The sequence below is a fragment of the Ciconia boyciana genome, chromosome 1 (assembly GCF_034638445.1).
Source record: "Ciconia boyciana chromosome 1, ASM3463844v1, whole genome shotgun sequence".
NCBI classification, from domain to species: Eukaryota; Metazoa; Chordata; class Aves; order Ciconiiformes; family Ciconiidae; genus Ciconia; species Ciconia boyciana.
Genome location: NC_132934.1, coordinates 89,427,242 through 89,712,096, shown reverse-complemented (window position 1 = coordinate 89,712,096; position 284,855 = coordinate 89,427,242). Strand labels below are relative to the sequence as shown.

The 284,855-nt window shown below is 46.8% G+C and overlaps 7 protein-coding genes and 1 long non-coding RNA gene across 19 annotated transcripts; 2 read left to right on the top strand and 6 right to left on the bottom strand.

Moving 5' to 3' along the window:
* Nucleotides 1–3,316: 3,316 nt before the first annotated feature.
* GPR156 (G protein-coupled receptor 156) lies at nt 3,317–29,735 on the bottom strand. 6 transcript variants are annotated; one of them, XM_072881417.1, is made up of 11 exons: nt 29,511–29,735; nt 19,617–19,763; nt 19,356–19,498; nt 16,513–16,649; nt 13,990–14,125; nt 12,978–13,088; nt 11,844–11,969; nt 11,201–11,296; nt 8,128–8,364; nt 6,109–6,267; nt 3,318–5,480 (listed from the first exon to the last, which is right to left on the bottom strand). In XM_072881417.1, the coding sequence occupies exons 3-11, from the start codon at nt 19,458–19,460 to the stop codon at nt 4,296–4,298; spliced, it is 2,292 nt and encodes a 763-aa protein (XP_072737518.1). In that variant the 5' UTR covers nt 19,461–19,498; nt 19,617–19,763; nt 29,511–29,735; the 3' UTR covers nt 3,318–4,295. The 6 variants fall into 6 exon arrangements, with proteins under 6 accessions (XP_072737542.1, XP_072737533.1, XP_072737525.1 ...); XM_072881409.1 differs by lacking the exon at nt 29,511–29,735 and adding an exon at nt 29,004–29,223; XM_072881441.1 differs by lacking the exons at nt 8,128–8,364; nt 29,511–29,735 and adding an exon at nt 29,004–29,225 and having other exon boundaries at nt 3,317–5,480.
* A 14,286-nt stretch (nt 29,736–44,021) lies between these two features.
* Nucleotides 44,022–61,515, bottom strand: LRRC58 (leucine rich repeat containing 58). Its single transcript, XM_072881466.1, has 4 exons — nt 60,935–61,515; nt 51,602–51,730; nt 49,983–50,260; nt 44,022–48,507 (listed from the first exon to the last, which is right to left on the bottom strand). Exons 1-4 carry the CDS (start codon nt 61,453–61,455, stop codon nt 48,299–48,301), a joined length of 1,137 nt encoding a protein of 378 aa, XP_072737567.1. The 5' UTR covers nt 61,456–61,515; the 3' UTR covers nt 44,022–48,298.
* A 3,348-nt stretch (nt 61,516–64,863) lies between these two features.
* FSTL1 (follistatin like 1) lies at nt 64,864–124,821 on the bottom strand. Its single transcript, XM_072881397.1, has 11 exons — nt 124,695–124,821; nt 124,527–124,586; nt 79,779–79,883; nt 78,388–78,517; nt 77,124–77,156; nt 75,356–75,486; nt 72,436–72,554; nt 71,536–71,648; nt 70,236–70,346; nt 68,409–68,506; nt 64,864–68,156 (listed from the first exon to the last, which is right to left on the bottom strand). Exons 1-11 carry the CDS (start codon nt 124,695–124,697, stop codon nt 68,112–68,114), a joined length of 948 nt encoding a protein of 315 aa, XP_072737498.1. The 5' UTR covers nt 124,698–124,821; the 3' UTR covers nt 64,864–68,111.
* A 34,467-nt stretch (nt 124,822–159,288) lies between these two features.
* Nucleotides 159,289–173,764, bottom strand: LOC140660472 (uncharacterized). Of its 3 annotated transcripts, XR_012045415.1 has the most exons (6): nt 173,582–173,764; nt 172,276–172,757; nt 170,848–171,221; nt 167,796–167,917; nt 163,028–163,196; nt 159,289–161,409 (listed from the first exon to the last, which is right to left on the bottom strand). It is a non-coding gene; the product is annotated as an uncharacterized lncRNA (long non-coding RNA). The 3 variants fall into 3 exon arrangements; XR_012045414.1 differs by having other exon boundaries at nt 159,289–163,196; XR_012045416.1 differs by lacking the exon at nt 172,276–172,757 and having other exon boundaries at nt 159,289–163,196; nt 173,582–173,763.
* Nucleotides 173,758–176,292, top strand: NDUFB4 (NADH:ubiquinone oxidoreductase subunit B4). Its single transcript, XM_072881368.1, has 3 exons — nt 173,758–174,005; nt 174,277–174,423; nt 176,133–176,292. Exons 1-3 carry the CDS (start codon nt 173,805–173,807, stop codon nt 176,190–176,192), a joined length of 408 nt encoding a protein of 135 aa, XP_072737469.1. The 5' UTR covers nt 173,758–173,804; the 3' UTR covers nt 176,193–176,292.
* A 4,233-nt stretch (nt 176,293–180,525) lies between these two features.
* On the bottom strand, nt 180,526–206,162 carry HGD (homogentisate 1,2-dioxygenase). The gene is made up of 14 exons (XM_072851116.1): nt 206,035–206,162; nt 200,467–200,538; nt 197,833–197,921; nt 195,973–196,078; nt 191,998–192,057; nt 191,437–191,528; nt 190,737–190,771; nt 189,473–189,552; nt 189,244–189,343; nt 186,781–186,905; nt 186,076–186,180; nt 184,741–184,867; nt 181,268–181,449; nt 180,526–180,657 (listed from the first exon to the last, which is right to left on the bottom strand). Exons 1-14 carry the CDS (start codon nt 206,047–206,049, stop codon nt 180,526–180,528), a joined length of 1,320 nt encoding a protein of 439 aa, XP_072707217.1. The 5' UTR covers nt 206,050–206,162.
* Nucleotides 206,163–214,968: 8,806 nt separating this feature from the next.
* Nucleotides 214,969–229,088, bottom strand: RABL3 (RAB, member of RAS oncogene family like 3). 2 transcript variants are annotated; one of them, XM_072881356.1, is made up of 8 exons: nt 228,966–229,088; nt 228,445–228,488; nt 227,084–227,213; nt 224,053–224,167; nt 222,339–222,489; nt 221,583–221,654; nt 220,454–220,492; nt 214,969–217,804 (listed from the first exon to the last, which is right to left on the bottom strand). In XM_072881356.1, exons 1-8 carry the CDS (start codon nt 229,009–229,011, stop codon nt 217,739–217,741), a joined length of 663 nt encoding a protein of 220 aa, XP_072737457.1. In that variant the 5' UTR covers nt 229,012–229,088; the 3' UTR covers nt 214,969–217,738. The 2 variants fall into 2 exon arrangements, with proteins under 2 accessions (XP_072737457.1, XP_072737450.1); XM_072881349.1 differs by having other exon boundaries at nt 214,971–217,804; nt 228,397–228,488.
* A 195-nt stretch (nt 229,089–229,283) lies between these two features.
* Nucleotides 229,284–284,573, top strand: GTF2E1 (general transcription factor IIE subunit 1). 4 transcript variants are annotated; one of them, XM_072881320.1, is made up of 7 exons: nt 229,284–229,407; nt 232,190–232,289; nt 232,554–232,729; nt 238,274–238,751; nt 274,392–274,593; nt 279,234–279,481; nt 282,796–284,573. In XM_072881320.1, the coding sequence occupies exons 4-7, from the start codon at nt 238,304–238,306 to the stop codon at nt 283,224–283,226; spliced, it is 1,329 nt and encodes a 442-aa protein (XP_072737421.1). In that variant the 5' UTR covers nt 229,284–229,407; nt 232,190–232,289; nt 232,554–232,729; nt 238,274–238,303; the 3' UTR covers nt 283,227–284,573. The 4 variants fall into 4 exon arrangements, with proteins under 4 accessions (XP_072737421.1, XP_072737430.1, XP_072737413.1 ...); XM_072881329.1 differs by having other exon boundaries at nt 232,190–232,400; XM_072881338.1 differs by lacking the exon at nt 232,190–232,289 and having other exon boundaries at nt 229,293–229,407.
* Nucleotides 284,574–284,855: the final 282 nt, after the last annotated feature.

Below are 284,855 nucleotides of genomic sequence, written 5' to 3'. Positions count from 1 at the left end.
GCAGGGAAAGGCTCTGCTCTGTGGAGCATCTCCTATCGCACTGTGTACAGCAGGGCTCAGGAATGCTGTCTGAGGTGGACTTGTCATCTCTTTGTATGGTTTGCAGGCAGCAACAGGAGTCACGGAGCTGGAGCCTGCAGAGGTGCACTGCTAGCAGGGGAAGGATGGCTTGGAAACACAGCTCAGGAAGCTAAAAACATTCAAAGGACTTCATCAGCATTAACTGCTGTGGCTGCCCTGTGTGTCATAGGAAAAGGCAACCTCTCTGCTGGGAGATACTGCTTGGATGGGGACACGGTGCTGGGATAAGGTGTACAGGATTGCCAAGGGCTGCCCTGTAGCTTCTGGGTCGCAGGAGTTTCTCACATGCCCTGAAGTGCTGTGAGCACATTTGTAGGGACGGTGAGTCCAGCACTCACCTAGGAGCAGGCAGGGGACCTTCTTCCAGTCACTTATCTTTCATTTCGATTTCTGTAAGACAAAAGTTTCTGCCTTGAACTGCAAAAAGGCACAGCCTTTCCTAAGGGGAACAGATTTAGACAGCAGATATGTTGGAGAAGGAATTGCTCACGTGGGATATTGATACTACAGGTGCCCTGGGTGAGAGATGGCTCTCTTTAGGCTATATTCATAATCAATGGCAAGAAATCAGGGCATGCCCGTTCCTGCTGCCACAAGCCTTCTTCTCAGCTCTCCCAGTCTACCTTTCTGCCTTCACAGAACGTGCACCACTGTCCCTATAGCTGCTCAGAAACCTTGGATTCAGGGAAAAGCCCTAATTAAGATGCTTTGAATGGCTTAATGGGGAGAGACAGGCTGCTCCAAAGACTGAATGAAGAGCAGTGGGGGAACCAAATGCTGAATTCAGTGCCTAAGCCAGGTGCCTAAAGTTAAGCAGCACGAAGGCTCCTCTGTGTGCGTGTGCAATGCCTGATGCAAAGATCCCGTAACAGTAATGCCAATGAAAGGCAGCCCACCATCTCACTCTGTCCTTTCTTCTCATGTGCAGTAATCCATTACATGGTGCATCCATCACACGGTGTTTTGACTCTTGCCCAGCTGAATCAAATGCATTTTCCTTGCTAAATACAGGGGGAGGCCAGAGTTGGGAGTCATCAAAAGCACCAGTGAGTTTTTATGTGTGCACACGCACATGCATGTATGAACTGCATCGGCCTTCTGTGCATGTGTAGAAAGTAGAATCATAGAGTCATTTAAGTTGGAAAAGACCCTTAAGATCATTGAGTCCAACCGTAAACCTAGCACTGCCAAGTCCACCACTAAACCATGTCCCTAAGCACCACATCTACACGTCTTTTAAATACCCCCAGGGATGGTGACTCAACCACTTCCCTGGGCAGCCTGTGCCAATGCTTGACAACCTTTTTGGTGAAGACATTTTCCCTAGTATCCAATCTAAACCTCCCCTGGTGCAACTTGAGGCCATTTCTTCTTGTCCTATCGCCTGTTACCTGGGAGAAGAGACCGACCCCCACCTCGCTACAACCTCCTTTCAGGTAGTTGTAGAGAGCGAGAAGGTCTCCCCTGAGCCTCCCTTTTGCCAGGCTAAACAACCTCAGTTCCATCAGCTGCTCCTCACAAGACTTGCTCTCTAGACCCTTCACCAGCTTCGTTGCCCTTCTCTGGACACGCTCCAGCACCTCAATGTCTTTCTTGTGGTGAGGGGCCCAAAACCGAACACAGTATTCGAGGTGTGGCCTCACCAGTGCCCAGTACAGGGGGACAATCACTTCCCTAGTCCTGCTGGCCACACTATTCCTGATACAAGCCAGGATGTTGTTGGCCTTCTTAGTAGGTGCATCCACATGACGTGCAGTTTTCAGTTCATGGCTGCTGGTCACCAGACAGAAAAGCAACTGCCCCAAATTCCAGTGATGAGTTTCCAAACAAACCATAGGTTCAAAGTCCTCTGGAGGATTTTTCTGCATTCGCAAGTGGATTAAGTTAATTTTTATATCAGCCGCTTCCAGGTGGCTTCATGGTTGATTATTTCCTATGACCACGCTGCAGTATTTCCTAGCCCCAGAGCAAAGTGCTACTCTAAACGTGCTTAGGGTTGGGAGAAATCAGCCGCAATTTGGAAAAAGCGGCTTTGCCAGTGCTTACGCAAATTTATCAGGGTCCCTAGAGCGTCCCAGCCACCTCCCTGTCCCACCCGTTGTCCCAGCGTGGGGATGCCGTGGATGCGCTGCGTGGGGCGCTGGAGCTGTGCGGGTGCACCCGATGCGGCAGCAGCAGCCCCTGCTGCGAGCGCTGCAAAACTGCAGGCGGGTTTTCCCCAGCGCCGGGGCGGGGAGGCGGTGGGGAAAGAGCCCCCCGAGCCCCCGCCGCGGGAGCCCCCCCGGCCTCGCCCCGGGAGCGGGCAGCCAGAGACCCCCGCCCGGGGCTGCGCAGGCCGGGGGTCTCCCCGCCGGCATCCCGGCTCCGCGGACACGCTCCGGGCTGTCGAATAAATGTTGGTTATAAAAAACCACGGCCGCTGCACGCTGGCGGGGTGCTCCTGCTGCCCCGGGGCCGGGCCGGACGGCGCTTTCTGGCTCTACACGAGCTCCCTGCGGCTTCGGTGTGGCACAGGGTGGACTCCGATGATAAAAACCTGCTTTTTGGGGGTGCCCAAGAAAGTGATGTGGAGGGGCACGCTGCCGCATCCCCTTCTAACCCCCTCTTGTGCTGCCCCTACCCACCTCCTGCTTGTTCAGCATCCCTCCCCAACAGCAAGGGCTGCGCTGGCAGCCTTCCCCTCTGCTGGGACCGTAGAAGACTTTCCACACTGGCACCCTGTCTGGGCTTCTCTGCCTCCAGCCCCCCTGCTAATTTGCCCCAGCAGAGCGGTAGGAGACACCCAGTCAATGCATTTCACCCAGGCCAGAGCCATGAAGTGCTCAGACAGCTGTGAAAGAAAAACTGAAGGAAACTGGTTCCTGTTAGCTAAAGGTGACAAAAAAAATTGGGATTGCCCTCTGGGGTGTTTCCATTTTAGGAGTAAAGAGGGGCTATGGGAATATTGTTCCCCATAAGATTATCGGCTTTGCTGATTTGGCCTAGAAATTCAGCAAGCTTGGAAAACCGTGGTGGCAATGGGGAAAAAAAAGGTGACGGGGTGAAGGGACACAGCAATGAGGGATTTCACCATCATAAAGGATAACAGAGAGGGCAGTGATAACGTACATTGCTCAAAACTGGGTTTGGGATTCCTCTGTCACCCACCCTTTTAACAAAGCCTTTCTCCAGAGGGTTTTTTAATGCACTGGGTGTCAGGTCTCAGCACCCCAACTTCTCCTGCAGAGGCAACGACACACTGAAATGCCTTCACAAAAAAGCGGGCACAGCAGATTTACTGTTCTTGATATTTCTAAGATAAAAATTAAACAGACCATATTAATTTAAACAAACCTCATTCCAGACTATGTCATCCATACAAAGGTATACAGAAGGGCACAAGCCCCAGAAAAACAAGGCAAAAAAAGACAAGAAAACCCTTTTCAGATCCTCTTTTATGATTGCTCACTTGTCTTTCCCTTCAGCTCTGACCTGAGTCTCACCTACAACCATGCAACTGAACTACACAAAATGCAAAGACACCTCCAGGGATGTCACCTTTGGACTCCATTTTCTCACTCAAATGCTACCAAAAAAAAACCCCGCCCTGAAAGTCTCCTGCGTGCACGCTGCTCCAAGGTCCTCGCTTTGCTGAGGGAGCGGTGTGCCTCAGGCAAGCGGCAGCCTGCAAGTGCTCCCGGGGTCCGGCTGTCTCCCATCTCCAGCTGGGTGTGATGCTGGTGGGAGGCTTGGCATCGGCAGCCTCGGGGAAGGAGTCCTCTGTATGTCTGTCTGCTGTGTGCAACAAGCCACTCGTTTCCGAGATGTGGTGCTGCTCCCCGCTGGTGCAAATCACCCAGCACTTGCAGGGAAAGCCCTCTGAGATGATGAAGTTTGGGCTCTTACAGGCCACCCAGCCCCAGTCTTTCCGCTGCTGTCACTGAGATGGACAGACGCACCAGGTATCTGTGGGGTGCAGGCAGCTGCCCAGAGCAGCCGGGACAAAACCACCACCACCTCCCCGAGTGCTGCCCACCACATCTCAGCCAAACACAGTCTGCAGTCACCGCTGACCAGACTGGGGCTGAAACAGCAACCCAAAGCAGGGCAAGACTTATTCCCAACCCCCAGATGCTGGAGCAAGACGCATCCCTCAGAGGGATGCGTGGCTTTAGCATCCCTAAAAGCATTTCGGGGGCAGGAGACCACTTGCCTTTGGTGCAGGGTGCTCCCAGTCACACAAAGGTGGGCTTCAGATCTTCTTTGAAATTCACCACAGGCTGGAGGCCACTATGGTGCTCTGTCCGGTGGCCCGCTTGCCCGCTGGGCTCTGTGTCCGTGTCCGTGCTACTGCTGCCCAGGGAGCTGCGCGGGCTCTGGAAGCAGACCTCACAGCAGGGCCGGTGGCAGCCATGAAACAGCTCTTCAGAGCTGCTGCTGCTGGAGTCGGAGTCCGGGTAATAGTACAGCGAGCGCAGGGAGGGCTCAGCGGGTCCCCTCGGGGCACCCTGCCGCCGCCACTGCTGCTCCCGCAGGATGCATGGGGAAGCACCCTGGGACTCCAGCCATCCTGGCCATCCCTCTGGCTGGAGGCAGACCTCCTGAGGGATGGCTGGAGGGGACAGTGCTGGTGGGTGAAGGAGCCCTCCACCAGCCATCTCCCCTGCCCTCCCCAGGGGAGTACGTGCCAACTCCCCAAGGCCCCAGCCACCCGCCTCCTTTACCCCCCGGCCAGCACGAGGGGACACATACCCAGGGAAGCAGGTGGAGGCAGGGGGCAGCAGGATCCTCCGCCGCCGCCTCGCCAGGTAGGGGCTGAGGGGTGTGTGGATGCCTGGGTAGCCCTCCTGGGCCCCCCACATTCCTCTCTGCTCACCTGGGGGGCCCTGGCTGCCGCATGGGGCCCCCCCAGGTAAGGCTGGGCTGTATGTTTTGCCATCCAGGCTCAGCTCTTGCAAGATTTCCCGCAGCTTCTCACTGCTCACGTAGCTGACTTTGGGGGACGACTCCCAGGCCGTGCCAGCTGAGATGTCCTGGCCCGGCAGCTGCTCCAGAGGCTGCCCCTGCCCCGCAGGCGTCCCGTGCTCCTGGCCATCTTTCGGGCCACATTCAAGGCCGTCCCCCATGTCAAAAAGCAGCATCCGAGAGCAAACAGGCTCGTGGTTCTCATGTTTCCGGAGGCCCTGAGCATCACTGCAAAGAGGCGGTGTACCCAGCAAGCAGGGAGGCTGCCGCCCATCCCGCTCCGGATCCAGGGGGCAGCGGTCCCCCAGCGCATCCCCACACTGCCCCGCACTCCGGGTGCAGGGAGCTGCCGGCAGTGCTTGGGGGTCGCAGCTGCTCTCCGCAGACATCAGCCTCATCAGCTTCTCCTTGGCGCTGCTCACTTGCTCCTGCAGGCTTTCGATCACGGCGTTTTTCTGCATCAAACAAATAAGCCTGTCAAGCATGGGGCAGGCACAGGGTACAAAAATGCCGCTGATTTGGAAGCAGGCACTGCCAGAAAACAAATTGCCACTCTCTGCATGGAGAGGTGCTCTGAGGCAGTGCGGTGGCAGGTTTGCAGGTTTGCCCTGCAAGAACCACGCTGGCAGCGTTGTGTCACCTCTTCCTCCCCTGGAGCCCCCCAGAGCCCCCCAGATGCAGGTTTGGGAAGGGGGGCACCAGGGCAGGTGGCTCTCCAAGCTGGGGTGCTCCTGCCCACACAGTGTGGGCAAGGGAGCAAGAGGCTGGGGGCTTTCCTGAGACAAAGCATCCCCCCTCTAAATTAACCATGTTTGACTGGGCTGTGGAAACCAGGCTCTCCTGCTCTTCTCCCTCCATGTTTTTTTTAAACCCTCCAGATTATGCCTAAATTTTGGTGCTTTGGGGTGCAAAGTGATGTGACAAAACAAAGCGGCTCTTCCCCTCCAGAGGGAAGAGGCCAGAGGGGGAGTGCCAGTGCAGAGTGGGGCATAAGGAAGGGCTTCCCACCCTGCAAAGCCTTCAGCCCACAAAAGGGAAGGGGAGAAGCTAGCGCAGCTGAGCGGGGCCGGCAGAGCCCCGTACCTCGGTGAGCAGGCGCTTCATGGAGTTTTTCTCCCCTATCAGCTGGTAGAGCTGCTCCTCACTGTACACCGAGCGGCAGCTCCTGCTCGGACTGGTGAAATATTTTGCCATGTGGCTCACGGTTTGGCTTTCTTCTTCAAAGGCTTTCCACTGCTTGAGCTGGGGAGTAGAAGAGGGCATTATCGGCGCAGTACGCACAGCCCCTGCCGACGCGGCAGGAGGCAGGCGCAGCTCGAGTGCGAAGGAGACAAAGGGACAGAAAGGGGTAGACAAAGGCAGGGTGTGACAGGAGCAGAGACCGGCGGCGAGAGACAGCTGGGCGAGGGGCTGCAGCGTTGCTTGGAGCCTCCCACCCATCTGAGCCCTACCCTGTCCCTGGCTCCAGCTTTTAACGCAGAGAGGGTCGGTGCCTGCCTGCACTGCAACCTCTAAGCGTGCTGTAAAAGTCCCTTCCCCCTTCTGCCCACTCCCTGACTCTGTGACAGGCAAAGACAGTGTCACGCACGCCTCCTTATCCCCGAATCACCGGTGACAAGCTGAAAACCAACAACACTTAGTATCCGTTTTCTCATCTCGTGTCTGTGTGGAAGCCTTGCGCAGCCCAGCTCCAGCTGCTCATTGATCTCGGATGAGCAATAGAAGAGCAAGCCCATTAGGAAAAACAAGTTGATGAATTAAAAGATCCAAGTTAAATAAAATGTTCAAGGCCCCCAGGCTACAGCAGAAAAAATGGTACAGGCAGAGTGCAAGTACAGCTCATCAGCTCCTCTGCCCTCACTCCAAGAGACCTCGCGGCTGGCAGAGCATCAGCAGCAGGCTTGGTGCTTGTCAGAGGAGGTTTGGATCCTGCTCCCATGGGCTGGTCATCTAGTGTGTTGGGACTCTGCAGCTATGCTGCATCGACTGAGGTCGGAAGGGACCTCTGGAGATCACCTAGTCCAACCACCCTGCTCAAGCAAGGTCAGCTGGAGCAGGCTGCCCAGGACCATGTCCAGCTGGGTCTTGAATATCTCCAAGCATGGAAACTTCACAACCTCTCCGGGCAACCTGCTCCAATGCTTTACAACTTTCACAGAAAAAAACCACCTTTTTCTGGTGTTTAAACAGAATTTCCTGTGTTTCAGTTTGTGCCCATTGTCCCCTGTCCTGTCAGTGGACACCACTGAGAAGAGCCTGGCTCCCCCCTCCCTAGTCCACCCCCCATAGGTATTTATGCACATTGGTGAGATCCCCTGAGCCCTCTCTTGCACAGATCTGCTCTTTCTTCAGCTTCACCTCTTCCTCCCTTTCTCACCTCATTTCCTTGAACCCAAACATCCCTCCAAACATAACACTGAGTAAACAACTGTTTCCTCTCCCTGTAACAATGGGAGCGTTTTTCCCACTAACGTCGTGGCCAGGCACACCAGGCTGCTCCTGGAGGACACGGGAAGCAGAAGAGCCTCGCCTTGCCACAAAAGGCTTCCTCAAAACATCTCCACGTCCTCCCCCTCGCTTGCGGCAAAGCCCAGCTTCCTCCTCCGAGAGCGTAGAGGAGGACAGCCTTCCCTGGGAACTGCCGCAGCCATGAAGCCCCTGAGCCTGGCAAGGCCACCTGGATTGCCAGAGCCCACTTCTGTCTCTGCCATGGGCAGAAACCCTCAGTGGGAGTGGGAGCGTGGGGTATGAGGAGAGGACAACTGCACAAAGGACTGATCCCATCACCCACACAGAGGAAGAGGAGGGCAGCAGCCACCTCGCCTCCACGCATGCCCTCTGTGTGGCTGCCACCCACAGCACGCTCTTGCAGGAGGGTTTCTGAGCAGCAGCTCTGCAACGTGCTTGCACTCCTTGAAGACTCAGGGGACTTGCTTGGGGAAGCAAAGCTGTTGGAGCTTGGAGGATAAGCTGTGTGGGTGAGCCTGAGCATTTGGGGAAAGAAGCAGGAAAATAAGTGCTTTGGCCCATACGGCGGCTGTTGTTAAACTCTAAAAATGTGCCTGTTTCCAGCCAGGTGGTGGGACAGAGGTGACAGCATACCTGTGGGACAAAGATGAAGCAGTTGATCGTGGTTGTACACACAAAGATGCCTCCAGAGGTAAAACCAAACAGCAAGTTGTGCCAAGCATGGAAGAAACGGTGAACTAAGCAGATGGTGCCAGCAGCCAGGAAAACGAGGTTGACCCCGACAATGAGCGTCAAGGACTGGTTGACTGGTGGGGAGCTGACATTGTCGGTCAGACCAGCCAAGTAGGTCCCATACAGGAGGAGGATACTCTGGAAGCAGAAAAAAAGAGGCTTCCAGAGTGTGGAAAATTACAGCCTGACGGTGTCAACCCCCACATCGTATGGAGCCCGGTAAGCTCAGATACACTCAGCGCAATCCTAATTAATGCTCTTTGATCTATAATGCAGACCTTCAGCGCGCAGTGGTGATGCCACAGCAAACGCCTGGCACGCTGCTGCAGGTCAGAAGTGGGGCTGGGGAGGGAGGGCAGGAGCAAAGGCGCTGGCGGGCCATGGGGTCTTGACCAAAGGGCACGAGGAGCTGAGGGTCAGGTCTGCAGGCGATGCCACAGAGCAGAGTGTGGCCAGGAGAGGCAAGACATGAAAACCTCCCCTTGGGCAGCCTTGAGCAGCAGCAGCAAAGATGGACAGACAAGAAACGGAGGTCCCTGCGGGGATGCAGCGGTGGGGTGCCATCAAGGAGCAACAACATACCTCTGAAGGAGCAGGAAGGAGATTCAGAAGGATATTCAGAGGGAAAAAGCAAGGCAGAATAAGTGGAGGTTTAGACTGGAGGGAAGAGGATGTACTTGGTGCCTCTTTAAATAGAAATCTGGGAAACTACCGGGTGCAATTCTTCTCCCTTTCCTTCACCATTTCCTGCCTGACTCTAGCAGCAGTGAAAGGGGCTAGAGAAGTGCTCTGTACACAGAGGCCCTCCCTCCCCTGGAGCAGGTCGGTTGTTTCAGAGCAGGCTTCCTCACCGCACTGCCCCTCAAGTGTCCCACGTGTGCATCTTTCCAGTGTGCTCAGGATTAAACTATCCAGCAGGCTCAATCCCTCCTTCCTTAGGGCACACTGGCAGGAAACACCGAGTATTTTTTGCCCGCCTCTGTACGGGAGGGTCCGCAGGGCATGGTCTGCCTTCAGGATCATTTGGAAATACCATCTAACAAAATCCCTGCTCCTGGAAAGACCCAGAATTCTGGGAACATGACTCCTACATTATTCCTGTGCGACCCAGTAAGTGCAACTGTAGACCTTTTACTAAGAGACATTAAATTGTTATTTGGGCATCAAGAAGTGCTGTGTGACCTTTGGTGCAGATGTTCTGTAGGCCCTTCTGGACCCCTCCGTGCTGTGGCTGCTTGATGACCGTGTTGGCCACTGCCAGGGTTAGGCTCTGAAGGGACACTCTTACAGGCAAGAGAGGTTCACGTCCACAGTCTTTGGTGAGACTCCCAACTTCAGAGCACCATGAATTCTCAAGGGGGGCTTGTAATAGCGAGACCCGCCTCGCTGGGAACTAGGCTGATGCCCGACCCTGCTTCGTAGGATCTGCACTGGATCATAACCATGTTCACCACAGGGCACCTCCAAACACATGGCCCAAAGGCAAGCCAACTCCTAATCCCTGAGCAAGAAAAAAAAACCCAGCAACCAAGTCCCATTTAAAATTCATATAGTCTATCGGGGACACAGACAACAGCACTGCCGTCTGGTAAACTAGGACTTTCAGTAAGCACAGGACTAAGTTTTTTGTTTGTTCGTTTGTTTTAATCTTGAGCAGAGGACTTTGCTCCTAATTCCAGGCATGTCCTTGGCAAGTCATTTCTGTTCATTGCTCTGTGCCAATAAAACCAGGATAATACACTGAGCGGCTTCACAAAGGGCTGAGCATATTAATGCTGCGGAAGATAAGAAGTGCTACGTACACCCAGAGATAGAGCCTACTCTCACATTAGTGTAAATCCAGATTAACTCCAGAGAAACCACTAAAGGAAGAACTCCATGACCCCCAGTAGGTAGATAGGATCAGGGTCAGGTTCAACGCAACGCTAACGAAGAGTACCTGGGAATGGTAATGGGGATGTTTTATTCCAAAAAGCAGTTTGTAGGAGCTGTAGGCAAAAGCATTATCTGTCTAAACCCTAACACAAACTGTGGACAAAATCAGAGGTGGAGACACAGCACTGAAAGCCCAGGGAACGCTTGCAATCCCTAGCACCAAAGGACTTTTAAGGACAGGCTAGACCAACATCTTTAAAATGAAGTGTAGGGGGGAGAAGGACTTGGCCATGTCATGAGGTCTCTTCCTGCTCTTTTTCATACAATTTTGGGTAGATGGTCAATGAGTATTATATTACAGTGAGTCAGAAAGGAACTGCCTGTACTGCACGCAGAGATGGAGCTGTTCCCAAAGAAAGGCTGTGATCTCACAAGCTTCATCGACATCAGCTTTCTGAAATGCGTCCAGCCTCTGCCAACCCAGAGACACATGAGACCACAGATAATTACAGCGATAATTATACCTACATAGTTACATCAGTGTAACTAATTCTTCTGGAATAAGAATGGCCACGTGCAAAGCTACACCAGTGAAAGTGTACCTCGGTGGCATAATAAAGCTGATACACATCCTATAAAGGTAGGCACCAAGCACTTGTCATCAGCACCTCCCTGATTTGGAGTTAGAGGACTCAGGCTGAGCTGCAAAGTGCATCACTGCAGTGGATGGTCATCTGAGGCTTTACGGAAAAAGTGTGCTTTAGAAAACAGTAAGACACAAGTTTTAAGAAGGGAGATAGATGAGGCGTGGGGGGTTGCAGGGAGAAAACTAGAGAGACAGTATGTGCATGGTGTACGTAAAAGAGATGGTGAGGCAGGGAAAAAGTGGCTAACGGCTTTTACAAGGGAATGCAAGAAAACATCAAGATGGGAAGGACTGGAGATGGGAGGGCTTTCAAGATGAACAGGAGTAGCTGGAATCTGCAATAGGCATGTAGCTTGGGAGGACAGCAAAACTACAAATGCTGCTAAACAGTTTAGGCTGCAAGACTGGGAGGAGGCGAGATACAACGCAAGAATCAATAAAGAGGTTACGTACCTTAAACCCTAAAATGAGAACGAGCCAAAGATCGGAATAAAGAGATGCACAGGACTGCACCCGGCTCACTGAGCAGGTCATGCCTTTCTCTGTCGCCTAGGAGGCAAGCGGAAGGCAGAAGTGAAGGCTGCTGCCCAGGAGCAGGCACAGACCGATGGGCAGACAGGTCTACGCATTTAAGCAGGTCTTCTCTGTAAATTCCTAAAAGGAAAGGCCAAAGCTGGTGCTGCCAGGGGCAGAGGGTTAAAGCAAGGAAGATTTTGGCACTTTGCTGCCAACAGGGCCGGATAAACCTTTCTCTAAAGCATCTGCAGATGCCATGGACCGCTCCTGTGTCACCCAGGTGACCTGCACAGGCTGGTGAAGATCATCCACCAGACCTCACTGCTTGGCAAACCAAAGCCCTGCAACCAGCTATCCCTTGCCAGGTTTGGGTGCATCAACCTGGAAATTTTGAGTGGAACCTCATCTCTGTAATAGGCCAGACATAAACCCAATCTGGAGTGCCCAGAAGGCCTTCTGGCTTGTTTTTCTTTCTATTTTTTTAAACAGCTCCTCCAAACGCCTGACCACCCACCAACTTGTCCACAGAGATCAGACAGGACATGGTGCAACACTTCACCACCCCTCCTCATCCCTTTACCCGCAGTGAGACGCTGAGGCTTCGGAAACACTGGACTGGATCAGAGAATACCCACGTCAAGAGCAACACAGCATCTGCCAGCAGCAACGCTGCCACCATCGCCAGCAACTGGAGGTCTTTGATAATCTGCAAACACGCAAGAAATAAGCATTACTGTGGGGGGCAAATGGACACCAATAACCTCTGTCTCCCAGGTCTCTTTCTGGTTGTTTCTTCCAAGGGACGTGTCCATCCTCATACTTCCCCCAGAGTGGAGTCCAGCAGCTCACCTACATCTGAGTTGGCCACAGGATCTCTGTTTCCAGCTCCCAAACTCTTGGAGACCTAATCAGGCTTGGGGCCAGGTATAAACCCTCCCCGATGGTGTGGCTAGCTGGCAAATGCTATGACAGAAAACAGCTCTTCCAAAACAAGAGTATCATCCCTTATGCCCATATCACAAGCAGAGACAAAAAGGGTAAAATAAAAAAAAAAGCTGGTAGGATTATAATTTTGCAAGTTTAACATCAATCCCGGTGCCTCAGGAATAGGAGTCCTTGCTGGTACCCGGTTCCCCTGCAAACACTCTCGTCTCATCTTTCCTCTGAGACCTACTTTTTTCACTGTTGGAAAGTGGCCGCTGAAAGCTTTAAGCGCACCATTATATGCACAAATTTATATAGGTGGCTCCCATTTCCTTCCGTGCTGCAGAGGAGTTCCCTCACTCCCTTCAAGAGGAGATCAGATGCAGCTGGGGGCAGCCCTACAACAGATGCTCTTGAGGATACCTGCCTTATTTTCATCCCACAAAAACAATCAGCCCAGACTTGGACACAAACACCAGCATGTAGCGTAATGAAGGCATATGGCCGATGTAAAATGAGAACGAGATCTCGCTCGGTGATGGGGCTGGGACTCCGCCAGGGAACAGGTAGCCTGGCAGGGCACCCGCTCGCCTGTAGAGTGGAAAAGCTCCTGCCTCATTGCGCAGGAATAAATGAGGAGCCCATGCCCAGCGAGGTGTGAAAGCAGACCTGTGATTGTGACACCCATCCCTGTCATGTGCCAGTTTTATCTGCCATCCCACACCCATCTGGGACTTGCTAGTGTTCACCCTGCTTGGGGACTTTGCCTCCCCGGATGCTGTGTACTCACCACCCTCTTGTCTGGCACCCGCTGGGTGAACACCTTGTAGAGCCGCCAGCTTTTCCCCAGGACGGGGCCAAACACCAGGGAGGTCCCCACGCACAGCAGGCAGAGCCGCACCTGCCGGGGGGTGGCAAAGCGAGGCGGCTGAAGGGGCAGCCGTGGGGATCGCAGGGACACCCCGTGCCCTCCCACCCAGGGACGCGATAAAGATGGGTGGGGATGTGTCCATGGTCTTCTGGCGGGTCATATCGGATACTAGAAAGCTGACTGCAGGGCGAAATAAATTAAAAGGCGTGTATTCCTCTGCAGGCATGCCTGTTGCCTGCCTTTTCCTCCCTACCCTGAGAGGCTCTCGTCACAGGAGCTGGCAGGGAGAGCCAGGCAGCTTGCAAGTGGCAGGGGCGTGGAGGGTCCCAGCACCAATAAATCACTCGCTGGCACCTCCATTAATTATCCTCAGCTTGGCGGCTGAGCAAGATGGCAGGGTGTGCTTTCTCCCACATCCCGCTCTCCCACCCAGGTGCATGCCCAGTCGCTGGTCTGGCAGGGCGGCTGCCCCAGGTCAGGACACGGGGGTTCATCACACAGGTCAGCGTTTTGATGAAGATCTGCTTTGCAGCCAAAAAACTCGCCCGCAACTTCACAGCACCTGTCCCACATCAGGCAGCAGCCGTGCGGAGGATCCCATCTCCCTTCAGGCTCCCCTCTCCCTATTAGACTTTTACAAGCCCAGCAGCCTGCCTTGCCTGTGGGGCAGCTGCTGTAGGTGCTGCCCTCCCCCCTGGGGACCTGCCTTGCGTCCCCCCCGGTGCGGCTGTGGTTTGCACAAACAGCGAAGGCCATTCAGGCAGAAAGCATCCGGTTGCATTTTGCGTATGTGGAAACCACAGCCCAGCCAAATGCACCCAGCAGTGAGGTGGCGACAGGCTGCAGCCAAGAGAGAGCATGTACAAACATGCATGTACATGCACCTGTGTGCATGTGTGAAGGCACCTGTCCCAGCAAACCCCCTGCTCACCTGAATAAGCTTTTCCACCGAGTCTCCAGATGGCAGGCTCTGTTCCTGAATCCCAAAGAGGTAAGCACTAGTGTAAGTCAAGCCACTGCCCAGCAGGGTCACAATGTTCAGATTGGGGCTGGACATCTTCACGATCCTCCAGGAAACAAAGCAGGGAAGGCGGTGACAGTTACTGAGCATCATGACCTGGCAGCACAGGGGCAAGGTCCCCTTACAGGGATGATGATGGCCATAAGGAATGCTGACATACTGTCTACCCCCTGCCCGAGCTGTTCACAGCTCCTCCAAAAGCTCAGCCATTGCTCCATGGTGCATACCCCATCCTCTCCCCTGTATTGCTGGAGTGCTTCACTATCCTTAAAGTATTCGTTTTGCCCTACCCCAACACTCCTGTGGGGCAGCAAGATCCCTTCTCCCCAAAACAGATGGGTACTAGGCTTGCCCCATGGCACTTCTACCCCCTGCATGGAGCTGTGGCATAGAAAAGCATCCCTGAGGCAGCTTCAGCCAGCGTCTTCATGGACAAAACTGTGGGAAGCCACTGACTTTTAGTAGCAAAGCAGACAGGGTCACCACAGCCGGGTCTCTCTGCTACCAGTGCCCGTGCCAGGCACGCAAAGCTGTGCAGCAGTGCCAGCGTGTGCTGCAGCCACACATCCCCGCAGCAGCACAGAGCCGGGGAAGCAATGCCCCACAGTCATGCAGGTGGCACGCAGCGCAGCGCCCAGCTCAGCCCCTCAGGTTCAAGACCAACGTCTTCCTCCACTGTCTTCTGCTGTAAAGGGGCAAAAGTGGAAAACCTCACCAACACAGCCCGGGGTGACTGTCCCCAGCAGTAAGCTTTGGGTACAGCAGCTACATAATGCCTCCAGGAACAGGGTCTTCCCACTGCTCCTTCCTTTGAGGAGATACCTCCACCCTCAGCACAGTCTCAACTTCAGGAAGCTGCCAGCAACATTCAGGTTACAGCTTCGCCTCTGTAATTTCACCCCACCACTCATAATCCTGTAACTGTATTCAGGGAGGGGAGAATCGACCCACCGATCTCTCCCAACCTGTGAACCTTCTCCAGCAAGCCCATCAAGCAAAAGCTGTGGCTCCTGCCATCCCCCCACGTAGCTCCATCCCTTCGATCTGCTGCTAAGTTATTGAATTTCTCTACCCTTGAGCTCCCTCCTGTCTTGCTGCCTCGCAGATGCAGAGCCTGGGATTCAACCTGGCTCTCTCCCTCCTTCCCTTCTGCGCCATGCCTCAGCCCCTGGGGAAAGACATTCATCAGCTCACCCTCTCAGCTGCACACTGAAAAAGGTCTCCTTTGCCCTCCCAGGTTCAGTAGGCACACCCGTATTTATTTGCTGCAGTGCAAATAAATAATGCACATTCATTACAGCTTTGGTTTGAGAATATCTTTGGGGGCCTAAATAATTTGGTAATCAATTAAGGTGGCCACTGAACTCAACACCACTCTGCTTCAGCAAATCAAGTGCTTGGGACTGGGATGCAGGTCATGCAGCTACTGCCCCGCAGCAGGCACAGGGCTCAAGATAAACCCTTACAAGCAGGACCCTCCTGACTGTACAGCAGTTATAATAAGCATTAAGTTAACACAACCAGAGCACTGGAACAGCAGCAGCCTGGGCTGCACACAGATGTGCCTCCCTACAAAACAACGGCATGTGGAGCACAAAGGCTTTGCCAGGTGAAGTTTGGGAGAGGGATGTATCTCTATGGCAGAAGCAGTTGAGGGACTAATGGGCCAATGAAGCTGAGGAGACGGTGGCAAGGAGGCAGGTGAGACATCCAGAATTGCGGAGGAAGGCTAAGCACTGTCTGAGACAGTTTGAGCTAGGAGGAATCGCTAAGCCTTTTGCTTGATGTATGCTGCATTCAGGGGAGCAGGACTTTTTACATCCTTTGTGCAGACTGAACAGCACCAAGGAAAGCCTGCACTTCACCACCAGCTTCTCTCACCAATGGAGATCATGTTCCCCACCAATATGGACAACACCAAGATCAAAAAAGGTCAGCAGTATCTTCGAACTACGAGTGGCCCAACAGCAGGAAGGATATGTGCACACTGTGGAGAGCATGATGGCTTTGCTCATGGAGCTATGCTGCTCAAAGTGATGCTCTCAAAACTGTGAAGTGGAGAAGGAGACCAGCTCTCTTTCTGCACACTCCTGTTGAGGGTTTTATTCAATAGCACCTTCGGGATGAGACCATGCACTGCTGCCTGTGCTACGCCGGAGGGCATCCATGCTCTGTCTTGTTCACAGCTCCCTGACTTGGGGAGGAAGGGAGCAGTCCAAGGGAGCAACTGTCTCCACCAGTGATTAATACTGGGTGTGATGGAGAAAGCTGCAATATCCCTGGCATTGCGCTTGCTTGCTCCGTGCTGCTCCTTCAGGCTTGTACCCTCCTGATCCTTAGCCAGCCATCAGCTCAGAGCCTGTCCCTGAAGGAGCCTGACCCTGCTTGTCCCAGCTCAGGGGAGCTCTCATGGCAGAAGAGGGAAGCCCTTACCTGTTTTTCCTGAAGCGAATTGTGAAGACAAGAAAGAAGAGCGCTAGCAGGACTCCTCCGGTCAGGAATGTCCACACAACTCCCAGGAGAGCAGCAGAAAAGGACGGGGAGCTCTTTCCACTGCGGTCAGAAGATGTCTGGGGGAGGCAAAAGGGATGAGGAGGAAGAGGACTCCCATGGGTGCTCCTGCTCAGCCAGAAAGGACTCAAAACCACATCTCCCAAACCCCTCCTCATGAGCAGCCACCCTGGCACTAGACCAAGTTCCGCTGGCAGGGCTAAGGAGATGCGTAGACAGGACACATACTCTGCCACTTGCTGAGCACAAAGGAAGAGAGGGCAGTACAGGAGCCCTCTTCGTACCGCCAACTAGCCAAATACGTAAGGAAGCCATGCAAGTGACTCATAAACCTCAGGCAGCCCTGGTCGTGGGAGAGGGGAAAATGGGCCACAGTTCCCCACTGTCCTTCTCTGGCAAGAAACCTCTGGAGAAAGACCTTGTGGGCCCCCAGTTTGTAGCACGCTTCTTTGGAAAGTTGCGTAGGGCATACTTGGCTCCCGCCCTTACCCCTACATGCAGCAGATAACCAACCAGCCGGCTGACGTGACTGGGAGCCAGCAGCAGAGCTGCCAGTCGGTCCAGAAAACACAAAAGGGAGTGGGACAGCGCTTTTCAGACGCATTACACAGTGACACACCGAGCTGGGCTCCACCCGTCTCCCAGCTGGCTGGAAAGTAACTTGGTCCTAGGTAGACATCAGCTGAGAACTGGCTTTTGAGGGACACTCCCAAAGCAGGTATGATGGAGGCACCTCTCTCCTTGCACACAAGCGACCTTATGGTTTTAAATCTCCATTTAAAAATTTTCTCTGCTATGCCCCTACTAACATAGGATGGATAAAATGATCCGACATGAAACAAGAAACCTTTTCTGCTGTGGATCTAAAATACTCCAGCACTTTTAACAGGGTGTGCACATGGGGGTTCGTTCACACGTACTATGTGTGCATGTTACTGACATCTTTTTTTTTTCTTTAAAAAAACCCATTACTTTTACTTAACTGCTGGTGCATCCCCTTTAAGGGGAAGGAGGAGGACGGGGACTGAGCTGGGATCACACACCTCCTCACTAACTTCTCTGGTGCTAAGTCCTTTCTCAGGTATTCCAGTTCACCTGCATGCAATTTCTATGGCAGAAGACTATTTTCCCGACAACTGCCACTGCCCCAGTCTCCCAATTCTTCCTTCAAGGTCTGAGCTGTTTCTGCTTCCAGCCTTGCTAGAAATAAATCTGCAGGGAAAAGTAAGGCAGTCATTTCGAGCCAATGCCTCATCTCCCTCTTCCCCAGCCGGGCTCCATCTCCTCTGGGCGAGCAAGAACAAGGCACAGCTTGAAGAATTAAAGCCAACATGTAATTCTTAAAACAAAAATGTCACTACCACACGAGCACAGTTGATCCGCGGGCTCCTGGCAGCTCACATGCTGGTGCCACACTGGTTGCAGGGCTGCTGGATGAGGCAAACCCCTGGCTGGGAGAGACAGCCAGCCAAGAGCCGGTGCTGCTGCTGCTGCTGCATTATGCTGGGATATGGTTCCATGCACAGCTCAGCCCCGCTTTGCAGCAGCACGGAGGGATCCCTGGGGAGATATTCATCTCCCTCCTGCAAACTGCTCCCCATCTCCTCTTCCCTCTCCCCATCCCCTGGGGTGCCTTTTGGCTCTCTGGGAAATGAAGACCACACCAGATGGTGGAGATGGTCAGCTAGGTTGGTTCCCCTCCCCTTACACGGGGACTTGCTGTGCAAAAACCCCATCATTCGGCACCAATCAGGGACATCTTCCCACCTGCCTGGAGCTCAGAGGGGCTGATGGGGCTGCTTGGGGCCAGTACGAAGCTGCAACGCCATCCTATTTCTGCGTCCTGCCTGGGCAAGCCCAAGGGTAACACCTGGCTTTCGCCAGTAAGGCGAGCAGGGCAGACTCAGCATCCCTGGGCTCCCACACTTCACTCCCAGCTGCATCCACCAGCAGTTAGCTTTCCACCTCCGGCTGCTGCCAAAAGCGTTACTGTACCTTCTTCCCAGCAACCACCCAGAGATCACAAACACCCCTGTGGCCTCCACCTTTCCCTTCCCAACACACCCACCCCCACCCTGACCGCTGTTTCCCTGGATGTTGATGCTACTTGAAGTTGATGGAGCGTTTTGTTTGCCACTGAGCAGAGTAAATCCTGGCCCTAGCAGGGGGAATATTAATTGTAAGGCAGCTGCCAGAGCCAGAGGAGCCAAGCAGCTTACGGTCTTCTAATTAAAGGCCCGTGGTCGTGCAGGACATGGTGGAGAGCCAAGCGGGCCAAGCCTTGCTGGTACATCCAGCAGCCTCACGCGGAGCCAACTGCAACTAAGTGCATCCCGGTGTCATTTCTTCTGGCTTAGTGGTGGGGGGGAGGTACCATTTATTATAGATGATGACTTTTAATTATATCCTACTCTATTCATATTTGAAAAGTGCTTTGAAGTTCCAGGGGATGGGAAAGGTCAAGGGCAGAGGAGGCCATCCCAGGCCACTCCTAAGCAGCTGTCACGCCGGCCAACACACAGGAGGGCTGCTTGACATGACTTGGCTGTCGCGGCTGCTTCCTCACTTTCTGCCTAACTGCTGGGTGTCACCTAGGCAGGGCTTGTCTTGGAGGCCATCCCAGGAGGTGACAGTGCGCAGCCTCCGGCTGGACGAGGATTGCTTGGCGGCTGCACCCCTGTGCCCCTCTCTCCATCCTTCTACCCAAATCCACTTCTGCAGAGCAAACCTCATGCCCCAGAGTGGTCCCCCACCTCCGTACGTACCACTGTGACAGTGCAGAGCTCCTGCAGCGTCCGCTGCTGCTGCTCCTGGCTGCCAAAACTGGAGCTGCCATCACAGAGCTCAGAGCAGTTGAATCCCAGCTCCATAGCACATCCTCAGCCGTCATCCAGCCGTACCTTCGACCCTGATGGAAGGATGAGGGTCAGCTTTCTCCAGCGAGAAGCCACCCTTGGCGTATGCCAGATCTCCCCCCTGTCAGCAGGGCATAGGGAAGGCATCTGGCAGCCCAAGGCTGAGCTTACCCAAAGCGATGCGGTGCACATCCAGAGCCACGATGGGGAGCACCCACCTCGCGGTGTCCCTCGGGGTGTCCTCTGCGGCGAGGCAAGTCAGCACAGGGCGCAGGTCCCCGCGGAGCACAGTGGCACCCCGAGCCCTGCTATGCCACCCTGCAAACCAATGAATGCTGGGGTCACAGTGGCCCCCCAGCTCTACACCCCAGTTGCAGAGCCAAAACTGGGTGCCGTTCCAGTCCGAGACGGAGCATGGCACCCTGGCACCCCGAGCTTGCCGCTGCTTTCCTCTGCCAATGTGTTTTCCCGCACTGGTGCAATTTCAGGGCGTATCTTTGCAGCCCCCCGCCCCCCCCATCCCCAGCAGCCACTGCTGGTTTCCTGGCACGGTCCCTTCTTCCAGCAAAGAACCAGCAAGTGAAGACAACAACAAACAGCAACAAGTGTTGCCATCGCCTAATGGGACCTAAACCCTGGCCTGGGCGAGCAGGGGAGGAACACGCTTGAATGACACATGTACCAAAGTGTTTTGGCTGGCTTGGCCCTTGCAGCCTGGCTAGCTGAGAAGCAGGCTGTTTATTAAGGAGATTTAAAAGCCCGGCAACTCCGTGCTCCCCATCCCTCCCGGCGCTCTGGCTGCCAGGTATTGTCCCTGCCTACGCCCGCTACCCTCGCACCACCTTTGCCTGTGTTCCCTCTTTCGTTTCTCTTTTTGGTGGGGATTTTAATAGGTCTCATTACCATTTTAGACATGAGGTCATACTTATCCTCAAGCATCCTTACTCAATTACCATTGTCACCAGTTTTAATTAGCTTCCAGCGCACGGCCATAAGCAAGTCTCCCGTCGTTAGCAGCTGGGGAGGAAGCGCAATAGCTCACTCCCTATTTGCTCCTAACAACAGGTGGGAGGAAAAAAATTATCCGTATCGTGCTCCTCAGGGCTGCTCCCCAGCTGAGCATGCCCTGCGCTCACACCCTGCGCCTGGCCGGTGCTCCATCCTCCCCGCCGCTACTCCCGACACTTTATCCCCTCTCTTCACAAGTCCTTTCTTTGGAAGAACTCCCATCGTTACATGAGCAAAGAAAGAATAAATTAAAACGAAGCGTGGTCACCAGGACCTGGTCTGAAACATGCCGTTCTTCACAGGGGATAATCAGGATTCAAACTCCAGAAAAGCTATGGGCATCGTGCTCAGCTCATGTAAACTGATTTTAAGCTTAGAGAAGTTGCTTACAAGTCCCAGCCCAAAAACATCAGGGTCAGCGGGCCACTCATACAAAATTAGCAGAGCCAGCTTTGAAGCAACAACTGCAACATTCCCGCTGGCAGAAGCCCCGACGTACTGTGGGTCTGGATGCTGTCCCGCCTGCGCCAGGACTGCCCCCAGGGCGAGATCAGCTCGCCACATCCTACAAACACAGTATCACACATTAGCCAGACTTATGATTTTACATGCATGATAGAGGTTTTTTTCAAGAGCACTGGTGCAAGCCAGCTCCATCAAGCCTCCCCCACTCTCTAGGTTGTAGCAAATCGTGGTGGCATTTCCCCCACAGCAGGACCACCCTCTGGAGATTTCCATGCCCTTCATCGCTCAGGCTGAGCGACTGGACAAGGGGTATGGCTGCAGGAGGTATCCAGCTACCGCAGCGAACGCCAGGTATTGCAACAATGGGCAGTGGAGAGGAGGAGGCAGGCTCCAGGTGAACAGTTCAGGGATAACCCTGGTGAATGAGATAGCGCGTGGAGGGGCTGCGTGCAGTGCCCGGGGATGGGGGTAGGAGAGGGGCACTGAACCTGTGACACCAAGAAGACCTGCAGGTGAGCGCTGCCCAGCCTCCCAACAGGCTCGACTCCTCCCCATGGCCCCAGGTGTGTTTAAGAACAAGGGGTCTCCCTATAACCCCTATAACTCCCTGTAACCTCCTGCCATGTCAGAGGGGGTGGACCACTACCAAGGCTGGCACGAGGCCAGCAGGCACGGCCCTCCCACGGCTCACAAATGGAGACGTGTCCACAAGGAGCATCAGTTCAGCTCCCATCCCCCCAGGAAGCCACCCCTCAGTGGAGGGCAGGAGCCCCTTGGGGTCTTCCCACTATTCTGCAGACGGCTCTCGTGCAACATTGATAACAAGCCGAGGCCAATTAGCGCTCATTAGTATGCAACAAAGCAAGCACTAGCGTGGTTGTCACCGAAAGGCTACAGGCATTTCCAGCCCAGCTCCTGCTTCTCGTGAGAGCTGGCAGGAATACTGCTGCATGGCTTGGAGAGCATCCGATGGGGACCGGTGCTGCGGGGGAGTCATCGCCCTTCAGGGTGAGGTTGGGTGATGGTTATGGGGACAGACAGCAACATGGGTAAGAAAACACATCCTTAAAATGCAAGGTTCTCTTGAGGGCAGAGACTTGTGGGGTTTTTTGGAGTTTGGGTTTTTTTTTTTTTAAGGCCAAAATACCCAACAATTCTGGTGGATCACTTCCAGAGCAGAATCACAGAATGGTTTGGGTTGGAAGGGACTTTCAAAGATCATCTAGCTCAACCCCCCCTGCCAAGGGTAGGGACATCTTTCACTAGATCAGATTGCTCAAAGCTCTGTCCAACCTGACCTTGAACGCTCCCAGGGATGGGGCATCCACAACTTCGCTGGGCAACCTGTTCCAGTACCTCACTGCCCTCATCGTAAAAAATTTCTTCCTTATGTCCAACCCAAATCTATCCTCTTTCAGTTTAAAACTGTCGCCTCTTGTCCTGTCACTACAGGCTTTGGGAAAAAGCCTTTCTCTCTCTTTCTTTTAAGCCCCCTTTAAGTACTGAAAGGCTGCAATAAGGTCTCCCTGGAGCTTTCTCTTCTCCAGGCTGAACAACCTCAACTCTCGCAGCCTTTCTCCATAGGAGAGGTGTTCCAGCCCTCTGATCATTTTTGTGGCCCTCCTCTGGACCTGCTCCACCAGGTCCATGTCTTTCGTGTGCTGAGGACCCCCAAGCTGGATGCAGTACTCCAGGTGGAGTCTCACCAGAGCAGAGCAGAGGGGCAGAATCACCTCCCTCGACGTGCTGGCCATGCTGCTTTTGATGCAGCCCAGGATATTGTTGGCTTTCTGGGCTGCAAGTGCACTTTCTGGGCTGCAAGTGCACATCCAATTTTTCATCCACCAGTATCCCCAAGACCTTCTGTGCAGGGCTGCTCTCAATTCCTTCATCACCCAAGAGGAGTTAGCTCTCATTTTCTGTTTGTGTCACTCCAGAAACATTAGGCTCTGATTTGGGTAATTTCAGAAGAAAATTCAGCTCCTAGAAAGAGGAAGGGAAAGGCTGAGGGCATTAACACCTCCTTGTGTTCCTGTTAGCCTGAACATCACAGAGGGAAAAGGGAAGCCAGAGAGTGATGCCAACTGTAAGTGGAATTTACTGTCATTTGATTTTCAAACAACAGACAGGAGGGAACACCACAAGAGCAGCTTCCAACAGCCTGCACACTCCGTGGAAGCAGTCGCAGTGTCAAGTGAAGTAAGCCCTTGCTCAGCCAGCCAGCTGTGCTCACCTTGTTCTCTTCCCCTTGCCACCCTCGGTCTCTGTGGTATTACATCTACCGGCTGGTTGGCTCATAGTGGCTAGTATTTGGCCATGGTTGAGCATCGGCATGCGCATGGACATGATCCAACAAGTTGATAGGAAACAAGTGACTGGACCACATGAAAAATATTAGCACCATCATCTTCTAACGTAAAAAGGAAGCACTGACTGTTAAAAACAATATTCAGATAAAAGCAATTTGTAGTCATCTCAACGGTTGATCTTCAGGGCTGGAAAACCCATTTCTTTACATCCTTCAAGACCCAAGATTACTTATCTACCAACGTTGAGCAACTGTAGACTAATGCATAAATATCCCTCAAAAAAGATGCAGTTGATGACACCTAAATGCACATCTTGACTCTCTCAAAGTTTCTTCTTCCCTTCAAAACCTTTCTTTCAAAAAAGCAGAGGAAAAAAAAAATCTTAAAGAAGCTGAAAAATTGATGCAGCATGTATGGGCCCAGAGCAGGCAGAATGAACATTTCACCCCAACCGGTTCCTTTTGATCTAGCACTGAAAGAGAGGTTTCTTCCCAAAGAACAAGGCAATGTCACGGCTCGGTGAATCAAAAGGTGGAAAACTGAAGATGTCAAATCGCAGACAACAGAACAACTGCATTCAGAAATGTGCCAGTTTTCATGAGCCTTGCAATCCTGTCCAGTCATATCAGCCCCGACAGAGACATGGTACATGTACACCCCTGCAAGGGAAGAGCAGAGCACATCTGGAGAAGCACATCTGTTGGGAAGAACGTCTTGGGAAGATAGCTGTGTGGCCAGCTGCGACCCGCAGCTTTGCTGCATGCCAGAGAGACAGAGAAGAACAACCAGGGGGGAAGGAGCAATGTGCAGAGAGCAGAACCACTCCTGCTGCCTTGGGAGAGGAGCAGGAGGACCTCGGCTCACCCATGGCAGGTCTGCGCTGCTGCTACCACTGCTCATGGGAGATGGAGGTCTGCTGGTGGGGACCAGCCCCAGCTAGACTGGACGCCGGGCCGCACACTTAAAACAGCAAGTCATCCGGATAACTGTTCCAGTGAGATGAACGACATGAGATGGGGTTTTGCAATTCAGAAAATGCTGGCACTTCTGAGACAAGCTCCTGCTTTTTCCTTCTGCTCTTCTTGTCCAACAAGATCCCTTCTTGTTTGACCTGAGAAACCTGCAATATTGCCAACCCCAAGGCGATCAAAAAAATCACAAGCTAGTCTTACTGCAACACCCCCGCCACGGAGCTAGTTAAAAATCGTGAGTTAAAATGCACAGCATATCTGAATATTTTTAATTTATATTTAAAAATTCAGCATATAAGTTGTCACACTTTTCCCTGCAAACACAAAAGGAAAAAGAAAGAAAACCATGAAAATCTGCTCATCATGCAATCCTAAAACCTGGGTTACAAAGCCTCAATCCCCAGGAACACCGGGAAGCTGCAAAGCTATCGCCCTACTTCTCAGGGATTGCACTGTGCTCTTGCTCCATCCTGCTCTTGCCCCTGGGATTTCCAGAGGCACCTCCAGGCCTCTCAGATATCTTCATCCCTGGCAGACAGACAGCTAGCTCACTGCACAGCCACACGATGGGTCATGTCACCGGGCCCAAATCGGATCATCTTCCCACCCAGGCAGCGTCCCCAGCTATGCTCCCAACTCTGTGACCCATGACCAGGGAATGGGTGCTACAGGACCTTTCTACATGCAAAGACAAGAGATGCAGGACAAGCTGCTTCTGTCTCCCAACACACAAGGAGCTCATCGGGTGACTCTGAAACCTGAAATTCCATGCTGACTGAAGCTCGTTGCAATTTTGAAGCCTCCTATCTGTTTCTGATAGCATCTCCCACAACCATGAAGGCAATCGCTTCTGAATGCCGATCTTACCGATCACCCCAGCGCTGCGTGTCTGTCCACTGTAGGTCCCTCAGCTTGGGCAGATGGCGCCAGGCTGGCACGTTTAGCTCTGTGTCTATTTTTTTCATCCTTTTAAATGCAGGTTGAATACCCGCCCAGCTCTTTTCAGATCTGTGGTTTATGTTTTGAATTTAAAGAAACCTCCATGCAAAAAAGTCATGACTTTTTTGAACCACCATGCAGTCCTGCAAGGAGCTGACTCACCAATCTCCCACCAGAGAGCTGATAAAGCTTTTAACTCTCTAATTGCTATACAATGATAGGCATGTGAGAAATAGAGACAGACTAGATTGGAGACGCTTAAAGGAAGGAAAACTGGGAGGAAACGCTTAGAGCCCGGGGGAGCTTGCCACAGATGAGACCAACATGACCAGAGCTGACAGGGAGGTGAGCCAAATGCCTGGAGCTGCCTGTGCCACGCAAAGACCCGAGCCCTCCCACATGCCCACCGGTAGCAGTGGCTGAGCAGCACGAGGATGAAATGAGTGTGAACTTCCAGGTTTCTGCCTCCTCAAAGCGGCTGGGAGCCCGGGGTTGAGACCCCACCGCCCCTTATGCTGAGCTCATCCCCGCTTGTGCCGGGCGGCTTGGCAGGGCTCCTCACGCAGTGCCCAGCCACAGCAAGAAACAGACAGAAACCCCTTGGAAAGTTCCTTCCCACTGAATTTAAGTGACACCTTTGGTACCCCCAGGTGGAAGCCCACCTTTCTGTGGTGAATGAGAGAGGCGGTGGGATCTCTGTTGCAAGATGGCAGCCTCACCACTCGGGGCTAAGGCGGGCACAGCTCCCCCACCAGAAACGGGGCAGGGGACATGCCCCAAGCACAGCTCTGAGAAGATGTGGTGCTGTTCCTCAGCCCTTTCCCATGCCCAAGCCTCTGCTCCCCGGCTGGAGGTTGCGGTGCATAACACCCCAGCAGCCATGCTGCATGAACAATGAGGCCAAGCAGAGGTTTTTCACCACTTTGGGCAAAATCTTGGGGTTTCATTATTCCATAACGACTTCATCAATCATTTCATTTATTAGTGGAAGACTGCACCCGCAGGTGCTGTTCTGCCTCCACAGGGCAACCTCCCCATTTGTCCCCAAGCCCCAGGCCAGGAGAGTTCCCGTCCCAAGCACCAGGCAAGTGGCGGATGACCTGAAAGTGGGGCGGCAGAGGCTGCCCCTCCAAAAACACATGGCCATTTCCATGCTGAACTGCACCTTCATCAGAAACAGTCCCAACTGGTTGCAGGGCCAGCGGCCACCATGCCCTGTGCCCACAGAAACAAGGCTCCTGCCCGCCAGGCTGCCTGGCACACCCAAGGAGAAGAAACATTGGAGGCGTACAAAAATCACCAAGCATCTGCTTCACATTTTGCTGTCCCTGCATCCCGGGCAGCCACTGCGGGGCAAGCGGCGAGCCCCCATCTGTGGGGCTGGTCAATCCTGGATCCCTGCCAGTGTCCACTCCCGCATCCCTGCCCCACGGAGGCTGGCACCTTGCCACAGGACAAGGATGCTGCAGGACACCTCGTTGTGGCTGTGTGATGCTCGCACTTGCCCACTGGGACACTGACTCAAGGCACTATGACAGTGTCCCAGCGCAGCATCGACAGGCCTCAGTGCTCAGAGCCTGGGGTCCCTGCCCATCCATGTTGCCTATATGGTCCTCTCCTGCTTCCCTCCGGCCGCAGACACGACCTCCTCCAAAAAACTGCCTTTTCCCAGGCCATTCCTATCAAACGCCACTGCTTCCCGCTTTCTGTGTGCGCCCCGGTTCTGTGCTGCTCTGAGGCATGGCTCAGCCCCGAGCACTGCTGGCAGCTCCAGCATCCCTCGCACCATCAGCTCCCTCTGCCTTCAGAATGTTTGCACCAGCCTGATGAACTGTAACGGGCTAAACAGCTTTAAAGGAAGGTGTAGCCTGCAATTTTTTTCCTCTCTTAACTGTACCATCTTTAGAGAGCCGCCATGAATAAGAGGTAAAAAAGCCTGATGATTTAGTATTTTGATTTACAGGAGAGATCTACCTTGTGGTTGAGGTGTGTATGACTTAATTAAAAAGCAGAGGCTCACCCCCACTGAAGCTGTTCGCTGCTGAGCTATCAAACGCAGAGGAGGAAGAGGCCGCAGAGGGGATATTTTCATAAAGCTACATTTCAGATCGAGCCTATGCCCTCAAGAGCTCTCTGTTTCACAAGCTGGCAGAAAGGCACAGTTCATGCAATCAAACACCGGCCCCTCACAGCCTTCACAGCACCAGCTTGTGTTTTCACAAGCAGGGCTAGGATGGCTGGGTCGCAAAGCCGGACAGCCGCTAACCCTAACAAGGCCGGCACCTTTTTTCTTTCTTTTTTTTATTTGAAATTTGGCAGGATTTTGGAAATCAAGTGACATATTGTGTCCCTGAAAGAGGGGGCAGAACGGAACACCGCAGCTCTTTCACCTTGCCCCTGCTGACTGAGCAGCAGGGAACATTTCCCTCTAGGAGTCAGATTTAATTCAGGGCTCTGAAAGCTGGAGATGTCCATGGCTCATCTATCTATCTCACCTCCCGGGTACCGCAGGCTGCCAAGCTGCACCCAGTGGTCCCTCGCTCAGGCTTCGTGTCCCTTTGCTGGGCAAAGCAACCACCCCATCAAGGGACAGGGCCACATCAAGGTTTCCACAAGGTCTGCTGGCCGGGGCTCTCTGCAGACAGCGGCGAGGCTCGCTCTGGGGTTGAGAGGTGCAGCTCCAGAATTGGAGGGGCAACCGAATCTGGGTGGAAAGTGCTACTTGTAAACTGTGGAAGCACAGGGGTCTGCAACAAGAGAGGGGTATGCAATGCCCCAGCACCAGGCGGGTGATGCGATGTGGCAGATACATCAAGGATGCATAAGAAATGCCAGCTGCAACTCAACACTGGCAGCTCCTGGTTACCAGGGATCCAGTTTCCTTGGCCTCCTCCCTGCCCCCTCTCAGGCTGCAGAGCACCTGTGGGGGCAGCAGAAAATCCAGGTCTGGTTGAGAGCTGCATGAGTCGCCCTCCCCAAGACATGCCCAAGCCCCGGAGTGCTGTGTGATGCTCAGCTCTGGCAGCTGAGGAGGAGCAAACGCACTGGATCCTGGAGTGCTTCCCGGGGGGGTCTCACCCCTAGCAAGCAGGGGCAGGACCCTGGATCCCGCACTGAAGGGGCACACGGGTCCCTCTCTCTCCGTCTCCCCCAAGGGGACGGGTTGCACCATGGGGTTGGCTGCAACCTTTCTTCCCCCCAAATTAAACTCCGCAACGCATCCAGCTTGCCCAGGTAGCAGCATTTTTGTTAGAACAAACTAACCAGCGCTGCAACTTCACATCTTTGCATCCTGCAAGACGGCCCTTTTCTAATCGCAACGTGCCGGCAGGCTCCCACTCCCACAGCTCCTTCCACGGCGCTGCGTGGAGTGTTTGGGACGGTGTTTTCTAGAGAGCAACAAAACACCGGCACAAGTCCGCCACCATTTCGAGCTCAGGGCTGTACTCTGGGCACCGCCAAGCCAGCGAACGGCAGACGAGGAGCGCTCCATCCCCAAAATGTGACCCCAAACCTGGCCTGCCGGCCACCACCGAGCCGCTGCCGCGGAGTGGGAGTGCTCGGGGTGCTGCCACGTTTCCCTCCGGCCACTGCCAGCCCAGTCCCACGGCCTCGCTGCTGGGGGGGTCTCGCAGGGCTGCGCCCACGGCACCCCGCTTACCGCGGGGAAGGGAGCACGGCGAGCAAAACACTCCAAAGCAAAGAGCTTCGGGGTAGAAAACTCGGAAGGCAAACGGCACCGCTCGTCTCAGCCACCCCGCTCTGCTACCGGCGCGGCGGGGCACCGCAGGACCGGCTGCAGCGGGGTAGCCCCATCCACCGCTACCGGCCTCCCTCTCCCCAACCCTCCCGAGATCCCGACCCACCTGCGGGGACGGCACCCGGGCCCGGGGTGCAAACCTGCGGGGCTGGCTGCAAGCGGCGCGGGCGGCTGGGTGCGCCCTCACCGGCAGGGCCGGGCCGGGCTGGGCTGGGGCGGGCCGGGGAGCAGCCCCCGCCGCCGGGGGACGCGGAGCTCCGCGCCCGCCACCGCCCCGCAGCGCCCCGGCTCGGCCCGGCCCGGCGGAGGCGGGCGGCGGGGAGGGGCCGGGAGGCCGCGCTCCTCCCGCCCGCCCGGCGCGGCGGGGCTCCGGCCCGCTTTCCGTCTGACCCGGGACAAAACTTTTCAGCAGCGGGGAAAGACCCGGGGACCGGGGCTGTCCCGGCGGGGCTGGGCCCCGCTTCAGGCCAGTCGCCTTCTCCCCCAGGTTGTCATCGCGCCCGCTTCATACAACAGCAGCGTCACCCCCTCCCAAAAACAACCCCCGTGCCCAGAGCCGGGGCGAGCGGGGACCCCACCGGCACAGCCCGCCACCCCTCCGGCCCCGTCTGACCTGACCCTGATGCCGCGTCCCGTTAGCCCCACGGTCCATCCTGCTGCCCCATGGCAATGCCCATCTCCTGTCCCTGCCCCACCGCTGCAGGTGGGGACGCGGCCCAGCCGGTAATAAGCCGTCTCGCTCGGGTGCTGCCTGCAGCTGAGGCAGCACAAAAACCCCACGTCTGTGGCAAAACCGGCCGGAGAAGGTGAGTAAACGCGAGGGTGGCCAGCCTTGCGCTCCATGACCTGCTTGTGCAGCCCCGTGGCTAGTGGTAGCCAACGTGACTACTGCAATAGGTATGTCTGCGTGAGCAACACTCAGTGTCATGTGGACAGACCCACCACCTCTCTCAGCATCCCTGTGTTCCCTCTCCTGCCTCCCACAGCCCTGACGCCCTCATTAACTTCTTGCTCTCTCCCCACAAGACATCCACTCAGTTTTACTGGATTTTCTTCCCCAGCTCCGAAAGCCAAAAGCTCTTCTCTCCTCCAAGCACCAAAGTTTCTCTCCCAGCCTGCAGCAAAGTGCCGGGCACTACTGGGAAGAGTTGTTTGCAGAAAGGCATACAGCCGTGCAGGTTTTCTCTCTTTATACACTTCTGTTTACTTCATTATCTGACTCTGCCAGGCCTTGGCATGAACAGTGCTCATTTTTCACTCCTGCCCATTCCCAAACCCGCAGAGCCGAGGACCAGACTCAGCCTTGGTCCAAACCGAGCTGAGAGGTTTGCACAGCCCTGTTAGGCATCCTGTGCCACGCAGTGCTGTCATAAACACAAGGACCTGTTAGTTCCCCAGCCCAGTAAAAGCATCCAGTTTGTGGCCACTGGTTCTGGCAGCAGCTCCCCTTTTACTAGATTTGACCGACGTCACAGATGAGAAAGCGGGGAAGCTGCTCCACTCCCTTTTCCCATCCTCTTCCGAGGGAAAACAGAGGGATGTGCCCTTCCCCAGGGAGTCTAACACATCACCCTCTGGAAAGCATTTTCCAGCCTGGGCACCGATGGGTGACGAAGGCAGATGTGTCGCGGGTCAGTCCTGGACCTTGAGCTGCTGGTGGGGCGGAGAGCCATGTCCAGAACAGGTGAAGGAGCTAGGAGCCTTCTTACTGCCACGTTCAAAGGAGAATGAAAAAGCCCCTTGGAAAGCCTTGAGAGACCAGCTAACCTGGTGGCCTGCAGTCTGAAAGCCAGAGGCTCTAATATGGATTAAATCTGTATTTTGGCACTGGAAGCAGCACCTCGATTTGCAGAGGCACAGAGCATCTGCAGCTCACAGTGGCTGTGATGAAGTTCCCCCATAACTCAATATCTCTGGAAATCCAATCTTTTAAAACTTGCAGGCTCTTAGACTGGACTTACCAATCTGGTCTCCGCCTCTGTAAAACCAGGATCATAAACTGAAACATCTCACAGCGGGGAGGGAGGGGAGAGGAGCGGGAACCTGACTGTTCACACAGAAACAGGAGCTAGGTGCCTTATTTCTGGTACCTCCCAATGCTAACAGAAAGCGCTCATGTCGCCCCACTGACTCATGCTTATTACTAAGCTCCTTGTAAACAGCGATAACAAGAAATCACCGCTTTGTGCGTGCTTCAGTTTTGCTCCTGGGTTTAGCGCTGAAAAAAATCAAAGCTCTGGGGGTATTGACATTTCCGCGGCAACTGTTACCGATGCGTGCACGTGCGTCACCTCTTATTCCTCACCCAGCAGAAGCAGGACCACGACCTCATCCCGGTGAGCTCTGCAACGCTCCGAGGGCTGGGGCATCCCTTTGGTTGTCACTTGACATTGTCAAACAACATGCGACTGCAGCCAGGATGTTAGGGACTCCGGGAAAATGCTCGGGTGTTTTGTCTGGAGGCAGGAAAGCGTGTGCTGCGCTACAGGTACGCACTGAGGAAGGATTTGTGCTGCCGGGCAGGCAGGAACAGGAGTCTGGAGAGGTGCGGGTGAGGGCAGAAAGCCCATAGTTAAGGTGAATTGTGTTTTTACCTCTGCCAGGACGAGGCCCCTTTCATCCCAAAGGATCCTGCTGTGCCTAGAGAGCAGTCAGTAACCTCATGTTGGGAACACATCACCCCATGCCAGGGTATAACTGGAGCCCAGCAGTGGCGTGGCTCAGCCCAAGGCTGGGTCCTAGGAAGGGAAAGCAAAAGCTGAACTCAGTTGAAATTGCCGGGGGAGGTGGGATGTAGTTTTCTCCAGCTGTTTGCCATGGCTCAGCTTGGCTCAGTCCCCGCTCTTTTTAAACATCTTGTTGAAAAGTTAGATTGCAGAACTACCCAGAGGGGCTCAGTGTCCATCACAACACTGCCCAATAGGAAGGATAAACCACCTGCTCACACTTCCTCACTGCTCCTCTGGCTCTTCATCCCCAGCACCTCGTTCATCCTGCGCAGAGCTATTTACGTGTTACGCCTCCTGGATCCTTCTTGGGAGTTGTGGCCGCCTGAGACACAGCACCTCCTTTTGGAGGTATGGCCCATGTCATTTGCTCCAAGATGCATACAACGATTTTATATTTACTTCAAGTTTGTTGAAAAAAGTGGGCTTGGAGCTGATTTTTGTGGAATGAGACCCCCTACTTGCCAGTCGTTAGCAGTAACACCTCTCTTCTGGGGTCTGGCAAGTAGCAGGGTTTCAGCCCACTTAAGACATATGTGTTGTCCATCCTCAAGAGATAACATTCAACCAGAGTGTTGCACAGAACAACATCAAAACTGGCCTCTATTTTAACTACGGCTTTTGGTCATCTGCTAAACTGCTCTTAAGCAACTCACTTTTCAGTCAAACTTCACTGAATTTGTCCAAGCTTTCTTCAGGACGAACTGCAATTTGTATTTTCTTCAATTTGGGGAAAATTAGTCTCTTTGAAAATCCAAATTCATATATGACTACCTATGATTGTCCTGACTTTGCTCACACTGATTGTAATGAGGCAACTAACTGCCGGTAGCTCAGCGATGAATTCTCCTTTACCCATCACCATGAATCTGAAAGGGAGACAGCGTGTGCTGGATGGATGCATCCTCTGCTGGGAAATTATCATCCAGCACACTTAGAAACTCTCATGAGACTTGGCTGTGGCCTGCAGGCAATCTCCACAGATGTGTCCTAGAATTAAATTCTCTATGCAAATATAGTTTTCTTTTCACACATTGCAAATAAGCCTGTAGAGAGACATCCGTCCTGGGCCTCGTTTGATGAGGTAGTCAGTTATACACACAGGCGTGCACAGAGTACTCCCTCTTGGGCTTTACTACTTAGCACGTTGATCTACATACAGTCTGCTCTGAGTTATGCCTCATTCTAAAACAGGTGATGGTGCCCTTAGCATAAAGCACCACCCTTATCTCTTTCACTCACTATCTATCTCCTTTCTCAGCATGTGGTAGTCAGCAGTTGTAACATCTCCATTAAAGAAAGCATCTGGCCACATTTAGGCAATACCAATTTTGTCAAATTCATCCTTAAAAGTGAAACTTTTTCACTTTTTTCCTCCTATTGATGAAGTTTCTTATTCTGGAATTTAAACAAATGATTATTTTCTTCTTTTCACATACCCACTTAATCCATGGTCCCTTGAGTTTAAATTGTTGAAGCTTTCGCCCATTTGAAGATTCTCTTTGCAGGGTTCATTGAAAACGTTCTGCCTTTTCCAGCCCGTTTCCAGGCTGTGAGGCCGGGTGCTGGGCTTTGGACAGACAGGCCATCCCGTAGCACCACTCCGTCTCCACAGACCAGGGCTGAGTGCCCCACACCACACAGCCTCTCAGCAAACACCAGCCACTGCTTCGACCTCCAGGAGCTTCTATCGCCTCCTCCAGCTCACAAGAACAGGACCTTTGAGAGGACCACTTGGACTTTCTTCTACTTTTCTGAGGTTCCTGAAGTCTTGAATAATCTCTTGCTATTCCCACACCATCCTGTTGGCTTTGTGACCCTTCCTAATGGTCTCTTCTTGACTCCTCTTCATTCTCCATAACAGAAGCTGCCCATTATAGTTGCTTGCCTTGTTAAGGCAACTGGGGACATGTGTGGGCCACTCTTGCAAATTGAGCTAAAGAGCTGCACTCAGGGAGGTTCCCACTGCTCACTCCATTCCTCCCACTACATCCTGGAAGACTGTCCATTCAGATGGTGAAATCTCTGCCAGGAGAAGTTAGGTGCAGCTGAGGACAGCAGTATGGACCAGGTCACATTCCCCTTCAAGCCTATTTTCTATGCTTCCATGAACTGCTTTAGGATGACTTTGTAACTCACTCCTGCCACAGCAAATTATTAGGCCAGCTAGAGCTGCTCCATCCAGGGCAAGGAAAAAACCCCACTTTCTTTGTAACACATGGCCCTGCATCTTCCCAGATTTGAAATAAGCTCTCAGAAAGATGATCTTACAATCTTTGTATGGTTGATGTGGACCCCACTCTGGCTAGGTGGACAAGCCAAGATCTTAGGAGTGATCCAGGTGAGGACAGGAACAGGAAAAAGTGGGAACCAGAGGAATCCAAGGGAAGACTTTAAGAATATGGTGGAAGAAAAGCACCTACAAGTGGCATGAGACCCACATCCTCTTGTAAGCAAAAGCTATGGAACTTAGAACACATCTAGGGCAGGAATGTCAGCTCCAGTATGGTTTCCACCATGCTTAGAACTGAAGCTCACTCCCACTGGTGAAAACTGGTTTGTTAGCAACACCCTACTCGTCCTGCCTGTCTCTTATGCAAAGTAAGGCTAATCCGAGATTCACCTGACAGGGGGTCAGGTCAGAAAGTCATGGAAGGCTTGGGCCTGAGACATGACCTCCTTCCAGCCACCGTTTGGCTAGTTCCTTGTAAGAAAGGAGCTGGTGCTTGCTGCTGGTGGAATGGCTGGTCTACTTCAACTCTCCCTGATTCTTTCTGCTCCACCCATTACGCAGATCCACGGGGTGTTAAAACCTCTCTGTGAAGACTTTCTGCACCCCACCAGTGGCAACACTGGATGGGGATCAGCCCACCTGCAGATGGGGCAGGGGGGCTGGATCTGCCACGAGAGCAGGGCAGCTGGATGGAGCAAATCCTCTGTCAATCTGTTGGATGTGGGAGAGAGGTTGCCAGCCTTTTGTAAGTTGGTTTCCCACACGCTTTCTAATTATTATTTTTTGGGGATGGCATCAATGGGAAAACATGAGGTTATGAATTAGGTACTGTGTCAAGGAAAAGGGAGCCAGGGCAGGGTTTCTGAGAAAGCAGCAGACTGACCCTACATCGCAATGTCTAGCCCGTGTGTAAGGGAATCGAGGGAGGCTGTGACCAAGCTTTCTGGGGGAGGAGGCACCAAGCACCTATCTGGCTCTGGCAAACAAGGATGTTCATACCAATTTGGTCCCAGGACTCTGAGACAAATGATTGCCTCATCTTTCATGAGATCCTCTCCAACCAGTTAGGACCATTCCCATTTTTAGAGTGATATTCTAAGGGAACGAGGCTTATTCAGTGCACGTGTTCCTCTGTCCAGCATCCCCTCTTCACCAACAATTTTTAAACCACCCAGCAAATTGCAACAAATTGAACAGTGGGCTGGGAATCTCAAAGTTATTAAGTTTCTACAAGTTCCAGTGGCTGGACAGGGAGAGAGAAACCTGGTGAATCATTCCCTCTCCCACTCCAGCGCAGGGAAGGAGCATGTGCGCAGCTTCTATTAGACATTGGCAAATCCGTCTCACAAGGACGGGATCAGGCAGAATCACACCTTATGGCAAACCAGAGGGTCTGCTGGTGGGAAGACAGGGCATCCTCGACTGAACTGCCCACAGAATGACATGTTTTCTTTACCATAATATAGAAAATGGGGAAAAAAACAAAGAACCAAATGGTTTTCTGCTTGTTGAGTTTTCTACTTGTATTTTCCATTGGAAACTTGGTTTTCATCAGTCCCCATTTTTGGTGAGTGAATGACTAATGTCCTCCAAGGTTAGATGATGCTTCAGTGAAAAACCATGCCTGGGTGCCACACTTCAGAAAAGACTGCGGAGGACTGAGCTCCTGAGGGACCAGCTGGGGTTTGCCCAAGCCCAAGTGCATGCTGACACAGGATACCAGGAGTTTAGCTAATTTTAGGTAAGGGACTGGTCATGCCAGATGCAGTCAATAAGCCTGCCTGCTCTTTCCTTTCATACTGAGTCTCCATGTAGGATTTTTATTAAAGGTTTAGCATGACCTGGAACCCAGGGGAAGCATTCAGCCTCTTTGATGCTAATCTGAACCACCAAACCTTTTAAGGTTCACTTAGTGCTGCCAGCAACACCCAACCCCAGCAGTGATTAGTGGTCTCCTGGGAGGTATCTCAGCCTCTTAGGATTTGACAGGGAAACAATAAAGTCTGCAGTGGAGCCAAGTTTCAGCTGTGCCCGTCTGCTAAATAACAGGTGGTAAATGATAGTTTCCTTCAATTGTGGCAGTTCGTGACTACTCATGAAGTCATATAATGATCTCACCTCAGTTATTCACCATGTTCCTTCTTCTACCTGGCACAATGAAGATGTTTTTCTTTCTAACAATAGAGAATAAAAACAAACCAAACCCCTTTCTATTAATGCAGATCTAAGGCACATGCAGCGCACAACAGAAGCATCCCTTGTTTCTGGCTCTAGCTGCCACATCTGAAGCATTTTTCCTTATAAGAGTTGAAAAGACAGGCCACCATCTTCTTTTTAAGGTGGTCCCTTGTCACAGCAGGGGCCTGGGACTTGTCTCCCTGGCTGCTAAGCACTCTGCTGCCAGGCAAGGACAGCACATCCCTGCTTCGAGACCCTCACAGTCAAGGAAAACCCTTGCTCATGGCACTCCTTAGAGACAAAGACTTCAGTCTGAGGCTGAGGCTGACAGCCAAATGGAGCATCTCGCACGTGGGAGATGCTCATCACCCAATGTTTGTTCCTGAGGCTGGTGGGAGCGTGTTGAATGAAGAGGTTCCCATGTCCATCCTGAATGGGCCATCCTGGAGCAGAAACCAGCTGGCTGTGCCCTTACCCATCCCCATGGGGACCATCTATGGTGTGCTGGGGGCCAGCAGTGGAAGAAGATGTTTCTGGGCTCACTAGGAGGTAGAAGAGGAGGCAAGAAGAAGTAAGGACAGAAGGAAGAAAGGCCACCAACCACTTGCACAAACACTATGGAAAAGCACGTCCATGCGAGTGGCAATCCTTGGCAGAGTGGATGTATGTGCTGGCTGCCAGAGAAGGGACTGCAACATGAGGAACAGAAGGGAAAAGGAGTATGATGGGGTCATGGAAAAATCCTTCTGCAAAAGAGAGAACAACAAGAGACGAAAGGGGTGCTGTGTGGAGGCAAATGGGAGTAAAGATAGGCCAGTAAGGCTGAAAAGCTAAATCAATCTGCTAAATCAATGCAAAGCCTCGACTTTCACGAGGACAGTGCTGTTGACTTCAGAGACAAAGGCAGAACGGGTTATGAGAAACAGGGTCAGGAAATGGAAGTTACCACCATCCACATTTTGATAGCTGTAATATCAAGAATAATTTAGTAAACTTGAGTTCAAGGAAGGAATCGGGGCAGGTGGGAAGGTAAAAAGAGGACTAGTATCTCTGAAGGAACTGACACATGCCCCTGGAAACAAATACCTCGAAGAAATCTGCCAAGTCAGGAGAAGACCAGTATGTCCAAAGAGCAGCAAGTGCAGAGATGGTGAGTAGAATGGAGAGGGAAAGGCAACTGCAGGGAGGGTTGCTGTGGAGTTCCTCCATGCCCAGGATATAATAATAATTTATGGTATCAACACAAGATGTTGGGCAATGAACTTACGTGGTGGGGAGGGCTGGTACATCCTGCAGAAAGAATCAGTTGAGCTTTAGGACTTGAGTAACAGTGGCTGAATGACATTAAACACTACTGGTTTTAAGGGGCATACTTTAAGACAGGCCACAACATTGCTGTAAGCCAGGAGTTCGTCAGCTGAAGGCAACGGAGAAAGTGGAGCAGGAACAGGAGGAGGAGTGATGACTGAGAAACAAGAAGGCAAATGCAAGCCTGGCATGCAAGGAAACAATTGTTTCTTACTCTTTGTAAAAGCTGGCACAAACAAATTTTGAAAGCAGAACTATTGTTTCAAATGCAGTTTTGCAGCAGCTTTCCATGGATGCGCAACGCCCAATTTAACAACTGCTTAAGTACATCTTATCCTTGATGGGCACTGATCTAAATATGCCACATTTTACATCTAAAATAGAAGTCATATGATAGATTTTCCATGGCCTTTAAAGTTATTTTGAGTCAAGGACATGTACCTCAAAAGTATAGAATTTTGAACTAAGCTTTGAAGCACTTGGATAAATAAGCTCACTGCTTTGTTGCCACTAAGAAACTCAAAGCAGCAACTGCAGATTGCTTTACCCCAACATTTAGAAACTGAGATGGGAAAATATTTTACAACCCACAACAGTTTTTGCTTGCTGTCGTTTAAAAGCATTATAATCTCAGACTTCACAGAGTGACACACACCAGCCCTGATGTTATGAGCTCCTCAGTATCTCTGAAGGCTTTGAAAGCCATTCATCGTGGGCCGCTTTAAAAATAAAAGAAACACACCTTTCTTCTCTTAAAAAAAAAAAAAAAGGGATGCCTTTGAAAAAGTTTATGACTAGATGTTTACCAATGAAATTTGCATAGAGAAGACACTTATTACTGAATAAAAAAGACACTTATTACTGAATAAAAGATCATGAAGACAAGAAATTTGTCAGCTTTTTTCACCCTAGAGAATTATGAAAAAAGTTCACGACAAAAGCAACAGGACTTGCAAGTTTGAAAAGGTTGTTTCTGTAAAAGGAAAGGGGAGAGGAGAAGAGAAAGTAATTGCTGAAATGGTTGGGCTGCCATGTAAAATTCAACAGTCAGGTGGAAACCTCTCAGATCTGGGATGTTCAGGCACATTACAACAAAGAGAAAACATGGGCAACAGAGGATTTTTTTATCACTCTAACCAGGAGTTCCAGCATCGATGCCTTCTCATAAAACACCATGTCAGCTTCTGCAATGATTAGTTAAACCCAAGGGCGTACCGGGTTTCTGGGAGGTAGGCTTGGGAAAATACATTATCCTGGCACCTGGAGCAGTAGCAAAAGATGACTGGAACAGTCTTTTCAAATGCCATTTCAGCCTTTCTGTTGCCAGGCTGTTCCTCTGGACTTCAGGAATTAATGCACTGCATGAACAAGGTTTCTGTGGACCCATGCCCACCTCCTGTGGTTGCCTGGACCAGGACTACAACTGTTACAGTGGTCTGGAGAGCCTTTGGAAGGATGAAAATGTTTTCCATTGGTGACGAACCAGACATCATCTTAAGGATTTGCTGGGTCACAATAACCATGAACCTCCTCATCACCCCAGATATTACTGGAGGATTCATCTGTCAGTGCATTGATATGATGAATGTGAAATAACTATTTGTGAGGTATATTTCCATATTTCTAACTTGCTACATCCCTATCCATGGAAAAAGCAACATCTGTTATCTTTACACATGATGAAGTACATTCTGCCTCTATCCATAGGCCCTGTATCACACCACCATTGCTATTTAAGTAATAATGTCAGACCAGAGCAGATATGCCTCATTTTGTGATGTCAAAGTATCATTAGGCTTTGCCTTTGTCCCCAGAAAGCTGGGGACAACACTATGATGGTTTAAAAGACTTACCCCCACTAGACACTTGTGATGTATGGGATGGTATAGAAGGCATATTCCATAAATTTGTTGAAAAGCTACAGCTTGTCTGAAGGAGGACTGGAGTTCAGAAAATCCTGTTAAAGAGGATGTTCCCTCCTCACTCACCTGTTACAGAAGCCACCTTCAGACCCCATGACAAATGGCACAGATCACCAACTCGCATTGTACTTTTGCCAGGAGACCACAAAGGATGTTGGAAGGTGTTCTCTGTTGGGAGACCCTTGGTTCAGTAGCTGGTATTGGGTTTGAGGAATTATCCCGGGTCTATGTTCCTTCAACCATAAGAGGAACCCCCACAAAACTTACGTAATTGGTAGTGTGACACAGCAGTGACGCTTTTGCCACCTGTTTTCAATACGCTTAACAAAGGTCGGGACACAGGGGCAGATCCACGACTGTGGGAGCAGAGCCCCTGTGACAACCCAGAGCAGAAGGATGCAGCTGCTGGGGAACCTCTTTCTTCAAAAGAGATGACCTTTTGGATGCAAAAGTTCAGCTGCCATAATGGCAGTTAATGGCAAAAGCACCTGCCATTTCCTAAGCCTAGGAGGCACCTCACACGAGCCTCTCTTGTTTTTGTGTGCACTGCTCAGCCAGGGCTGTGCCTCCCCTGGACCATGTAGGGATGTGCGCTTTTAACATCCTCGCTAGCAGCCTGGCTGGCTCTCAGGAAAGCTTGTTTTTGGGACAGCCACCCACACCATCAGCAGTAATTACAGTAACTCCCCCTCCCCTTGCATGTTGCACATGCATTTTTCCATGCTGTTGATGGAAGACAAACCCTGCTAATCCCCTACTGCGCAAACAGCATTGCACAGGGGCATTTACATGCAACTGGTGCAGGTAAACAAGCACAAGCACAAGCTCAGACTCCTCCTTGCTGCAGGAACACGCTGGCCCTGGGAGATGTTCTGCCTGCCTTTGCCCTCTTTCCTGGGTGGAATTCACTGGCCACAATCCCCTGCTTGAAGTGGGGAACACAGGAGCAGGAATACACGCCGTCAAGGCTTTGCCAGCCACTACTAATGCAGGCCAAATTTATAGCAATAAACCTGAGCAGACACATACTTTTAAACTCCACATGAATAGAGTAAGATGCCCGCAGCCCTTTATCAAGAGATGGAGAAGCGAACGAGATGCTCCTGGACATGCTCCACAGTAGTTTTCCTCCTTGTGGCTCACAGTTGTAGAGACCTCAGAGTGCAGGGATGAAAATACCTGCTGCCGTGACAAGCCTGGAATATGCCAGCTGGCAGCATTCGATCAAGAAAAGTTTTTGCCTCCTAAGGCCATACTTCTCCCCTCCACATACACACCAAACAAAATTTGCTTTCCTAAAAGCACTACGAAGTGTTTCTAGGCGGGATGCTTGGAGGGCTCTGCTTGGGACCAGGGATGAGCTGTGGCCAGGTGCCCAGGCTTTCGGGGTGGGCTTTCCCTACAAACCATGGCAAAGGGTCATCTCTGAACAGGTTTTCAAAGTGCAAGGCAGCCAGATGGTGTTGCAAGTTGTGAAAGACCAACATAAAGTTTCAGACATAAAGTTCAACATAAAGTTCCTGGACCGTTTCAAAACATGTTTCAACGAGCCCAGTCACATGGGGTTTTTTTGCAAGGCCTTTTATGATTATATCTCTCAGTAGAAGACTCACAACTGCTTTAAAGAAAGAAAAACAAACAAAAAGATGCAATTTAACCCCAAATATCTGAAGAGTGTAACTAGAGAACACAACTTTGGAAAAAACACTGCAGTGTTTATTTGAAGATAAAAAACCACTGCTGCAAACCACTCGGGTCTGATTTAGATTATAAGGGGTGTTTGGTTATATAAATGCAAGGGATGTTTTAAAATCTTCCAGCAAGCCTCTCCCAGCAGCGCTACGCATAACAGAAAACAAAATGCTGGGTTCAGCCAGTGCTTTCACCAGCCCCCTCTGCCTGCAGGGAGGTTTTACAAGCAGGGGGCTGAGTTCAGGGAGCCCCACGGGCCCTCCAACCGAGAGCAGAGCAACCCACGGGGAAACAAAGCACTGCCCTGAGCGGCTCAGAGGGATCCTCGGCCAAGGAGGTACAAGAGTTGCAGTGACCTGTTTACCTGATGCAAAGGATGTTCTCCAAAGGCCAGACATCTCCACCAAAAAAAATACCCAGCATGTTTGAAGCAGAGGGCTATTGTTAAGGGAAATATAAGGTCCCTTATTTCTAGTGTCCAGCTCTGCATCCACACTCCACCTATTCCCATGATCTGTCAGCTTGGTGGACTTGTTCAGTGTCATCCTGCTCACAAGCAGAATCCATTAAGTCATCTACACCAACCACATGGCTGTTGTTCCTGAGGAACAACGAGGCTGCCCTCCCCAGAGTTAATAAAACAGCATTTGCAAAGTGAGGCTTCGGAGAGCAACCACATAATGTTGTCTGGCACAAAGGACGTTTGCTCAATATTATGCATGTTTGTTATAAAGTCATTTTTACCGTGGATGCCATGACCCCCAGGAATTATGGAAAAACATTTTTCCACAATGGCATTTTCCTTTCCTATCCATTTTCAAAGCCCTAAGGCTGAAATTTACTCTTTCAGGGACAACCACCAAACAAAACAATCCCACACCTTTCATACAGGTCCTTTCACCAGCAACAGAGGTTTGTGTCCTTGCTGATGTAAAGGGTGACATGCCAATCTGCTGGGCTTCAGCTTGTCACCCCCCACCCCAACCCAAACCATCATCCAGATGATGGGTTTGTTTGCCCTCCCAACTTACCAGTTCCCCAGCATCTCTGTCACAGCACAGGCAAGGACCTTGTAGTAATCCTGGTCTGTCACGTTCCCTTACACAAGCAACGATGCAGCTTGGTGAAATCATTAATTTGCCAACACACCAGCAATGATCTTCGGAGATGTGTAAATGGCAGCCAGCCTTGTGGGGCTTTGACACTCTGATCAAAGTGTAATATTTAGGATAAACTTACAACTTGCTAATCAGTACTGACTTCAGGTTCTGCTTTTTCCACAGAGTCAAGAAGGGGTTATAGACAGGGCGTTTGGACAACACTCTGAAGATAATGTTAATCCTTTGCCAGTCTGATAGTAAGCTTTGAGCTGCCACCAGTAAGTCCCAGCCCAAGACAAAGAGAAGGGTCCTGAGTGTTCCCTGGGTGATCAGTCCTTGAGTTGACACCAGATGAGCTGCACCCTCACCTTGCCACAAAAGACCAGTTGGAAGCAGGACTTGGGCTCTGCTATGTATTACCTTCCCCTACATCCTAAAAGGACCTTGGCTGTTGTTAAACCTCCTTGTCAAAACTCTCCACTTTGCTGCCTGGTGAGAGAGGAGATTGCAGCAAGCTGTAGCACAAGAATACATGCTCTCCACCCTCCTCCAATAAGTCACCATAGAGCAGTGGCTGTTGGAAAGGGAAGAGACACTCGGACATGGCATACCATCTCCAGACTGTGACTAAGGGTGCAGATGGCCCCGGCCGTCCTCAATGCAGCACTAGGACTAACTTTCTTCCAATTAATTTTTTAAAATGGTTGGCAACTGCAACTCACAACTTTAGTGCAGAGGAAAAGGTGCATACATTCAGCTCTAGCCATCTTGATCACCTAAGGCAGCCCATCTGAGTAGGAAACGTATAGCTCTACTTTATGAAGAGCACTTCCAAAGCACCAACATAATGCTCCCTTTTAGATCTGTGCAATTCTGCATGAGCCTAAAACATCAATCTGACATTCTGAGCATCTGCGTAACTCATGTTTCATTTACACTCTTCTCATTGCATTAGTGCTAAAAGCAGAGAAGAAATTTTGAGAGCCAAGATTTGCTCCTTGAGATTAGAAGACGGGCAACTAATGTCAGGAAGACGCTGGACATTTGGAGAGACTTCTGCACTAGGAGGAGATTATAGCACCAGAGGCAGAGAGATTTTGGACTCTTCATCCTTGGAGGTTTCTAAGACTCAGCTAGACAAACCCATAGAGACCTGAACTAGTGATGGCAATAGTCCTGCTTAAATGAAGAGGTCAGACTAGAGACCACCAGAGGTTTCTTTCAACCAGCACTTCTGTGATTTTGTTTCTGAATATAAGAAAGGTATTAAGAAGGCACAGAAAAGGGTATCTTTAAATTAGTTAACAAAAAGAAGCAAGAATATTCTCAGCCTGGTTATTACAGGCAAGGTCACTGCATTCCTTGGTATTTTATGTTATTTGAAATGGGGCTGCTGCATAATTTGAGATTACGTATGATTGAGATTACATAATTTTCATTACATATGAAGTTGAACCATCTCTGAAATAGTCCCTGCTGAAGTTAATATCAAGTAATTCTTGTTTCCCACTGTCCCATTTTCCAATACAGCACATTTCCACGCTGGCAAGTGGTAATTGCACGGCAGGATCTGAAATATTTTGGCAATAGATCACAAAAACTCTTCAGGATGTAGGAGGAAACATGGGATTACACAAGAAATGGGAACACATTAGCCAGTTAACATGATCAGAAAATTAACATTCAAAAAGTCATTTACAGTTTCAGCGTTAGCGTAGTATGTGGGAAACAATTCAAGAAGTTTAGAACTGCTGTTTCATATTGCTGGAAAACTCCACCACGATACTGCCTTCTCTTGTTTGTATATTTATCTTGCCCGTTGAGTTACTTCTACCTTTAAACTGTGGAGCAAGTTTCTGTAACACTATACCAGAAGTAAAACAGGGTCTGGTCTGTTACACTCTGGTCTGTCACAAGTGGGCCCCAAAAGGCAAGAGTTTCAGCAGTCCCTTTGGAAGTCTCACCTACTCCTGGTTTTACACAGCACAAGTCAAATCTCATCTGTTCCCCAACCATGTATAGCCTCATTTTTAATGTTTACAGTTCTGCAAGGGTTCTGCCTGCAGCAATACCAGAATCAAGATGCCGGCAAATAATGGACAGACAACTGTAGAAATAACATTTTTGGTTTAGTGTTTGCAATTTGTTTTACAGCTCATAATGAAATACTGTTAGAGTTATTCTACATTCATATATTTCTAGCAAAATACACTTTTAAAAACATAAGGCACTTTAAGACTTCCTAAAGCAAATGCTCATGATAAAAATTCAGCAAGAGGGTTGGATGAGAACCCTTTCTACCCTTAATGTTCAGGTCAGTAAAAGATCAATCCTCTAGTCAGGCAGGCAAATGAAATAATCAATAGAAAGGGCTCCAAGATAGAGTTACTGCTGTATTAGTGTGCATTCTGAAGTAGTCTATTTGAAGTATCTTCAGTTGGGGAGGGAGGGCATGGTGTGAATAAGATGCATTAAAATAGTTCTTTGAACTGGGTAACAAAGACACACTGCAGGGATTAAGTTTCATTACTTTCATTGGATTAAATTCCTTCCATTCATTATTGCCAACAAGAGTAAGGAACAAAAAGGAGCTGGTTCTTCCCTCCCTCCCCCCCACTCCCATTATAATTCAACACAAGATTTCAAAGACTTAAAATGACCAGGACAGAAGCCCATGAAAAACTGCATCTGGCCACTTCAGAGTATGTTTAAATATTAATTACTGACTTCCTCAAGTCTCACCTCTTATTAAAGAAAGAGAAACACAAAAGAATTGGCAACTGTTTAAGTTGCTTCCTGTCAAATTGATATTTTGCTTCTTTTTAACACGACCCCACTGTTCACATTAAGTACCTGCATTCAGAAACACACCAGCAGCTCCCCTTGGCAGAGAGATGGTGGGGCAGAGGATGAATGCAGGCAGGGCCCTGGACCCCGCGGGGAAGAGGGAATGAGCAACTTTGCTTCACACACTTGCGTCTTGGCTTAAGAACAGTTTCAAAAGCTGGACGTGCTGGGCTGCTGTAGCAACAAGGGGACTGATACCAAAACACTGACTGAAGACTTCACTCGGAGACACATCTGTAAGCACTGAAATACACTCTTTAAAACTGACAAAGAGAGCTATGCTGGCAAAACCACTGTCTACTTCTCAGGGTCCCCAAGAAGGGGATGGAAGGAACCATCCAACAGTGTATCTTCAAGTTTTGTCTTACCTATTTTATTGCCTAGTACATTTTCCAGTCTCTGGGGGCTAACAATTGCTGGAAAAAACTTGACTCCCGCTCAGTACATTAGGCACTACAGTACAAACCTGCATCCCTAGTCCTCTCAAATCCACCTCCGAGGGTAAAAAACCCACAACCAACCCACCATTTGTTTTTCTTACAAGTCCTTCATTGTTTTAAATTCTGACTTACTTGAATTGCACTTTAAAGCCCATCAGCAAAAAGAAAAATTGGTAGCTATATTCAGGACTATATAGAAATTTTTAAGAGACAAGACATTTTATCAAGTCTAAAAATGCATAGAGATATCAACTGCGTAAGCTGTCAAGTTTTGACCTGGCTACAGTGAAGAAGCTTTGAAAAGAGATTAGCCTACTAGCCCTATCAGAATTGGGGTAAAATAGGATACCTGTTCAGTTAGGAAAGAAAATGCAGTTAAGGATCAAGCTAAATTAGAACCAGCCACCACTGGTCTTAACCCATCACACACAGAGGTGCTACTGTGCAAACAGGAACCGTGGTGAAATCTAACTTTGTAAAGTGAAAAAATGCATGACTCAAGACAGCTGCTGCTAAAGAGAAGAAAGGAAGGTGGTACCTCGTGGCCCTGAGCTCAAAAGGTCTTAAGATCTCAACTTGTGTGGCTCACTTTCACTGGCAGAAAAGCCAAGCTCTAGATCACTCAGTTGCTCACTACTGTTACACTAGCAGCCTATTTAAAATTGTGGCTCTGCAATCAGTTTACTGTCCTTCAGCATTGGTATGACGATATTCACTTGGGACAGGAAGAAGCATCTGGAAGAGGAGATGAAGAACAAAACACAGGCCACTCACTGATCCCAATTTAACTAACAGCATGCAGTCAGTTTCTCTCAAAATCTGTAGGTTCTTCTTCCCAAGCAAACCTCACAGAATTTGCTAAAGTGACATCCAGTTGCTTTGCACATATACCTTATTGTGTCTTAAAAATATACTTTAAAAAAATTATTTGGAAAGGCACAGAGCATGTGCAGTTTAGTTCCTTGTAGATCTGTGCATGTGGGGAATCTTCAGACTAAGTTGCAATGATTAATAACGGACAGGGTGCTATTTTACAACCACATCATTTCTTTCCAGTTCCAGTTCTCTCCAAAGGAAACCGGGGAAAGGAGCAGTGCTGTCAGGAATGCAAGGCAAGAAGTTCAGCCTGCACACCGAGACAGACTGGAACGTAAAGTTTCACAGAACTTGTTCTTCAGGTCACATTAAAGGAAAAAACTGTAGTTTAATAAAAAAAAAAGAAATCACTAAAGCTAGTTACAAAGAGTAGAATTATCAAAGTGCTTTTATATATAAAGTGTCAAATATAATTAAACAGGACCATTAACACAGAGCTGCCATAAGATATTCAAATAGGTACAAGCATTTTCTGAATGCAGGAGAGGAGCACAGGTTTTTAATTTCCCCTGTAGGGCCAAAGTGGGTTAAGAAAAGTTTTTCTTGTTCATTTAGCTTCTTAACACAATGTATTTGCTCTGCTCATGCATTCGAAGGCACAGTTGGATTTGTTCTATCTGAAACTGCATAAAAAGGACTGCTTGCCATGAAATATTAATAAAGGGGCAGCTCTCACTGAGCAAAATACACAACAGCCCCATAAAGTAGATTTATAGATACCTGTCAATTCATAATATTAATTTTTATAAGCTATTTCTTGATACTTAAAAGTCTGAGCTATTTTCTGCAGCTTTCCTTTAAACGTAGTTTAAGATAACTGAATGTGTTATTTGAACAATCCAACAGACTGCCAAAGCTATTATAACAAGAGCAAATGCAAACAAATAAATAAGGAAGAGGTTTCAAAACCACCTCGTGCAAGATGCTCAGACAACGTGCCTTAGCCTCCCTACTGGCTTTTCCTCTCATGTTATGAATAAGAAAAAAAAAAACAAAACCAAAAAACATTCTCCACGGCACTTCTCTCAGTACTTCCAATTCATTAAGCTGCTGCCTACTTTAAGCAGATGACCTTAAAGACGGAAAGTAACTCCGTACCAAGCATAGCAGAGCTAGCTGCAGCACGGGGACATGGTTGTTCAGAAACAAGAAATGTCAATCAAGACCCTTCCTGCAATTCACAGATGTAAAAGCAGATTTGCTCCAGTAAGCTGAGACTCAAAAACATGATACAGAGCAGTGGATCTGGTCCCTTGCACAGGCAGTACAGCCACAAGTCTGAAGTAATACCAGTTCTCAATAGAACAACTTGTCTGTTTTCTGAAGGCACCATAAAGACAGCAACACTGCAGGTGTAATAGCAAGATGCAGTGGGAGGAAAAATAATGAATACAGTTAGGAGGGAACACTAGGAGCAGCTTGGTATAACAAGGGAGAAAAAAGGTGGCTCAGTTCTATGATGTCTGTAACATCTGTAACAGCACAGACCCTACACCTCTAGGCAAAGGAAGAGTAACCAGAGTTTGGAAAAATCTACTCCTGAACAAAAAAACCCCAACTCCCATTTTTAGTGGATGGGTGTAAAATCTGTAACTGAAATCAAAGGAGACAGCAAAGAATCAAAATGCTATATAAAACATTGGGGTCCATACATACTCACATGGCATCATTAGCCTGTTTCTGATCTACCACAGTGTTAAAAGATCTGGACAGTCTCCTTTGCTCTGCAGGATGACTGAAGTCCAGTGAAGTACCATATATTAAAACTCTTCTCAATCCGCCAGTGAGAACAAATCCCCCTCCCCAGCCCGTATGGGGAGTGGGGGGGGCTGGGGGTGGTGTCTCCCAGAGAGGAGATGTTTCTAACAGCCCCAGGCACCCTACAGGCAGTATGCCACTGAGTTAGTTCTCCTAAGTAGCACTGCACCAAGCAAGTCTAGGCTTGCCAAGATGTTCTGCCCCTTACATGGACTTGAGGACAGTTTCTCATGAGCCCTTCAGGCCAGAGGTTCACACTTTACTGTTCCATTATTGCTTTTCAAATAGGTTTTCCTTCCCGTCTTCCCCTCTCACTCCCTGTTATCCCAGAAGGACTTTCTGCATCCTGCGCGCAGCGACACTGGCTTCATCCTCAGAGTCAGACTCGCTCTGGGAAGTAGAGCTCTGGGAGGCAGAGCTGCAGGGAGAGGAGCACTCTGGGGAGCACAGGTAGTGCATCAGCGGGAGGCGGTACTTCCCACAGAAGTCAACGAACTTGATTTGTCTGACGCAGCTGTCAAAGTAGACACCTGTAAGGGCAGAGGGAACAGTAACAACATATGAGACCCCGTGCGGGTGCAGAGAAATCTGTAAACTCTGCAAGGTTGTTGTGGCTGGTGCAATGCCTCAAATTAGGATTTAACTGACACTGTGCTGGACATAGAAGCACAAGGGATACTAGAGGAAGAGAAGGGACCAGGACACCTATGGAAATGTGAAATTTCTTTCCTTAGAGAAAAAAAATCCTGTAAAACTGTATTTAGTAGGTGATTCAGAACGGCACACTCTACATGAAAAGACACAGGGCAGCTACTTCCAAAGAATTCGGCAATTTCTTCTAACCATTAGGGAGAAGTCTCAGGCTGGGAATTTGCAAACTTCCTAAATGTCAAATTAATTCATCCACTCTATTTTCAAACTTGTAAAACATCTTCTACCAGCTAGCAAAAATGAGTTCACAAATAGACCTTCATAGCTCTACTTTTCTTCTGCTTGAATGAAGTCACCATGCTGAGTTTGGATGCTACTTTCCATGGCAACAGTGTTGCTGTAACACACAACTACGTTCTCTTCCTGTCACAGCAAGTGATTTTAGACACTGACATTTTCAGAAGTTTCCAGTGGTGTTTTAAGTCCTAGCTCGTCTGGAGTAAGCTTTTATCCTGCAGTGTTAGAGCAACACTGCACTACTGTGATGGTTCATAAGGAAAAGTGAAAAAGAGCAAAACCAGTCCACTGTTATCCAAGCTGTGCAAAACTCTAGAAAAGGAAACACTTCTTTCCTTTCCAACACAAGTTCCAGCCCTTCCGTCTTTGCTTACAGAGCATGCTTTGATATTGTCCTGAAAGGAGATAAGATAGCAGACTGCATTATGACTGCAGGGTAGATACTAATTAATGATTTTTTTTTTCCTTAATCTTCTAAAGGCCGAATGCACAGATCATTTACTCCGGATAAAGATTAAGCACTAAGGCAAATTAAGCCCAAGCATTCCAGGCTTTTCTATGAAGTCTTCTCCTTCCAGGAACTACACGCTAGTAGTCCCAAGCAAGAGCTAAACAAGTTGCTCTTGGTAACTGGCAAGCACTACAGCCTCCCTCCTCTTTTCCATCCAGAAGTGAAGCTTGCTGTTCAGCAAGAGTGCTTGCAAAAGTTCTCCTGTCCATTACTTAGTCTGAGCTATTTCAGCGCAGGCAGATTGGAAACTTCAGACCATAAAAGCATGGTGGAGTGCTGCGATGAGCTGCAAAGACTCCGACAGAAACACTGCCTCACATTCCCATGCAAATACAGTAAACCAGCACTACAGCTTTGAACACTATTCCTAAGTGAACAAGGTTCCTTAAAGACAAGTTTGCAGGAGACCTGGAGCCAATGAAATACAGCTAGAATTTGGATGCAACAACACATTTAACCTGACTGAGCTACTAAAGTCATGGCAAGTCAGAGGAAAGAAAACCCCTCAGGTAAAAGCAGGAAGCAGAGCAGTTAAGGAGAACTTACCCCCACATTTAGGATTGGGACAGTTGCTGGCCAAGCTCAGATACCGGACAAGATTCTCTGGGAGATCACTGGGAGCGTAGGGAACATTGCGAGTTTTAATTGTGCGTCCAGCCAGTTCCTGAAGGCTTGGGGGATTGTAGGTCAGGTCACGGACAAACCGAACCACCAGTGGGTTCCCACGCAAGCTCAACTCTTCCAGGTGAACCAGGTTAAGGATCTCTCGAGGAAGGTAAGTCAGCAGGTTATTGTGCAGGCTAAGGGAACGCAGGGAATGCAGCCTGAGGATGGAGATGGAAACCCAATCAAGATGTGCAAGCAAAATCATTCCACAATTGCATTACATGCAGACCTGATTACTCTCCCCTCTCCCACCAATTTCTTTTCCTTTGGCTTTTCTTCCTCTTAAAGCATAAGTTCATGCTAAAAGAGCTGCTGTTACTCTAGCACACACAATGCCCTAGAAAACTTGTCTCAGCTCCAGAATGCCTGTTAAAGAAACAGTCTTAAATATGCTGCTGTCCCTCCCAGTATCCCCCACACACACCCCAGAAAAGGTAGCACAGAAGTATACAAACTGCATGCTTTCAGAGGAGATAATGTTTCCTTGTAGCCGGTGCATGCATCAAGAACCATTCCATGCAACACTCTGAATAAGTCACCTGCTTTCGCTCATGCATTAAAGATGATCGCTGGTAGGCAGCCAACCCTGGAAAACCCCATGTTTTCATTGCTTGCAGCTGCATCACCTTGTGCTGTGATACTGCCAGATCTCAAAAGCTAAGCAAGGTCAGGCCAGGCTAGCATCAACACAGGTGACAAGCAGTTTTTTGGCTTTTGGAGGAGGCGTTCTCCTCTCTCAGGAAGCACAAAGCAATGCTCCAGCACAGCGTCCAGGGATGCTGTCAAACCAGTACAAGTTACAAGATAACTGGACATTGTCCATCAAGAATAATCCCACTATACCATAAAATTCCAACTCTGAAAACTCTGTGCTGCCATTCAATTGCTTTTGAGGTTATAGCTACACACTGAATTTTCACCTCCCATCTTAGACTACCTGTACAGACTTTGCAGTGTCCTCTTTCCCCCATTATGAAACAGATAAAGCAGTAACTTATCCTCTAGAGCTGTGCTGTAGGATTGAATGAACACTAAAACATTCTGAGATCTAGAGTAAGAAATGCCAAGGAACACAGGGAATGGTACAACACAAAAGCACACACAAAAAGGCTTTGGGTGAAAGACAAAACAGACCAAGCATTCATCACTAAGAATACAGTAGCATGGCAGTTTATCTTTTCTGAGTTGCCCAGGTACTTCTCAGGGTACTGAGAAGTGTATAGGTGTCCAGATTTGTACTCTCTGTACAAATCTATTAATTCACCTTAAAGTGTATACTTGGTGACTTTTTTTTTCCATAACCCTTTGACTGAGATTTCCATATTATATATTCACGGTCTGCCTGCAGTGCACCATGCTAAGGATCTTCTTGTTCAAGCCTAGTCTCATTAACAAACTGAAGGACAAATAGGTCCTCCTAGGTGCTTTTATACACACATGCAGAAGAAAGAGTTCAAAGAGTTAATTACAGCTGGTGGCTGATGACAGAAAATACTCACTGTGCCAGCTGAGGTGGAATGCTCTGGATCTTGTTGTCACACAGAACTAGATAGCTTAGAGAAGGCAGGTTTGCTAATTCAGGTGGAATTGAAGTAATGAAATTCCCTCCAAGGTACAGAAACTCTAAACTGAAAAAGAGAAGAGAAAACACTGCATTATTTCATTAAGGTCATTTCCAGTTTCATTTAACACTAGGTCTTCTCATCTCCTGCATTTCTTAAAGAAAACTTACATACTCTCATATTATGTACAAGATAATTTGCTGAGGGGAAAAGGAAAAAAAAAAAAGCTGAGTTCCACATCAAAATTACAACGGAGCTGCTGTTTCACAACAGCTAGCGTTGAGATTTACCTCCAGCAGTCACCACCTACATCTGTAGGTAGGCACCAGACAACTATGTATTCCTACATCAGCCCCACATGCAAAGCTCCTGCTCCCAAGGAAGAGCAGCCTGCGCACACAGGGTCTGCAGCACCGACGCATCTCCTGCTGCAGCCAGTGGGAGTTCTCTCAGTTTCAGCAGGAGCACAGCAAGAGAGCAGTGGCTCTCCCTGAAAATCTTGGCCTTGCACAAGCACTAGTCGCTCTTTACGGTATTGTTTGACTCCTCAGTAACTAACTGCAACCTTTCAGCAGAAGTCAGAGGCAGCCAGTCCCACTTTGACACAATTCACATACCAACAACACCACAGCTGCAACAGCACAGAGTGCATCTAAGTCACACAAGTACACGCGTGCAATTTCTCGGGTAGACTGATTTCAGTATACTGAAGTCATGGAGCCCCAAGCTACCAAAAACATTAGCTGGGCTTAACTGCAGTTTGAGCCTATATAAAAAGAATAATTCACTGGACGTCCTGTGGAAACTCAGTGGATGCGAGACAGGAACAGAGAGGCACTAGAACCCTTCTGCCAGGTGAAGTATCCAGTATTTGCTGTGCATCTCTGCCCTTCTAGGAAAAATAATTGGCAAGCACTTCTCTTGAACATAATAGGTTCAATTCCCCATTTCATAAAGGCAAATAGCTTTTCTCCCCTGTCCTCAGACCTTGTCTGGAAGAAGAGCAAAGGCAGGTTCAGTTTGGGTACTTCTGGCTAGGAAGAGACACATTGCTAATCACGGTCTAGACAACACTTTTTCCCATGCCTGAAACAGTGCCTGCGGTACTCATGCTGGTTCAGTATCTCTGGTACATACTCAGGTTAGCTGCCTAACTACAGTGTACATGGCCCCCTCTGATCTACCAAGCATTCCCCACAGGTCAGAAAGGAGAAGTCAACCAGGCTCCGTCAGCCTTTCTTTAAGAACAGCTTATAACCTCCTTGGAATAGGAGACACCTTCATCTCACCACAGCACCTCAGAGAGGCTACGGATACAGCTGGCAAAGGAATACACGACCAAACCACCCAAAGGATATGGTACTCAATGCAGAGAAGGTCTAAACCCTGCAACTGTGCCACAGCATGTGTGGAGCACCAGAGAAGCTCCCCCCTGAGGCTTCCCCTGGAATGGAGCAGAACAACAGTAGAAAGACTATTTTGTTCAGTTCTTGCAAGCAACTTGAACCCCAAATATCCAATGACAGCATCTGCTTTGGCTACACAGGCCACTAACACAGCATAGAGGTCCACCTGCCCATCAGCAAAGAACAGAACAACAAAACCACTGCAACACATGAGGACATGCTCATGGAGCTTAACTTCCCCTGGATTTGCTTACCTTTTTGGAGTATGTCAGAGGAAAGCTAAATACCTGAGATTTGACAAAGTGGGTAAAGAATTACGCCATTTCTAAGCCTCAGATTTAAACTGAATTTGACTATATGAAAGGAAGTAACTACACTTGCTTCAGCTGAGAGATCAAGTGGGACAGCACATTTGGAGGTTATTCTGAACACGCAAGAAAGTATACAGGAAAAAAACCCACCACCAAAACCCCACTGTTCAAAAGTAGCCTCTCTTCCACAGACAACCTGTAGGTGAGAAGTGGGGGTAGGAGGAAGGTTGCTGTGCAGAGACCTCGTCAAGGGGAGATTATTTTTAATTAAATTTTGATCCCCTAACAAAGCCCTGAGTTTTAACCAAAATTCCTCCTTCAACCTCCGTTGTTTCCCAAGGTGGATTTAGGCTGCTTGGCTCTCATTAGGGACTTAACTGCTGACCATACAATTCGTAGGCATATTTTAACTCCATGCCATTGCTGGAGCCTGCACTGAAAACTGTTGGGCAAGGGAATTCTAGTAATGTGGATTTCAATGTTTAAACAAGGTTTAGATGTGTACAAGTTTCCACTTCCTTGGAAAAGTGAATAATTAACTCTTCATCCTCTGTGTTTGAAGACAATAATGCCCATAAAGCCACATTGTGTAAAAACACATACTACCAGGGAAGGGGAAGAAGGGTGCAAAATACATAGTTTAAAATGTTTTTGAAATTCATTTCAAGGCATGAAATGCCTAAGTTTCAAGAGCAGCTTACTGCACAAACCAAATGTGCAAAAACAGTGCCTACAAACTACTTACAGCTTTCAAACCCATTCTTTGTAAAGTCTGTGTAATGAGAACATTCAGTTATACTAGCTAGGATATAAATCCCCAACATCAGACTACAAACTGTCCCTAACTAAAAATCCACTGACCAAGATAACTCCTCCAGTGGCAACAAAGGGCTTCTTAAAAATTGTTTTCTTTTTACCTATCTTCTGAATCACCTTTTTGAGGTCAGTAGACTAACTCCTCACTGGGCCCACTCTAGTACAGCAAATTCAGAATTTCCAACATCAACTTAAGATATGAATTTGATGGTAAATTTATTAAAAAAAGCACAGTGATGAGGTTTTGAAACTATAAAGGAACTTATTTTGAATATAGCAGGGATATTCTTATAGCTTCCACTGCTCAATAGGCAAAAGGAATCTCTAACTCCTGTCCCCCAAAATACAATTTGCTAGAAAGAAGGATCTAGCCTAGTCTTGGCTGAGCAAGATGGAGAAATTAACAACAGTCATTTCTGCATCAAATTAAAGTATCAAGAATTGTTTGAGTAAAGCCAATCACAACACAGGCAAGGATTTTCAAGAGACACAACCCTTTTGCAGTGAGCACTGACCACACTACTGGGGCCACAGTTTGTTCCTAGCTCAGCTACTCCTGGCCTGATTTTTGTGTCATACTAAGCCCGTACCTAGAGGCCAAGGCAACGCTGGCTCTTGAGCTGTCCTAGTCCGGGGACAGTTTGCTGCTCGGTAAGTCGAGCAAGACCACTGCTGAGCTCTGCCCTCCTCACAGAAGAGCCCCTCTAACAAGGCAATCCACAACGTTTACCATAGTTTTTCACAGGAGGATCATAACAGAGACAGGAGTGAGCTTAGTGAATACTTCTAACTAACCTTTCACACTAAAGCCCAGTTTTTCTGACAATCATTAATCTGCATAGTCATTTGGACCAGCCAGCTAAGGTCTCGTGCACCGCTGTGTACACAGGAGAGCTGGAATTTTTTTCTGTACTTTCAGAAGTCGGTCCAGGAACTTAGAAAAGCCAGAAAGCAACCAGCCTCAAACGAATGTAAGCTCAGTTTCAATTTTTGAAGCTAGAATAAATGATGTACTTCCAACCTGCGACACAGGATCTGGCTGAACGCGTTTCAAGAGGGGACAAACACTAACAAAATCTATCTCAACAAAAACTGGAGAAAAAAAAACCAACCCAAACCCAAAAAACATTTGACAGAGTAACTAATGGGGACTGACACTTTCTCTCCTGCCTTTTAGCAATGTTTACAAATACACTAATAAAAGGCCAGAGTCCCTTTCAGCCTCATATGCAGCAGGCCCCTTGCTCAGCACAGCCAGTACTAATTGCTGCCAAGCAGCAGCCGGCACGGCACGCCAAGCTCATCGTGCGTCGCTCCTCTCTAGCAGGGGATTTCACACCACCGGGGGGGTAGGGTGGCTGTGTAAATCATTTTACATACAGGAAGGGAGTGGGGAAATACTCAAACAACTATGAATCGATTCAGGTGGTGGCAGCAAAGTTTAACATGCCAAGAGACTGTACATTCTTGCTTGAGTATGTCCTTGAGGTTTCCAGGTCATCATATAGCACAAACAAATCAAAAAGCCCCAAAACGCTCAGTAAGAAGAGCCCACTCTGAGCACTAGTGGTATTTTTGATACCCTATCAATTACCATGACACTTTCATAGTGATGTTTCAAGGGGAGAATGTCTTCTGGCATAGAAGATACTCAAATTTTCAATCCACCTGGTTTCCCCACAGATGCTTCTTTGGATAAAATTTAACAGCTGACATCAAACACATGCATCTAAATAGGTAATCTAAAAAAGAAACAGTGAGCCTGAAATAGCTCCAGGTCTTTTTAAGATAAACTTTTTAGCAAGAAATTTCCAGGGTAGTTTTGAGGCTTATGCAAGGGAGGAATTTAAAAGCAGCCCACAATACACTCCTGTTAACCCTGTTCTACGATTTGCTAATTCCTGAGAGAACTGCATAGCCTTTGCTGACATGCAAATTTAAGATCAAACAGTCGTCTGAAAACTATTTGCAAAACGTTTGAAGAGGGGAAGAAAAAGGGAAGCAGCAAGCAGATTTCCTAATGCTGTACCTTTATCAAAGCTTCACTTGCCGTTTTTCCCACACTGTAACAGCCATTCTTAAGTGCATGCTTGTCTAACATGCTTAATACTACCCACGAATAAAAGCAAATACTCTGGTTTTCATTGCATCTAAGCCTTTACACAAAACTTGGATGAATTCAGTTAGGCGTCTGAGGCCTTTGATCCCAGCCCTTGCACAACTGGGCTTTACTAGAGGAATCCAAGCAAGAAGGAAAGGAGCATGCACAGCAGATGCCTGGAAAGAGCCTGGCTCTTTTCCAAGCTCTTTCCACCTGCTCCTGGTGCTCTACTGAGCGTGAGAGCATTAACTAGAAGAGTAAGACTAAACTCAAAACTCACAATAGGAGTTTCAAGGTATCGACTGCATTTTGCTATGCTCTTGAGAATTTTTCCCTTTACAGGACGCTTGCAAGACATTTCCCCAAGCATGGGCACTGATGAGGGCAATCCATGCACCCTTAAGCCAAAAGCCACAGTTGGACAGTGAGGATCATAGCTGTATTTTACCAGACTTGCCAAACAAATTTTGTCCAGAACGGGCACAAGCAGATGACCACATTTCTAGCTCACCAGCTATAATACACAACGCCCCTTATTGCATCCGCAGCTGGATCAGCGGAGGAAGGATACACACAACCAATGCAGCAGTGGGATGTCTACGCAGATCACAGTTCAGGAGCTGCTGGGGGCTGTGAATCAAGTCTGGGAGAGAGTGACTGACCATAACATCTCCCACTGAAAACACAGCAAGGTCATGGTTGGAGGGAGAACTACATAAAAGATGACACTTATGTCTACCTATACTAAGCTCATCTTTTATCTGGCAACAAACAGGAAAGCAATGCAAAGAGGGCTGCTCTCATCCATCTGGTCCATTTTCTACTCTAAATTCACAGCAACAGCCAATGCTGCAATTCAAGTCTTGGACTGTACTGACACTGCTAGCAGACAGCAACTGGGCTGGTGGGCATGCAGAAGGAGCCTTGACATGATTAAAAAAAGCCCTCAGCAGGGCCCACACTTATCTTCTTTCTCAGAAACTTAAGATGCTGTTGCAGGTCACCAGACACAGTTATGGTGGAATAAGGCGGAAAGAGCATTGCATTTTCCACAATGCTTCCCTAATGGAAAACATGAAGCAAAGGCTATTCATCCTTGGTGCCAGCATGCTATGACCAGCATCACCCTGCTGCCATCACCAGAGCAATCACGATCATCCACTTGTGAAGCCATCTGAAGGAAGCTTCAAGCATTAGGACATCTACAGGTGGTCCCTTCTACAAGATCCTAGGAGGCAACTGATAATCAGATGAAAGGCACATATGTCCCACGGGATCTTGCACTGCACACAAAGATTTGTGTGGGGAAGGATGGGGCAGATGGCCAAAGCTGGAAGGAGTAAGACAAGACAGCAGCAGGACTGGCTGTGGTTCTTATCGCTGTTCATTAGCTTGCCAAATCACTAGGAACATGCTAAGAAAAGGTTTTTTGCACAAAATGCTTGATTCCAGCTTACTGCAAAGTTGTGGCTTTATTATCTTCATGTGAGTAACAACACAACACACATCTCTCATTCCAGGGCATCTGTAGTTGCCAGCACGTTCCTTCTTCAGCAGATCAAACCCATCAGCTTTCTATTCTTTCAACTTCAACATGTAGACTCCTTACCTGCTGTATTCCTGTCCTCCAATAAAACTGATGCGCTACCCCTTCAAAAACTACAACAGGAAACTGTATGGGGCACAGAGGAAAGACATGAGGCTTAGTTATCATGAATTTAAAAAAAAAACAAAAAAAAAATCTCATCAGAGCTCAGACATTGTCTGAAAACATAAGAAGTATTTCTAGATCTTTGCAACTCTGCTCAGCTCTATAATCAGTGCCTGGAGCAAATAGGAAGCTGCCAGGGTCACGGGAAGAAGAGAACTGCTGGCCTCAGGAACTCTAGTACCAGCAGGAGGAACATGTCCGGTCAAAGTGCTGCCTGCATTCCTCTGTGGTCTCAGAGACCACGAGACACGAGAAAAATTTATTTTACAGGAAGTTGCATATGGAAAAAGGCTCAAAGTCTTGGCTTGCCAGCAACAGTGAGATGGACACTTGCAGCTTGAGCTGTGAAGTTAATAGAGGCCCCAACACCTACACCAGGTCCCACCTCCTGTGTCAGAGTTCAGAAACAAACAGACGCCTCCATGTTGCCCTGCCACAACAGTTGGCTCTGCTCTGTCCTTGCTCAGGCTCATTTTACCCACTTCATCACTATGCACGCTCACGGTGTGGACACCTCTCTTGTTGGCAGGTGGGAGGAGGGTCTGGCAGCAGTTTCTCTCCAGTACATATTTACTAACTTTTTGGCAAGGATGTCAGGTCACTGGTTATCTGGCTCCTAATGAGTAGATTCAGGATTCCCTCTGGAGGAACATTAGATTATAAAGTACTGTTTTCTCCCAGCTCTGGCAAGCAAGTGTGCTGCTCTCTTTTGTTACTTAAGCAGTCCCAGATACAGAAGAGTCACTGATGGTATAGTGGTAAAGAACCTGACAATCCTGGTGGAGCATGGATTCGCTATCTTGAGCTAAAGTTCAATTATATTATGGTAACATGTTAGCAGAAGTTCAATGAGTTTGCAGTGATTACACGGGCAGCAGACACAAGCTGGGTCTAGTCTAGTTTTTCTACCTGACACATCACTTTGTAACGATAAACAGACAGTTCAATAGCCTTGTCCGCATTTGCCCTCTCAGAACCGTTGTTCTAGGGTTCGAGTATGACCATCCCAAGAAAAGCTGCAGGACAGGACAAACAGGAGCCTTGCTTCAGGGCAGGTCGGAGGAACAAGGCAGAGTAACCATGCAGCAGTATTTTGACAGCAGCGCAGCATGGAACACAGCACGCAGCCCACTGGGGCACCATGTGCAGTGCTACGCAGCCTGGTACCTTCCCAGGGTCAGCAGCATAATGAAAAGCAGGACTGAGGTTTGCCTTCTTAGGGGGGAGGAGGGGGAAAGAAGAGGGAGAGAGGGAAACCACAACCACAGATGAATGCATGTAAGCAGCAGCAGGGAGCCTCTGCCTCAGAGGTGGGTGCAACAATCAGATCCCAAACACATCCTGGATGCTACCAGGCATGCTATGGAGGCAATGCGGATCATCTCCCATGCACAACTGCTCTCCTCCATTGGCCTTCTCTCCCATGAAGTTGGTGCCACTGTCCTCAGTTCCTGCGTTATCCCTGAAGCAACTGCTTCTGAACAGAGAGAAAGCTGAGGTTCCTCCTCCTCACGACAGCCCCAACCTAGGACACAGCCCAACTCCACTGAGAGTTGGGTATGGGCATTCTGAGAAGGGTATAGGTGTTCTCTAGCACTCAAAATGCCTCATAGCATCTCTCAAACTTAGCTTAACCCAGCATTGCTCCAGATTCTCAAACAGGTGCATGCTGTGCCATCTGGGCAAAAGCCATATACACAATTGTATTATACTGCAGTGGACAAAACCATTTCCTGCCAGCACTCAAGCAGTTCTGGTACCTCCAACCTAGGACCGTGGGAGACAGCACCCCACATACAACATCCTGCACTTCCACTGGATGCGGCTCTGCTGAGCCATTGGGGTGAATCGAGCTACTAAGTAGGGTCAAGGTTGCTGGAATTTGCGTAAGAGAGGCTGCCTGTGGCAAGTCCCTTGGCAAAGAGCTGGGGTGAAGAAAGTTCAGACCCAAAGTCTTAGCACAGAGCCACACAGGGGCTAGTCTGAGGCTTGAGAAACCAGCAGAACACACAGAGGTGACCGCGTGTAACACACGAGTCAGAACACAGTCCCCAGCTTGCCCAGGAGGATGGCAGGCTTCAGAAGTACCTATCCCAGGTCAAGGCGGGCAGCTAATACCCAGTCCTACCTAAGATCTGTTCCCACCCCACCAATGTTCCCAACTGCCGTGATTCAGCCGCAGGTTTCTATGTCACCAGCCTGCGGTGGTTTGATCCAGCCCCAGGGCCAGAGACTGCACCTGAGCACAGCCTAGGGCTCTACGCTTCAGAAGATCTGTCAGCTGATCTGTCAGATCTACATGAGCTGGATGGGTGGAGAGAAACACAACAAAAACCCAACCATGCCAGCAAGCACCCTGATGAGACTGGAGCTGTATCAGCAGAAAGGCCCTATTGTTTGCATAAGCCACAACCAGATCTTTATTCTCCTGTGCAGTCCATCGTGCAGGCGTGAGCTGCATGAGACCAGGCGTTTTATTTTGCTCTCACCTAGAGATCTGTATTAAAGCAAAGCCATGGAGCGCCTTTGGCATGTCAACACTCATGCCAACCACACTGTCCTTAGGAGAGCCTCCCCTGCACCACGGCAGTCCGAGGACTAGGAAATCCTGAAAGAGTCACTCATTTTGCGAGCGCAGAAGGCCCATCGTCTGCCTGAAGAGCAGCTCTGAGTTTTGGTAACTCAACCTGGCCAAGGGGAAGAGACACATTAGCAGCAGCAGTGCTTGGAGACATCTGGGGCTGGACAAAACTTACTCCCCGAGCGGGAGCGAGACACGAGGCATGCTGCCGGCAGCACCCCGCTTTGCGGCGAGAAAATCCGGTTGGGTTTGCCTGGCAGCCGCCGGGGTTTTTCTGTCCCCCCGGGCAAAGGCCCGGCCCCGGAGGCGCGGGGGGCCCGTCCCGCCCGGCGCCCTGCCCTCACCTGCGGAGCTCCTGGATGTCGGGCGGGATGCCGTGGAGGCGGTTGCCGCCGAGGCTGAGGCTCTGCAGCCCGCGGAGCCCCAGCAGGGCGGGCGGCACCTCGGCGAAGCGGTTCCCGCTGAGGTTGAGGACGCGGAGAGAGCGGCCGAGCGGGGCCTGCCCCAGCCCCTTGGGCAGCGAGCCGGGCCCGCCCAGCCGGTTGTTCTTGGCCAGGAGCGTGTGCAGGCGCGGCAGGGCCAGCAGCTCTGCGCCCAGCTCCGCCAGCCCCGTCCCGCTCACGTCCAGCACCTCCAGCGCCGGGAACCACTGCGAGAGCCCGGCGGGCAGCGGGCCCGACAGCCGCCGCGGCGACAGCACCAGCCGCCGCGCCTCCGCGCTGCGCCGCGCCGCCAGCTCCGCCGCCAGCTCCGCCTCCGCTGCCGCCACCTCCTCCTCGCCCTCCGCCGCCGCCGCCGGGCCGCGCCGCAGTGGCTCCGGCTCCGGCGCCAGCTCCGGGGCCGCGCCGCCCGCCGCCGCCGCCATCCCGCTCGCACCGACCGACGTCCCCGCGCGGCGCCGCCGCCCTTGCGTCACCCCGGGGGCTCCCACCTCGCCCCGCCCCGCCTCGTCCCGCCCCGGAATCTGAATAGCCCCGCCGGCCCCCCGCGGCCCCACGGCCCCATGCTCGATCCCGGGCGCGCCTCCCGCCGAGGCGAAAGCGGCCCCCGCGGCCGGAGAGGGGCGAGCGCTCTTATGCAGGTTGCGGGGCGCCCGCGGGCTGGCGGCGGGGAGAGAGCCAGCCCCGCCGCGGCCCCGGAACGAGCATAGGAGGGAGGTGCGGAGGCGGGAGGGTGGGGGACAGGGTCTGTGGAGAGCAGGCGGGCAGCCCCCGCGCCCGGCGGGGGAGGTTACCGTTACCGCCCCCGTTGGGACCGTTACTCACCCCCTGGGTCACCGTTACAGCCCGCTCCCGGCGGGCCTGGCCAGCCGGGCTGCTGGAGAACCGCTGGGTGCCCGCGGGGAGCCTGGAAATGGCACCTGCTCCTTTCAAAGGGCTATGCACCTTCAAAAGGCTCGCTGAAGTTGGGCAGCGCTAAAGCTCTGAGTCCCTCTGACTGAAAAATTAAAAAATAACCTTCCTCCTCTCCTTTTCACTCATCCTCAGACCCCGAGGGAAAGGCGCTCTCTGTCCACCTGTGCCCCAGGCCTGCCTCTGTGGTGGCTGCTGGCGGCAGGGCCTGGTCTGTGGTGTCCCTGGCCTTGCAGTCGGCTGGTGCTTTGTCCAGGGTTTGTCTGCTTTGGTCCTTGCAGTCCTGCTGCTGGTGGGGCACCAAAACAGAGGTGCCTCCCCAGAAGTACCTTGGTGTATCTCCTTGCCTGGATGTGAAAAGACAGCTTTAATCTTGAGACAGGGCATTGGCAGGAGGTAATCCACAACAGCTAAATCTGTCAGGCGAAGAGGCCTGATGCAGGTTACAGCCTGATACAGAGCTGACCCCGGTTGTACCATATATGAACAGGCAACTCAAGATTTGTGATTTCAATCATCACCCTTTGGACACTGGTTAACGGTGTAATCAGTAATCGCCCATTGGAAGAAGCAGCAGCAATGTGTGATGACAATGAGAAGATTAACAGCCCAAGGCAACTTTTGCCCTGACAAAGTCTGGGCTTAAGAAACAGACTGGCTTCCTTGTGATGCATAGAGGAACCAAAAAGAAGGGAGAGGCAATCTCCCACCTGCTTAAAACACTTCATATACACATATACACTGTCATCGTAGAGCAGAAGAAACGCAAACCACGGTTGGCTTGTACCAGCCAAGAGTTTAAAAACAATACATGAAGCAGTAACGATGCTGAGTCCAAAGGTGTCCACAACAGTGTGGACGAAACCCATGGTCCACTTGTCCTTCCTTTGGCGCTCCTATGAACTCTGGATTTTATCACTATAAATACTTTTGAATTGACAGCTCCTGTTCCCAAGAGCAGGGACTTGTCAGGGCTGTGCCCAGCCTTCAAGAAAGGGTGTGCTGTAGCGGGTGGGACTGAACAGGTCACCTTCCGTTGGACTTGTTTCATTTGTTTTATAAGTCTCTATGGGTTCACAGATGCAACCCCTGATGTGAACCCAGAGATAGCTGCGTAAGAGCAGACACTGTACCAGTATAGTTATTTCTTTCAGTATAGTTATTTCTTTTCAATATAATTTTGTCCACTCTATAAAGGTTGTGCTGTTTCAGCTGGATCAGGATAGTTTGTGGGAGGGTTTATGTAAGCACAAGAGTAAGGTCATCTGGATTTTGCTCGTCTCCTGCAGTGCTTTAAGCCTGTATTCTCCCAAAGTTGTGTCCTGTGAACTGGTTCATTTTTTTTTCAGGAACCGAGTCTTATTATAGATCAGTTTGCTCCCATCTTCAGAATTAGAGTTAATAAATACCTTACAAATGCAGTTCAGAGTCTTGATCAACCACTTAATTGCCTATTTCTCAGTTTGAGGCTTAACAGTGAGAATTGCGAAGTGATTAAGTGTATGTAGCTATAGTGCAGCAACTCGCTAACTGTGCTTAACTCCATAAACAGACAGGTCAGAGTTTTTGCCAGGCCTCTGCTAGCAGTGGGCAACAGACTTTTTGCTCTTCTTCTCTCCCACCCCAAAACCATTTTGCTTCAGTAAGTATGCATGATGCACAAGGCAAAGTATTTATAGTGCCATCTAGCTAAATTTGTGGCTGACACTTCCTTTCATTCCTTCTTAAAATCCTGGGAAATTCTAGCAGTAGAAATTAAAGTAATAAAGCAGACCCACTTTGCAATTGAGCAGTGAAGGGGCATGGAATGCCACAGTTAAGAGTGCATACGCAGCAGCTGGTACATGCTAAAGAGGCTATTTGGTGTGAAAAGTAACATGTTATATGACACCATTAAAGGCCATTTCATCACTCAGTTCAGCAAAGGTGACAAGAGCCATTCAGCCCTGTCTTCACAAGCTCATATCAGAAAGAGAAGGGATGTCAGGAAAGTCACCAGCCTGTTCTCCCATCTTAGGGTAGGACCAGCTATACTTGGTCTATTCCTGATAGCTGTTACTCTAGTCTGTTCTTAAAATCCACACAGCCTGTGAAATATCAAGGAAGCATCTTCCAGTTCTTTGCTAACCTTGGTATTCAAAAGCATTCCCTGGTGCCTCATCTAGATCTGCCTTGACTGCCGCAACTGAAGCTAGTGTCCCATCCGCCACAGCGAGATGAGTATGTTCATCTTGGTAGCGGTCTCCACCTGAAGACAAACATTTAGAGCTTTCCTTCTTAACTGTGCCTAAGGCTTCTGATCTGTCCTTGTAAGTCATGTTTTCAAGGCCTTTAGTTACTATTTTTACTTGCCTCTGGGTTCTTCCCACCTGATCCACCTGTTATGTGAGAGGCACTGCCCAAACCAGAAGGTACTTAGCTGAGGCTGCCCCGATGCCACACAGGACAGTGATTGCCCCATACTTCACTGCCTGTGGCCCTCTGTATTCTTCCCATTCTACAATGGTTTGCCTTCCTATCAGCAGCATGACCCTAACTCATGTTCATCTTATGATCACATCACACATGGAGAGCTGCTAGGTTGTTCTTTCCCAATTGCACAGGTGGAGTGTGTGCTGGCGGAGCGAACGGGGGATACTGAAAGAATTGTGGAGCAATCTCATCATTAAAAGCGCATGGCTGGGAGGCAGGAGTCGTAGCTGCTGGCTGCATCTCTGCCGCTGGCTCGCCACATGATGGCAACTTTCCACTTCTCTCTGCTGTACCTCAGTTTCCCCAGCTACAAAACAGAGACAGTTGTGTCTCACATTTGTCAAGCGCATTGAGATCTGTGTATAAATGTGCAAAAAGACAGCCAATTTTTTTTGGAAGAGGAAAATGAGGAATGTGACTTGTGAGAAATAAAACAAAACGTGTTATTTTTTAAATTTTGTTTCATTTATTTGGCAGTAATATCCAAACCCCCCTGCTTCAAAAAAATTACAAAATCAAGTAAAATAAGTGCACTAAGGAAACCTACAGAATACTGATAAATTTCACACACATACAGGAGGGAATATAGAGGGAGGAGTGGGACTTTTTAGTTTGTTGCTTAAATTTGGCTTTTTTGGGGAAAAAAAAAAAGCCTTCCCTGCCCCCTGCACAGCAGTTGTCCCAGAGGGCAACGGCTGGAATTCAGCACCTCCTTCCCCAGCAGCCAAGTCACCCTGCAGAAGTTAGCGACTGACCAGCCTGCTGCGGGGTACAGTCTGGGCATCGCTCGCCGAATGGTTGCCCTTCCCCTCGGTGTGGGGAGACAAGATGTTTCAGTCCCCTTTGGGTACCGTAGCCCTTAGAACCGGCATCACTCTCCACAGCTGCATCTCCCTTTGAGGGCACAAGGAGGAAAAGGCTCCACAGGCAGCAGCCCCTTCTGTGGAGGCATGTTCACTGCACTCCTACCCTGCTGCCCCAGGCTACCCTAGGATATGTTGTATGGCTTGTCAGAGAGCTCAGCTTGCCTTGCCTGAGATAGCAGCTCATCCCTCTGCCTTCGGTGCAAGCGCAAGCTCTGTAAACCTCAACTGCCAACACCCCCCACCCTCCAGCTGTCCCCAGCAGCCATCCTTGTAGACTGCACATCCACAGGAGACAGGAAGGGGACTAGAGAACGTATCGCATAATGCAGCCTACAGAAGCCCTTCAGCCATGGATTAGCCTCCTCTTCCTGCACATACTCTGCTTCTCCCGGTTGGAAGATTTTCCTGACTGGACAATAAGATGTTATCCCCATCCAGGGAAAGCCTTTAAGGCAAGCTGTTGTGTTTTCTCTAAGGCACTTTAATGATCCAAGCTGGAAGGACATGAGCTGGGAGGCACAAACTACCTTTCAGAGCAGGGTCAGAATAAAGCAAAACATTTATTAACAATGTTCCTGTGACTCCAGATCCAGCACATGAAGCTGTTTCGCTCATACTGTTGGGGAGGAGCAAGGGTATGTCTAATGGGTGCTCCTATTCCACCAACCACTTCCTCCAGTGCCACCAGAACACAAACAATGACTCCATCCCAGTGTAGCGTTGTCCATATTACCCTCAGCTCCTATGGACTCACTCCCCTCACCTTCACAGGTGACAGTTTCTCAAGTCCAGACCCTCACGGGAAAAGAACCAGCTCCCTTCTGTATTTATTATGCCAAAACCTCTGAGCATGGTGGGGTAGATTATGATTCTCACTGGAAATGTGGCACTGCACCAAAGTCAATGGAAGTCCTCTGAGTTCACATCAGGAAATCAGCTCAAAGACCAGACATAGCCTTTAACAAATCTGGGCAACAGAGACCACAGGAGGGACCAAGCTTTCTTCTTTGCCTATACTTCCGAGGTACCAGCTCATTCTTTCCTCTCCAAGGAAAGCACTGTGCAAAAAGGGGAAGGTTGGGAAAAAAGCCCTGCTGATCTTCACTCAAGCAGAACATGCTTTTGCAAATTCAAGTGGAGTTTTGCTTGAGTAAGCACTAGGGACTGCAAGACCCATGGCAACAACTGCTGAAGTTGCTCACAAACAGGAAGATGGAAGTCACAAGCAGTCATCTTGGCTCAGGGTATGTGCAACTGCTTGGGATGCACAGCAGGGGCATGAAGGGAATGTGGAAACAGGATGTTCAGGTGTGTGAGTGTATTAAGTACACTTGACAACTGCAGGAGAAAATCAGCTGGGCTTGAGGCTACAGAGGTGATTGTCAATAAAACAGCATTTCATCTATATCTAGGACCAATGCTCTGAGAAACGGGTCAGATGAAAATGACCCATGAAGGGATGTGAGGGTGGTCAAAGTTGGTCTCATCAAAGACACCGTGAAATATGTCAGTAATGAGGCTTCCAGCCCTGACTCCAAACTCAGATCTGGAATCAAAGAATAATGCTGCTGCCTCACCCCAGAGGGAGGTGGAAAGCCCAAGATGATGGCTAACAGCCCAAAGTCCCAACTAGACAGTTTTCTATGTAGTTAAAGCCTTTTAAGATACCCTACTAATGGGATTGCTTGATCCCTCTGGCTCTAGACTACTTGGCACTTCCCTCTGGGCAATTTAGAGAGGCATGAGCATGGACTTTGAGCACATGGTCGATGCTAGCTAAGGGAGCAAGAGCTAGAGAGCTGCAGTGTCAGTCCGTGCCTGGTGAAACTAATTACATCCAGCCCTGTCTCTTCTTCCCACGAGGACACTGCTATCCCCAGTTGAGAAATACCCTGTAGTGCAGGGCTCACAAGTTGCCTGTGGTGTTTGCGGTGGCTGAGCGCAGTGTGATACAAACTGTGCATGGGCATTACAGCACTGTCAATAACAAAAACCCACAGGCTGGGTTTTCTTGAAAGATCTAGAGCTACGAAACATATAAAAGCTGAATTACTACCATAGGAAATAAAGTAATTAAAAAAAACCAAAACAAAACAAAAGGGGGAGTCAGCATGTGAATGTGATAAGAAAAAAATACGATAGCACCTCTAAGGAGGGGGCAGGGAGAGTAAGAGTGAGATGAGGTCAAAAGGAACCATGTTGTGTTGGAGCCCACAATGTACTGGAGGAGCTGCTGGGGACAGTCCGGTGGAAAGCAAGGAGGAATGTGCTGGACTCATGCCAGCAGCATGGCACCACAACTTCCAGGTGTCACACCAGGCTGACCAGCTTTGAGGAGCTCGAACCAAAGGGGAGGGTAAGCCGGGCAAGGTCCTTGACTAGTGATGCCCTGTTGCACACGTGCTAAGCCACAAAACTGCTGGGCCTGTATTTCTGTAGCCAAGGCTGGTGCTGACAATTGTATCGATTGAAGACCCCCTTTTCTATCCAGCACTGACCTCCGTCCTTTCCCCAGATCCAGGGGAACAAGAAGTCCCTGTTAGCTCTTGGAGGGAGCAGCTGTCTGCTCTGGGAAAGGGTCCCAGAGGCTGCTGTAAGTCCCTCCCAGCCTTCCAAGGCCCCAGTGATGAAGCTCCCTGAACAGGTGGGCTCTGCTCCCCTTTCCTGGCCCCATTCTCTGTGTATTACAAAACAAATAACCCATTGCTATACAATGTAAATATCTGTGACTGGGCAACTGTAGCAGACACTTGTGCATACTGAGATCAGCACTGGAGGACAAGGCGGCAGGTTGGGCCCATCCTCCTGGGCTCCTCCGGTGTGGAGGCCCCTTACATCTCCTTGGTGCTCATTCTCTTGGTCTTCTCGGCCGTCTCCTAGACAAAGAGAGCACAAAAGTGAAGCTCTGCACTGACACAGGAGCTGGCAGTGCCCTGAAGCCTTTGGTCCATCCACAAGCAGTGCCAGCACTGTCAAAGCCCCACACCTGTATTTGTCCCCACAGGCAACAGGGATCCCCTTTTACTGTGCTCCCCCTTCTACAGAAGTCTCCAAGTGACAGAAGCAGAGGAAACCCCTCTAGCAAGGTAAGACTTAGTGCAAGCAGACCTTCCCAGCCTCACGCTAACCTGATGCTTCTGCAGCTCCTGAACGTATCTAGCCAACTCCTCCTCAGTCAAGTCTTGATCAGGTCGCTGTCTCTGAGCAGTCACCTTCTCATTCTTCCCTGCAAAAAGAAATGGAGTTCAGCGTTATCGCAAATGGGGGATGCAAATTTCAGAGGCTGAACCACAGAGAACAAAAAGAGGCAGGTTGGCCATAGCATACCTCAAGCTTTGGCAAACTTTGCTGGAGGAAGGCATGGGCTGGCTTCTTAGAAAGAGAATGGGCCTTGTGGCTGCCTGGGACTTTAGAACGTGGGTATCCAGTCTGTCCCTGTCTCTCCCTCCCACGTGATAAATAATAAAACCACAAGGAGGAGGCTGTATATTATTTAAAAGAAGCATCTATAATTAGTTCAAACTTCTTGGCCTCTTGTAGGGAATAAATGGAAGCTCAGTGCTATCCAAGTACAATAACTGATGCTTACTGAAGAGGTAATTTCGCTCACTGGAGATGCAACTTGCTCACGTATCTGATCCAATTCTTTGGTTCCATTATCCTTCTAACAATAGCCTCTAACCCCTCTGCTGCTCTGACATGGGCAGAAAGTCAAGGGATTGTTGTCCCATTGCATGCTTCTGCCATGGATGCAGGGAACAAAGTAGGCAGCAAGACTGGGTGTTGCATAGCAACTTTGAAGGTTGTTTCTGGGGAGGCAGCAGAAAGTCTCTCATTCGGTTGCTTAACCTCTGAGACCTACCCACAGCTCCTCTGGCAGCTCTATTAGTATTACAGTTATCTTTTCTGAGGTGAGTTCCTGCTGCCACAGCCAAATCTGGTCTGAGGTGATCCCGAAGCCTCTGCTGCAGAAGGCCAGATAAACATGAAAGAAACTCTATACACACTTGTTGCTGTTCCCCTCTCTCCTTCATCTGCCCAAGCTACTGGCTATAGGTCTGAAGTAACATACTGCTGACAGCTCCTGCACAGCACTGAAAACTAAGCTGATGCAATGGCCTGGTTTCTGGGGAAGAAGGCCAGAAAAATGCAGCATAGTGCTGGGGAGGGCGGATGTGGCTCCTTGAAAAGGACCTGTACATTTCCCAGGGCAGGGGAAAGCTGGCTTTCCACTGTCCCTGGACCGACTGTGAGAAGGCAAAATGGAGAGCTGTTGTTCACAACCCCACCACGACTTCCCACAATCATAACATGGCTGTGAAAGTTTAAAAAGGACCTTCCAGAGGAAGAACAGACAGACCAACAACCCTGCCTTATGACGAACACCACCTCCCTTCATCTCCATCACCATTATTTTCTTTTACTTCTACAGTTCTTATGGCAAGAAGCTAAAGTGCTTTCTTGACATTACTAGATGAAGTCTCTTATCTCCTCTCTGGGGCAAGACAAGACCCTAGCTCCTGCTTTACAGATACCGTAAACATGGATACAGTGAGGATACTGACACACATACAGGAAAGCTGACTTGCTCACACCTACACATATGGTTGCAGACAGTGACCTATTTGGTCTGTGCATGCCCCAAGCCAGCTGGATGCAGAGTAGCTCTGGTCTGGAAGGTTTGGTGCTGAACCTTCATGACACCAAATCCAAACTACAAACCCCAGCAGCATCACCCCCAACCCAGTTACACACTTTCTGACCTCTAAAACAAAACCAGCTTGGGTCTGGCCAACATGAAGCATGGGAGGGTGATGCAGAAGCCACCCATAGAGAAGCTAAGGAAGAGCTGGAGAGAGAAGAAATCTGGATAGCTGGTGCCCTCGGAAAGATAGAAAGCAAAAATCTCTTTTGTACAAAACCAAATACGATAACTGTCTGGAGAGCATACGGACCCTCGCATGTCATTGCAGTGCACACCCAGTTCCCACAGGCACAGACGCAGCGGTTGCATTCCACCTGGGTCTCTGCTCCATCCTCATAGGTTTCATCTTCCAGGGCACACTCTAGAGAGGCACAAAACAAGGGCAGTGGTTGTGAGATAGCAAGGAGGCTAAAGACAACATACTTTGGAGATGACTTGAAAGAGAAGAGGTACATGGTTTTGAAGGAGGCCTTCCTTCCCCTAACCACCAAAAGTTTCGTAACAACTAAAATATTCATGCTGAATTTGGTGTGTGAAATCAGCCAAAAAATTTGGGAAAGTCAAACACTTCATTTTGCTTCCTCAAAAGAACACATTTCAATTTCTCAATTCCAAACGAAATCTCAGTATTGGATTTGTTTGAATTTCCTAATCTGTAATACATAGAAGAGAACCCTCAAAGTGAAAGTTCTGGTTACTCTGAAACAATGGGTGGGGTTCCAGGTGGGGAGAAGAAGATTTGTGTATTTGCTGTTGCCCTGAGAAAGAAGGGGGGGAAGGTTTCTCATTTCATCTCACATTTCTTCTCACAGCTCTATTATATGTTTAAATTGAGGCCCCCAAAGAACTCAAGGGCCCGTATGGTGTTAAGTGAAAAACAGCTGATCATGTTTTGTAGGGGAAGTGCAGCATCCCTAGCTTCCCACTGGAATAGGAAGAATTCAACTTAATATTCCCTAAGAAGCATAGCCTCTGTGTGCTCCTTGGTGCCACCACAGTGGGATGGAAATCCAGCACCTTTGGACCAGCACCCCCCTGAGGAGACAATTAGATGAATGGCTAGGCATGCCTGGTCAGCAGAACACTAAGCTGCTTCCACGTGAACTGTAGCACTAAGCAGGATTTGGAAGGATAGTGAACTTTGAGATGTTCATCAGAGGCTCTCTGTGTGAAAAGCAGAGCATAGCAGGACTTTGGTCTGGTCTGACTTTCCTAAGTTATCCAGACGTGAACTCCTCACATGATTTATCTCCGCACTGTTAAATACATGCCTCGACCTTCCAAGCATACCATATCCATTCAACCTACGCCCTTGCTTCTAAAATCCAAAGCTTTTTCATCACAAGAGCTGTGGACGCTCTGGGACAGAAAAAGCAGTACTTTCGACAATGCAGGGATAAGGGGTGCTGCTGGGTGGGAGGTAGGCGTATGTCAACATTATCTCTGGGAGTGGAGTTACAGCATCTGATGTCTGGCCCAAAACTGGTCTCTTTTCTTTCCTCCCTTCCCAGGACCCCTCTGGTTCCCCAATATAAATAAGATGTTCCTACTTTTCTCCGGTGGGTTGAAGGATGGGCTGAGGCACTTGAGAAATTCATTGAAGCTGAGCTTCCAGTCAGCATTTTCATCTGACAGCTCGATGAGGGCATCTACGCAGAGTCCCCTGAAAGGAAACACAAGAGGCATATTCTGCACAGGGCTGTACCAGGCAGGTCCCTGCTCTACTGGCTTCAGAGTACAGATGAGTAAAACCAGTAATAACTAGGAAGGCTCTGAGATGCCTGGCAGAAGTGGCTTCTCTAAGGAAACCTCACTGCATATAGGCAAAAGAAAAACAGACACAAAATACTCCCTTGGCTGGCGAAGGGCTGGGAACTGAGGAGATATTCAGAGCAGCAGGAATAGGTCCCTGTTGACATCTACATGCTGTCACACGAGTACAGATGCAAGCACAGCCTAACCACAAGCAGCCTGTTCTCCTCAGTCTCACACACAGTGGCACACACACAGAAAAATGGAAACCCTCTCAAACTACATTTTCATGTGATGCTTGCACCAGCTCTACCTGCAGGCTGCCCATAAGCTGTGTTTTCCCACCATCTTCCTTACACTGGATCTAGCTACCAGGCAAAAGGTGAGTAAAGTCCACTGGAGAGCTAATTTATTAGGAAATAAAAAAGACAACAAATTTTCTGTCACCCAACTCACCTTCTGGCTGCACACTCGATTTAAGGCAAAAGAGGGGTGGAATACAAGCCTAACATGAAGGGTAGGGGTGGGACTGCCCCTTTTGGTGGTATTCACACCGAATTAAGTGAGAAGCCGCTTCATACACAGTTATCTTTGTTAGTCCAAGCCCCAACTGATATTTTCCATGAGTGGATTTTCATGCCCCCTTCTACCACATCTGGCCCCCTGGCCCTCCTTCTGGCATCCTGTCCACAGCCCACCTGAGCAGCTTGTTGGTCTCCTGGTCCATGTAGGTGGTGATGTTGACAGCAGTCTCATTCTGCTCCACAAACTTCAGGAATTCAGTGGAGTCCAAGCGAGAATCACCATCATCAAAGCTCTGTAGGGAAAGACAAGAAGATGTGAGAGGGTCTGATTTATCAGTTCAGGGTACCCCTTCCTTCTCCCTCTTCCGTATGTACTTAGCATTTTTGAAGCTTTAGTGAAACAGATTGCATCATCCCTGTTTTGCACAAAGAACAGAGGCTCAGAGAAAAGCAGCAACGTATCCATACCAGCATCAGAACTGGGAGACATGATCCTAGCCTTGTTCTCACTGATAAGCTATGCTGCCTCTCATTCACCTCCTGCTGCTTGATTTATGGCTCTAACCCCATTTCTTCTCTTTGTCCCAGCCAGCTCTTAGCCTTCTTATATACTGCCTGCCTTAAAGCAGACCAGTTGCATTCAAGGAGGCGTCAGCTTTCCAATATGTGTAAATCCAAAGCTGTGCTTGGACTGTGACAGTGGCAAAAGGGAAAAATCACAGGAAGCAATTTTCTGCTGATCCCAAAGAAGGAACAATTTAATGCAACAGCACAACGCCTCGCCACCAACTTCTTAAGGTCCTGACAGGACTCCTGGCAATGAAGAGCAGGATTTTTACCCCCAAAATCCTGGCTGTACTCCCGAAGAAGTAATTGCATTTTGCCTTCCTGTTTGGAGATGTCATATCACAGTGCTGGGCACTCAGCGGGAACTGCCGGGCCCCCTCAGAGACAGCTGCATTGCAGGGAGGGGAAAATGAATTCTGCACACAGACTGCTACTGGCTAATTTTTGCTGTGTGACTTGGGGCAGGTCACTGTGTCTCCTTGTGCAGTGCTTCCAGGAATGCTGGAAGAGACACTGCCTGTTGTTACCTCCGTGGTTCAGGAGAAACCTGTAGGGCTAGGAGAATTACTCTGCGCATGGTAGCCTGTGTATAACTGCTCCACTAACATGTTTCAACTTCTACTAGACTTCGAAGCCTCTCATCCCGCTATTTCTTGTGAAGGTGGCTGCAGTTCCCTTAATGACTGAGACTCAGTTAAGCTAGTTTTCTTGCCTTTCAATGCTACGGTATGCATTTACATGTTCTCCCAGACACCCTCCAAAACAGAGCAGCTTCCCACTATTGGCCTCACTCCTCTTGAAATAACATCCTCCAAGGTTAAGGCATGCCTGGTGTACAACCCATATCCCAGTGATCCACACAAGTCAGGCTTCCAGGAGGGAAACAGCTTAACCCCACATCTACAAACCTCCCCATCAAGGAGAAAAGGGGAAAGCTTCATGTCATCTTTGTCTCCAGTGTTTACTACCTGCAGGACAGGAACCGGGCCATTCACAGGGCCTTCGTGCAGAGCCCCAGGGCCGGGCACCGCAGAATTCCTCCAGCAACAGCGGAGCCTCATTGATAAAACAAATTTTTGTGTGTTTGAACCTATTTAGTTTGCTTTGCTTGTATTTGTCCCAAGTTGCTCCAAGCTCTGAATTCTGCTTTAAAAGTATTTCACAGCTTTAAGGGTTGTTGATATGGTATACTACCACCTGACAGAGAAGGAAATTCCCCCTTTGGTCCGAGAAAAGGTATGGCTTTGTCATGGAAACTGTCACCCACTTGTGCCTGGGATTAGTGCTCCAGAAAAAGGAGCACAACAAAGAGAACATGAGGCTGTCTCCCCCTGAGCTGTGGCCACGGGATTTCACCAGCACCCCAACAGGCGTAGGGTCGGCAGGGGTGACCAGGCTGTGTGGTGGCAGTGGAGCAAGCCTGTGGCTGGCTCATGCATTTCAGCAAAGCCCCTGGCCTGGGAAGACTCTCTGCAAAGGTGGCTGGGGACAGCATGTTTGCAGGGAGAGGGACTGTACAGCTCCCCTCAGCTTTCGGGTGCTGGCAGGTGCCGGCGGGGGTGCCTGAGGCAGTGGGCCACAAAGCCGGTTTCCACAGATGGAGCACCATTAACGGCTACAAAGGCGAAGACGCTCTCTGGAGCACGGGGACCGGCTCCTCTGTCTCACCAGGGGGTGCCATTGCCATGGCAAATTTGCTTGCAGCGCTAACTCCTGTCAGGCACCATTAATCTCTCGCTGTCAACAGCTTATGATTTAAACACTCTCCCCCTTTCCCCACCTGCTCCTCCAGCTCCATCCTGAATGCTTTTAAGTCCTTATCAGGAGCCGGGCATGAGGGGGAGGGATGCAGCAGTGCATGTGGCAGGAGCATGGGAGAAGCGTATGCTCTGCTGGTTACAAAAGGGGGTGGGGATGGGCTGAGGGACAGACAGGGAGGAGGGAAGAGGAACGGGATTCTTGCAGGGCCCAAGACTCACGGGTGGTTCTTCTCTCTCTGCAGAGCACTAGGGAACTGCCAGCTCTCAGCCACAACTGGGCCATACTCCTTGCAAGCCATTCACCTTGAAGCCCCCAGGTGTCCCCTATCCCCATCTCAACATGGCCTTGGGACCGTCTGGAACAAAGAGTCAGCAGCCCCTGCCCCAGCTTCCTGTTCCTTCTACCCGCATTTCCAGCACTTTCACCCACCTTTTCTCCTCGGACTATCTCGGTCCCCCGAGATCAGTTCTTCTCTCCCCTGCCGCAGGCGCACTTAGCCTGCCCTCCTCCTTTTCCCCAGGGCAGGTCAGATCCCGAGGGATGCTCCAGGTCTGGGCTGTCACATAGCCACGTCAGTGGCTCTGTCAGCAGCTGCTGCAGGCAGCCCGTAACACATCACACTGTAGGACATACCAGACCTCTCTGGCCCCCAGCTTGACAGGCCCATCACACACTGGAGCCTCCTGGGTGGGGGCATGGCAGCTGCTTTGCAGTGACAGGGCAAGAAACGATCTCTGGCCTCTGAGGCAGGCGCTGCTCTACTTGCCTTGAAATACTTGTCCAGGACTTCACTGTAGTTGCTGCCCTTGGAAAACCATCCGTCTGGGATAATCTCAGCTTCCAGCCACTGGATGACGCGGCGACGAAGCTCGTCCCTGTCTGACTGGTAGCACACAACTGTAACGGGAGAAGGTGTAGTAGAAGAAAAAGCAAGGATGAGAGAAATTAAGTTGGCAGGGAGACTAGAGAGACGACTGGAAATAAAAGCCAGCCAGCCAGTCCTGATGGCAGTTTGCAGGCCCCTTCCTCCTTGGAGATGCGCCACTGCCAGATCAAAGCAGAGGTGCCATGTGCTGAACAGCGGATGGGCTGTGGGTGACACCATGTGGCAAGGCCAGAAAACGACACTCCTGCCAAAGCTCTTCTGCCTTCCTGTACCTGAAGCTTGTGGAAGAACAACCCAGAGCTGACTCATCTTGGTGTGAAGAGTCCCCAGACTGAGGGAGGAAGGTAACTGACAGTGTCCCCAGGCTTCCTGATGCCGTGCAGAACAGGCATTCAGCCGTCAACCCTCAAGTACCAAAACCTCTATCCTCTGCAAGGGCAAAGACAAGACTGAGCAAGCCTTTCCACCATCTGTCCCCAGGACTTGAATTTTAGGGCCTACTATCTCAGGATATTTTGTTTCTTCAAAGTCCTGACTTGTCCACTCTGATTGGAAATGAGAGGGGGTCAAGTTGGGCTTGTTCACAGTGCTCTCCAGTGTCACAGTTTTCTCTAGGTGGATATCACTTTGTGTGCTAGTACCCAACGATGCATTTAGAAGCAAAAGTGAAAGCCTAGATCTTCTGGCTTCTGTGAGTTGTCGCACCCGCCCAGAGGTCAATGGAGCCAGAAGGAGAATCAGTGTGCATTCATGTCATTTACACACACTAAGGATCTCCTTCTGAATCCAGTGACTACAATCACAACCAGACAGACAGATGAAAAAAAAAACAAACCAGCCTGTAAGGATTCTGCATGTTTCATTTTGAACTTCCTTAAAACTGCTTTAAGGTGGTGGCCATGCCCTGACATGGTCCTTTCCCTTAAGCTTGTATGAGGGTTTGCTCTCATCTGTCCTAGGAAGCTAAAGTTGATGATTATACAGCTCCACCATTTAGATGCCATGGATGGGAAAAGGGTCCCCTGATGAAGCACAGGCCATGGCCCCAAAATCCATAGTCTAAGTACACAAGCCAATGCATAAGGGGAGAAACCAGGCACAGGGAATCAAAGAGACTTGTTAGCTGATGGGAGAGGTGGTTCAGCTGCACTTCTTGACTCCCTTGACAATGCCCCATTCATTACATAGTGCTGCCTCTGCCCCTGCGCCCATCGGTTAATCACTCCTGAAGCAAAGTCTCCTTTCAAAAGAGTGCTCTTGGAGTTGGGGACATAGCTCCACAGTTATTGTGTCTTAGCTCCACAATGAACTATGCAAAAGAGTGTCTCTTCCCTCAGTCTGGGTGATGAACACAGCTTGTGTCCCTAGGGGCAAACTGGGTTTCACTGCACCTTGTACATGCTCAGAGTCCCTGAGACATCCCAGCACAGTGAAGAGCCCAGGAGATGTATGAGCTCTGAAAGGTTACCCAGGAGTAAAGAGCAGGGCAATCATATTTCAGCTGATTTATCAACTTAGACTCTGCTACAGCCAGTGCAGAGGTATGACTTCTACACAGAGCTGTGCAGCTCCCCCAACAGACCTTCCTCCCCATCTCTTTTCCCAAATTCATACAGAGGCCCCAGCCAGAAGGGAGATGGCTTCTTACCTGGACTTGCAGCTGGATTCTCAGACTTCTTCTCTGTTAATGGAAAGACAGAAGAGGACATTTCTGATGCAACATGAAGCAATACAAACCTCTTCCCACTGTGGGAGCCACTTGGGCAAGAGCAGAGGAACCTGGGAGTCTTTGGAAACATAAGGGCCACATATATGATTAAGGGACTGGAACACCTGTCATCCCAAGGGGAGACTGAGGACTGTTTAGCCTGAAGAAGAGAAGGCTTGGGGCAATCTCATCAATGTTTATAAATCTGATGTGAGGGAATGCAGAAGACTGAGCCAGACTCTTCTCCGTGGTGTCCAATGACAGGGCAAGAGGCAGCGGTCACATATTTAAACACATGAAATCCTGTCTGAACATACAGAAACACTTTTTAACTGTAGGGCTGGTGTGGGGGTGAGTTAAACAGCCCTGAGGCAAAACCCTTGCTCCTAAAGTTCTTGAGGTCCCTCATGAACATGGATGGTAGTATGGGCTTTGGGGGTTTATCCTGAGAGTCTGACCTTTCCCCAGCAGGTAGACTGAGAGACCTGCCTGGCTGGTCTCTCACAAGCTCAGAGAGAGGCAGGCAGGAGCAAGAAGTTGCCCTGCCCTCCTGAGTGCCCCCCTCCCAGCAACCCAGGGAGACAACAGCTCCAAGATCCCACCACAGCTAAGGTGTCAGGGTCCCGAGTGCACTAATGAGGGACTTAATGGCCCTGCCAAGCTCACCTAGGGCCTTCCATTCACACTCTCTACCCATGAGCCCAGGAGCTCCATTTCAGCTGATGTCTCGGCCCCTAGTCCTTGCCTGGGATTATGTTGTAGGTATGCCTGTCTCCAGCAATGTTGCAACCATTCCCGTACCTGCCATAGACCCTGTTGATCTAGGCCCTGCCTAGTGACTGTCTCCCCATCTTGATCTCATACCAGCTATAGACTGCAACACTATGGACTTGTCTGGCAATTGCTGGCCTGTGCCTGATCCTGGTTACCATCACCAGAACTGATCCTGACCTGATTTCATGGCTTGACTTTAGGCCTACTTCATCACCACGAACTCGCCTGGTGATCTGGACTCTTGGTTGAACCAAGAGTCAACTCTTGGTTGGACTATTGGTCCCAGGTTTGCTGTGTTTACCCTGCTCTGCAACTGTAGTACAGGGTCCTGCTGGCGAGACCTCTGCCTTGCCTTGTTATCACGCTTGGCTCCCAGCTCTCCCTCCCTTAGAGAGCAGCCGGCCCTCATTGCTCCCTGACACAGGGTTACCTTTACAGTGGCCGTCATAATCCACCTGGATCTTGGAGCCAGTGAGGCAGGCATCACGGTGCAGCTCACAGTGGTTCAGGTATGTCTTGCCATTGCTACCACAAACAGGCCTCTTGTGAGGTTTGCATTTCTGTGAGAGAGCCAGAGAAGACAGCATTTTACCTGCCTCTTCGGGGCAGCTAGAGGGAGGCAGCTGAATCCCAGCATCAGCCCAACTCAGTAGAAGCCCTTGGCACAGTCCCCTTGGCCCAAAAGGTGTTTGGAGCAGGCTGAACACTCCCATCGCCACCCCAAAAAACCCCACACAGAGAAGCCTGTGGGTGTGGGTTCAAAGGCTTCACTTTATCCCAGCCTCTGTCACCATCACCACGACAAGAACCTTCCTGAAAGCAGAGCTCAGCAGAGAAATCAGTGCCCAGCAAAAATACTGAGTGTAATCCTGCAAGTGCTGCTCTGTGTGCCATGGATGTGCCTGTCCAGAGGTGTTTCTGTGAATCTGTTCTGTACACCTCTGCTTGCTCAGCTCTGTTGCATCTCTTTGTAGACTCTGCTCCACCTTTCTGCAACCAAATGCAGAATAAGCCATCAGCCATAAGCAAACAGCACAGCCTACAGCAGAGGCTGTTCACCAGTGGCACTGTTCAGGCTGTGGACTTCTTTCTCATGTCCCTTTCAGTCTGGCCAAGCCTACCCAGAGTGACAGACTCTCTTCCTGCTAACAGGGCATTTCAGTCTCCAGTGCCCAGGCTGGCCACATCAGAGCTGCAGGCTCTGAGGGAAGTGGGAACAAAGAGCCTCACACCCATTCCCAGGAGCCAGGCAGGAATGGTTTGAAAGCACAGGGCAGAGCGGAGTAGGGAGACGCTGTGTCTCTACAGCTGGGAAAGGCTCTTCTAATCATCTCCAGCTCCCTGCTGGATGGAGCTATTCATCCTCACAGCACTCCACCACAATTATTTCCATCTTACAAAAGCTGATTTTTAGTAGGGTGCTTGTAACCTCCTCAAACAAGATGCCAGTGAGGGCACGCTGTCTTGGAGCTCGCAGACCACTCCCTGCAGTGCCCTCCAAAGCCAGCTGCATATCACTACCCTACTGGGCTTTCCCAACGAAAGACCTCCAGCTAAGCCTCCTGTGCATGTAAAGACCCTAGGCAGTCGTGCGAGTAGCACAGCTGCAAGCCCCAGACAATATCTATCCTACAGAGCTCTTCCCCCACACCACACTGGGAAAGGCCCTGCTGTTTGAAGAGCCACTGTGAATTTGCAGCTGCTCCAAAACAGCCATAGCCTCATCCCATCACGGGATCCTTCCAGCAACTGAAACCCAGACTGGGGGTGATGGTGGTGGTGACACCCATCCCAGATGCAGAAGCTGTGCCACCCGCCTACCTCAATGCAGAGGCAGGTTGGCTCTCCCTTCTCTGTCACTGCACACTCCCGCCCAGCTCCACAGAAAACATTGGCACAGATCTTGGATTTGCTCCTTGGCTCTTCCTGCAAGACACAAAGTAAAAGACACAAAATACATCAAGTTACCCGGAAGAGCAGCAACACAGCTTTAAAAAAATAACATATTTAACTTCTAGACTGGACCAAAGAGCACCAAGGCACAGATTTCAGACCAAGAGAGACATGACTGCAATAGATGGACAGCTCAGACAATAATTAGGAGCAGACACGAGAGCTAGGGCTACAGCCCCAGCAATAGAGGGAGGGCTTCCTTGAGGTCATTCCCGGAAAATCGCTTAAGAGAACTGGAGCAATGACGAGCAAGAGAAAGTCTAGCACAAATGGCAAGAATAATTCACTCATGTCAAGGACTGCAGTCTTCAAAATTTTTTTCATGGAGGGTAGGGAGCAGAAATGTCTTTGCTTGAGACATTTAAGAAGAAGGTGAACGTAACCCTGGAGAAAGGTGTGATACCAAACAGGCAGAAGAAATCTCCATCGGGCACCAGATAATGCCCCTGTCACAAAAGAACTTCACAAAACTACATGACCCATTATCTTGCCTCCACTGGTCAAGATTAAACACTTCAAAGGAAGAAACACTGTCATAGATAATTATACAGTAACCTTCTCAGACAAAATTTCTTCCTGGTCCCTGACAGCCAGCAGTTGACTTATGCCCTGCAGCACAATTTATATGCTTTACAGTTTTCTCCTAGCCAAAGTCATCACAAGTATTCTTGTTGTTCACGTAACTGTCGAATCCTTTTTTTTTGAGTCCCACTGCATTCCCAGACTGGTGACACCTAGCAGGTAAGATTTCCACAGGTTAGTTATGTTTTCAATAAAACAACCATTTACTTTTATCAGTTTAATGTCTTTTTTTTCTTAGACTTTTAGAAGAGAAGACTGTTCCAGAGGTCCAGACTTTCGAGACCCTGGTTTAATTCCCTGCTTTGTCATTAATTTCCTTTGTGACTTTCATTTCATCTAACATTTTCCACCTGGAAGTTAAGTATCTGGTTCAGGCTAGCCAACTGGCTTCCTCAACAGTTTTGTATCAGAGACAGAAGATTGAGGAATGTAAAATAATCAGTGGGACAGGTCAATCACATCGGCTGTGACTCTTCTCTCTAATATGCAAACTTTTTTTTACCTTCTCATCTGAGTATTATTCTTAACCTCTGCTCATTTGTGGTATCTTTGTACCTCCATCATATACTTTTGAAAGTAGGTGATCAAAAAGGAGCAAAATTTGCCTGAGGAGCATTACTGATAGATTTATTAACAAATGCTGAGCACATTTTTTCTCCTATTGCCTCTTTATCCTAATTTTCTTTTTTTTGTTTTGCTTTTAAACCACAATTTCACAGTGAGTTGTTGTCTTTACTGAACAGCCCACAGTAACAGCCAGATCATTTTCTGAATGACCTTGCCCTGGTCTTCAGAATATTTTGTCTGCTGGCCTATTGCACAGTCATCAAGCACAAGAAGGCTTTTCGAAGCATTGCAGGATTCCCTCCAGGTTCGCATGGCAACAAACACCTTTCCTACTCTCTGCAAATGTTCCTATCTTGCTGCTTATCCTGTAAAATAAAAATGTGGTATTCAGACACACCAGCCTTAGCTCAGAAACATACACCATGTCCCAGGCCTGCTCACCCCATGAAGACAGTCGGTTATCCTCTCTCTGCCCCTTCGTCCTCCTTTCACACATCGTTTCTGAGCTATGAAAGACACTCTGCCCCTTCTGATGCATCCACCTCTCCTTAGTTGCCTTCTGGAGGAGAGCTAGGGTAAATGATCTAGGTGCTCCTGGGGTGGGATGGAGCAACATGAGTGCTTCACCGTACAAAGCAACCTCACACAACTTAGGGTAAGAAAGGAAGAATAACTCATCTTACAAAAAGCAAAGAAAAACCAAATTCTCCCAGGCTGGAGTCTGGCTAGGGCACTTCCACACTAAAATGCACTGTAGGCACCTAAGTGCTGATCTGTTTAAGGGGTTTCAAACAACGTGCCCGCCCCTTCACCAAACCAAAGACCAGAAAAAACCCAGAATTAGACACGGCTTTGAACTGCCACCCACCAAGGTCTGTAATCCAGGTGCCTGGCAATAGATGGCAGTACTCTGCCTCTCCTTACCCATGGCCAGGCAGGACTGCCAGCAGCAGGCTCCCGGCCATGCCCACCGATGCCAAACGTGGCTTTTGCCTCCTGGGCTGAGATGGCACTGCTGCAACCACAGCTGGCCTCAGCCGGCGTCTGCTGGGACCGAGTGTGGGTTGCAAGACTCTTCTCCCCTTGCCAGCTCACTGGAAGCCAGGCCCGTGATGCGGCTGTCCTGGCCACAGCTTCCTCCCCTGTAGCGCCGGAGCCCAGGAGCCATCCACAGCTCTCCCACTGAGACCCTGGGCAGGGACGCTGGCAGGGTGACACCGCCAGAACAGCCTCTGAGAACAACCTGCCTCCTGCCAGGCTAGAGAGCCATGTTATTCTGATTTTTCTTATTAATCAAAGCAAGATAGTTTGGTGGTTGCTTCTTTGTTGTTGTTTTAAGCTGTCCTATGCTGGCAGTGGGTCGGAGCTGGTTGCCATGTCCCGGCACGGCTGTCTCCACCCCAGGGGTTTGCCAGAGAAAGAAGGGAATCAAGCTACTCTGTCTGCCTGCCCTCTCACTCTGGCACAGGGTTTCTCAGACTCAGCTTGCTCATCCTCCCTCCCGGCAGCAGTGGCCGCGGCAGGAGCTACCAGGCTGGGTGCTAGTTCCACCTTTAGTGAAAGCAGCTCTCAGCTTCCACCCCAGTTCCCAGAGCAGTAACTCAGCCCCCTGTGCCCCCCATCCCTGCAATGCTCACCCCACAAACTGTACTTTCTCCATCAATAACCTACAAACCATAGCCTCTTCTACTCATATGCCCCCCTCCCAAAATCCCCAAGACCCTCACCTCCTTCCTTCACCAGACATCACCTCTCCTACCCTACATCTACCCACCTTGCACCTGCAACCTACCCTACATCTCTACCCTAACCCACTGCAGCTGCTTCGCAGGTCAAGGTGTACTCCTCTGCCAGGCGTTAGCAGCTGCTGCTGCAGACCCTGCCTTCACCTCCTGCAAGAGCCAGAAAACACTTTTCTCTGCCAGCCTGCACACAGATGAAGTTAGCAGTTGCCACTGCTACCGCTTGGTACGGCCACACAGCTCTGAGGTGGTTCACAGCATACCGCAGGGTGGGAGCTCTCTCTAGCAACTCCCAGCTGCCTTCCCAGCAAATGCCTGAGTCTCCTGTGCATAATTGGGAGCGTAATGGAGATGGCGGTGGATGAATGGACAAGTACAGTGGGGGTCTGCAAATGAGGCTTTATAATCCTTACTCCTGATTCTCTGGCAACCTCCCAAATGCTACCAGCCCAACTAGTTTCTTGTGACAGATATTCTGATCTTACCTTGAACCTTGTCATGTTTCTTCTTCATAAAGCTCCACCTGCTGGAGTCATGTGAGTAAGCAGGGATGGCAGCTGCCACTTCCATATTAAATAGCTCATCCTTGCACCTACCATGTAAAAGCTTGAAAATGTGAACTGCAAAAGTTTAAATGCCAGGTCACAAAAAAAAAAAAAGACTCCACAGTGTACTATGTGTTTAAATGCCATCGTCCTTAAATTAATTTCAGGATTTGGGGGCTGGAATCACATTTTTTACACTGCTTCCTCCCTGCGAGCTGCCATTGCCTTTTCTGTCACTGTGGGCTTGGGAAGTGTCATTTGTCCCTGTGCACAGCGCGCTCGGGCAGGCGGAAGGGAAAGGGCAGAGAGTTGTTATTAATTGCTGCATGGTAGCATTTACACCGCAAGCCATGACAAGCAGTTCCCCTCTTCTGCCTCAGGTGAGATGCCCAAGCTCTCTCCATTTGGGCAATGCTTTAATTACTCCTTTGCTGCCCAGAGAGCAAGTGGGAAGAAGTAAAAGCGGCAGGCATGAAGCCTTGACTCCGAGCATTTGTCATGGCACAGGGGCACTCCTGACTCTTCGCCCTGCAGCCTCCGCAGGGGCACAACCACCTCAGACAACTTCTCAGGCAAAGACCATGGAGAAAGCTGTTTGCTATGGCTCACGGGCTAGAAACTCAGGGCAGCCAGGCAGCATCACATATGCATAGCCCAGACTGTGTGCTGACTTGGGATGGGAATGCATGCCACTTTCAGGGGGCTGGGAATTGCAACCCCATGGATGAAGGGTTCTTGCATGCAAACAGGCAAGCGCCAAGCCGAAGACCTGTAGTCACTACAGTGCAGCGAGCCACATGCAATGCTTCTGCCTCAGCTGTTGCTTCCTGGGGAGCAAGAAGGAAAAAGAGACATTTCCAAGGCACCCACAGGCGAGAAAGCCGGCGGCAGTGCCAGCGGTGAGGGATCACCATGGCAACCGGCAATGCAGGGCCTCAAGGTGGAGAGCTAAAATTAGGCAGCGGGAAGGGCTGTTTCTCATCCTAGCAGCAACCAGCACTGAGGAGTCGGACCCCCAGCACAGCATAAGCACAGATGTCGGGAGCATTTCTGAGCCCCTGCCTGAGTCCGGATGTCCGGGACCAAGCGTGGCTTGATGCGCTGACACACGGTGCCACGTGCGGGTCTGCACAGGGTCCCCAGGTCCTACAAGCAGCCATGCCTGCTTCGCACTGGTGGGACTGCACGAAAACAGTGTGGTGTCTGCAGCAAGATATATGAGTGACCTCATGCACAAAGGAAAAGAGGCATCGTGGCTCCTTGGCTTTGCAAGGGAGCCTGCTCACTGCAGCGCTCCCTTGGCTACTCTTTCCCCTGGCCCATGCTGAGCCACAACTGCCTGGTGTCACTTGGTAGAAATGGGGACTTTCCTAACCAACCTGTGAAAGCTGAAGCCATTAACAGTTCAGTGACAAAACACCTCTGTAAGGAAGAACAAGCTTCCACCTGCAGAAAAGAGCTTTGCAAGCAGCTGCATGTCCACGGTGTCCCACTGCCCAAAAGGAGCAGCAGGGGTTTCTGCCATTACGCATGCTCTGGGAAACCAGCAGGGAGACCACCTTGCTATGAGGTGGGGAGTTAACGTGCTTGAAAACAACCCCTCAGATTGCTTTTTGCTTTCTGCACATCCTTCCATACCAAATCTCCTCCTGGAGATCTCAAAAGGCTTTTTCTCAGCAGCCCACACCGCACTGGAGAAATACTACCTGCCATCCTGCTCCTACTGACACAAGTAAAAAGCTTTTATGCTATCAGCAGCAACTGCAGGTCTTTTTGCTCTTTTGGCATCAGTTTGTGGAAATCCGTAAAATGTCTTGACCCCTCATATAATGCTCTGTACTGTTTGCTGTAAAACCAAGGCTTTGCATTTTTGCCCTGCCTGACGTGCAAGGAAATCAAAGTGCTCTAGAGCTGTAGCAATGAAAGCTCCTCCAGGAGGCAATCTCATGTATTATACAAATTTGAGTACCACACAGATAAGGCAAAGCTAAAGGGCACCAAAATGATGTCTGGGGTTGCAGGACTTGCACAGATTCTCATGCCTCAGGGAATGCAGCAGCAAAAGCTGGGAGGAAGTTTTCAGATATAACCAGATATACAATTCACAATAGACTCCCTCCACGCAGACAGGGAGAAACGAGCTTTGCAGCTATGTATTTCAGCGAGTCCTCCCTATGTCTTCCCGTCCACATCCCTTTTGCCTGTTCCCTGCCACAACTGACACAGGAGCAGGGATATAAGGGGTCTCTGAACGCACTAAGGTGCCACCTGTAAACAGCACTGCCTGCATAATTTCTAAACCAACTCAACATCCAGCCACGAAATCTAGCGCTTCATTCAGCTGTTGTCTTGGCAATGTTTTCTCCTCAATGCAGAAAGATTTGGAGATACAAGGTGCTAGGTCAATGATGCAGAAAGCTAAGACAAGAAGCCACATCTCCTGACTCCCAAACCTCCCTCTTCCTCTGTTCGTGGGGCTGGGAGGGAGAAGCCCTGTGTTGTGCTGTGATATCCAAAGAGAGGGCTGGGCAGCAGAGCAGCTCAGGGCGATCAGGGAAACTTAGCGACTCCTGTTCAGCGATGGCACTGAGAAAGCATTTGGCTTGTGCATTTCAACCAAAGTGCGTCTCCAGGCAAAAAAGCTCTTTCGGCAGTGTACCCTCCTGCAGAGTTCCAGGGAGAGCAGATCCCACGTTCACTGGAGGGCACACACAGGCAGGCAGCCTGCCACCTCCGGCCATTTGTCTTGTTGTTCTGGTTTGTGACTAACAAGCAAAGCGCCCGTCCCTCCCCGCAAACCTGACCTAATTCCTGCGGCAGCTCCCTGGATCCTCTAACAGTCTGGTGTGATGGGGCGGAAATTTGGCAGGCAGTGTAAACTGAGCAGATTAGCGTGAAACAAGCAGGCACCCCCAACATTGGGTTTGCCATAAATAGATAGGCAAGGCGAACATTGCAATTTCTCTTCCTTAGGGCTATTGCCTCAGGACATCTGCAGACTCTGGAAGAAACCCTACACAAATTACCTTTAAGTCTGGCTTGGAAGGTTTGATTTTCAGTTGTCAAAGATAAGATGGAGATAAGCCCAGCGTGTGGGAATTGAACCACATCTGATTCCTAGTTCAGCACTCCAATAAAACCTACCTCCCAGGACGTCATCACTATTAGGATGGCACAGTGGGCTGTGGAGTGATCCTGCCCTGACGGATGGAAACCTGCTATCAGAGGTTGCTGAATCCACTGGTGCAGGGTCACCAGCTGCACCCCTTCCTCAGGTCTGGTGCTATCCAGTCTCAAAGTGGCACCCTCTGGAGCCACCCCCCACAGGAGGTCCCCCTCCCCTTGCCTCTGGGAGGCACAGGGTACATGTCCTGCGGCTCAGACCAGCAAAGGTGTCGATGGGCAGCTCTGAAGGCTTGACAACAGGCTGTCCCCAAGCTAGTTAGTTAAAAAGGAAAATAAAAGATGTTTGTGAGGCAAAGTCTGGACCAGTGCTGGATTCCTCAGGGATCACAACAATGTCCCCAAAGATAACAACATCATATTTGAAGGGTGTCAGCATGAGATCTGTGCTGGATGCAAAGGTGTCCAGAGCCATTAAAACTTCAGGATTCCTCCTCCCCCAAATCCTAAAGCCATCCTGCAAGCAGCAGAACTAATGAAGCCCAGTTTCCAACAGCTCTCTCTGCATGGCCTGTCTGTCAGCTAGTTACAGGGCAGCGTATGGACTCCTTCCTCAGAGGGGGTCTTCGCAGGCCCCTCTCATTAAGCCAGTCACCTAGAGTCACAAAACCAGCTGGATCCCATTATCTCGGAGGCCTCCACTGCTTTATCAGCTGTGGCGGAAACAGGCCAATAGATTCAAGACTCACTGGAGGCGATAGACAGACAGGCAGGCACGCACAGACAGCCTGCTGACATAGCTTTGCTTCCTTAGGGAACCAGGCCGTAATTCCTTTGCAGAGCCCCATGAAACACCCCTCTGGCTCAGCCTCTCATCTCAACAGACTCAACACCACTGCTGCTTGCAGCCCTGGGGGCAGGTCCTCACCCCAGCCCCCCCTGCTGTGGCTCCAGTCCCCCTTCAATCTCCCCCATGCTGACCCTTGTGCTCTCTCCCCAGCGTTTTCCTTGTGTTGGAGGACAGACCCCATCTCTCTTCTGCTTTCATCCGTCTCTCGGAGCTTCCACCACTGAGGTATTTCAGCCAGCTGCAATCCAGGGCTTCGAACAGCCATCCAGACACAGTGCTGGGTGCTGCTGCACTCCCTGCGGGATGCCTGCCACGGAGGAGCACAGTCCAGTCCCCAGTCACCACCACCCCTCCCAAACCTCTCCCTCCATCTCTTCCTATTCTCAGCTGACATACAGGACTGGCTCACTGTAAAAACATCACACAACAAAATGCAACCCCTTAAGGGCTTTTGAATGCTTAATAGATCAATATTTAATGACAGCTGACTTTCACTAACAGGAAACAAGCCAGAGCATACATCTCTGCCCATGCTGGGAATCAGGGTGTGTTCCCAGAAAACAGATTCAGATACAAGCAGGCAAGAAAGGAAGGGACCTGCAACTCCCAGAGCTCAGAGGAGGTTCCCTCTCTGCAAAACCCATACCTCACCCATTTGTGTGCAACCCTTCCTGCCTTCTCAATCTGTGATCCATGAACCAGCTGTGTCCATCATATCACAGCACTGAGCGGGAGAGCAGTGAGGCTTTAACTGACCTCTGTGATGAGAGGGGCCCATCAGGTTCGTGACCTCTGCATGAGGCCATGGAAAAACAACATTGCCCATGGCAGCCTGCTTGCGGGTATTTGTCTGTGGCTCTGTCAGGGAGATGAAGATGTCTGATGCTACTACGGCTACAAAAAAAGACTGCCTTGGCAGTATTGCCTTGCAGAGATTGGTGGGGTGGATACAGAGAGCTCTACCTCCCCACTGACCCCAGTGGGCATATGGCCTGGCCCCCTGCCAGGGACTGCAGCCCTAACACACCAGCCATGGCTTTCTCATGTCCCACAGCAAGCAGGCAGGAGCTGGTGCCTGCAAGGAAAGGGAAGCAGGAATTGGGAGGAAGAAGGCTTTTCTCCCCACAACCTAATCAAGAGGAGAAAGGTATCTGCCAAACAGCTGATTTCTCTTACAGCACGATGCTGCTAACAGTTACGGAGCCAGGCACACCTCTCTCGGGGACTCCACTGCGTGAGGACTCTGTTTTCCCTTTTAAACTGGAAGGAATGTCTGTGCTCTGGCCCCCACAACCTCATCTTTTCCACCACAAGGCAACGACCGGTGAGGCCCCATAAGGGGAACAATGACATGAGAGTCTGGGGAAGAGGAAATCTCTACCGCAAACAAGTCTGGAAAATGGCTGCTAGGAGGAAGGGAGCTTGCATCTGGCAGCGCTCCCCCTGCTGCAGCCTCGCTCTGCCGCTCACCCTAAAACCCCCCTCGCACTCACAGCCTCAGAAATGTAATGGCCCAAAACTGCACTGTCTCTTAGCCCTCTTCCCTCCACCCATCCCTGAAGCACTTGTGGAAGAAGGGGCTGGATTCTCTCCTGCCACATCATGCGGTGAAACTGCCAGCTCCTCCGCAGCCACCAGGAACTTTCTTGCTAGTGCTGGCTCCCGACAAGGCACGGAGGCAGGAGCTCAGAGACTGATTTGTGCATGCCAAGCCAGCTGGAGAGGCTTCAGCTGGGAGCAGGGCAGAGTCAGTCCCACGGGAGGAGAGGAGGTGCTGCTGCTGCTGCACCGTGGTTCTCAGGGGGAGGAATCCAGTTAATCACTTCGTATTTGGATAAGAAAATAACCCTCGCGCACAGGGAAGGATCTCAGTGCACATGAAATGTCCCAAATGAAGTTAGTCCCACAGGACCTGCGGGATGAGATTGGTATCATCCTCCTCATGTGACAGACTGGAAAAGAAAGGCCCAAGGGAGGGGACTTGCTCAAGAACGACCACAAGGCAGCAGCTCAGCTCCCTTTGCTCCCTGGTCCGCGGCCAGGACCACTTCGCAATCTGACACTCAAGTCATACTCCCTGTTGGGGTACGACCGTCCTTCCCAGACCCCGAGTGCCCTGGGCCAGGCTCTGTTTTGTCATGGCTGGGCTTCTGGGAACTGCAATTCTCCATCCTGTTTTGTTCAAAACAAAAATAAAAACAAGACCAGTATTGACTCCTGAATTCCAACAGGAGGGGGCCGTTCTGTATGTGCGTAGCACGAGACAAGTCACAGCACCTTAGGAGTGGTCAGAGCAAGCCCTTGCTGACAGGAGGGTGTGAAGGAGGAGGATGAGGAGGATGAGGAATTCCTCCTCGGGGTAGGCAGGCAGAGGTGGAACACTGTCCCGGCCTCCAGACCCAAGCAGACCTGTGGATCACAGACTCCTCCTAGCTATTAAACACAGACCCCATCACCTCTCTCCTTCTCCAAGCACACCCAGGCTCAGCAGTAAAAGCAAGGTTTCTCTGCCAGCTGGCATTTTCCCAAAGCCATGCTCTTTCCCCAACAGGATGGAAGAAGTCCAAGTCCACGGAGCCCAGCACCAGAGCCCTGAGATCATCTGCCCCATTTTGGGGTGCACTTGCTCAGCAGCCCCCCTCTCACTACCCAATCTGAGGCAGTTTTTGTGCCATATACAACCTCAAATGTTCCCTTTCAACCCCTAAATCTGTGGTGACCCACAGCTCCTTCTGTGTTGTGGCAGTCCCTCTTTTTCCATCCTTCGTCCCCCTAATTTCTCACACTCAGAAGTCCTGCAGATTTTACTGGCCCTGCCAGTAAGTTTTGTTGCCTCTTTTTCTGGCCAGCTGGGATGATTTATTTCTGAATGGGATCCAAATCTGGCACATTTCTCAGCCATTACCTGGCTCCAATGGAGGGAAGGGAAGAGTGAGCTGAGCAGTCAGAGGCAAGTTAGGATTTATAACCCTATGGCATCTCCTCACCTCTTCCAGTAACTGGATACACAAGAGGAACATGGAGTGCAGGAAATGCTGAGGATTACCAGCAGCCTCTGGCTTCTTGTGCAAGAGCCCTCGGTAGTTTTGTTCCCATCACTAATGCAACGGATTTGATGATCCCTCTTCCCAGCTCTGCGCCTTGGTCCTTCTTTACCTGTTTTCTACCACAGCACATTGCAAAAAAGCAATGGAAATCACTGTGTGATTGGAGGGAAGCACTGAGTCAGCCCTAGTGTGGGAGGGAGAGTGAGAACAGAATTGGAAATAAGCCGGTTTTGCTCTTCCCATCTTCTAGCCTTGGTCAAGGACTGGTTCAGCTCCTTGTTAATGCAGAGCAGCTTCATGGCGGCTCCCCTCAATGGCTCTGCTGGAGATGGCTCTGCAAGAGCGAATCCCCAGAGGACAGTGCTCTGCCACAGTAATTTCTCTCCTTTGAAGCTTCTATACCACATGAAAAGTCGTGAGAACCCCTTTACACAGTGGGAACAGTGAGGAAGGGTCAGAATAAACCCCATTATTAGGCATTATTTTGTCTAGACAACTTTTCTTGGCCCATGGTCTTGACAGAGCATCCCCTTCCTGAAACCATACAGTCAGGAATAGTTATCAGACTAATGGGAAAATCTGAAAATACAAGCCAGGTAAAACAAACCTGCAAGAGGGGAGAAGTTTGGGAAGGCTGGGGAACTAACCTGGAGTCTACTTATCAGTGGTACATCTGCCAAAAAGACACAACTCCATCAAAAGGTTAAACTGTGTCCGTGTAGCCAGAGGGAGCTGAAGGCAAGTCTGCCAAAGCTTTGTCCCATTACTACCTTCAAAATTCAAGCTAGGATTTCAGGAGGTGGGCCGATGCAAAGAAAGCTCTCTAGGTTCTTGTAACCTCAACTTTTACTACTGAAGACCTGACAACTGGCAGAAGGGTGTGTGCGCCTACTCATTTGTATTGGAAAGAGGAGAGGAAAAATACTGCTGTAAAAACTAAGTGAAAATCCTTGCTGAGAGAAGAACATGGGGAGGGCTGCACAAGCATACAAACTACAGGGATAGATGTGCATGTGTTTTTCCCTGTTCTCAGAAATATCACATCAGCAACAAGCAAATCCCATTAAACTGCAAAGGCAGTTACGCTGCAGCCCCACATCGGGACCACAGAGTAGCAGTGTTGGGCCATCTGGGACCCAGTGCAAGGGGAACTGTGACCCCTGAGTTACGACCAGCTACTTCTTTTCAACTCCTGCTGTCCCTATTATCCCTCAGAAAGCCTCCAGCCCAGGCACCAGCACCTGAAACCATCCCTGTGCGGAGCTAACACCATTTCACACCCATCCTGAAGAGGCTTCCCTCTGCGATAGGGGAAGCGCTGTAAGTCTCTCTGACTTGCACTTAATGGCTGACCTCTTTACTGAGGCAGCCAAGAGGAAGCTCTGATAAGGTGAGAAGGCCATGACAAAATTGGTAGCATCACTATGAAATACACTATAAAATCCAGTCACTATGGTAACTGCCACAGCTGGGAAGAAAGAAGAAAAGTTCCAAAACCCGAGGGTTTCCAGCCTTCCCATGGACGCCCCAAGGATGGGTATCGCAGTGGGCTATAAGCGCCACAGCCACCCACAGCCTCTTTGCCCCTGCACTGCTCACACTGAACCTCCTCTTGCTCAAGATGCTTGGCCAAACGCTGAGGCTTTTTCTTAGGCAAGCTGCTTATGCTTACACTGGTGTGTCCTCGTGGGTCCCCTGTCTCATTCCTGATTTAACCCAGCATAAACAGAAAGGGAACAGGAGATAAACTATGCTGTGTGGGCTATCAGTGAGGAAGATGGATGGTATTTCCCCAACACCCCCCCGACCTGTTAGCGTACAATCTGTTGCTCTCACGATATACCTGTTACAACTATGTTCCCTCTCACAGCAGCGGAGCAGTATATAAAATGAAGGGTAAGTGTAATTGAGTAGTGAATAACCTCTGCTGTGCTCATTAGAAGTGGCACGCCCCACACCCACACATGTAGTCTCAGGGAAGCAGATTCAGTCACCCCCACTTCTCCCAGAGCAGAGCTCCCCTTATCACCCCATGGCCTCTGTGCCAGGCTGACAGCACAGACTCGCCAGCGTTTGCAGCCTGAAGGCAATTCTGTGATTAAGAAACAAGTGAAGTGATTATTGATTTCCTATAATTCCTAAATAAGGCTGGGTAACATTTTTCAGACAGGGAGCTAATTCACTAGAAAATGCAATCTGAGGTTGACCAAAACTATTTTGAAATTTGTGCCTAGTTCAGGGAACAGCTTTGATTCCAAAATTATTTCTAAGATGAAGTGAACTATTTTCCCTTTTTTATTTTGAAATACATTTCATGAAGTGTTGTAGGTAAACTTAAAGGTCAAAGAGAACAAAATAAAAACATGCTTTGATAAGCTTAGCAACTTTTTGTTTGGTCAGTCCTTTTTTTCCGTTGAGAATAAAAAATTAATTTCAGCTGACCTGAAATGAAATTTTTGGTTTGACTCTCCGATTCAGCCAGGGAATTAAAAAAAAAAAAATTCCCATGGCTTTATTCCTAAAACATCGTTATTTGGTGTCTAAAGCAACCTATTCTTCTCATTCTTTCATCTCCTTCCATCTGGCTCTTCGTGACCATGTCTGGAAATAACAAAGAACTGTTGCAGACATCTCTCTCCCCCTCTCTCTGCAGTCATGGAATTTTTTCCTGTCTAGTTGGGAAGACTGTTGACGCTGACTCCCATGGCTTGACTTTAAAAAACAAACAGAAAAATAAAGCCGCAGTTCCATTTAGTGGTTGTGATAACCCAGAGAGATGTTGCTTCAGGGAAAGCATCCTCTCCTCCGAGTCACTCCAGCAAAGCAAACAGCACTGATATAACAAGGCAGCTCCCAGTCCGAATCATACTGGGGCTGCAAACACCCTTCTCCATCCCTGCTCTGCTCTGCTCCCCTCTCAAATGCTCAGTCCCGTCCCATTGCTTCCTGTCCCTCAGACCCCGAGGAGCCTGCGCCTGCCTCCTGGCTGAGACGCAGGGAGCACTGCAGTTCTCAGCAGAGGAGAATATCATTCCCCTTGCGGGCACCAGCCAAACCCAGGTGGCAAGCTAATGGGCGTCAGGAGGTTTGCATGCAGAAGCTCAAATGGGAGGCTGATATCCGCACTATGGAGCGGTACAGGGATACTCAGGCTCGCCTTGAGAAGCAGAGTGCCCAGAACTCATGCAGAGACAACACAGCACTGCCTGCAGCTGGGGAGCGGGTGCCTGGGTCCTCTTCCCAGCTCTCGTTCCCTGGTGGGCGATTTCAAGAGACTTCCTGTCATTGCCTATACACGCACTCAGAGGTGACTCAACTTGCAGAGACATAAAGGATCCGAGAGCATCACTGCAGTCACTTAAAAATGGGTCTTTTGAACTTCAGTAGTCTATCTGGCCCCAAACCAGTAAGGGCAGGCAACCAGTGTCAGCCAGATGCAATGATGACAACCCAAGCGCTTGCCTGTCTCTCTTTTCTCACTGCTCTGGAGACAACAAGGAGGTGTTAGGGACTTGCTATGAACTTTGGTACTGCCCTGGGCTAGAAGGAGAGGGCTCTGAGCCTTGAATAGTGGCCCTGAGGCTCTCCACGCCTCCTGCAGCCCGCGTTCCTAGAAGAGGGATCACTGCTTGAATCACCTCCAAAAGCATGAACTATTCTCTAATACTTCTTGAGCTCTTCCCAGGATGTTTTGCTTTCTGCCCTGTGGCCTGGCCAGGCTGCATTTTGGAGATGAAAGGCCGTGAGCGCGCACAGACGCCGCCATCCTTACGCATTCCTGGCTCGCAGGCTTTCCTCGAAGCAGCTGCGGGCACACTGCCGGGGAGGAGGAGTTGCCTCCCAGCCAGGAGAGAGGGCTGCCACTCTGCCGGCTGGCAAACCCGTGCTTGCCAGATATGCTACAAGGTCCCAGCACAAACCCTTCTGCTTTGGGGCCGGCAGCGACCCCCTGGGGCCCCCAACCAGTTCAGCAGAAAACAAGGCAGCTCCCCTGCTTCCCTTAAGGGCTACAACGGCCTTAAGGAGACACGGTGCAAAATGTAGAGGGCATGATCCTATCAGCACACAAACTTGCTTAATAAGTGCTTCTCATGTCTTTTGTCCCCACGGCTCCCAGAGCATGTCACAGACTGAGCACATGAAGCATCACTGCCCACCTCTGGGTGACGTGTGCTATAGGGAGGAAACCCAAAGAGCACTTGAGGTCTTGGGCAGAAAGTTCAGGATTTGTGCAACACCAGAGGGGCCAGCAAGAGCTTGGGGGGCTGCAACACAGACATCTGCATGCTCCCCATCTCCCCTGCCCAGCTCTGGCACAAGCAAACCAGATTCCCAACCCCAAACATTGGAGGGAAGCTCGCTAGTGGTCTTGGCATGCAGCTCGGCCCCATCGTGGTGTTAAAGGGAGAGTCTGCCAGCGGTCTGGCAGGATTTCAGCCCAACATACTGTCCCCACTAGTGGTTCCCAGTTAAATGCTGGCACCGCTGCAAGAGCTCAGCCTCAACCCTCACAACCAGCAAGGGGCCTCCCCACACCCCTCCAAACCCACCTCTTCCCTCTGGCAGGGCAAAGCTGGCACGGCTCAGGAGAGCCAAAGGCAGCTCTCAAGGATCACACCAGCCTGTGGCACAGGCTGCTGGCAGAGATAAGCTCAGAGCCTGGCTAGCGGCTGCAGCCCTCACTTCCTCACACACCAAGACAAGGAATTATAAACACTCACCCGTTAAAAAAAAACCAACAAACCACCAGAGGGTGTGGAAGAGAAACCACCAAACCAGCTGGATCCAAAGGGAAAAATATCAGCCTCATTGAAATGAGAGGTGAAACTCCCCCAGTCTTGGGGGGATCTTGATGCCCTCATTGCTTCATGCCAGCAAACCAGAGGCACACCAACAGACTTGGGGTGGGGACCGCTTAGAAAACTGTGGGACTCAGCTGTCCACTATGCCCGTTTCTTTGTGCAAGGGAGGCCCTGTTGCTGGGGCTGGCCTGTTCCTGTTGTGAATACTCTGAAAAGCAACGTCCTTGCAGTTTGTGTGTATCATATCGTTTGATGCAAGTACTCCCCTATTTCCCTCCACTGTCATGACTCAGAGGTGGGCTGAATTAATGGCATGCACTTTCTCTTTAAGTGTATAAACTGCACCACTGCCATATGCACACAAGACAGACTACAGCCAGTAAAGGAAGACAGAGTAAAGAAGTGGCTCTTTTTGGGTATCCTCTTTAGATGGGTCCTTTCCCCCATGCCTCCCCGAGACAATTATCATTTTTGCTTCACATCACACGGACAGTCAAACAGCCCCCTTCCACACCACCTCACAGAAATTGCAGTGCAAGCAAAGGTGGCTTTGTGTCATCCTCCTGATCATCAACACAACTCATGGCTGCTGTAGGAGCTGTGGCTGGCACAGCTCTGTCCCTGCATCCCAGCACTGCTGAGCCTTGGGTCCCCCGGCACCATCCCTCCCACCCCCAGCCTTGGCCTGGACAAGCGAGCCCCGAGCAGGAGCAGCAAAGGCACCAGCCCAGAGGGGAAATTTTTTGGGTTCCTTTCACACCACCACTTCGGCGTGGTGTTTTCAGCAAAGATGCTCCTGGTAATAAACTCAGTCCTCTGGGGTGTCTCTCTGCTACACAATCCTTCCTGCTGTCCACAGGCTGTTTAATTTCTCTCTTGAGTGCCAGACCTTCTGTTTGTTAGCGCTGAACTTCCTCCAGCTGCTTGCTCTGTTGTCAAACTGAAGACTGCTTTTCCCCCTGCTCCTGATTGATTTTTACTCCTGTAACTTTGTACTGGTGGAGCCTTCAATTTTCTCAAGGGCATTTGGTCAGTCATGGTCTTTGAATCCTTTCTAATGCTTTGGAGTAAGAATTTGGGTTTTGGCTCTTTTGGTCAAAAGGAAACTTAAACTGGATCTCCCCCCCCCCCTTTTTTTTTTTTTTTTTTAGCAACAATCACTTGGACATCATGCCCACATCCTCCCAAAGAGGTCAGAAATAAAAGCTTTAATCTTGTTTGTTGTTCAGGAGTCTCCCTGGAGACTGAGAAAAGATCTTCACAAGACCTGAGTGGCAGGACTCGCTGGTGAAACACAAGCCACGGAGACAGGTCGGATCATGTCCTGCCTCCTCGCCAAGCTCTGGGTCCCCACTCCCTGCCTGTCCAGACAACTTTCCTTGCCCCTGTAGCCAATTAAACATAGGCAATTAAAATCCAGTATTATACAGCTACGTGGGAAGATTCAGACGTGAGAAGTACACTAGAGCTGGTGGAAGGCCGAGGCATACATAAAGCTGATGAGGGGGATTCATACTGGAACGTGGAACGTCTAATCAAGAATTACTGTCCTTGGGAGTGAAACACATCCCGAAGAAACATGTGAGCTAAGTGAAACACTGTTACAATAATCTGACTTCATTAGTAGAAGTGTGATAAGAAGCACCCTCACGCGAACTATCCTCATTATAATACTAAAAATCACACCCCTTGAGCCGGACACCCTGGCCCAAGTAGAGACCCCTCACCTCTGAGCATGCGTAGAACATTAAAGTAGTACTGTGGCTTTAAGAGTAAGGTACAGAAATGTAGAACAATAAGAAACTGTTTTATGTAGTTGCTTATGCATATATATAACTAAACTGTATAAATATTGTACCTGTTCGAACAATCAGTGTGCTAGCTTTGTGGAGTTACCACCTAGCACCCGGTCTTGCACAAAACTTGGAATAAACCGATATCTCGGCTCTGTGTGTGATATTGGATGCTGCACACTGGGTAACAAACTCTGTTTGTGAGACAACATTTTGGCGACCCAGATGGGACTGCCATAAGGCCTCGCCCGGATCATCTTGCTGTCCTGATGGGAAGTGGCGGTCCAAACGGATTCCAGTGTGCACCAACCTGTTGTTCGGGGATTCCCTTCGGCCTCCCTTCTGCAGTTGGGCAGTAAGCAACACAACGGTGCAATGTGAATTTAATGACATATCTTCAGGGGACTGCAGAGAAGGAAGTCTCAGTGAGTGGGAAATCTGATTCTGTTTTTGTTCTGGGTTGCTGCATAAGACACATCAGGAAAGATACACAGCAGTAGCATCTGGTTTATGTTTTCGGTACCGATCTGTTTTAGCGAAGGGAGACGTCCCTCGTTCTGGTTTCTGTATCAGTCTGTTTTAAAATTGCTCTGCGTAAGACTCGGCGTAAGAATAAATTCTTCACTAATGTCAAGACTGACTGTATTCATGGCCAATTCATACCTATTTATTCATATTGGCATATGAATAAATTCTATGCTTTAACTTAACATAAACTTAACATAAGCATATGAATTTTATACTTAAAATTGAAAGCCCATAAAGGACTGCAGCAGGAGCTTATTTATACTTCTGTACATAGACGCTTCCATTGCTGAGTACATGAAGTCCTGGTTAACAAAGTTTTTCCTAGGAAATGACATGGGTTTAAATCCTTCTACCGAGATACCTTCCTGCGCTCCTTTAGGATGCATCCTGAAAAATTGGCAAAAATTTGGAGGGGATCCCCTAACTAAAGAAGAACTCCAAAAATATAGTAATCAGTGGTGGCCAATGTACAAATTAGGTGATGATGAAAAATGGCCTGAAAATGGAACTTTAAATTATAATACTGTACTACAATTGATGCTTTTCTGTAGGAGAATGGATAAGTGGGATGAAGTACCATATGTCGATTTGTTCTTTGCATTATGGAATAATCATGAAATCAGAAAGAAATGTAAACTGATAAATAATGATCCTGATGGTATATATGTTTTGGTGGAAAATGGGCTGGAAAAGAAGCAGAGATGTTGTTCTGCATGGGATATTGGGAAAGGATGTATCTGGGGTAATGAGGAGCCAGAGGATGTTCAATTATTAGTGCCAAGAACTAAGCAGGAAAAGTTGAATAACGAAACAGAGTCTGATGGAATAGGGGAACAGTCCACTCAGAGGGACTCTTCACCAATCTCCAGAAGGACTTGGGCTCGTGCACCTGTAATACAAGCACCACTCTGACAAGCAATTGGAGTGGAAGGCTTACCAGTGTTTGTGCATGTACCATTTACTGCTTCAAACCTTTTAAGTTGGAAACAATCAGTTGGACCATATCAGGAAAACCCAGACAAAATGTATCAGTTAGGGGATGCAATTATAAGCAATCATAACCCTACGCGGGGAGACATGCAGACACTGTTAAGCACTCTTTTTACTCCAGAAGAAAGGCGGTTAGTGATGGAAAAAGCCGAGCAGGAAAATCAGAGGCGGAATGCCAATGATGATCCTGCCAGGTTCATGCCTAAAAGTGATCCTGAATGGGATCCCAATACCAGTGTTGGAAGGGCTATGATCAAACAATATCAACAATTGATTTTATATGGTATACGAAATGGGGTCCCAAAACCTAAAAACTTAGAGAAATTGTATGATATCAAAAGGAAAACAATGAGAGTCCCTCAGCATTCTACGAGAGATGGTGTGATACAGCTAGAAAGTGGACTGGTTTGAATCCAGAGGAAGAGACTAATCAGAGAATGTTCAATATGCTGTTTATTGGACAATCTGCCCCGGACATAAGGAAAAAGCTACAAAAGGTGGATGGGGCAGGAGGAATGTCTATATCCCAACTGATAGAAATAGCTTAGAAGGTGTATAATAATCGAGATGAAGCAGAGAAAAGGGAGAGACAAAAGAAAGCTAAAAGACAGGAAGCTGCAGGCTGCATTACTGGCCGCAGCAATTGCAGGGAATTCGGCAAAAGGCAGGGGAAGGGGTCAAGGATACTGTCAAAAAGGTGACAGAGGCAGAGGTAGAAACCCTGGGTCTATCCCTGTTGCAAGTCATCAGTTAGGACTAAATCAGTGTGCATACTGTAAGGAAGACGGACATTGGAAAAATGACTGCCCAAATAGAAAACTGATTGTCCAAAAGGGGGGATCCACATGGGAGGCTGTCAGATTTGAAGTAAAGTGGTATCTCATGAGTTTCTCTCTATGCCAGACTGCCCCATTCCTCTCTTAGGGTGAGATTTACTTTGCAAATTAAGAGCACAAATAACCTTTTCTGATAAATCAATACAGTTACAGCTACTGAAAGAAACTGCCTGGAAGGCACAGTTTTACTTATTGACTGCAAAGCAACAAGAAAGTGTCAACATCCCAGAGGAAATCCTAGATGCCATGCTACCTACAGTATGGGCAACCAAGAAATCAGGAAGGGCGAAAAATGCTGTACTGGTAAAAAGCAAATTGAAATCTGGAGCACAACCGATAAGGAAAAGACAATATCCTATTAAGTTAGAAGCCAAAATAGGTTTCAAACCATTGATAAATTACTTTATTCAGTATGGATTATTAAGAGAATGTCAGTCTGAATATAATACTCCAATTTTGCCAGTTAGGAAGCCCTGAACACAGGAGTATCGGTTGGCACAGGATTTGAGAGAAATTAACTGAATTACCGTGGATATGCATCCGGTAGTTCCGAATCCATATACTTTGTTATCATCAATACCTGAAAATAATGTTTATTTTACAGTACTGGACCTGAAGGATGCTTTCTTTTGTATACCTCTGGAAAAGGAAAGCCAGAAATTGTTCGCATTTGAATGGGAAAGTCTAACTACTGGAAGGAAAACCCAACTCTGCTGGACCTTGCTGTCCCAAGGATTTAAGAACAGCCCTACCCTGTTCGGTAACGTACTAGCCAAAGAACTGGAAGAATGGCAATGTACCTGAATGAGAGGACACCTGTTCCACTAGACACTCCAGTATTTACCTTTCAACCTGGAGAACAGGTCTATGTTCGAACCCGGAAAGACGAACCTTTGAAGGAACACTGGAAGGGACCATATTTAGTGTTACTAATCATGCCCACAGCAATTAAAGTAAAAGGAATAGATTCTTGGATTCACTACACGTGAGTGAAAGCCTCTCCACCAGAAGAGTGGACACCAAGAGAAACAGCATCATTGAAATTGAAGCTGGCGCAGAATTAAATGAACTGCACTTGGACTCAGATAAAATCTATAACCCATATAGATTGTGTCCAAGGGGAATTACTTCTGTATTTTCCACCCTGAAGAAATATGTGAGCTGAGTGAAACACTGTTACAATAATCTGACTTCATTAGAAGAAGTGTGATAAGAAGCACTCTTACGCGAACTATCCTCATTATAATACTAAAAATCGCACCCCTTGAGCCGGACACCCTGGCCCAAGTAGAGACCCCTCACCTCTGAGCATGCGTAGAACATTAAAGTAGTACTGTGGCTTTAAGAGTAAGGTACAGAAATGTAGACCAATAAGAAACTGTTTTATGTAATCGCTTATGCATATGTATAACTAAACTGTATAAATATTGTACCTGTTTGAACAAGCGGTGTGCTAGCTTTGTGGAGTTACCACCTAGCACCCGGTCTTGTGCAAAACTTGGAATAAACCGATATCTCGGCTCTGTGTGTGATATTGGATGCTGCACACTGGGTAACGAACTCCGTTTGTGAAACAACAACCCCTTTCCCAAAACACTGGTCCTACTGCCCTCCAGCAACACTCTCCATCACAAATTTGAGTGACAGACTCACTGCAAAGCTCCCAATGGGATCACACATACCTAGGAAGCACACAGGGGTGCGTGGCACCTCTTGAGTCACCAAGTCCATCTCCACACTACCAGTGCCCCACTCTGCATACAACTACAACTCCATTTACATGATACTGAATAAAGGATGGTATTTTTTGCCTGTCTCACACCCATTGAAAGCCTGGTCTCCAAACCCTCTTACAGTTATGAGCCTTCCCCTAATGTCAAGACTGACTGTATTCATGGCCAATTCATACCTATTTATTCATATTGGCATATGAATAAATTCTATGCTTTAACTTAACTTAAAGCATATGAATTTTATACTTCAAATTAAACAGCACATTTCCCTCCCTGGCATTTCATTCCCTTGTCCTGCCCAGCATAAAGGAGGAAAATAGATGGCAATAATAGGCCTTTGTCTTAATAAATAATGCTCTTTTATAAAAGTAATCTCTGTTTTGATTGTTATCAACAACACTTTTAAAGAAGCATGGGATCCAAAAATCTTCCATTGTAGTGGAAATGTGGGGGACAGGCCAAATCAGGGGTGAAAATATGCAGTTTAAAATATGCAGACCATTTTATGGCCAGGAGAGGGCAAAGAAAAGTTTCAAAACTGAATTTAATATTTTTGCTACAGTGAAAGCTTAGCCAAGACTATAATCAGGACAGTAAGTCATGACTGCCAAATTCCTGTTCCTTCCAGGGAAAAAGAATCTTCCGTACAACATGATGTGACATGCAAGATTAGGGATGGAGACAGAAAGTAGAAGGGATTTGCTCTTGATTGCATTAGCCTATGAACGAACAGAACAACAGCTCCTAACATGAGGCAGCTTTAGTTGTGTTTCAGAGAGGGAGCAGCCCCCTCCAGAACCAAGTCCCCTGCTGTCTTGGAGCTGATGTCCATTATTAGCCATGCTGTTATCTCAATGGGCAGCTGAAACACAAAAGGCAGCTTTTTCCCCACATTGTAAACCCTCTCCAATAAGCCAGGGCTACGTATCCTGCAATTAAAACCACCATGCTACAGGCAACAATTGCTGCAGAGGCTTGAGATCTCTTCATGTATCTAAATGCCCGTGCCCCCACAGATGGAGCATGTGGAGGGCTCAGGAACAATTCCTGGGAGAGAGGGAGGAGGAGGAGGGTTGGGATGTTGCCAAAGACCGGCTCACATCTGGCTCTCCCACTTTGTTCCCCAGCTTTAACTCCCATGGAAAGAACCAATTCTTTTTGTGCAGCCTTTCGCAAAAACTCTTCAGTGGGACCACACATTCATCCTCCTCCTTGTTCCTCAAACAGCCCTTGTGACCCTGCTTCCAAGAAGGCTGGTTAAGTGCAGACGGGTTCAGACACCCATGCCAGCCCTTCGCCTCCCGCAGTCCGGGAAGGCATCCCATACTCCTCCCCAGCACAGGGACCTGGCCTCAGGAGCCGGAGGCCTCCAGCAAATCCTCTGTCTCTGCTGGCATTGCCAACAGAAGGAAGCAGACCACACAGAGTTAGTTGTCCTCTCCCCGATGAAGAATGATCCCTTCAGGACAAACTGGAGGCTCATTTTGGGAATGCAGGAGGGATGCAGAGGATGGAGTAGAAAGAAAGGGAGGGACGGAGGGAGGGAGGCTGCATTGTTGTGTCTCCACTCTTGGCTTCTGTCTCCAGGGCTGCTAATCAGCTCTAAATGCCCTCAAAGAAAGCAAACAACAGCACAATAGAAAAGCCCAGAAATAAATCCATTTCATTATAAATTCATTTTGTTTTCATTCCATTTTTCTTGCTAGTAAAAAATTTAGGTTAAGCTAAGCACTTTCTTTTCCCAGCAATCTCTGCTGGCTGTCGGCTAGTGCAACAGAAAGTTAAGCTTTTGACAGTATAATGGCTTTGTTATGAAAAAAATACAATTATATTATTTCCCAAGACAAATCCTACAGTATTAAACATCTCAGCAATGCAGCATTGTCCTTGAAGCTGTTGGTGAAAGAATTTTACATGGAGAGATAAGGAGGACAAGAGCAGCTTTCATGGGAGATGTATTTTACTGCATAGATCTCCATTGCTCAGAAATACAGAAGAGATTTTGCAGCAGGGACACAACCCATACACTGGATAACTGAGTTACGCAAGGTTTTGCCTCTGTGGTACTTGCAGTTGTGTCACCGATAACTAGAAATTGTAACCATCTGAAGACTCCTCCATGGCATGCAAACTATGTCAATTCATCAGCATCAGTTCATCTCCATACCGGTGTTTCTAATAAACTCATTAGCAACAGCTAAGACTACTAATCCAGGAGTAAGGAGAAAGAGTTTAGAGTACTAAGCGGAGTGAATTCATAACAGATATCACAGATATTTCAGTAATCCTCCACATCTAGGCTAATCCCAGCAAAGCTGCTTGAAGTTCAGCTGGCGACAGAATACTCCCAGGCAGTAGAAACCACGAACAGCTGACTGAGAGTCCCTCCCCCCAGACACCATGCAGAAAAGGAAAAATCGAGGGAACTGCACGGTTCTGGGATGGGCACAGAGCACCGAGGCTCAGAGCCTGCACTTACCCTGGGAAATTCAAGAGGGCCAGGCACTAGCAGGAAAATCCCAGGCACCCAAGCTGAAATGCCTGGGCTGTCAAACCTTGAGCAGGGTCACTGGTGTGGTCTGCAAGTTCTCAGACATGGTTTAGGGGTTAGCACAGACCACCGGTAACCAAGAGGTAATTCACATGCAGCCACCCTAATTAGGGGATAAGACAATTTAACAGCATAGATGTGGGTCGTTCTGTCTCACATGGCCTCAAAGTCAGCAAACAGCCCCGTGCATGTTTGATTTCATAATGCAGACATTGCCAAAGCCATGGCAGAATCTCAGCCACAACCCGTGAGGAGTCAAGCACCACAATGAGAAATCTAGTAACGGCCAAGACAAAGGCATCATTTTCCATGCTTCTGGTATTTGCAAGACATCCTTGTGGCTGGAAAAAAACAAGGCACGCTGAGCTGTGTATCTGAAACAGCAGCTCTGATCCACCTCCAACTTTGCATGGGTTTGTATTTCATGGCCTGACCTCCTCTGAAGGTCCTCAGAGAAATGGAAAGCAGTTGAGCTGGCTGATTCACAGAAGTCAAGGTGTCACCCCACATTATGGGAGGAATGGGTAGCAACCCTCGCGGCTGTATATCCAAGGAGGGGAAGAGCAGACAAGAACAGCCTGACACTTCCCCTTACAAAACCATCTTTTCTGTTGCTGAGAACTTTGCCAGCGCTGAACTGCTCAGGTTGAAATTTTCCACACCAGGTGTTTGCCTCAGGCTGACTTTTCCTTTTTAAAGTGTCAACACAAAAAGGTCAGTGGTTTCTGAGTACAAGATTAAGTAAGTTGTTTTGTCTGTGTTTGAGGAATTGTTAAAGTTGTTGTGCTCAGAATGCAGAACAGTCCTCAGCACCTCTGCAAGAGCCTGAATTTGGTGGGAGACTCACCCTGGTGCCTCTTGCTTTTGGGGAGCTATCCACACCTCTCAAAGACTGTAGCAAGTGTGTGTGAATGTATGTTTGTAGAAATCACCAGTTTACACACAGTCAGTGACCTTTCTAGCATCTGATTACTTCTGAAACTTCAGTCCCTGCTAAGAACAATCCTTCCCCTTACAGCTCACAGATCCTGATTACGTTGCCCAAACACTAGCTGAACACGATGACCAAACAAGCTCTCTTCTGGGACTGAAGGATTTCACAGGCAACTGCTGCTTGGGATACAGCATGGAGCGATGAAATGAAAGGCAGGGGACTACATGTCCCTTGCAGGTCATCAGTCATTATAGCCAGCAGGGCTGATGCCAGAAGAAAACAGTAATTTAGGACAAATAGTACAAGGGTGGAGAACTGAATCAGCAGATGTTTTGCATAGAAGAGGCAGGCTCAGGACATGGCTGAGACTAGAGAGAAGAGGGCAGGGCAGGTAGGACATGACCATACCCTGAAGCCAGAGCCTGATGTGGGACGTTCCCCCATCAAGCCAGCCACGTGGTGGGATCCAGCTCAGAGCCTCAATGAGTACCAGCACCAGTCTGAATGCCCAGGTACTACAAACCCTTTGCTTGTGAAAGTGGTTGAGCTACCGCTGCTCCACTGATGAAACTGCTATCCTTCTCAGTCACTTGGTAAGCAAGCACTGTGGATCCAGGAGCCAAGCACACAGGCAGCTCACACCTCATCTCTGACCTTCAACTGTTTTTTTCTTTATATTTCTCAAAAGAGAAGCATAGCCCTGTGCTCTTAGCAGTATGGAGTCAACAGTTGCCACCACATCTCTAGACAAAGCATGAAGACCACCTGAGGTGATGGCTTCATTTGCTTGTTTTTGTCTGCAGTGAGAGAGATGTAGTAACAGCCTACCTTACAGAGGTTTGATGGCAGCTTAAGCAATTAACCAGCAAATGCTCTAATGGGCCGAGATAGATGATGCAGCAGATGGCAAAATATAATTACAAATGCTCTGTACCACAGAGGCAAATAACATTAAGGAATGCCAAACCAATTGCAGACAGATCTCTTCCTCCCCAACAGCAGAACAGCACCCCCCTACAGTAGTCACTTCTAGAAGGGCCAGGGTCCTTCTGGGCAGCCAGGTCTTGCCAATACAAGGCACTGCCTCCAAGTGTCATTTGCCCTGATCACACAAGCAGCAGCGACCTGAGCACCACACATGTCCCAACAAAAATGAATTTTTCATGGCAGCTGGAGCTGCAGCTCAATGAATTTACACCCTGGAGCTTGGGAACATGGGATGGGGGGTATCCAAGGCAAAACAAAGGTGGTGGAGCAAGATAAATGACAAGGCAGTGGCTCACACAGAAGTAAACAGTACCTGCACAACAGCCATTCCTCCCTGAGCAGTGAAGGTGATTGTGCCAGACCTTGGGAAACGTCCCAGAAACCTGAAAGTTTATAGCGGCAGTGGAAGCCAAGATCTCTGCACAGACAACAGATCTCCAATTACCAAAGCCAGCTCAGCTGGCTTAGGGACAGGTTATTTCCATGGGGTTTTTTTGCTTGCTCATTTAATGATTACATTTTTTTGTGTGTATCTGTTTTCCCATATAACAGCAAGAAGCCAGACATCAGGAATTTTTGCTAGGCCTCCCTAATCAGAGGGATTATCCATGATGCAACTTGCAAACACCCATGCTTTCAACCACTGGGGTTCCCATGTATCACTCCTCCTTGAATTGGAGGTAACCCCACTGATCATACGAGGTCGGCTTCCCAGCCTCTTGGGAACCTCTTGGGAAGCAAAAGCCTTCAGCCTTGCTGGAAACTCAGCCCACAGCACCAGCCTAACACTGCCTGAAAATATCCTCTCTGATCTGGGGTGCTCAGATCTGCAAAGAGAGGGCAGCGGCCACGCTCTCCCTATGCTAGCAACGATGTAGAAATGGCTGAGTTAATGTTTCTCTACAAATCCCCTTGTTTGTGGAACTGTATAGACACCACAGAGACATCTGTGGCAGGCTGAAACTTGGTGTTTTACTTGCTTTATGTCAAAATCAAATCAAAGACAGGGGGAGCACACTGAGTTTGGATGTATTTTAAGTTAAACATGCATAAAATATTTGGCAAGTTTCCCTCGCTTAATGTAGTATAAACAATTTTGGTACTCAACAGAAAAATTTCCCATTTAATGAATGTGGCAAGCAACTGAAAAGAAGGTCACACTGTTTTTGCAGTTTCAATTAAGCACAGGACAGCCCCAGCTTCTGCTGCACCATTACCAAAGTCAGTGTGTGAAGTTAAGCAGCTCTTTTGCAGCCAGGGCGGCACTGGAGAGGTGAGAGGAGATACTCCTGTGGGACAGTAGGTTCTCCTGCAGCACCCAGTGAAGACAAGTGGATTTTTGCCATCACTTTCAGAGGGGAAAAAATGAACTCCAATAGACATAAAACTGAAGCAGACTAAGGGTTTCAGAAGGCAGCCTCTGGCAAATCCAGCCACAGCAGTTTAAGACATTAGCTTGCACAGCTGTCTGCCAGCTTTGGCTGTCCACCTTGTCGGCCAGCCAGAATTTATTGCTCCTCTAATAAAGTCAGCAGGAAGAAATACATGCTTGTGCCTCAGCCACTACAGTTCGCAGCCCAGCGTATTAGACTGAACTGCTGACGATCATTGGTTTTCAGTCAGATCGCAGACTCACGGCTGTATATCCAAGGAGGGGAAGAACAGACAAGAACAGAACAAAATGTCTCCCTCGCTGTGAAAGGCTTAGAGGAGACTTGAAAGAAAATGGGCAATTAAAGGGGCCAAAGAACTTATGAAAGATGTTTATTCTACAGAAATTGCCACAGCACCTCTCTTCTGCATCCTTTGCTGTTGGCAAGACTGGTTTGGCTATCTGCTGCTCACCTCAGGGGGAAGGGAGCTGTAGGGGCAGAAGATAAAGCCAGGTCTGCAGGACTTATCACCTCTGCTCATGCCCCTGCTAGCTGAGAGCCCACTGTAAGAGTAGGAGCATCCTCCATCGCCTCCAGCTAGAACCAGGTATAACGAAGCCGAGAGCTCTCCTGACCCTAAGGCCTACACTTCTGACACTGCCCTCCCCTCTCCAGGAATGACATCGCCTGAACATATAAGCAGTCTATTTTTACAATTCATAATGTAACCAGACCCTCTTCTCCTATGCAGACGAGAGATTTCAGCGGAAAAATGGTGTGCGTTGAAAGAAATTAAGATAGGAAACTCAGAAGGGACAATAGGTTTTCTTTTTCAACAAAGATTTAAGAAAACCCAGGAAATTCACACAGCCAAAGCGTTTCTTAAAATGTGTTCCTAGAGCTGGCTTTGACTCAAGCACACCAGGAAACCAGTGGCAGTCTTTTGAATACTGAGAACAAATTGCTTAAGTACATATCATTGTGTATGTATAGACATTATTCTCACATACTGGATGTCATGCTTGCCATACTGAACAAAGTTATACTAGATGCTACCTGTACAAACATACAGGCTGTAGGAAATAAATATAACACGATCTGTTTCACCCCACATGATTTTAGAAGTAACATGTGATATTATAATAATGTACTGAGCCACAATAAATAGATTGGGTGCTGCAGGCCGCTCTGAGGTTCTGCAATTATTGAAAGTCTAATATCATGCAATGAAAGTTTCGGTAACACAACACCGCACTTCAGTTTTTGAGTAAAACCTCTTGGTTTGTTTTTAAAGAAACCCAAACCTTACTTTTCAGCTCCCCAATAATTTGGGTTAGCTCAGTTTGAAATAAATTTTAAAAGAAACAAACACCGAAACAAACCACACAAAAAAAACTAACACACCAACAAAAAAACCCCCCACTTCTGAAAGAAGCCCCAAAAGCTCCCTGTTGCAGGTCTAACAGCCCTCCTAGGATAAAACTTGTAAAGCTTGCCCCCATCCTTCCCTGCCAAACACCCAGACCCTGTGAGGGTGTAGAGACTTCAGGTCAGATGCACATGTAAGATACCAGCTCTAGAAAGTTATGCTGCTGAGCTGAAGGAACATTATGCGTGTGTTCCTTTAGCCTATGACAAAAGCAAGATAAGGTGAATAATCCTAGCCTGCAATGAAAGATTTACTGGAATCACAACATCTTACATCTTTATCACAGCCTATGCAAAGCCAGCTGCTGGCTGTATGTCCCTCCTTGCATTGTAACTGCTCTAGCATGTCTAAGACCTGAGTCATTTCAGTGTGCTAACTCAGAAGAACACAGCCCTGACCAAAGAGACACTAAGTATCTTACAGTGAACACAACTGGCTATCAGGTCTGTGCTGATCCGTAAGAGGTTTTCACTCATAGGGACTTGACACCGATTCTCACTTACCGTATGAACCACAAAATCCTTACCCATGCAAGTATTACTTGCTCTTGAACTTGGTACCCTTGACTCCGTGAAACCTGTAGATAAGCACGGCCGAGTACCAGCACAGTCCCAGCAGTGATCATTTATACGAGAAGCTTTTAATGTTGCAGTCAGCAGCATCAAGTCCAGGGTGCAGCACCAGATGAAAATCAAGTCTCTACAAGGGACACTGCTTGCATCCCTTGTAAGCAACTCAAGACATGCTTTGTGACCTGTCCAGTCATCCCTGCTGCATGATGGCAATTTCAGCCAAAGGGTGGAGCAGATGTCCATGGTCACGAAGCACTTCAGCCCGAGTTTAATCCTCCAAGTCTTTTGTTATAGCAAAGGACCTTCATGAGCCTCATATCCTCCAAAACACTAGGATGTCAGCACAGCCCTGCCATAGGGACCCTGTTCCTTCAGTCACATCAATGTCACTTTAAATCTTCTCATTTCTTCCCCTTCTCATGTCATCAAACACACTAAGCAACAGTCCATGAGACGCATGCTTTACTTCTGCATGCTCCATGCATGGACTTTACTGTGTTTCTTCATCTTACCCGAGTTTTATATCTTCATCTGAGCCAAGACATTGTAAATTTCCCCTTCCCCCCTTCCCTGTCGAAAACCATGCAACTGCAGAGAGATCAGACTACACTAATACTGGGACAGCAGCCAGCAGTACGCTGTGTGCCTGGCTTTTAACAGCTAAATCCTATCAAAAATAATGATGCAAATACAGGCACTCCTCCCCGAGACATCCTAATGCTTTCAACAACCTCTTAGGAACACATAATGCTGCTGGATAGGACAGAGGCCGAAAGGAACAAATTTGGGACTCCTGGTACTTACTGTTTGAACACCTGCTGGCTAAACGAACAGCCCTAGGTCTGGAAGTAGAGATAGCTGTACGCACGTTCTTCAGCTGCTGTATCAGATAGCTGCTTCCTGAGGGCAGGCATGAACGGCACCACATTATCACCTAAATGCAGTCATGAGGTCAAAAGCTCTCCTTTAGGAATCTCAAGCACCGATGTAGGACCAGGGGTCCTACCAAAACATCCACCTTGAAGTACTTGGTCCCAGACCCATATCACCATTTAAGAGACAAACTCCCTTGTTCTCCGTAAACCTTAGATATGTTATCTGTCTTCAGCGCCCTGGGTTTCAGCAGCTTATCCAGTACCACACAGCAAGTCTGTGGGAAGCAAAACTGAGCCTTACGAGTCCTGCCAGGTAAGCACATCCCCACCCATCCGCCAGCAACTGCAGTTGGTCCATGATACCACCCTGCCCACACACTGCATGCGTACGAGCAAGGACACAAAGCCTCCCTCACACAGAATTAAGCTAATGGATGCAGAAGCATCCATCCTTCAGTTGTGGTTCCCTGTATCCTTAGGTACATCATGTAGTGCTCTCTGGGGTCCTTCTCTGCAATAAATGAGCGCTTGACAACTCCCCCGCTCCAGCAAGGGAAGCACCCCGTGGGCAGACGGCCCCTCAGGGAACTGGAAATCTCCCCCCTGCTGCTGCACGCTGATGGAGGCCGTGAAGGAGAGGCCTCGCCAGGCCCTGCTGCACTCCCAGCCAAGGGCTCTGGCAGCCTCTCGCTCGGCTGACCGTGGGGAAGCGCGGCAGGGACAGGCGAGCAATCCCTGGGCCGCATCCAGCACGAGCTGCGGCACAGCTCCAGGCCACGCCGGCCGCACTCCTCGCCTCCCCCGCTGGACCCCAGCACCCGCTGGCCAGGCCCTGTCCTCCGAGCTGCCAAAGCCGCCAAAACCTTTCCAAGCCTGTTCCCCTTGAGCCACTGTGCTCCCCCCGGCAGGGCGAGCACCGGAGGAGAAGCCCGCCTAGCCATGCTCCTCCACCCCGGCGACGCACAGTGACTCCCACAGGTTTTGTACAAGAAAAAGGATGGGGACGCAGCTTCTCTGAGAAAGCGTTAATGCTCTCCTGCACCCAAAACAAATGAGCAGCCAGCAAAGGTGCCTCTCTCACAGCGGCTGTGGTCAGCAGCAGGGGATGGGATGGGGCAGAGAGGGAGGCACCTCCTTTCCCCTCCCTGCGCTCTGCTTTCCCACGTTTTCTCTCACGCCTGTGCAAAGACAAAAAATGAAAAGCTACGTACCCCCTCCTCCCCATCAATCAGAGTTTTTTGGGGCAAAGTTCAGCTTTCAGCCACGCAGGGGCAGCGGAGGAGGAAGAGGGAGCTCGCAGGAAAAGTAGCAGGGAAGGCACTCACCTTTCTCCATGGCAGCTCACGAACAGAGCGGCTCGCACCCGCTGAAAAGCTGCTCCTTTACACATTGCTTGTAAGGAAGTTTAGCTCTGAGTTTAAAAAAACATTAAAATAAATCACAGCCCTGAGGAACACAGGGCTTTGTTGCCTCTTGCCAGACTTTTATTAAAAAATGGGTTTTGAGCTTGCGGCAGAACACAGGGTGCAAACATCGCCTCAGGAGAGGGAACCACTTCCTCTCACCTCTCATCAGTGACCAAAGACAAAAGGACTTCCAACTAGCTTGCCCGCAGAAAAAGCGCACGAGCTTTCTTTATTTGAATGCTTCTGCTACCCAGTTAAAGCTGCCTTGCAGGAAGATGCCTTAAAGCTATAAAAGCACAAACCTTCTGCCTAGCCCACTCGGTCTTCCTGAGGTGTGAACTAGAAGTGAGTCAAGAACAAGAAATGCAGAGAGCTTTCTACCTTCTCTGAGAGCAGGAAAAACCCCCAGACATCCATATTTAAAGACAAAGTTGGAAATGGAAAGAGAAACAAAAAAGGGATATTCTAATAATCCCTGAATCTTTATTATGCATTTTTAGTACAGAAGCTTCCCAAGGTCCAAGTCAAGATCCAGCCCAGTCTGTGACAAGCTCTGCACAAACACATCTCAGAACAGAGTCCATGCCCTTGGGACAGCAAGCAAGGAAGATTTGCTCTTGGAAAAAAATCCTGTATTGTTACTTGGTTAGAAATGGATCGTTTGAGAAGGGTGGAGTGAACAGCAAGAGAGCTGGCTCTGCCTCCACCTCTCTAACTGTATCCAGTGCGGGTCAGACTCACGGGTGATGGCTTGAGTTGCCTAGAGGGGGGACAGCCTGCGTGCTCTTCATGCCCCCCTCAGTCCCAGGAGTGACGCCTGCGTGTAAAACAAAGCAAGTCACACCTAGAAACAGACCCAGCCTCCGACATCAGAGAGCGCTCTCCCTCCTGACAAAGCCTAGTTCATCCACCAGTCTCTGCTGTGAGAAAAGGAATACAAACCAGAGCAACAGCAGTATGTGCTGGCGCTCACATGGGACTTCACAGTGCACAGAGATGTGCTCACCAGTGTCAGCAATGCAGCCTTTTACAGCTCTCAGGCCCCAGTTCTGCAAACCATCACTGCTTGGTTTAGCTACTTGAAGTGCAGGCATGCAAGAGACCATGCGTTTCCTTGCTACTGGGCCTAACGCATTAGCGGACTATGTTAGCTTCTTTCCCCGCCCTTGGAACCCGTGCACTCAAACTGGCCCAGGAGCCCATCAGTCAACTGGTCTGATGTAAAGGGCCCTGCGATGGAAAAGACAGCATGCTCGGGGCACTGCTTGGGGAGCGTACGAGCTTTAGCAGGGCTCGACTGAAGCTGCCTGCCAGAGGACAGGCTCCAGCCGGCCACAGTGCTGCGATATGGCCCTTTGCCTACTACAGGGCATGAGCTGCGCTGAGCATGCACCCCCCCACCCTCACCCCAGTCAAATCTCACCTGTGGGGTCAAGAAACCTCTAAATATTGAGCTTTAACTTAAGCGTGTATTATAGGAAACCAACTAAAGCCTTGGGTTTGAGTAACGACAGCAGCACATTTGCATGCTGTGGGAAGACTCCTATTATGACAACCTCACCAGCTATGCTTCCTGATGGTGTGTGGGTTAATGTATATAACTACCTGATATTAAATTAGGGCTCATACTGTTTTTGTCTGTCTTCTTTTTACAACTCATATTACCCAAGGCTGTACAGATTCCCAGTAACAGCACATGGAGATGCCCTGTCATCATGTGGCAAGGGACCACTAACAGACTGGGAAAAGGGATGCAACACATGGAGACCCAGTATTGAGCAAGGGACTGGGAGACATACCTTACCAGGGGACGGCTTGAGGAGCTTGGACTGTTTAGGTTGTCAAAGATGAGACTGGGAGCGGTCCTTGTCGCAGACCACAGTTACAATGGTGGGGAATAGACACGCAGTACTAAAGGCTTCTTCTGTTTAGTGGATTAAACACAAGATTCAGCATCCGGAGATCAAAACCAGACAAATGCAAGCCAGAAATGAGGTGTAACAGCATGTGGGTAATTAGCCACTGCAGCAACACACCAAACACAGTGGTATTTTCCATTTGTGGTAATTACTTAATCAAGACTAGATGTTTCTGAAGACACGCTTTAGAGTCCAGAGCAAATGGAATTAATAAAAAAAAGCTGGATATATGGGCTGTATTATGCAAGAGGGCAGAAGTAAAGCACAATAGCTCCTTCTGGCCTCACCATCTACTAATCTATGGGGAAAATTGCCCCTTTTAGTGTCAGTGGAGTTGGTAGACAGCCATATTTTTAGTGACAAGACATACTGATGTTTACATGAAACAGTAATAATAAAATAGTGTGTTTCACCCACACCTCTAATCTGAAATTCTCCAAGCTCTTTACCGTCACTATGTCAGTAAGCCTGATACCTCACTGGCTGATAAATTGGCATTATCATCCCCCCTTCATCCTGCTTGAACTTTTTCAGAGTAGCTAATCCTCTGCTTACCATTTACATGAGAAACAGTACACTCAGACTACCTGTCATCTTGGGCACCTACTTTTAGGACTTTTGGTGAGAAAACGTTCACGCAGGTGCCTTGCAGAAGGTCTCGGGGTGGGAAGCAGCTCAGCACACAGAACTGCCCAGCAGCTGCCTACTCTGGATGCTCGTCTCCAGTACGTACTTTACAGCACTCAAAAACTCTGTATAACCTCCCTAGAAGAATTCTGGTAACAATGTACTTTAAGACCAGAAGTCAGCAGTTAAAAAAACCCAAAACCCCCAAAAAACAACAAAAAAAAACCAAACAGAAGAGAGAATGCTTCCTAGTTGTTTTAACAAACATCTTCATATACGACAGACAGACAGACAAAAAAAACCAAAAGAGTAATTTCCATTAGTTACTATGACAACCAATGGAAATTGCTAACCCATCTTCTCTCCCTTGTCAACCTTTGGCAGACCTGTCAGGGAAAGCAAGCGACTATGCCCTGTGTCAGATTCTCTGCTTACTAGAACATACAGCTCACAGGGAAATCTACATTGTCATAATGTCAAGTGCACCCCTTACAGCACATCTCCAGTTTGTCTCCTCTGAGATACAAACAGCTGGAGAGATGCTTGCTGCTCCCCTCCGAGAGCAAACACACTCCAGAAATGCAATCCCCACTGCGAGACACCCCAGCTCTCTGACCTTATGCCCTTCCTCTCCCTTGCTAGCTCCATAAAAACATTCAACCATCTTCCTTCCCATCTGTGGGCCATCAGCTCACACCTTAAACGTGGCCCGTACAAGCCCTTTTTGCACATCTTTACTGCCTGGCAAGAAATTGCTGTATCACATAGCAATTCTGGTCCACATTTTATCTCTGTTTTCCTTACTATTGTTATCATTGTTGATAAGGGTAATGACCCTCTGCAATGCCTGCTGCACCTTCCACATGAGGGCTTTTAAACTTTTCTTAACAGGAATGCATTCAGCTTCATAAACCCTTCTGAGAGGCACAGCATCATCATTATCCTTATTTTACAGATGTGAACACTGCAGCTTAGAGGAATTAGGTGCCAAAGCCTACATACAAATCATGGCATGATGCTAAGAGTGAGAAAAAATAGGTCTGGAAAGAAGAGTCTGTTTGCATTTTCTTGATGCCTACAGGCTCTGAAGTTGTTTGAACCACATATGCTCAGAATCCCGTTTAGTCCCTCCACCCTGCCAAAACCCCACAGCAAATAAATATAAACCTGAAAAAAAAAAACCCCACAACAGTTGTCTCTGTTTAATGCTGGTTTACTGTTGACCTTGCATCTGCAGCCAGGATGGCCTAACTCACCCCAGCGTCTGGATGCGTGCTGCTGCACTGCAGAAGAGCTTGGCAGTGATTTGTGAGGACGTATTAACGCCCAGCTGTTCTCCCAACTCTTTCAGTTTTCACATGCACAAAGTTAGGAGTGGCCCAGGCACTGCACTGACACCATGCGGTTTCAGGCTATTCATATACCACAGAAAGATTCAACGCTCACCCAGTAGGATCCAAAATCCCCAAATAATCTGCACCGATTGCAAATTTTGCTGCGCTCCCTTCCGCTCCGCCATGCCAGGTCTGTGTTGCAGGAGCTACCGGCAGGTTACTCCATAACAGGGCTGAGTAAGGTGGCTCTGTGCGTGTGTCTGTACGTGCACATGAGGGGTAACAAACCACGTTTTGTGCCACATGATTAAGCACGCTTTGGCTCAGTTTCCTCTACGACACCCTCCTGCAGGACTGTATACAGCTCTGAGCGCCAAGGAGAGAAGGACAAACCGTAAAGTGCAAAGCCCAGCAACAACAAGCTGTTCTACAAGCTGGTCCCCACAGATTCCTGTCTCGAGGCTGATCGCATTTGGTGGCTACAAAGGTATGAACTACGGTCAAAGGGGAATACTCATAAAACACTTCTCTGATCTGTAGTAAAAGCTGATCTCATGCTGGAGCTTTTCCCTCAGGTAGGGCAGTTAACTACTGTACCACAGTGTCTACTTTTACAAAACTTAGAGGAACATAGTATCTTGTAGGAAATTAATATACTTCGCTACACATGGCTGAAACTGGCTGGTGGGTTTAAAAGAGGAGGTTCAAAAGTATCAACAAACAGAGAATAAGATCACATAAAGCTCTGTTTCTTTAGGCAGCCAGGGAAAAATGTTCTGCTTTGACAGGAGAAAGGGAGCTACAAAGAGATTCAAATAGGTGGGTGAAGCACGTTGCTGAGGGGCCCCATAAACTCACTATGTGTACAAGGTGGAGATAACTGCACGGGGGAGGCATCGATTATCATCAAAAACGGGGGTGTAATTAGGACCGTTGGGACAAAATAAAAAGATTAATGGTCTACTTGTTCATAGAAGAGGACCATGAAGATAAACTTACTGACTTTGAGATATTCCAGAGATGGTATCATTTTTCACAGAACAGGAAGGGGGCATCACTTATTGGGGATGTGTAAAACTGGATTTGACCAGACACTAATGGCTACAGTTTGTACAAGCAGCTACTTGTACAATCCCAGGGCACGCAGTGATACCTTGTAGAAGAAAGAGTCTGTTTTTCTAAAGGGGGATGCTTTGAATGATCTCAAAAAGCATTACCACGTTTGTCACTAGCCGCTCTGGAAAGCCTGGTGAAACACATGGGCTGGGGGAATCATCCTGCAAGCGTGCACACATCTTCCCACATACACTTCTCAGGTGAACAAAGGCCTGAGGACATGCCTCCCACCCTCCTGAAAGTGCTCTTTTCAGCTAGGCAGGGCTGGTCACATGGTCCCATCCATAGCTCGGCAGGTGATGTGACCAAGGAGGCACTGCAAGCAGCCACCGATGCGTGCCACCGGCCACGCTGCAGCCCTGACCCTGCAGCAGGTCAAACATGGGAATGCTCCTTGCTGGGGCAGCACAGGCCACCTGCCCAGCCCTGGTCACAGGAAGGGCAATGCGCCACTTGCTGAGCAAAGCTCATTGCATGAGCAAGCCCAGATGCCAAGGCTTGCTCTTTATCTGCAGACTGGGTATAAATTAGGCAGTTAAAGTAAAAGAAAGATATTTTTAAAAGTACTGCCTCCTTACCCTTACATCCATCATCCTCTACCAATGGGTCTGGAACCCAGCCCTGGGGACACGAGAAATGGAGTTCCATGAGAAATGGAGCCTCTGTGGCAACCTGACTTCTCCACTGTCTGCCCAAAGGGCAACTGGAGAAGGGGAGTGCCACCTGAAGAAGATTCGGCGCATACTACACCCGTGGCATTCATCATCTATGGGCTGGAATACCCCTTGCATCACATGGAGCAAACACGCTGTCCTCGGGTGGGAATACTGCAGCTTTTCTGCCAAGTGGAAGGCAATGCCTTCGATGTGAATGCTTGGTCCCCTGCCACCTTAATCTTCCAGAGCGCTGGGTTTGAATGCACGAGCTGCAGACTGGAGCTGGGTCACAACCTTTTCAGTTATCCCTGAGGAATTTTACTCACCCAGACAATGAAAGGATCCAGACATAGCAAAAATTCCCTGAGGAAATCTCTTCCTCCTACATATAGGAAACAAGACAACAATTCCAATCCCTCATACTTAAGCTTCCTCAAACATAAACACGAAAAAGTGGCCAAAACGCAGGAGGGAAAGAAAGTCCCAGAGCAGCAAGGAGTACATATGCAAAGAGTTACGTCATGCAGAAGGAAAGCTCTTGGCTTCAGGCTACAATTACCAGCACTTAAATGGCAGGGGCCACTCTAGCACGGAGGGGGGGCCCCAAGCACCATCCTCCAGATCAATTCATTGTTGGGAAAACTCGACTATCAAAACCATCCCTGGACAGCATGGCGCTGGAGGCCAACCTGGCACCTCGCCAGTGCCTGCCAAATGCTCCCTCTTCTGTCTGTCCCGGTGGATGGACACAAACTCCTTGTTCTGCCCCTCTGACGCTCAAGTCCCGAAATGCCTCACCCTGGCAGTGGGGTGATGAGGAAAGAGTGGCCAAGGGCGGTGTTTCTGATGGCAGGAGGCACACGCAGCCCACAGGCTCCTGCGTTAGGATAAGGTTCACCAGTACATCTCTCCGTCAGAGGCAGGTCCCTTTGCCAGCCTACCCCTGTCACCCCACTCTTGCTTCCCTCTTATCCAAGATTTTAACACCCTCTTCTCCCCTCCCCTGACTTGGAAGGCTTGAGAAGACCGTTTAAGGCTTGAGGTTTACTCCTGCCACAGCTACCTCTGCAGCAAGTCCTTCCACTACCTCCCTAGGTCTCCTCACAGATAAAGAGCCAAATAAGTTGTTTCTGGCTATAGATAACCTTTGAAGCCATCCCTATTTCTTGAAAACTTTCGTTGTGGGGAAAAGCTGATTGAGCATGGAAAGCTCCACCAGCATCCATATTCCCAAAGGCTCTTGATCCTGTATCAGGACTGAGCTAGTAGCAGGGATGGGATCAAGAGGAACATGTACTGGGTAGGGACAACCAGCAGTGGGTGACAAATCTGCTCTTCCAAGCCCCGTGCTATCCTGGTTTGGAGCGTAAGATGTTCAAATCCTCTCCTCCTACCACTGAAACCCAGCTGCTCTGACTTGGTGTTTTTATCTGTTTCTCTCTATTGTTCCCTCAAGCTGGTTTGTTGCTCTTTGCATTGCAAGGCCCTCTACAGAGATACGATAAAGAGAAAAACCACCAAACAAATTCATATGCTTACAGCTTTAGTGCTGTGTAACAGATCTGCAAAATTAAATGAGGGAAGGATAAAGGAGAAGGAACAACAAGAAAAGCTGGTTACTATGGGGTCCATTACAGTGTTACAGTATTTAGAGAAAGTGGTTAGAGGTCCACCTCTGGGACAGCTGTTGACAGGGTACAGCCAAGGGAAACACCGTACAGAGAGCCACCCTGCCATACAGAGATGAATGAGATGGGTTCTAACAAGTCTTTCCTCTCAACCTCCTGGTTTTCCTGGTGCATTGGGTATTTTCCTCAGAAGCACAGGAAAACTGGCACCCTCTCCCCAGCGAGACAAAAACAGATTCTAGTCTTCAAGCAGTGTTTAGTTTCTTCTGCCAAAATATTTGCTTAGCTGTCAAACAGTGGAAATGTGGGATCCACCTACAGCTGAGCTAATGAGATACCAAATCCCTCCCTGATCATCCACCTTAAACCCCTTGTTCTTTCCAAATGTGTTGGTCCAAGAGGAGCCTCCAAATTATTTCCAGGTTATGGACCCCTTGACATGCTCCAAACAAGGTGCAGGTGTCTCAGGAAATTCCACATATGCAGACTGGAGCATGAGCTTGCTTTTCTTCATCATCTCTCACAGGCAGCTTACATCTAATCCACTACTCCAAGCAACCACAGGCCCAATGTCAAAACAGAGAGGTACAGTGTAATAAGTGAGAGAGCTAAGGCGTAGACCAGGTAGTAAGATTTCATAGGAACTTATATGAACTTCACTTCTGGGTAGCTGGTTTGCACGGCAGAGAAGGGGCACAGTCACTCATTATTGCTGAATGGTGTCTTCAGCCCAGATCAGAACTGGAGCACGCTTGAGAGCAAGTAGTATGAAAATGCCATGCAAGTCACTGCTCGTGCTACAGTTACCCGTGCTTTAATATAGCACTGAAGCCTCCAGGCCTGTTTGTCTGCCATTTGTTTATTTACTGCTGCAATGCCTAGGAATTGCAATCAGAGCCCCACAGCACAAGAAGAAATAAGCCCCTGCTCTAACCAGCTCACATCTAACTTAGTACACTAGCTGTGGCAAAATCTACAACCTCTGGGAAAGTCGAGAGGTATATATCCCCATGTCTGCCGCCCAGACGCAGGTCTGGAAGGAGGTACGCTTCACAGCGTAACAGCAGTCTGCTCTTTCCTTTCGCTAAGCTCAGAGACAACGTTGTGAGGAATAAATCTCTCCGAAGAAATGCTGGTTATTCACAGATTAGCTTAGACGTTGTAGGACAGCAGAAGCTGACCCTGCTGCGAAGACAGATGCAACCCAGCTAGATAAGGTGTTTCTGGGAACCAATCTCATCTAGCTCACAGGATATGTGGCAAAAACACAGCCTGGTAAATATGAGTCTCATGAGCCCGGAAAGACGCATCTGGCTAAGATTTGTGACAAACTCTCTTCTGTACAAAGAGAAACATTCCCCAGCTCATGTAACACCACACAAGAAAGATCAAAGGTGCCCCGGTGCCTCCTGATGGGTAAGCAGCTGTACCAATAACAGCAGCTGGAAAATGCAACAGGAGACTCTCAGCCAGTCCCTTCCTCCTGTGCTGGGAGTGGAGCTGCCTCCCAGGCAGCCCCCAGCAGCAGCCCCCCTGTTAATTACCGACAAGGAATTTGCACTCTGGCAGATAAAGTCATTCACTCAGCTACAGCACATTTGCACAAAGCAGCTCGGATCTGACAACAGTTCCATCCAAGAAGCAGCATCAGGGTGTCACGTGCACCTATGTGCTACGCGACATCTCTTGTGCTTCAGAGCTTGTGCCATGCATGCTGCTGCTCGGAGGTTATGGTCCCTTCAAAACAGCTGGGGAGGTTGTTTAAACACTTGTAGACGGGACATTTGGCCAGTGACTTCAGCACAGCATGAGGTGGCTCAGACAGAAACCGCCTGGTTTGTCTCCCAGACTCTGATCCCTGGGACCATCCGCAGCACAGCAGCTGCCTGACAGCACAGCACGTGCCTTAAAAACCAGGCTTTGCACAGATGAGCCTTTGCTGTGCGCCCAGGACAGAATCACTTTTTCCTTGCTTCCTCATTTAAAATATGCTTATCGCCTTGAGGCGCAGCTCCAGCAACACCTAGTCTGGCATTCAAGGGCAGGATTTCAAGGAGGAAGATGCCTATCACTCCAAAACCAGCTCAAGGAGAAAAATGGATACAATTTTTTCTTCCACTGAAGACGTGCCTGCTAGACTAGACCTGGGAAGCTAGTTTTATTACATTAGTGGGTTACATGTGACTGCTGGGTTTTATTGCACAAAGTCAGTGCATATTAAAAACAGCCCAAGTTACCCACGTGACTGGCACCACAGTGTCTTTTCTTTCCACTGCCATGGACAAAATATCAACAAGAGGAGGGCCGAACTACCTACAAAGCCTCTATCACTAAATTTCAAAGGCAAATGGACCCTTCTTAAAATGATGGCTTCAGGGCCAAATACAGCTATGCAATTACATCAGGATCTCAACTTTCATTTATTCAGTTTAATTTATTAAGACAGCAGTTTTTAGTCTTCACCATTGCAAAAACGTGGGAAAAGCTTAACCAAAGCAAGCTGTTGATGCTGGCCAGACTCTGTGAACAGCCCAATGGGAGGAAGTACACCAGGCTTTATGGCGACCAGCTGAACTCCCAGCTCTGTCTCCCCCAGGGCACACAAGCACTCTGCTGGCAAAAGGGGCACTGGACTTGGAAGGGGTTGAGTGTTGCCCCCCCTACGTGCAAAAACAGTCAAGTCGGATCAAGAGGAAGCGCTCAGGTGAGTTAAGCAAACAGAACTTAGCCAAAACCTTTGTCTTTTCTCTCCCCCATAACATCCCTTTTCAGCTTTTCACATGGAAAAATTACACTGAGGGGAAAAGGAGGTGGGGTGAAAAAATTAATCCCAGGGTTACAAGAGATGTAGACACTGCAAACACTGTGCTATTAGAAAAATCTGCCTCCAGATGCTTGTCACCGCTGTGTTGCTTGGGGGTTATAGCCCCCTCAGAGTTGTCAGCAGATCTCCTTGCAAGAGGAGAGCCTCTAGCCCTCCTCCTCTAGCCCTTTTTAGCCAAAATGAGACAAGTCAGATTAAACCGTTTACATAACTCTTCCCAAAGGCTGGCTCATTTGGCCAGAAATGGGTTAAGGATAGTCCAGGAGAACAGCTACAGGTTCCAGAGATTAATCTGAACGGCCAGAAAACTGGCAAGGAGCAGAGGGCAGGCCAGGGCAGTGACCTCTCCTCTCAGCAAGGCTGGATTCAGGAAAGGACTTCTGTTCACAGCCCACACCAATATATTCATGCTGGCCTATGCCTCTTCGCTAACATCTAAAATTCATGGTGAAAATAACTTTCTTGATGATTCTGAATCAGGTTTAAGCCAAAATGAAAAAAGAAAAACCCTCACTCTTACTTCGAAATAAGTATCCTGGTGTGACACATAACGATGCTGGTATAATTACAGTGGCACCACGAGTGGAAGTATTCCTGCACGCCACCCTTCAGACCTCATGGACACAGTCAAACAGCAACTGGACTCCTCGCCAGTGTTAACAAGGTAACTGACTCCAGCAGGATATGAACAACTGTAACTTTTAATACATTCATCAGACATTTTGAGCCTCTCCCTTTTCCTCTATCGCGATGGAGGCTTCCCAAAAATCGCTCCATCTGCTTCAGAAAGCCCCAGCTGAGAACACAAGCAACTTCACCTCCGTAGTGTCCCTGTTAATACTAGCGAATGGCCACCACATTGAGACTCTGACCCATGAAGAAAGAGATAAAAAAGGGCTGTCTGAAGCTGGTGGCTGGCTTCCATCCGAGGAGTACAGTTCACCGTCTATTGCTCTTGTGACTATTACTGAACCGGGCCAAGAAAAGCTCCCAAGTTTTGGCACGTCTCAGATTTTCCAGTCTGCACAAAATCATGCCAGGAACATTTACTGAAGCAATTTCTTTCTTTCTTTAAAGACTCTAATTATGCACCTAACAATGTTGTAGAAATGAGTGTTGTACAAAAACCCCAGCACAGTTCAGATATAGTTTTGCCGATAAAACGATTAGAAGCTTAAGGCTTGATGTTAATATTCCGAACATACTGAAAGGCACAAAGTGCAAACTGCAGCAGAAACAGAAGAAATAGAGAGGTTATCGCTTCCAAAAACTGGAAGAGGGAAAACCACACAGGAAAATGCCATACTAATCTTACTAAATGCCAGTGATGCAGAAGAGTGGTAATAAGAAACAATTAGAAGGGGGCAACTGTCAAAGCTGCCTCTGAAATGCAAGCAGCTCACCTGCAAACACAGCCCCACTCCCTAGAAAATGAGAAGGTCTAGATATCCCAGAGGGTGGGATACTACCTGTGAGCAAACTGACATTCACCACTTGGCAGCTACCAGCAGCAAGGAATCAAACTGAACCCCAAAACAAAAGTTGTCTCAGGTGTCAATTTTCCCTGAAACTGGACACGAACCTCACTCATCACTCTCAAGTTTTGCTGAGCTTAGACTGGAATCAAACCAAAATGTTCACTGGTTTGAGACCTGGACCACTACCCCCGAACAGTCAAATCATTCATTTGTCCGCTCAAGCATGAACTGGCCTTTAAAACCAAGTTTTGAACATGACGGCTGTACCTTTTTCTTACTTTCATTTTGCAGATGAGGCACAGAGACATGACAGTACTTACACTTGGGAAGCCATCCAGGTACTCCAAATGAGAGTCCATTAGGCAAAAACCAGGATTTAGCACTTTGACCACATCAACATAACGTTAGCAGCACCAGTGAAATCAGAAGTCAAGGGCCAAACACATATTGGCTATGTTTCTCCTGGTTACTGACTCCAAGAGGCTTTACTCAGACCACTGCCATCACTATTTAGCTGTTATCATCATTCATCTTGTGGATACACTGCTGCACACTTCCTTCCTACAGAGGTTTCGCTGTACGTTGACCAGAACTGGTTAAGATTTATTTAGGGTCCCTAAGAAAATGAATAAAACCAAACTGGCTTTTTCAGGACAGTGCTGGAGAGGATGCATGGAAATGCTGACTATATAAGTATGTCACGCCTTGGGAAGAAAGCGTATTACAGTATTATCAAGTACAGGCAGATGTGAAACACTAGCCCATACTACAGCTCAGTCCTGCTCCCCTTGGTTTTCACGATAGCTGCGACTAGAGCTATAGCTTGACAGCGTCGGCTTGCAACTGCCCTGTCTCACCTCCGCTCCTCATGTGCCCCAGCGTTTGCATTGTTCATCTCTTCAGCAAGCGGCTGGCAGTTGCGGGGAGTTTGCCGAAGAGCTTTGCTTATGGGGACAGAGCAACAGCGATGAGCTTCACCCTAAACCCCCCCTCTTTGCCATAACCCAGGCAGCGCGGTCCACGGGTGGGAGGCAGAAAAAGAGGGAACCGTTTGTAGGAAGTCAGACGTGTTTATGCATTTTTTTTGTGCAGAGCCAAACTGCGATGCTCTAGGGTGGGGCTCACCATCTGGGAGAAATATGTAGGGAGAAAAAATGCAGGCGGGGAGGACGAGCTGCCCCCCGCCCCCCGAGCGGGACCGCTTCCCTCCAAAAGCAGGCTCGGCCTCCCTCCCCAGCCCAGCTTGAGTTCATTTTCCTCAAATCACTTCCACATTTCCCCTGCCGTAATTATCAAATATTTTGTTTCTGACCTCACTTTTACGGAGGCCGCCGCAACCGGGAATTCAGGCACCGTTTATTTTCTGTCAACAGAGCTGGGGGGTTGCGAGTTGGGGGCTTTCAATGGGTTTCAATGTCATTGCAGTAAAAGAAGGGAAGAAAAAAGAGAGAGAGAGAAAGAGCGGGAGAGGAAGGGGGCTGCCCTGAGAGCCCGGCCCGGCGGCTGGCTGGGGGGGGGCCGGCCCGGCCTGGGCGCGGACGCGGCCCCCTCGCCCCCGCGGAGGGGTCCGGCGGCCCCTCAACTTCCCTCCCGCCCCGGCTGCTACTTTCCCCCGTCCCGGCAGCTCCCCCTCCCCGGTCCGGGTGCCGCCCACGGCCCGGCGGCGCCGAGGAGGGGGACGCGGTGGAAAACGCCAGAAAGGGACCCCCGGTCCCCCCCACCCCGGCCCGGCCCGGCCCCTCGCCCCGCCGCCGGGGCCCCGCGCCTACCTCGGCTCGCAGGCGGGCGACGGCCAGCAGGGCGCAGAGCAGCGGGAGAGTTTTCCAGATCTGCAAGAGAGGGAGCGGGGGGGGCGGTGAGCGCGGGCCGGGCCGGGTCGAGCGGGGCCGGGGCTGCCGCCACCGCCGCCAAACTTCCCGCCTGGCGGCCCCGCTCACCATGCTGCGGGCGGCTGGCGGCACCGGCGGGGCAGGAGGAGTTGCGGAGGCGCCTTCCCCGGCTCCGGCTCGCTCGGGAAGGGAAGGGGAGGGCTCCCCCTCACCCCGACCCGCCAGCCCGCGGCTCCACCCCCGGCCCGACCCCCGCCGCCTACCCCCGCCCCGGGGCCGGCTCCTCCCCGGCCCGCCGTGAGGGGGCGGCCCCCCCGGACCCCGCCGCCCCTCCGCGGTGCCCCCGGCCCTCCCGACCCCGGGCCCCTCGGCGCCCCACGGGGGACCTCGGCGGCCTTTGAAGGCTGAGGGGAGTCCAGGGGTCTGGCTCGGCCCGTGCCCGGGGGGCTCGGGCCCCCTGGCCCAGCGAGTGCCCGAGGCGGGGTTGCCGCCCCCCACCACCGGGCCTCACACCCTCGGCCCGGCAGAAGATGGGTCCGGGGAGGCCCCCCCAGCCCTGCACTGGTCGGGAGCCAGGAAAAGCGAGGGGCAGCCCTGCCGGGGCGCAGCTGCCCGCCAGCCTGGCCGAGAGCACCTCTGCGAGGGGGGCAGAGCCGCCCCCCACATTGTCACAGAAAGGGGAAACTGAGGCACGAAGTGGCTTCTCCGCAGGTGGGGCACTGCAGAAACCCGCTGCCACCATGCTCCAGCCCTGAGGCCATGCTGAAATCCCGGCCACGGCTACAGGTGCCCTTCGTGTCGCGATGCAGCGAAGTTTAAAAATAAGGGTTTAAGCCCGTATGTGTTAGGATCCAAATGGCGTTGGCTGAGTGGAACAGGCATCTGGGGTGTTGTGCCAGGCACAGGGGGCCGAAATCCTACCTGAAATGCCTGGTGGTCCTCATTTCTGTATAAATAGCTGTGATCCTCTTGTTTAATCTCTTCATCTCTGAATTTCAGAAGCCTCTGGTAGCTAGAAGGCAGGATCTGACAACACAAAGAGACTGATTGTCCTGGGCACATACAGAAATCTCTGTTACAGCAAGCAACACCATAACACCAGTTGTCAAAGGCTTTTCCTCCAGTGTTGAGGTTGGTTGTAACCAAAAATGACACCACTGGCTTTGAAATCCCATCTTGCTCTGTAACCAAGCATCCCCATAAGCCGTCTGTCTTCTTGCCCTGCTTTATTCTGTGCCCTCAACACAAGCGGGCGCTGTGGGAGATGCTGGTGTGTGTCCCCTCATCGTTCACCAAGACCAAAGACTATTCTAGCGTCCCGCTGGAAGGAGTAAACTCTGGAAGAGTTCTCCTGGATCAGCCCACATCTGGACTGTTCATGGCAGCTGTGCCCTTTAGCTGTGCTTCCTCCAGCTCAGCTCCCTCACTCTGTTTTGGTTTTAGTAACTACTGTTACTAATTTTGCATTTATAAAGCATCCTCCCCAGCAAAGTTCTGCTTCTGTCTGTGAGTGGTACTAGCCTACAAATCTATCCTGAAGAGATGTCTAATTATTTCACTGCTGACGCTAAGCAATCTGGTTTTCATTGTCTTCTTTTTTTTAAAACTCACCTTTCACAATGTACCTCTTTGTTTTGTAGTCATTGATTGCCTTGCCTCATGACATAGAGCAGGCAGAGTTATGGCTGAACTCAGCTGGCTTCTAGTTTGCAGAAGCATCATAAGATCAGGCTCACCCTGGGTCACCCTGATGTGAGTGCCACGATAAGAAAAAAACGAGTGGCGAACAATAAATACGTTTTAAAAGATTCATCGATTTCTGGCCTCTTGACGCCTGGCTCTGCGCAAGCGGTGCTACACGAGGAGGCTTTCTATTTCTAGAGGGTGAGAGTGACTCATACCACTCTTGGGAACAGAGCACTAGCAGGGGTCTCCCAGCTCCCACACTCCCTCCCTGATTCCATGGGCAGTCACCTCATGTAAGTGTGATTAGCCACTGTGCTGGATTATACAGGTTGCCATGAGCATGGGTTTTTTTCTGTGTAATCAAAGGACTGAATATGAAACACAAGGTAAAGGATTAATCCTCTGTTCTGCGTTGGCATTCAGGTACATGAAAACGTATTTCTTCAAGTTAGTGTTTATCACGTGGAAATGGGTAGAGGTGAAAACCAAAAAGCATCTCTAATGCTAGCATCAGAGTGTTACTACAGGAGGACAGGTGCCCACAAAGGGAGACAGGCATTTGTACAGCTACCCCCTGAAATCAGATAAAACTTTTGTGTGCAGATGAGGCCTGAGTATCTCTGGTAGACTGAGGGGGAACAGTCTTTAGCCCTTTGCTGGAAAGATGATGATGGTGATAGAGCTGGAGTTGTTTGTGGGAGCTTGGAGGTCTGTTGTGTCAGGAAACTTAGCGAGGCAGGGAAGAAGTGTGTTACCTCTTCTGTCAGAGGCAGCACAAAACAATCTCAGCGCAGACACCAGAGCCTTAACACTGTGTACAAAGGCACACATTTTATAACCAAATACACAATATCTGACAAACTACTCACTTTTATTCCAAACTTCCACCATTTAAAACTGTAAACTGCAAAGGAACAGTGTGTACTACCCGCGTGCATAAGAAATAAATCTCGCAGGAATCTTTGCTCTTTCATGGTGGACCCATGTTGTGGTTTAGCCCCAGCCGGCAACTAAGCACCACGCAGCCGCTTGCTCACTCCCCCCGCCCCCGGTGGGATGGGGGAGAGAATCGGAAGAGCAAAAGTAAGAAAACTCGAGGGTTGAGATAAAGACAGTTTAATAGGGAATTCAAAAGCCGCGCAAGGAAGCAAAGCAAAGCAAGGAATTCATTCACTCCTTCCCATGGGCAGGCAGGTGTTCAGCCACCTCCAGGAAAGCAGGGCTCCATCAGGCATAATGGTTACTTGGGAAGACAAACGCCATCACTCCGAATGTGCCCCCCTTCCTTCTGCTTCCCCAGCTTTATATACTGAGCATGACATCATATGGTATGGAATATCCCTTTGGTCAGTTTGGGTCAGCTGTCCTGGCTGTGTCCCCTCCCAGCTTCTTCTGCACCTGGCAGAGCATGGGAAGCTGAAAAGTCCTTGACTAGTGCAGCAACAACTAAAACACCTCTGTATTATCAACACTGTTTTCAGCACAAATCCAAAACATAGCCCCATACCAGCCACTATAAAGAAAATTAACTCTATCTCAGCTGAAACCAGGACAACCCATAACAAGGAGCTTGAATCAGAAGCACTAGGATAAGGGGAACGCAAATGCATTTACAGTTGTGGTTTCAAGCTGCGGCCATAATGGATATGGTAATTCATCATTGCTGGCTACACAAAGTATTATCATAAAAACGCTTTCAGCTAAAAGCTTCATTATAAGGGTGAACAATGCTTGCCTGAAATTTTGAAGGTTGCAATGCTCTGGTGGGCCAAAGAAATTGGGAATCATTGCTCTACAGGGAAGATGTTATTCTATTACATACATCAATTTTTCATTTCTGCTGATGCTTACTTTCCAGTCACTGCTACTTCTAAAACAAACATTTTGTTATACATACAGGATCACAAGTTTTGAGATATACACACACATATGCCCAAGCAGCCACGCAACTGAAATTCAGTAACAAGCTGTTGCCCGAGAAGCACAGCAAATGAAAGCCTGGACTCGTGCAAATGTACATCTCATGGGTGGATACATTCTCCTGTGTTTAATAAAGTGCAGGCTCCAGCTGAAGCTTTCTCCATTCTTGGGGCACTGTCAACATCACTCCCCTGGACTCTCTGGTGTCTCATGAGAGTTACTCTAATGCTGCAGTCCCTCCCTTATTACAGTGTGTGCACACATATACACCCAAAGTGATTGTGTAAGCCTCATTTCCTAGGGAAACGAAGCTAAACATGTGCCAATAAATTACTTCTTAAGCCCTCACCCAGCCCTTGTGGCTACACCATGATATCACCCTCTCCACATTACCTCACTCCCATCCACCACCCACATCCTTCATGTCTCCTCCTTTCCCCCCTGCCGTACGAAACATCAGCCCTAAGGGATGGGGTTGTGATTGCAGCGTTGTGCTGAAGTCAGCGACCGCCCTGCCTGCACTGCATTTTAGGTGACAATTCAAGAAACCAAGTTGTTTGGCAAGTGGTCTTCATGATGGAGCAGTAACCTATCCTGCTGAAGAGTAAGAAATTTGCAGCAGCATTATTTGGTGGAATTAGGAAGCAGGGTATTATTTTTGAATAGCAGGTGTGTAAGGTTGTAGCTGAAAAGGCTCAGCTCATGTGGGACTGGAGGAATCCGTGTCATCTTGAGCTACGTGAGCAGTGCCTCCTCATGGACCAGACTGCGGCCCTGCACTGGAGCCTGAGGAAGGGCCAAGGGGCATCTGGGATTTCCCAGCAGAAACAGGCCAGGACTGTGAGACATGAGAGGAAGCCTGGAGCGGGGTTACACAAGCATAGGTGCAGGCGTCAGACCTGAATGAATGCTGGGATGACCGTGAGGTTGGTGTGAGAGTCCCCAGGGCTGTCACACATGGATCACGCAGACACCTTGGGTGAGAACTCAAGCCCGCAGCAACCTTTTCCAGGCATCCCCCTGACATGGTGGTGCTGACTTCACATCACCCCCAGCATGTGCTGTGTCCTGACTCCCCCAAGAGGAGCTTTACCAGGACCTTGCTCTCTGCCTGTGAGCAGGGATTAGCGGGTTGGTAGGAGCGAATGGTGCATAAGTAAGGAGGCAGCTTCCTACCCTGAATTTTTGGAAGATGCTGGATGACTCTCATTATCCCAGCTTCCTACCTGCAGCGCACCACCCAAACTCTTAAGTTGAAATAGGATGGGCCTCTAGCTTACATACCCAGCCAGCTGAACTAACTCAGGTCTAAGGCTTCTCTGGCTCAGGGAGGACTCAGGGAGTTACTCTTCTAACCAAAATTCAAACTCAGGTAAGAGGTAACTGTGATTAACCGTGATGTGAAGATACACACATGACATGCAGATAACTTAAATCTCCTTTTTTTACAGTGCAATTATTTCTCACATCCGTATCACTTTCCTGTAGTTTGGTCGCCTTCCAGCCTGCGCTTTGTTAAATATAGCTATTTTTTTATATTCTTCTAGCTTTGCTTTTTTCTTCATTTTGTTGCTCTTGTAATTTTCTTTCTCACTGTGGATTCTCCGTTCCTTGCTCCTGCTCCAGCTGCAGCATTTGTACTAATCATGATTGCTTAAAGCTCTATTTCAGACCCGATGTAGTAAAGTGCTGTACCCTCCCCCTTTCCCCTCCAGCAGATGTTTTTATTTTGCAGGTTTTACTGGGGACATTGCTAACCAAAGGGCACACAAGTCTGGCACTAGCAGGCTATGTGGTTTGTTTAAAATGCATTCACTAATGGTTAACTCATTTGATGGGCTTTTGGATATTCCATTAGGTAGAGCTGTAAAATGCCTAAATACCTTTGACAGCCTGGCCCTTAAACTTCACCCTTGGTATCCCTTATTCAAGGTGAGATTTTTAGGTTTTCTAACCTAAGACAAGTTCCCAAGGCATCATTTCCTCAGAGACTTCATCCAGTCCCAGCACCCAGGTAAACCATGCCCACCAGCAGTATCCAAAGCACAGAACTGCACCCGTTGTCCAGCTTGCATAACCATATCCATTTTGCATTTGCCACAGCCTAGCCAAGGGTAACTTCCCGTTGTCTTGTAGCCTTGAACTACACTCAGATCCAAGTCATGGTGCAAGAAAGGAAAATCTGTCTCAAAACCTCAGTGTGGAAGCAGTCCCTCTCTATCCTGAATAGCGTAACATGCTTCCATCTCAGCACGGTCCTCGTGCCAGCTCACTGCAGCTGCTGTGATGCAGCACAGGTAAGTGAAATGCTCTTGCTTTTGACTCTGCTATTGCACATGCCCTTTGTAAAGAGGCTGAGGGCACTGGGCTTGTTCAGCTCAGAGGAGGGACCCTGTTTGGAGCGGAAGGATGGACTACAGACTTCCTGAGGTCCCTTCCAACCTGAATTATCCAATGAACTTGTTTGATCCTATAAGTTTGCTACAGCCTTCAAACTAAAAGCACTCTTACAAGAGAAGTCCTACCCATCCAGAAGCAGATTGGTACCATCCCCTGAAAGAGCTCCCTAGGATGCTCCTAGCCCATGGCCAAACAGCTCAGAGCTGACAAACCCATTAGCTGTGCTCTGGGGATACAGTCCTGTCAGAATTACTGTGATTCCCTACCCACAGTGAACATGGCTCACACATCTGGAGCAATAGCTGGCATGAAGAAAACAGGGTTCCCAGGCAGTCCCATGGCCCCTACTGGCACCTACAGGGCCACCCTCCACCCTCATGTGGAATACGGGCTATCCCAGCTCCTCCATTGTGTAGATGCTGGTTGGTCACAGAGATTGGTTCATAGAGACTGCCTGGCACATCTACACTGGTGCAGAGGAGATGTAGCTTAACAGCTTAGACAAGCAATGACCTTATTCCATCCAAACAAGGCAGTCACTAGCAAGGCACCTGTACCCGTGTTTATTTTGTGGGGTCCTCGCCTATGTGCTACTGCCACAGCTCATTGGAGTTTGACCTCAGAAAGCCCCTCAGAGAGGTCCGATAATGCAATGGGCAACTGCAGGAGTCTGGCAAAGTAAGCCTTGGGACCGGCATCAAGGTAAGGTGAGTCGTCCATTGTACAGGCAGTTGAATGGGCCCGTACAGTTCATAAGATGGATTTTCTAGTGTGGATTTTCTAGTTTTTCTAACACTACATCACAAACTAGCATGCAGGTGCGTACTGCCATGGAGATACACTTCTAGGTGTATCTCCCGACTTGCCTCCATGCCTCCTAATGTTGCATGCACTTCACAGCGCATACTGTTAAATATGACATTATTCTCCTCTGTAAGTGAGGAAACAATCATCACTTCTTTCCACTTCCTTCCCCGCTATCTCCCTCATTTTGCAGATACGTTCACCGAGAAGTTGCTAAGGTCACTTCTGGTAGAGCACAGAGTCAAACCCAGGACTTTCCTGTGGCAGGCTGAAATTTCAGCTGCTTTGTCTTTCTGCATCATTGAGCTACAGTGATGTACTTGGCTCTGCCATGTTCCATACAATGAGCCCAGGCACGCCATCTCCAATACACTATTGCTGCGGAACGAGTGGTTGTCCGCCACTGGCAAATCCCGATTCACACAATTAAGAGCACTTTCTCCATTAGCTGAAACAGTAGGGGGTTTGTGCTCATGAATGTAGCAGGAAATCAACACAGGATGTCTTGAGCTTGGGCACAGGACATTATAATCTATCAATTATATTGCAACTTGCAACAAAACACAAGTGTTCCACATGCCGCTCACTTGTCTCACCTCCCAGTTGCTGCTGTCACGCAGGGGCAAGCTTAACGTTTGACTGAAATACCCAGCAAAATTCTCCAGAGGGGTGCTAATGCCTGCCATTCTGCTGTGAAGAAGCAGGCTTGCTCTCTCTTCACCAACCAATGGTCATCACTTGCGGCTTGGCTGTGGGACCCACAGCTCTTGACTACCAAGCCAGAGAGCCAAGTGCCAGAAGAGCCAGGGGGCATTTCAAGGGGATGCGTTGATTAACCCCCTTCCCACACTCTCAGCTGTCCCCTTCTCCCCTCCCTGCAGCATTTGAACCTCCCTCAAGCACTGCTTGCAGCCAGAGACAAAGAGTTGTTCCAGCACTGGGCAGAGAAGGTGCTGTGGAAGAGCCCTTGGAGGAGGATGCTTCAGAGTGTGCTGAAAAAGTGTCTGCTGGTGGGGGCAGACTGGTTGGGGAATTCAGCTTCTTCAAACTAAGGATGCTGGCAATAAAGGTCCATCAGATCTCCCACAGCTGAGGCAACAGGGCTGGGTTGCACCTCGATTAATATGAGCATTACAGGAGATGCTGGCGTACGTGGAGCCAGCCCCATTTTGGGAAGGGAGGGCATGGACACAGAGCTAATGAGCCTGGTGAGATGGGGGGGGATTTCATGTAGAGGCTTTTGTGTCCCTCAGCACCATGCAATCCATCTATGACAGACGGGAGCTCAGAGCCCTCTGAGGTGACCCTCTGCAGAGCAGCTCTGTCTGGGGATGTCTCCCGATGTGCATAATCTGTCCACAGCTGTGTGATGGTGGAAACTGAGTGTGCTTCAAGATGCCACCAATCCATTCAAACAATTGCCGCAGCAGATCCTGGCTCTCAACACTGTTACAGGACTGTCAGAGTGCATCTCAAACTCACTTCTCACTGCTACCTACTCCACCCTTTTGTATATATATATTATATATATATACAAAAACCTCTCATGGATTATGCAGGTCAGGCGTATGGTTCAGAGGACAGAAGTTCCTGGGTTCTCCCACCCACACTCTGAATAATTTTGCTAGCTATTTCTCATCCTCCAAGGATGGGCAACCCACTAACAGAGAACATGCTCAGACACACTTAGCTATTTGTCCCAGCCCTTGGAAGAGCCTGGGATGCTTGCTAGAAGGCGTTCAGGAATTTTGCTGCCCAAAATTTCTTTTAGTTGTGTGAGTCGTGCATGGGTCAGTGGGGGCTGGGTGTGGAACACCAGCTCTGTGAGTCACCAGGGGTCTGTGAGACCAGGAGGAGATGTCCGCACAGCCTTATTTAACTGACTGTTGCAATGTTCAGTACAGAAATTCAGGATGGCTGTTCTGGTGGTCTATGAGAAAGCTTGGGAGTTGGCAATGTAAGTTTGGGCACCTGATCTAGGACACAAACATTAGCTCAGGGACTCTTATAAAATGAGAAACTGCGCTGTTAAGAAAATGTGCAATGTGTTAGTAAATACAGCTCACCCTAGAGACTAGCTCTTGTCATTGCTTAGCAATGCTATGAAATCATAGGCTCCCCTCCCAGGCCCGGGCTAGGTGGTGGAAACCAAAGGCTTTTAGTTTTCCCCCATACAGAGGTGCAATGCTTGTCTTCAGCCAGAGCTATCATACCCTAGGAGATGCTAAGTACCCTCAGCTCCACCACAGAGACTGGCAAGTGCAGCTGCTGAGCATCTGCAAATCAGGCTGTTGCATTAGGTTCTAAGTATGGAGAAAGTGTCTGATCTTAGACATCCATATTTGAACACATTGGCCTTTAATTGCTGCAGCCAAGCTGCCCCAGTGGGTCAGGATTTGCGCCAGACCTTTTACGTGTGAGAAGAGGATAAATAGCTGTAAACAACACCAATCCAAAGGAAAAGGTCACTGCTTTCAACCTGTGTGAGAGAAAGCTTTTGGACTGGATATATTAGTGACAGGAGGCAAAGTGGATAAGAAGCTGTGATTGCAAACTGGACAAGTTGTCCCAGGAGAATGGAAACTGGAAGAGCAGGGTGGGGGAGCTCGGATGTTGTACTCACTACTCTGGACCAGTGCCGTGCTGCAGAGACCACTGAACTACCTTAGATGGCAAGGCAAGGGAGGTGAGAGACACATTTCTGGTAGCACAACAGACTGGAAGAGATGAGCAAAGCAAGCCATGAGCAAAGGGAAAGGATGAAAGCACCATCAGAGGGCTTGGAAAGGGGCACAGGCATATTCCAGCTGAATAGCACAGATTTGGAGGGGCCCGGCGCTGGGAGGCTAAGGGAGGGGACAGATCCACGGTGGAAGTGTGGCATCTCCTCAAATCCCAGCTGGACAACCAATGCTCACAAATTCATTGACTTTAACACTAGAGCAGTCCTACCTTTAGAAATGGAGTCCGTTCACTGCATCTGAACCTTTGACTCCGTTTAAATGTCTATGTCCATGAGCTCCCATAGCAAGACGTGCAGCCATTTTGCAATAGCTCTGTTGGAGCCCAAAATGCTGAATAAAATCTCTCCACTGAACCCAGACATCCAATATCTTTCACAAGCTTGCATCTATCTCCATTTAGCCAGGTATAAGGTCATCTGCTCCAGACAAAACACTTGACTTGGCAGTTGTGGCTCCTGTTGGTACCTGTCCTGGTTCAGAGTCCCAGTTTGGTGGGAGATGCTTGACAGGCAGGTGACACAGCAGGTCTGGATGGAGCCACGCTTTGCAACTCTGTCCCCATGCAAAGCTGTACATGATGTACACGAGATCTGGCCAGAAGCTCTGGGGCGGGGTTGTCAGAGGCCTCTCCTACCATCCCACTCCCCAGGAAATGCAAACCTGGCAATGGCCTGGCTCTGAGTTAGTGTCAAGCCTAGAAATGACAAATTAACATAAACTGTGAATTTACATACTTTTCAGCCATTTATGGCCTTGTCTGAGCCTAAATAAAAGCCATGGTCCCTGGAAAATTAGGGCCCGTTTGTCAGCGAGGCATTCCAGAGAAAACATCACGTGTTCATTTCATGAAGTGAAATAAGATCTTTGTTCTGCATGCTTCCCTCCCCTCCTCCTTTTTCTGAATGAGGCAGTTTTGTCCGGGGATTACAAGCCAATGTTCCTATCCCTCACAGACGTTTCCCATTATCAGAGCTGCCTCTTGTCCTCCAAATCATTTTCCACAGGACTCCTGTAACTTAGGCTGGGAAACGAAGCCAAGAGCTCAGAAGAAAGGACCCTATTCCAGGCTGCTGACAAGACTGAAAAATGCTGCGGGGTGTTGCTGGGACCACCCAGCCTGAAGCATCCTCAGCAGGGGAGCAGCTGAAAAAGATGCTAGTGGTGGGAGGAGGCTCACTCTACTGTACAGCCATTTAAACAGCTTGGTAAATTAACTTTGAGGTATAATCACACTGTGTGGAATTGGCTATAGAGACTGGTGGTAGACAACTGTGACTGATGATTAACTCCACAGCGTATGGCACAAAGGGCCTTTGTGTTGCACCCTTGAGACCTACTCATATTTTGTGAGATCCCCCTGTCTGGGGATCAAATTGCCCCTGCTGTAGAAAACTACCAAAGGGGGTTGGAGGAAGGGAAGGAAAACTCAAGTGAGGCTTTCTGTTTGGATTCCTCTTTCCCCCCCTCAAAGCATCATCCTCTTCTGGGGGGAATTACATGTATGGAGCTTGGAGCTGGACCACCTACTTACTGCACAGACCCAAGCAACTCCCTTCCTGCAAACAGAAACCAGCTGCTGGAATGGCATCAGGCTCCACTCTGTTGACTCCCCGTTCCATCAAGCTCCTCTGCAGAGGAGGTCACCAAGCCGGGAGGGCCCATCTGAAGAACCCATGAAGCCCCTTTCCGCATCCTCACATAACTTTGGCATTCTGGTCCTTGGAGTCTCTGCTGAAGTTTTTCCAAACATCATGATCTCATCTGCCTTGAGAAGGAAAGTCTGCAATGCCTTATTTCATGTTTGCAAGAAAGTTAAGGAACCACTAGATGAGAACCATCCAGAAATTATATTAGGTTCCCTACAGCACATACTTAGGGCCCCTTCCAGCCAACTCAGCTCTAGGAACTGAAATAAAGCTACAGCAGAGATGTAAAACAGACACTCACAACCACATCTTATATTGCTGAAGGAAGATTTGCCAGGACTCCTCTGTCAGCACCCTACCCAGGAAGGAGTGGGGCTCTGTTGCTCCATGAACAAGGGCTGCCCCAGGACAAGGGAGGTCTGGGCAGAGGTATGCTATTCCCTATGCTATTTTGCATTTTATCAGGCTACTGTGGGAAGCAAAATGTATACCCAGGTCTGGTTTCTAGGATCAGAGCTCATGACCCCTACCCTCTGGACCAGACCTCATTTCAACTGGCTGGATGAGTTTGACTTATTCTCACTCACAAGCCCCATGATTTCAATGAAAGTGTTGGAAAATTCCTCATCTCTCCCTTTTCACCACCCTAAGCCTAGCAGCATGTCTCACCAACTCTGGGTAAATGCTCCAAGCACCTGGTTAGATGGCAGAAGATGGAGAGCAACTACTTCCTTAGCAGCTGTTTGTAGAGATGAACTGACTACCAAAGTGAAGGGGACATGATCTGAGCACCTCTGCCAGGCTGGGCCTCCATGGGGATTTGGGTAGTCCTGCAGAATCACAGAAATGCTGGCTTGGAAGGGACCTCAGTAGTTCAGCCTGCTACCTGAAGCAGGGCTATCGCCAACACGCATTTGGTTGACCATGCCTTTGTCTAGCCAAATCTTGAAAATCTCTGCAGATCTCTCCACCAGCTCCCTGGGCACCTGTTCCAGTGTCGCACCACTGTCCCAGCGAAGCCTTTAGTGTTTTCCTGTCCTCCCTAAACTTACCTTCAACCCCTCCAGACATGGGGGTTCCTCAACATCTGTAGGAGTCTCCATATGTAGGAGATCAATGATCTGAAATGGAGCTGTCAGTTGACCTGACAAACTTCGTGGACCTGGCTAACTACATTAATTCTTTTCTACAAATTCCTCCACTTGCATTTCTTTCATTAATAGTGGATAAATATGCATTCAACTGCACAGAGCCACCTCCCACTCCTGTTCGTCTGGTCTGATCAGGCATAAGGTTGGTTAAAGGCCTCTTTTCTTTTTTTTTTTAGCATAGATACAGCAACAGTAGGAAAACCTCACAAATTTAGATAAGATTAACGGTATACTGCTTCACCTGGCTGAATCACTCTCCCCTTTGGAGGTCATATCTTGCTCTTCCTTTTCTTGCAGACATAATACTGCAATGGTAAGGTAAACAAAATTAAAAACAACTTAGTTACATTGTTTGGTCAGAGCAAAGGTCAGACATTTTCCCCAAAGCAATAGTGATTTTTCCTTGGCTGCCAAGAAATGCTGCCCGAGTGAAATCAGTTCTGAACAGATGAGACACTCTGGTAAGAGGGTGCTAGACCATTTGTCAGTTCACACATGTTTAAGGAGAGATACGGGATGCCCAAGGAGAGATATCAGTGTTTGCAGCCTGAAGTGTTTGCAACCTGAGAAGCAAGAACAGGCACTAGGGAAAAAAGAGGAAAACCTAAAGGAAATACTGATGTTTGAAAAAAACCACGACAGAATTGAGGCAGATAAACTAGGAGAATTCAGATCTGGGGGGATGCATCAGAGAGTGCGAAGACAGGACAGGTGGTAAAAGCCACGGAAAGGAAAGAATTACAAAAAAAATAATCTGTCCTTCAGTGGGAGGGTGATACCTAGTGAAGTAAGAGGGTAGTTAACAGAGATAGATTACGACCCATTTGCATGGGATGTTTTCCTTTTTAAAAAAATGTGTTTCTTTACATTTCAATGTCTTTTAATCACTGGTCCACGTACAACAGCTCAGGGTTGGGGTCTTGCTATCCTTTCAGGTTGCACAGTGCATATGCAGGAGAGCCACGCTGATACCGACTGAGCTTCATAAGGTGTAGCCTGGAGGTACAGCCCTTGCAAAGTTGTTTGCGGAGCACCTTCCACCGCGTCTCTGAGCTAGGAACTGCCTCCCTCGTTTCGGGAGGACGCCTCTGACAACACATGGCCGAGGCGGTACAAGGGCAGGGGGTCACAGATGCTTTTGCTTCTGGGCAGAGGCTCAGCTTCTGTAAATCTCAGAAACGCCAGACTACACGGATAGCAAGACAGCAGAGGGCACACTGCAATCACAGCAGGTATGGCCTGGCTCGGGAGCAGCCCGTGGTTAGACCACACAGTAAGCTACACAGATGTTTCCTGATGTACCTCTTCAGGGAAGAAGGTGAGTGTGTCAGACTCACCAGAGGAGACAGACATCAGTTCACAAAAAAAGAGAGGGAAAAGAAAGGGAAGTGGGGAGCAGGGATGTCCTAGCTGAGGTGACAGCACACGGGCTGGCAGAGGCCATGTGTGGAGTCCTGAAGAGCAACTGATATGAGGGGATCACTTGGGGTTTCACTGTAATGCAAGGGAAAACCTGAAATAACCTTCCATGTCCTGATGGTTCAAAGCATTTCAATTTGGCAAGACTCTCATCTGCCCCATCTTCCAAAACAATAAAGTAAAAAAAAAACCTAAACCAACAGCAACAACAAACCCCCACGCCGTGGTATCAGATGGATACCCACCAAGAACAACAGTGGGGCTGGAGCCTTTACCAACAGGGAGTGACAGCCTCTGTAAATGGACCAGCAGGAGGAGAGGATGCTGCCTGTGTGCTGACAGCACGTCCCACCAAGGCCGGTGGGCAGCGGATGGGTGGCTGCTGCCTAGCCACTCCTGGTGACAGTGTGACCCAGCCCTAGCTTCCCAGTCTGATTCCTTCATTCCTACCTTGCTCCGGTCCTTCCTGTACCCAGGGCTGTTTTCTCATTCCAGTCCCCTTTTCTCTCTGGACACTGCCTCCACTCCTCAGAATTGCTCCCTGCTTGCTTTCTCCACTTGACCCCAAAGCACCTGCCTACCTTCAGCTTTGAGGCTCAGTCTTCTTCCCCTTCTCCCTGGCATTCCCCCAAACATCCATCTCCTGCTCTCCCAGGCTCCCTCCTCCAGTTCCCTGTCCAGTCACCCACCTCCCAGTCTCTTTCCTCAGGCTCTCCACAGCCCCTCCACCTCAGCTGCTTCTGGCTGTGTCTCCACACTCCCAGTCTGATCTCCCCCAGTAGTCCAGATCCTACCATTCCTGTCCTACATATTCCTCATCACCCTTTGCCACCCACAGTCACTGCCTTCTCCCTGTTTCAGGCCCAGGAGGCTTGTCCCAATACAACCCCTTTTCTTCCCATCTGGTCCTCGCCACTCTGTTCTGCATTGCACGTAAATGCTTTTCCTTCTCCAAGCTGCTTGGGCAACTGGCAAAGGCATCAGAAGAGCACAGAAACAACAGGATCCCTGCCTGCAGCTGGGAATCAAACAGGCAAACTCATCCACCCTGTGAAGAAACTCATGCTGCTGCCCTCACCCAAACCTATGAAGATCAGAGCTGGTACCCATGCACCCACCCAGCGTGCGGGAAGTGTGCAGGCCATCTCAGTGGCCTTCAACTGATGTGATGACATGGAGATAGGGACATTGTATTCCTCCTCAGACACAGGTCCATTTTACCTTCTCACGGTTGATTACCTTTCAAACGAAAGTACTGCTCTGCAGTAGAAATGCTTCATTTCAGTGTTTGTGTATAGAAACATAATAAAGCAAAGCCTTCTTAAGACAACCAGCTTTGTATGCTTGGGAAAAGCAATAGATGATCTGTGGAGAAATGTACATCCTTGGGTCATTTCCTGATAGGAGATGGGAAAGGCTGTGAAACCCGGTGGCTGCAGTCTTGTGTTCCTAATGACGGTACCTAACATCAACCAACCTTCCTGATGGACAGGTAAGGTTGCACCAAAGCTTCCCATCACTTCACAGCCCTGTAGAGTGCAGAAAACACAAGCTAAAGCCATTTGTTTCCACACTTCTGGCAAGGCTGATCTCAGTAAAATAAAGGCAGAAGGAAGTGGGCTGGAGCTGGGAAGGCTGAGTGCAGCAGGAGGAAGAAAAAAGTTGTGGCTAAAGAGTTTGGCCAAGACTGGGACAAGGGAAAGGAAGAGAAGGAGGGGACAGACATTTTTTGGGAACCTACTGGTGTCCATCTGAAAAAATAACTGCTACTTCTCCACTGTAACAGCCTTTTGGAGCATTTTCTGCAAAAGAAAAAACATTCCAACAGGCACATTTTTTTCTTTCCTTAGAAATCTGACTGTTGGTAGAGCCAACAAGACAACCCCTCTCTTACAGCGTATTACAAAACCCTGTCAGCTCCTGGCTGCCAAACATTCACCGTTTGTTTGTACTGAAATTTTCCATTCTTGCTCTCCGTCTCAGACATGTATTTCCTTTTAAGTTCTTACAGAAATAGCATCCTTGCTTTCTGAAAAGGGGCTTGGGAAAAGAATAGTTTTAACAGTGCAGACTTGTTTTTTCAACTGTTCCAGAAAGGAGTAGAAATTCAGGGAGCTGAAGCAAGAGCTTTAGATGAGAGAGAGGAGCCATCCCCTTCATTTTTTTATTCCAGATCCTCGACTGACCGTATCAGACCTCTCAGGAAACTGTGTTTGGATTTATCAGCACAAATACCAGTCTTTCTGGGCTACAGCTAACTGGTCGCTGTGGCCAACTGGTAGAAATAACCAGTGGACCCTGGCTGAAAACTGGATCTCGATTCCTTTGATTTTGCAGAGGAGTTCACACTCCTAAATCTTGGCAGCCTGGCACATTCCTCAAGATAAAATAAAAAAGCTGCTCCCCCACCCTTTTGTGACTTTCCTTTTTCTTGCGATACTTGCAGTGTTGCAGCAAGACTATGAAATTTGGCAGGGTACATAAGTCAGGGAGAGAAAGATAACTTTTTTTTTAATGTTGTCTCATGAAAATCTGTTTAGATTTTGGGTTGAAGTACAAAATGTCACAAATTTCCATTTCCCATCTGTGACTGGCATAGCACAGCTTGTGGTTCTGGCCACTTGCCATAACTCCCTGACAATTTTACTGCCGTGTGCAAGTTCTGGCCCTGTGTCCCGCTCTACCACTTTCCAAAGAGCTTTGGTCCAGCTGATCTATTGCCAGCAGAGAAGATGTGGCCAAATGTGATACGGGAAAACTCTTTGATGGCTGATGTCTAGGTGCATGCGTATTTCTCCCCCACCAAAATGAAATGTTGGATTACTAGAACACTGGCCCATAGGATCCTTGTAGCCAGTACGGGGTGGTATGGACTGCATGAGTGGACTACAAAGTGAGTGAAAAACAGGCTGGACAGGTGAGCTCAAAGTGTAGAGGTCAACATCCCAAAGTCTAATAGGAAGCCAGTTATGAGTAACATTCCTCAGGGGGTCAGTACTGGGACCAATACCATTTAATGTCCTCATCTACAGCATAAAGAGTTCACAGATGATATCAAACTTGGAGAAGTGATGGGTATGCTGGAGGGCAGTGCTGCCATTCAGAAGGACCTAAATAAGCTGGAGAAGTGGGCTGGCAGAAACCTCATGAAGTTCAACAATGACAAATGCAAAGTTTTGCACTGCTTGCAAAGCCCCCATTCCCAGTGCAGGCTGGCTGCTTGCTGACTGTCTAGAAAACACCTTTGCAGAAAAAGGCCTTGGGCTTCCAGAAGAATACTAATTGAACAAGACTCAGAAGTGCACCTCAGCAGCCATGTAGGCCAAATGCATACTGGACTGCAGAAGCAAGAGAGCAAAGGAAGGGATTACTTTGCTTTATTCAACACTCATGAGGCTGCATCTAGTGCACTGTTTCCAGTTCTGGTCCTCCCAGGGCATGAGTGATATTGATGTACTGAACAGGGTCCACCAAGAAGATCAGGGATCTGGGGCACATAATGTGTAAGGAGAAGCTGAGGGACCTGGGTTTGTTAATCCTGGAGAAGAGAAGGTTGTGGGGGGCCTACTTGCTGTCTTTGACTAAAGGGAGGGTTATGAGAGAGCCAGACTCTTCTCAGAGGTCCAAGTTGAAAGGCTGAGAGGCAATGGATGTAGGTTGCAGCAATGGAAATTCCAACTAGATTTAACAACAACAAAAAATCCCAATGGATTTTTTTGGCAGGGCAGAGTGGTACAGCACTAGAATAGGTGCCTAGAGAGACTGGGGAATCTCCTCCCTTGGAGACTTTAGGACTCATTTGGCCCTGAGCAACTTTATCTAACCTTAGAATTAGCCCTGCTGGGAGTTGGGGATTGTATTAGAGATGTCCAGAGGTCTCCTCCCACCCACGTTGTTCTCTGACTCTGAATACGTGCAACTGTAGGACCTCACAAACAACAGGACTGAGATTTGCTTAAACAGCCAGAGTTTTATAGCTGAGGTTTGGCCAGGGTGGGAGACTGGCACATGGCTACAGGTGGGTAACCCATAACTCAAAGCCACAAAACTTCACTCAGCTCCTGCTGTCCTAAGCATTTAACTTGTACTTGATTAAAAAACCTTGATTTGCAGAAAGTAAATATAGAGCATCCTTTCCTTCTGCTGCTAGTTTGTGCTACATCCTGGACTAGTGCTGCACTGCATGGTCACCTGTCTGCTGTGAGCAGATCTGGTCACTGCGGCTCACAACTATTCTTGCTGGAGGGAGCTGAACAGTTACCTCATGGTATATATAACCTGGGGTGGCAAGTGCATATTCCCAGACTCATCCCCCTTGTGTGACACCCATTCTGGGGATGTGGACCCTCTTGCCCACCAACTTGGTCCCCTAAAACTAGTACCTGAGACATCTGAGCCCTCCCAGTTAAGTAACCCCACTCTCTGGGAGCTCAGCCTGTAGATACCTGTTGGCTAAACCCTTCAAAGACAGTGCAGCAGGACTGAAAGCAACACAAGTGTCACAAAAGAATTCCTTAATCTCACTAAACAGCTTACATCCCTCAATGTCCTGAAATGCTCAAATTACAGACCTTTGAAAACAACAAAAGCCCCATGAGGCGCTGATATTTTTGGTGAGCCTGGCACTTCGGGGTGGGCCAGGATGGACTTGTCTTTTGCAAATCCATATTGGATGTGATGTTGGTTATCCCACCTTTAAAATAAGCTCTCTTTTCTCCTCCCTGCATGCTCAGGTTGGAGACCAAGATTGCACAGTCCTGCTGGCCATCTCCCTCCCCTTGCAAAATTGTTGCATTTCTGTTGAGATCGGCCAAAAATTAGATCACAGCAAAATACCATTTGGTGTTCAAAGGGAAGATAAAACCCTTACCTCTTTCTTCTGACACCTGTTGCAGATTAAGAGCCATTCTTGCTTCAGTGCTTGTTTGTCCCCTCGTGGAGGTGTGGGAAATTTGGGGGCTTCGTGTTGGGCTTTCAGAGAAAGGGAGGAGTTGGCAAAGTTTTTATTTTGTCTTTTAGTCTTTGGTTCTAGCTGGGTCACGTTTTCCATTTTTTGGTCTGAAACCACAGGTTTCTTCTTTGAATTAATAAATGTCAAAACTCATAGAATCATAGAATCATTTAGGTTGGAAAAGACCTTTAGGATCATCGAGTCCAACTGTAAACCTAACACTGCCAAGTCCCACTAAACCATGTCCCTAAATTGCAGGAGGCAGTCTCTGACACTTTTGATACTGTATCAAACACTCAAAGTCTTACACTCTTAGCTGCAATTGCCCTCAGCAAACAGTGATCAGCATTGAATTAAGTCAACATTTCAAGCCTCCCTCCCACCCCACGGCCCAGTTCATCTCCACACACACACGTGTACGCAAACAAGAGGAAACGGGATCCCAGAATCGCTTGCTGAGTCTCTCTTAAAATTCATCTGCCCATCTTTACATCCCATCTACAAATGGAAAAAAGCTCAGAGCATGATATATGCTGCCATTTGATTCAAATAAGAGGCACCTGGAGGAGGTAGTGGACAGAAGAGGAAGAGCTTGCAATTGCATTTGACCTCTACTATGTCATTTAGTAAGCACATCCCTTGTGGTGTAAATGGCCTCCCTGCTGGTGACAACATTTCTAAGGCCAGCTCAGAAATTGTAGATGATAACAAGTATTAATGGTACAACAACTCTGTGCATGTCTCTGTTGATAGCTGGCTCCCAGCTCCTCACGGCCCTCACACACGACACATTAATCACACAGACAGCACTTGACGTCCCAGGGACTTCTGAACCATCTCACCCCACTGTCTTTATCTGAAGAACTGCAGGCATCATTGTATACTGAGTGAATATTGCCTTCATGGGATTTGACACAGTGATGGAAAATTTGTTAGCTAATGGCATAGCTGAACAAAACCTGCCTTCTAACAATAATTCGCAATAAGTAGGCTGTGGTATCTCTTCTACTCAGTGCATCAAGAGTCATTTGCTGCCAATAACACAAACCATGATTCATCTCTTGCAGTACTGTTTCCGTTTGAGCAACAATGCCCAATATTTCCTTCTACCCGTGCTTTCACACCATGTCAAAAAATCAGGTTTTCTTTTACTTTCTTTTTACGAAGCAAAATGCCCTTTACCCATCTTTTTTCAGGCCCTCTGTATGCATTTTGCTAGGAATCACTGTTTCTCCTTACCTTTCAGCCTTAGTCTTTTCTCTGCAGACAATGTTTTTCTCATTCCAAAAGTCTGTGATAGCCAAGGGAGCTTGTTATTCTTGTGCAGGTCACTCTGCTCTCTTTGCTTCTTTTTAAAATCCAGCACATCCCACACTGCTTCTCTTGCTATTTCTGATAACTTATTTGTAGACACTGTTAAGTGTTGGACTATCACTATGGATTCCTTCCTCAAACTCTTCCTCCTCTTTTTTTCCTATTCTGTAAGAAATTTCAAGAAAGAAGATATACTAGAAGAACTTGTCTTCCCCTGATTATATTTTCCCTTTCGATTTGAATCTTTCTAGTTTTAGAATTACATGCTAATGACTCGGTGGTACAGGAGTGTGAGGCTTGTGAAGAACATCTCCTAAGGGACTATGAATTGCTTGCAATGTTAGCCTGTGGTCCAGTATGTGCCAGAGAAAACTCTGACATCCAGACAGTGGCAAACAAGTGCTTTTCTAGGAATATTGTTTTGCAGCATTGGCTTCAGTTCATCCATATGCTACCAGAGCTCCTTCCTACTACTTTAACTGTCTGACGTGGTATTTTCCTTGCTTTTGCTGATTTAGCCTGATTTCAGAGCAACTGCTTTGGATGTCTTATTCAAGGTTTCCTTGCCACTACCTCTTCTTAGTCTTCCTCATTTATACTCTTCCCCAGTTCATAAGCTGTGCATTTATGCTGCTCATGGTATAAATCTTGATAGGTATGTCAATATTCCTTGTGTGGTTGCTGACTTCTAGAGGGAAGTTGCTGTTCATTAGCTGCTTTCTTTATTTTGAATCAAATCTGATGCCTCCTCTTTCTGCTGCGTGGACAAAATAATTCAGTTCCTCTGCGTGGATTTGCATTTCGCCGTAACTCAATTTTAGGCTGCACTTTCTGCTGCTTGTAGGTAATGCTATTAGGTTTTTTGTCATGTTTTTTCTCTGGGTCTGTCATGCATAAGACTATCATCAAGAGTGAGTCCTGCTCTTCACCGGCTTTGTGTTATTTCATGAATCTTTTGGGGCATATCTCCAGGATAGGCAGTATTTTAAGAGGCAGCCACTTGAAATGCTGTCTTCTTAAAGTCATTAACATCCTGCTTTCTTGGCCCAGCCTGAACTGCTAGTGCCCAGATGGAGCATTTAGTACATGGAGTATATTTGCTGTAGAGAGCAGATAGGTGATCTCATCTTGGGTGTGTAAAGAGCAATGCTTTCTCTTATTGCTTTCTTTGTGTCTTAATAGTCTATGCAGCTATAGATTATAATGATGCTTCTCTCTTTCTCTGTGATTATTATGCAAAATCATTCCAGTGCTTCCTCCACTTGCTCAATTGTTTTTAGCTGCGGCACAGGCTCTGCTCCCCAGTCCTTTCTGAGTCTTGCCAGTGGTGGATGTGACGGTGCGTGTGCCGCTGGGTTCATAATTTTAGGCAGCCGCCACTCTCTTGCAGGGAGGGGTTGTGCTGGCAAGGGAATCCCAAGGGAGCCTGGGATGTCATTCTCAACAATTCCTGCCGATTCAATTCCCCTGCAGCAGAGGACAAATCATCCATCATCCCCCGCCACAGCACAGCTCCATTGCTGGACAAGAGCCCCTGCCCCAGCCTCGCAGCCACGATGAAACCATAGCAGGGAGCAGCAACACCCAAAGCGATGAGGCAAGCCTGAGGTTCAGCTGGGGCATCAAGACCCCGAGGCAGGGTCAGGGCTCCCATCAGCAGGGTACCAGCCTGGTGTGAACACGGCCGCGGCGCAGCTCAGGCGGGGGCCAAGCATGACAGAGCCATGACTTAAATGCAGTTTCCAGGCTAAGGAGGGGGGACCCCCCACAAAAGTATCTTAGCAGAGCCATGCAGGGGATCCTCCACAAAATCTTCTTCCGGCTCTTTTTTCCTCACCAGCTCTGACCAGCCAACTGGTCTGGAGCTGCCAGCCAAAATGCTAGAAGAGGGAGAGTGCACTCAGGGCCCTGACAAACTGTTCATGAGGTGTGTGTTTGCCACTCCGTCGCACGCCTTCAAAATCCAGGAAAGCATTTGATTTTCTCTACTGTGAAGCAGGCTTTAAGAATTTTTATCAGGTTTCAGAGACTGAAGGCTTTTGGTTGCAGGACCGGTTTTGCTGGCATTTCTGTAGCACAGAACTGGAGATACTTGACACGCTGATGTATACATGCATGAAACTGCATTTCCCTGCTGTGCCAAATGCAGGTCTCTGCATCCTGCCAGTCTCGCAATTGTGTTCACGGGGTGGCTTGGGCTGTGCTTCTCCTTTACTCCGTCCCAGGGTGGCAGCTGGCCTGTGCCCCCATGAGAAGATCCAGTGTCACCAGCCTGTCTCCTAGGCACTGTTACCAGAATTAGAGATGCCTCACCGCTTTTCTCCTGCTCTGTGCTGTGTCAGGAAGAGTGCAATGTCACTGCTGCTGAATTGCTGTCCTCAGAGGTGCTCTGCAGTCACACGTGTGGGTAGGGCCAGGTACCTTTCCCTCTGCTCTAATGACAAGCTCTCACCTGGACTCCTGAGAGCCAGGTCTGCTTGTTGCTTTGCGCAGTGCAATGCATCGCACTGATGTCCTGCTGATGTACCTCTGCTGCATGCTTCGCTTTAATTGCTGGATGTAGCTCAGGCCCTCCGCTTCCTCCCTCCTCTCTCAGCAATGCCTATGGCACTCTGCTGTCCTTGGCTCTCTGTTTTATGAGGTACCACCACCCCACGTTCTTCTTCTAGATGCCTGTGCTCTCTGAGCCCTCTCTGTTCAACTGCTAAATGGCTCTTCATCACTCATTTTCTTTGTGCCGCTTTCTGGTTTGACCCTGTTAAGACCTTCTCCTTCAGCACACCATTCCTGCCTGTCAAAGCAGAGTTTTCCTTATAGCCTCAGCTATCCACTTGTCACTGGGCTCATCCTGCCCATTTTTTTTTTCCTAGAGAATTTGTGTTTGTGCAGAAACGTTTTCCTTTGGAGAGCTTCTGTACGTGCGTTGTTCCCCTCCAGACCCCTCGTCACACTCTGCTTCCCCCAGGACCCTGTTCTCACCCTCTGCCCTTGCAGACACCCCCCATTTGTGCTCTCCCCTCTTTAGGAGCACCCATCCAAGCTCTCCTCCACTCCAGCCTTGTTCACTCCATGGCAGGGAGCAGCGGGGGCAGCTGGGGAGGGGAGTCAGCAAGTCAAGGTCAGGATCAGGTCTGGGGGCAGTAGCATCCATTCCCCACCACACCCCTCTGTTCACACTTTGTTATGCTCTGGACACCTTCTTTTGCACTTTTTCCCCAGCAGACCTGCCCCCATTTGTGCTTTGCTTCCTTCCAGTCCCCTCCCTTGGAGCTCGCTTTGTTTCCCACCCATTTGCCCTGTGTTCCTCACCAGTATCCACTGCCCACAAAGCATTCAGCTCCAGCCAACCTCTTTTGCTGTCTTTCCAGAAATCCCCCATGCCCCTGCTCTGCTCCCCTCTGCTCCTTCCCCTCACCTCCTTCCTGCTCCTGTCTTGTGCAATGCCTGCATTTCTGCCCACATCAAGGAGGGAGCCAATATCTTACCAACTACTACTTGGAGAACGTTTAAGTGTGGGTTGCCAGCAACTGAAGCCATCCTGCTCCTGCACCTCTCCCCATCATTGCACGGCTGGGCAGCCACTCAGACCAGCACACTCACCCTGAGGACATTTTCCTGGGTTAATTTCCAGCCAAATAAGTGAGTTGACCTGATTCACCCCGCAGCCTCTTGTGCCATGTGGGGGGATAACAAGCCCACAGGGGAGCAGGAGAAGACAAGTGGGACAGCCCCTTTTGTCAGCACTGCAGCATCAGGATAGCTAAACAGGACCATGCACCACACCCCGGGACAAATCAGCGATAAGGGGATGCTATTTGTCTTCTTTGAGCAGCCCGATGACTATCACGGGTCTTCTGCCTTCTGCCTTGCAAGGAGAGGTTCAGACATCCTTCCTTCTGAGTAACACTATCAGGGGACCAGCAAATGATGCAGTTTAGAGGTAATTATGCTCAAAAGCACAATCAGAAGAAAAAATGTGCCCTCTGGCTCCACAGGCATGAAGTCCAGTGTCAGCAACAGTAAATAAGGGCCCTGAGCCACAATACAAATAATAAATAGCAGCACCGATGAGGTCTGCTTTTCTTTTGTTAATCTGGGGAAACTCTGCTGGGACACTGCCTTGGTAAGGGTATAAAATGGGTGTAAAGTGAGAGCAGAATGAAGCCCTAGGAGTATGGCTCTTACTTCATGCGGGAAAGGCTGTTCAAGAAGAACTCCCTGAAATCAGAGGAAAGTCATTGTATTGCTTGGCACCTGCCCAAAGTGATTTCATTTTCTGTTCAGGATTAAGATGCATTAATAGCCTGAGGGCAGCAGTTTCCTTGCCAAAAAACGCCTTTCTTCCCCCACCACCCCCCAGCTTGTTTTAAATATGAGGGCTTGCAGGTCAGGAGCGAACACCCAGCGAGTATTACTTGAATTATCAAATGAAAGTGCAGCAATATCGTTTTCTTTCGAGCAAACACTGAGTTAATTAAAATGTGCACTCTGAACTTGGCAAATTTCACATTATTCATGAGAAAGGTACGGGTCTGTCTATTGCAAAGGCAAACTAAAAATAACCAGAGATATAGCACCAGAACAGCAGCTGTTAAGACTAAGCCACACTAAAAGTTTTTCTGGCAAAGCTCTATCTCTAAGAGTGTCATTTACCCTCAGCCCGCTCTCTACCCCCGACCAATATAGAAAAGCTGGCAAAAGCCTTCATGTAAATGTGATTATGCTGGCCAGAAAATCCTTTTGGCCAGAGAGCTGTGCTCTCTTTGGGGAAACAGCATAACCTGTATGGGCCAAAGCACTCCTGCTGACTGAATTGTGCCCCAGGAGGAAGAAAAGCTGGTACAGCTAGATGCAGGTGGCATTCAAAGGCTGCAGTGAGAAAAGTTTCCAGCACTCGGAGGCTTGGTCCAGCAGACAAGGGCTACCATGCTTCTGCCACCAGCTCGCGGCCTCCTGTTCTTCCACCGAGTAGCTTCCACCCCCATAGCAGGGACACAATAGCAGGGGGCTCATCTACTATCACCTACATCTCTGTATCACCATGGGTACCTGCGCAGGTCTCCCTTTGGGTCTCAACAGGGAATCGAGGACTGAGACAGCCAGAATGTGCAGTGGAACTGGACAGACGTGGGGCAAGAAACCTGGAGTGCCCAGTGCCACCAGAGCCGACGCTGAGCAAAAGGAGCAGCAATTTCCATGTTGACAGAGCCAAAGCAATTTTTCCTTAAGGTTTTGTGCAAAGGGAGGGGGAGAATAGCACTTCTCTTGAATACCGTATTAATAAAAGTCTATACACAGACTGAAGAGATGACTTACCCTTTCTCCTCCTTCCCAAACTCCTTTCTATTGCTTTGCTCTTATAATCTGAGTTCAGTTGATTTGTGTAGTGACATCCCAGTATGAAATTTGCCTTCTCTCCACTGCACCTGTCACTCTCCAGCAGATTGATCTGAAAACACAAAGTCACTTTAGTAATCTGAAGATCCCAGGCAAGATGTTTTCATTCCTACCTGTGTAAATTTGGGATGATCTCATCTGCTTCAATACACTCATTTGATAGCCGATGGAAGCCAAATAGCTATCTGAAAAGTATGTGGGCTGTGAAGGTTGGACGGTTTACTGTACATCCAAACCAGTTCAAGAGCAAAAGCTTTTTTGTGAGATGACATGGTCTGCTTGCTTAAATTCAGCCCTCATCCCTCGCTTGGAGGAACTGGAGGATACTTATAAAAGATGCTTAGAGAGGTTCTAGTAGGTGGAGGTGGGGTGCTCTTGCAGTACGTTGTGACAGAGGCATAGCAAATCTTTGATGAACCATTTTGTCTAGGTTTATGTTAAAGAATAAAATGTCTGCCCACCAGTAACTCTGGGAATGGTAGTTACTTATTCCTAGCTGGGAAAACAGGCTGGCTTACCAACAGATACATTTCCCAATCCTCCATGCAGGTAGAGCAGAAGGGTAGAAATCTCCTGGCAGTAGGTGAAAACTGTCCGGAGTGGGGGCAGGATGGCCAGTGGCACACTGCGTCCATCCCAGAGGCACTGCCAAAAGACACAGGGGCTGTAGCAGCCATGGATGGACAGGGGAACTGCTGCTGCACAGATCCTCCACTGCAGAGACTGGCTGGGGCTGCAGAAAGTATCTCTGACCTAGGGCTGAGTGGACAGAGGGTGGACAGGGGTTGACAGCAGGTCTACACCAGGAGACAGGCAGGGATCCCTTCCTTGTCTTTCAGAGCAGGAGCTCCAGGAGATGGCTTCTGCAATATGAGCTGGGTACCATATTGGTACTGTACAGCCTAGCTGCACCATCCTGACCTGCTGGGAAGCATCTGTTCATTCCCAAACAGATATTCTCTTGCATCTGCCCTTGCCTCCACAAAGGAAACAGGAGCGTGTGGGGAATTTGCTGCATCTATTCTGTGTTGAGTGAATAACAGAGGAGTGTTTGTCCCTCATGTGAAGGCATCACCTGCAATAGATGTCACTCTCACAGAAACTGTAAGACTTTAGGAGGTGTGTTGGAAGAAGTGTGGGAATTAAGCAGAATAAAGCATTTTCATTGTAAGGAAGATTTCAACAAAAAGGAAGGTGAACCAACACCTAGCTACAAAATAAAACCAAGGCAAAATATGACTAAGAAAGGAGACATTTTTTATCTCTAGAGGCATCCAGAAGGAGAGGAATTCAAGTTGTGCACTGAAATCCCCAAAGGCTCATACGAGAAGCAGATTGGTATAGGTACCCTTGTAAAATGAAAACAAAACAGCTCTTCAAGAGCTTGCTGAAATAATGGGCAGATAATAGCTGTCTTGGGGCACCCAGGTTTTAAGATGATGCTTAGCTTGATTGAGGAGGCACCTGGAGGTATGAATGGGCAGAGTGCCATGCTCCTATGGAGGACACCACATCTGATCCTGACAGCCTGGAACAGCTGGAGGCAAGGGAGATGATAACATTGTGGTTGTAGCTACAACCTTGAAACTCATGGCAAAGCTATGTGCATCTGTTGTTTCTATTGCGCAGGTGGAGATCAGACCACTGGACCATGCCATGGCAGGATGTGAGAGGAGAAGCCAGTAATGCCTCTTGTAGGTGGCAAGGAGTCTTCAAAACACCTCATTTCATAGAAGACAGAGATAAAGGAAGCTCTGTTTATATGTCACCAATATCTCAGAAACCCAGTTGAGAACCAGGATCCTGTTGGGCTGGATGCTGCCCAGAGGACATAACCCCTGCTATGGGTTTCTGCAGGGGGCAGAGAGCTGACTGCATCCACTCTGTGTCAAGGAAGCCTATGGCCAATGTGTCCATATGTCATGGATGTGTAGCGATCCCATTTCTTGGCAGCTTTGTACCACTCTTTGAGGTGGGACTCTCCCTTCAGCAGCTGTCCCAGAGCCTTTTGAGGGCTAATTTTGTCAAGCAATATCAGGCTGCCGTAGCTGGATTTGCTACTGAAAGCTCTGCAAAGAGCAGATGGGACCAGAACAAACGTCAGCTCTGCTCAGTCAACAGTGGGTCCAAAAAAGACAGTGGCAGGAGAAAGAGAGAGCCATCTTACAGCAGCAGCTCACCCCCAGCTCCCCTCCTGCCTGCTTTCCTACCTCATCTGGAGACATCTGACTTCGGTGCTGGGGCTGGCATGCTACTGACTATGGCACCTGCTTCTGTTCCTTCTCACCAGCCTCTTCTCCAGGCTGCGCTATTTATTAAGGGTGTAAGTGAGCTGGGGTCAGTTAATAGCAAGAACATTTGCTATGCTCGAACCCTCTGCCGTCCTCGCAGTCTTGCCCAGCTTCATTTTTCTAGTTGGATGAAGCAGAGTTGGTTTTCTTAACCTGATCTCCATTTTCCCATTTTTTTCCTTTTTCTCATCGAGAGGGTCAGCAGCCCCTGTTGCCTTCAGGGTGACCTCCCACAGATTTTGCTTGTGTTAAAATCTCACCCATGTAAACTTCTCTCCATCCAGGCCTTGCAGAGTCTAGTTCATGGAGACTTGCATCTGCACTGGGGAGGCCAAACAGGAACTGAAAAAGAAGTATCTTCCAAAAACCATCACAAAAGTTGCCAGCCTGGCACTACAGAGTAAAATGAGACTTGCTGAAAGCCATTGCGCAGCAGGCAGATGAGTACCCTGCGTTGGCCCCAGTGTGTTGGTGACCAAAGGCCATTGCCATGCCTCCGTGCATCAGAGGGTTGTACCTCTGGCAGCAGCAGGACCACCTGGGAGGTGTTGTCCTCACCACTGCTCTAGCCAAGCGATGGCCTGCTCCATGTCTGGTTGCGTCTGTGTTATTAAATATAACAGGATGAGAGGTCCAAGGGCTGAGGGGCATGGCATGAGTCATGTCGAGCCACCTAAATTCTCCACCAAAACAGGATGGCTGTGTCCAAACCCCTCTTGCCTGCTGGTATGTCTGTAGACCTAGAGATGCTGTCAAACACCAGGAAAAGTGCTACCTGTATTCATGCTATACGTTCTTCAGAGCCTTAAAAATGAATCCTGGGCTTTATTCCAGGCCTGTCCAGTGGGCTCTGACGTGAACAGAAACTGAGACCAGACTCTGGGTTAATTGGTTTATAAAGAAATAAATGGGAAGAGTCTCTGCACAAGCTCTCACTCAAATGGTGTTCTGGCCTTTTCTGGGCTGGAGCTGGTTGGCACAGGCCAAAACATGGCCAGGGAGCATGCTAACCATTAAGCCATACAGATGTTTAGATTTACTAGTATAGATGAAGCCTCTGCTAACACAGCTGGCCAAACTGGTGCACTTCTGCAGGGGCTCTGACTGAATGATAGCCCAGTGCAATCAGCCAAGGGCAAACCATGTCCCTGACAGCAGGCTGTAACAATAAACAGATTTTTTTTCTTGCAACATATTTAAAAGAAAACTAATTTGTCTTAAAACCTAAAATGTAGGACTGTGTGCGTGCCAACCAGAATCGCTTAGCACAGGGAAGGCATAATAAATGTTTCTAGCTGCGATGCCATGAGGTCTCCTGGAAGCCCAAAGCTCATTTCATTCATTCTTCTGCATGCAACAGCAAAACCATACACCAAGTGCTAGCTGCAAATCGAAGTGTCTCAACTCCCTCCTGGCCAAGGGAAATGTCCCAGCCTTGTGAACAAAGGGATTGTTTAAGACTGGAAGCAGGCTGGCACATCTGAAATAAGGAACAGCTCCAAAAACATTTATTTTTCCTTCAAATTTTATCTTTTCCCTCCCAGTCAGTCCAGGCTGTTGAAACAAAAGAAATGCTTCTGCCATCCTGGGGAACAGCGCTCCTCTCAGGGAGGTGAAGAGCTGCTCACGGAGAGGCATAGGAGAGGCAGACCTTTTGCAGGCTCCTTCACCAACCTCTGCTGATGCACTTCATCCCTCACCTCTGCTAAGCCCACCCCTCCGGCGCAGAGGCAGATGCGAGGTGGGAGCCCACTGGTGCTGCTGAGACTCACACCAGCAGAGCAACCGCATCTTTTACCTTTCCTCCATCCAAGCAGTCTGGGAAATGGAGGCACTTGCACATGGGGCTCTCTAGGCATTGTACACCTCTCCTCATCATCCTGTTGCTCTGCAAAGGGGAGCCTTGGAAGAAGAATTGCTTTATCCTTAGAGACAAGCCTGCCCGCCTGTGTGGACATGCCAGTCCAGCCAGGTGGCTGCTCTCACGAGGTCCGGGTGCCGGAGCTGGCATGAGGCAGAGAAGGGAAATGTTCAGGATGCAAGTGGCAGAGGAGCCAAGACAGTTCCCCTCCCCAGGGTGGCAATACTAAATTCACATTCAAGCCTGGTGGGGACTTTCTTCTGCCAGCCCCTCTTGCAGAAGCCTGGGGACATCCCCACTGCAGCATGAGGTGCAATGGGAATCAACACCTGAGTTGTGGGGTGGCCTAGCTTTGCTTTAAAATAAACCTTTAGTACATTTCTTTGTTACCTTCTTCTCTTTAGACCTCCTCCTGTTCTCTCTTAAAAGAGCTTTTTGCTAAAAAACACAATAAACTGAGAAAGCCCCTCTTTTTCTCCCGCAGACCAGTCATTCCCTGCCATCTCCTTCACCCTGTCCCATCTTGTCCTGCATGTACCGGGCAGCAAGAGCTTGGCCGGACCCTGGCTACCTTGCCCTTGCAGGACATGATGTGCTTCAAACGCAGCTGGACACACTGCACACACATCTGCCAAGAGAGAGGGGTGAAATGAGGCCAGGGGAGCTGCGAAAGGCAGCAGCAGAGGCTGTGCAGGGCTTTGCAGACCACCAAGGACTGCTCTGGATGTCTAGCACTGTGCCCATGAAAATACGCTCCAGACTTCAGGGTCTCATTGCTATAGTAACTGAGCCATGTAGTTTTGCTCCCCACATGCCAGCAGACTGGTTAGTAATATGCTTTTTCTCTATTACAGATCAGCAACCAAGTCACAGCAAGAGCAAACAATTTGCCAAGGACCATGAAGGGAATTTACAGCAGGGTAAGGGACTGAACTTGATGTTTCCAGTCTAATCTTTGCCTTTTCCCAGCTAAAGCAGGGGAAAACGGCCAGAAAGAAGTGTGAAGTTTCTTTCAAAAGTTGAGGGTGTTCTTCAAGAGTGAGAAGATGGACACAACATTGCAACATCGGCTAAATAACATGGATTTAAACCTGCCTGAGATGAGGACTTTTCCATTTTGTTCTTGCCATCTGGGTGTAGAGAATGTGGACACAATGAAATATAGGAGCCTATAGGGGCCTATAGTCTATAGGACACTACAGGAAATACAGGAGTCTTCCCTGGACCACTGATATTGTTATTAACCCACCTTCTAATGCCTCATATACAACAGATTGTGCATAAGTGACTAGTCTGGCACTATAAGGGGTGTTTTTGGGTGGCTGAAGCACGCATTACAAGTAAACGAATTATAAGATACCAGAAGCATCAGCCATGTTACCTCTCAGACAGAAAAAACCTCCCAGCAGCAGGCTGCTGCCTGTGGTCCTCCACTGCATAAAAAAGGAGCATCTTCTACAAAATCCTGTTTCCCCATCAGCTGCAAGGAGACACAGACTTTCCATATGTTTTGCTACTGCATTGTTGCTATGATTCTATGGGGACCAGTGAACCGAGACAGTATTTTAATATCTAGTTATAAAAAATCCCTTTGCAAGTTGAAACTACATAGGCCAGATGTGTATTTGGGTGGAAAAGGCTGGCTCTAAATCTATGATTAAATATATAAATAATTTAAGGGATTAACATACTGAGTGCATGTGACAAAAATACAGTCCCCAAACAAGAAAAAAATCTATGCAAAACTGAAGAGTAGAATGGAAACTGACAGTACTCCTTTCTAGTAGTTCAGAATCCTTAAAAATTGCTTCCAAATGGCAAGAATTGATTTTGCTTCTTGTGCAAAAAGAGAAGCTGAAAGTCCTCTTCCAAACAACAATATTTTTTTTTGTCCTGCTGGTTGCTTACATTATGAATTCTGAATTTCCTACTTTTTGTTTTCTTTAACTTTCTATGGGCAACAGAAAAATTAGCAGTATTATCACAAAGGTAATATACTAGTGAGCACAAATTTTAATTGAGAAGTAATGTCTGTTGCTATTAATCTGTTAAAATGATTTTTGTTTGCTTTATGCTAAAAAAGTTTTGCTCAAATGGCAAACAAACAATTAGGGGAATAGATATGTTTTTTAGCCTTTCAGTTCAGATCTGACAACATCTCTATTTCACTACTGAAGCTTCAGCAAAACTTTGAAAAAGTTAATGAAATTTCAGGCTTTGCATTCCCACTTGGAAGCAAAAATTAAGCAGAAAAAATGTTAAAACAAGCCAACAGGTTTAGGCTGTTAACATACTTCGTGAGGAAATAAAAAGCCCACGATTGTGCACTTTGTTCCTGTTTGTGGGACACCTTTAAAAATAAATCTCAATCTACTATTTTATCATTTTAAACCAATCTTCCCAGGCCCACTGGGTTTAGTGAACGGAGCAGCCCGCTATGCATGGAGCTAGAGAAATAATTTCTCAGCTAACAGACTATTGCACCAGCCTTCCCTGGCAATTAATTTTAGGAGTGACTGACCATGTAGTCTTCTCACACGAGTTGTTTTAATTATTTCAAGTACTGCTATACACATACCTAAGTTCACCTGAGCTCTCCACAACAGAACATCCCAATAACCACCAAAATATAATATCCAAGCAGAGACAGCTCCACTTGATGAGATACCTTTGCAACCACGGTGATGCGCAAACCTTTTCAGATATCTATGAACATGTTCTATGTCCCCACAGCATCAGTAACAAGAGTTACGCCAAGAACCAAGCCCTGGGCTTGCTTGAGTAGAAAATCGAAACCAAGACACAGAGGACCCATGTGATGAAAACTGTCCTTGCTCTATTGCTCCCTACTGCTGAAATGCTGAGGGTGAGGCAGAAAGGGGGAGACTGGGTGGAGTTTTCACTTGGAAAGTCCTTTTAAAGTCAGCAGATCTAGTGTATTCAACTACAACTAGTGATAACGTACCACTGTACTGATGAGGAAACAGATCTGGGGACCTGGTGCTCAGGAATTACTTCCCTCTCTATATCCCTTCCTAACTCCCCATGTCACCCTCCCTAATCTCACTGGCTCCTGGCATGACCCTGTGTGGTCTGCACCCAACTGTGGGTGCAAAGAAAGATGCAGGAGGGGAGCATTCAGCAGCCAAGGCTTTGCAACAGAAAGGGTGCTGCTGACCTCCTCTAGTGGCAAAGCTAATAGGAATGAAGAGTCTTTTTAGAGGCTTTGTGTGCCTAGGATCAACAATGTCATGTCATTCGGATTCAAGCACTCTGCAAACTGAGGATCTCCAAACTTAGTTGCAAGGTCATGTCAGCAGGAGCAGATGCAACAGCGGTGGCTCCTGTCTGTGCTGTCCTGTGCTGCACCTGTAGCATGATGGAAGGGGATGGTCAGTTGCTCAAGCAACATTCAGATGCTGCGCTGAGGTAGCTCACATATGATGTTTTTGCCATGTTCTTTTAGGTAAAAAGCAACCATAAGAAACTCATTCTTCAGTGACTTGCAGTTCACACACAAAGAAGGAAGTGAGGATGAAAGGAAAGCACCCAGGAAGGTGTGAAGCCGTGGTCCCATGCGGGATGGATACCACAGATGCCAAGAACAATGTGGCCACAGTGCAGAAGATTGCCCTGGAAGCATAAAGACATCATGCATAGGAAACAAAAGCTTCACAGTTTGATAAACAGCTCGCTCACCCTAATAAGGGTGTTGTTATTAAAATCCATTTGGTCTGGGCTCTCCCTGCAAGCAGCAAAACTCTTCTGCATGCTTTCCACACGTATCTGCGTCTGAGTAAAATTAATCTTTCAGCATGAACTGTTAAAAGCTTCCTAACCATGCCGTGCAATGGGCTTGTTACAAAGCTCTGAGAGACAGAGCTGGTATTGAAGCGCTCAAATGCCGATAACCCTGGCTCCGTACTTGGGAGCTGCAATAGCTGAGCTGGGCAGCAGGATATGTTCTCAATGAGTCCACTGGAGGACTTCTCCAAAATCTGCTGTCCTGGCTGGACGATGGCATGCCCAGCACAGGCGAGCCTCTGGCTGCAGCAAGGAAACCCTGACTGCAGCTGGGGGGCCCACCACATGCGGGAGCTGCTTGAATTTCAAGGGCAGTATGAACCTAATCAGAGGCCAAATATTTTGGCCGGGATCAGAGTGTACGTATCCTGCCTTGGTGCCCTTAGACTGGAGATTTGGAAAGGTTTTAAACTTATTTCTCCCCTGTTCTGCCACCAGAGGGCATGGCTCCCTTCCCTGCCAGGGGAAGCATCAGCCAGCAAGGGCAGGGGGGTTGCCTGCTGGAGAAGTTTGATGTCCTTTTTCTCCCACCTCCCCCTATACCTGCTTTTCAGCCTCTCGGCTGGACCTAAATCCCTGTCTGAGAAGAAGAAAGTACCCGAGAACTTTTGCCGAGGTGAAAGGGAAGGCAGCCGGCTGTCACTTCGCATGGCTTGGGAGAGCATCCGATATGGCTCGATCCTACGTGGACCCCATGGTTTGTGCAGTAATCAGAGCCCTGCCTCAGTGTCAGTGATGTTTCCTGGCACCGGAGGACAAGCTGTGCAAGCTTGTACTGCCCTGTTTTCAATGTCAGGGACTGCCCCTTTCTGAGGCAAAGGAGAGATGCCACCCTATGTCTGAAAAGCCTTATTATAGCAGGATGAAGAATAGACTCCCAGGCAGCGAATCTCCCTCTTTGTCCCCCAGAGCTCTTGGGAATGGGCTTGTACTTAGAAGACAGCACCGGGCACTTTGCAGCTTATTTTCTGCTTGAAGTCGTAACCCTTTGCCTCATCCCCCAGGACGAACACCCGGTCGTCAGGCAAAGACCGGGGCACGGGTAGGTGAGGCTTGCTGCAGCTCTTGACCTTGTGGGAAGCGAGCTGGGTACTGAACCAGACGCTGACTCCTCCTTCACGGCCATTTCAGAACTGTGGCATGCAGGGCAGAGAGTAATAGGAAGTGACTTTTTTTCTGCAAAGACCATTTGGTAAACAGCACGGTTTGTTTTATTTCTTCTTCAGCAGCCACTGCCAGCACAGTGTGACAACCAGCATACCCTCTGCTTTGAGGTGACAATAGAAATCCAACCACAGCAATCACAGATTTGAAACATTTTTGTTTTATTCCTTTTTTTTACCATAAATAAAATATAGGCTAAAATACAGGATGCTAGCGATGCCTTTGGGAAGTCAGAATAAGGTGAGTTCAGGAACACTGACAGTAAAACAAAGAAGAAATGCTGTCTACATGGTAATTTGCGCTAGCCTGAGGCTCAGTCCTACTCAGGTTACAGTGAGGCTTTCCAACAGCCATTGGGAAGCAAAAAATTTTAGCTTGCAGCAAAGCTGGCCACCTTTTCTCTAACAAATGGATTTCCAAACAGCATGGGCTTTTTGATGCTGTATGAGGACGCAGGACTGATTTCCCAGATGTATTTCTCACTGATGAGTGTTCATCCAATAATTTATGCAAATGCATTTCAGGTTGCGAGGTGCTGGCAAATTGTTTGCTGCTCCTGATAAGACACATATGACTGGTCTCCAACAGTGGCATTGTCAGTTTTTTGGCTTGCTGATTAGAATAATGAAACTTTGTTTTTAAACATTAGAAGTCAGAAGAAACAAAAACTGAATTAGTGAAACTTTTTGTTTTAGTTTGCTGAACTAAGATTCCATTTGTCCTTAATTACTACTAATTTTGATCACGATGGATACAATTATTCAGCTACAAATATGTATGGAGTTACAAATAACTCTAATTTTCCATCCATATGAACAAAAGTCCATGCAAAATAGGCAAACATGATCTTACCAAAGCAGTAATTTAATAATAAGGAATAACAATAATAAACATTATTTTCATTTTTTGCAGATAGCAGATACAATGAATATGAATTGGAATTTAGCAGTTCAGTAGTAAAAGCAAAAATAAAAGACACCCTAAGATACTGCTATGTCCAAGTGCCAGGTATCAGAGCCTGTTGTGCTGGAAAAGATTAGGAGTGTGCAAGCAGTGACTTAGGACATACAGATTTCCCAAGCAACCAAGACTGTATTCCCATGCAAATGATCAAGCTACTAAAAATACCAGGAGATTGAAAGGATCCACTTTATATAAGCAGAAACGTATACAAATCAGCATTTCATGAAGGCTCACCATCAGGCATCATCGGATCTTTAATGGGTGTCTTAAACATCTGTTTTCATCCCCTCTCCCTGACAAGTTGTCTCTCTACATGCACTAGATGCCTCCGAGGCTGCGGTGTGGCCAGGCAGCCGGCCCTCGAGACTCAGCAAGGAAAAGGCAATTATCACCAGTGAAGAGGAGCACAACATGACTGAGGGGTGCCTTCCCAGGAGATTGGTGGAGTTCATCCCAAAGGATGCATGAAATTTGGGCACTAAAACTGTGGGCTGCAGAAGCACTGCAAAAGCCCAAGGCAGGGCCCCAAGGACATGGTGGGCAGATGTCCACAACGCGATACAGCTGCTACTACTACTCCGTGTTTGATCTTCAGCCTGGGAGCTGTAGTCCCACCACCAGAAGCAGTAGCAATGAGAACCCATCATCATCACGGTAAAAACTCTTGTGATGTGACCCTTGATTTATTTTGGTGTCTCCTACCCAACATGAGGCAACTAAAACTATTCGCTCTGTCCCCTTTTAAACCTATATCCTCCAGTTGCCAAATGGCTCTTACTCTTCTCTGCCAAAGGCACAATATAGATGGTACTGAGGGACTTTGTTCTGGCAGCACCGCGGTCCCACTGCATTAATCTTGGATGAAAATACCTGGTGCTATAAATGGCTCTATATGTATTTTCAAATATTAGATGATGTGAGTAATCTGAAACATCCCTGGGCAAAACTTCTGAATTAGGAACTCAGAAAAAGCTGGACTGTCTCCTGACCTCATGCACTAAGCACCTAGATAACTCAGATGTTGCATTCTCTTTCTACCCAGCCTTTTAGCCTGGGAGGACCTGCTCTAATGGTCCTTTTGCAGTGACCAGAGGGGATTCTTTATTAAGCTTCCCATGGATAAATTTTTGCTTCAGCTTTTAGACATGGGGCTATGCCTCCCTTGTGACAGTAGGGTCAAGCCTCAAGATGATTATGTAGCAACCACGACACTCCAGATGTATTCCTGGGTTCCTTAGAAAACCAGACACACAATCTCCATTAAGAAGTTCCAGCATATGGGATGTGATCTGCTTGTAATTCCCAAAACTGTCAACAAAAATGGATAAAAAATATTATTACCACTGTACAGGCAGGGAAACTGAAGCAGGCAGAGGGAGAGATTTCCCAAGGTCAACAAGAAAGCCAAGAGCAAAATCAGGCCTCCCACTGCTTGCTGTTAGACACAACCCACTAGGCTGCAGATGGTAGTGGTAAGGGATAAACGAGCACTTCCCACAAAGGAGATGGACAGCCATTACTGTAAATGCTCATCAGTCACATTGGTTTAATGGGTAAGAATGTCAGACATCTCTGAACCTGTCCCACTGATAATGGCGACGGGGGCCATGGGCTGGACTGCACATCACGGGCAAAGCCCATCGTGCAGGTTGATGGTAAATCCCTCATCAAGTACAAAGCCTCTTGGCATTCCTCAGCAGGCAGCAGGGCTGCACAGCCCTACCCTGTTGAGAGTTCTTCTGCCTTGAAGAAATGGTACAGAGCTCCTACTCACCCTTTTGTAGCATGGCGTTTTGTGCATGGGCCTCTCAAAGCAGCCATAAGAATGAGTTTTGACCCCATCATCAGATGGCAAGGTGTTTTGACATTTAATAATCCACCAAGATTGGGGCCTGGCAGTGTATTTTCTTCTCCTTCCAGCCCTCCCACACGTTGCATCTTTATGACAGGCGTTGGCTACCGGACCAAGCAGAGGGAGATTGCTTTTGTCCTTCTTCCTTTGTGCCTTTTTGCAGGCCCAATGCACCAGCTTGTCCTTTCTGGTGAAGAGTCCTCAGTGTCACTGCACTCCCAATGAGATGCCAGCCTCCCTTTGTCACTGACACTCCCTAAAGCCCTCTGCCAGGGACCCCTCTGGACAGATTCCTGGAGCTCTGTCTCAGCTCAGCTCAAGATCTTACGTATTCAGTGTTGCCTACAGTGAAGAGAGGGCTCTGTGTACGTAAGGCTCTTGTATTTTTCCCCTATGTTGTTTTCTTTGGGAAAGTTAAGCAGCAGCTGGAAGAGCTCTATTGCAACCCCAGTATTATTTTCTGAACCCGATGCTTATTTTAATGCTGTACACAGAAACAATAGGAAGTTCCTCTGGAAGCGATGGCACTGCAGCATCTTTAAAGTAATTAGTATTTTGGCAGCAGCTATTTTCACCCACAGAAAGCAGTTCAGTGTTAAGAATGAAGGTGTAGAAGAAGCATTACTGATCACAGCTCCAGTCTGGTCAGTGCTTCTATTATAAACCTTTATTTTTTCCCTCTAGGAATTTTTCTTTGGGCTGAAACCCAGCATACTGGGCAGAATTACTATTGATCCTTATTGCTTTTACTGCTGCAGCCAAGACACATCTTGAAAACATATATTAAGTTTTGAATTAGATCAGAGATCCCTTCCTTTTTGAACCCTTCCACTATTTTACTAGTTTGGGACTGCATTGCTCAAACCCCCTTCTCCATTCAGCTGTTGACTACCTAATGGAAAAGTATTCTAGAGCTTAATAAAGAACAATAGTTTTGCTACAAGATGTTTGATACCACCTATATGAGTACAGAGCTTGTTTTGAATCTCTTTTGGTCTCTGCAGGGCATTGTGAACCCTTGTAGAAAAGATCTCCTTTTCCAGGAAACAGTTTTGCTGCATCACTGCTATTTACCTCTTGCTTTCTGCAGAGCTTCACTCATTTCATCTCAGGAAAGGCAGCTGAAGTTTCACATCAATAATAATCCTCTTGGAGCAGGACTGAAGCACGCTCCAGCAAACCTGGCCAGACTGCAGCACACCTACCAGACCAGCATATGTAGAGTCTCAGGAGGCCTCGATCACTAGTGCAAGAAAGGAGCAACCTAAAGTTACTTTGTAAAGTGAAGCATCCGTTATGGATAATCGTTAAGAAAATAAATAGGATTTGCTGTTTACCATTGCTTTTCTGCAGTTCTGAAACTGAACCTGGGATGTTGTCAGCAGCCAACATTTTCTGGATGCCTCATCCTAGTCTGCCTCTGCTACACTCAGGGATGCACAATGCAGCAGGAATTGATTTGAGGAAGCATGGAGAACCGACAGCTTTTGCTGAAAGGAGGTTTCTCATATTTTTATCATGATAATATTTCTGGGTTTGGTTGAAAAAGTGTACTCAAAATAACAAAACCTGAATTAGTTTCTTCTCCTTTATCCCTCTCACTTTTCCCTCTTGTTTACTTCTCTGTTTTCCTTAGCAACTGGTATAAGGAGGAGAAAAGGAGGTGAAAAATAAACAAATGAAAATATTTTTTTAATAGAAGGGAGAGAGGGTGCTTCTGTTTCTTCCAAACAAAACAGAAATGTTGCATCAAAACAGAAAATCTGTGAAAGTGGTTGGTGGGGGAAATTTTGTCAGACTATTTTTATTGGTATTTTTATCACCATCATCATTAACCCACTATGCTTTCAGCGCTACCTCTCATTGCTAGGAAAGACTGATGATTTCTTCATAAGTCCTGGAATGGATGCAAAGACCTCAATTCCTGAGACATGGTCAGGCCATAAAAGCAGGAGGGTGTCAAGCAGCGTCGCAAGGGCAATTCCAGCTGTAGAACTGGTGATTCACTGCTCCCATCCCTGGACTAATGACCATGTTTTCCTTGTCACATCTTGATCTTTCACTGCCACAGAGCACAAGCAACAAGCAACTCTCAAGCAAGAAAGTAATTCTTTGCCAGAAGAAGTCACCTCAAAATATCTATGCTCTGATCAACTAATGTTCTGACCAAGGGAGATCTCACCCAGTCCCTGACCTTTCCTTTCCTCCAGGAACAAGTTATCAGGCAAGGACAAGCCAATGCTAACAACGTCATCAGCCCTAAACTGCTAGGAACATCCCTTTGCAGGAAGCTGGGCTGCATGCAGTGCCCCAAGGTCTCCTTAGGTCAATGGATAAAGGCCAGTATCCTCTGTAGGAAGCTGCTCAAACTCAGTACTGATCAAAGCCGTGGCTGTCTAGACTCTAGGACCAAGAAATACTTTTGCACCTTTGCTTCTGAACAAGATCAAGCTGTGACAGCTTCTCCTTCCAAGAGATTCCAGGGAAGAGACCTCTCACCACAGTATCACATCTTGCAGTTGCGTACCTGTTCATCATGCACAAGGCATCTAAGAAGTTTGTATGAGCAGTATGCTACATGATCAGCAAGCCAGAAGAATTAGTCCCAAATCTTTTCATAAATCTAGATGTAGCCACTGGACAGGTTTACCCAATGTTTGATAAAGCTGGTGCCAGATGTAACATAGGTCCACTCAGACAAGACAGAGATGCTGGTATTTGGAAGAGGTTGTGCTGTGAGAAAATACGATAAAAATCCATAAGCTGTCAACTGAAGTGATTTTCTTGACTACTGTCAGAGGTGGGAGGGTACAGATAGGGGTAACTCTGCTCTGAGACTGCTCTGCAGGCCAGAAAGACCTTTTCCATCATAGCCTGACAAAAAGGCAGCATTGCTGTCAGGAGCAGGTCTCACCCCTGTGACCCACCTGCAAAAACTGTCTAAGAACAAGGAAACCAAAGGTTTCGGCTTCATAATTTCCCTGGTCTTAAAAAATATGCAGGAGAGTTTTAAGATTAGGGGATCAGTTTTCCTGCTTTGTCCAAGCTCTTTCTACAGTGAAGTAAAACAAGGAATGATCAAGGAGTTGATGTAGTCCCACAGGGCAAAGCAAAGGCATGGGAAATGGGGTCTTGCTCTGTGCTGGGGAGGAGTTGTAAAGACTGTAAAGAAACTGTAAGAAACTGTAAAGAAAAGCACCACTGTAAAGAAAAAGCACTTTGACTTCGGTGACTGTTGTGCAGAGTGAGTGATTTATCATATTTCAAATTTTCATTTGGATTTGAGACAAACAGATTTTGGAATATTAGCTTCTCCCGTGGGTATATCCCAGACATTCTCAATCCTTGGTGGGAAGGACTATGCTGGAAAGAATTAGGCAGGTTGAGGGGTGAGTCACTGCCCTTGTTCCTTCAGCTGATGGGATGTGTTCAGACCCCAGGGAAATTATGGAGAAATGCAACCTCCCTATTAATGGGTCCAACGGCTGAGGCATCCCAGCCAGCTGTGAAAGACTGATACAGACATAACAGCACTAGGCTTTGCCATTTCCCTTGGACTCATTCAGTTTGTGACCATGTGCTGCGGGCAGCTCCAGTCACTGCAGTGACTGGTGGACCAAGTCATGAGCAAGAGGGAGCTGCCTCCCTTGAGCAGCTTGCAGCAAGACCAACACAGCAACAGAAGGTGGGGATACGATGCCTGTGCCTGAGCAAAGACAAACTCACTCCTGACAGTACAACGACACACGAAGAAAGGAAAAATTAACCATGCAAGGCATTTGTACAGAGATGGATGGTTCCTTCTCCATAGCCTTCACCATGTCACTGGTCTGTAAAACTAAAAGGCTAGTTGCAGAAACTGAGTTTGATCAGCCCTCGTGCTGAGGAGAACCAGCAAGCAGTATGATGTCTGCTTGCACTTCCCTTGGCTTCAGACCACAGGAAGACTCTAAAGTAAATGAAAGCAAAGTAGGAAGAACATGAATGCCCCTGCTCCAAATGTGTCATGTACAGGTTGCTTGACACAGAGACGACGAGAGGAAACAGAGAGCAGAGTGCCACAAGGTTGGCAATTGCTGTCTGCTAAACATTTTGCAAGTGGTTGCCACCACGACTGGAGCTTCTTGTGAAGACACGTGGAAGAAAAGTGAGTGAGATACAGCCAGGGGAGATCAGGGAGAAGCCTGAGCAGTAAGCAAAGGAGGCAGAGGAAGTCAGAGTATGTTCAAAGAGTAAAGAGTTCCTCAGCAGTGGTGGGAGTGTGGGAGGAGAGGGTTGGGTAAAGAAAAAACATCTGCTGGTGAGTAGGGGGGAAGCAGATGCATGTAAGGGGATGGAATGAGGGGCAGTAGGAGAGCAGGGAAAGGACTGTGTCTAAAGGGCCCTGCAAGGGTCACACCAGAGGAAGAAATCTTTCCTCTAGGGGTTGCAAATCACAATTACATTGGCTGTATTAGGGGGGCATGCCACTGTGAACAGAAGTGGTTTATCCAAAGAGCAAACCTCTCTGCTAAGAGATTATCTAGAGAAGTATGGAGACATTAATTTAGGAGGCAATTTTTAACCTTGGCAGCTGTCTTACCCAGTCTCCCCAACAAGGCAGATGAAACCTGATGGATACTGGGTTCTGCAATGCTAAGGGATATTTCTTGTTTAGTTAATGTTCCTGATTTATACAATTATAATAACAAGAGCCCAAGGAAAGCACTGCTCTGCCATTCTGTCTCTATAGGTCAGAAGTTTAAGGTTTTAGTATTGCCATCATTTTTTTTAAAACATTGAAATACACAGGCTGGACACCGTATATCTTTCCCACTAGCTGGCATTCTGCAGCAACAGCCTCATTTGTATTCTGTCTTTTACTTGAGAAAAAAAAAAAAACACTCTGCATTGCCACAACTAAGTACTTCCCCACTGCGATGCAGATTGCCAAACAGTCACACTAAATTCAACATGTCCCTGCGAACATATTTTATTCATACTGATGGTCTGCTTCACAGTGTGTTCCCAAAGAGTTGCTTTAAAATTTAAGCTCCAGACGTCCAACAAAATATATAAAGCAAAATAAAGTGAGTATCTTTTTCTACGTAGCTGTACAATGGAGTTGCGTCTCCTTCAAGGCTGACCTATCACAGATTTCAGGCTGGGTTTTTTTCCCCGCAGAGGGGAAAGACACAGTGTCTTCCTGTACAAAGGAGAAATTTGTGACTTCTTAAAGAGTTATTGTCTATGAAGTCCTGCTCCTTTTCCAGTTAAAAATGAAATTCAGTCTGTGGAGAAGTTTTGGACTGGATGATCCCACAAAGTGAGGCTTCCTCCAAGATCATGTTCATGAGTGGATCCCACCAGGACACGCAAAGTCCCTGACACTGAACCAACCCTCGGGGCACTGTATTTCTGTCTTGAGGAGCAGGAGTGGCCATATCTGTTGGGGATTAAAGTCTCACTGGACCGTCTTGGTTGGATCTTTGCACAGTAGCCTTTTCCTCACACTCTGATTTTGTCTGTGAAAGGAAATCCAGCTAAACCCATGAAGTAACTTCAAGTAAGACATCACAGGGAATCTGACAGCTTTGTGGGCCAGAGCCATTTTTTGTAGGGCTCTCCTTTGCTGTCAGCAAGTCCAGGGTTTCACCCGTGGGTCTGGGCAGAACTTACAGGAGCATCCTCCGGGTACAATAAAGGCTGTGTAACATTTGGCACTCTGACACACATTGGATACTCCTGGACCTGGGAAGTATCTAGGCTAAACTAGACTCTTTCCACAGCCCACGGGGAAAGACAGGATCTCCAGGGGATGGCTCACAGCCTCTCACACATGTCTTAGGGTAGGAGGACTCACCATCTGGAGCTTCCTCCATCGTGTCAGAGAGATGCAGGCAGAGTTCACAACAGGCATCACTACTTTTCCGATAGACTGAACAAGGCAGATCTATCCTTTATTTTGTGGACAGAGCAAAACACCTGGGAAGGAATGGGGAAAAAAGAAACGTCAGCTGCTGGTGGTGATCTGTGTCAGGAGCAACAGGCCAGAAAAGATGCCTCCCCTTACCCTGCGTGAGACATTTCCCGCAACACTTGAGTTTCCTCTCACTGACTCTTACTGCAACCACTTTTTGAATTTTTACTGGCGTCAATATGAGACCACCCTTGGTGCTACACTCCCTATGGTCATGAGGTTGGGCACTGCTCCATGAGTGACAGTGTAGTCCAGGGATGGAAAGGCTGGGCTGCTCCATGTGGGAAGGCAAGCTGAGAGCCAAACAAGGTGATCAGGGCAGGTCCAGTGGCAATTACCATGATCAGCCACAGTCCAGTGAATGTCCAGGCAAGGCCAAAGTGACAAGGAAGGTCTGAGGTCAGGCTGGGAACTCGAGTCACCGTGGTCCAAGGCTAGACGCAACACACACTTGAGACAGCTCAGGCAAGAGCTAAGGCCAAGGGACCGAGCTTCAATGCCACCTCTGGGCCAGCGGGTGATGGAGGGTCCAGAGGAGGCTGGCTGGGGCAATGACAGCTTGCTGGTGACAGCCATCATGAGGGGAAGCCTAGGAATAACGTTACTCCTTGGCTGGTTAAGCACTTGTAACACTTAGTCAATAACAGGACTTATCCTCAGACATCCAGCTTTTCAATTGCCACCATGCTTTATTCTAAGACCTCTTCCTCTCCCACTCTTCGACATTACGTGACTATTAATAGCCTCTCCCGCAAGGAGCTGGAAGCAGAGGGAGAGCTAAGAAAATTAATTGTATTATGAAATGCTACAATCAATGCCCTGCAAAGGAGGAGAAGAGATGCTCACTGCCAGATTCTCCTTCTCCCACCAGAGCTTCCCAGGTGGCACCAGCTTCACAGCTCAGGCAACTTGGCCACAGCTATAATTCAGCACGAGTAAAAAATTTTATTTCAGCAGGAAAAGCTGAAACAGCAGAGGGCTTCTTGTCACCGACTCTGGACAAGCCCAGGAGAGGCAGAAATGGTTTGTTTAATGCCGTCTCTCATTATTCCTGGCACTTTATGACTCATTAAATGTCCTAGTTTTGTAACTACTCCTGCTGAACTCAACATTTGATACACATTTATGGGTGGCCTGTTGGCTGTAATAACGATTGAACTATTCATAATTCCCCTAACCATGTTAACTCCTTCCTTTGCGTGCTGGGTTTCCTTTAAACAACTGTAAGATAAAGATACTGGGGACTTCAGTTCTTAACGCAGAATTAATTACATTTATCTGGACAATTTATTAGCATAGCTATATGCTGCAATTAGACACACTTGTCCTGAGCCTAGATAAACTATGCTATGTCCTAATACCCTTTACACTGCTCCCCTTCTATATCTACCTTGCTTTTTACCATGGATGTATCCATGCAGATGCATGCCTGATACCGATTCCCCTCAGAAGAAGGTTGGAAGCGCACACATCAGCATTCATTCACTTGTATGGAATGGGAACAGGAGCCAAAAGACCCTTCTTGCCCATTACAGGTAGGAATTAGAAGCAAAGGACCTCTGTTCGAGAACCTTCTTGTCCTATGAGTGATCTTGTCAGCTTCTGCCCTGTTTTGCAGCTTGCTTTCTTTGCAAAAGGTCAGCAAGAATTCAAAACAGAGCCCAGCAACATGTTGACCCAACCTGACAACTGATGCAAACAGGGCAACTGCAAGCACTCAGCACAAGTTTGACAGGCACAAGTATTTTTCGAGATGACAGCACATTTAACCTGTCTCTTCTGAAAGCATCATGCACGATCACCTCAGAGACAGACAGACAGGTCTGTGATTTAGGTTAATTTTCCTTTCATTCACTTGAAGCAGAGTCACTTAGCCTGGCCACTCTGAAAAGATGTGACTTTGTGTCTACAGTCAAACAAATTCAGTTTGTGTATATTTTGGAGCATGACTGAAAAGTCACCAACAAAATCACACAGGTCCAAAAGGAAGGTCAGTATCTTAGGTTACTTTAAACTCAAGCTGGAAGTTATCTGCAGCTTCAACCAAAGAGTCTGACATAGAAGTGTGCCTCATTTCAGACTTCTGATTTGGAGGAGAACGCTCTCAGAAATTAACCTGCATGTACGACAGTATTCAAGATGGCCTTGTACTGGGTCTGGCTGGGATGGAGTTAACTTTCTTCACAGCAGCCCGTACGGTGCTGCGCCTTGCATCTGTGGCTAAAATAGTGTTGGTAACACACCAATGTTTTGGCTATTGCTGAGCAGTGCTTGCACAGTGTCAAGGCTTTCTCTGCAACACCCCACCACCAACAACAACCTCAAAGGTCAGTAGGCTGGAGGTGAGCAAGAGGTTGGGAGGGGACATAGCTGGGACAGCTGACCCAAACAACCAAAGGCATATTCCATACCATGTGACATCATGGTCATCAATAAAAGCTGAGGAAAGGGAGGATGATGGAGGGACATTCGTGGTTATGTCATTTGTCTTCCCAAGAAACCGCTACATGTACTGAGGTCCTGCTTCCCAGGACGTGGCTGGACATCTGCCTGCCAATGGGAAGTAGTGAATGAATTCCTCTTTTTGCTTTGCTTCTGTGCGCAGCTTTTGTTTTTCTTAATAACTGTATTTATCTCAACCCATGAGCTTTTCCATCTCATTTTCTCCCCCAGTCCTGTTGAAAAGAGAGAGTGAGTGTCTGGGTGGGTGTCTGGCAGCCAGTCAAGGTCAACCAGTCAAGGTTCTGGACAAAGATTAATTTTCTTGACTGGTTCTCTCCATTTTGGTTACTTCTGATCACAAAGAAAACAGATGACATAAACTTCAAGGGCATTTCCATATGACAATTGTCAATTTGATTCAATACTGCCAACCTCAAACATTCAATAGTCAACAGTCCTGATTAAAAAGGAAAAAAAACACTTGGGGTCTTACCTTTTAAGTCTTGGTGTTTGAGCCCACAGGATGTGGTATTATGACCAGCATATTCTAGTTCAAGCCTGTGTTGTCTTATTGAGAGTGGCCCCACTCTCACTAGTGCCTGTTTTATATTCCTGCTGCTTATCTTAGGTCAACAGTAGCAGTCAGGAGGAGAGTCAAACGAGCTTTATGATCTGGCTGGCAAAAACAGGGACAAGAAAGCTCTCATTCATTCTTGCAGAATCTTTTGTTTCAAAGGTGGTTTGCAACAGCAGCCAGACTGTGTTCAGAGTCTGCCATAGGGTGGCCCAGAAGAAGCAGATGATGCAGGAGGTCTGCACAGGAGTCCAGTTCGTCACCGCAGCATTTCTCACTGTGCACAGCAGTTCCTGTCAGCAGGAAAAAAAACAATCACTGATTTCAGTCAAGTGCTTTGACTGCAGTATTTCTGTCTTTGTCCTGCTTTGTTTTATGCAAAGTTTAGACACTTACTATTGGTGTCTCGGGCTTTTGCTGAAGGATAGCATTTTAAAGTTAGAGAGATGGCTGTTATGAAATGAAGAAAATGCACAAAATCACCTCTGGAGGAGTGAAAACAACAAATTGCAATGCACAGGCTTGAGTGTCAGAGAATACGCTTCTCTGGAAGGGATTTAGTTATTTTTTTACCCAATGAAACAAGTAACATCCCTCAGAAAAGACTCCCTGTGGGGAACCTGATCCTTTGGGAGGGCGGATGAGTTAGTGATTAGAGATGAAATGCAAAGGTGTTTTCAGCATAGCGGCTGCTTGCTCGATTTTCTAATACAGTACATTACATTGTTAACAGAAATGTAGCTTTGCACCTTCTGTTTTTCTCCCAATAGAATTAATTTCAGCACTGTTTGCATGCCAAGCATGCACACTCACAGCTGTGAGCTCTGGGGAGCGGGAGAAGGCACAGCTTGGACCTGCACAGATAAGATCGCAAAGAGTCTGCAACAGGGCTGGGAGCTGAGCCTTTGCCAAGTGACTTCACCACAAGACCATCTTTGCTCCTGCCCACAGGAACTGTCCCACACCATTACAGACAGACCTCAGAAGCCAGCAGACTGGGGGAAAAGCATCTGGCTGTTTCAAAGTCCTTTGGGAGATCCGCAGGGATAGGAATTTTCTGTTCCACTCCGTGATGCAGCAAAGAGGGGAAAAACACCCACCATTTCCCACAGAGCAGCTATCCCTTCCCAGTACGCTAATCCAACCTGCACCCCCATTCCTGCCAGGAATCTCTCCTTTTCAAGGCTGCATGTGTCATTTATTAAGAAATAAGAGAGAGCAGGGAGGAACAGCTTTTAAAGAAGCAGGCTGTGCATAGGCAGGGAAACACAGCACTAAGTGTTTGGGAACCCTCGAAGACAAAAGTACCACAGCAGTGCCACATGGCAGTGCTGCTGGTATACTTACTGTGCTGCTAACGTAGCTCTCCACACACCAGTTACGGAGAGACAATCGTGGAGCTGGAGACACAGAGCTCACTAAGTCCAATGGTCACAAAATGTGAAATAAAGGGAGTAGATTGTTCCATGCAACAGGAGCCACTGTCCCAAGCTGAAAGCCCTGGGCAACAAAGCAGCAGGGGATGTGAGAAGGACTTCCTTGGGAGCTGACTGTGAATGAAGCAGCTGAAGTTTTCACTTGGATTTGCAGCTGTGTGTTTGTGAAGAAAATGAGGGTGTAAAAGCTGGAGAAACACCGAGAGAGTTTCTGAGAGGACTGCAGGCTTGTACTTGAGAGAGGGAAAAGTACCTCCTGCTGTGCTGGTGTGCTGAAGGTACACAAACTGCAGGAATATCCAACTCGTATTTCATCCTGCTGGAAGCAAGTCGCAAACCCCCAACTCCTAATTAGCTGCTCAGACCAAGAGGAGATCATCTATTTTCCAAGTGCTTAGGTAAAAGAAGAGTGAAATCATAAGATGTGAGGCAGCGCTTCTGCTCTAGTATTGTGGTGCCAAAGCACAGCATCTTAAATAAAGTCAGCAATATTATTTTGTGTGTGCTTAGGAGCAAACTGTAATCCCTCATCCAACATTACCCGAGTCTGTAGTTACCCCTGTGTAAATGAGGCCATAACTATACATACACAGCCATTACCTTACTCGGTTCCAAGCAGCATAACGGCTATCATTGCTTTGTATACCAAAAGAAGAAAAACCAGCAGAAAACTTGTTTACTGGCAGGTTTGTTTCCAGAAAAGACAATTTGCATATATTTTTTACATCTCTGGAAAACAAAGCTCTTAATACCGACCAGACAGAAACTTCCTGAAGTCAAAACCTTCAGGCCAGAGCTTGCTTTCTTTGCCTCGCGTTAATCAGCAGAGGGTGATTTGTGAACCCGTCAATAAAGTTTATCAGGGCGGTGAGTCACCACAGGATAATCCTGAAGGTTATCTGGCGGCTTATCCAACCAGCCCGGCCTTGGTTACAGAATCAAAAGAGACGATTTGAAGCTGAAAATCAATGACAGCGGGATTTTGCAGCTTCCAGCCTGCCCGCGATACATCACTTATGTAATATTGAATATTTTGTTTAAATGTGCGTAGGCTAGGGCTGCGAAAGAGAGCGCAGCCATGGCCGCCCCGTTGTCCCCTGAGCACGCAACAGCACAAAATCCCTTACACCTCAGCTCTGCCCTGGAGGTCCTTTCTGTTCCGGGGCAAGGGGCCAGGCCATTTAACCTGCTGGGACTGTTGTCAAGAAGGGACCCACCTTCTCCTGACGGGACCACCCCTCTGCTAAGCCTGAGCCCCCCCCGAGCCATCGCGGGGGCTGGGGGGGGGAGGACGCTGCTCTCGCCGGTGCCGGCACGAACCGGCAGGGGGCGCGGCGACGGCGCGCGCCCCGCGGAGGCGGGGCTCCTCCGGCGGCGCCAGGCCGGCACCGCCTCCCGCGCCTGCGCGTCGGCAGGGCTCCGCGGCGCCGGGTCTCCAAGATGGCGGCGGGGCCGCCTCCCACCGCCGCCGAGGCGTACCGGCCTAACCGCTTCGTCTCGCTGCCGGCCGAGCTCGACCCTGATACCTACGATGCGTCGCCGGAGAAGCGCCGTGCCGAAGCCGAGCGCTTGGCCATCCGCGCCCGGCTCAAGCGGCAGTACCAGCTGCAGCTCAACAACCCCAACCCACCGGCCATCATCGTGAGTGGGGAGGGGGGCGCGGGCGGGCGGCGGGTCGGGCCGCGGGGTCTGCCCGCCTCGCCCGGCGTGCTGGAGCGGGGCCCGGGCCTGGGTCCGTGCGGCCGGAGCGCTGCGCTCCCCGTGACCTTGGCGCCCTTCCCGGCGTGGGCCGGGAGGCAGCCGCGGGCTTTTTAGGCCGCAGCGCCGCGGCAGGGGGCAAACGGGGCTGCGCCGAGTCGGGTGGGCATTGCAGTGCCCCTGTGGCCTCAGTGTGGTTTTCTTTCCAACCCAGGAAGATCCTGCCTTGGTCCGCTGGGCCTATGCTAGGACGCAGAACGTCTACCCTACTTTCCGCCCGACGCCTAAGACGTCCTTTCTAGGAGCTCTTTTTGCGATAGGTCCTATCGTCTTCTGGATTGCTGTCTTCAAAGCTGACAGGGTAAGTCAGTTGACAACACTGAACGACGGTCAACATGAAATTGTAAAATGTAGATCTGCCTGGAGACTTAATTGTTGGGATCCTGTTGCACCTAAGAATGATTAATTACCATTAAAGTAATGAGGGAAGGAAGGTTGATAATGAGCCTACTATCTCAAAGACTCATAACTGGTTGCAAAGTCCTGCTGTGCTAAGAGCCCTGTATTGTACCCTTGGGTATGGCCAGTCACAGTTTCCCTGATGAGGATATTTTGCTCTCTGTAGCACTGACAGTGTAAATTAATCATAAGAGACTATTACCTTCGGCTGTTGACATGCAGTAACTGCGCTTTCTAAAATAAATAGGGAGCTTATGGATGACAGACCTATCAAGGTCTCTGTGAATTGCTTAACCATTTCTCTAATCTCACGAAGCAAATGTGGAGGAGTGTGTATGCTGATTACAGTGCCTGATCTCAGCTGGATTTTTGAGATTTTTAAAAGGCTTATCTTGCTTCTGTTCTAACTCCTGAAATATGGGCATCAGAATCTGAACAATGGTAGATCATTCTGAAAATACTCAGCTATATACATACATAAGAAAATGCTAGGTGACTGCCAGACAGTGGCTGTTCTTACTAGTGAATTTGTGGCTATTGTAAAACACTTATTTCCCTAAGTAGTATTTTTAGATCAAGTCATAAACAGAGAAGCCCAAACATCAATTAAAATTAGTAGAATATTTGTAGGGAATTATGTTTACTGGAATGAATAGAAAATACAGGTTTTAGGAAACATGCTGAGCATGTTGATATAAATGTTTTTGAGACTTCAGCATCTCTGCAGTATTTTGTCATGCTGGTTTTGTTTTGTACATAAAGCCATGCTTGGGCTTAGCCACCAAGTGTGGCTTAGCATGTGAGAGCTTGAAAATAAACCTATGTGAGTGAAATCTAGACATGCTTGCCTGGGAATATTTAAGCTGAAGTCTTTAATGTAGCCTCCAGGACAATTTGTTTTCCTTTATTCCAGTTCCCTTACTGATATTTGGTGATTTTTCTTTGTTTTCTAGTAGTATATAAAACACAATAACTATTATACTCTTTTCTCTGAGGAGTGTTTGTTGTGTGTCTGGGAAAGCAATAGGTAAATTGCCCAGTCTTAAGCAAGTCTTCTGGTTTTATCCAGCAGAAGGAATCTGGGCAATATCTGCAGTGTCTGTATACTGTAACAATACCTGTCAGAAAGGTACATGCCTGCAGAGTGAGATATAAATGGGCTGAAAGTGAATACAGGCACATTTAGGCAACCTCTTAATAAGTTTCTCCATAATTAGATCTCTAAACTGGATTATTCAGCCAAGGAGGAGGCAGAAACTAAATGTATAAATTAGCTGTAATGCAACTAGTTTGGTGAAAAATACATCACCGGAATTGGTCTCTGCTGGCCTGTGAGAGTGGATAGATGTGCAGAGATGTCAATCTGAGCACGCCTTCCGTAGCTGGTAGGTGAAGCTAAATGCCTTGTTCTTTTTTACTTTTTGACCACAACGGCTGTTACCAGAGTTTGTGCTTACAGAATCATTTAGGTTGGAAAAGACCCTTAACATCATATGCGGTGCTATCTTCCTGTAGTCCATGCTGAAATACTAGGACTGCTTTTCTCTCATTCCAGACTGACTGAAACTTTTCTCTAATAGGATAATGATTAATTTTCTTTTTCTTCTACAGGATCGTAAAGAGAAGCTTATCCAAGAAGGTAAATACAAGCGACCATTCAGTGTATTTTAAGTTCCTGGAACTGCAGTGCTGTTCATGGGATATAAGTAAAATAAGATGTATTCTATGCTGTCGTTTCTCCTTCATAAGAATAAATCTTAATTGCTCGTTGGTTGTCTTGCATCTTTAACAATTATGGAAGGTGCGAAAATGCAGGATCTTTAAATCTAACGCAGATGGATAACGGAGAGGGTGTCCTGAACTCAACCAATGTACTCCTTTGGTCTAGATGCAGAGGCTCCTTTTAAACTGTGGAAGTTGCTGCTGTCAGAGCAGCACGGGCTGAAGTTTAAAATTAGTAGCAGGCTAAAATGTTAAGCGAGCCTGAAGCAGTTTCCTGAAGAACTACTGCTTGCCTACTAGGTATTTCTTCCTTGTGTTGGTTTGACTATGTAGTTTGCCCTTACTGGATAATAGGCAAGTTCTGCAATACATTTTTAATAACTTTAGGAGCCTGCCTAACTGCTCAAAATAAGTTGAGTTAATTTTTATTTTCCCTAATAAAATACAAGCCTAAACCATGCATTTGTAAATTGCCATACCAGACTTAGAAATAGTGGGCTGAACATTGTCATGCTATATGTGACTAGCATTTCCACTAATTCTGTGATTCCTGTGAGTGGGAGACAAGAAGTAAAAAGATAAGAATTTTTATTTTGACACAGATTCCTTTACAGTATGGGAGAACTCCATTTCACCCCTGCAAATGGGTTATGATTAAAAAAAACCCCCACAAAAAGTAACTGAACCTTGTGCCTGCAAAGATGTCTTTTCTGCTTATTCTTAGAAAAACCTGAATGTTTTCTGGCCAGGTCAGCTGGTATAGGGGGGTCTGGAATTGTTACTGCCAAAGTACTGAAATGCGAGTGCAAGGAAAAGATTTTTAATTCAGACTTGAATTTTCACATGGCCTGTAGGTGCCATCATGATCCAAACAACCCTCATTCTTCAGACATTCTACAGGAGCGGTTTCTTTCCAAATGTTGAGGTCAATGCCAAAAACTCCGTCTGATGCAAAAGTGAAAAACTTCCCTCTGCCTGCTGGGAAAGCAGCCTGTCTTCTTGACAGTGAAGTCAGCAAGAGCGGCTCTGCTAAGTCCCTCTCCTGCATTATTAGGATATAAGTTTGGGCCATTTGCAGTCCCTCTTTATCAGAGTGAGTTGATGAGCTTTTTCACAGAATGGCTGAGGTTGGAAGGGAGCTCTGGAGGTCATCTGGTCCGGCCCCTGTACTTAAGCAGGGCCACCTTCAGCAGGCTGCCCAGGACTCTGTCCAGACGGCTTTTTAGTATCTCCAGATGGCTTTTGAGTATCTCCAAGGATGGAGACTCCACAACCTCTCTGCGCAACCTGTGCTAGTCCCCAGTCCCTCTCACAGTAAAATGTGTTTCCCAAATATTTTTTTTCTAATTTTTTTTTTTTTTTAATAAAAAGTGTTTCCAAGGAAAGTGTTGTAGCTCTTCCTTCTCCTGTCTGGGTCATGAAATGTTCAGGCAGTGGGGGCTTGGCACTAAGGCTCTGTGCAGCAGCTGTGCAAGGCCGTGGCCTGCTTTCGCAGTCCCATATGTGCTCTCAACAACCCTCTTACACTTGTCTCTGCAGCTTGTTTTTCTGCTAGTTTAACTAAAGCAAATACAGATTATTCTCTCTGCAGAACAGCTTCTGAAACACTGTCACAAATGATATTACAAGAATGACTGTGGGTCAGTGCAGAGAGAGGCATCAATGCATGGAGAAAGTGGTATTAAGGGAAATAAATAATTGCTTGTCTGAGCATGCTAAATTAACTATCTTCTTGCTGCCGCAAACTAATTTGATCTCCCAGGACCCATTTCCTCAGCTAATTGGAACTTGAGTTGCCACACATGTAAATTCTCCCTTGCAGCTGTATTTGTTTCAGGCCAGTTGAGCAAATGGTTTAGGATGGGTTGTGGATGAGTGCAGTGCCTCTGGTCTTTTAGGCTAGCCTCAGATTGACGCTTGCGGCACTTGCCACAGCCCTTTCCTTTGCAGATGAGAGTGTCTGATGCAATGTCCCTGCAGATTTGAGCATGGTGCTTGAGGAAAGGCTGCCCTACTTTTCTCTCTTGTTATTTGCAGAACTCTCCAAGCTGTTTTCTTGCAAGGAGCGAACGTGCTATGCCACTGGAGGTGGGGTTGGTGGTTTGAGGCGGTGGTGCTGGGTGCGTAGAGGAAGGAAAGGGGAGTTTCCCTTCAGAAATGTAGGGTGAAGACAGAAGAGTGAATGTGCCTTGTGGAATTTTACCCTTGACTGATGTGTTACCACCCGTATCTGCTTCAGTGGTGAGTCTACAGCAAGAGAAACTCAAGCCTGCAGGTCACTGGATGATAACTTAGGTCCCAAACAGAAAACAAGCTTTTCCCCTCTGCCTGTGAAACATTTAGACCTCATTTATCCCTAGATCAGTCTGATTAAATCAGCTTCTCTGGCAAATTGATTCTTCTGAACGTTCTTTTCTGAGATGGCTATTTTAGAGTAAACATCTCCCTGTAGAATTTATAATTTAATACTTTGCTCAAAGCTGATGCTTTTTTTTCCCCAAGGATCTGGTGCAGATCCAAAACCGGTGATGGATGTAACTGACTGAAGTTAGGTGTTGCAGATCTACGTGTCCTTCTCTTTTGAAAAATTGAGGATTGCTTCTCTTGGGAAGTAAGAAGCATAGATCCTGATGGCACCGAGCCTAGTAACTGTTTCACATGGGTATGTGCTAAAGCTCAGGCCTGAGGTTTGGGGTGCCTGGGCTGTGCTCCTGGTTCACAGCCTACCTGGGGCTTTGCTTTCTGCCTCTTTCTGCCTGTGGAACTCCCCACCTGGGGGTGAGGCTTGCATACTCCAATTAATTTTGAGGTCCTCCACAATGTTGTCTGCACTTGAGCTTTCTTCCAGGTACCTTCCCAGGAACAAATGCCAGGACTGGCCAGAAAAGCTCTTTTGCATTTGCTATGCTGCAAATTAGCACTTAACTAGCAAGAGAATTTGTCAAGTGCTGACAAACAAGTAGATGTTGAAGGATAGCCAGAGTGTGGGGTTGGAAAGGAAACTTTCCCTCACTTAGCAGTGAAGCGCCTTGGATTCTCCAACGTTTTCTAATTTGCAGTCTACTTTTCTGACAAGTCTTTCCTTGGCAACCCTCCACAAAGCAGCAGGTTGAAATGGCCTGCTCTAATAGGCTTAGGCCTGCTAGAGCCTTCAGCTCTGGAAAGCTCTTCCCCTACAGACAGCATAAAATGCTTTATTGATCCCTATTTTCTCCCTGTGAAAGACACACTGGGTCATATTTTCAGGACGCCCTGTGAACAGGGGCTGGCTGTTACCTCGTATCCGCACAAGGTACGGCATACAGTGGCTGGAAAGCTGCCCGGCAGAAAATGACCTGGGAGTGCTGGTTGATAGCTGGCTGAATATGAGCCAGCAGTGTGCCCAGGTGGCCAAGAAGGCCAACAGCATCCTGGCTTGTATCAGCAATAGTGTGGCCAGCCGGACTAGGGAAGTGATCATCCCCCTGTACTCGGCACTGGTGAGGCCGCACCTCTAATATGGTGTTCAGTTTTGGGCCCCTCACTACAAGAGAGACATTGAGGTGCTGGAGCGTGTCCAGAGAAGGGCAACGAAGCTGGTGAAGGGTCTAGAGCAGAAGACTTATGAGTAGCGGTTGAGGGAACTGGGGTTGTTTAGCCTCCTTTAGAAAAGGAGGCTGAGGGGAGACCTTATCGCTCTCTACAACTACCTGAAAGGAGGTTGTAGTGAGGTGGGGGTCGGTCTCTTCTCCCAGGTAACAGGCGATAGGACAAGAGGAAATGGCCTGAAGTTGCACCAGGGGAGGTTTAGATTGGATACTAGGGAAAATGTCTTCACCAAAAAGGTTGTCAAGCATTGGCACAGGCTGCCCAGGGAAGTGGTTGAGTCACCATCCCTGGAGGTAATTAAAAGACGTGTAGATGTGGTGCTTAGGGACATGGTTTAGTGGTGGATTTGGCGGTGCTAGGTTAGCGGTTGGACTTGATGATCTTAAAGGTCTTTTCCAACCTAAACGATTCTATGATTCACACGAACTACACATCGTGAGAGCCACACAAGTACTTCAGCTTCAGTGTGTCACCAGGAAAGCTTTAATTGGATACTTGAAAGTTAAGAATAATGGTGGATTTTTACTGCATTTCCCAAGTTACATAAGGATGATCATTTTCGTGGCTTGGTAGCTGCTGGAAATGCTGTTCTGTGCTGGAGCACTCTGCGTTGCCCGAGTCAACTGTGCCACCACATGTAGGTATGCTGGATTTCCCTGTCTTCACTTATGTATTGCAAGCAACAAACACTTCTCTACTTGCACTTAGGGTTGAAATGGCTTTTCAGAGGTTCCCAGCACTTGTAGTAGTTTTTATCTAGGCGGTTGGAGGTTTGGAGGCCCCATTTGGTGACGGCCAGACTGAGGGACGATTCAAACATGAAGGCCTGTTGGGAAGAGGGAAGGTAGGTTAGGGCAAGAGAGCGAGAGTTTGCATCCAGGCAAGGTGGCTCTTGGTTTACCACAAACAGGAGTTGCACACATGGTCCAGCCCTGCCAAGTTCTGCCTCCAGCCCGATCAACTGAGGGGGAGAAAGCTCTTCAGAGCTGGCATTGCAATGCTGGTATTAACCAGGTCTCAGGAGTGACTTTGGATTCCCTGTGTACCCAGGAAGGCCAGGTTGTTCCAAAAGCGCTAGTTCAAAGTCTGTTGATGATCATCATTAGATTTTAGGGGGTGGAGAAAGGAGAACAGGCAGGGGTTTCGTTTCTTTGTCCATAGGCTAAGACAAAAATTAAATTAATCAGCATGAAAATTCCCAGCTTCCTGCTCAGGCAACAGTTATTGTGGGCAGATGATCAAAGCTGCCTGGCATTGCATGTCTCCAGGGGAGCTCCTGAGAGTTGAATGGTGCTGATTGGTAAGGGAGGTGAAGGCTGCAGCCGTTTGGTCCAAGTACTTTTCCAACTTGCTAGCAAGAAGCTAGGCTGTACTTTGACACAGCTGCAGTATACCGTGCTGTATTTGAAATCTTACTGGATCCCTTGGCTCCTTACCATAGTCCCTTCTGCAACCCTCTCAGGCTCCAGCTTGGCTTTGCTCGCCTTCTCAAAACAGTCAGCATCCGGCCCATGAGGAGTCATCATGCTGTGCAAGCTGGCCCCTCCAGGCTGGAAGCCTTCCTCCTTTGCTTCGTAGTGGCCTTTGATGAGCCCCATGAACTCACTCATGCAGTTCCCTGCAGGAGGCATAGAGAAGAGGTTTCAACACAGTGTGATTGGGAGGCATGACAGCTGGGCTGTGAGCTCCTTGAAACCCATGAGCTAAGCTGGGCCAGGCAGTGGGTGGAGTGGAGGTTCCTAAGCAGGGCATCACAAGAGAGGACATCAGGGATCCTGCAGGCGATGCTTGTAAAGCTGTACAGGTTTTATTCTGCTCTTAATTATCTGGATTCAGAAACCAAGAGCTCCCTAATGAGCATGCATTGATGTTGGTAGACCTGTGCTTTTCCTACCACCTCGAGCTGTGTAAGTACTACACTTGCATACGGACTGCATGGTGTTTACAGACTTGGATTAGAGATCTTAAAGCGCTGGAAAGAAAGTTCAGCATAATCATCTCTGTGTTACGGGCACTGAGGCACAAAATGCAGGGCCAGCATTTTGGTGAGGGAGCCTGGTCTGCTGTCCCAGGTTATAAGCTTGAAATAATTTTGTTTGATATTCTACCACCTCCAGTCCAGCCAGGTGCTTCAGTACCTTATGCTTTTGATTCGGCATTATTTACTTATTTCTCGAGAGCCACTGTATGCTCAAAGACAAGGAGCCAAATTCATCTTTCCCCAAGGAAGAATACTTTTAAGTAGACCCTCTGAAATCAATGGAGTAATATACCACTAACTTAGGTAAGGATGGCTATATCTAATCATTCAGTACTTACTGAGTTATGCTCCCTGTAAGGGAAGTACTTTAACAACTGCCATCCCATGCTTTCAGCTTTAGTAGACCTGATGTGACTAAACAATATAGCAACTTTCTGCTTAGCGGTCAGTTTTTGCAAAACCAGGACACGCTTCTGTAGCTATGTTATATATAGCCCTTTTAAACCACTAGTTCGATCTTCGTTAAGTACAATCCAGGGTCTGAAACGTTTAACAACAAAACTAATTTAGCTCAAAGCAGAGTTGGCCTATATATGTATGCAAACATTTATTAATTTTCATCCCAAGTTGTCAGTATCTCATGTAAGACTGGATTGTTACGGGCTTTTCGTTGAACTTGCTCATGTACTGCGCTTGGCACACTCAGACTGCTGTACAGACCCTAAGAGCTGGATTGCTAATGCATCTGCAACAGGACTCATACTATTGCTTAGGAAGAATGGGCTGGTGAGTAGGAAACCAGGCTAGGACTTAAGAGATTATCTGAGTCTAGTTTCTTATTCGTTCGCAGATTTCCTACATCACCCCAAGAACTTAGGTGCACCTCCATTCCCTATTGGTAAAATAGCATTGTCTTCTACGAGCAGGATGCTGTGAAGTTAAAATCCCTTAGTGGCCATTAGATATTATGTCCCACCGTGATGAGGATCACACAAGTACTCTCCCAGAGACAGATGCAGTATATGGTATAAAAGCTGTATCAGACACATTTTTCAACCTGTGGTCCGAGTAATTCACAGCCTCAGGGATGTAGAAAGGTGACCAAGAGAAGTCAGTATTTATGAGCTGCATAGCCACCTTTGTATGTGAAATTGTTACGGTGTTTAGGCAGAAATTTTTTGACCACCATTGCTATATTTATACTTGGGGCAAAGTTAAGGCAAGACAAAAACTGTGACTCTGAGTGCACCAAAGTTCTCTGAACACAGGCTTTCCAGTGCACCTGAGAAGAGGAGGCAATAGGGGATTTCTGGCAAACAAAATAGGCCTCTTGTAAAATATTTGGAGAGGGGAGAGTTCAGCAGCAGTGAGCTTGTGCTACTCCTACCCCAGAGTTGCTCTGTCCTGTTACACCTCTCTGATGGTACAACATTCTCATCACCGCACTAATTTCAGAGGGAACTAACGTGCAGCGTCTTGATAATTGACTGTTGCAATGTCTGCCTTACCCACTCAAGCTCTGCCCCTCCATGGCTGGGCTCGAGTAGACAACCAACCTGCTCATGATAAATTTAGTGCTTAAGCCTATGGCCGAGGTATGTGGTCAAGTGAGTAGCTGTGGTAGCTGTCTGCATGGGTACTCTTAGCTCACAACATGGACAAGAGAATGAGAGAATTATTTCAGCTGTCTTTTACCTCAGACTAAGCAAGGTTGAACAAGTTCATGTTGTTCAACGCAACAGGTCTGTGAAAAGTTAGCACAGCTCTGCTGATGCACAGCAACTTAATCGTGGTGGCTACGTGTCTCATCTTTTAGGGTCTAATAAAAGAGGTAACTGACCTGGCACTATCCCAGCCAGTCAGGAGACATGTTTCCATGTCACACTCATTATTGGGAATGAAAGCAGAATGACAGGGCAGGACTTTGCCTGTGGGATTTACTCAGATGGCAGCACAGCTGCCTACTGTGCTTGCAAGTGCCACTAATTCTGCCAGCCTCCAAGACGCTTGGAAATATATCTAAGTAGAGGAGGAGCTGGCTATTAAACTGGTTAGTAAGTGTGCAGAAAGCCTCTCAGCACTTCAAAGTGACCATAGTGTGACCTTGATAGCTTCTGAGATGGGGCCTTTTAGCTGTCGACAGAAGGTGTGCAGCATGAGTAAGCGTTCCCCCCTCAATCTCATAGAGCAGGTTGCCTCATCCCTACCCTGGCAGGGCAATCCCATGTGGGCAACTGGATTTCTAGCATCCATTCAATGCAACATGTGTCCATGCTCTGCCAGGATGAAACCAAAAAACTGCCAAAAAGAAGCCGGCTGGTGATGGCAACCAAATCCCCCCAAAATCAACCAACTGCCTGAGAAGGAGCCCAGTTCCTGATCTCTTGGCTTCTTACATGCCAGTGGTACCTCCATCACTGTGCAGGTGGTGAAGAAGGGCTCAGGAGAGCCAATTCAATCCTTTGCTGTAACTTTGATCTCACCCTGCAAGTGGCCTTGGGCGGCTCTATGTCTCTCTGCTTCTTGCCACCTGTGATGTCGTATTTTCCTTTCTCCTGTTCTTTATCTATGTACTCTAATGAGATATTAAGCAATTCATGGCTGGATGATAGGAAAATATCTGATGCATTTGTGCAATGTCAAGTTCAATATGCACCCAGTGTCAGTGGGAGCCCCTTGGGTACGGATGCATCCATCTGTGCAGACACCACCAGCCATCACCTCTGAGTTTTCCTGAGGTGCTCTAAATAGGAACATCTTTGGGTTAGTTCGTTTTCCAGGGAGGACTGACTGACTCCAAGAAGCTGACTCTAACTGTGCCAAGGGCAACAAATCAGACTGCTTCTTCCCCGCGCGTGCTGCCAAATGGAGGCTTGTTTTTTCCCTGCAGTCCTGTACTCAAGCACAACCAACAAAGAGCTGACGTACGGTGGTAGTATGGTGGACGGAAGGTGTTGTTAGCTACCCCCCATCGTGGGGGGAATATGACAAAGTCAGCGAGTGCCACTCCAGGACGGGTTGACTTGGCTGTCAGGACAGTGAAGATAGAAGGATCCTGAAAAAAAGCAAAGCAAAATGCATGAAACAGAGCAGGGCTTAGAGCTATCTGCTCAGGTCATCCAGCCAGTAAACCTGACTGATACAGCCTCTCCCTTGCCAAAACACTTTTACCATCTGCACCTGGTGGCATGGGTGAGATTTGTGACCCTGTGTGACAGCACCCAGCATCTCGATCCCATGCTGAACATGGGAGGTAAGTGATGGGACTGGATGGTCCTTCCTTTAGGCAGCCTTGGAGAGCCTTCCATGCCCCAGCAATGATGCCCTTGGAGCCGGCGGCACAGATGCAGTGGAGGGACAGCCCCTGCAAGACGGGGTACTGTAATTCCAGGAGCAGTCTCCAGCATTCCTCCTACCACGAAACCGTACCTCTTCCTTAGCTGGTTACAGAGGACAGGAACATCCTGCTGGAGGCATCTAACCTCACAGCCCTGATTGATAGTTTACAAACAGGGAGAACAAAGTGCAGAGAAATTAGGGCTTGTTTCAAGGATTTTTGAAGTTCCTAGTCCAGCAAAGTGATTTTCTGGGCTTTGATCCCAAAACCATCCTTCTCCTGGCAGGTTTTTCTGGAGTTTAAACAATACTTTCTGTTCGTTGTCTCACTAGAAATGCTCCAGTCTCCTTGCACACCCACTTGCAGAAGCAGTGCCAAGAGATGGCATCGCTGCGGGCACCTCTCCCACTGGGCTGGTTTCCTTTTTAGAAGAGCTGCTCACATTAGTTTTGGCTTTAGCTATTTCCCATAAGATCTAGAAATTATTGCAATGAAAGCTGCCAGCTCTTCAAATGAATTTCAGTGCTGGGCTCAGAACCCAGCACTGAACCAGGGAAAGGAGTCTGTGCAATTGCAAGAAATAAATCAAGGGAAGAATTTGAAGCAGAAGTCTTTTAGCTGAGTTGCATGGTGTGTGTTGGCTTCAGTATTCAGTTCTCCTCCAGGGCGCAGAAATTCTATGCTAAGCTGCATAAAGCTGTTTAAGAAGCTGATCAACCTCCAGTTATGACTGTACCACAAAGGAGGTTGTCTTTGTCTAAAAGAGCTTGGTTTGGGCCCAGGGAAAGCAGCGCAAGAGATTTTACACTGTTTCTTAGAGCACAACATATTTTTTAACAGGTGCTGAGCACGTGGAGCTCAGGGCGAACTTGGATGGTATGGTATCCATGCAGTATTGCTCTGCCTTGCCCAGCTCCAGAACTTACCGCGTGGTCAAAAGCAACAGAATTAATGACCATGAATTTTTCCAGATGGTATTTGTATGGCGCGTAGTTCCCGTGCCAGGCCACAACATTGAAAGGGGAGAAATCCTACCAAAGCAAAGAGACAGAGGGTTACCATATACAGCCTTCCAACTTGCTGCACATATGCAGGGCACTGCTCTTTCCCAAATTAAAAATGGGTTTAGTGCTGGTGAGAGGTACACCGGCAGCCTGGAGCATGAAGCCCTTTAGGCACAGCCTGACACTGTGAGGACGTGGTTTTCCTCAGCATTTCCACTTGGTGAGCCTCAGCCCTCCCTCTGGGGTTTGGTCTCTAAGGGTTTCAAGTGCCCAGGCAGTGCTTGAACAAGGCCAGCTGCAACACTGGCTCTCTGATAAGGAAACCCTGGCTTTTTACAGCAGCCCCAGCTCCTCTTTTCTACTCTGTTGCTATACACTTGTGAAAACAGTGAGGCAAAGACCATTGTTGAGTCTTTGGGCAACCAAGTCCTCACAAACACTTTCTGCCAGACAGAGGAGGCTCGACTGGGAAGATGAATGACCCAACAAGGCAAGGGCTCAGTCCTGCTCCACTTAACCCAGCAGGACCTCCTGAGACTACATGCATGCTACTGAGTTGCGTATCCCAGGCCATGCACTGGCAGTCGCTGCGCTTCAGTGTTACCTGTTCTCCCAGGGCATCCTCACCTGCTGGGCTGCAAACAGCTTGCCCTGGTATTTGCTGATCACTGTGTAGCCCCCTGGCACTTGGCGGTCCTCGTACCACGCAACGGGCACCAAGAAGTCACGTGGGTTGGCCAGGCCATTGGCTCCTGCAAAAGAAAAAGAGATGCCAGAGCTCTTTGGGCAACCTGCAAGCAAGGTGAGAGGCTGGCACAATTTCCTGGCTTCGTGGGTGACCTTCTGCATTCTGAATGACCTTACTGCTTCTTGGCCCACCACAAAATCTGAAATAGTCATGTATTTGTGCTCCTACAAGTAGGTAATTGTAATACATCCTAGCATTTAAGTCCATGCTCCCCTTATGTGACTAAGACAGGTCTCCCCTAGTTCCCTTCTGAACAAGATTAGTACTTCATCCTCAAGTAAAGGCATGTAACAATTAGGAATTAAGCAAAAAATGGAGGGTGAATTGCTCTCTGTTCTGGACATCCTGCTGGTTGGACACTCAGCCATGCAGAAGTTACGAGGCATGTCATGAGGGGTCCAAATACATTTCTGAATGCTTGCAAAAAGAGTAATAAAATAAGGGCTAGTGATACCTACAGACTCTGGGCATACTGAGGGGTCGGTTAGCGTGAGGAGTGCATTTTCAAAGTGCAAAGCACCACACAGGTGCTGAAGTATTCTTCTTCTTATTAGTATTATTGTTACAAAGTGGTTTTGAATTTCTTGGATAAAAATGCAGGCATTACTACCTGCTGCTAAGGTTTAAGAGTCAGTGCTTTTCTCCAGCTGTCATTTTTCAAGTGAAAAGTGAAGTTAGAATAAAGTAAGACTGAAATACAAAGGATCTTGGTCTCTGAGGGGAAGGTGGGTAGGTGGTGAGAAGAGGAGCTCTAATAATTACCACCTCTTGCAAAGGTTTACAGGCAAGTGCACTCATTTTCTTTTCTCCAGAAAGTAACCTTATAATAGATTCTTGCCTTCTGGAGACCGAAAAAAAACCCCAAACCCAGTCCAACAGTGTCTGAAAAACTAGCTAATGGGAAAAATTGTTACAAACAGGCTGGGGCAACAATACGAATAATCAAGTGGAGCAGGCACAGAGTGCAAGAAGTGGGTGAAGGCAGGTAATCTCAGCTGGCTGAACAGAAAGGTGCTGAAAAACCACTGTAGGCTCAATGCAGAAAGAGATGTGCCCAGCACATCACATGGGAGAGATGCTTGAGCGGGGTCCCATTAGATGGCTGCAAACTGGGTCGGTTCCCCACCGCAAGAACGACCGGCTTCAGTTTCACTATGGCCATGAGATGTTTGCAAAGGCCCTCTGAATGCAGATGGGTCACGCCAAGCTTGTTACTGATTGATAATACCTACTCAGTTTACTTCAAGCATGGCCAGTCTCTTAGATCTCACCGAGAGCTATAAAACAAGCCCAGTCTAGTGGGGAAAAAAACCCAACCCAACCTAAAATGAAAAACAGCCAACCTCAAAACACCAGTCTGAAAGTGGAGAACTATTGGTAAGGTTTTGTAGTTATTTTAGCTGTTACAAGGGAAGTTTCACTTCCTTTCCCTGAGACAATCTTAGTAGCAGTAACCAGGTGTTTTCCTCAGCAAGAAAAGTTTGGAGTTGAGTACTCCAGGGATAAGGAAGGTGAAATAACCTGAGCTGAGCACCTCAGGCTGGGAAATCACAGTGGGGATGGCAGGGCTTCAGATGCCGTGCACCCTCGCAATATCTTTGTCATGGCAGCAAGGGGCTGTGCCTTCATGCTCTGTGACATTGCACAGACCAGGAGGCAGCTGGCAGAGAGGATCTGTGATTTATGAGAGAGCAAGACCTGTGCTCAGTGAAGGCAGATCTGCCCTGGCAGCACAAAAAGGAGATGCGAATGTGTTGCTGATCCCAGTCCTGTGCTACTTATTTTATGATTTCGAATCCTCCAAGGAGAACAGCTTCTGACGCTGAGGCAATCTAGGCTCTAGAGCTCTAAGGCACCTCTGTTCACAGAGGTGTGGGGAAAAACACTTGATTAAATCTAAAATGGGGCTTCAAGAATATCTGTTGCCTCTGAAATCTGCCTTTCCTTTTACTGCGTAAATTATCTCCTATTCCTCCAGTTTATGCCATATCTGTAAGTAAGGGGCATCAGTGGTGATGGCCTTTTGAGTTTGTTTTGGTAGGAACAGATTCAGAGCCAGCAGATGGGGACTCCCAGATCAGACGGGAAGAGAGAAAGGGGAAAAGGGCAAGAGAAATGGTCCCTTCAGTCCCAGGGGAATCTTGGCACAACTGGGCTGTCACATTTTTTTCGGGGGAATGCTTGTTCTGCTGGGGAATAATGGTGCCAGGATGGAAAGCATTTTTGGGACGGAGTGTGTGCATAGGAGGATTTATTACGTAGGAGATAAAAGCATGGATTGGGGCTTGTAATTCCTTGCTGTCTCTATGAAATTCACTGTAGGTCTGATGGGAGGTTGTTACCAATGGGTCCCAGGTCAGGCAGCTCGAAGTGTGCCCCATACACCTCCAGGATGTAGCCTCTGGTCTCTCCAAACACCTCCACACTGAAACGCATTCCTTGCTGGAAAATAAAGGAAGATACTAGGATCCCCCCAGGACTTTTCTGACAAACCATGAACAGCTGAATGCAGGAGCTGGCTTGCTCCAATGTCAGGGTCTGAGCCATGGGCAAGATGCATTCAGCCCTTACCTGGATGACACAGATTTCATTGGGCTCCACTAGCATCTTCCCGAACTCGGTTGTGATGAGCAGTTTCCCATGCTGGGGCACTGTGGAAACAAAATGCAGGCAGAGGAGCTGAAGTGACGTGGTGAATGCCTTCCTCTCTGTCCACCAAGAGCACCTGGGCTCCAAGGAAGAGCAATGGGCCCTTTCTGACCCTGCTTCACAACGGAACAGGGCTCCCTCCCCCATGCAGAGCCTTGTAGCAGAGATGCCTGCACTGGAGGGAGAGCTTCCAGACTGGCCACATGGCCCCCACCTTACAGCAGGTGCCTGCATGAGGTTAAGCCGTCCATCACCTCACGCTCCCTTGATGTAGGGTTTGTGCTACACATGCTAAGTCCAGGTAAATGGGTCTTGATATATTCAGGGCTATACCTGTCCATATCATGATCTTCATGTAAAATGGTGCAAGTACCCATCCTTGTCATGACCCTGGCAGTGTGAGATGTCTGAGAATAGCTAATTCTCCCTGCTTCCTGAGGGTAGAAGTAATACTTCACTAATGTCTGCATTATTTTCCTGGACTGTCCTGGCACAGGAGATCTCATATTTTGACTTGAAAAACTAGTGGATTTACAAAACCTGTCCTAGCCCTTTTCCTTCACAATAGTGAAGGAGGTGAGTGAGAACAATTTAATAGCTATTTTATGGGAGAATTGTTTCTGTTGGTGACCCCAAGGCATTTCTGTCCCTTGGTCAAGAAAGATACACGGAAATATCAGGCTTCTGATACCACTCAGAATAATTTTTGGCATGTGCACACTTTATGTGCCAACCTCAACACTCATCGTGGCAGTCTGGTTGCCTGAGGCTGGCAGAGCATGGGAGCTAAGCTGCCGTGCCAAATACTCTTGGACTGAAGCAACAAAGGCATCTAGCTGTAAACTGCTCAGAAATCCTGAGGCTTATGTTTTCCAGAAAACCTCCGCCTGTGGTGTGCCTAATACCAATCTGGGGAGCACTGGGAAACGATCCCTGAGCACCGTGCTCAAAAACAAAGTTGAGGTCTGGCACAGATGTGTGCTCTCTGAGCTGCACAGGAGCGGTGCAACCTGCCCAACAGCCCAGCTGGTGCCAGACCACCAAATCTGGATGGCAGGAGGGTGGAGCCAACCCTCCCGTCCAAATCTTGGCTGTAGAGCCCAGGCTCTAGAGGAACAAGAGGCAGGCAGGTGGCAACCCAGGTAGACCCTCGTGGGGGAAAGGAAAAGCCGAAGCATCAACTCACCAATTAGGAAGTCGCCATCTGAATTATAGAGGCATCTAAAGAAAAAGGAGAACAGGAAGGTCAAGGTGCTGTAAGCCCCAGGCACACATCATGACCACAGCTGGGGAATTTTGAGCTGGGAGATTGACATGGCAGAGGTCTCCCCTTCGGCACCAGAAATGCTATTTGCAGGTCAGTGAATGCAATATACAGGCCCGTGTAGGGAAGGCAGGGGGGTTTAATGTGCATGGCCTGGAAACAGGATCTCCTCCAACCTCTGCCAGGTCCCTGCCTTTGTGGCTATGGGTGCATCAGGTGTTGTAAACTGGGGAGCAGGGCTGACTTCCCCCATGAACCGCTGCAGAGGGTAGTGATGCCCATCAGAGGCTGCATGCATGTTGACCTCTAAGGAGCAGCTCTGGTCCCTGGGACGAGAGCACCTGGATCCAACACATCCCCTCTTGCTGCATCCCCATGCCCAGCTCCCTCCTTCTCTTGGTGGCTCCCCGCCCAGTCCCCCAGTGCTCGGCCATGGAGCACAACCTGCTTCACAAACACCTGCCATGGACACCATGAACACCTTTGCCTGTGCACACAGGAACACAGGGACATAGAGACAGCACCGCTGGGAGCAGCTGGACTCCAGCGCAGCAGCAACAGACATACACACGCAGGCAGCCAGCCCAGGGCAGCCCGAGCCTCCAGAGTAGCCGTCACTGACCTGTCAAGCATGGAGGTGTTGCAGACAAAAATATGGACGGCGATGCCGTTGCGTCCTCTGGGCTCACCAGCACCACACAAGGTATGCAGTCCCTACAGGCAAACCCAAAGCACTGGGAGTGAGCGGCAGGCAGCGGGGCAGGGGCCAGCCCCCTTTCCTCCCCTCATCCCACCCCCTTGCTGGGGCTCACCCCCTCTCCCTGCTTCCTGTACCACTACCAGCCTGTCCGCATATGACCTTTGGCCAAACACGTTGGCTTTACTTGAATATCTCAAGGGCTTCTTAGCAATCCATGTAAGCCTGTGTTTTCCAGCCCAGGGACTGGGGAGAGCTGGGGATTAGGGCTTTTTTGAAGAGTCCCTTGAAACGCAACAAAGAAAATCAGGTCTGCTGTCAGGTGGTTGAAATCTGGGATCCTCTCCCCTTCCACAGATGCTCTGCGAGCCCAGAGATGTCAAAACCACTGCTGTTAGTCCAATGCTGAGCATCCTGTGTGCCCTGCTACCCTCTGAGGGGGAGCAGAGATGGAGGATGCCCAGGTGCCCAGGTCCCCCAACTTACGCTCACAAAGTCCAGCTTATTCTGAGGGGCTTTCGGGATCTCGAAAGGTTTCCATCGCAGCTAGATGGTGGCAAACAAAAAGCAAGAAAGCAATGCCAGTGGTTATAACGCAAACGGTGGCAATTCAAAAGAAAGCAGACCCCTGTCCTCCCCCCTGCTTCCCTGCCCTCTGCTAGCTGAGGTAGCTTTCTCTTTCCTCTTTGCCTTGCTTAATTTGGTTTACAGGTTTCTTTTGATTTATAGAGCTTTTTTCCTTTTTAATCATAATTTTGTAAAATAATTGGCAGGCCTGTGTAGTGCCAAGGTTAAAAAAATATCCTATGTAAAAGCTGTCTCTTCCTCTATTACTAAAAACGCTCTTGAGAGCAAAGAAATTCAGATGAGCCGGCTTTCCACAGCCAAATTGTCATGGTCCTGTGTTCCACTCCGTGCTGGATGATTCACTCCCTCCATGACCCCAGCATAACACTCCTGTTTGCTCCACCTCGTTTTCCCCACATCTGAAGCAGAAATATCTCTACCTGCGTGAGTGGGAGCTGCAAGCAGCACTAATTACTTCTTGCAAAGCTTGTTGAGATCTTCAGGCAGAAGGTGCCATAGGAGTCCGAAGTATTTATTACCGCTAATATCATATTAAGGGTCTTTGCAGCTCTTGGGGACAAGGTGCTGCAGCTGAGAGCCCCTCACTGCGGGGGGGGTTCAGTGCAGACCAACCCAAACACCCAAAATTAGGAGGATGTTGACATGGCCAGCTGCCACATGTATCCCCTGCATCGATACGCTTGACACCAGATGAAAGTGCCTGTGACTCTGGGCATCCACAAGAACATTTTCTTGCTTTTAGCTACCCAACCTGGCAGTTCTTGACATGTTTTCAGGCTGGTGCCCTGAGAAAACAAAGCTTATGGGAGTCTGCGTCTGTGCCTGCCGCTCCCAAAAATTTTGAACTATGTGAAATTTCAGCTAAATTTGAAAGGGTTACGAAGATACTAAATTCCCCCAAGCCTCAAGGAAGTTTTCCAAACCCAAATCAAAATGTGGGTGCCCAGGCGACTTGTCAGGCTCTTCTGGAGAGCTGGCCTCGGGAGGAAACAGGCAACTGCACCCAGCAAGTGCATCTGTGAGTAAAGCTGAGCAAAGCAGGGGCTCATCACTGATTAATCAGCTGCAGCCCAGGCGTGGCCCCGCAGCTTGGCCCTCTCCGCTCTGCTCTCCAAAGCCATCTCCTTCCCAAGGGTGTCCCACCGCCATAGCCTTGCAGCAGCCCTGGGTTGCCTGGGTCAGATCCATCCCTTGTCCCTTCCTCCCCTCATCCCATGCACTGCTGGGCAGAGCGATGTTTTCCTCCTCAGGAGACCTGGGCAGCTCCGTGCTGGTGCCTCCTCAGGGTCACACTGCTGGGGTGCTGGGCAGAGGGGACGAGGCTGCTGGAGACACCAAATACAGCCACCAGCACATCAGCTGTGACCCTTGCAAAGTATCAACACCTCACAGGTGAGCCAGTAAGATAGTGGTGAACCTCAGGTTTTGCCTTCAGACTTCTTTAAAGCGTGTTTTCCTTTGGTTTCTGAGACAGCCCTCCAGACATGAACCAGAGTCAACGCAAAGCACAGTCAGAAGGTGCTCCTGAGCCTGCTGCCACCCCCAGCAGTGGGACTTTCCCCATCTCCTGTTCATTTAATTGGCACAGCAGCTGTGAAGGCCAGTGGTGGCATCTCAATGTGAACTGTTGTCTAATGATTGTTTTAAGCCTTCAGAGTTGGGAACTGGGAACCATTGACAGAACCCATTGGGAATCACTGACAGAAAGGACACATGGAGGGACAAGAGAGAAGACCCAGAAGACAGGACAGAGAGAGAGAGGGAGAGGCAGAATGGGGAAAAGAAGATAAAAAAATGTCAGGTATAAAGATGGTCTAAAGTGAAGCAAATTTTCTCACTGAGGAATATGGAAGATAACAGTAAGTCTACAGATGAAATAATAAGTATAGCACAGTTCCCACATAACAGCTTCATTTTCACTTTGGTCCCTGTGGACATCTCCACAGTTGTCATTCCTGTGGGATGAGGAGAGCGGGAAATGTCATCCAGCCCATTGGTCGCAACTGAAAATGGTGTCTTGCCACTCTCCTCAGAAACGCTTGCAAACTGCTAAGCCACTGCCCAGCTCTGCGTGCCGTTCGTCCGGCGTGACTCTGCTGCAATTGGGTTTCACCGATGCAAGAAGAGAAGAACAAGCACCCTGAGCCAGAAGTCCAAGACAGCCAGTGGCAGCCAGCACTGGGTGCTTAAAATGGGGAAGCTTTTAGTGTTGTTTCCCCGCTGTATGATCCGTGAGCCTCCTGAGATACGGCACCTCTGTGCTTACTATTATTTTAGAGGTTTTCTCTCTTCAAGGTTTGTCCAATCACTTTTTGAACCCACCTGCGTCCTCTGGCAAGAAGTTTCACAGTTTATGCGTTGTTTTTTTTTTTTTAACGTGACATTCATTATTGGTATTCATTTTCTCCCTGCCTCTCAATCATAGCATCCCTTGGTCAGCTCTGTTCCAGGCTGGAGAGCTTTCTTCTGTTTCAGCATTTCTTGCACAGATGTCACCTCATATTTTTTAATCATCTTTGTCCCCTTTCCTGTTTTGTCCCCTGTGCTTTTTATAATTCTGCCATTGTCTTTGGGCAGCATTAAGGGATTTTTTTTCCCATTGACTTCAATGGACTTTGCATAAGGTACCTCCATATGGCCATCCTTTTAGATGGATGATGATCGGGAAAGCTCCTTAAATGAGCTGGGAGAAACACAAAGCACCACAGGGAAGCGTTGGTCTTGTCCAACAAACTGAACCTGGTCTCTGGCTCTGCTTCAGAGAGGATGAGAAGGAAAGCAGGAAGATGGCTCCCACTTACTGCTAGGAAATAACCTCTCTGGGTTTGATGATTGCCATTGAAAGCGGTGAGAGAGAGAGCGGGCAGGAGCTTCATTGCTGTTCCCTTAGGTAAAAGATATACCATACGTACATGGCTTGAGATGCTTGAGAGCCGGGCATCTTGGAATTACCGAAATCATAAATAACCGTAATGGTAGATGTGGGCTGCAAAGGGGCATCAGGGATGGGGGAGGTGGTAACAGAAGTCCTTGGAGCCTCATCTGGGAAAGAGCACCAAAGGGACCTAAACAGGAGCCTGTCACCACTCCTTGGTCAGTGCCTGGAAAACATATTCCAGCAGAACTGGGAAAGTATTTAGACAAATGGTGAGGCTGTTGGGAGGCTGGAAATTAGCTAGTGATGATGCATCAAAGGGCAAAACCTGAGAGGAGTAAAAACTGATGACCATGAGATGACGTTGAAAGGAGGCCAGCAGGAGAGAGTCAGATTAGCAAAGTCAAATGTTCTGGGGCTGGCAGGGAAGAAATCATGATTAAAGATGATGGCAAGGCCGTCACAGAGGAAGACAAATGCTGTATCTCTGCGCGACTCTCCAGAATGAAGCTTGATTTCCCACGAGGGCTGCCGAGAAATGGGCTGGCCGCCAGCAGCCTCTCTGAAAGCTGGGGAAGGAGGGGATGGATGGCAGAGACACTCTGCTGCTCTGCCTGCTGAGCTGGGGCATGATGAGCCTTTGATGGGGAACACTGAAGAGGAAGAGAACAGCCTGAGAGGTGGCCAACAGGAGCCCCCAAGGGAGATGCTAGATAGCACAGACTAAACCCTGTGACACTGCGGCCGTGCTGGGAAGCAGCACAAGCATCCATCGAGGTGGGAAGCAGCAAGCATCGCGTCAAGGGCTGTCCTTCCTTCGATGACCCGTAGGTGAGGAACAACAGGTGGCAGTCAGGACCCGGCTCCTGTGTTGGCCAGACCCCCAGCTCCCTACGGCTCTCCTCAGACCTCTTGCAGCTCAGTGCCTTTGCACCCCTGGTTAACTTAATATTTGACTGTCCTCCCAGCAGGACCAGGGCTCTTTCCAGCACAGTTACCTGGTTGGGGTCAGGTTCAACTTCATCCCAGTTGTGTGTCAAGTGGCCCTCCTCGAGAGGTTTGAAGGGTTTGTGGCAGACTGAAGGTAGGATCCGATACAGCCAGCTACAAAAAAAGGAAAAGACTTGGATTAGCCTGGGGAAGAGGTTAAACCCTCTGGGTGGCTGCCAGCTGATTGAGCTCCTAAAGGCATGAATAACATTTACATTGGTGGCAACTGGACCAAAAGGTGTATTAAATATCAAACACCAGCTCACAGCTGGAGACTTCCAGAGAGATGGCTTTTTATTATAGGCTCTAAATACAAATATATGCTGTTATATGTAGGTAAATGTCTATATGTGTGTTTACATATAATTACATATGTTTACATTCACGCACACACACATATATATATAAAATAAAGATACAGCTTTATCTATGGCTGAAATACAGCAATCTCAGGTGGAAAAAAGCCTGTTTAAACACAGCTACAAAGCAGCTCAGACGAGACAGGGATGAGCACAGTATCTAACTGAAAGTACAGAGGAGCTTTCAGGAGACAGAAGGTCACAGCCAGTATCTGAATTTGGATGGATTACTGAAAGTAGCATCCTATGCCTGGCTGGCCATGCCCATAGGACCACCAGTGAGCCCATGCAGCGAAGACCAGAGTTTTATGCGGGATGATGCTTCCTACTGCTGTAGGAGGTCCCCCATGCCTCCACCACTGCCTGGGACTGTCACTCTCCTTCCTTGCTGCCTGCTGTGTCCATGGCTGCAGCCCCTGCCGCCCCCGCTGCTCCAGCAGCTGCAGCCAGCATCCGCACGCCATGCCCAGGAGCAGCCAAGCCCAAAGCTGGGCTTTTAATCAGGTGAGAGAGCAGAGGTAATCAGGAAAGCCTGAGCTAGGCAGGGCTGCCAATGCCTTTGATGTGTTAACAACGGTGGTTACAGTTTGGGTGGGTGGGAGAGGGGAGGAGGGAGCTCTCCCTTGAGAGCTGGAAAATTTCCATCAAGGACATCTTCGTGCAGCAAACAATGATTCATCCCTTTCCCACGCACACCACGAGCTGGCACCAGCCCGGAGAGCAGAGCTCTGCTAGGCAGCTCCGATGATGCATTTGCCTTTCATTTGAATGAACAACAGAAGGGACAGAAAAGCCGCCGTGGGAGAAGCAAAATGAGAAAACCATCTTCTGCAATCTGGTCATGGCTGGAGCACAATGACCAGGACAGAGCTCTGGGATGTTTGCTGCCGGCTGGAACAAGCTGTCCCCAGCACTGCTGGGAACACAGGGTGGTAAGCAGTGTGCTGGGTACCTGGTGCTGGTCTGAGCCCCTGGCCAGCCCCAAAATGGGTGCGGCCTGAGCTAGCGCCTCAACGGCCCCAGCCGGCATGCAGGAGCATCCCTTAGGAGGAGGGAAGAGTCCTGCTCAGAGGCTTGGTATTGACACTGTCCATCAGGTGCTTACCAATGCCAGTCGCAGCGGTGACATTTTCGCAGGAGCATTAGGGCTGAGACCCCAAGGTTGTTTTGCACAGCACACAGCCCCCTTGGGACCATCTGGTGCCCGTGAACATCCCCTCCCCTTCCTCTCCTTGCTCAGAAAACCGTTTTGTTCCCCATACCATCACCCTCTTTCTCAGTATTTTCACAACCCACTCGCCCCACCCGACCATCCTCTCCCTCTCCTGTGGTTTTCTGCCCTTGCCCCTCTTCCAGCACATGGTGGAGGTTTTTGGATGCATGCTTCGCCACCTCCACCCGCCCGGGCTCACAGAAAGCACTGGTGGCATAGACGTAGCCTCTCCATTGCTGCCTGCCACTCGCCCCAAGCGCCCCACATCACCTCCCTGCTGCTGGGGGTCACGATACCTTCGCTTATTCGTGGGCCGGGGACAGGTGAAGGCAGAGCCCGAGAGCTGTTCAGCATACAGGCCGTACGGGCAGATTTGCGGGTTATTCTGAATGGGAGGAGAAGGAAAAATAAGGAGTGAGAGACAGCGGCATGGGATTTAGCTCTGGAGCTCCCGGCAGAGGACCGTAGCAGGTGCCTGGCGCCCTGATGCCATGAGGTGGACTGTGCTCCTGAGTCTGTGCATCAGCCCTGGTAGTCATATCTTCTTGCTCCTGTGAGGCTGGATGCCCTGTGGGTACCAGCCAGACCCCAAAACCCATTCCCACATGCAAGAGGCTACAGAAGTGCCCTAAGGAGTCGGCACAGCCATTGGGGCAACATGCCCGCTGCTAGAGCAAGCTGTATGGGGCAGTGCGTGGTAGGGTCGGCAACAGGAGCGTCAGGGAAAAGGGGATTATTCCTAGCGCTTACAGACTGCAAAGCAGACCGTTATTATGCACATATTTTTTCGAGACCAAGTGTTCAGATGGGTTGCCTCAGAGCATCATGTCTGTCTGGCTTTCCAGAGGGCTGATAAGGACTCGCAGCAGCTCCACCTTTGCTTCTTCCCTCCTACGCACTAAATGCCCCCTTCTTCTGCCCTCTGGGAGGGATGCCTAGAGCAGGCATTTTGGTGGTGTGCTGCTTCCTCCTGCCAGTGCTGTTTGCTGCCCAAGAGTGGGAGTGACCTGAGTGGGAGCCTTTGCTTTTTTGCAGGGCTTCTGCACAGTGACAGTCTTCCTTTGGAGTAAAAAGGGGGCACTTTCCCCTTTGCAGAGCCATGGGTATGACTAGCACAGGTTTAGCAGCCCCTGTGAGTTCATAACTGAAGGACAGATTCCTCCTTTTCAGAGAACAGAAACTAGACATTTTGATCTAAGTAGGCCAGCATCTATTTGTTTGAGATCAGCAAGAAGCAAAGGCATCCAAAAACTGCAGGAACTACCCCAGTGGGACAGTCATACACCATTTGCTATCCCATCTCACTCCTGCAAGGTATAGTTTAGCATCCTGTCATCCTGCTGCAGCTGAGCAGATCAGCCATCCATACAGTATCAAACATTGCCCTGACAGGTGGGCAGAAGGAAGAGGTAAAGCTCTCATAACGCACGTAGCTTCCAGCCTTCAAACTCCATCTTGTCAATATGGGTATGCAGTGAAGCAGGGGGATCAATAGCCCTTGTCATTTTTATCTTAGCCAGCACTACTGCAGATGCCGGTCTTATAAATACTGCAGAGGAGAAAGGATCCACCCCTGGGACTGGAGATTTTTTTGTCTAACTCGTTTTCAGGTTTTTCTGTTAACTCTTTGGACACCGAGTCCAAACTCTGTCCAGATGAGGCTACCTCCACCAGAAGCTGGAGGGGTCTCCTCGCGTGGAAAGTGGTGCTGGTCTGGGAAATCACGAGGAGTGCATCCACCACAGCCCACTGCCTGTTCAGACCAGCAGTCACCACTATTGATCTCCCAGTTTTAAGGTGCCTCTTCCTTACATCTTTTCTCCACCCATCTGCTATAGCCAGTCTCAGAAACAAGACACTGCACCAGCTGAGCCATCAGTCTCATCCAGCACAGCAGCTTTTCTTTCTTGTGGACACACCATAGGCTGCAATGCAGACCTAGGGGACATATAAACGCATTTAATCTGTTCTAGTGTTGTGTGTTACTATCCACACTGGCACACAACGTGTAAAACATCAGAACTGGGGAGATCCAGAAAACTCAGGAAAAGTGAAGGCTGAAGTTCCCTGTTTGACCTTAATTCTGCTGGCTTCTTTGCACAGAGGATGAAGAGGAGCTGACTTGCACCAAGGGATGTCACTGACTGAGCATAAAATGCTGCCATCCAAGTCCAAGGGATTACAGGGCATCCAAGGGAGGGCACAGTCAGCCTCAAAATGTGTGCTGGTGTAAAGGAGACCTGCGTAAAGGAGATGAGAGAGCTTTAATTCTTCAGGGTTTCGTTCTTGCCTCTGTGGACCGAGTGGCTAGCATCACATGGGTTGCGGTTCCTTTCTTTAAAACAGAAAGACGCAATATAATTTATTTTAATCTAACATGCTCAGAAATTACTTACTTTTAAGAATTAATCTGTTCGTTTATTACTACAGGTGTTCATGTCCCCTCCCTACAAAGAAGCTGCTCTCCTGCCAAAAGCTTATGAGCCAGCTTCATCGAACCCAGTGCCTACAGAAATCCCAAAAGCCCCCTCTCCTGCGTGAGCATGTCTCTCTGCCAAGCTTCAAACTTCTGCTGCGGTTTATTCCAGAGCCAATGGCTTCTTTCTCAGTGTGGCTGAGCCACTTCTATTGCAAACCACTTTTGGAAAAAATGGTGTTGAGCGGAGGTAATTTAGGCAAGTCTTAACCCCCTAGGTGAAACCTGGAAGCTCACGAGTAATTTAAAAATAGAAAGTATGAAAGGAAATCTTTAATTCTGATTTTTGCCAGCATCTTATTATTCCAGTCCTGCATAAAGAAGGCTCCTGGAGACTTTTGTGGTGGCAGAGAGAAAGGAAACACGTTAAGATGTAAGATGAAAAGAAGCCCAGGGAACAGATATTCCCTCTATTCCATGGCATTTTAATAAAGCACTTTAAAAAACTCAGTACCTGTCCCTCCGGTAAAGCTCCTGGACAGCGTGGATCCTCAGAAACATGTTCATTTCCAAATCCTGACATGTACTGTAAAATAAACCACACAACTCCTCAGTGTTTTGAAAATGCAAGCAAAACCTCTCCAGACAACCCGTCCATCTCTTCCCGTGCTTTTTTTCAGGCTTTTTGTATGCATTGAGACTTTCTCAAGTGATCTACTTGCATATTGCCACAGACCATTTTCACAGCTCCTGGGTTCGCTTCATTAGCTAACCGCGTGGTGAACTGGGAAGCACAGGCAGGATTTGCTCTTCTGCTAAATCTGCATGTACATATCGACCACATTCTGCACCATGCAGGCACTTGAGAAATAAGCCAAATATCACATATACTGTCAGACTCAAGAACAACAGGGTGATGTATAGGAAGAACTGTGCACCAACATTATGGAGGTGTGCTAGCACCATCCAAGTTAAATCTGACTTTGCTGGAATTGTGGATGTTCCAAAATCTGCAGACTGCCTTGCAAATTTGTGCACTGAGTCATGGCCCTCTGATGCTCAGGGATTGAAACTGGGAGTCATTTGGTTATCATGTTCTTCTGATACATCCCCATGACCATCAAGAAAAAGGTCAGGACATAGCTGGGATGAGGGAGGAAAGGAACCTTGGCTGGGACTTAAACTATGTCACTGATTTGCCCTAAATGAGTATCGCCCAGTTGGGCGTGAACTGTCCACCATGGTAGTAAGCAAGAATTAATCCATTACCAGGTGATAATATGGTTTTCTAGGGTGATGTATACCTGAGAGACCCATGGACGGAAGAAACCTTCTCCCATGCCTGCTCTGCCTATGGCTGCTGTGGTCCGAGGGAGAGCACGGCTAAAAGCCGCAGGACCCCAGAGGATGCGGCTCCCAGCTTTGTGGCATTGAGAAAAGCCCCACAGTAAACCTGAGACACACAAGGGAAGCAGGTATAACAGAGACCTTAGCTTTGCACTGACAGAAGTGTAAATACAGTCCCTTCAGATGCTATAGAAAGGCATGAAGCAACTCTGTTGAACTCTGCATGAACGCAGAGGTGTTTTGGCAGCGATCAATGGTTCAGCTCCGTGGCCTGGGGAGAGAGTTAAATATTAATGCTCCCCTCTATCAACTGCAAGAGTAGCTGGGCTACTCAGCTGCCTTCACACAGCAGCACTGGGATGGCAAAGCCCAGGAGTCCCAACACTTGGCTGACACATGCATGCTTGCTGCGACGGGGTGGCTGCAGCACTGCAATGCTGCTGTGCCCCAGCAGCTGCCTGGGGGCTCCAGTGCTGAGCACTTCTTGCCCAGCAAGCGGCAGGCAATCTCCCTTGGTACGGTGTGACATGCTGGGAAGCACAGGTCTGACACGAAGGTGGAGTGACAAAGCCCCTATATTATATTTTATTGTATGGGGTTTTTATGTTTTATTTTATTATATGCTTATTATATTATTATAGTGCCTGGATTATTTCCCCCAGGGGTTCTCAGCCTTGTGCAATTTGCAGCCCCCCATAGAAATTTCCCAGTGTAGCAGGCACTCAGAGAGCAAACCTGAAACCTCCTGAGAAACCCTGTGCTTTCCTCAGGCGCCTTTCAGCGACCTGTAAGAAAAGTCCATTCCCAGGGGGAGCCAGGCTGGCTGGAAGCCCTGCTCAGCCTGAATCTGAAAACATCTCGGTTTCTGTCGGTTCAGGGGGCATATTTCTCTCCTTCTTACAAATTAACGTACATCGCTAGGACTCTGCTCTCCACTGGGTTCTGCAAGAGGCATATTGATATGCAAAGCAGCAGGTCACCTAAGCAGCCTTGGCAAATGTATTGTACTGGAGCACTTCTTTCTTTTTTTTTCTTTCTTTTTTTTTTCTCCCCTCTTTTAAACGGAAATGCAGCAGTATCTGATGGGACTGCAGCAGTTCCAGAATTAACTGAGACCTCCGCACTGCACCCTCCTCTACCAGCAACACAAAGGTGGTGGGAGCATTTGCCTGTGGGGCAGCCTTGATGAAAAGGGGAGGAAAGGGGGAAGAGGAGGAGGAGGGGGGCATGCTGCTTTTCTGGAGGCATAGTCAGCAAGGCCCAGCAGGCTCTTCCATTAGCACAGCAAGGAGAGGGTTAATGCAACGTGCAGGCTGCTTTGCTGAGCATCACCTGCAAAATAATCGACTTAAAGCTGGTGGAGAGCTGGGAGGGGACAGTCTGCGGTTCTCTGGTGGGTTTGCATATCTGGTAACCAGCGTGTGCTCCCCAGCAGCCCCCTGCCACGCTGCTGGGGTGAGGGGGAAGGAGGCATAGAGATTTTGCTTTGGGAAATCCATCCCCTGTCCTTCAGGCTAAAAAGCTGGTGCCCTGCACCATCCACATCCCCAAAAGCCCCTTTGCTTCTTCTTGCTGGGCCAGGAGAAGGAAAGAAAACCAATTCAGCAGCAAGCATCTCGTGCCAGCAGCTGCTCCGTGCCCATGTTGGTGCTGCACAGCACCTCGCCCGGCCCCACGCAGGCGGCTGGCTGCCGAGTGCAGCGATGCAGGCAGCTTCCCACTGGGCTGGATGGAGGGCCGCTGCCTTCCTCGGTTGCGTATCACCAGGGGCTGCAGAGCCGCTGGTCATCGCCCAGCGATGCAGGAGGCTGGGTGGTCTGGGGCAGGGGAGCTGAGTTGGGGAAGAGGCAGTGTTTGGGAGAGGGTGGCATTGCCCTGCTGCCCTGAGAGTCGGGGCAGATGCTGCTGCATCATTATTTGGTCAAAGTAATTCTTCCTTGCCAAGAAAAAAAAAAAATAACCCTCAGGTAACTGCATCGAGGGATGAAAAAAAGGCATTGGCAGGACTGCAGCTGCGGGAGGGGAGACATCGTCCTACCTGTGATTTATCACCCTGAGTGTGGCTCCAAGGCTTTGCCTAGATGTTCAGTGTGGCTTTTCTGATTCACTCGTTTTATTTTGTCTTTCCCTGTGGCAGACCTCAGAGAGGCTTCTCTCCTCTCCATGCCCTTAGGGGTCAGTGTCAAACACTTTTGGCTGCCAAAAATAGCTGCGCCACACCAGCTCCCCGGTGCATCAGAGGTGTCATGCTCCAGGGCTCTGGAGCACTATGTGGGGACTCTGCTGATGTAGGTCGGTCTGGAGCAGCAGCGCAAGGGCCAGGCACACCACAGCCCTTCTCCCTGCTGACCCTCTGAGCCCACCTCCCAGCTCTCAGTTTGCGTTGCACAGCGTGGCCCCAGGCCAGGGGAAATGACCCCTTTCTGCCTGCCTGGCACCCGCACCAGAGCATCCTTCCTGGGTGAAAAAAACCTGGAAAGATGGGAACAAACCCTTCTCCATGAAATGGCACTGTGTTTTTAGTCCGAAGTGACCTCCCTCTAGGTCTCTGCCTGGCCTCCACAGTTCCTAGCCATGTTCTAGGTATCTCCAGGTTGCATAGGTTGATGGGCACTATTCTGGTAATTGAGCAGGTGGTTTCTCTGTAAAACAAAAAGTTCTCTGTGGTCCTTTGTTTTCACTTCTGCTTTAATTACTGTTGTTGTTATTTTGTTCGAGATCCTGTAGCTTTTTATGCAAACAGGACTTTAGGAATTCATCTGACTCCACTTTGTTTTTGTTTTGTCATTTTTCAATAAAATGGGAGAGATAAAAGCCCAGCACAGCATAAAAAATTCAGCAAAGCTCATTGATTGGAATAACCAGGATGCAAAGCAGAGTGCTCGCAATGGGTGTCGTGCTCTGACCTATAAACCATAACCTTTTATTCACTGGATTAGACAGCAGGCATGGGAAAAACGCATTTGAAGTCTGAACACATAGACTGCAAAATAATTAAGGCCCTTCTTCAAATGCTGCATAATACATTTCTCTATCAGCTCCTGCTGCAGGACACAGGAAAACAACATTCATCTCTAGACAAAAGGCACGGCACTTTGTATCAGCTCAGACCAGTCAACACCAGAGCGTCTAACACAAACCCGCAGAAACAAAGAGATGAGCACTTGGGGCAACAAGCAGGGCAGGTCTTTCACCCTCTGCACGGGGGTCCACAGCGTCCTTGTGGGGGTAAAACCAAAGCACCCAAACTGGAGCTCTGCCCTGGTGCTGCCCCAGTGCTGCAGGGCCAACAACCCCAGCAGGAGCTGCCATCTCCTCGACGTCTCGCCAACCCTCTGCTCCAAAAGTGCCGGGCATGGTCCAGGGCCAGACCCTTCCTGAAAGGATCTGCCTAGCTCCAAGGTGGGTCAGGGCACTTGGTGGAGGAGGGAAGAGAAGGACGGATGCCAGGAGCAGCGAAGAGGAAGGGTGAAGCAATGTTTTTGGAGGAAAGATGTAAAGAGAAGGTGGGCTGGGGAGAGGTGACAACGGGGTATGGATGTGTATGACGTCTTGGAGAGGAGGCTCTGGCAGAGCAGCCCATTCCCGTGGCCAGCTCTGGGCAGACCTGTGCTCAACCTGCAGCCACAGTCACAGCAGCCAACAAGGTGTTAGGGTCCGCTAGGAACGAGTCAGAGACAGAGACAGAAAATGCTGTCAGGCCACTCGTCCGGAGTGGTATGGGGGCTAAGCTGCCCCGCTGCTGAAAGAGGATGGTGAAAGCTGGCAGGGGATCAGGGACAAGCAAGGAAGAAGCACGGTGAAATTTTACTGTATGAGGAGACAGGACACTTCAGAGATGAATAAGAAGACTTGTAAGACCACTGCGTAAAATAATGAACATTGCAGAAGGTGCTGAAGGAACACACACATATATCTCAGGCACATCCAGAGCTAGGAAAAGGCCTAGTAACAATGACAGCCCCGAAGTCTGGGGAGAAACACGACGGTCCTGTACAGGCTCTCGACACCCACAGTGGTCCTGGGGTCAGCCCTTGCCGCTCCTGCCTGCTGCAGCGTTACTCACGCTCCCCAATGGCCCCAGGGCACCTGGTCCCCCATGCTGCCACAGCGAGGTGCCGATGAGGTTCGGGGTTGTGATTCTCGCATTCCTATGCATGAGCCAACACACCCCACCCTTCTCCCGAAACTCCCCCGTGCTCTGGCAAACGGTGGCAGGGAAAGCTCCCGCTGGCTGCCCCGCAGGGGCTCGGAGAGGAGGGGATGGCCGGAGCCCCGGTGTGCTGGTGTGCCCTGTGCAGGGGACTGAGAAACTGCCCCAGGATGGAGCCGCTGCTCCCCGTGGCTGCTGGGGAAGATGACGGCCAGGGTTGCAACATCTGGGCAGATGTTACCAGCCAGATTTCATAGGCTGAGGGGGAAACACCCCCCTGGCAGCCGGGGCAGGAGGAGGGGTGCGTGTGGAGGGTGGGGGAAGGACAAATCCTGCGATGAAGAGGTCCTGCGCTGGGACAGCCTGACCAAGAATGATTTCCAGTGGAGGAGAAGAGGGAGAGAAAAGCCTATTTATAGATGAAACACAGCAAAATACTTTATCCCAAGAGAGCTTTAAAAACACACCTTGAAACACAAAAGAGGGGCACATTAAAATGAAACAGACGGCAAAAAAACGGTGTCATCAGAGAAGAGGCGTCCACAGCAAGCACTGGTGGGTCGCAGGTGCCCGACCGCTTACCTGCAAGCCCGTCATACTCCTCCTGGTCCTCCTCCTCTTGGAGCAAACACAAACCCCAAGCAGGTATCTGGGCGAAGCAGCCTGCCAAGCAAAGCCTGCTAGCTGGTCGACCGCGCCGGGCTGGTGGCAGGCTGACAGTGCTGGAAGTGAGAAAGTCCAAGTGAGTTTTCAACCTGTTTGCTCAGCCCAGTCTGTGTTTAACCAAACGCCAGCCCTTCTCCACAGAACCAACCCCAGGATCGATTTGAAGATAATAAATGGGGGGTGAGGGGGACTGTGTTCCCTCACTGCTCCTTTTAATCCTTAGATGGTAAAAAAGGGGTCTTTTTCCCACACACACACAATAGGGGAAAAAAAAGAACAAGGTGTAAGAACAAAGAAAAGCCATTTTTGCAACTGTTTTATAAGCTTCTTTCATAAATTATACCTCTAGCAATTTTCATATACAGCCCTCCAAATGTGTAGCAAATATTTGTTCATTATGCTTCTGAGCCATGTTACAGTGGGGATAGAAAGGATCACATCCCCGTCCTGGTGAAGGTAGTGATATTTGTGAAACACCGTGTGGCAACACTACACAGCAGTTTGGGGCCAAAAGTAGGGGAGGATTTTGTATTCCTGTGATTAGAGCTAGTAAGGGGAACTTATACATTCTGAAATATTAATTTTTCAAGAAAGCTGTTGCTGAGGAAGGAGCGGCAGCAAGCATTTAGCTACAGAATACTAATGAAAGTAGCTCTGCATTTCCAGAAGTTTAAGAAAAAAAATCAATTGATTTTATTTGATTTTTTTACTTTGAATTCTCATCTCTCCTCCCCCCCACCCCCCGCCAAAAAAAAAGCAATATTTTTTCCCCTTTCTGCAACCTGCTGTACTATAAGTCCTGCCAGGAGGAAATCTCTAGGAGGCACACACTGAAATTCAAACATGACCCTGGAGTTAATATCTCCTCCTCTCCTAGAGCATCCTGGAAGCCTTCCCTCCCCAAAGCAGTTACCAGTTCGTGTGGCCCCCACAGCAGCCAGCGAGAGCTCGGGCTAGAGGACAGACAGGTCTTAATTGGTTTGTCTTCACTAAAACTGGTACCTCCTTACAGCACCTTGAGTAATACGTCAGAGCCACTGAGAGCTGCCACTTTTTAAGGTCTGGCAAACGAGGCTGGCTGCTACAAGGGGGAAGACAGGGTGTATGAAGAGACAGTGGTTATTGGTAGGGGAGAGGGAGAGCCAGTTTTCTTTAGCTGTTCCCCCTGGTCTTAGGATCACAGGGTCATAAGATAATTCAGGTCGGAAAGGACTTCAGAAGGTCACTAGTCCAACCTTCAGCTCAAAGCAGGGTCAGCTCTGAGATCAGACCAGGCTCAGGACTTTACCCAGTCTTGTCTTGAAGGCTCCCAAGGATGGAGACTGTACAGCCTCAGTGGGCAGCTTGTTCCACTGCTTCATTGCCCTCATGGTCAAAAAGCTTTTCTTTATATGCAGCTTGAACTTCCCTTGTTTCAACTGATGGCAGTTGTCTCTCATCCTGCCACCCTGCACCACTGTGAAGAGCCAGGCTCCATCTTCTTGGTAACCTCTCCATAGGTATTGGAAGCTGCTCTCTGGTTCCCCCAAAGCTGTCCCTTCTCCAAGCTGAACAAGCCCAGTCCCTCACAAGATGTGGGCTCCAGCCCCCAACCAGTGTTGTTGGCTGCTGCTGAACCTGCTGCAGTTGATCGGTCTTTCCTATGTTGGGAGCCCCAAAACCAGACACAGGATCTCCTCTTCCCCTACAACACTTGTCTCCCTAGAGCAGGAGAACCACAGCCCTGGCAGGCCACAACACCTCACCTGCTTCTTCTTTGTTTCTTCGTTCATTTGTCTACACAGCTAAGAGGTTTTGAGCCAGTTCTGTTGTCATTTTTGTATACAGTTTTGCACATGACAAACACTGAACAAATAGCAACAAAGCAAGCACAGATACAGCCCTGGAGACATGGCGTGCAGGGCAATTACTTGGAAATGGAGATAGAGAGCTGCAGTTGAAGACTTGTCTGGAAAGTAGCAAGACTTATTTATTGTCTGCACTAGCTGGAGCTGGTATCTCACAACCAACAAGCAAGAGTGTTATGGAGAGATGACCTAAGAAAGCAAGTGTTCCCGTCCTTTCCTAAACTCTCCTGGGACTTTTTGCCTGCTTGAGAGCAACCTTGACACACTGCCTGCAACTCCCCCAGCTTAGGGACAGTTCAGGGGCTGAGCTGGGCTCCTCTGGTTCCATGACGCTAATGGTTTTATCACATAGTCACCAGGAACAGACTCAGCTAACCTGGCTATACAATATTAGGTAATGTTTTCTCTAAAACAGATTAAAATTGAGCCCCATTACAATGTGGGTGGGCTGAGGATGAGTACAACTGTGAACTTCCATCATTTTATTACAGCAATACCTGCAAGTCTTCATTTCACCTTGCTCGCACCTCTTTACAGGCCCTGCTCTCTTCTTTTCTTCTTGTGGGACAGGTAAAAATAAAGGTGTTGCTTTTTAATTATGCATAGGCCTACTTCCTGCTTGTTCTTGTTTCGTAAGAAAGGACAAAATATTATCACTTTACTCACTTGATGGCCATGTAAATGTTTTAAAGCTTATTAGGCTGCCTAGCCTTGCTTTTCCATTCCATACAGGGAAAAACATTACTTAATGAGACACTGTTGAACTAAAACTTGATTTATTGACCTCCAAATTATATGAAATACAGAAAACACTTCTGGGGTGTTTCTGACCTAGCCTATCCCATTTAAGAGGGAAATCATAAATCGTGGTGATTACTCCTGACATCTTCATGTCCTTCATGTGTCTGGAAATGGTTTCCAGGATTAGTTGCCTTGAAGCGATGGAGCATCCCTTCTCAGGGATGGAGGTGAGGCTGGCTGGCCTGTAGTTCTGTGGACTTTCCTTTTTGCCCTTAAATGTGAATATTAAGTGGTGGTCAAACACTGGAATAAGTTGCCCAGAGAGGTTGTGTATTCTCCAGCTGTGAAGATATTCAAAACTCAACTGGACATGGTCCTGGGCAACCTGCTCCAGCTGACCCTGCTTGAGCAGGGGGGGTTGGACTAGGTTATCTCCAGATGTCACTTCCAACCTCAGTGATTCTGTGATTCTGTGATTTGCTTAAACAACCCCTTTAGTTAGTTGCAGCAGCTCTTAAACATAGATCTTATGAAATACTAAGTATAGATGTACTTCATTAATATTTTAGTAACTGTCTTCGTTATCACATAAATATGATTCAGAAACACAAGGAATTGTTATCAGATAAACATGATTCATAAACACAATTAATTAAGTGTGGAAGAATGAGTGTTAAAAACATTCAGTGTCTTCTCAGCTATCTTTCTGGGTTTATGACATCTGTCCAGTGCATGGCTTCACGTGGCCTTTACCCCAAAGAGATTCCAGCTGATATACATAACAAGACCTGAGAGACGTAAAAAAGCATAAGACATCAATGCAACAGTGTTTGCTACCACATGATGTATATGCAACTGTATGGTACCTGCATACCAGCAGCTTATTAGATGTGAACTGTTCTCACAGGCATCATGATGGAGATATGCAAGGAGATCATCTAAGTCAGAGAGGCAGAATGAGAGAAAGTACCAAGGGGCTTGCTTGAAAGTTTAATAGCTTGAAAATGGCATCTAGTGTTCAGCATCTCAGTGGTGAATGAAAGATGAGGAGGAGAATGGCAGAAGCCTTTCAAATAGATGAGGCAGCTTATATTTGATCCAATAGACAAAGGGGATTCAGATAACTCAACTTCATAGCACATGCATTAAAAGGCCTTTTGTTTCCTGCCAAATCATTCAAAAGTTCAGGTGGTGGGCCATTGCATGGGTGAATGACCTGGGTTCCTGAGAGAAAAGGGAGGGAGAGACAAGGGACAGTAGTCCCTTTGCTTCCCTATGCTCTCTTTGCACTTTACTATGCAACGCGCATTTCGTGCCATGTGGCAGACGCAAGGCTGTATATTCTTCCCTGTCCCTTTACCTTAATACTTGTCTATTAGGGTATATGCTTTCCAGAATAGGGCCTACATCTTCATAAATTTCTACTCTGTGCTTCCCAGCATGGACTGTAGTCTACCAGCGCTGCTATGATGAGTACAATTACTGGATCACGGCTCACCATCACTTCTTGTAGCAAGTGGTTGTCCAATCCCAAAAGCAAAGCTCTTCTGTTCCGTGTGTGCTGATATGAACATGTTCATCAGGCTTGGAAAAGGGGACTAGCAGAACAGAACGAGCCAGCCACACATTGGCGCAGCAGCACAGAGCAGCACTGATGGGTTTTGTCACTGGTGAAGGCAACAAGCCCTGCCAGAAAGCCGGTGTGACGTCTTCAACTGGATATCGCAGAATAGTCAGAACCACAACAGATGTCACCCCGGAGTGAATGATTTGAAACATCTGGGAATTTTACTCTGGTAAACTGCCAGATTCGGCATGCATGCACAATGTATGCAAGAGGCAACTGAGAGAGACAGATCCTTTCTGATGTGGCCATGGACCTGCTGTTGCAGTGGCCCACTGTTTTTCAGTGATGTATCTTGTTTTTAAAAGGACCAACCTCTTCTCCTGCCTATCTTTGTCCAGCTAAAATGCATTCATTGATATACATATTTATTACTGCATTCATTCACTCCTGTCTCTGCAATCTCAGCTTCCCCAACTGGCATTTCTTCTCTGTTTGTTAACCCTTTACACACTGCCAAATGGGACAGGAGCTCTCTAGAGCGGCTGTCTTTGTTTATCTGGTAGTGTACTACTTAGTACCAGGGGATTTAATCTCTTTTTCGAACATTTCATCATGATATAAGACAATAAAGCAATAATATTTATAGTTTTTTATCACTGCCAACAGCTTTGCAGCAAAAAAGGGTCTTTTTAATAACATGTACTTTTTTGTAGAGTGGGTCTTATGAAATATGTCCTTGTCATTTTTCTGGGACCATTCAGCAGCAGATGCCAGGCAGGTTAATCATTATCATTTATTTGTGCAGGAAAGGTCATAAAAGTTGTCCGCAGTGGAAAGCACACACTCCTTGTCGCCAAAAAGCAGGTGCTGCATGACAAGAGGCTGGAGAAGCCACCTGCTCACCTTGATGTGATGCTTCTGCTTTCAGGCTAGAAGAACCACTCCTAGGAGTCACGAGCAAATTTAGTCACCTGGCCCTGTTCCGTCCTTCCCCACTCTGGTGCAACAGCTAAGGAGGGTGTTAATTTTGGACAGATACTGAATTGTGTGATCTGACCTTTTATTCATCAAGGGTAGGACAGCCCATCACGCCCACGTAAGCCACAGCGGAACAAGCCTCAGGAAGAGAAGATGGTCTCAGACAGCAAGGTAAAAAGTCTTGAACACAGTCGTAGCCTTCAAACCTACTGAGCCTCCTTGTCCTTTAATAAATCTTTAACCCAAAGCCAGCAGTGTGTTTCCACTTTGTAAACGTTAACTTTCAGGTCAAAGGGAACATAGATGCTCATGGGTTAATCACACACTATTTCACTTCATGCTCCTTCTCCTAGTCAAAAGAAATGACTGAACTTCGAGTTGGACTGCCCACACAGCCCAGACTTTTGTTTGGTTGATTTAGTCAAGAAAGAGTGCGTGCTTTTATTTATGAGCTTGTCTTGTATTCCACATCTTTTTGAGAGAAGTCTGTAGTGGCATGCTGAGAAGGAATTTCCCTGGGCAATTTCAGTAGGTATGGAACCAGAGTTTCTGTGCATTGATAAGCCCAAGGGGCACAACAAGCTGTATCTCAGTGATATAATGCCAACGCAGGAAAAAGAAAACACATTTCTGTAATTAATAGTATTTGCAGCAGGGGTTGGCTAAGCAGCTAAACTGCCAAAGCTAGATTTCAGTCTCTTTGCTGCTACAGACAGCTCTGATCATCTAAACCAACTTCCTTACAAACATACTGGGGTACTTTTCCTCAAAGCTGTGCTAAAGCATGTCTTTCAGAAAACTACTAATTCTACCCTGAAAAACCCCAAACAATGACAAATCTGCTTTCTTCCATTAACCATTTCAGGCATCATCACTCTCACTGTTAGGGAACTACATCTAATTTCAAGATCTGTTTAGACTCAAGTCCTAAGAATCACGGTTTATGGCAGCTTTGCCTGCACAGTGGGAAAGCCCTTACGCTGCTCATATACCCATGGTTAGTGATGAAAACTCTTCTTAATTTCTTCATTGGGTATTCTCATGTATCACAAAGAAACATCTTCCCCATTTACTGATCAGATGTTAGAATAAACCCACAGTAGCGCAAGTGGATAATACTAAGAGCAATGCTTTTGACTACATTATCAGGCCCTCACTAGGTAGGGGAGCTTTGACATTGATTGGACGTTTGAAATTAAAGAGGATTGGGACTGATTTTGTTCTCCTTCCCTTCTCCTACCTGACACCTACCTTATGTTTTTTCCAAAACCAGTGTCTGTCTGAGGACCTAACACACAGTGCTGCAGCAAAGCACACCCCAAGGAAAGCTTTACCTCTGAGCACTTTCTGGTAACTTGCCAGCCAGTGACAGGTTCATCAATAATGATAATGGCTTTTTGTCAAAGGAAACTGGTGCACTAAGCCACAGACTTGCTCAGCCCTATAAAGGAATCAAAGTAACTGGTGTCCTCGTAAGGAAAGTGAGACAGGAACATGACTTCTAATGGGAAGAGCTGACTAACAAAAGAAATAGAAGGATTAAGCTCCCTTTGCTGAAAAGCAGAAGCAGGTTTTCGATCAGTAAAGTCTGTCACCTCTTTATCAACTGAGAAACGAGGATTCAAGCCCCAACTTCACTATACCTCGCCAAAAAAATCTATTGACTGCAGGCTGCAACACAGCAGTTCGTATCTCCTTTGTGATAAACGGAGCATATTGCCTCTGCAAATGTTATTATCAATAATGAAAATTTGTATTAAGGTTGCATCCAAAACCTCATTACTGGATAGGTTTCACATGCTTAAAGCCAGTGGCACCTTTGCTAAAGACTGCTGTAAGGAGCAGGCAATCCTGTTGCTACAAGAACAAAAAAGTATACTCAAGAATTTAAGGTTACTGTACACATGGGTTTCCTACTTTTCTGCATGGAAGTCAAGAGGGGCAGATTTGGGGGACTTTCCATATTTAGGACATATTCATGCTTCTGACTATCCCCTCAGTCATCAAACTGGTCATAAATCAACCAGAAAGTTCTGCCGAGCCCCTTGGGAAGAGGGAAGGCTCATTGTTTATTTGCTATACATTTCACCTGTGTGCGCGTGGGAAGTCTAAGACATCTCCAGTGTACCTGCATGAATCATCTTCACCGACACCTCTGGTACACAGCATCTGGGCATATATTTCTGCCTGGGAAATAACACAGAGAGATTGAGTAGCTACAGTTTAAAGGAACTGGGTAAAAGTGCTTTGATGTGAAATGTGTGTGCCAGTGACAGACACCAGAGAGACAGAGAGAAGGAGAAGGAGAGATGTAGGAAAACAGACACAGACATGCAGAGAGAGGCAAACAGAGAGACAGAGAGAGAAATCAAGTGGTACAGCAAGAGAGACAAAGCATGGTGGAGAAAAACAGAGACAGAAACGGGGGAAGAAAGGAGGAACCAGAGGGCAGAGCGGGGGGAGCACAAAGAGAGGGGTCTCAAAGTGACACGGAGGGGTCAGACAGGTGAGACATGGGAAGTGGGGAGAGAAAGGGGGATAGAAATTGGGAGAAAGGGAGCTATAGGGACAGAGAAAGGGGGGCATGGGTGGACACAGGCAAGACAGACAGAAGGGTCATAGAGGGCATGGGGGGGGAGCAGAGGAAAGAAAGGTGAACCACATAGACAGAGGAGTGAAGCGTGGCACAGAGAAAGTGTGCGGTGCCACAGCCCCAGAATTGGAGGTGAACCTTTTCTGGGCAGCTGAGACAGGTGAGGTGCAAACAGCAATGCAACTGACTCCGGCTGCTCACGTACTCCTGGTTCTGATAAGAAGCTAGCACTTCCTTTAAAAATAAATGTATCATCATCAACATACATGACTCCGTCACACATCACCTTGTCCCAAGAGGAAAAATTATACATAATTGTGGTTACCTGCTGAGATCTAAACACATAAGATACTTAATCTGGACTGGAGACCTATTTGCATTAAAAATGGTAAGATGTTGGATTCACAACATTACATTAACACAGGTGTAAGACAAGCACTACATTCAAGCCTGTGATCCAAAAAACAAACAGGGTTTGGCTAGACAATGACTATTTGGGAAAAAGATCAACACAGGTTTTTTTAGTGACAATTTAAAACTGATGTTCAGACATTCTGAGACAGAAGTAAAGCAGAAGCACAGAAGGAATGGGGCAGTGAGTAAGTGTAAAGTCAATGAAAAGAACTGGGATGGTCATTCCACATCGCCCACTGGATCCTGACATTTGATATACACCACAGCAGGTGTGAGATATTCTTGCTCTATACACAAAACCAATATGGGTACAACCAAGGTACAGTGCTAAACTGGTGGCACTTGTGTATGGAGCCCCTATCTCTGATTAAAATAAAGAGAAAGAGGCACCTAATCCCACAGTACGCCTAGTCAGAAGGTTAATGGTGCCTGCAACAGCTTCTGCCAATTCCCATGGTTTGTCTTATTTACAATTATCAGTCCATTCTGCCTCTGCATTACATTGAGGAAAATGGAAGCTACCACTCTAAACAAAAATCATATGGAGCTATTTCAAGAGAGCTACAGTGTGTGCCCATCATGTAAATGTGAAAACTACAAAACAGGGATACTCCAATTATCCAAACCCCAAGCATGAAAAACCCATGAAATTTCAGGATTATATTTAAACATAACTCAAATATGCTAATATCCTTAACTCAGCCCTGATGAAATACTAGAAGAAGAAAAGTAGGTAAAAATACATGGAAAAACCCACAGGTGTTTTACAAAGCAATCTATTCTAATTGGGGAACACAAATGCTAAAACACTGTAATCCTGGTCAGACAGGTTTGCAACCATTTTTCAGGGCTACTGATAGAGAGCAGCACAGAAATTTAGCCTTTACCCTTTAGAATTATAACCAAATGACAGCTACCTAAAAGATTTCAGTGCATTAAAACTAACTATTGAAGCTAAATGATTTGTTTATGTAGGACAGTTAAGGTTGGTGATATCAGAATACATATTGTGGCAACACAAACAGCTTGGAACAACTCTGGTACTCATTTTCTTCAAGTTAAACATCCAGACTAAAATTAAAAAGGTAAATTCTTTAATTCCCAATGTATTGAAAGCACTACAATTTGATAAGCAGATACATCAGAGCCTTGCCTCCAGGGAAGCTCACTTTGCAGTTGGGACAGTGAGACTGACCATGAAGTCACTTGTCAGACCACACAGCAGGTCAACTCAAGAGTGGATGGAGATACCCTGGGAGGAGTTTTATGGCTTACAGCTGGATGACTGGGTCCAGACTTAGCTGAGCCTAGAGCAGGAGCCACAGCCTCAAGCAAACTTCTCCCTCAACCTGCTAACCTTCTACCGCTTGCTCACATGCTCTACTTTTCCTCAGTACTATTCCCTTTATCTTGTCTCCTTCCTATCACAACAGTATCTTTTTCTAATTTCCTCCTAAATCCTGATTGTCATCACCTTCAGCTCCACTGATACATAGGAACTATGCATTCTCTCCTCTTCCTGGAGCGTGAACTGACCTTCACAAGATTTCTCATATGAAGATGTTTCTTTGTGGAGCCTCAGGAGTGAAATGCACAAATACAGGTAAGCTGCAACTAGGGCTTAGGTCACCCTACAGCATGCAGACCAATGTTCCTTTTTTGATTAATTGAAAAGGGCTACTTAGAATACTTGCTTCCTCCAAATCAAAGACCTGTACATCCATTGCTTCATGCAGCATCTTAAACTAAATGGCCTCTACACCACTTCCAGTTCTAAAGAAGCCATAGGGTGAGGAAGAAATAGCCCTAGCTTGCTTGTTCTGCTCTGCAGTTCCTTGGTAACTGGAGGGAGCCCAGATCTGATTACCCTAAGACAGCACCTGACCTTGAGAAAATAATTCCAGCTCTCGTCGTCAAAGGAGCAGAGAGAGACATCGGTACTGTCATGAGCTGCATAAATATTCTGCTATGAATATTTCGGTACCTTATTTTCCCTGGTCATAAAGTAAATGTAAACTAATAACCTATTTCATACAGGCATCTAAAAACTCACTGCACTCATGTTTGCAAATGCTCCAAGACCATATTTTTAATAAGTTTGACTGGTGCACCTAGCTGTCATTTTTGTGCCTGATTAGTGGCAATAGGCAGTTTTCCATTTATTTCCAAGCAGCTGCTAGAGAAGACCTGCAGGCAGATGTAATCTGGAGACTGCAGAACTCTACTTGCTGTCAATTTCACACCAGCATTTTACTTTCTTCTATCCCTATTTATGATTAACCTGTATTTATATCTAACTCCAGCTCTTAGTTAGCCTTTGCCAGAGGCTTAACCATTAGAGGTAACTGTGAGGAAGGAGGGGAAAGAACCTGCCATAAATCAGGCTTTTACCACTCCATATAATTATGGGGAGGTGAGAAACCGTGCAAAGCTTGGGCTATTTAGGAAGACAACAACTTGCACAGTAGATCAAACCAGGTCAAGTCTCCTTTATCCTTAGAACTAAATATGAAAAGGAAACATCCCTGTCACAGAACTTTCCTTCTAATCATGCTCAGTTCCTACTTTTTACAGGGCTTTATATCCCTTTTAAATTTCTATCCATTCTAATTCAGACGATGTTCTTACATTTCATATTTTCTGAATCTGCTAAGCTCTCAGGCTCGGTAAGACCATGTCACATTTGTTCCAAATAAGCACTGTATAAAAACATACTTTTTCCATCAGCTTTCAATGCATTGCCTTTTAATTTAATATTAAGAACAAGACCACACTCAATTATGAAAAGATAAACAGGAGTACCTGATTCACTTTGTTCTCTCCAAAGTAAACAATTTAAATTTAAGCAGCAGAATTAATACCACTTGTTTCCTACTCATGATTTTCTTTCTAAGGCTTCAGATCTTTTTTCATCTCTTGCCTATTTCTTTTATCCCTTTTGAATAGGGCTGAACAGTATGTTCCAGGTGAGATGACACCTTTCATTTAATGAAGGCATTCTATTATTTTCCAGACCATTCCTTACCCATCCTTACATTTTGCTCACTTGTTTTGTTCATGTTATTGTAAATGAGAAGCCCACTCAGTGTCATCTTTCCTTTAGAAGCAAGATGAATGTAATTCCTTGCAAAGACTGTCCATAAGTTTTCCAAAATAGAGACAAAGATATCACATATGTGTGCTGTGTATGATAAAGTTTCCCGCAGCAGCGTCAGAGGCATTCAATTTATTGCACACTTTCCCCAAATGTTCCCATATATCCAGACAGCCTGCAATCCTAAGAAACACTCCAGGCTTCAGATTAGATTTTCGGAAATTCTTCCCCAAGTCTTTTCCAGCAAAAGTAGCTTCAGCAGTCTACTCAGCCAAAGCATAATATCATTTTACTCTGCTTGACATAGGCATTATTGTCTTTAAGATCCAGTCAGAATGGGAATGTCATTAGGAACTCGGAGAAGTCATCTTCCACTTCTTCAGTATTCAATCATAATGAAGGCTCTTCAGTGTTCCTCCTCCAAACCTTTTCCTTTCAGAGAAGCCAGGAATCTAGAGACAGGAAAGATGAATTGTCATGTCAGAATCAGCATGAGCTCCCTCTAGCCCACATTTGAGTGCCAGTTACCAAGCCAACTGCAACAATGCCTTCCTCTTCCATGCCGTCTCCAGAATCAGGACTAAAATGCTTCAGCTTACTGCCAGAGGAGCACCATCAATTAAACAAGATGCAAAACTTGAGTATGGCTCATATGTTCTACGGAGTTCCTTAAGGCTTTTTGGCAAGGGTTACAATGAAAGCCTTAATTTCTTGAGCAAAACCTAATCCAGTTAATTACAGATTTCAAAGTCTGTATTTCCCCCCAGATTCAAATGCATACAAGAATTTCTCCTCCATTCATTTTTAAAACTATTAAATAGTATTAACAAATTCTATTAAACAGTTGTCGAGACTTTATGCCTTCTAACCTGAGGCAGCAGCACTTCACTGGTAGTTGAAAGTCCAGTTTTATCAATTGCTGAAAGCTTTAAGAAAACCATCAGAATAGAAATGGCTGCAACAATGCAAAGGATTAGCAATCCTGCTTTTGCAGCCAATCTGGAGACACTGCTTACAGAGTGACAATGAGTGCTTACAAAGAAAATCTACTTGAAACCGTCAGAAGCTTCTCTGGCTTAAGGGTATTTCAAACAGATTTGCAATCCAATGCACCTGTGAATCCCCCAAAAGAAAGAGATGCACTGCTTTCTAATGCTGTATAAGATGCCTGTCCTATTGGTGGCGTCATAAAACTATTTGATTACAGTCCAGAATAACTTTTAGGTATCTAACCACATACAAGCAGAAACAGCAGACCCAGTAAACACATCCTCCGAAAACAATTCCACAGTCTCATAGGAAATACAGAGTATTAAAATGGAAGGTGTCAACCAAGCACTACAAATCACACCAGGAGAATATGGGCATGTATGGATGGTATGGAATGAAAATGTAACTTACAATACAGAGTAGATTGCTTAGGTTACACACTTCATTGGTAAACTGAGAAAGCTAAAGAGCTTACCCAAAATAAAAGTCCACTAAAACCCCCACAATTTAAATTTAGTTAGGGTATTCAGGCCCAAAACTCAAACAGATAGGCAACGTATTAATTCAGGAATTGTTTTGTTCATCTCTGAAAAGCAATCATCTCTAAGGGAAAAATCAGGCAGATTTTGCACAAAGGTTTGTCTCATCAAAACTGCTTTGGGAATTCGAAAAGGAAAAATGCAATCATCATAACTAAAAAGTAGCAGGATACCATAGCTAAAATCTTATCTGTGTTAGCATTTTTTATAACAATGTCAGTAATTAAGAGTAACTGTTATTTATCAGAGATCTGATCGAAGCTACAAACAATTTGAAACTTATCATTCTTTTCATCCTGAAAAAGTCTATAATAGAAATACCTCAAAACACGAGTGATCGAAGAGACCTATTGTAGAAAACCCACAAACACATTTGTAAGATTTACATTAAGTAGATCATTTCAAATAATAACATTAAGAGGTCATAATGAAATCTCCAGTTCCCATTTGGATTTTGTATCTTTAAATATGACTGTCCACTACTTAAGATTTGTTTTAAGCTTTTGAGCTGTTTGCAGTGAGGCAGATGAAAGTAGTCATCAGAAGGCTGTAATCTTTGGCACGCGGCCATAAGAAATATAAAGTTAATCCCTGGCTAGCCACTAAAAATGATTAAAAAGAAAAATAAAAATCTTACATCATGCATCAAAGACAACCAGCATACAAGCAGATTTCTGCATTAAGCTATTATCCCCATGAAAGGGAGACTTCCTTTCACTAGAATGTGGGGACGAGGGGAGAGGGGAGGAGAAAAGGCATCATGCAGAACTGAAAGAGGAGAAAGCAAATTTATTTTTAAAAGGTATTAAAAAATGCTCACAGAAAGTAAGCATTTTGTAATTTGTGACTATTTTTTTCCCCACTCTCCCTAAGGGCCTTTCATCACAGCTACATCTAATGATACATTCGATTGTATTTCAGTGGTGCTATTCACGGTAATTTGCAAGCACCTCACAGATATGATAAGTGGAACCTCGCTACTCCCCACATAGTAGACTGCACATGGGAAGGTGAGGGGCACAAAAAGTTAAAGTGGCCTGTTCAAACCAGGAGAGTCATTTTGCTAGTTCTTCACCAACTGAACTGAAAACAGTTAATTCAGCCATTTAGGAATGAATTACAAGCTGGTATCATACTGACATTTTCCTTGTGGCTTGACTGGTTCTATGAAAACTAACTGTACAAAACATAAAATGCTAGTCCCAGCTGTGCAAAAAAAGCCTTTTCATTGACCTTCAGGACAGCATCTCTGGCCTAAATCTGCAACCAAGCAGCCTGAAGCTGGCAGATCTGAAAGAGCTCATATTTGCCCATTTTACCTCACTCTTGCAACTTCTACTATGTTAGCGTACTTAATTATTTCACTGCCAATCACATTACAAATACTTCAGTTGACAAGTCAGCCATTTTTCTGTCTATCCAAAACAGCTGTGCTCCCACAGATTTAAAAACTCAATTACCAGCATAGATTATCATTTAAGTCACATGAAGCCCATGTTTTAAAGAGGACGCTGTCAGCAGTTCACATCACACAGGGAGAAACAAAACAAAAAAGGAGGAAAAATGACAAACCTGATTGCCATCTCTTAAGAAGTATCTCTTCTCTATGACCTGGGAAAAACAGAAACTGATCTTAGCTGGCACAGCATATGCATAATCTCAGATTCCAATCAACACTTCACATGTGAGCACTGAAACTCACAGCTAACTGGGACAAAGTCTGAATCCATGTCCCCTGCTCCAGGCCTACTGCTTTAAGTGCAAAGCTCTGTTACACATAGAAGGAGTTGCCACCTCCAGCCGTTCTTAGTAAAGCTGTGTTATCCTCAACTTCTACACATCTAATTTAGTTAGCCCTCTTTAGTAATGGAGGTGATGGCTTGGGTGTCTCCTTACTGTATCAGTCAGTTATTCCCACCCCTCTCTGCAGGCGCAGCAGTTCTGAGCACTAGCAAAAGCTCATTCTGCAGGTGCATAACAACTCCAGTGGCTCTGAGTAGCCCCTGGGCATAGGTGATGCTTGAGAAGAGGTAGCCTGACTTGCTGTCTGAGAATGATGCACAAACTGTCTATGCTGAAGGATACCTATGGAGGCAGTACCATCAATCCAAGAATCAAAAAGTGATTTGTATCACCCTGTACAATCTACACCCTCCTCCAAAGAAAATTCAGGCCAAATTTCCTCTAAAGTGTGATCTGTTACAGCAGGTGATCTGCTCCACTCAGATCAATTCGTCCAGGGAATACTTAAACCAGGGCATTCCTTCTGTCATTTTCACAGTAGGCCTTCATGCTCTCTTGTGCAGGAAGGGAGAGTAATATGCCAAATTTCTTAATTCCCAAGGTTTGCTTTACCCAGGAGCAACAGAGCTCACCATAGTCTTGTAACTCCCCACATTACTACCTTAGCACACTGCAAACCCTCTGGACTGCCAAATGACTCCAAAAACATATGCAGAATGTCTTTGCACATTTGTGAGTTCTTTTTCGTTGCTCTATGCAGATCAAGAATCAAACCTTCAAGCAGGCCATTTTCTGGAGGTTTCCAAAAGCAGACCAATCTTTGGCCTCCCTACACCTGGCTTGAACCAACTCAAAAAATGGAACATGAATGAATCAGCTAACTGTTGTTCCATGTTCGCATCACAGACAGTGTTCAATACATAGAACAATAAAACATAATTTAATTGACTTGACTTACCTTATCAAAAAACCTGCTTAGCTTGACAGCATTGGATGAACCTGCAGCCAGGTAACGAGGATTGGTGCAATCCTAGAACACACAAAAGACAACAACAAACCAAGCACAAGGAAATCAATGCAAGGAAGCCATACACACAGAAATCAACATACCCTTTCCCCTGACACATGCACATGCAATCAGCTAGGGAAAACAATGTATATCTGCTGATTTCTGCTCCACAGTCATTTGAGAGAAAAGGCCAACTTCTGTTCTGTGACTCAACCAGAAAATTCTAAGTGCCCCCCTATGCGCTCCACATCTTCCTTCTGCCACCAACTACATAGTCAGCTAATAATTTGTACAGGCTACACATGAGATTGTGCATGCATGTGTATGCATGTGTGTGTATTTACAAGCATTCACACAGCACATGCATATTTTTATAGATATATGCATGTATATAAATAAAGTGACCTTGATGTTTCATTCAAAGATAGCTGGTGTCAGAACTAAGAACAAAGAAGAGAAAACTGAACTCCCAACCATCAATTCTAAGCTTCAGTGACCTTATCTAACACCCCCTATACCTCCCTATAGTGAAACAAAGAGGATCGTTTCATCAAGCAAGGGGGACGGCCAATCAAAATGTGCATGACTCCAGCATTACTGAGAAAATCTCCAAAAGCTCGATTTTTGTAACATCATCTTTACTTACTAAAAATTGGAATCACTCTCATATAAAAGAAAAACAACATTGGTGACAAGGACACTAACCAAATTTATCTCTTCAGCATTGAAATCCTCAGCCAAGAAAGCTGTTCTGGTCAAAACTTCATTCCGCTTAGTTTCTGGGATCTGATCCAGCTTAGTTCCTATTACCAGCAGTGGAATCTGGTTATCAGCAAACTGTTCACGGTCATAGTCACTGATGAGGGAAACAAATACAATTCTGAATGAAGTGATGGTCATGTAAGTGGCACAGGGGCACCATCAGCTTCCCTCTCCCTTTCAAATAACGGTAATTTATTTATTAAGGGTCATTATTTATCTAAGTGAGAATGTGCTGTATCTGTAAATTAAGGATGGGCTTCTGAATCTAAGTCTCTACACAGGGACTGAAAGGAAAGAGAAGAGAAACCACAAGTTGGATTTCTTCTCGGCATAGATGAACCGCAGAAGAAATGCTAACGCAGGCAGGAAAGAAACAGGAATTCCTGTATTGTACAAAGTGTATGCAGCCACCAGAGACAGATCAGGGAGCTGGCATCTCTAAACATCTAAAGTTCCTACATATATACCCTTTTTAAGAAGGGACAATGAAATACGTTGCAACTGTGAAACGCTATCCCTGTCCACCTCAGATCAACAAGGGTTGCAATAACAATTATGTGGTGGCAAGTTACTAATTCTTCTACATTCAAGTAAAGGTAGCCACTACAAGCTGAATTCCAACAAGCCTTGATTCAGCTATGAATAATGATCATAATAATAATGATCAGACAGCCTTTATAAAATAAATAATATTGCAATTAAATGTCATCACAAATCCAAGCACCAATCATTCCCCTCACACTTGTCTTTCATTTTACCTGAACCAAGATTTCTAGAAAGTAATTTTACACCAAAAGCAACAACTTGACCAAGCAATTGCTAGTGTCTGAGCATCTGTCCCTGAAAGAAGTTAAGCTTTTGAAAATGAAAACAGTTGTGAAGAACCTGTATGTGGAAAAACTGGAGAAATTTGCAGTTTATATAGTGCAAACTCTCCTTCCCTTCTCCCATGTTTCTACAGAAACACCTGTGTACCAGCACAGGCAGATAAACAATTTATATTCTTCCCACAAAATGCTACCCCTTATTATTGCTTCCCTGTTCATGTGTGAGGTTTATCAATGATCTTAAAACCTCCTTGACTACGTGTATAACAGGAGCACGGACATACAGGAGGAAACACTTGACAAGATATTGGAAAGCTAATTATGAACATGCTGTTTAAGCAAAGTTTTCTAAGCTCTTTTTTAGGCACACTCCTGAAATAATTCCCCCACCACCCAAAACAAAAAATAATTAAGTGAACTTCCTCAGTCCTGGTGGATTGAGGGAAAGCCATCCCATGACACTTCCTGTACAAGGGCTTTGCATGTCTCAGTACTTTGCACAGTACAGACACACAAGTCCTCAGGTATGAGGGACTGGACCCACTCTTACAGAGGCCTCAGACAAATGAAGGATGCAGTAAACATCTTTCCCCTTAAAGCAAGGTATGTGCCATACGGTTTGGGAAGCTACTGGCAGAATGGCCTGATTGGCAATGTAAAACAAAAAGAACAGCAATTTTCTTTGATACCCCCTTTTTTTTCTTTCTTTCTTTAAAGTCTAGCCACATGTAATTTCGTGCGGACTTCAAGTAGCCTTAGGGATGAACAAAGACTTCCATAACATCTTGGAATTACTGAGTCTTAACCCTGCATCTATGTTTTTCACTCACCCATTTGTCACAAGAACTCCTGTTGGAGCGACATCTCTGTTGAGTGCTTCCAAAGACCAGCGATACAAATTCTGGGATGATTTCTTGTTGGTTAAGTCATGCACTAAAATTATCCCTAAAGTGAAAGAGAAGGCAGCAAGATGCTATTTAATGATATACATATTTTTCCTTATCTTACCAAAATGACATCTGCAGGTTCCCAGATATCTGAGAATGAAGAAAGGGAAACATAACTGGTTCAGTTATAGTGAATGACTAAAGCTGACAATATCAAGATGCAACAGGTTTTTTAAAGCTGCTTATCAGGAATTGGGTAAGAGCTAAGAGAAAAATCTCATGAAAGGAGGAAACGAACAGCCACCTCAGGGTTTAATCTGCAAGAGGCTTGCAGGCATTCCCTGATTCTGCTTTGTCTAGTCCTAATGATACTGAAACTCTGTACTACTGCAGCAGAGAATTTAGCCTTTCTCTGTTTTACCTAGTTGGTAAACATAACTATCTTTTTGTCACACCATCTAAGAAGTCTAAAGGCTGTTTCTTTGTTTCAAAGAGTTTACAGAGCACTATTGTTTTCCTGCATTTTCAAGAACTAATGCTACATACTTGGGGAGGTATCCAAAGGGGAAACAAACTCTGATAAACTTTCACAGTCCACCAAATGGCTGGTAGAAACATGAATTAACAAGATTTCATGTATTTAAGATTAAGCTTCTAGTATTTTTCATTACCATGATCCTTCAAAATGTAAATTCTGAGACAGAAAAACAGGCAGCCAAACTTCCAAGCTGTGCTATTAACAGACACCCACTTCTGATAACCACAGCTCCTAATTCAATTACCAACTCCTGCTAGCAAATTTCTTCTATTTATTCACACCTTCTGCAACCTGCGGAATGTTCCCACTTCCTCCAGACTTCAAACCATTATTAATTCAAGGACAAAACAGAATTATACCCATGATCTTCATCAGGATTAATTCTCAACACACTTCACAGCCCACAGGTGGAGAAAACTTAGTAATTTAATCTTTCACCTTAACTCACAAAGGTGCCACCCACTGTACACACTACGAACCAACCACATTTCCACAAACATTCTCCACTACCCCACACGACTGTGCACAGACTCTCCTATGTGAGTTCCCAGCTTATCGCAACCATAGCCCTATTTCAAAGCATTTATCTCAGTAACAGCATAAAAAGGCAATTCAACTGCGTGTCCACCCCCAGCGTAGGGAGAAAAAGCCTGATAGAACATAACATGGCCTACGGCAACGGATTCAGAGGCACTGCTGCATAATCTGCAGGAAACACTCTCTACCTCCAGACACTCTTCCTCAGTTATGCTTTTGACTGGTCAGTTCCCTTATCTGCTTCATCGAAAACCTACACCATTAGTTGCACCAGCAGAAAAAGACTATGTCAACATCAAAAAAGGGCAGGCAGGACCAATGACTACTCAAGGAAATGTTCCGCCCCTATTAAGATCTGCAAGCCACAGCCTTACTGCCTAGTCACCATCCTAGACTATCACAGTCCACACACCAGATGCGGGGACACCAAAGCAGAAGATCTGCAGTCAAACCAAAAGCAAACCATACCTAACCTTGTCAACAACCAGGTCTTGCTGACAGCCTGCACAGATGCTGCCACAACCAATGCTGGTTTTCAGACCACTGCGAGCCCAGAAAGCACAAGCAGTCAGGCAGAAGGAACGCATTCATCTTCTCTTCTTCAATCAGGTCAAACAGAGGCAATTTGTGATACAAGCTCTAATGAAGGAATTAATCGAATGAAAGAAACAAGAGCCAAGGCTAACTACCAAAGTCAACAGTTTTCATATGCAAGCTGCCTAATAATATCTTCTGGGCAGTGGAGATAAATAACTCTGTTTTAATAACGTCATCTGTTATAATTCAGACACATAAGTTCAAGATTTCATCTCCTAATGGGCTGTTCTAGGATATTTCCAAGTCTGACCCACACTCACTGGCATACTCTGGATTTGGTGTCAAAAAGAAATACATTTTTTTCATATACCAAAGAGGCTTGCTTTGAGGGCACAGCTCAACTCAAACCTTATTTACAGAGGTCTGGTTAACAATATAAGCAAGAGGTACCTACACACAGTCTTCCTCCTGGCAAAGGAGAAATAAATAACTAGTTAAATAATCACAGAGCAAAAATGTTTATTGTATGGCTAAACACATTACTGAAAGGCCCTCAAATGATTGGGAACAAGAAATGAGAGTCAAACAGAACATTTGAGACAGATTTTCAGAAGCAATTGTTAATCTGGTATACATCTATTTTTAGTGAACTATCCTTGGATGCCAAAAAGTAACAATTTAAATACTGCATTACTAAGTTTATAATCTCTTATTTGCTCTTATTAGTGGTGCAGATGAACTACTAGCCTTTTAAGTCAGTATCTCAACAGAAGACATAAAATACTGCTTTCTATCTATGACAAGTTGCAAGACTCAATTATTAAAAATAATTTGGCAAATGAAATGAGCAGAGGCAAGATGGTTATCAGCATATTGCAATTTTATGGGAGAACAGTTCAAATTTGCCAAGGTAGGACATAACTATGGAAGTTCATATAAATTCAGATAATTATTTCCCTGCTGTAGGTTTTGGAACCAAACAGACAAGAAAATATAAATCATATTTCTGTATGTATCTCAGGCCTGGAAATGTGAAGGCAACCTTTATGTCTGCAAGTGTAGCTGGAAGGGACCCCAGTGCAACTTCAAAGACTCCCTGCTGCGCCAGCTGCACAAGACTGAAGTGAAAGGCTGATGAAGCTCATCTGCACAGGTTTGCCTAAAATAGCTTTCCAGTTCAAACCTGAATCCATAAAATTCTGCCTATGAATGGTATCAGTTTTGCTCCTGTATAAATGTACTGGAATCAGAAAAGAGAACAGTATAGCCCTCAGCCAGACTTAAAGGAATCCTGCCCCAGAACCAAGAGACAGCTCATAACAGAGACAGTGATAAAACCAGATTTACACCAAGCAAACTTACCATTCAGCAAGTTATAAAATACTGCTCGTGTGCTTTTCACACTAGTGGCACTACCCACTGAACCTCCAACATCCCACAGCTCAATGTAGTAGGTCTTCTCTTCTGGAGTCCCTTCTTTGTAGTCATGGATCTGATGAAAAATTCACATCATACATAACCACAGCACCAGCTCACAGGAGTTAATCCACACAACACTTACACATTCAGCTGAAAGGATTATTTTACTTGGATAGAAATTTGTAAATTCTCACGTTGACACCATTTCAAATCTCTCAAGTAGAAGAGAGATGGAATGAGTCAAGCAGTGGCCACTGGATACCACAGCTCTTATATGAGGTGGAGCTTGGTGAGTCAGCAGGGAGTATCCTTTTCACCTCAATATTAACAAACCTAATGCCTCATGATGTGCTTAGAAATAGCATGTTGCTAAAGCAGATTAAAAAGTAAGGTTTTAACAACTGTAAGAAGTCATGACCTACGTGGTAGTACCGCAAGAATATTAACACAGGTGACCACATTGGATTCCAGCTGACCACATCTTTTTCCTCTGCAAATTCTCACTGACATCTCAACTGAATGAATCAATCAACAATTTTTGCCCCAGGATCTGCTAGGTAGTTTTGCTCCAAAGTCAACCAGGATTGCCATGTTTCTTTCCCCAAATTTTGGAAATTTATTTCAGCATTCTTGGAGATGAAACTCATGTATAGTAAGACAGGATCATTCCTAACCTATGGCAATGCATTTCCAGGAGAATGCGGCAAAGAGCGATGAAGGAAGAAAGCATTTACCACCACCCCACGAGGACTGTAGGCTGGGCCGAAAAACTATTAGATGAATATCATCATTCCTCTAATAGCAGGTCCTGCAATAAGCAGAGAGGAAGAGAAGCAACCCTATAGTCATGCTCAGTACCCTCAAATTAAACAAGCAAATTATTTTTCCTGAGTATGTTTGGCTGACTAGTTGTGCATTAAGCATTTCTCAGGGAAGCGTGCTTTAAGTTCTGTGCCTTCTAAGTTAGACTGGCCGCTCCACGACTTGTAACAGACCAGGGACTGCTGCAGTAAGGAGAGGCGCTACGAATGACAAGTATCTTGTCTGCTTTCAACAACCTCATACGGTCAAAACTTGCGCACACAAGTGCTCGGTTCATATTTAATACTACTTGCTTCAAAAGATTAAGCTCTCGGCAAAACAAAACACTGAGACACACTTCCTTCTGGGGTGGAAAGTAATGAAAAGAAGAAAAAAAAGTCAAGGCCCTTCCCTTCCACGTTTAGGGCTACCAAGAGATCAGGCATGTCACCTACTCGAACATCCACCGAGCAGCCCACTGTCCAGGACGGGTTTCCCAATACCTGGTTTTGGCATAAGAGGTGAACAAGCGAAGATTTCCCGACACCTGCAAGTGCACACAGAGAACAACTCCTGGGAGATCATACAAGGCCAGGCAAAACGGCCAAAAGGTGACGGGCAGAAGCACTGACTGACCGCCGATGGTCCCGGCAGCAGCGGGTAATGGCCACCGGTCAGTGCCCAACGGCCGGGGCAAAGGGGGAGAGGAGGCAAGGAGCAAAGCCCCAAGGACCAGCGGGGACGCCTGGACTCCTGGCCCCAGGGTACAGGATCGGAGGCGGGCAGGGCCCCCGGACGGCGCCGCACGGGGAGCGGGGGATCCCGCCGGGCGGTTTCCAGTCCGGTGGCGAGCGGGGTGGGCGGAGGGGCCAGGCGAGGGAACGGCGCGCCGCGCATGCGCCGCCCGGCACCTCCGGAGGGGGCCCCCGCCCGGCTCCGCGGCGGGGGGGAGGGGGACGCCCCCCGCCCTCGCGGTGCGCGCGCGTATCGGGCGGGGGGGACGGCGCGGGGGAGGGACACTCACCGGAGTCGCCCAACACCAGCACCTTGACCCTATCCAAAGCCGCCATCTTACTCTACCTAGCAACAACTCCGGAGACCACCGCCCTCTCCCGGCTCCGCCAATCCCAGCGCACGCTCCTTCCGCTTCACTCAGCTTACTGGCTGTCTGCTCGAGCTACCAGCGTCGCTTTCACTTTTGATTGGTTCAACTCATAGGAGGGCGGGAACGCTGGGAGCTCTATGAGGACACGATTGGCTTGTTTTCCTGTCGCTCACCGCTCAGTCACGAAGCAGAAGTCTTGCCAGTCACGGGGGCGTGGTACCGCGCATGCGCAGCAATCGGAGAGCCGTTGGGCAAGGCGCCCGGCGCCCTGCTGACGCCACAGGCACGCGCGGCTCTGACGCGCCCTCGCGGAGCTGCCGAAAGCGCTGCCCGGAGCGGGGAGAGCTGGGAGCGGCGGCAGGTCAGTGCCGGCCCCGGGGAGCGGCGGCCGGGCCCGCCCTACGGCGCCGGAGAGGCCCCGCCGGGGTCCCCCCGCCGGGCTGCGCCGTCCCGGAGCCAGCGGCCGTCCCGGGCGGGGACTCACGCGGTGCCGCAAGGGGAAACGGCCGGGCGCCCCCTCCCCTCCCCCCGCTCTGCCTCCCAGGGGCCCTGCCGCGGTGGGCAGTGGACACCTGCGGCCCGCGGAGGCCCCCGGCCCGGCGCTCCGTCCCTCCAGTTGTTTTGGGTGCTGCTGGTGGGCCGGGCACGCCGGCGCCGCCCGCCGGAGTCCGTGCTCTCCGCACGTTGTCGGGCTGGGCCGCTGCCCTGGGCCCTGCTGCGCCTTCGGCTCCAAACCACCGTCTGGCTCTCCTCGTGTGCTGTTTATGGGGGTTTTCTTGCTTTTTTTTTTTAGGAGGTACTGCTCGGCCCCTCAAGTCCCTTGTCCTACAGGAGCCTACACAATCAGATGTTTAAAACTCAACACATAAAAGTGGGTAGGGAGTAGGAAGCCATGCAAATAGTATAAGGGGTTCTCTACTTTGCTTGGCTTTAAGGCTTAGTCTGCTGCTATAGTCTAGGAAGTCTGCAATTTGTGAGTTGAAAGAAGCTGCAAGACTATGGGAATCTGAGGAGTAACTGACACTGTAACAAATCTAGGGTGCAGTGAAATGAGTTGGATGTATCAACAACCTGCTGCTGTCAAAGGGACATCTTTAAGCTCATTCCTTTGTGCCACGTTTGCCACTGGCTGAGCCCATACAGTGAAACCATTCAGTTCTCCAGGTTGGCAAAATATTTTCTTTTTGTGCATCAGTTTTCTTCTGGCTTCACAAGCTTGCTGGTTCCCTGAGCAGCAGATGAACATCACATCTCGTGATGGCACTAAGCTGTTAAATGGGTCCAACTGTCGAACTTGTATCATTACAAGTGGCTTAGAATGAATAAGGAAGATAGGCATTCTGAAAAGGGTGTTCAGCAGTACACAGTTAAGGTACATTTTCATGAAACGTAGGTGGTTTAATATTTTTCAGCCATGAAAGGTAGAGTTTATTCTTTCATCTCTTCTCCTGCACTGGCATCCTCTCACATCTGCTGGTTCTGTTGCTCATCAGATGTTTCCACTAGCTGATTAAACTGTTGAAAAACCTAGTGTAAAAAAAAAAAAAGGTATTTTTCTGCCTTTTAGGGATGCAAACTGATGCACAGGAAGGTCTTGTCAGTGCCAGAGCTGGCATGGGAGAGGGCAGAGCCTTGTGCTTGGGAGAAGAGCAAATACCCTTCTGGCAGCAAAAAGAGATGATGGGAGTTTCATTCCTACCTTCCACTTCCTTTAAGATACTATTTATAGCTTGCTTTCACACAGGATGCTTTAGGGAATTCTTCTAAATAAGAAACTACATGAATTAAAGCTAACCTGATATCTTGTTATTTAGTTTCCCAGTTTCTTTATTGCTTACATCCACAGTATATACACTTGTTTGCTACACCCTGGTGCACTAAAACTTTTCTGAACCTAATACTTTCATAAATCTTTGTCTGTCTTCTTTCTGGAATTCCTGAAAGTCAGACAATACCACTCACATCATCTATCATGATGAGAAGTGTGGTGTTCCATGTCTCATTGAATCCAGGATATGAAAAACAATTACTGCTTTCTTCCTGTCAGAAACTTAACAAGGAATGCTGGGGTTAAGCCCGCTGTACTTCAGTGTAATCATGACTTCTTAGGCTTGATATTTGTGAGAAATGCTCTTACTTTTTTTTTTCCTTTAAAAAAAACCCCAAAACCTTACAACTTCATCATGTGAGGGCCAATGCTGAGATGTCTCCAAAATGACATTCTTCTGCTGGTATACATTCAAATCGGAGTGTAAATTGTAAGAGTTTCTGATGTCTGTGGTTAAAATGTTCTAGTGGCTTCACATTACAATTAAGTGAATTTAACATCTTTGCCACCATGTGGGGAAAGCTCACTCTTCTACATCCTTAGCCATGCTTTCTTCTCTCTGCTTTGCATAGGCTCTAGTCTGGTAATATAAATGATTCAGTTCTCAAACATTTCCCCCTTGCCCTCCCTCTAAAATACCCTACTTTTTTGGCATGTTAGTTTTTCACTTTTTATCAACTTGATTCACCTTGTTACGTGAATAGGCAACTGTCAAAATTAGCACAGAATGGTGGGGGTTGTGGCTGAAGGCTGGAAAGGAAAATAAAGACTTCTTTATGGGAGGGAGGGTATAATTCGACTTTAAGCTATAACAGGAAACTGTACCTTCACTATTCTAGCCACTAAGTTTGGCCTTCCATAAAAAGTGTGCTCCAGTTTTTTCTACAGCTCCAACTGTAAATAGTTTGTTAATGCTAATGTGCATTTGAAGTACTTCTGAATATTAAATCTGTTTGTATACATGCACATAGGTAATGCTTAAATTTACTGACATCTTGCTATTTTTTATGTCAGGTTTAGATTGTGAATGTGATTGAGAATTACATCCTGAGCCTGCATTACTCAATTTCTGCCTTGCATGGTCAGACCTTGTAGCCTTATCATGTGTAGTTCCATATATTTTTACTTGTGAAATTAGGTGAATATGTCCTAATTTCAGACAGGCCCTTCAGCTTTTCTGTGTGCAGCTGCAGCACAGCTGTTCATCTTTAGTGAAGAAAACCCTTTGATACCTGTGGCCTCTTGGTTTCAGTTTATTGAATGCCAACAAGAAGGTAGTGAAAGCTGATTGCTCTTTTCTCCTTTAATACTTCAGGGCAGGTCTTGCAATGAAAATACATGATTTCTCATCAAGATATAGCACAGGAGGAAGGCTGAGCTGCAATGTTCCTGAAGTCTCCAGGGAATGGAATTCAGTAAGCTTTTGATAAAATGCCAGAGGACTTTGGGTTTGCAACTGGTGTGGGATAAAGGCAGTTCTGGATAACGGGCATGTTGCACAGATCATCCGCTCAGTACAGAGAAAGGTGAAAAAAAGCAGACTTGAAAATGGAAGGTTCTTTTCCATTTTCTGGAAAGGATGGTAGTGTCTGAGGTTACATTGTACAGATGTTTAAAATCTTCATGGCATGTTTTCCCACTGTAGTTCTGAAATTTGTGCCTTCCCTCCATGTACTCAGGAAGATTCAGAATTGCTCCTCTCAGCTTAACATCATAATCGTCTGGAAGATGGAATTTTAAATTTTATTAGAGTGAGAGACTACAAAACTAGGATCTGGTGTTTGCAAGTGACTGCTGGAGTGGGATATGGTATACACTGGCTCCTGGAAGCCTGTCGTACTTGCCACATTTATAGGTAAGGGACTCTCTTCTTACAATCCGATTTTAATTTTTCCTGAAGAAACTGTGTCAGTGGTGTAAGCAAGTAAATTTTTTTGCCTTTTTTAAAAATCTTATGGCAGAAGCCTGCAGAAACGTTTTCCAAACAAATCAGCAAAACCTGGTCTCAAAGATTTAGTGAAAAAGAGCTCTAACAATGTAAATTAGATGTGGAGAAAAATAGGAAGCACCTTTCCAAATGTCAACAGTATGTCTGATAGACCAAGGTTCCCAGCCAACCTTGCAACTCCAAGTTTTCCTCCAAAAGAGATCTGGTGTGTTATAAAGGGTTTGTATACCCAAATTAATCTGAAGAGCAGTCTGCTACCTTTTTCAAGATCCCGCTTTTAAAATGTTTACTTTGTCAAATATATGAACAGTGAGACTTCATTAAATTTTTTGAGGTAAAATTACAAGTGGAATTAATATAAGCCTCAAAGTTGTATGTTAAAACAAAGTGATGTTCCTTTGCAGTATTGGATAAAAATTCAGGTTAATTCACGGCTGACTTACATACTCATAACTTGTAGATGAAACTAGAACTACAAGTTTCTAGGTATCAACTTTTTAGCACTTTTTGTCAATTGTCTCAGCTTTAGTCAGGAAAAAAAACAGATCCAACACCTTTAGCAGAATTCCTGTTCAAGTTTGCAAAAGAGTTCTTGAAATCTTTGTACATAGAGAAGAAGAGTTCAGTTGTTTTGATGTTGCATCAGGAAAGTCCTGACCAGTGGACAAGTTTGCTCTGTTGAATTTCTGCCTTCTACATGGTCTTTGGTTCCATCATACTGAATGATTTTTTTGTGCTCACTTGCTCTCCTCTTGATTTCCTTTCTGACATGTCTAGTTATGCTCAAGACCTACACCTCATGCATTTTACTCAACCTGAGGTATGATCTCCATTTTGCAGACTGTACCCTGAGTTTCTTCACCCAACAGATCTGATTGTATTGTGTAACTGTAGGTCTCCCCAGTGTTGTCTTTTATAGCTACGTCAATATTTATTCTTACATTTAGAGCAATTTTTTTAAAAAAACAAATGTGTATTTAGGGTTGCAGTCCGACTGTGATAGCGTAGACAGATGTACTTTCCTCCTATACCCATAACACTGAATTGTATTCACATAATTACCCAGAACAATTCCCCAACAGCTGTCTCTTTTAATAAAGCCCATGTTTAAATTTTGAAATTTTTCTTTTGGGTGTTTCTGAATATCATCCTGTCCAGCGTGCTTTATTATTGGTGCTGTAGGTGCTTACTGTGTAGTGCTGTATCTTGGCCATTGTTTTTCTTTTTTTTTTTTTCCCCTACAACGTCCCTTGATGTTCATACATTATTAAGGTGAGTACAGACATTATTATGAAACAGATGCACGTCCATTAAAACCTTGTTAGGAGATGTTATAATATTTCTTTGCACACATAATTAATTCAGGCTTGACTTACTGCTTCGATGGAAGGTGAAATCACTGCTCAAGGATGCAATGGTAAAGTCCCCTGCTTTTGAATTTCAAACGGATATTCTTGTGGCACCAGATTTCAACTTGTGAGCTGGATGACTGTCTTTCTTGCCTGGTGAAAGGTAGTAAGGATTTGCAGCTCATTCTTCATGGGCCAGATGTCAGCTTCTCCTAGAGAAACAATTTGTTAGACCCTGGCCTGGTGAGTTCTGGCAGTGGTATATGCTTGCTCTTGTGCCATCGTTCTGTATCACGTAGCTTACGTGAGAACATGATTATCAAGAATGCTGTTGTAAAATATGCCCTTCATCCAACCATACAGATCTTGTTTGAGCCTTTGCTTTTGATCAGTTTGGCATTAGGCCTCAATGTAATATAAAAACTGGTGTTTGCTGAACATGTGTCCGTGCTCAATTTTAGAGCTAAGTTAGTTGTGTTCAGCATTGTTGACTTTCATGTAGCAAAACTTGACAAGGGTGTTCTTTGGTGGCTTTATTTCTTCTTTTTTTTTTCTCTCTTAAAGCTGACCCTAGTCACTTGGTTGTCTCACCCAAAGGCTGTCTTCTGCAGGATTTAGAATTTAATCAGTGTTAATCAACTTTTTAAAGTGGAGATTAATGGCAAAGAATGGTTTGTGGTGTTTTCAGAATGCTTGTATTTCCGTATATCCACACCTGGAAGAAAACCAGTGTTACACTCAAGATGCCCACTATTACCTGAGGACATGGAAGATTTGGACATAACTAAAAATCTCCAGTAGAGGAGAGGAAATAATGGTGTAAAAACTCCTGGTCCCACTAGATGAAAAAAATATTTTCTAGTGATTGACACTAAAAAATATTATTAAATCTCTTAACTATTGCTGAAAACCAAGGGAAAAATATATATTCTTACAGGTGGTTTTATTTATTGGTCTCTTGTAGGTCTCAGTTTAAGCTGCTTGAGTGCATTATTCAGGAAATTGTACCTTAAACCTGTTTTGAAAGTGGCTGTGGAAATCTGCAGCTGTCTTATCAATGAGATTCTTGCAGAGAAAATGCTTTCGATCAGCTCTCAGATGAGGTATCCAGAGTGAGAAGTGCTTAAAAAACACTTTTCTCCTTTTTTTGTTACAACTAATGTTCTGAAGGTCACTGTGCCCACTGCAAGTTGCATCACCAAGTTTTTCTGCAAGGAATTTTTAGGGGACAGTGAGTTGGTGAGGAGAGAAGTTTATTTTGTTTGTTTTTGAGATCAGCACTTAACAACCTTTTGACTTTCAAAATTTGACTTTTAAAATCTCTTCTGGGGTGCCAGGTTTTATTTAAAATTGATCTTTACATTAATGTTATACTGTGCTTAAACTCTGAATAAGATTTAATCAATTTGAATAAATAAAGGCTTCTGGCCAGCTTCTGCATTGACATTGTTTTATAGTATCAGTATGTTGCTGACAGATTCAGTCAAAAGCAAGATTTATCTTTAAGTGACTGAAAGAGTGTAAAAATACCAACAGAATGAAATTGATTTTCAAGGAGAATGTCCTGTGATGGTGTTCAGATTGGGTCTAACTTAGAGATTCAAAAATACTGTATGGCTAACTCATGATGGGCCATCCTTTACTGCTAATGCTTTTACCTTTAACGCAAAACTCTATAAAACTGTACTTTGTGTGAGATAAATCATTATGTATCTGGCATGCAAAAGAAAGCTAACTGACTCTAGAAGTACTTGTTTCAAGGCTAATTCATGCAGTGATAAACATATTTTAATTTTATTTCCTTGAAGGGAAGCTGGAGCTGGACATCCAAGCATTGTTTTCTGTAAGCTATTCTCAGCCTGCACATCAGCAGTCAACAAATGTTCAGTTCATTTCAATTTGAGCACTGTGGATACCATTTGGCCCTAACTTAGAGAAAAAGAAAAGCTCAAGCAGGGAAGCATTTTGAAAGAAAAGAATGAAGGTAGTTTTTTTCTTACCAAAAGGCAGAAAAGCCAGGACAGTCTTAATTTACTTACTGTTAAGCTCTACAATCCACAGCCTAATTGCTTTGCAGTTGCACTGGCCTTAACCCTTGAGAGGAACACACCTCCTCAGCTGTAGAAGAGGGTAGGGGTTGGAGAGAAGTAAAGCTTCAGTGGGTAATGTTGCTTAAAGTTTTTTGAGAGGGCAGTGTTTCTCATACCAAAAAAAAAAAAATCCATATCCAATCCATTTATCTGTGATAAATGATCACAGATTTTTGAGTAGTCTGAGCTGATGGAAGTGGGACATCAGCTGCTTGGTTACATGTAGAGCTTGGTGATTTCAGGGGAATGTCTTAGTGTGGGGACCATAGAAAAGTTCTGTAATGGTGTTTGTCAAAAAGGATTTTACAGGTTTTATGATAGTGATGAAGAAAATAGGATACCTGTCCAGATCCTTTCTTCTGCTGTCACTCTTCTCTTTCCTTTATTTGAGACCTGAATGCTGGGGAGGTGCATATACAGTGTGTGAAACATGTAATGGAAGTGAAAATTGAGATTGCCAGGGTTTTACTGTTTATAATAATAGTTCACAGATAAAAATTGCTTAGCAATGATGAACAAACAGAAATTAAGATGTGGGGTTTTTCCTCAGTTGAAAAAACCTTTTGCTTAAGAAATGGTTATTCATATCCTAAACTAGCATAGAAGTCTCATATTGAAAAAGACTATTCAAAGTTTTATTTGAAGGTAACGGGAAGTACAGCCGCCTGAATGGGTATTTCAAAAGCACCTATAATACTTCTTGCTTATCTTGAACCTTTCATACATCGAAATCCAAGTGCATTATGAGTGGAGGGGAATTTTTTTATTGTCTACAGACGTATAGGCTTGAAAGAGTGGAGGGAAAATGCACAAAACCACCCTGTGAAATGACAGTAATCCTTTGCTTTGTGCCTTATGGAGTTGCTTCCTTTTTTCTCTCCACTGGACAAAACTGGCTGCTTCAGTAGAGTCACTGCTGTTAGTTGTTTTCTGAGGTTTGATTTTTGGCTATGTCTGTGGCAGAGGTGACAATATGAGGAATTCCTTGCATGATATGAGGCTATATGTGATCCTGTCTGTGTCACAGAAGCATGTAATTGTCATGACCATTTGTGCCATTTGATGTTAAGGTGAAGAAAAATGAAGTGAAAATACAGTATTTCTTTAGAAATTATTGTCTTGTCACAGCACAGTAAGTTGTGATAAGTAACTCAAAAGATACTTCATGGAATACTTTTTTCTTTTTAAACACATTGTCTCTTCATGTTCACTGGGTCTTGATTTTTACTTCATTTATTGTGCTGTGTTATCCATGAGCTTCTAAGGCCTGAATGTGAGACACTTTAAATGAAGGATCAGTCCTTTGGAAGGACCTATTTGCTCATCTAAGATAAAGGCTGAAGCAGTCTGTGATGTAGGAGTTGGTAGTGGTAACAGTTTTCATGCTGCAGTCGGTTGACTGAGGTCTATTTATCAGAAAGTAAGGAAAAAGTCTATCTGTTCTCATTGTGCAGCTGGGAGCTTTTGCTTGAATGCATACTAGTCTGTACTAGCAAGCTGTCCTCATATAATATCTCTGCCCAGTGATGTCTGAGGAGTAGAAGCAGGCAGGGCTACTTACAATGTGGTCACGTGACATCAGCTGGGGCCATAAGACTACTCCACTCCTGGGCTGTCTTAGGACCTTTCTTGCTGTAGCCTTTTTCTGCTTTTCCCAAGCTACAAGTCTCAGCTGATCATGAAGCTGTCTACTGGAGCTCAGCTTGAAGACAGCTTTCGTATTCCAGCTCTGTTGGCTGTGACTGAGTAGAAATGAAATCTGCTGTATGTTATGGTACCAATTTCTTGTGTGCTTTTTTTAAGTTTTGCATAATTTTGTTTTGAATGAGAGGTACCATTTCCTAATTCTACTTCTGTAGCATTGGCATTATTAACACCTAAGGAGACAGTACAGGGCTTGGGAAAGAGAAATGGAAAACACCCCATCCTTTTCATAAGCTCTAAGTGAGATAAATCAAAACTTCTGAAGTCAGAAGACTAGCTAAGAATCCCTCTGCCTTTTTTCATTGCAGTATACATGAAACTCAAGATCTGAACCTGCTATGACTGACCCAGACGTCCTCACTGAGGTCCCAGCAGCTCTCAAACGCCTTGCCAAATACGTGGTGCGTGGCTTTTATGGCATTGAACATGCTTTGGCTCTGGACATTCTCATCAGGAACCCCTGCGTGAAGGAAGAGGACATGTTAGAGCTCCTTAAGTTTGATAGGAAGCAGTTGCGGGCTGTCCTCAACACCCTCAAGGGTGACAAGTTCATCAAATGCAGGATGAGGGTAGAGACGGCTCCAGATGGCAAAACCACCCGTCATAACTACTACTTCATCAACTACCGCCTTCTGGTTAATGTGGTGAAGTACAAGCTGGACCACATGAGGAGGAGGATTGAGACGGATGAAAGAGACTCCACCAATCGTGCCTCTTTTAAATGCCCCATTTGCTTCAGCACTTTCACAGACTTGGAGGCCAACCAGCTGTTTGACCCTAGGACAGGTAAGAGTATGGGTAACAGAATGCTCTTGCTCTCTCCTTTGTCTGTAAGTGCTGGACTTTAAGGAAACAGAGTCTTAGGAGAATTCTCCTGAGTTCGGCCGGAGCTAGAGGGCACTCTGTTTCTGCAGGTGGTAAATGTTTGAGCAAAATACAGAAGTAATGTATGCAGAGTTATACAGTCTGTACAGGCAAATAGCAGTGTTGGTAAAATGCTTGAGAGACAAGCAGTAGAGCAATGGAGGTCTTATCGCGATCAAATTCAAGGGTAAATAAGGCAGTCTGTTCTTGTTGGAAGCTGACAGTTTTTCAGTATAACCTGGTCTTGCCTGTAAACTGTGTGACTTACTGGTAGTTTGCAGAGAGGGCATATGTATAGTTGACTTTGGTATGCAAAATATTTTTAATTTGGAGATGGTCATGCAAAGAGTGAGTTGTTACCATTTAATTTTCTTCTAGCCAGTTCATTATACTGCACAACCTTGTTTCCCCAGTGTAAAGCAGTCTCATGAAAGTTAAAAGAAATTAATTACAGATTTGTCTGTGGTTGGGAGTAAACAAGATTCTTTTTGAAGTGTGCGTCTCAGTCTCCGTGGAGGTGCATATCTGTCTCATGCATACGAAATAAGAATCTTTTCTGGGTGTCATTGTCTACAGGGGCAGTCCAAATACTTTGTGCTTCTGTGCCAGGGAAGAAAAGGAAGAACACCTGCACCTGATGAGATCCTATTTTGCTAGTCTAATCTGGGATTATTTTGGGGGGAAGGCAGGGAGCAGGGGTTGGGTGTTAGGCTTCCACCTTCTGAATTAGTTTCTTTACTTTTTAATTTTTTCTTCTGAATTCTTTGTCCTGATCTTACTTTTCCACAAAAATAAAAGAGCAAAAGTCAGGAGAGCTCTCAGAAACATTGGAGTGTGGTGCTTTGTGTCAGTTATCATAGTAAGAAACGGTAAAAATTCACTGTTTAGTGGTATTGAAGCTTTTAATCTAAAGTTACTGATGTCTAATCTGCTTTGGAGAAGGGCAAACACCCAACAAATGTTCAGCCTTTCACTCTTTCCTGCCTCCAAAGATCAAGAGCTGTGAAACTCCTTTTGCTTGAACAACCATGAAAATAATGTTTAGTGCTAGAGACGCAGAATCCACTAAGTCAGGTAACAGTCATTGCTGTAATCCAGCACAGCTCTCTGAGTAGAAGTTACTCCCTCATGGAGCACTAAAACCAGCGATGCCAGCACAGGTTTTCTATACTCACCACTGAGTATAGAAACTACACATGCTCTCTACAGTAATGATAATCTGTGGCAGCTACAGTCGTGGGTGTCAGGCTGAAGGGGAATAGTGCTTTTGCAGTTTGCTTCAGTAAGGAGAGAGTAGAGAACCTGTGCAGAGAACGAACATGATGGGGAGTGTGAGACACATCCCAAGGGGACCTGTAACACTTTGCAGGTGAATCCTCCCGGCCTGTGTGGGCAGTGAGTTCCAAGAGCAAAGAACTTGCTGTCAAGGAGATGCAGAAGACAATAATGCCGGGATTCGGCTTCGACAGCAAAGCCTGTGCTCCAGGAACTGATGAGGTCAACCAGGGTTTGTCTGAAGTACAAGCACTGGCTGCCTTCACAATGTGAAATCATTCACTGGCACACAGAGCGTTTTGCAGTTTTGCTGATGGAAGGAAAGGTTGAGTGCTGTTTTCCCACCAATTCCCAGCAGTCGGTTTCTGCCAGTATTGATGCAAATAACAAGATGGCCAGTTTACCTTCACTTACTTTCAGTAAGAACATAACTGTCTAGAATTTATGTATATTCAGTTTCTCCTTATAGAATTTTAAGTCAATGATAGCTTCATTTAGATAGTGCATGATGATACTGTTGTTTCTCAAGAGCTTTTACATGGAATACCAGTTTGGGTAGGGCTCTCCAGTTACTGCTTAAGAAGGTCTCATACTGTCTCCAGACCATGAGATAGCTGCTTGTTTCCATTCTGGGTAAATAAGTGGGCAATTTTGTTTGGTTTTTTAGTGAGAATGGCTGCTTTATATTGCAGTGGATTGTGTTGTCTGCATATGTTTCCTGCTCCTCGGGAATTCCGTATTAGAAGAGAACTGAGACACCTTTGGGTCTCTCACAGAGGGAGCTCATGAGGACAAGGCATGTAGAGGAACAAGGTGTGTTAGGCATCCTTTTCCCAGGATGTCTTTAGCCCTTATCAGGTCTGTACATAAACCTCTCCCACTCATTGAAACTCATGGCAGTACAACTGCTGAAGGGTAGCTGAAAGCCATATGAATTTCAGTCACGGTTGACCTGAACTGCACCTGGACTGTAGCCATGTTGATAAAATTTTGTGAATTAAAAGGTCTGTGGGGCCGAAGTCTCTAAGTCCATGGAGCAGGTAGAGCATGGAAGGCATCCTCTGCACTAGTCTAGACCAAGCTGCACTTAAATTGGCAATCTGTTGTTAAAAGGCATCCTGTTTCACTGTCTGCTTTTTGTCCTTGTCACTCAGAGATGGGGACAGTTTAGATGTCCTGTGTTTTCTTCTGCTTTGCTTTCCTCTTCCCTAGTTACAATTCAAATGCAAACTCTGCGCAATTGTTGTAGAATGAAAGGGTTAGAAGAGGAGGTTATTGCTCTTGCCCTTCCTTATCCGTGATGGTGAGGAGGTTTCCAGAATCTCTCCATGACTGTAGTCATGTATTGCAATTTGTGAATTAAGAGTGCTTGTGAGGAGCCTGTCCATAAGTTGGATCTGTAGTGCTCTTTAGTTTTTACCATAGCATCTGTATCTGTCTCTTGGCTTAAGCAGAGGTCTTTTTCTTATAGGTTACCAGCTGTCAAATGGAGGCTTTTTTTAGCGCTGTGCTTTACTCCATTTGTGAATAATTTTTAAATAAACTGAGGTGTTTATTTTTTCATCAGAAGATGTGATTATTGGTGTTTTTGGAAGGTGGAAATGTGTCTGCTGAGAAAAAATAATTGATAGTAAGAAGAGTATGTTTTCAGGGCACACAGGTATAGGTGTGCTTTGGTTGCTGTTCATCCAATTAATTTGGAAAAATATTTTTGAAGAGAGTAGCAAGTTTGCCACTAAGGTAATTTTAAATGTAGATTGTAAATGGTATAAATGTTACTTTGAGAGTGTAATCTCTCTGTTTTTAAAAGTATTATATGATTTTTCTCCATCCCTTTTTCTGCCATTAAACTTCTCAACCCAAAAAAGCTCCAAAAACTTACTATGCTGTCAAATGTTGAACAAGTGGTACTTGTAGGAAGTTCAAGGCCAGAAATGTTAAAGAAACTGTCAGATGGTGAAAGTCAAGGTGATGAAAAAAATAGAGTTCTGCTACTTCTTCAGCTCACAAAGGGATCTTTTGAAAGTGAAAAGAAAAGAAAAGAAAAGAAACATGTTGTGTTGGAGGAATCACTTGGTTGTATGACCAGTGAGTGCCTGCTAGCCCTAAGCATGGTGTGCCCAGGCCATGAGTTTTAGCCCCATCTGTTCTAAATGAAGAGCTTGAACAGATCTCCCAATATCACACTTTCTCCTTAGTGGCAGTTTTTAGTGTTGCCTCCAAAGAAGCAGTATCAGTGACTTCTGCTTTTAGAGGCAAACAGCTTGCACACAGCCTGCTTTTATTTTGCAAAAGTTTGCTGTGGAAACTTGTAGCAAAGCTAAGAACTTTCTGATCCAAGAGGTCGCAGATTTGCGGTTTGCCTATTGACCTGGCAGTGCCTTTGACGGGAATTGGTGCCGGCTAGGTTGTTACAGGCTGAGTGGACAGTTGTTACCCCCTTTTGTGAGCGTTTTGAGATCTACAGAAAGAAAAACACTAATGCTGTATGAATGAAAAGTGTTACTTCTAGCCTTGTGTTTCAGATGGGATGACTGAGAAAGGAAAAAGATTGTAGTTTTCCTAGAAGATCCTAATATAAGCACTTGAAATATAGATCATTGCCTTTCACTTTTGTCATCGTCTGCTGTCTACCTGTGCTCTGATATTTCATCACTCTTTGTTCTGCATGCTAGCAATTGCATGTAGCTGCTGTGGTGATGAAGCCTCATGCAGGTGGAAAGCTGCAGCCATTCCCTTAAAGGTAAGGGCTATCTCTTGAGGCAGGGATGTACAAGAAAGAGTTTAATTGAGTAGCAGTAAGACGAACCAGATGTTAAATGCATACACTGAATAACACTGCTGAACTCTGTCTATTCCCAGACCTGGGCTGACAGTGGACACTGACATAAGGGAAACCGGGTTTTCAAGTGTTTCACCTAGAGATAGGGTGTTACTTCATCAGGCTCTTACACAGACCTATGGGAGGAATTTTCTTCTGTGTGCTTTTAAATGTAAAAACTACAGAAATTTGGTTTCTGTAGGCCAGTACCTGAAATTGCAGTGTCATCTAAACAACTCGATACCATCCTGTGGATTGGATTTAAAAAAAAAAAATTATTGAAGAATTAAATATGCACAAGTCTGTTCTGCAGAGTGTGGGAGGAAGGACAGGAGGAGCTGCATTGTCTCACCCAGCAGAGGGAGCTGTCTTTTCTCTATACATACGGGCTTGGGTTGATTAATTTATTGAATGTCACAAAACTGGAAATTATGTTCATGGATATGTGTTCTGTAGTGTGATTAACTGGGTCTGGTTGAGGAAGGTCTCTCTAATGTATCCTGTTCTCATACCCTAATCATATTTGTAAATCTAGTGTGGTGTTGGATTTGACTGTCAAATTCAAGGTCAATTTGGAAGAAAGTATGTGACTAGAAACTGCAAAAAGGAGAGTGGGGTTGAAGTGAAGGAGTGACAGAAATGAGATCCCACAGTGCATCACACTGTTATTCAGCCCTGGATTTCCTTAGGTATTCTAAATACCAAACTGTATCAGAATACTCACCAGCGTCGCAGGTGAATTTGATGTTAGAAAGAAAATATAAGGCTAGATGAAGTAGTTTTTCCTCTATTCTCTTCTACCTTTGCAATATAATTTTTATTCAGTCTTGTGTTTCTTTCACTTCTGTTACTGTGAAGAAAAATCTTGATGTTAACAGTAAATTGTAATTACAGTTGGTCTCTCTTATGTACATCTATACATTAAGTGTCCTCACCATAACATTCAGTTAGATAAGATGAGAATAATAGTGGAAAGAAAAAGATGGAAGATTAAGTGGGTAACACGAATCAGGAAGATGATGCTGTTGGAATGTTCTTAATTGCAGTTATAATCACTGGAGTCTTTTGTTGTTATTGGAAATCATAGCAGCTAATTACTTGTCTACTCTTTGCCCCCCCAGTTTGCTCTTGGTTTGGTGAATCATTTTGGATATAGCTATCTTACTGTTCCTGAAGATGCACTGTAATAGTAACATACTGTGTATCTGTATCCCTTTCTTATTCTGTGTGCTGATAGGAAATTTAGTTTGGGAAGAACAGATTGAAGATGGCGATATCAGTTTTACAGAAGGGAAGACAACACCTTGAATTTCATTTTAACCCCACTTGTTTTACTGTCAGCCTCTCACATGTCATTTGTGTACTTCATAACATAATTGCACATAATGTGTTCAGAGGCTGGTTTTCTGTACCTGTCACAAGGCACCTTATATCAAATTCAGGCAGCCTGTATGCAGCTGAGCATTTGTATGGCTTGGGCCCTGTTACTGAGATTAGAAGTTTGACTAGTCTTTGATTTTTTGCTTTGGTCTTATGTGTTGACTTCTAGAGCTACTGCCTGTTCTTCTGAGTGCTCTGCTTCTCCCTTCATCCCCAGTGAGCTATTCAGAACATATCTGTCTTCTCTTCTTGTTTTGAATTTCTACTTCCTCAGGCAAGTTCTACACTAGCTTCAAATCTTCCTCATCTGATTCAAGTTACTTTTGAGCCTATCCTATCTATTTTGTTAATTTTTTCTTGTGCTTCCCGTTCTCCCTGTTTTTTGCCTTGCCTTTTCTTGTGGAGCTCTTGTGTCCATTTCTGATACATCTCTTTTTGAGTTCTGTCCCTTCCAACCATTAGAAAAAAATAAATCACTTAGAGCTATTTATTCTATATATTCACAATATGTAGTCAATCCTATTTGATCTTTATGCTGTTGATTCTTGTCCGTTAGGTTAATTGATTTTCAGAACAGGCATTCTGGATAGCTTTGTCTACCATGTACTGCCATGCATCTGCTATATGATATTACTACTACAACAATTTACAGCTTTTTACCAGCCAAAATCAGGACTTAAAAAGTCTTTTTGTAAATTGGCATACCAGAAACTTCCCTTGAAAAAGAAAGGATTTGAAGCAGTTCTGTTTTGAACAACTTCAGTCTTCTGTGAAGATTTTTTTTTGTTATTGTTGTTAGCTTTTCAGGTCTATGTAAACTCATCAGTGTGATTTTTCTTGACTTTATAGGCACATTTTGTTTGTCTGTGCTGCCACTGAGAGCTTTTGGCAAACACCAACAGAAGGAAACTGCCCATGCTCTGCTTAGTTTCCCTGTTTCTATTCAAATTTCTGGCAAAAGCTCCAAGAGTATTCCTGTCAGCTTTACTCTGCTTCAGCTTGATAAGGCCTGGAGCCACAGGGAAAGGAAAACTGAGAAAAACATATCAGAATTAGTTCATGTTTTTCTAAAAGTAAGAATACTCTTTAGAATGACTTAAAAGGGATGTGTAGGTTACATCTGTAACTTGAACTCATTCCCTGCTGGTTGGACACCCTGTCTGAAAGCTAACCATCTAGTCTAACCACGGATCTCTCAGCTTGGTGGAGAAATAGCTGAAGGTAGTGTTAGAGCCTGTGCTATGCAGAACATCAGACCAAAGGATTATAGGTCACTGGAGTAACTCGAAAAGCTGTTGCCTGTAGAGTGCTCGCTGGTCATTTCCCTGTATTCCACATTGACCTCTGGCTGGTGTGTCGTGTCTCTTAGGTTAAAAAAAAGTATCTGATAAATGCATGCCCTGACTTAGAATATTGATACCATTTTTTTTTGTCTGCAAAAGACATTTTATTATTAGAAGTGCAGGAAATAACTACCCTTCAAGTAAAGGTTATCACTTTACCTTTTTTCTTGGCTTTGCAAATTGGAATAGATAACAGCAAGAAGATCTCTGTAAAATCTGTGAACATTGCTAAGCCATTTGCAGTGATGAAAGCTGGACTGCAGCATTCCTATCTTCTACTCTAGTAACTTGCTGTTCTTTTGAAACTGCATCCTTGGTAATACCATCTGCAAAGTGTGTCATCCTTTTAGGCATGGGTATCTAAGTCAGATCAGGAGCTCATGGAGAATCCTGTTACTTGTGTTGCAGTCTCTCTGCTGTTGGATGCAATTCGAGGGTATAGTATGTTGGCTCAGTATTTTGGTGTAGTCATCTTGGTTGAAGTTTGAAAAAAAAAAAAAAAGTTCTTTAGTTCCTAATGAGCTTCCTTTGGATATTCCCTCTGTCCAGGGTGTCCTTCTCTGCTTACTGTCTGACTTAATTTATCCACAGTAGGACAGAAGGAAGAACTCTGTCAGCTCAGAGCTGCTGAGGTTGTGCATATGAGCTGGAGCAGAAATAGCTCTTACTGGGAAGAGGAAAGGATTCCTCTCTTCTTTTCCAATTTTATGTTGAATACGTATTAAATCATCTGGCGCTTCTGAACGATCAATAATTTGATGTGTGTCTCATGCAGTCCATTTTTTGAATGTTTAATTTACCTTTTCAAGATAAATGTTTTTGCCTAAAAATTCTGTTACAGTATTTTTAATTTAGTTGGGCTAAAAATGGTCTGCACACTGAGATGAATGAGCAACTCAGTGTTCCTCTAGATAATGTAAAGTGGTTCTGAAGGTGGTGCTTTTTTTTTTTCTTTTTAAGACATTAAATGTTAAAATGCTCCCCTTCTCTAATTGCAAACCCAGGTCAGCAGGAAGGGGAAACTGTAGCATGAAATGTAGATTAATGTTGCTGTGAAATGCAGAAGCAAATTCGGTTGATATCTTTTGAATTTTCTGGAATTTGCTACCTAAACTATGCCCAAGAAATAAATACATAGAGGCAATTCCGCATATACATTGCAGGATGTGATCAAATTGCTATTTCACAACTGAGTTACAGCACTGCTATGCCCTTAGAGCACCTTGCATGCCTCATTCTCCACTGACAACCTGCTGTGGCCCGCTGGCAGAGCTTATTAGCTCATATCCCATACAGTGCGCTAGAGAAACGTATTTTAAAGTGCTGACTGGGCCCCTGGACTGTCTTTGTATAGCTGTACTTGGTCCTTGGCCAGAAAAAGCTAGTGTCGTCTTGTTTTTCAAATTAAGATCGGAGTAATACAGCATGGTGTGTTTTCTCCCAACGTGCTATCAGGGTAGAAGTTAGAGGCCCAAGTATGTCCATCCTGTACTGAAATACGTCTTCCAGCGCACACTGCAGGTCAGGCATGCTGCTGACGCATTGTCAGTGTTGCCTGACGGGTGGTGAGATGGCCTAGTAATACTGTAATTATGGTGGTCAAAAATGGTAAGTCACGATGAAGTAACAGCGAAATGTAACAGGCATCTGTATGAATCCTTCATGAGTCTATAAGTAAGTCTTGTAAGATTGGTGGTAACAGGGGCTTTACCATGAAATGCTTCATTAGGTAGATTCAATCAGCTTTATTTTAATTATTCACAAGTTCCAGAAGGTGAAGTGGAAAGGCAAAGTGTCTGTGGTCATCTGGTATTTCTTCAAGAGGGAAGTATTTTACGCAGCGATTCCCCCCCATTTTCTGCATGTACCTCTCAGATACACCAGAGATGTGTCTGTCTTTCTGCTGTTTGGAGGCACACAGCAGAAACTTCTTGCCCATTTGAAGGAGTCTTTTGGGAGCCCTGACCAAAATGTGATTTGAACAAGTAGATGTGGAAGTCTTGAAAACATTACAAAGCTGTACACAAACTCTAGAAGACAAATAAAAGGTGCCCAGAATGGTTTGCTGAAGCCAGTTCTATGGTTAGAGAAGTTCTGACTTACTTGGGTTGAGCATTTGGAGCTTTATATTATTTTTTTGAGGATGAAAAGTAGGTTCTCTACAGGCAGAAGTAGAAATTGTAACAACTTGCAAGGTAAGATGTTATACTGTAGCTTGCAAGGTAAAATGTTCCAAGTTCAGCTGCTTCTTGTTGAAGGAAGGTGCCTTCTCAGGCAGGCCTAATTTTCAGTATGTCTAGCGAAGTAATCTTCTGTTCTTTGATCTTTTTTTCGATGCCTGAATTTGAGAATAATCTGATGAAAAGCAGTTGTGGCAGAAGAGTGAAATCTCTTACCCTTCAGGGATGGGAAGACAATGGAAGAGAGTCTTTCTCTTGCCAGTCTGGTAAAGTGCTTTCAGGTTGGTGGGGGTTGTTGTTTTTGGGGGTGTGGTGTGCATTTTTATTTTGGGATTTTTTTGGTGGGTTGGTTTTGGGTTGTTTTTTGGGGGTGTTGGGTTTTTTGGTGGGGTTTTTTTTTTTTGCATTTAGCTTTTCACACTTCAAAGACATGAATGCATTGTCATGTGTTGAAAAGAAGGTCAAAGTTGGTCCCTATTGCCACTTAATTCTGTACTTGAGGTGTACATTTGAACCTTAATCTGTGAGTTTGGACAAATACCCTTTTCCACTACTCTGTTACATTGAAAAATTAACAACTTCCCCTCTGGCAACATTCAAGCTGTTCTTTCTGTTATCATGTCAGTTCAGACTGGTTTCCCAGCTTACCAAGAAATATCAATTGTATGAATGAGTGAGAAACATGGGGTTTCTATAGTGAGCTGATCAATTGTGCTGCAGGGGCTCCAATGAGGCTGGTTTCTGCTAGCCAGTTTTCACAATAGCTGAGTATTGTGAGGACGAAGTTGCTTGCGGGAGCATGCCAAGTGAAACTGCAGCAGGTGCCCTAATGGAAATGCTTGATAGCTGGCAATAACGCCATCCCCCTACATGCCAAAAATATACTTTTTGCAGTTGCCATCCACACATGACCTGCCAGCGCACAAAATCTGCTTTCTTTCATTTACAAGAATAAGAACTATTTGTGTCCCCGCCAGATTCAGTCTGGTTCTTAAATGTGGTGGATGGGTTTGAAGTTACCAACAGCAATCTCGAATTCAAAGCAATATTGAAGTTCATTTTAATAGAAAGTTGCTGGTTCCTTCTATCTTGTGTGACCTTTTAGGGCAAGAAATTTGACAGCTGGTTTTCCAAAAGAGTGGCCAACTTCTGTGAAGCTGAGTGTAGGTCCATGTTGTAGAGAAAGGAAACATCAGTATAGTATATGGAGAAATGTAGGCACAGCATTTGGGAGACTTATCCAGATATTTGAGTGATTACAAACTTAGGAAGAGAAGCAAATGTTCTTTGCTTCTGTTGAGCTACAAGAGATCTTGATCTTCCACTATGTCTGAAGCTATTGCACATTTCAAAAAGGTTAGGTGTATGAATTGGAGTATTGTCTCAGAAATACTCTTTCTGAACCTGGACACATGGTCTACAAGGCAGCCAACTCCAGGGATCTGTACTTCGGTGGTTCTACTTAAACGTGGCCTGATACGCATGCTTGTGGCAAAGCGACTCTTGAAAAAAGACAGCAGGAGGAACACAAGTGTGAATTCTTCTAGAGTCCTTCGTTGCCCACAGACTGTATGTTGGTTACATTGCTTTCTTTAATCAGAAGTGCAGGCAGCCTGGTGTATATCTAAAACTTGCACAACTGAAATGGAGAACCCACAGTATACACCGGTGTGGAACAGATTTGTATTTAAAATATTTGAAGGCACAAGAATGTTCCACAAACAATAGTGCTTATTCTGTTTCTTGCTAACCATGTTTTCTGAGGAACAGGTGCAATTGGTAATGTATGTAGGTAATATATTCATTGCTCTCTTTTTTTTTTCCTTGAGTCCCATTACAAAATAAAGCCAAAAATAAGGTTTGTATTGTTAAGCATGCTGCTAATCAGTTATCGTTTATGAACATTAAAATTTCTGTCTGAATTTGTTGAAAGTTTGATATTAGAGTCTGTAAGTTCTTACTAATACTAACCTATCATTGTCAAATAGTGACAAGATTCTTAATTTCTGTTCCTAAAATAGAGAGAAAAACCCTGCTGAACTCCACTTCCATCAGTATAGAGTTACTCATAAATATGTATTTTCACTGTATTTTTCAGTCTTGCTTTAACCATTCTGGTGATTCAATACAGTCCTCATTACTGACTTCAGGAGAATATTTTGCAGCATAGAAGATTTTATCTGAAGAACTTTGTCCTGTTGCACAAAACTTTTATCTTTCACTGTTGGAAGTAATTCTCTTTCTCTCTGTGTCGTCCCCCACAACTGTGGGCTGAAATTGAACCAGAAGAACAAAACTATGCTAGGAGTCTTCATATTGACACTTCCTTGCTCCCTGGGAGGGTCAGGTTCAGTATCTTCTTTTCTCCTGTCATATATTAGATTATTGGTCTGTGTGCTTCTTACTCATTCTAATTGTACTCCTCCTTTTTAATTGAAATGCTATTCCCCTGCCTATGCCATCCAGAAAGGGGCAGAGGAAGATTTTGTCTGTTAATAACATGAAAAGCATTTGGACTGAATGTTTATTCTGTTAAGGTCTCAACAGGTAACAGAAATAGTTAATATTTGAAGAAAGAAATTCTATCGAGCCATATTGGCTATGCAGATAAGAGAATTAATGATTTTGCTGCTGGAGGATCAAGCTTTTTTGCCATCTAGAGGTAACAAGCTTTTTTGCTTGAAAAATGTGAGATTTGGGGAGGAGGAAAGAGCAAAATGAAAATGGAGAGATTAGGGGATCACAAGTGCAAGACAATATTCATTTTAGAAGATAAGTAAACAGTCCAGTGTTCACTGTTGCTTCTAACATGTGCTCTTCAGGGAGAGGCAACAATAGCAAGAGGCATGAAACCTACTTGGTGAAGATTTGCATTTCAAAAGGATTGGCAAGGCTTTTAATTCCCTCCACCAGGGATGGCCAGGAAAGGCATTTCGTCAGAACGCAGCATCCTGTCTTCAATGATTAAAGGAAATCTGGGTGTAGGAAGGAAATAGGGAGCTGCTTTGGCAGAACAAGAGAAAGCTCCATAATACAAAATTGCTCTGATAATGCCAGTCTAAAATTGCATCATGGAAGAATTTTCTCTCTTTGCAGTCAAAAATTTTCTTCCTCCTGGGCTGCTTAATAGTTTTATTCTTACTCTCCTGCTTGTTCCTGAGGACTTAACTGTGGCTAATACAAGTTCTTTGGTTGTGCTTACAGGTAGAGCTAAGGCAAACTGTCTTTTCTGGATTACCTTTGCTATTAGTCTGAAACTGTATGATCCAGTTTACTGAGTTCAGGCTGAGCAAAAGGGTTAAACCACTCTGCTTCTGAAAACAATCTTATTGACAAGTAGATAAATGCATTTAGCAGTTTTACAGCACGACTTGAGTATATAAACTCTAATGTCTGTGATTATGGGAATACTTGAATACTGTAGTTTTAAGTTGCAAAGATAAGATTAGCAACTTCTGAATGTAATTCACTGGAGTTGAGAGGGGACCTGCTTTTTAATTTCCATAATAATTGCACTGAGCTGGTGAAACTGATTAAAAAGGGGTTTGCTTGTCTACCCTCAAGCCTAAAAAGAAGCAGATGTAGGATCTTGCAGTGAGTGGAGGACAAGGATGTAACTTGGCCAAAAAAGACAAAGGATTAGGTGATTTGTGATGCTTCACTCAAGCTGAAGTGGAGAGATGGCAGTCTTGGCGGTTCTCCCTGCTTTGTGAACAAGATCACAGGAATATATGATTATTGTTGGGAACAGACCACATCAGTTTTAAAAACAAACAAACAAAATGCCACATTTTTTTCATACGAGAAGTCAGTAACAGTCGTAATTAAATTGGCTGATATGTATGTGTGTATAAAAATATTGATGTAAAATCTTAAAAATATCAGAGAAGCTGATGAAGGAAGAGGAAATAATCTTCACCTGCTGTACGTGACGTTATATTAGCTGAAACTTTGCACTGGTTCTGTGCGTGACTTGATCCTTTTGGGGATTTTAAAGTATTTAACTCAAGGAGATCTGTGTGTGCTCAACACACAGTCAAGCTGCTTACTATCACCGAAATATTTTTATGTGACAACTGAATATTGGGTATCCAGACTGGAATGGTTTTGCTGAGGAATGAGTTCCTCAGTCCTGCCTGTAGTCCTTCCTCTCGGCCAAGGGTCTTGCCACTGGTAAATGCTTTGGTGTTCCATCTTAATCTGCCTGGAGCTGAAAGTTAATGACCCACAAAAGCAATAACTTGTAAAGCAGACAGGAACTTGCTGCTTTCAAGCAATGAAGGCTGCTGTGCTCCTCAGCAGTTTAATATTTGCTTCCAAAATGTAATCTTAATCATCATCTGAATCTGTAGTATACGTTCAGGAATTTAAGTGTTAAGGATTTGCTGCCTTGTGTGTTGTCAGTTGGTTGGTCAGTTGCACTGGTTACAGTCTAGTGGAGAGACAAACAGCTTCAGTTGTGGAGCCAGAGAAGATCTGGCTAAGCCTGAGCTTGACCCATACCCACATCAGCGTGCAACTTTTGGATCCTCCTAAATGTTCCTTGGGTGACTGTCATTTAGATACCACAGCAGAAACTTGCAGGTTGACATACTGGGCATGAGCTCCAGAGATATCCCCCTTTTACCACATACTCGTATGGCTTTATGACTTAATACTTAGGTTCTCCATCTTCAAAATGGGAAATGTATAACACCTTTTCTTCACGATTGCTTGATTTTTCTGGTTATTCTGACAGCTTTAGAAGCAGAATTTTTCTTACCAAGTATTTTTTGCAGGTCTCCACTTCTGTGCAACTCTGAGCCTCTATATCCCATGTGAGTAGGACTGATGCATCAGAAATACCAATGAATCTCTGCTACTCTTCAGCACTGTTCCAAAATTTCATCTTTATTGTTTAACTAGAAGACAAAATTATAAACAAGTGTTTACAAATTTCTGAGATTCTTCTGTCTTTCTCTCTTCTCTTGGATTTAAAAAGACTTTGTTATCTTTGGCAAAGACAAATCTTTTATACCCTGCTTCTCCCTCCTTAGAGTACAGGTGATGAGTTATACCACAAATTCAGGTTCATTGGTGCACTGCTGCTCTTCTACCTGTGAAGGAAAGGAATAAGAGCTTCTTTCTCTTAACCCCGTTTTATTTGAATTTTAATTTATTAGCTCACTTATATCAAATCTGGTAAAATACAAGTTAAATCTGTGCACAAGGCATTTCTAACAGCAAGATGGCAATTTACCTTGGAGTTGTGCCAATTCCGCTTGCTCCGACAGAAGCATTTGTGGTACCAAGCATGAGTGCGTACTTAAGGAGAGGGAAAGCAAAAGCAAGTAAACAGCACGGCGAGCCTTCTATTTGAAACTCCCTGTGAGAGCTGAGAGATTTGCAATTAATGTCTGTATGTTTGTTTATAATCAGTTCTGAAAGGAGCATTAAGACCCTGTAAGCTTCTGAATGCAGAGACACAGGAAATCGGTTTTGGAAATCTGTGCCTGAGAATTAATTTACATAGTTGTTTTTTTCTTCTCAGATCACTGCCTGTATCAGAATTTGTGCGACAAAAGATTTCAAATATGCATTTGCTGATCTTTTTTTTTTTTTTTTTTTTGAAGGCTGTATGAAGTCACTTTCTTTAATGTAATGGCAGTGTTTGCTTACAGGTATGCTATACAATTTCTCAGTGTCAAAACATTGATTCCTCAACTTGTGATGATGACTCTTCATTTAGGAGCTACTGTCAGCTGTGATGCAAAATCCTTTAATATATTTTGTGATACGCTTTTTCTTTTCAGGTCATAGTAGTTAAAACTAGGAATTGGTATCTTACTCAGAAGTTATCTTGATTGAGAATATCCCTAGTGGTAGCATAGGCACTCACTTTGGTCTTGTCTGTGTAGGTCGTTGTAAGTGCCCCAATATTGCAGTGTCTGAACAGTGATATGACATCTTGTTTTCATCCCTATTCTGCCAATCCAAAAGTGCCTTTATAAGGCTTATGACAGTCTTCTGTAGGCAGTATAGAAGGTAGAGTGCTGGTACGGGTGAATAATATAAAAAACATGATGCTTTGGACTTTAGTAAATATCATCTTATTGACTACTGACAATTTCTGTGGTTTATAAAGACAGTCTTTCATTCCAATTGTGTCTTCTACCAAGGATTTGCCGCCTTTTCCAATTTTGTCTCATTAGTACATTGTATATGCCTATACAATTCTACAATCAAAATCTTTAGCAGAAAGCATGAAGTAGAAGTGAACCAGGATAGACCCTTGAAACACTCTCTAAGGCTTACGGTAAACCATGATTTTTTTCTAAAAGTGTTGTTCTCCACCAGTTATGCAATCATTTTATGGTTAATTTATCTGGACTATGTTTCTTTGCTGATGAGCATACAAAACAGTTGAACATCCTCCCTTCCCCCAACCAAAATAGATTGCTTCCCATTTTTCCCATTATCCTTTAGCTTCTCCAAAACTTGAGATTGGTCTCACTTTTTTTTTCTGTAATAACTCATATTCCTGGTCAGCTCCCTTCATACGAGTAAATTCTCTTCCATGCAGTTCTCTTCCATGCTTTGGCCTCCACCAACTTCCAGTTTTTCTTGAGTGTGTTATGAAGTGTAATCCATAACAAAATGTGCCATGATTTTCAGCTCTCCCCAACCCTGCCCCAAGTCCTGAATGCCAGTTGCAGGGCTCGCTGCAGTCATAGTTGTTTGTCTCTGCCTTAGCTCAAGGTAAATGCTGTTCCTCTCCAGGCTGCAAGAGAGTAGATACTCTTCTTGGGAGTAGGAAGGAGGAGAAAAGGCCATCTGCAGCAGTCTCCAAAGTGGGGTGCATGCAAAACAATCCATTGGGGTGTATGAAGAAAGTATTTTTTGTATCATTAATAAAAGAAAAAACTTGTAAACCAGTTTTTATCTTTATCTCATCCTATTTCTATTTTTATGTATGTTTTATAATGTACATAATATATTAGTACAGTAGTACATGTATGTAATTCATAAGTAAATATCCTTATATTGAGGGTGTGTGCTCAAAAAATTTTTTACTGATGGGGTGTGCAATCAAAAAAGTTTGGAGGCCAGTGATCTGGAGCTTCAGATTTCCTCCCTTCCCTTCCAAAGGTAACTTCCAGTCCCTTGCCCAGTGTCCAGATCTTTGTCTTGGATTTTTTTTTTTTTTTAATCCAGAGCATTATAATTTTGTTATTTAAGGGTTAAATCAGACTCTGTATTTGTTTATAAATTTGAAAGGCAGTGTTTTGTGCTCTTTAGAAGACTTGCATGGATTTTAATAAAGTACCTTGATCTCTTGCTGACCACTTTTGTCAAAAATCTGAATGTTTCTTCTTGCTCCAGCTGAATTATTTTATCTGGCTTTCCTTGACCCTGAAGTAAATCCTTTGTAAGTACTGAATACTTTGTTGTGAAATGGAGAGAGATTTCTTTTGCATCTTTGACCTGTATTGCCGTGTTTTTGTGAATCTCTTTGGATGTGTATCAGGCAGACAATGAACAGATTAAATGGGGATGGCTGTGACTTTTACATGATGAACTAGCTGAAACTAGCTGAACGGTAGTCCTTGGAGCACACAGAAGACGATGCCACTAACTTTGCAGTGCTGTTCTTCATCTTGTGCCCAAGGAGAATTGAGACTATTCTGTTTTGGGATTGCCGTGATAACAAGTGATTGCTTTTGTGCCTGCTTCCCGTTAAAAGCTCTGCTTTTCTCAGTGCAGCAAGTGATCGGTGCAGGTGCCAGCAGAGTGAGGTTATGTGGTTTGGGGTTTTACTTTTGTTTTTATTCTCTGTTCGCCTCATTTAGTCATAGCTCTAAGGCAAAATATCCCTTGGTCCCTGTGTGTTCAAATGGAACCAGAATAAATTCATTCCCTAAGTCGTTGTGAATGAGGCAAAGTTGATTTGAAAATATTTAGGAAAGTCAGAGGTTTTTGTTAAAAGTAAAGCTGATGCAAAAGTGATAGAGAGGATCTTTGATTGTGTAAATAAGGAAAGGTCCTTGATCTGAGTGGGAAGAGAAATTTTTGATGGAAACTTGCTCTGTAAAAAAGTATATTTAATACAAGAATAGAGAAGTACTCAGAATACTGTTTCTGTTAGATTTTTCAAAAATGTATACATTCCAGGAGGCAAGGCAGAGCAGAGAAGAAAATTTGTTGACATTGGACTCTAGAAGCTACTGCAGTGATGGACGTGAAAGATCTAACAGAACAGTACTGGAGCTTTCTGGCTGTCATTGAAAATGAGTGGATAACTGATACTCAAACATCAGTAAATTACGAATGTTAAGGTAGATTTGCAACTTTATTTCTTACTTCTGTACATATTCATTTGACACAATATGCAAACGCCCTTTCTTCTCAAAAGAAATGCAATATATTGTTTTTCTGCAAATTAATTCACTGCCTTGTATGCTGTATCAGACAGTGTACACTTGCACTAAACTGTGTTTTCATGTATAATATTTTAATATGTTGGCACTTACTGTCAGCAAAATTAATTTATTAAAAAGAACTAATAATTGTGTGAATAATGTTCTTCTCTAATGGAGATAACTGACAGTGTTACAGTGAGGTCTTGCAAAGTTATATACATATGTAAACGTAAGTTGCATGGATATGTATATGATGTATTCCTAATTGGAAATAACTTGGTGACAAACCTAGGAAGAGACTCTGAGTTCAGACTTCCAAACTCTCACCCTGAGAGAAAACCTGAAAGGCTGGGGTATTGTTATTTTCTTTCTTAAGTCACAGTTTGAAACTGTAAAACCTTTCATCTGCCTGTGCTGCAAAATATCAAATGTAGGGTGGCACTCTTCATTAGTTAATACTGCTAAAATAAAAATAAAATACAGGTCAGGAAACTGATGCAGATAATTTTTCTACTCTTTTGAAACTTTGGAAGGAAGCCAAAATTAGCCTCAACACTGCTTTTGTTTAAAAATGTATTTGCAGGACCTTAGAAAATGTTCCAATAGTACCACTGGATAAACGGGAGAGAGGGGGAGAGAGATTCCTCCCAACACGGGCATTGATACTAGACAAGGTATTCATCTTTCCTAACTTAAAGCATTTACAGACCAGACATGGACACCCGAGGCAGGAGTGGTCTGTAACGGAGCTTCTTTCTCTGTGCTGCCAGTGAAGGGAGCCATGCTGACTAGTAGCCCCTATGTTCATGTCTGGTTGTAAGTGTCTTAAGTCCAGTGGGAGGAGCCCTCTCTAGCTGTCATGTGCACCATATGAATGCCAGTTTCATTCTGTGACTCTGGAAGACCTATTAAACTGGCACACATTAAAATTAAGCTCACATATGGTCTGGTGTATGTTAAACTTCACTTTTGTATAGAACAATCGAATCCAGGAGAGGCATTGAACTGTCCTACAAAAATAATAGGTTTTAGTTTTCATTAAGAAAACTGTTCATTAAAAAAACTTTTTATTTATAAAAGCAAACTCTATCACTTGATCTTAAAATAGTTTTTATGCGAGTCATTATTATTCTACTGTGCATTATTTTGATTTGTTAGAACCACCTATAGCAAACTGAGATCACAAACGTCTTGGCTCAGATTCTGGACAGTGTTTTGAGTGTGAAGGTAGCTTTTGGTAACATTCCTCATCTGCAAATTTTTGTCTTCTCCCCTGAAACTGCTTAAAAGTGCAAAGGATCAAGAATGTTACTGGTTTGGTTTTTTTAGTGGTGATGACTTAAATGACTTCAAGCTGGATTAAGCTCTCTTCCAGCCCACTTTCAAATCAACAAGTTCACTCTACCCAGAGTCTCCCAAAGGGTGAGTGTGTGCCTTACAGCATACCTTGTAAGTTAGTGTGCTAGGAGTAATAGAAAAGAATGTGAGAATTAAGAATTTCTCCTAGGAATCAACCTGCAATTTCATACTCTTCTTTCAGCCTCCTTGTGTTGGAGACTGGGAAAACAGGATCATGAGATGACAAGCATGACAAGCATCATGAGATGTTCAGTGCCAAGTCAGTCATGAAATACTGTGTTAAAGTAAAAAACACTGCGGTGACTTTCACTTAAACAGGTTAGCAGATGGTCTGTGTCAGTCATATGTGTAAGGCACTGGTACAAGTGTTTGCTATGATCCCAGTAAGAAAGGCACTCAGACTCTGTGAGGTACTGATTAAAATATCATTTATTGGAACTAACAAGAAGGAAAGGGAGAATGGATGATCTTATGTCCCTTCCGATGCTGGGAATCCCATGTTGTGCAGCATCAGACAGACCTCCAGTCAGGGCACAGCACAATGTGCAGAACCGCATGCCTGGAGAGGTTCACCAGTATGATGGTCTTCAGCGTTCTTATGGGAGTTTCTTAGAAGAAAATTTTATTAATAATTTCTGCTGTTGAGCAAAAGAAAGTTTGCACGAGAGCATGCTGCTTCACTTTAAGATAAAGACATGATGGTGTAATCACTGGTGTGAGAGCTGCGTACAGAGTCCTCTCGTGTGATTAACTGGCCAAGTTTATCCTGCAGCCAGGGTATATGTGGAGCACAGGCCTGAAGGCCAAGTGCTGTATGCAGCACAACATGGCACAGCACAGACCTTCAGCTACTCAGGCTAACTGTTCTTTGGATCACTGACTCTGTGTGCGGTAGCCTCCTGGTTAGGATCACTACAGTACGCAACCGTTCAGACAGGGCAGCCTGCGTTCTTCCTTCCTGCAGCAAGGGAAGGGTGTATCTCACAGCTCTCAAATGACTGCTGTGCTTGCAAAAGGGCAGTTGACCTGATCTTTGCAGTGATTCCAGTGTCTTCTAAAAGGGCCAGATTTTCTGTCTATATGCACACTGTTGCATGGAGTTTGCATGTTGAACCAGTTCTTTCTGGACACTTTTCGTACTACTGATGGGTTAGTTTCAGTAAGGGGTACAGGGCTCCAGAGGTGGTGTGCAGTTTGGTACCCTTCAATTACCGTGACCCTGGCTTACCTGGCTTTCAGCATAAGCATAGTGGAAAAACGTATCCTAAAATTGGCAATCTGTTGATTAAAATGTACAGAAGAAAGCCTAAACCAAGAGATAAAGCATTTGTTTGTGAACCAGAACAATGATGCAGAATCAACTTTTCCAAGGAAAGCTGTTGTTAGCAATCTTAAACAGCCCTCAGTGGTGGGAGAGAAATTCTATTTGAATTTTTCTTACTCAGTTGTCAATTTTATGTTTGTTGCAGCTTTAAAAATGTTATGTTTGCTTCTGCTTTGAAAAGTAGGTACAAAGTAGGGAATGAGCATACAATAAAAGATATCGGCATTTCAGAATATGCTGAAAGCTATTTTCAGGTACAGTGCAGGGCTAGAAGAGATAGCCCATTATCCTGTTCTGAAGCAGGATAAATTTAACCTTCATGGCTAGCATATTCCAGTGCTGCTTATCCTCAGTTTTTCTTAATACCCTAACCTAAAGGTTTTTTTACCCCAAATTAAAGCTGTGAGTAATCTCTTGTGTGTGTATGTGTGAAACTGAAGAACAGTTTGTCACCGCTTTCATTACTGTAACATACTAAATATCCAAAATTTGCTGTTCCCTACCACCACCACCTTAAAACTAAACAAGTCTGTCTTTCCAATTTTTCCCTAATGAAACATGTGTTAAGCTGTATCATTTTGTTCCTTTGGAATCATTACAGTCAGTCCCCACCTTCAAGTATGGGATCTGAAGCTGCACCCAGTTTATCAGCAGAGATAGTCATAGGGCAGAATAAAGCAGGATAACATACTATTGTCTCATGCTTTGCATGACATAGTTATTAATATACATAGCAGCCAGATTTTCGTTAACATTTTTGCAGCACAACACTGTTGGTTCCTGGTTTTGTCCTCGGTTATAAACCTGAGTTTTTTGCAGTGAGCTGCTGAAACAATTCTCCCCTTCTGGCCATGCTCCCCCCCCCCCCCCCCCTTTTTTTTTTAACTCAAGTGCAGTATTTTCTACCTGTCTCTACTGAATTTCATAATACTTATTCCAAGCATTTCTCCATTTGGAATTGCAATCCTGTCTCCCAAAGCATTTGTAACCCCTTCTGCCCTCTAACCTGTGAACTAAATTCACAGAATTCACAGAATTTAGTTATCTGCCAGTCACTAGAAAATATTAACTGTCATCAGGGCCTCACTTCATAGGGCTATCCCAGCTGATACTGAATTATTGATACCTACTCACTGAGAATATTTTTCATTTGTGCATCCTCCTTATTGTCAATTCACCTTTAGCCTTTCTCCTTGGTTTGCTTATGAAGATGTTTTGCAGGACAGTCCAGCATCAGACTGCATGGTATCTAATAGCAGTCACTTCCAAGAGATTACCAGGAAGACAAAGCCAAGATCCTTCACAGTGGTGCTTGGTGGGAGGACAAGAGGTGATGGGTATAAATCGAAACAAGAGGTTCCAACCCGATATAAGACCTTTTCACCATGAGGATGGTCAAGCAAGTGCAGCAGGTTGCCCAGTGAGGTTGTGCAGTCTCCATCCTTGGAAGATTTCAAGACATGACTGGATAAAGACATGAGTAGTCAGGTCTGATTGCCCTGGTTTGAGCAGGAGGCTGGACTGGAGACCTGCTAAGGTCCCCTCTATGTTTCTACTCTTTCTCAGATCCCTCAGAGCTTCTCTTCTTGCCCTTTGTGTTTGTCCTTCTGAGATTTTGACAATTCTTCATATTGCAGAGACTGCTTTCAACAGTCCCCTGTTTTCTGTGGGGTAATCATCATCAGATCTTGCTGACAGTATATCAAAGATGTGTAGCTCATTTTACTAGCTATACAAAGCTTTAGGCTCCACCTGATTTCTTTCTAAGTCTCTATTACAATTTGACATCAGTTTCCACATATGTCATTGTCCACCTGCAGTTTGCTGGTGATAGTGGTGCTTCTTGGCAGTGGCATAGCCACAGTGACACTGTAATTGTCACCTCCTGTACTGTACTGCTGTACATGAAAGTGAGTGTGAAGGCAGTGAGCAGGGCCATGCAGTTACAAAAAGAACGTCCTCACTGCCTTATGACTTTATCAAGCCTGTGCTCATGTCCTTCCCATGGCTCCCAGATAGCTTCCCGTGCTGATGTAACATCTTGGTGCTCCTCTTCAAAGGAAGTTAACGAATCAAGTCCATGCTACACAAGGGATGTCATAGGTTGAGACTAACTGGCACAACAGCACAGCTCGCTTGGGGCAGTGTCTGTCTGTGAATGTTGTATAGGTTTAACTTTCAGAGGTGAACTGAAGTGATCAAAAAAGCTTTTATGTTGAAATTTTGCACGGGCCTCAGTAAATGCAGGGATGCATTCATCAGTAAATGGTCATCACATACATCACCTCCCCCTAGTTCTCCTACCACCTTGGACCATTTAATGTTACCAAATTTGCCCAAAGAACTGAAAAACCAGCAGGCACTCCCTGTCTGCTGGAGGAGAACAGGCAGTTGCCTGCCCCTATGGTGAAGAAGCAATTTTTCTTTCCTCTGATCCTGCATTTATCCATCTGTTTCCTATCCACTGTGATGCGCAGGGGCACGCAACTGGTTGTTCCCCCCTCACCCCTTGCCACTGCCTCACAGCACTACATTTCCAGGGGGAAGGGTGCCGTTCCTGCCACGCTTGCCGCACTGGAGGGAGCGATGACTGGTTAAAAATAAATTTGGGAGCAGATGGCAAGGCAGATTATTGTTCATCCTAGGGCGATGATGATGATGTGCCAGCTAACTGCTGGTTGTCTATCAGAATTAATCAGGAGCTGTTGTGGCACATGATCAAGTGAAGCCACTGCTCCCCCTGGGGAAAGGGAAGGAAGAGTAGAGAAGCAGCTCTGTAAAATGAGTTATCAGAGAAGCACTTGTTTTTAAAGATATGAGAAGTTTATGAGGGAGAAAAGACTATATAAAAAGAAAAACAGGAGTGTTTTTAGGTTTGGGTTTTTTTTTTTTAATGTATTCACACTCTTTTATATATCTGCAGGTATGCCTAGCTCCTAAAAAGCAACTGGGAAAACTTGGTCACTTTCTCCTTGCTTTTGTCTCAGTGGAATTGTAGATCATCAGAAATAAAAACACTTAAGAGGTTTATAGGACCTTTACGAGTGCTATCTATACGGATAGTATGAAACATTGCCCATGGATGCACCTGGTTTGGATTTGTCATCTGTGTCAGAGGAAAGGACTTGATGCTTGCTGTGCTCAAAACACTTCACAAACATTAATTCTCTATACACTCACAAAATGGGCTAGGTGAAAGCTGTCTCAACCCATTGATCTGAAAGGCAGTATCAGAGGTACAACTCTGGAGTTTTGATGCTTTAGCAATCTGAAGGGTAGTTTATCCATGTTACCTTTGTTATTTTTTTTTTTTCCTGTTTGACTAAAGAGGTTAATGAAATGGTGTAAGAATTAGCAGATGTTTTGTTTGATCAAATTAAGAAATAAAATAGGGAGTACATGTTTGGTTATTGTTTTGTAATGGAAATCAACAGTAAAGGTTGATTGCTTAGTCCACTTACATAAACTGTCAGTCTATTTTGTTAGCCTAGTAACATTTGTTAAACTAAATTTCTTATTTTGTGTCTTCACCTTCTATTGTCCAGGCTATCTGTCATGGCATCTCTTTTCAGTGTACATCCAGTCTGATGTCCAAAGATACATTTTGCTGGGGTGTAATTTATGGAAAACTTATGTTTTTGTTTCAGAAGACATTTCAGGTGATACATTAAATAGTTTTTATCTAAGGCTGTCAGGTCTGTACAGTCTGCCTTAAATAGCACATTCTCCACAAACATACATTGTAAAATACAAAAGGTGGGATGAAATTTGCTATTTCTTCACAATTTTTAACTGGTCTTTTTTTCTTTTATACTTTCTTTTTAAATGGTAGTACTGTTTTAGGTTGCTTAAGAGGTATTTCCTGTGCAAAAAAATCTGAGGGCTCTGCATGTAACAGTGAGTGGACGACAAGGCAAGGCTGAATTAAGCTTCTTCACCTCTTATTTTTCAAGTGATCTAAATTGAGATGTTAGCAGTAAGAAGAAATTAACTTACAGCAGAATAAGATAGAATGACATAAAGAGAGGTGGTCCCTGTGGGCTCTCAAAATTTGCAGCTGTCACAGAGGCTTTTTATTGCTTTGTCTGGCATTACTATAAGCTTCATCAATATCTCTCTTTAACAGTTCCATGAGTGAGATAGCAAATGACTAGTGTGTTATCTGCAACAGCAGTAATCTTTAGGTCAGAAACACTGTTAAAATACTCCTGATACTAAGTCGTCCTTTTCTCTTTTTGGTGTTGCAAATGATGAGAAATAAATTACTGGCTTATTTCTTGTTATGCATAGGTCAGGCTGAACTGGAAAACTAGTTTCGCTGGCTTTGTTTCTGATCAGTTCTCCTGTGTGCCACTGCAGGAAGGTCAGACTCTTAGTATTTTGCATCTCTAGCACCTGAAATGTCCTGTCTTACTTATTTTTTTTAATAAGTTAAATAATCTTGGGAACCAGTTTATTTCATTGTCCTTGCCCTTCCAAACAGCTTCTTTTGGCATGCAAGTTGATGGAGTGAGAGGATGGTTTAAAGAAAGTTACGTGCACATGGGATGGCTTGCTCTTTAAATCTTTTTAAGTGGTTGGATGCTGGTAAGATGGGGTTATGTAGAAAACCTGCAGTGCAGGGCTGCCTGGCTCCATTGGTGAGTGTTACTTAGTTTTACCGTGAAACCTGTGAGGAGAGACTGCAGTACAGAAGGCAAAAATTGCCCTTAGCTGTAGAAGATATTTTTCCTCTAAAAAGAGCAGTGATTGAAAACAGCACCTCCTTTCCAAGCAGGTAGTAGAGGTGAGAGTGTTGGGAATTTGGTCTTTGAAGGGTTGTTAGCAGAAATCTTGTTTTTTAACATGTGCCCGTGGCACTTGTGACTGTCTCACTAGGCCATGCTGTCGTTTTAGTCCCCCTCACCTACATAGGTCCATGTGGTTCTCATTGCACAAGTCAAAAGAAAAGGGATAGATAAGGTCATTCTCTGGGAAGGTGAAAAATAAATCTCCCCCATTGCTTCTTTCTCTGAGGTAGCATGGGAGAGAGCTACCCAGACCTCAGTCCTGGCTTCACAAGAGATCCTGACCAGTATCATGGGCAAGGATTTGAGCAGCCTCAGCAGTTTCTCCTGCACGTTTCACCTAGTGCCCTGTGCTTCACCCCCTAATTTATTTTTCCAATGTTTTTGTAGGCCTCGTGTGTGTTAGCTTCCCTTTCTGTTCCAGGTTACCTCCTGGCATCTGTGCGATTCTGCCACTTAGAAACGGCCAACTTTTTTCTCTCCACAGCAATTCTGGCACCTTCCTGCAGTTTGGAGCTCAGCTCAGTCCCAAGGAGCCTCTCTTTCCATTTGCTCTCTTTTCTACTTAATGAGAAAATGGGGTCCTTCCTGCCAGCCACTGCCCCAGCCACGAAGTGCTGCCCAAGCTTTCAGTGCTGCCCCCATCACTCTATTGGCTCCAAATGACAGAGAGGGAAGGAGGGCGGTCAGGCACCATGTACCATCTTTGGAGGAAGCTTTGCCATTGCACTTCTTTTGACTTCCCTTCGCTCCATTCTGTCAGCTCTGGCCACAGTACTGAGCACCAGGTTATATATAGGGAGTCCTGCAGGTGGGATCTGGCTTGACTGTAATCCTTTCCCAGCCATGAGACGTGGCCCTTCATGCAGCATTACTTGGACCGGTTTGGGGTGTCTCATTTGACATGCCCGGTTTTCACAAGGAAGGGGGGAAAGATATTTACTTTGAGAGTAAAGAAAGAAGAACTTGCGCATGAAGGAGTTTTTAAAAGGCATAGCATTAAGAAGAAAAGAGAACAGAGGGTGGCATGACTATCCAGAAGAATATCTAAAGGTACAAAAAAGTATACATTGATACTCCGGTTTACTTGATGGCAGGTAACAAGTGAGGCTTCATGTGATAAAATGTGGAAAATATGAAAAGAATCAACAGATTTATAAAAATACTGTGTAAGGCAGCAGTTAAAAGGTGGGACTTCCAGGCAAAGGGTATGTGCACAAGTCTCAAGGGGCTGAGAATAGCTGAGAATACAAGCATGGCTGAGAATACGAGTTAGTTGAGTAGAAAATGCTAGCTTGCATCATCCTTCATATTCCCAGCAAAAAGTGCATTGCAAAAAGTCAACTGGAGGGCAACACCCATTTTTATCACATACTATTGTATATCTTTGCAGTGCTGGGGCACCTTTCAAAAACTGCGGGCTAGGAGCATGATCTCTTACACCAGTGAATAGCTGGCAAGTGTTGCCAATGAGCTGTTCCAGACCTTCAGCGAGGAGGGTAATGTGACATCTCTTCTGATAACAGACTGTCTTTGTTCTTAAGTAACCAGCATCTGAAAAACCTACTTTGTTCATTGTGAAGGGCCTCCAAAGCCTCTCAGAAAACAAAAAGGGAAAAGTAGACTGAAGAGCAGCTTGTCCTCTTGGTGTTGGCCCATCGTGCGACACCATTGAAAATAAGGCTGGAAACAACACGCTGGCTTGGAGCTTGCTGCCTTGCTTCCTCTTTCTTGCCATTGCCAGCTGCTGCCATCCCAAAGCCTGCCACTGCTTGAAGCACTGGTATGGAAGCGCATGCTTCTGTATTGGCCCCATTAGCCTTTCAAATACTACCCTGGGACAATGGTTTAAGGATTCCGTTCTTGCTCTTTGTTCTTAAATAGATTTATTGTGTGTACATGAGCAGATTTGCATGAAATGCAAAGTCTCAGCATCCATGGCATGTTCCTTTGGGTACCCTTCTTTTGAACTGGAGTTTATCATAATGAGGAGAAAATGACATTTTTAAATTTTTTTATTAATCTGTATTGTTCTCTTTTGGCGGCCCTAGTAGCTTTGTGGAGGAAGCTCATGCAGTAGGGAATTTTTCTTGCCACACATTAAGAGCATTTGGAAGTAAAGGGTTTCAGTTGTTGGTATTTCTGAGCCTCCTTCTATTGAATTTGAAGCCCTTTTTGACTACAAGTAGCATAATAGGTGTGCCGGAGTTGTAAATCTCTCTCCTCAGGGAATCTGTTGTATATTACTAAAGGGATTTGGTAGTGACAGTGAACATGGAAGGACAGATCTCTTCCAAAAAATCAGACGTGCTGGTGTGGTTTAACAAATGGATCTCAGGCAGGGGAATTATTTCATGTTTGCTATTGCCTGTAACAGGGGGATCTGGAGCGAGTCTGAATGCTTTTCTACTTCTGTTTCCCTGTCCCTAAATGCTTGAGATTTTTAGGGAAGAAAAACACTGTCCTTTTGTATTCAAAGGCGTTGCCAAAGGTGTCTCATCTCAGCAATTCCTACTTTTATTGTTAACAGCAGGGTTCATTTTGTGCCGAGAGGGTCCAGAACAAGTGCTGGACACTGTTCTTGGCCATCTGTACTAAACATTCCAGCACCCCATTTTTCCAAATCATGCCTAGGATAATGTAACTGCCTGAGTAAAATCTGCTCTGCAGCTTAACAGAGAGACCTTCTGTTTCCAGGACTGCCAGTCCCTCAATTTTTATACATTTGCACGCTGCTCTCAGGGAGAATAAATAATACATGAACATATGTCCCTGCTAAGTGAAATTTCCTTCTGATTATAGTAAGACCCTGGTTAATGGCAATTATAAAATATTTCTTTCACCTTTTGCTAATCATGCTGTGTGTTTAAGAGTATGCCTTCATTCCTTTTTTTTGTTATAAGTTGCTATCTTGTTTTTATTTTGTTGAACAAATTGTTTTGATCATTTTTCATATGTTGGCGAGTTGCAGTTTTGAACCCTCTTGAACTCGTTTCTGGCAGAATTACCTCATCTGAATCAGAAATAGTGCTACTGTATAAGTGCCCTTAAATGCTGTGTCTGCTACATCTATATTACAATAATAGAAGCTTTGAAAAGAAAACTGATTTACATTAATCCCAAATTAAATGTTTACTCTCTGTTCAATACCTGGTGGGCAATTCAATACTGTGAATCTATATTAAACAAGAAAAATGTTTAAGAAGCATTATTAAGGCTCAAAATCAGGTACTCAAAAGTCAGAGCTTTATCTTGGTGTGCATGTATTATGAAATGGTGTTGAATTGTATGATCAAATACTGGTTTTTGCACTTAGTGAATTCATAGAATAAACCTTTTTTGAAGGCTTATTTGGAGGGTAGAAGTATATAAGGCTCCTTACCAACCCTGTTATATGTGTGGGCTAGACAGTTGAATGCTGCCGCTGAACTGTATTTTGTCCTCCTGCCTCCACCGTAAAGTCCCGTATCATGTTGAACAGGTCAGTGAAAACAAGCTGTTTGCAGGTGAATGATCCTTGCTTGTTCTCTAATTCACAGAAAACTGTCTTAAAACCTTATGGTCTGATACTGAGAAGTATCGATCTCATAGCTGTTGACTCAGTAGGATTTGTACTAGAATATGTATGTACCTGGGAGAAACTGGGTCTAGATTTAGGGCAGTAAAGTTAAAAGGAATTTCTTTTTTCCTTCATTTTAGGTTCTTGATCTCATTTGTAAACTGTAGATAACACAGCTTTCTTAGGAATTCAGATTCCATAGAAAAATTCATAAAGAGATTAAAATCTCTCTTCAGATAACAGTATTAGTTACATTATTTGTTCCTAGCCCCATTTCTAGCTGAACTGCTGTGCTTGACATTTTATAAATGCGCAGTCCACAAGCTTCCTTACTCATCTGAGGCAGAATTGTGATATAAAAGATGTTTTAGCAAATTTCAGTCTAGGATCCGATAATAGGATGCGTCAGGCAGCCTTTAGTATTGGTTGTTGCTATCCTTCCTGCCCGTAATCCTAATTGTGCATACCTGGTAGTACCTCTTCAGGAAAGGCAGAGAGGGATGGAGGAGATGCTGTACTTTCTTAGCCTGTTAGGAAGAGAGCTGTCAGTTCTGGGGGCAGGATGCTGTATTTAGTAGTTAATGTCTGCTCAGGCCTCACCTGGCAAGTGTCACGATTTGGTTGCAGTGCAGTTCGCAGGGGTGCTGCGTACTCAGCTTCAAACTACAGCCACTGCACTGACTGTCTCCTCTAGGCAGCGTTGTCCTCTGTACTTTTTAGTTCTCTGCTTTCAGATATCACCCGCATGTTCTGGACTTGCTCTGTCACCGTCTCTGCCCAGTATTATGTATCTCAGTTGCAATATACTTTATCTTCTCTATAGTTAGAAATTTTAAAGTGAGCCTTTTCAGACTGTTGGGATGAAGCCTGATGCATTTTGGGTTTCAATGGCAAAGCTGGATGTTTTATTCCAGAAGTGGGGTTAGCAAATCTTCCCAAAAGATTTGTTTGTTCTTGTACCGTAAGAAGCTCTGACAACAGCATCTGCTCTGGATTATCCCAAACAAGACTAATATAAAAACACACACTTTCTCTGTCACGTTTCAAGATAGAGTACTGCAGTGAGCCCTGGGCTGTGGAGTGTCGTCAAGAGCTTGAGATCCAGTGGACCATGAAACCTGTCTCAGAAGGATGAGATGTGGCATTATGTTTTATGTAACACACTGTGCTCTGTAATTGGCTCTTTTAATGCATGTGTAGAAACACTGAATTACTTGCAAGAGAGAATGGTATTACTGTGGTGTTCAGGAGACAGATTTTATTGGTGGGTTTCTCTATTTTTTGCCTAAAGCAACTGGGTTTTTGGAAGTCAAATGTGAATACAAATGTACTTAGGACTATAGGTCTCCAATACAGGAAGCAAAGAGAGATGAGGCCAGGGAAGGCTACCCGATAAAATCGACAGGAGACTCATCTTTCCTTGGGGCAGGAGTGCGTTTCCCACTTAGGCACACTGGGTTGATTTCTCGTTGAGATGATAAGGACAGTTTAATGAGGGCTGAGAAGTCTGTCTAAGTCTGGGAATATCTAAACATCAACAGCTCCTACAGTCTAATCTGCATTATCATTAATCCACTTAACAATCAACTGTTTTAACAATTAGCTCTGTTACTAGCTTGGTCCATTAAGGTCATTAAAACTCTCTTTGCTTCAATTTAACCCCTCAGGTTGCTACTTCTAGTAGGTAAGTATCCTTATATCCTAATGTGGAGTATGTTATGGTAACTAATGATCCAGGTCTGTTGTAGCCGCTCGGCCTACTATTTGTGTCTTTAATGATTCAGGAGAGAAATGCCTTTAGGTACAGTCGTAAACAGTCCTCTAAATCTTGAAAATCAATGAGAAATGAAAGGAAGTTAATTATAATTTGTACTGACAGCACTGCCTATTACTTAGGTTGCTAAGTATTTCCATTACATGAGCTTGGATTGTTTGTGGAAGGCGGGCGTAGGAATTGCTCTGTGTTTTTTGTTCTGTTCAAAACTTTGACAAACATTTACTTTATGCTGAGTTTTTCCCATTCTATGCATCCAACTAAGTTTAAATTGCTTAGGAAAATTTAATCAAAAAGCAGTTTGGCTGTTTTGAAGAATGGGCTGGTGAGAAAATGGAAGAAGAGACCAGAGAAATGCATATTCCTTTGCCTGTGTTATATTGTTCTGAATGACAGGTTGTGCTGTGAAAAGATCTTCCATCTCTCTGGCTTGAAACAGGAAAGTAATCTGATGACCAGGGCTCAAATTAAGAAGCAGAATTAGCTGATCAAAGAGCGTGGGGCAGAGAGGCATGGGAGTGGGGAGAGGCTGAGATTGGAAAAAGCAGCCCAGGAAAAGAAGGATGGACAGGGAAGTCTGAGAAGTGAGAGAAGCCCAGGCTGAGAAAGCAGGACTGGATAGACCAGGACTTGCTAGCAAGGAGAATAGGATCATCAGAGTGGGGAAAAGCTGGGAACTGGGGTAGGAGCAGGTGGGAAGAGCCGGGTAGGAAACCTCAGGCTTGGGGCTAGCAGGTAGGATAGCAGGTTCCCACAGAACACATCTCTTCTGAGAAGCTAGAGCAGGACCCCGAGGTGTTTTCTTCTCATCCTCCCTTTGTTGCCAGGAAGCATGCTGGCAAGGCATCCTGCTCGCCCTGCAGCTGATCCACACAGCACTGGCAGGTTGTCACCTTCTCCGTTATTTCATTCAGTCAAATGGCAGAGGCCTGTGCAGAACTGAGGGCTCCAGGTCTGCAGATTAACCATATGGCTGTCGGCACAACATTGCATGGCAGGAGACATTGGTCCGGCTTCCCGTTGGTAGGAACCTAGGAAACTCCTTTCCTCAAGGTCTTAATACTCTCTTTTTAACATCAAATGAAGCACTCAGGGTTAGAGAGTGATGAAGTTTCAGTTGCTTCTGTATCCTGTAACTTTTTCTCTGCTACATAATTTTTTTTTTTCCCCCACAAAACATGTGCTTTGCTCAGTGAGAGAGATGAGCTGTGCGCTTATAATGCACTTTTTGTCTTGCTTGCTGCAGAAGAAGGAAAAAAGTGCAGTGTGAGAGTCAGGGAATTACTTGAAGAAAATGGCTGGAGTAGCCACAGGAACATGATCTGATTGTCCAGGCCAGCTCAGTTTCTGTGTGGTGTTGGACTAGTCATTTTGAGCTAAACTTTTCAAAGGCTATCATTAGCTGTTGTACCTAACTTGTTTGAGGTGCCCGATTCTAGAGCCTGGAAGAAAATTGCTAAAAATACTGCACGCTCTTCGCTGAAACAGAAGTTTCAGGAAAGCATTTCTTAGGCATCTCAAATCAAGTACTGCTCAAATCAGCAGATACTTCTGAAATTGTGCCATCTGTGCCTTAGCTCACTCTCCATGTAATGGTAATAATGCTACTTCTAAAAGAAGGTTGTGGGAGATTTTGAAAATAAATTAGCTTAATGTTTTGTGATGCAGTCAAGAATAAAGAATTGGATGAGGATGAAGACTGGAGGAATAAAAAGGAGCTGAAAGATTATAGTATAAACTACAGTGTCATGCACCTAGCATCTAATGCAAATGTTTCCTGTAAACGTGGAGCTCATCAACTGGGAACTACAAAGGAGGAAGAAAGGTCTGGGAGCATTGCTAGATCTTGTGATAATTGAGGCAGCACTTTCATGATCTGTTACACTGTGATCCTAAAATGTCTCAGTGGCTATCAGAGAAGCACTAATGCCATTGGGCTGTTGAGAAGACTCATCTGGACACTTGCAGCTTTACAGCAGAAAGATGAGAGCAAACTGGAGAAAGTGCCCAATGAGGCTGATAGCGTGGACAGAGGAATGGGTAGCCAGTTTTAAAAGGCAAAGAAAAATGTGTGGCTTATTGAGCCTTGCAAAATGAAGATGGAGGGATGAGTAAGACAGCAGTTTGTAAATATACCTGAAGGATTAACAGCAAGATGGAAGCTAGCTGAGCTGAGGGTACAGTTTTTGGCACAACAGTAAATAGGTTTGAAATTAATGGGAATGAGTTTAGGTTGAAAATTAAATAGTTTGTAAGTATCAGAGTAGTGAGAGTCTGAGGCAGGATCCCAAAGGACAGGGTGGAAGGAAGACACTTTCTTGGGCTGGAGATGAGGCTTGAACACGTTTGAGAAGGGTGTGAGCAGGACCTGGGCTCAGACTCAGGAGGTTGTAGCTAGTTAAATGCGTTAATTATAGCAGATGCAGCATGCATGCTTGGATATCGTGCATGCAGTGCACACGGGCAGTTGACCTTTTCCTTCTCTCAGGTAAAATTAAGTCATTAGGAATTATCTCCAAATATTCTGGCCCTATACTTCAGAGCTTGAGCCGCTTTAATCTTAGTATGCCTTGGGGAGCCAGATTATCAGCATATCTGCCTTGGATAGTCTGGGAGCAGATGAGGAGATCTCTTTCAGATGTCTGGTTTTTAATGTGCAGCCAGAGAGGTCTGTTGAGTGCCTGAGCATGTGTGGAAAGGAGGGGATGTTTTCACTCTCCATTAGCATTTCCAAGATGCAGGAAAGCCTCATGTCTGTTAACTCCAGGATGTCTACTTGTCCTGGTTTATGCAGTGTATTTGAATGGAAAACTATCAGTTGTGTAAGGGCTGAAGGAAGAAATACATTGTTGGAGTGGAACATAGCCATTCTCAGCCTTTGGCTGGCCTCCACTTCATGTTTGTCATATGCAATTCATATCTGTAAGGAACATGTGTCACTGCTGATGTGATGTGCTGTGTGAAAAAAGCTCTGGTGACATTTTGTGACCTCTTAAAATCTGCGAAAGAGGTTTGCAACATATAAATGCCATCTGCCATGGCAAAGCAACTTCCCAGTTCTCTAATCACATATGCCTCTTGTGAAATGCTGCATCACCTCGAAAAAATCAGCATATTAATAGAGGAAGCTTGTCATTTCACTCATTCCCAGACTCTTTATATAATTCATCTATTAACTTTTTTTTTTGCTTATTAAGAACCCTGAGGGGTGGAAGTTGCAGCAAATCCATGATAGCTTTAGGAGTTCCGTTTCATTAGAGCTGTATTTACTTTCTGATTTTTTGGTACTCTGAATTGGAACCATTCTCCCTACGATCTTAATCTTTTGCAAATACTCATGGGGTTCACAGATGGAAGCGTGAAAAGTCTGAGCTGTCTCAGGAACGTCTAACAGGACTTTTGGGGAGGGTGTAAAAAGAGGAGAGTTTTCCTCATTAACCTGTGTTTGTTCACTTAGTCCATTATGGGAACTGAGATGTGCTAATTATTTTAAATGGATTCAACTTGTTTGCCATTTTGTCACGCCGGTAGCCTCAGATGTGGGATAAGGAGACCAAACTTGGGCTTCAATTTTTGCTGGGCTGACAGCTTATATAATGTATAATTTTTGAATCAGTAGGGGCAATTTTTACAGCCTGAAAAAATAAGCAGAGTGTTTCATGCTTGGATGGGAGAGAAGAGCACTTTATCTACTTATCCTTTACTTTGCATACTGCTGTTGTTGGGTGCTCTCACTTTTACATGTAGATAAGACAAAGTTTCTAAGCAGAGTTTATTGCAGGAAAGGTATACGTATTACAGGCCACATGTACAACACACTCACAGTAATGATGAGCAAAAGCTACTTCAGATGGTGCCGAGGTAGAAAACTGCATCTCTACAGACTGTGGTGAGAGGCAACAGATCTACCTCCTGTCAGAAACAGTGCTTTTGTGTGTTTTCCAAGAAGCGTGCGAGCATTGTCTAGCCCTCACACCCATCAGTGAAGAAGTTAGGTCTGTTTTTATCGCGTCTTACAGGCAGAGAAAGAGGTACACTGAAAAATGAAGTGACAAGACTACCAAATCTGTGTGAGCAGCAAAACAAGATACCAGAAGCCCTGGCTTGCCAGCCTGTCTCATTACATCATGCCCGTGTGCCCTGGGCAAACCCCATTCTTTCAGCTGTGTTAGTAAATAGCATCGGTGATATAGCAGGCTTCAATACTGATTCTAATACTGGTTTTTAGACATAAGCTTATCATTTCCCTGATATGACCTATCCTCAGGCTCCCTATTAGTAAAAAGATCTTTTCCTTTCTTCATTGGGGTATTGAGAGATGATGCTAGATGTGTATAGGTGTCACAGAATGGATAAATTAAAAATCACACAGTGACAAGAGAAATTGAAGCCTGTGAACATTGCTCTGGATGTAAGCGTTCTGAGGAGGCAGAAGTATGTTCTCAGTCCAGCACTTGCGAGGGTAAGTCATTACACTCTGCTGCTCCCCTCGTAGTGGACCATATGGTAAGGTCCTGCTGTGCATGTACTGCCCTAAGGGTCCTACTCGCAGATGGAGCGATGAAACTGAAAAGCCTGCTGTGCAGGAGTTCAGTAGGTTTTTTGTAACTGCATTGCCATGCAACCATTTCAGTTGCCTTTAAATTTGACCTGTTTTTATAGATCCTGATGAGGTCTGTAAAACAAGCTTATTCTCAATTGCCATTCGTACAATTCTTATCTTGCCATTCTTAATTTCAAGAAGCTAATATGGGGGTTAGGTGGGATAAATTTTTGCATTTGGTGCTCTGCAGTAATGGCTATTTTGCATGTTTTGGCCCTGAAACAGAAGGAGCAGCCATCTTTTTTGCATCAGTTGCAGAGTGAAAATGGTTATACTAGCAATTACTGCAGAGTGGTTGGTGCAGTGTAAAACTACACCCTGCTTCATTGTGAAATTAGCCTGTTCATGTGGCCTGGGAGATACCAGTGCAAGCACCTGAAACAGACAATATTTGAACTCCTAAGAGTATATTGTGAAGGTTTTTATCACAGCCCAGTCATAGCCGACATTTAAAATGTGCAGCAAGAAAGAGGGAGTGAGATTAGGAGATGTCTCAGTAGAGATACTGCAGCCCATCTGGGCTTTTCAGAGCGAGAAACTGTACCCAACTGGGTATCACTGGATGGCATCAAAATGCTTGCTTTGTGGTCTGCTTAAATAATAACCAGGTACGCTGTGTGTGGGAAGAGATTGTCAGGGGGAGAAAAGCTATTTAGCATCAAGCTAAGAAAACAGCAAAGCACTGCTGTTTAAAAGGCTGTATAAAGAGCTGGGCCTGTTGCTTTCCTTCCAATGCTTAGCAACTTTTTTCATTTTAGGAACTTTCCGCTGTACTTTCTGCGAGACTGAAGTGGAAGAAGATGAGTCGGCAATGCCCAAAAAGGATGCAAGGACTCTCGTGGCAAGATTTAATGAGCAGATTGAGCCCATCTATGCACTGCTTCGTGAGACTGAAGACGTTAACTTAGCCTATGAAATCCTCGAGCCAGAACCCACAGAGATTCCTGCCCTGAAGCAGAGGTGGGAACACGCCTGGTCTTCCCTCACTGTGCTGCTTCCTTGTAGTGTGTTTATCTGCTTTGTGAGGCTTTCCCAAACCTTGTGCAGCCTCTGGCTGCATTGAGGACTTACTTGTTCAGCAGCAACTATGCAAGCAACTGACAGATTCCCCAAGGAATGTGTGGTTTATAAGGAGGCAAAGGGCCGTAACCATTTTTTACTAAACAAGGCAGATGACTATTCTTTGGTCACCCTCCTGCATGTAGTTTTCTGTGGGGTGGGGTACTTGAATTACTTGCTGCTTGCTGTGCTGCAGCTGGTACGTATACCAAGCCGTTGCCCCAATATGTAAGAAATGCAAACTGCAGCTGTCTGGCAGACCTCTGAAGGTGCCATCTACACTGTCTTCTTTCTCCTACTTGTTACACACCTCTTCTTTTCGGGAGAAGACCATGTTACAGTCAAAAACTCTTTAAAATGTTCCTACCCATGGGAAATGACACTTTCTTTCAGAACATTCCTAGCTGTACAGAAACAGATGATGTTTAAATAATGCAGGATGTGGGGAACTGTCAGTTTTGTCAGCTGTGGTGAAATGTGATGCACTTCTCTGTGTTTAAAAAAAATTAATTAAACACACAGGCGGGGGAAAAATGTACCACGAGGGGAAGCATTCCCACAGTGCCTTGGGGTGCTTGGCTTTAGTTAATGGGAGAGCAAGCAGGATACTCTCTTTTTCTCTCAGGCTAACCTTGAGAGAGAATGTTCCTCATATATTCATGCTAGACAGTTTCTAATTAATAGAATAAAAAATTCTTTGTCTATTCATAGTCTTTTTCGAGCCAAGAAGGTAGCTCATTTTCCTCATCATTCTGATAGAAAAACAGAAGCAATATAGAGAGGGGAAGAGATTTTTTCCAAGGTCACTCAACGTGTCTTTGGTGATATGGGGAGTCTTTGAAGCCTTTATGCCCAAGCTGAATCACTGGCCTTTGCTTTAAAAACCCTTTTCTGTAGTTTGAGTAGTAGAACTGGGATAACCCCACCAAAAAGAGAGTCATTTCTGTCTTCCCCTTCTGTGCACAGGAAATTATCACAGCAGAATCCTGGTGCAGTCCCATGATTAAATAGCAGCACCCACTTACTTGACTCTTAAATACTTAAAAAACATTGTAAATGATTAATTACTTTGTACAAGGAATGACAAAATAAATAGGCAGCTTTTTAAATGCTTACTTGAACACAACTTGCTTCAGCACATACAATGATTTAATTATTTATTAATGCTTATTAATTCAAAGCAGCTAATTGCATGAAAGCACTGCTGTGAGGTTTTTTTTAAGTGCCAAACCCTGGGTTATTTATTCCCTCCATTTTTGTGGAGTCTTGAGTGTCTGAAATCATTGACAAAACTGACATTTGGTGATTCTGAAACAAACAGAAAAGGTCACGAAGTGCCTGCATTGTCTCTTTGCACCGACGCAGGCAACTTCATGTGTTTTCAGGAGAGTTACAGCTCTAAGCAGCCACACTGACACTGTATAACTGTCATTCACCTGCCGCGGGAAACTGGGCAGATCTTCATTTATATCTTTCTACGAGGCCATTAATTTTCTTAATCTTGGCAGAGCATGAATTAGCCCCACAGGTTTTGAAATAAGCCTGCTTTACCTAAGCCCTTCTCTGTGGTTTTCTAAAACAGATGGATTTTAATATCCCCTCCATTTTCTTATGTCAAAATGGCATGATTTTATATAACAATAATCTTCACAGAATTAATTTTTTGTGGTCATGCTATCAAGGACCATGGGTTGTCTGTTGTGAGGTTGAAGCTCTTAAGAGCAGCTAAGTGAAAAAGTGCTTTATTTCAAACACGGCACAAAAAGAGTTATCCCCCTTATGCAAGAAGTTTTCTTAATAGTCTGGGCAGGATTGAGATGCAAATTTCAAGTTGTTTCCCCATTGCTCAGTGTGGTTTCTGTGGGCTATACCTAAGCTATGTCAAGGATTATTTATGTTGCCTTTAAAGGCAGCTAACCACTCATTAAGGGATTTCCATCAGGGTAAAACAACCGATGGGGAACAGAGCAAATGTAGCCACATCTGGGCCACTGAACTGCCACAGTTTCTGGTTGCAGGATGGCCATGCAAACTCTAGACCTAGGTGGGGAAAAAGCAGATCTTGGATCTAAGAGAGAGATATTTAAGAGTGCACTCCCTTCATCTGCTCTGTGCTGCCCATAAGGCAACTCGCGCATCTGGCCTTTTGCTGGTGCCTGATCCATGGTGTTTAATCCTGTACTTTGGAACAGGGTTTCTGAACAGTAAGATCTCTTCTGGCAGTGAGGAGTATTCCCCTGGTCACGTAGTCTTGAGGGGCTGCTGACTCCTACCAACAGTGTTGCTGAAGATGCAGTCCCACAAACAAGGAAGTAAATTGAGACACATTTGCAAAGCTCACCAGGTCTGAAAGTAGACAGACAGTGTTTAGATGGTTCCACCTAAGTGTGGGACATTGCGGTAGAAGGCTTAAAGTAATTAGTACTGTAGGTGTCTCTTAAAGTTGTTACTTTCATTTTTGAAATGTTCCTGACGTCATGGAATAAGTGTTTTGCTGCTAAATGATACCGCGTAGGAAAAAAAATCCATTTCAGGCACACTTACAGGGACCTCTGTGCAAAAGTATTATTAGGCAGTTCCTGGCACTACTGAGTATTTAGCTGTCACGCTGCAGTCATGGGGAGGGAGAGCTTGGGGGAGAGCTGCATTGTGTATCTTGTGAGGAAAGTGGATTACATAAAATCGTCAGGGAAACGCTAGTTAGAGATTTCTATTGTGTGGGAAGCAGAGTGGTGCTTTTCACAGAACACGCGCCTGTCTTGGAGAGCTGAAAGGTACCAACACTTGAAATAACGCACTGGGAGGAAGGTCCCTCTGTGGTTCCTTAGGTTATATAAGCAATACATGTGCATGAGTCTTCTGCCCCAAAATTCAAGGCTGCTGTGAAGCTCTCCTAGCAGAACTGGCTGCAGTAGAGAACCGGTTAGTGTGTGGACACATGCTAACACAAATGCCGTGAAGTATTTTGCTAACAGACCCCAGCAAACTCACTATTTGGGAGGCTGTGAGTAGCCCTCAATCCAAACTGCGGCTGCACACACCAATATTTTTTATCTGGGGAACAGAGATGATCAACCTGCATATTTTCCCCTCACTGTTTACCCCTAAAAATCCAGCAGAATTAGCTCATCAAGCAGTGGTTAAGTCCTTGCAGAAAAAGTTGCATGTTGCTCAGGTCTTCTCCAACTGCAACCTTATTTTAAGCTTCTCGGTTGGAGGAAATGTCATTGGGTAGATAGCAGTGACTGAACCATGCTCACTGACAACTTCTGTCAACTCAGCTGGCAGCAGAGCAGGGACACTGTGAGTATCCTTGATGGATTTGCTCTGGACAAGAGGAGGAGTCCAGGCAGGTCTGTTACCTGTGAAACGCCTTAGGTACCACTGGCAGTCAGATGACTGAAATTATATGGTTGGGGGTGGGCGCAGTCTGCAGTGGATCTGTTTCTCTGAGAAGACGAAATATGATTTTTAAGTAGAGGAAGGGTCACGTTTGGCTTCCCCCACCCAGACAGCAGTGACTTTCCATTCAGTTGTTTTCCCTCATTAATGCATGTGTAGCAGCACAGGCCAGAGAGAGTATTTTAGGCTTATTGCCATCACTGTGCAGAAAATACTCCACCTGATGTCCTCTTTCCATCAGATCCAAGCAGGAATGTTTCTTTTCTCCATCAGTCTCCTGAGCTAGGAAGGAGCCTGGAGGAAAATGTGCTGGCTGCTACTCTCAGAAAATAAAGGAGGGCTAGGCTTTGACTGCCGTACCCTTCGCATCAGTCACTGCCTTTCTTTCTCCAGCTTTTTCACCATGAAGACAGCTCTGTCTTGTCTCCTCCCACACACCATCACCACACAAAGGCCTTTGCCCAGCCCTAGTCCTCTGGTTCAAAGGTGCCCTCTCATCTTTTCTTCTCTTCGGCCTGGACTCCCCAGTCCTCCCAAGGCTGTGTCTGTGGATAGTACAGATCTCCTGTGTAACGCAGGAGATGTGACTTACCATGGGCATTGTCAGTCACAATTCAAGCAAAGGTTGGAACTGTGTTTTTCATGGTGAGTTAACTCCTTCACGAGTCCTGTGATTAATAATGGTTCACAGATCTGAGCATGCTGGGTCTCTGGGCCTATCATCTGACTTATTTAAACTTTAGTGCTTTTTTTTATTGAAAAGGACAAAAAGAGACTTTTCCAAATACCAGATTACTGTTCAACTATGTTTTGCTGCTGTGACACTTATTTTCAGGGTATTCTGGGATTTTATGTTTGTTTTTATATGAGTGTATCAGCAGCTTCAGTGCTGTCTCTCCTTTTCAGTGTCTGTTGTGGAAGTTGCCATGGTCTCATGTAGGGTTTCCCATGAGAGACCCCCAAGTTCCCCAAACCAGCAAGCTGGTGTAGAAATTCCTGGCACCACATGTTAGAAATCAGAATGCAAGTTCTTGGTGCAGATCCTGGGAGATAACTAATCATTGTTTAAGTGTTGCAGTGCTGGCTGAGGAAGGGCTTGTTCTGAGTGCTCTGTTTTTATCTCTTTGACTTTTATGTAGCAAGGAGCGTGCTGCTGGTACTGGTTCAGGGACAGCAGCTGGCCTTGCAGGTGGACACCATCGGGAAGCATGGACTACAAAAGGACCATCATACGAGGACTTGTACACCCAGAACGTTGTCATCAGCATGGAGGACCAGGAGGATCTTAACCGGTCTGCAAGTGAAGGAAAGCCAGCCAGAGAGAGACCAATTTGGCTACGGGAGAGCACAGTGCAGGGGGCTTATGACCCTGATGAAATCAAAGATGGTAAGAAAATTCACAGAGCAGAAGTACTGCTCTGCTTATGTGATGCTCTTAGAGTGCTGTCAAAAATATGTTCCCCTGTGTGTGTACAGCTGCTGCTCCCTACACTCCAGATTTTGTCTGCTCCCCTCTGCTGCGCAAAGCACCTGTGTGTAGGTAGATGTAAAAAATCCTGGTTTATTAGATCCAGGATTGAAATCTAGGTCAGTAACGCTGAGTTACCCACAAAATTGTTTGTGCTTCTAAAATGTTAATTATCTGTTACGTCTTCTATCTTGAGAGTTCATTGCTTTCGGAGGAAGGTCTTTCAGTCTCATCTAGAAAGCTGCCCCCCTAATAGGTCACTGCTGAAAAATAACATTTATTAACATTCGGTCACTGTGAAGCCTACCAAATCTACCAGCAGTGTTTTTGTGCTCCCAGCCACCTCCTTGCCAATTGTTTTTCAAAATGTGTTTTATATGAAGAGTATGTCAGAAGTAAAGCTTCTGGAAGTACAGTAGGAAGGTCTGTCACCATGGCAGGTGAGTCTTTATTGCTTTCTGTTTGTCTCTCATTATCTTTGCTTTTATTTTCATTCATGTTGGGGTCAGGTTGTCCATAGACAATAGTCAAGATCTTGTAACCACTAGTAGAAACATTCTGCTTTGGTAAGTGTGCTATTTAAGCTTACACACTAAAAATAGGAAATAGAGACCTATGATTTTTACAAGAGTGAATCAATAGATGCAATCTTCCAAGTCATTTGAGGATTATAGAATGAAACTGTCGTTGCCCTAGGAAGAGAAGATGGCAAAAGGGAATCGCATGTGTAAGTGTGAGACCCTGGAACCAGTGCAGTGTTCAGGAGAGGAGTGGAGTATGTAGGTATAGCAGAACTGGATGTGAAATAATGGTCAGAAGATACCTAATGATCTTATTTGCATGTAATGCCTTTCAAGCATACTGATCCCAAAACTTTTTCCAAATAGATTAAACAAAGTGAGGTGATTGAAACAACCTCCTCCTGCAGTCTGTAGCAGGTGTTGTTCTCACCACGGTTACTCACCATGTTGTTAGTCATGGTGAGTTCTCGCCCCGTTTTTCTGCTAGACATTCAATTCACAATTCACCCGTAGTTTTAAATTGGCTCCTTGAGATGACTTTTGGTGTACACAGCGTAAATGTTTCTCAGGTGCCACTGAAGGACATGGAGGGGGAATATATCTCCTTACAGCATGACACCATCACTGCTTAACCTCCACCGCTACTGGAGATAGAAGAGAGGACTTGTGGAAATAGCTTGAAATTGCTGCTGCAACACATTTCTGTAGCTCTTGGATGGCATAAATAGGGAGGAAGGAAACTTGGGACTGTTGACAGAAAAGATTCACTGCTTGGATCTGGCAGGAACAGTTCTCGCAAGCAAGAGACAGCACTCCTGAGCCACAAAGTCAGACTTTGTGGAGCTACCCCAGGCTGTAGTCACTTCACAGCTCTCAATGTGATGAGCTACGATATTATCTCACAGAGATGCTCTCCAGTAGCCTCTTATGCTCTACAGTCACAAGCAACAAGCTGAGCACAAGGCTGCCAACACAACGCCTTCATTCTTCCTTTCTTTCAAGAATTTTGCCAGTGCATTAATAATAGTAGTTGCAGCCATCACCCATTACTACAGCTTCATTTATAATAAAAACATGAGTCCAATGACATTAGGGATGGGTCTTTTGGCCTTTATTTTACCCCAGGAAAGGAGTGACCACAAATTCCCCTGGCTTTTAGTGGTAAATGCAGAACTTACTTCCTTAGTTCACCTGTTTATCAGCATTTTTTTCATCTCAAGTTGAAAAAAGTAACCAGTGTATTTTGACGCTGGGGGAAAGGCTTGGGCGCCAACTGCCTGGATGTGGTGCTGAAACCATGAGGGTCCAGGTCTTGGAGAAGCAGGCAAGTGGCATTAATGTATGAAGGCAGAATGCGGTCACCTCAGGTCCAGCAATTGTTCATAGGCAGCGTCTTTAGGTGCAAGAGAGAAAGTTTGCCACGGAGAGTCTGTCCTACTTTTTAGGCCTTGTTTTTACATAAGGTTCTCTGTCTTTCATTTTTTGTTCTGGGTTTTTTTTCTTTTTTTTCCATACTGCCTGTAGGTTTATTGGTGCTGAGTGGACTCACAGTCCTCTCATCAAATGTCGGATTATGAGAAGTTTTCTGCAGAGTGCCACTTTTTGAAGAGAATTTCACCTTTTGAATTCATGAACTGCAGACACCCTGCCTACCCAAGCCATGTCAAACCCTCCCAGCTATTGTACAGACAAGCTTACCGAAAGAGGAGCACAGGCCATGTGTCTGTCAGCTGGGAAACTGCAGTCCCCTTCAAATAAGAGGTCCAGATAGGGAGCCAGAGAGACTGGCTGGGCTGCATTTCAGCTTGGAGAGCAGGAGCTGTTTTAACACAGCCTTCCACGCTGCACTGCACAGCTTGGCTGAAGGCTGTAAGCTGCATCTGCTTTGCGAGATAGATCCCGCCTGCTACCACCATGTTCCAGTAATGAGCTTTTCCCCTTCCTGCCTGGTAGGTGCACCTCTGAGCTTACCAGACACAGATACTTTGAATGTGGTTTTATAACACCTGGTTTCCACATACTCCCTGCCTGCCTGGATTCATCTGCTTCTCCCTCTTAATCCTAATAGATGGGGAGCTTGACAGGGCAGGCCCTGGTTTTGGGTCTGTGTTTATGGTCTGTGCCGGCAACATCCTGTGGTTTTGGTCATCACCACAAGTCCTCCAGGCTGTGCTCATACAACCTGGAAACAAAGGAACAAAAAGGAAACAGCCTGTGCTTCTTCACCTGTGAAACTGCACCGAGATACTTGCTGTATCTCTGACAAGTGTCATCATTAGGTGCATAGTCTGGGTATGTGGAAGCCCAGATTTAGGTCCCAAGGACTGCTTTCTGCTCCACGGTAAGGAAGTGCATCAGCCCAGCTGAGGGGCACCTGAGTTGGACACCTCCCTGGAGGGTCTTTTCAAGGTGCCTGCCCATCATATGTTTGTTGTTTTCTCTTGCAACATGCTCCTGGCCGAGGCTCCCAGCCCGGAGCCACAGTGACTCCAGGCCTCCCAGCTCCCAGGAAATGTCAATACTTGCTCTGCTGTTATGAGAAAAAACATAACTATCTCTGTCTTTTAAGGGTGGGGAGGAGCTGACATAGAGAAAGGATGTGACTTGGCCAAGCGTGCTGAGTGGCAGTAATTAACATGGGTCCAGAAAGCCTTCAGGGCTGTCACCCAGATCTCTGTGAGGAAAGGATCATTCCCTTGTGTCTCTTTGCAGGGGGCCGGGATCTGGATGCCTTCCAGGAGCGTGAGGAGGGCCGGGCAGCTCTGGATGATAATGAGGAGGTGATGCGTGCCCTGCTTATCCATGAGAAGAAGACACCTTCTGCTTCAACAGTCACTGTCGGAGGTGCTGCTCCTCTCTCTGGTGCCAACGCTAGTGACTCCGAGAGCGAGACAAGCGAGTCAGAGGAGGAATCCCCTCCCCGCCCTCCCGCCACAGCCACCACAACATATGGGCTGGAGGATGAGGAGGAGGATGAAGAGTTTGAGGTGGTGGCAGAGGACCCCACTGTCACAGTGGCTGGGCGTCCGCACTCTTACAGCCAAGTGAGCCAGCGCCCTGAGCTGGTGGCCCAGATGACGCCGGAAGAAAAAGAGGTTTACATAGCCATGGGGCGACGCATGTTTGAGGATATGTTTGATTAACTGCTTCCTGCCATGGCATTTTTTAAAAAGTGACTTTTTAAGCCAGAGACTCCCTAGTAAAACAGAAGACTGAAGTGCATCTTTCCTCCCCTGTGCACAGGGACACTCACACTCGGGACTGCTAATTTCAGGCATCTTGCCCACCAGAGGGATGGGGAGCAGGAAGGCTGCACGTGCCAAAACAGGTAGGGGAGGACAAGTCTCAGAAGTGAGGATGCTTGCAAGGTAAAAATCTGCTTCAGGGTGCCCTGCATAGGCACTACTTTAACCCTCTTCAAGGCCCCAGTAGCTGCCTCCCCCCATTTGCTTTGGGTTGATTTTTGTTGCAGATCCTAGTGAAGTCCACATCCCTGCCCTCAGAGGACGTAAGGGCTCCATAGTCTGGTCAGAGTGCTCTGCAGAGGAGGGTGTAAGTAACATTACAGCTGTCTGTGCTAAGGGAGGGGAGAGGAGAGGGAAACACTCATCCGCTGATGGCAGGCTTGGGCAGGGCTTGTGGCTGACCCCCTGCCAGCAGCCACTGGCCACCAGAGTGGCTATTTCTCAGCAGGCCTGTAGGTAGCAACCTTTTCTTGTTCCCATTTGTTCCTTACTAGGTCTCAGCCCCTCAAGGTCAGGTGTAACTTGAAACACGCAGAGTGAAAGCCTTGGCAAGCACACACAGTCACTCTTTGTCAGTGTAATGAAAGCCCTCCATAGATCTGAGCTGTCAGAGCGCTCTAACTTATCAGGAGATACCTTCATTTTCCAGTATTGCTGCCTGTTGCTTCTGCCTAGCCCTGTCCAAACTCCAGTGTTGCAGACGGTTTGTATTGGGTAGGGCCGCAGTCAGGCAGTGCCAGAGAAATAGCATAGCTAGTTTTTATTTGCAGTCTTACCAGGGCTGTATCATTTTAAGAGGAATTATGCAATTTTGAATTCTGCTTTGGCACACTCTTTTACCATAGAAAAACATTTATCAGTGCCTACAGAGCAATATCATATTTTTATTGTTTTTCTCTTTCAATTGAAAATGTTGTTTTTTAAAATTGTTGTGTTTTCCTATGCAGTACTACAATAAAACAAAATGATAGAAGAATTTTGTGTTCCAGAGGGTAGGGGCAGTATTACGTGTTGTTCCATTTACATGGGCAGCATGAATTTGCTGTTCACTGATACTGTAAATCTGTTTTATACTAACTATGCTTTCTATGTTCTGCTAACATTGTAATGCCTCCTTTGTGGTTTTATTTTCAGCTTCCTGATATTTTGAATCCCCTCTTTTTTAAAATAGTGTTTTAAATTTGCTTTTAAATCATTTTAAAGAGGAATAAATAAACAGAAACTTCTCCCCTTTGTCGTCTTCCAATTTGTCATGTGCCTAGTTGAGAATGTTGTTTGCTTATCATTTTGATTTACTCGATTCAAGAAAAAAAACAATTTGAGGCTCTCCCTTGAGGGAAGGACTATTTGAAATCCCACTGCATATTGTTTCTCTTCACCAGAGCTTCCTTGAATATCTCCTGGAATCTCCTGCACTTCCAGGAAGGATGTTTCATTACACTGGTGCTGTGGGAGGCCCTTTTTGATCAGCACTTCCATTCCTTTCCTCCTTCTTCAAGGGAAGCATAGGCTGATGGCGGAGGTCTC

Excerpts from the sequence above, each read along its gene's own strand:
- NDUFB4 (XM_072881368.1), top strand. The coding sequence starts at position 173,805 with ATGGCGGCGGGGCCGCCTCCCACCGCCGCCGAGGCGTACCGGCCTAAC. Across the intron at positions 174,006-174,276 it reads CCAACCCACCGGCCATCATC|GAAGATCCTGCCTTGGTCCG; the intron begins GTGAGTGGGGAG and ends TTTCCAACCCAG. Across the intron at positions 174,424-176,132 it reads CTGTCTTCAAAGCTGACAGG|GATCGTAAAGAGAAGCTTAT; the intron begins GTAAGTCAGTTG and ends TTTCTTCTACAG.
- GTF2E1 (XM_072881312.1), top strand. The coding sequence starts at position 238,304 with ATGACTGACCCAGACGTCCTCACTGAGGTCCCAGCAGCTCTCAAACGC. Across the intron at positions 238,752-274,391 it reads GCTGTTTGACCCTAGGACAG|GAACTTTCCGCTGTACTTTC; the intron begins GTAAGAGTATGG and ends TTTTCATTTTAG. Across the intron at positions 279,482-282,795 it reads CCCTGATGAAATCAAAGATG|GGGGCCGGGATCTGGATGCC; the intron begins GTAAGAAAATTC and ends GTCTCTTTGCAG.
- LRRC58 (XM_072881466.1), bottom strand. The coding sequence starts at position 61,455 with ATGGCGGCGGCGGCGGGCGGCGCGGCCCCGGAGCTGGCGCCGGAGCCG. Across the intron at positions 51,731-60,934 it reads GACATCCAGGAGCTCCGCAG|TTTAGAGTTTCTGTACCTTG; the intron begins GTGAGGGCAGGG and ends TCTCTTTTTCAG. Across the intron at positions 48,508-49,982 it reads TCCCAATCCTAAATGTGGGG|GTGTCTACTTTGACAGCTGC; the intron begins GTAAGTTCTCCT and ends CTGCCCTTACAG.
- RABL3 (XM_072881349.1), bottom strand. The coding sequence starts at position 229,011 with ATGGCGGCTTTGGATAGGGTCAAGGTGCTGGTGTTGGGCGACTCCG. Across the intron at positions 227,214-228,396 it reads GCTGCTCGGTGGATGTTCGA|ATCCATGACTACAAAGAAGG; the intron begins GTAGGTGACATG and ends ATTTTTCATCAG. Across the intron at positions 220,493-221,582 it reads TAAGCAGGTTTTTTGATAAG|GTCATAGAGAAGAGATACTT; the intron begins GTAAGTCAAGTC and ends TGTTTTTCCCAG.
- GPR156 (XM_072881417.1), bottom strand. The coding sequence starts at position 19,460 with ATGGAGCTGGGATTCAACTGCTCTGAGCTCTGTGATGGCAGCTCCAGT. Across the intron at positions 16,650-19,355 it reads AGCTCTGCACTGTCACAGTG|ACATCTTCTGACCGCAGTGG; the intron begins GTACGTACGGAG and ends TGCCTCCCCCAG. Across the intron at positions 11,297-11,843 it reads GCCTCAGCGTCTCACTGCGG|GCGACAGAGAAAGGCATGAC; the intron begins GTAAAGGGATGA and ends CTTGCCTCCTAG.
- FSTL1 (XM_072881397.1), bottom strand. Across the intron at positions 71,649-72,435 it reads GAGACCAACAAGCTGCTCAG|GGGACTCTGCGTAGATGCCC; the intron begins GTGGGCTGTGGA and ends GTTTCCTTTCAG. Across the intron at positions 68,157-68,408 it reads AGGAGCTGCAGAAGCATCAG|GAGACGGCCGAGAAGACCAA; the intron begins GTTAGCGTGAGG and ends CTCTTTGTCTAG.
- HGD (XM_072851116.1), bottom strand. Across the intron at positions 196,079-197,832 it reads CGGCCCACGAATAAGCGAAG|CTGGCTGTATCGGATCCTAC; the intron begins GTATCGTGACCC and ends CTTTTTTTGTAG. Across the intron at positions 189,344-189,472 it reads ATGAAATCTGTGTCATCCAG|CAAGGAATGCGTTTCAGTGT; the intron begins GTAAGGGCTGAA and ends TTTATTTTCCAG.